Source organism: Lethenteron reissneri, chromosome 46 (genome assembly GCF_015708825.2).
Source record: "Lethenteron reissneri isolate LAM-NWPU_2019-01 chromosome 46, ASM1570882v1, whole genome shotgun sequence".
NCBI classification, from domain to species: Eukaryota; Metazoa; Chordata; class Hyperoartia; order Petromyzontiformes; family Petromyzontidae; genus Lethenteron; species Lethenteron reissneri.
In genome coordinates, this window is record NC_083824.1 from 3,023,499 (window position 1) to 3,275,332 (window position 251,834).

A 251,834-nucleotide genomic window follows, 5' to 3' on the forward strand; every position below is an offset into this window, starting at 1 on the left:
CTGACCCACGCCGTGCCGGCCTTCAAGGAGCAGTGGGCGATGGAGGAGGCCGTGTGCTCCGTGGCAGATGACGGGGAGCTCTGCATGCTGTTATGAGCTACCCGTCGGAGGCCATAGGACTGCGAGGGGGGCGGCGTAAATAACGAGAGAGTGAGCGAGAGAATGAGCGAGAGAGAGAGCGAGTGAGAGAGAGCGAGAGAGCGAGCAAGCGAGAGAGTGAGCGAGAGAGCGAGTGAGCGAGAGAGCGAGCGAGCGAGGGCAACATAAAGCCCCGTTTTAAAAAATTTAAAAAAAAAAAAAAAAAAAAAAAAAAATTACGAAATGATGAACGAAACAAAGTGCCGAATACACCGAGCATCTTCTTGTTTCTACTGATCGTAAAAAAAAAAAAAAAAAAAAAAAAAAAAAAAAGAGAGAGAGGGGGGGGGGGTAGAGAGAGAGAGGGGTAGAGATAGATGGAGAGAGTGAGCGAGAGAGTGAGTGAGAGGTGGGGGTTTACATAAAGCAAAGTTATTTAAAAACATTTTTACGAAATGATGAACGAAGCAAAGTGCCGACTACACCGAGCATCTTCTTGTTTCCTCTGAGAGAGGGTGTGAGAGAGAGGAGAGGCGCGCTTCGTTTTGAGCTCCTGACTTTCTTATAATTTTTCTTTAAAAACCCGCTTCTAACTGCTTCTTTTCTTTACAGATTTTACTCAGTACGAGTAAGTATTCTGCCTCTTGCACACACAGGTAGTCATATTTGTGTGGTTTTCTATTTTTCTTTACTTTCTGAAGCTTAACAGCTCGGGGGAGGCACAGCCTTCTGAAACACGCTGTGGTTTCTAAAGTGCGGTGGTCGAACCCATAGTTTATTCAAGCATCGTTTTCATACTTTAACTGGCTTTTTATACTTTGCTTATAGTTCCGGTATTCTTCTGCTTATGTTGTTAATCTCAGTTTGCGATTCTCAAACTATTTAAGATTTGTTATAACTTGTTTCTAGTGTGAGCATTTGCCGTTAAAGCACAGAGTTAAGCCACACGATAATTTGAACGCTACTGTTGACTTTGCGGATTAGGAAGCCTAATGGTTAATGATTAACTATTGGGCTCCTTTCGCGCAGGTACAGTTTATTTATTTATTTATGACGTAAATTTATAATTCGATCTCCATTTATTATTTATTTGTACATTCTATTTTTTCTCAATAGGTTAATTTATTCAATAAATAATAAATACATCTAATTTATTCAATAAATTAATTTATTCCTTTTCCTAACTTTCTTTATTTTCTTCAACGAGGATTACTTCTTGATCCTCAGTTTACACTCTCGAGGGGAGCTCTATATAGAAGCGCTACACCACAGTCAGGCAGCGTTTGAGGGTAGGAGGCATTAAATGGCCACCTACGCACAGGCCGCAGCTGCCAATCTGCCCGGAGCCACGAGGCCCCCCACTCGGGCCTCTGCTCCAAGGCCAACCCCCCCAAGCGCGCAGCGAACATTTCCGCCGCGCGAGAACGGCATCCGCTGCTACGCCTCGAGCTCCGTCATGATCGAGGAGTACGTCATGGCCCTGGCCGCCATCGTCCCGCCAGACACCATCGCCCACGCCGCGAAGCTCAGCGGGAAAGCCGTCTTCTTCCTGACGACGAAGAAGGTGGCCGATGCGGCCGTCGAGAAGGGGATAACCGTGCGGGGAGTGTACGTCCAACTGGAACCCATCGTTTCGGTGGCGGCGCGAATCGTCGTTTCCAACGTGCCGCCCTACATCCCCGACAAGGACATGCTGGAGCACGTGTCCAAGCTGGGCACGGTCGTGTCGCCAGTACGTGGCGTGTCGCTGGGGTGCAGACACCCCACCCTGAAACACGTCTTTTGTTTCAGGAGGCAGGTGCAAGTCCTACTGACTCCCGGACAACAGGGGGAGGGATCGTTTGTGATTGTCTATGCAGGCGTTGCCCATAGACTGTTTATGCCAAGGATTGCATCAAATGCAATCTTTGCAAAGAAGAGGGCCACTTCCGAAGGGATTGCCCTAAACCGACGACGCCAAGGGTCGGAGAAAAGAGTGGGGAGGAGGGAGGCACAGCAGAGGGGGGAAAGCAGCAAGAGCCCCCACTGCAACAAGGCCCCCAACAGCCCACACCGGACCCGCCAGCCACGCAGCCTCCTACACCTGAGGTAGTGGCCCCAACATCGCCACCTCAAGCGACTAATCGCAAGAGGAAAAATACTGAAGAAACCGGATCGCAAGGGTCTAATTCAGAGGAGGAACCCCTCCCAGACCTCGAACCGGAAGAAGCGGTGAAACCTCCCACACCGGGGGAGGAAGCAGAACAGCTGCCGGACGCCGACGACATGGTTTTCGCCATCCCGGACGCCACGCCGAGTGACGCGCGGGCGGCGAGGAAGAAACTCGTCATAAGGAAGAAGCAGCGTGTGTCTGGGGACGGGTTTCCACAGCAGGAGAGCGCGGACGATGAAGGCGACATCGCCACGGAAATCGACCCGTCTACTGCGGTGATAGAGACTCACTCCCCACCAGCTATGCATGAAACGATGACAGATCCTATTGGCTCAGCCCTCGACCAAGAGGAGGAAGTCGGTGGAGAGTCATCAAGCACACTCACCGAGGATGAAATGGATGGGAATGACGAGGAAGGTCCCCGTCCCACTGCTGACCCAAAACCAGTGGAAGAAACACCCCGGGGCCATCCACCCGAAGAGCCTGAGCAGGAGACATCCCAAATCGTCCACGACACTGGGGGAGAGGATGCCGCTGGGCCATGCGCCAGCCCAGCCGCTGCAGCTCTTCCAGCAGAGACGGACGCCGGGGTAATCGACTCTGATCGGGACGACTGCCTCAGTGTGGGGAGCGACAGCAGCCAGGAGTCTACAGTCCTTGACTCTCAGACTTGCCTGGTCTCCTCGGAAGATCTCTGGAAATTCCTTGATGACACCAACCTGAGGAAGGACAGAGCGGACATGGCCATGGTTCGATGGAAGGACAGCAAGGCAATAAAGGCCTCTGTGACTCAAGCCGACAGAGTCCTCGCCAATCAGGGACTCAAGTCCCGGGGCAAGGAGAGGGCAAAGCTGAGATATTTCCGCAGACAAATTAGGAAGTGGGAGGACATGGAGGCAAGCAAAAACCAATGCCTATGTACATCGCCTCCCTAAACGTGAACGGCTGCAGGGAGGCAGTGCGGAGGTTTTCCGCGATGTCTCTTGCGAGGAAACACGCTGCCTCTGTCTTCTTCATTCAGGAGACGCATCTCACGGTCGAGGACGAGGATGACTGGAGAAAGGAGTGGGGAGGGGACTCCTTCTACAGCCACCTTGACAACACCTCCTGTGGAGTCGCGACCCTGTTCGCTAAAGGGTTTCATCCCGAGCTCATCACCCAGACCGAAGTGGTGAAGGGAAGGCTGCTCGCGGTAACGGTCAGGGTGGGCGATGTCACCACCCACCTACTGAACGTGTACGCGCCGGTCAACAACAAGGAGAAGATCCCGTTCCTGCACCTCCTGAGGAGGCACCTGGCTGGGATCCCGGACGACGAGTGCGTGATTGTGGGTGGCGACCACAACTGCACAATCGGCGCCCTGGATCGTTCGGGAAGGCAGCAGGGGGGAGTTGGGCCGAAGAGGGAGATGCAGGGACTACTGGAGGACGCCGCCTTGGTGGACGTGTGGCGCATACATCACCCTGGCCAACGCCAGTTCACGTACACGAGGACGAGGCGCGATGGCTCAGTGACACAGTCCAGGCTCGACAGATTTTACATCTCTAAGAACTTTGTGACGTGCGCCATAACGTCTGGCATCAGGGCGGCACCCTTCACGGATCACAACCTCATCGTGCTCCGTGTCAGGCTGGAGAGAGCCCGCGAGGGCGCGTCCCACTGGCATTTTAACAACTCGCTGCTGGGGGATGGCACCTTCATAGAGATGTTCGAGGACTTCTGGGAAGAGTGGAGAAAAACCAAAACGCAGTTCGACTCTCTGGCCCAATGGTGGGACATGGGCAAAGTGCACACCAGGCTGTTGTGCCAACAATACACCTGGGGGAGCACCAGACTGAAGAACGCGGACATCACCGACATGGAAGCCCGGGTCCTCGATTTGGAGAGTCGCCTCGCCGAGGACAATGACCCTGCTCTTCTCCGAGAATACGAGGAGATTAGGGAGCGTCTCAAAGGCCTACAGGAGGAGCAGACGAGGGGAGCGTTTGTGCGATCCCGGGTGAAGCTCATCACAGACCTCGACACGGGATCCCCGTTTTTCTACTCCCTCGGGAGGCAGAACGGGAGACGCAAATACATGGAGTGCCTCTTTGATGGTGACGGTGTCCTGGCGCACGAACTCCAGCAGAAGTCGACCATCATCAGAGACTTCTACGGCAGCCTGTTCTCCCCTGAAGAAACATCGGGAGCGGCCCAGGCGGAGGCATGGAGCGGTCTACCCACCCTGGAGGAAGACGGGAAGGAGCTGCTGGAGCTAAAGCTCACCAGGAATGACCTTGACGCAGCTGTAGGAGGACTGGCCCCAAATAAATCCCCAGGGTTAGACGGGCTAACAGGGGAGTTTTACGCCGCTTTTTGGCCATCCCTACGGGAGGACTACAGAGAGGTGCTGGAGGAAGCCTCTGTCACCGGGGTGATGCCTCAGTCTTGGAGGAGAGCGGTGCTCACTCTGCTTCCCAAGAACGGAGACCTGAGGCACCTACAAAACTGGCGTCCGGTGTCCCTCCTGAACACCGACTACAAAATATTGACGAAGGCTCTCTCCCTGCGACTGAAAGGGGTGATTGCACAAGTCGTAAACAGGGACCAGTCCTACACCATCCCCGGACGATCCATCCACGACGGCATCTTCCTGGTCAGAGACCTCATCGCGATGTCCCAGAGGTTGGGCATCCCAATCGCGTTTCTGGCCCTTGACCAGGAAAAGGCTTTTGACAGAGTGGACCACAAATACCTGCTGGGAACCCTCAAGGCCTTTGGTTTTGGAGATGGGTTTGTCCGAACGATCCGCCTACTCTACACCAAGGCGGAGTGCATGATCAAGATCAACGGCACCCTCACTGCCCCTGTCAAATTCGACCGAGGAGTGAGACAGGGATGCCCATTGTCGGGCCAACTTTATGCACTGGCATTAGAGCCTTTCCTGAATCTCATAAGGCGGAGACTCAGCGGCCTGGTGCTCAGGGAACCAAATGTCAGTTTGGTCCTGACGGCATACGCCGATGACATCCTCCTCATCCTTCGTTCCCTGGATGATGTCGCCTTGCTGCACGAGTGTCAGGAGGTCTTTTCGAAGGCCTCCTCATCCAAAATGAACTGGCAAAAGTGCAGCGGCCTGCTGGTTGGAGCGTGGGACATGACCGAGTGTCCGGAGAAGGCAAAAACCATCAATTGGAGCACGACATCGCTGCACCACCTGGGGGTCTTCCTGGGACCAGAGGAGGAACCACCGCAAAGGAACTGGGTCGAGCTGGAGGAGAAGGTGAAGGAGCGGCTGGGCACCTGGAGTCGCCTGTGCAAGTTCCTCACCTTCAGGACAAAGACGTTGGTGGTGAACCAGCTGGTGACGTCCATGCTGTGGCACCGACTCTTCTCCCTGCACCCCCCCATGAGCCTCGTCAACGCGCTTCAGAAGCGAGTCCTCGACTTCTTCTGGTCAGGCAGAGGACACCGGGTCGCGGCTGGGGTCCTGGCCCTGCCACTGGACGAGGGCGGTCACGGACTGGTGTGCGTGCGGAGTCAGCTGGCCACCTTCCGACTGCAGGCCGCACAAAAGTTCCTGCACGCCACCACCCCTGCACCAGCCTGGAGCGTCACGGCCTCCTTCCTACTCAAACAGCTGGGGGGTCTGCAGTGCTCCAAACAACTATTCTACATGGACCTGCAGGGCCTCCCACTGGGACAGCTGCCACCTTTCTACAGGAGCGTCCTGCAGACGTGGAGCTCCCTCGCCGTCAGGAGGCTGAACCAGCCGCAATCGGCCGAGGATCTGGTCTTCGAACCGATCCTCAGGAACCCGCAGACAAAGCTGCCGTCCACCACCGCCACCCCCGGCATGGAGAGGCGCCTCACCAACGCGCGGCTCACCAGGATGGGAGATCTGGTGGAGCCTGGAACACGGGGCCGGTGGCTCGGACCAGCAGACATGGCCGCAAAGACAGGGCTGCAATCGCTCCGGGTGGCTGCCCGGATCCTGGCCGAAGCCAAGGGGGCCTTCTCAGCGGCAGCGGGGAGAACGCCCCCCATCGGCGTTGGGGATCACGAGGCCCCTCTCGGTCCCCCTCCACCGGAGCTCTCCGTCGTGCCACTGCGTCGCCAATGCCGACAAGCGAAGGCGGATCACAACCTGTGCCGGCTGGAGGACCTACCAGAGGTGGCCTTCGCAAATGTCAAGAGGAAGGTGCTCTACTCCTACATGGTCCGGTTTCACCAACAGGACACCCTGAGGAGCCATAAGGACCATGCCTGGAGGAAAGCCCTGCCCTGCATCTCTCCGGAGAGGCCTCGCTGGAGGCAACTCTACTCCAGCCCGACGTACAACCGCATCGGCGACCTCAGCTGGAGCATCGCCCACGGCACCGTCACCACCAACGCCTCCCTGGCGCGCTTCACCGACACGCCCCCGGAGTGCCGGTTCTGCGGAAAAGTGGAGACGGTGGCGCACCAATACGTGGAGTGCAAGAGCCTGGACTCGCTGTTCAAGGTCCTGAGAAACATCCTCCTAAAGTTCAGCCTCCACTTCTCCCCGACGGTCCTCATCTTTGGATACCGAAAGGGCGACGGATCCCAACATCTCCAGGGGCTGGTCAACGTGCTCGTCGGCTACGCCAAGCTCGCCATATACAGGGCGAGGAAGGTGGCCCTGGAGGGGAAACGTCCGGCCAGCAGCCTGGGCATCTTCCGCGCTCTGGTCGGAGCCAGGGTGTGGCTGGAGTTCCGCCACGCGCGGCTGACCCACGCCGTGCCGGCCTTCAAGGAGCAGTGGGCGATGGAGGAGGCCGTGTGCTCCGTGGCAGATGACGGGGAGCTCTGCATGCTGTTATGAGCTACCCGTCGGAGGCCGTCGGACTGCGAGGGGGGCGGCGTACATAACGAGAGAGTGAGCGCGAGAAAAGGAGCGAGAGAATGAGCGAGAGAGAGAGCGAGCGAGCGAGAGAGTGAGCGAGAGAGCGAGCGAGCGAGCGAGCGAGCGAGCGAGTGAGCGAGAGAGCGAGCGAGCGAGGGCAACATAAAGCCCCGTTTAAAAAAAAAAAAAAATTACGAAATGATGAACGAAACAAAGTGCCGAATACACCGAGCATCTTCTTGTTTCCACTGATCGTAAAAAAAAAAGGAAGGAGGGAGGGAGGGAGGGAGGGAGGGAGGGGAGGGAGGGGAGGGAGGGAGGGAGGGAGGGAGGGGAGGGAGGGAGGGAGGGAGGGGAGGGAGGGAGGGAGGGAGGGAGGGGAGGGAGGAAGGGAGGGGAGGGAGGGGAGGGAGCTCCGGCAGTACATAAACTAAAATTGGAACGATGCAGAGAAGATTAGCATGGCCTCTGCGCAAGGATGACACGCAAATTCGTGATGCGTTCCATATTTTTACGAGCTCCCCGTCGGAGGCCGGAGGACTGCGAGAAGGGCTGGGTGCAGATGCAGCACTTGCCGTAGTTACATTTCTTTTTTACAAATATTACAGATAAAGCAGGGGGAACATCGGCATAGAGTAGGGAGGGAGGGGGTAGAGAGAGAGGGGGGTAGAGAGAGATGGAGAGAGTGAGCGAGAGAGCAGATATTCACCAACAGATACATTCACCAGCAGATACATTCACCAGCAGATATTCACCAACAGACACATTCACCAGCAGATACATTCACCAGCAGATACATTCACCAGCAGATACATTCACCAACATATACATTCACCAGCATATACATTCACCAACAGATACATTCACCAGCAGATACATTCACCAACAGATACATTCACCAACAGATACATTCACCAGCATATACATTCACCAACAGATACATTCACCAACAGATACATTCACCAACAGATACATTCACCAACAGATACATTCACCAACAGATACATTCACCAACAGATACATTCACCAGCAGATACATTCACCAGCAGATACATTCACCAACAGATACATTCACCAACAGACACATTCACCAGCAGATACATTCACCAGCAGATACATTCACCAACAGATACATTCACCAACAGATACATTCACCAACAGATACATTCACCAGCAGATACATTCACCAACAGATACATTCACCAGCAGATACATTCACCAACAGATACATTCACCAGCAGATATGTAATAAAGGACTCTTAGGCGAAAAAAAAGAGAGAGTGAGTGAGAGGTGGGGGTTTACATTAAGCAAAGTTATTTAAAAACATTTTTACGAAATGATGAACTAAGCAAAGTGCCGACTACACCGAGCATCTTCTTGTTTCCTCTGATCGTAAAAAAGAGAGAGGGAGGTAGGGGAGGTAGGGAGGGGAGGGGAGGGAGGGGAGGGGAGGGAGGGCTTCGATAGGCGCCGGGGCACGCGGAGTCTCTCTGTCCCGTGCGCTGGGGCCACGCTCCGCAGGTTCCGTGAGAGATTGGACCAAACGAGCCCTCAATGGGCTCCACCTCGCACGTCACGAGAAGCCATTTCTCTCACTGGACACCTTTAACGTCCCACTCTCGCTGTTATTTTTACATAATTGATGTTCCATCAGCCCTTCGCAACGAAACCTTCCGTCTCGAGGGATTATCCTGGAAGAAATGGTTTAACAAATATGATGGATAAAAGAATATATATGTATACGCGAAGCGTTGTTGATACCCAGGACGCTGCAGCTGCTCATATCCAGGCCACGCACACACGCACACCGAGTTGTGTGTATGAGAGTGCACAGTGGGATCATCCGCAATGTGGTGACGCACGCCTTTCCTGCGCAGCCATCGGAGATGGGGGCTTTTACATTTCGAGATGCTTTATAAATGCAAATCGGGGGAATGGTGGCGCAGCGGTTAGCACACTGCGCTCCGAATCCGGGAGACCTGAGTTGGATTCCAGGCTGACATTGAGTGGCGAGTTTGTTGTCCTTCCCCCGCACCTCCGATTGGCGCGGTTGGCTACGTAGGGTGTGAAAGAAGTTGAACGTACACACGGTACGGACGTTTCGAAACCGGCCCTGGTCCCTGGCCGTCACTGACGCACGCTGACCAGTGTGTGGTCAAACACCGTCACGTGGCCCAAGCTTGGATTTAATATTGGGTAAAATCGACAGTAGTTTAGTGTCCTCGTATTTGTACTTGTGTGTGTAATTCAAGCGTAGTTCATCTTCTTGGTTCTTTCGGTCGGAATGACGCTGTCTTTCCGACAGCCCTGTTCTTCACCTGAGGACGGCTGCTTGCGTTGTGGCCGAAATGTCGTGAGAATTGTATTTTATTATGTTTAATTTTCATTATTTTATTATTTCTCTTCTACGTGACTTTACCGAAAGAAACAAGAAGATTAATCCCTGCAGTCACAAAAGCTTTAAATCGAAATAAAATTAAATCGTAGTTATTGTTTCAGTTTAGTGACTTTATTACATTTTTCTCTATTTTGCATTGCTATCGTTTTTGGGATTTGTGTTTGTTGTAACTTGCTGACCCGCCCCTACTGGACACGCGTGACAAAGAGCTTCAGAGCTCATCAGATTCCGCCTGCAGTCGAAATCAAGATTCTGATTGGAGTGGCACGGGTCTGTATATCTCTGCCATTCTCCTGCGTGATCCGTTTGCAGATACCCCACCAACAAAATAGGCAGAAATTATCGAGTAAACAATACTTTCATTCAAAGTCGCGTAAGTGTCTCCCACCCAATCACAATTGATTTACTACATCGTTTAGCACTGTCCTGGATGCACTTTGTCCAACATCGCCGGTCTGATTTGATTACAACATTCAATCGAGAATAACGTCGCAGGGTCATTAGTAATCAGTGGGGTATGGATAAATGGATCCCCCTATCACCTCTACATAATATATTCAAATTGTATTGACAATGCAACGGCATGTGTTATGCCAATATTTCAGTACTCCCCCGTCCCTCCCAATCCCGCTTCTGATTACAGACCTCAATAATCTCGGGAGAATCTCAAGACGGCTGCTGTCACGGTGCCGCGGGGTGAACGGTCACGGCTCAGCCAGGCAACGCGTGCGCGCACAGCACGCGCGCGCGCGCCCATTGTTCAGTCGAAGTCACTTCTTCTCATCGCCGTCATCAAACGAATCAATGTCTGCGCCCAGGGCTTAGTTTCTCGTCGAGTGTGCGTCTGCGCGCACGTGTGTGTCTGGTCACGTGTGTGTGTGGCCTTCATAGGTGCTCGCTAACAGCACTTGCCCCTACAGTCTGTTAAGGCTAGACGGGGGATCTTTGTGTGTGTGGGCACGTGTGTGGAGGAGGCTCGTGAAGGACGCTGCTGCTACTGGGCAGTTGGAGGCAGTCGCGCTCCAGCAACAACGGAGGGCAGAGGAGCGACGCTCACAACAACGAGCGGAGCGCCGGGCAGGCTAAAGTGGAGCGGGTTGGCACAATCGGGGGTACAGCTGGTGGTGGTGCATCTACCAGTCATCTCAGTTAGCCAAACCCATGGCACCTGCAGGGTCTGTCCCATGACCTCCTGCCAGCGAGCCTTCGACACTTCACGTGGCCTCAAAGTGCACCTGGCCTGGCACAGGCGCCGTGGTGACCTCACCGTCACTTAGTGGCGGTATTGGGCACGTGACGAAGTAGTTAGTCACAGACATACGGCGAGAGTTCCACTTAGATGTGGTGTGCCGGGTGAGAAAATATTTTTCGGGACCTCCTGACCCGGACAGAATCCGGTCGAAATTAATCCCTGACTCCATCCATTGCTGGTCACTTCCCTGTCAACGATCTCGGAATGTAGAAGCTTTGATTTGATGCCAACTCCCCAATGACGGTAGCCGTGGCTAAGAAACAAACTTAGTCACTCAGGCTCACTGGGTTCGTAACTCAGTGGCACTCACCATTACATGCGGTCACTTTTCCCACACTGCATTTGCTTGTAATCGAGTTGCAATGTCCATTGTTTCTACCGTCTCCTGTGATTCACCAGTCGCGTGAAACATACCTCGTTGCACTCCGAGACCTATCACAAATTAGTTCCCACTCGAAACAACATTTTTTGTTCGATGTAAAGCTTTCGTCACTGCAGGGAATCATGTTCTTGGTTCTTTCGGTAAAGTCACGTAGAAGGGAAATAATAAAATAATAAAAATACTACTAAATTCGCACGAACGTTTTGATTGCAACACAAGCAATCATCATCACGTGTGAAAACCACAGCAAATGTTCTTGCTGTGGTGTTTCTTGCTGTGCCTTTCACACCTGATGATGATTGCTTGTGTTTGAAATCGAAACGTCGTGAGAAATTTATTGTAATTTTTATTATTATTTTATTATTTCCCTTCTACGTGACTTTACCGAAAGAACCTAGAATAACAACATTGACCACGGTGATGATGACGACGAACGGATGAATGGACGGAGAAGCCTTTGGCATAGAATGACGGAGGCAGCGAGAAGAGGCCCCCCATAACGCCACCTGCCCCCGCGAGGCTAAACGCGAGCTCTGCGTCCCACACCGCGCGCACGTGGGGCATCAGTGAAAGCCCCCGACGGCACGCAATTGCGGCTCATCCTCACCAAACCGTGGCCCGCATTGTGAAACCAGAGCGACCCTCGGTTTCATCTCAGCGAAGGCATCGGAGACATCCAATTCGGCCTCTCCCCCCACCCACCCACGCCGAGACCTCCATTGAGGCTGTCGGCACAGCACGCGGACTCTGCGAGCCGCCGCACAAAGCCACGCGCCGCGCGAGGAAAGGCGCTTTCGGTGCCGTCATTTTTTTTCTCTCTCTCTCTCCGCAGCGCCGTCGCTTCAAGCCGAGAAGCTTTCGGGTCACCGTGGGTCGCGTTCAGAGCCGAGCGCGAAAAGGGGGGGGGAGGTGGGGCTTCAAAAGTTGGCGCGCGATGCGGTCGCCGCCAAACGCCGTTTGTCTCCACCTAATGGCCTCATTAACCGGGGTGCGCTGCTGGCTGGCGCCGAGAAACGTTCGGCCGCTCGATAACTCTGCACGTCGGCCGCAAGAGACCCCCCCCCCCTGGCGTACGGGGGGGGGGTGCTGTCAAGGGCGGGGGGGGGGGCAGCCCCCACGATTTGGCCGTGCGGCTTGAAACATCGATGGGAGAGGTGCCACGGGGGAATGCGATTTCAGAAATCTGGCCACGCACGGTCGAAGCGTGAATTTTCAAACCAGGGAGCGTGCCCTGAACGTCGTCAGTGCGTCGGGGACGTTGACAAATTCACGCGCCGTCGAAACCGATAATCAACTGGGATTTAGTGGCGTTGGGTGTTAAAAACTATTTCGGGGCGCATTACTTTTTTTGGCGTTTGTTCAGTTACGGATTGTCCGTCGTAAGTAGAAATTACGTTTCGAATATTTTACCCGAACGAGATTTCTTAAAAGTCTCACGTCTTTAAAAAGTATAAAAATACACTCCGACACACCGGTGTGCCGTGCTAGTAACGTGACAAACCTTACCAATTGGCTGTGTGGTCGGGTGTTGGCGGATTTAACGACACATTTATATTTACGCAATCTAATCAAAAAAAAACCCCTCGATTATGAAAACACTTTGAACGGTTCACGTGAATCATCGCACCTCCGATTAGCGCGGTTCGGCTATGTACGGTGCGAAAAAAGTTCAATATAATTCGTACATCGGGCCAAATGAATGAATACAAACAACCCACTGTAATTGTAAGACAGGGCGAAGGGTGGCACCGCGGTTGGCACCGCGCTACGAACCTGTTGTGACCCGAAACCACTCTCTCTCTTCCCAAATCACTCTCTCTCTTCCCAAAACCTCTCTCTCTCTCTCTTCCCAAACCTCTCTCTCTCTCTCTTCCCAAACCACTCTCTCTCTTCCCAAACGGCAACGGGACAGCGCAGCACCAACAGCCACTCCGGGCACCAACCCTGAATAAAGAGGGCTTCTAACGCCAAGTGAAGCGGACAGCCCAGATAGAACCCACGGAGGGGGGGGGGGGCAGGGGATGTTGAAGTGATATTAAATGGACATTTTCTCAATTAAAGAGTTCTTCGTATTTCTGGGCCCTTGAGGGGGAACGTGTCAGCATCTGTGCCAAGAACTCGCCGTGGAATTGCCCCGCCGCGGTCCTTTGCTGCCGCCTGGTGGCACAGGCGGAGCGAAGTCTCCCCCCCCCCCACCACCAACTGCGATAGACTGCGGGAGGGCCGGGAGGCTGGCTGGGACCCAGGGGCAGCGTTACCCACACTCCCAAGTCCTCGCGACGCCCTCCCCCCACCCATCACCCCACCCCCCACCTCGCGAAGTTCTCTCCGCGTCGTGAAATTTTACTCCCACATTCTAAATCAACTCGTCTCACGCTGCTTACGCCTGATGATTGTTAAATGCGCCCCACGTGACGCGTGAAGCAGTGCACGCTACCTGCGTGAAGAGATGTTTCAAATTAAGATTGACATCTCGGTGCGCACGCGCGCGCACACACACACAGGCCTCGGCAAGGTAAGGTAATTGTACCCTTTTTACCGGGTAAAAGGGTAAAGGTTAAAAGGTGTCGACATGCCAAGGGGTAAGGGTAGGGTACAAGGAAGGCTCGTTGCTTTTTACCTTTTACCTTACCTGCTAAAGGGTAAAATGAATGGTAGAGTGATTGTATCATCATCGGGTGAGTGCAGCGTGCAACATGTTAATTTGTTAAGTATTTGAATGCCTGGACTAGGGGCTATTGGCTTAAAGCACGACCACTACCGGGAAAAGTATCGGCCACCGATAACGATCCTACATGAGTGTATCGGCTAAATTCCTACTCTGCCTGCCACTCTCTCCATAAAACTATGGGCACCGTTCCTGCACCGGCGTCTTGAGATGTGGTCACAGTGAAGACGCCGCTCTATAAACCCGGCTTGTTGTATCGTGCTGCGAAATCGCTCGGTTGTTCACGCATTGTGCACTGCCCGTTAACCTCGTGCCCTCTAAACGGAGATGGTTTGAACATTAAAATGCATTTTGGGTGTAATGCATTCACAAAAAAAAGAGACGAAAATTCAACTGCGTGTCAGCCTGTTCAGGAGTAATTTTCTTGACCGTACCATACGCAAACGAAGAGTTGCATTTCTCTAAACATCGCTTAAAAAACAAATACTCCTCGGGGAAGTAGTTTATTATTGAAAACAATGTTTTGGCACCAAGTCTAAATTGAATCACTTTGTTTCTTGTGAATGTTTGCAGGCGATAGCGAGCATAAGTGTGTATATAATCAATGAAACAAAAACGTTAAAATGAAGAAAATTCCGAGAGACCGTGCGCCCTGGTTTCAGGGTCTCCGTGCGTGCGACGGGGAAAGAAACCAAGCCCGGCAAAGCTGTGCGGCACAACCGGCAACAACTGACGCGGTAAAAAAATTACACGGCACTTCAATGTGCAGCTCTATCAAAATATTTATTAAAAGCTAAATACAGCCTTTTCCATACTGGCGTTTCTTATGTACGCATTTACTTTGTTTTACTATTTCTGATAAGACTACGCGGTCTTGGCGTATAGAAAATCAATGCCCGCCGGTCTGCGACGATGCAAAGACGCTGGGGTCTTTGCGCTCGCTGGCGAAACCGCCCAGCGTAGGCGATGAATCTCCGCTACCCAGGCTAATAACAGTTGCTATGAATGTGCTCGCGTTGACTGTCAGAGTATTAAGGCTAAACACAGGTGTCCCCTTCTCCCTTCTCTTACAGCTCAACTTCAAAAATAATTCTACCACCGGTGGTTGAACAGCAAAAGCGCACCCTGCGGGAAATAAGATGCACACCCATTTATTGTCTCTTCCCAAAATGAAGAAAGAATGGAAAGCAGAGTCATGGCCTGGTAAATACGACCTCTAGCGATGTACATATGAAACACGGGTTGGCATTCTCGAAAGAAATTCCGCCATGAACGTGGAATGTTAATGACTAGTTGTGTGTTTTGGTAAAGGCTTTTTTATCACAACGGCCGACAATTTCCAACCGTCAGCATCGTCTCCACGATTTTTGTTGTCAAAAAACGTAAAAACCGGAGTCGGTTGACCGGCCTGCCAGGAACCCACGATGGTACGGACAGCACGCTCATGTTCCAACGAGTGCCTTCTCGAGCCCCCCCCCCCCCTACTCCATCTCCGCTGCACCGCCGCAGCAGCAGCAGCAGCAAGCACGACAACACAGTGCCGTCGTGGCTACTGAAGCGAGAACGTCGGTGTCGCGCCTCGGCAGAGGACGGCCACGTGCAGCAGGACAGAGAGATAAGAAGGGGATATAAACAACTGCACAGATGCCGGACGCGTCGCAACCAACGCGGGGAAATAGTTACACGCGCTCGATCGTGCGCCACGACCGATCGCCGTTGCAGACGCGAAGTCGGGTGCCGCGAGCGAGCGGAGGCTGGGAGTCGGAACGCGCGGAATGGGGACACGCGGAGTGGAGATGCACGGCGCGACGCGCGGCGAGGGCGCGGCCATCACGCCATCTTGGACGGCAGACGGTGCTTGTAGAGGCCGGCGAGGGCCTTGGCGGCACTGTAGATCATGAGGCGACGCGACACTCCCGTGAGCGCCAGGTGCCAGTCGCTGCGGGACACGTGCGGCATGCTCCTCTCCAGCACCTCGCCCACCGTCACCGCCAGGCCCGACCAGCGCAGGTCATACGTGGCAGAGTTCTGCGCCTGTGCCTGGTCGGGTTGGGAAAGCGGAGGAGAGCTGATGTGCAGGCAACAGCACGGCAAGTACGTTCCACTAAAAAAACACTCACGAAGAAGGCAATGGCCAAGCAATGAGTCTTGTCACCCGACGAGGCTTTACCGGACACACTAGTGACGTCCTTATTTTTGTTCACGTTTGAGAGAAGCCTGGCCAAGTGATGTGGCTGATTGACTCACCTGCTGCACGGCTTCGAGAGGCACGGGTGTGGCCTGAGTGAAGGCCTCCAGGGTTATCCCGTTCGCCGGGTCCTCCAGGAGCAGACAGCCGATGTCAAACCACCTAAGCGGGGCGTGCGACACAACCACACGATCAACCGCCGCGGCGACACCATCGCACAGACAGCCTCTGCACCGTCCGCAACGATCAAAGGCAAAGAGCATGGCACACAAGGGGGTGGATGGCCAGCACCATGCCGGGCAGTCTTTGTCTTCTTTGTGGCGATGTCTTACACCAGGTACTGGCACTACGTGTCAACCTAAGGCAGGCCCAGCTCAGATAATCGTCACCGGCGTTGACCGTAAGCGGGGAATCGAACTCGGGTCGCCGGGGTCGTCGCGCAGTTCGCTAACCGATGCGCCGCCCGCTCCCCACAATCATCTCACTCGCAATCGCACACAGGGGGCAATCACGGCCACTTTTCACAAGCGCGGCGACGCAATGACGAACGTGACAGATTGCGAGTCACTTACGACGCCACGTAATTATTATAATTACAAAAACACGTCCTCAATTACCATTAGTTTGGAGAATTCACAACGGGTCATTACGCTCGTGACTCACACCAGCCATGCATTCTAATTCATATTCCGCCACGTGTTCCCCTCCCCGACAGTCCACCACCACCCCCCCCCCCCTCTCCGCATCCTCTCCATGCTGCCACACCAAAGACAAAAGCAAGGGCAAGTTAGCGTGTAGCACCGAAGAAGGCCGACACGGCACACAAGGGGGTGGGGGGTGGCCAGCACCATGCCCGACCACCTTTGTTTCCCCAGTGGCAATGTTTACACGCTGCACCAGGTACTAATTTGAGGCCGAGTCGACCTTGGGGAGGCCCAAGACCGATTCAGATATTCGTTGAGGGGCGCCAAGGTGGCAAGATGTTATTTGCCTCGCCTGATGTGCAGGAGGTCGTGGGTTCGATCCCAACCCTGACGCCTGCTGCTGTGTATTTGGAGTTTGCATGTTCTCTCCCGTGGTCGCGTGGATGTTTCTCCGGGTCCTCTGGTTTTTACCTCCACATTTATAAACATGCGTTTAAGAGTATTTGGCTACAATAAATTACCACGTGATAAGCCACTTCGTTGAGCAATCATTTGTAGCCAGGTCGCTTATGAAGAAGAGCTGTATAAGCTCAGTGGGACTTACCTGGTAAAATAAGAAATAAAAATATAACTCTGGTCGCCGGGTTCGCATTTGCAGCACGCCAACCGCTACACTACCGCTACCCACAACCACCACCACCACCAGACTCCCCTCCTCCACGGCCACCCTCTCCACGTACTACTAGCCGCATCCCTCCCCTGCCCTGTGCCCCTGCCTCCCCCGGGGCCTTACTTGTCAGGCAGAAGCTCTGCGATGAAGTTCTCCACAGACACAGCCACCTGCTTCTCGGCAATGACCCCTGACCTGCGGAGGCCGGCTATCCTCTCCTGGGCTCCCTACAGGACGCACGGGAATGTACACGCGCGGGCACACGCGAACGCACACGCCCGCAAGCATGGGTCGTGCACACACGTAAGCAGTGACACGGGCACGAGTATTAATGCACACACGTTCACGCGCACACAAATTGTGACGCATGCGCACATGCACCTTGCCACCCACCCAGGTAAACACCCCTACAAAGATAAAGATTCCCCATATAATCTTTAGCAGACTGTTACTGTTAGGGCAAATGCTGTTCATGAGCACTTACTGTAGTGGTTCATATGGTAGCATGCTCACCGCTAAAATACCGCTCCGCGCAACCGTACAAACACCCATACAAACGCAAGGTCACACACACATACGTACAAACACACACGCTTACCATACACTGGCGTATGTGGAGATTTACGCACACATGCGTGCATGCATGCTCACAAACACAACAAACGCAGGCCCACACAGCCAACGCACAGAGTAGCCGGGTCAAGCGGCTGCTGGTCTGGCCAGCGCTGGCATTGACCGGCCACTCATTTCCAGCCGAGCCAACCTCAGGGGTCCCACGCCCGTTCCAAGTGCCGATTGCCGATGATGAGAAATATCAAGGCAAGAGCACCTGCGTGACTGCGACGGGAGCGCGGCCCGCTAACCCACTCGCCGCGGGGGTCGCGCTTCCATCGGCCCATTAAGAGCCATCAGAGCCATCCGCGCTGACAGTGCTAGATGCGCCAAGCGGTTAAGTGCCTCTGGGCCCTCCGCTGCGGAGATTTACGGATTCCGCGGGGATCCATTACTCCGCTGCTCCTCGTGTAATGATGGCGGTTTCGCGCCGGCGATTTACTCTCCCGCCAACAGTCCGACTCACGGCCGTCACTCTCCCCGGTGGCCCGGCCCTCGAGTCCCCACCCCTTCCAGGGGATGGGGTCGCTCTCCCGCTCTCCCGCTCCCCCGCTCCCCCGCTCACCTTTAGAGCCTGGCTAGCCAATTATTTAAGTGCTATGAATAAGTTCCGTTTCCCAAAACCTCGCCGATTATATATATTTTTTATTTTAAGGCTGCAGTGTTGTTGACGAGTGCGTTGAATATTAATTGATAGTCGTGCTCGTGCACTCTTACCAACGCATCAGCATCGCCGATTAATTATAATTATCAGTTCGATAATTCAATTTAATCAGATAACTCGATAATGTTGCCGCGTAGGTTTTTCGAGGTTCACCAGTACAGGTCTCCGATGTGCTCTCGGGTTCGAGCACATGTTGGGAGCTGCAGTTCCTCAAGAAACCCCCGAGCATATGCAGAGAAATGTCGGACAACGTTCCCATCAACGTGCGATAAAACCCGAAAACACGTCGGCGAGCAACATGATAAAAAAAAGTCTCGCCTCTATTTCCACGTGTGCCGCCGGCCAGGAGGCGATGGGCGAGCTTTGGTGACTTCATTGCCATAATTAGCCACGTTACCGTGGCTGCCAGGGGGGGTTTCCTATCTTTGGGAGGTAGGATGTTAGGGGCCCAATGAATCGACCAACTTATGGAGGCTGCCACCATGCTACGGTTTGGCACACTGAATTTGCAATCTTAAGGCAGCAGCTGAAACAATGGGGTTTTATGAAAATCATGGTATCTGCAGCAGCCTCCGTGTACCACGTCCCATGGCCTTGGGGACCACAGGATGAGAACCACTACTCTCGAGGGGCTCTCTAGAGCTCCCTCGAGTGGAGGTCCTTCTGCCAGCAGTGGTGTGGGCAAAGCAATTGCAGTCATCCACCTCTACCATTACCTTGCAATCGACTTAACCCTTTCCCATTTTGAGACTGCAAGTTGCAGGGTGGGTGTCCTGTTCACCCCTGAATCTCGGAATGCGCAAGCGGTTCAGCATTAATTGTATTTAGAGAGGCAAAGTGTCGTTCTTAAAGACATTGTACTCACCGCAGAGAACCGTAGCGACATGACCGCCGCACTCTATGACAGCTAGCCCCAAACTGTGCCACGCACCCTCCTACGCATGGCCTTGTGGGAGCCTCGGTACCGATAAAGTAATTTTTTTTTCGGTTCCGTACACGTACATCATAGGAATGGAATCGGAAGACAAACTGATGATGTACCCGTACGTCAATCATAATGGGAAAGGGCTAATTGACCGTTCGCCCCAACTGCACTCGCCTTCATGCCGGCGGCGTAGCCCACGGGCTGCGGCGCGATGTGGGAGCTTGCCGCCTCCCCTGTGACGGTGGCGAAGCCGAACACCTCCTGGAAGGCGTCTCGCACGGCCGCCACCTTCACCTCCTTGTCCGAGGTGACCACCAGCTCCACGTCGCCTCCAGACTCTTGACGGGTGGAGGGAGTGGGGGAGGGTCACGCAGGGTCAGCTTTGTCGAGGGTGTGGCGGTTGTGGTGCTGGGGGCGTAGGTTAAGGAGGTGGTTGTGGTGGTAGTTCGACTTGGCCTCAAATGAGAACCTTGTGCGGTGTGTAAACGTCGCCACTCGGGAGGCAAAGGTGGCCAGGCGTGGTACTGGTCACCCAGCCCATCATGTGCTGTGCAGGCCTTAATATGTGCTCACTAACAGCACTTGCCCAAAAAGTATCTCAAGGCTATATGGGGGATCTTTGTCTTTGTGGTGGAAATGGTGGTGACGGTGGTCATCGTGGTGTTAAAGGCGGTGGTATAACGGTGGTCATCATAGAGGCGGTGTGGCAGCGTTTGATAATGGCGGTGGCGGTGGTGGTGGTTGCAGCCCCTTGCCAGACGTACTCATGAAGGGAGCCATGCCCGGGTCGAGTGTTGTTATCATGGACTCCACAGAGTGCTTGGTCTTGTCCAGCACAGTCTTCACCACGGGGTTGCCAACCACCCCCTGTCATGCAGACAAACTCCTTAATTCCGTGACACACAACACGACTTGGACATCCGTGAAACCCTAAAGGACATCTTGGAAGAAGAGCTTCATAGCTCATCGAATTCCTCCATTCTAAACAAAGATTCTGATGCTAAAAATAAAGATGTTTACGGGAATAGTTGCTGCAAGATTATTCATTGTAACATACCTGTTAACCCCTTATCAGTGCCGACCCTATTTATAAGACCAATTCAGACCTTATTGGTCCCTCCCTGCCCTTGTAAATCTCAACGTTCATCCTACAAAGTCCCATCACAAGGGAGAAACACAAACAAACGTATTGAAACAGCTGTATACCATATGGACCTGAAAACTCAATTTACCTGTACAATAATACGGGTAAACCATATGGTTTTGACAGGTAGTATGTTATAAAAAATATGAGTTGCCTGAAATAGAAAAACCCTGATCACGAGCTCTCTCTCGCAGGCGAATGTAACATGACTGCCCGAGGCTGTATGCTCTGTAGACCAATCATTGGTGATCAAATGCACTTATCAACAATCGCTGTTAGCATTGGCTCGACAAAACTCCATCGCTCAGTGATATGGTAGCGCATTCGCCGCTTGTTGCAGACAATTAGAATCCAGTGGCCGACATGAGTATTAGTAGCAGTTTTAATGACTAAACTATTGATATTTTGCTAGGTAAGGCCCACCGAGCTTTACAGCTCTTTTTCAGAAGTGACCCAGCCACAAATGATAGGTTAACGAAGTGGCTTATCACGTGGAAAATTACAACAGCCAAATACTCTGAACACATCTTGATTCTAAATTTGGAGGGAAAAAACTGGAGGACCCGGAGAAAAATCCACGCGACCAAGGGGAGAACGCGAAAACTCCAAATATACAGGCGTCAGGATCGAACCCACGACCTCCTGTACACCAGGCGAGGTAGTTAACATCTGGCTACCAGAGTCACGGTGTCGAGATGAGTGTATTACAGTGGGTGCATTCACAATAATAATGCGACGAACCGTCTGCTTCGCTCACAATGGACGTTAAACATCGCACGAGCAGGCCACTGCGTGCAGGCGACACGGTCCACATTTCCCAATTTCGAAAAAATTCTACTGCAAATTACTCAATTGGGATTGCGCACAGAATTCATGGCCTCCCAACTGGCAGATCAATGCCCCACTCTTGCAAATTACTTATCGTGGTATCTCACATGGTTAAGTAAAACAAACTCAACGTACCCACCAGGTCACCACAGTTGTGAACAGAGAACATGCTGTTGGTGGCCAACAGCCTTAACATTTTCCAAGAATTTCGATTTAAAGCTTTCGTGACTGCAGGGATTCATCTTCTTGGTTCTTTCGGTATAGTCACGTAGAAGGGAAATAATAAAATAATAAAAATAAAACATAATAAAATACAATTCTCACGACGTATCGGCCACAACACAAGCAGCCGTCCTCAGGTGAAGAACAGGTCTGTCTGAAAGACAGCGTCTGAATGACAGACCTGTTCTTCACCTGAGGACGGCTGCTTGCGTTGTGGCCGATACGTCGTGAGAATTGTATTTTATTAGGTTGTATTTTTATTATTTTATTATTTCCCTTCTACGTGACTTTACCAAAAGAACCAAGAAGATTTTCCAAGAAGCCGCAAGGCCGGCGAGGCTGGGTTAGCTTGGGCTGGTGTGCGTTGGGTTGAGACGAAACTGACGGAAACCTTCATACTCACCCCTCCCCCCCAAGGAAAACCGGCAGTTTCTGCTCAATGTTTTGCACCTGTGAGCGAGGTTTGAGCCGACACAAAATTGTGAATGAGTGGAGGTGTGGGGTGAGGTGCTGGGGGAGGAGGGGGACGTGACTCACTCGAGTGTAACATCTGGGTCTCCTCCTCCAAGAAAAACCTCCATTTGTGGGCGGGTACAGCGTTTACAGCCGGAACACACACGGGTTCGGGAGAACCCGGCGCAGTAACCAGACTCTGTGCACCTCAAGTCTTTCCCGCCTCATGGTGGGAATTTATTTAACATTCCAGAGGTGTGTTTTCTTTTCTTTCACAAAGCCGAGTCACGGCTAGTTTTCAACGCCAGTCAGTGCAGCCGACCGCCCTGCTTTGCCAGAGCTCCATGCACGAGACAAAATTGCGCTAACCCATTAATTTTGTGTTCTCCCCCCCGCCCCCCGCCCCCAACTCCCCAAGTGGTGGCACCATCGAATGATCGCGTTATAATTCACGCTGCAGCACACGGCCCGGCACATCGCGTGCGTGCGAACATCTGGCCAAATCCCCGCAATGCAACTCCAAGCCCATAATTTACGCTGTTAAAATTCATTGTGCCATGCTGAAGGCAGGTGCTAGGAGGGCGAGGAGGGGGGTGGGCGGAAAAGCAGAGATCTTAATTGTTTGCGAATCAGCTGACCCGTAAACATACACCTACGGCCACATTGCCAAACAGATTTTTCTAATCAAAATAATATGCTCGTGAAATTTGCCTTTTAAACTGTTGCTTAACGTGTGCCATCAGGGCAATTTGAATTTGTATTGCACACTTAACAACATTTAAGTTGTATTTTTGTCCTAATTGTGTCTTCTTTATGCATAGAAAATAATTTAATTCGCATGCGTCTATCTGGACAGACAGACGGCGGCGAGCGGCACTGCCTGGCGTTCGGAAGGCCCCTCCGCGCCCTCCTCTTTCCCAGCGCCGCCGTACCCGCAGCATGGCCCACAAGAGGAGGTCTACCTTGAAGAAGCCCCAGATGCCGCCCCCCTGCGCCGCATGCTCGTGGTGCCCGTGCTGGCACTGGTGGTGATCGTGGTGGTGATGCTGGTGGTCGTCGGGCTCCTCGGGGAAGGTGATAGAGGAGCCGTGCTGATGCTGCCCAGCCTGGGGCGGCGGCGGTGCCATTGCAATGGGCCCTGCCATCATGGGCGCTGAGCGAGCGGTCATGCGAGAGGGGAACGTCAAGTCGATTGTGACGATGCAGGCAAGTAAATATTGAATCGATTCGTAACAGCAATACATCCCTCCAGGTGTGCTTAACTGTGGCTATGAAAGACTTGGGCGTTTACATGGAATCTCAGGAATAAAGTTGTGATTCCCCAAATTGTGAAAATTCATTGTAGTCTCGATTTGGCTTGGGCATTTTCGAAAATCATATGGTTCCTAAACGAGCCTTAGATTTGCCTCTGGCAGGTGTGACAACCCACGGATCTTAAAACAACATCTTTGGAATAATGCGGCAACTTCAATTCAAATGTGACAATCTGAGGTCACACACATCTACGAGACAAGCTTGGAAAAGTCATGTATAAGCACGTGTTACGTAAAGTTTTCCAGCATTCATCAAGTTTTGGAAGTATTAGCAGTACAGAAGCCAATGGGTCGGTGTCAGGGTCCGTTTAGTGCCGGTTCATGTCTCAAACTTTTGGGCAACCCTTTGATCAATTTGGTCGATTTTCAAGAGTACAAATCCCTAACAGCAACACAATTTTATACCAGGTTCTTTCATACTGTTATCACCTTCACGAGAGTTAGAGTAGCTCGATACTGTGGACGGACAGAGCTAATAATCAACACTCTCAACCATAGTTGGAGAGTGTTAATTCGGGGTTGAGTCTTCCTTTTAAGACGACATTAATCGTCGCTATTCATGCATTCGCGCGTTACCGCATGTTCACCAGCTGCCCCGGGCACCCACCGACGCTGGGCGCAGAGACGGTGGAGAGGTACGGAGACTGCGGCGCCCGGCCGCCGTGGCCCCGTGTCACGTCGTAACCGCTGCCCCCCATGTAGCCACCGCTCGGCGGGAGAGACGGCCCCATCGGCCCCATCGATGTCACCGAGCCCTCCGATGTCACGGCCGCAACAGCGGTGAACTCTGACATGTGGGGAGGCCCTGCGCACCCACATCACAAACACACCAACATCCCCATATAGTTTTACAGACAGTAGTGACAGATGCAAGTGCCGTTAGTGTAAGTGAGGCCAGCATGCACAACGGCATAGCATGGTTGGCATGAGCCCTGGTGCATGGAATGTAGCCCGGAGCCTGAACCCCTCCAGCCCTGTAAGCCCATTGCTACACCACTGGCTGCCCAGAACTGCAATGTCCGGTAGAGTCGCCTCTCCATCGGCCTGGAATGCTCAGCCAGATGACCTTCAATCCATACATACCTCACGAGACTTTCAAAAATTGTTTTTAAAACATCTTTGTGTCAGGTAGCCTTTGGGAATTGGACTGAAAGTCACCAGTGCCCCTACACTTGAGCGTCGCCACAGGCCTCGGTCTGGCGATACTGTCTCTGAAACATGGCGCTGGATAGTAAACGTGCTTATTATTAGTGCATGAAGTGAATTGTGGGATCAGCACAAACACACATGGTGATGGGTACCAAGTCATGGGTTCCTGGTAAATGGAATGGTGGGCAGCAGGTGATGGATATGAGGAACACCGGGCGAAGGTAGAGAGTATAATGGGTACCCGGTGATTGGTACGACAGGTACCTGGTGGCGAGTAAATTGCCAGGCCCGGGCTACTGTAGAGACCCTCGGGAGCTGGTGGAACTCCGGGGGAGATGCTGGATATCCCCAAAACTCCAGACATGGGGGGCGGCGGGAAGGGCGTGCTCGACATCATGGACGATGGTCCAGGCACGGGAACCAGCATCGGTGACATGGTCCCTGCTGCATGCGCCATGCTCGCACATACGCGACACGACACTGGCGTTTAGTCATGCGGCTAACCTCTGCATGTATGTTGAACTTCTTTCGCACCATACATAGCCAACCGTGCGAATTGGAGGTGCGGTTGGATTGTACGGGAGTGAGCTGTACGCTTGTTAGCTGTTGGGGTGCACACCAGTGGCCATATTGGAATGCTACTGTGCTGGTAGGTTACACACAAAGGTGTACAGTTGTATATTAGTGAACGGATGTGTTGTATGTTAATGAGATGTTGGGTTGAATGACAGTGAAGAGGTGAGAGTGAGGGGTTGAGAGTGGTGGCTAAGTTGGGTGGGCAGTTGCCCAGGGGTTTTCAGACCGAGCGAGATGGACGGGAGACTCCCAGCCGACGGTGGCGATGCAGGTGGGGTCGTCTCAATTCCGCTCTCTTCCATCATCCTCTCCTGCACATGCACGTCATCACAACCATCATCATTATCAGCATCACAACTACCATCATCATCATCACAGCCATGATTATCATCATCACAACTACCATCTTCATCACAGCTATGTTTATCTTCACATCCATTATTGCCCTCTTCACATCCACCGTCGTCATTGTCACACTGTCGCAACAACCACCACCATCAAAATAAATTAGAACAGAACAAGAACATTATGAAATGGTGTCAGCCACAAAACAGTCAAGTTTAAATGCATCATCATATATTAATAATGCATTTACGGAGTTTACAAATGTACAAGATTCAAATCTTACTAAATAGGCCTACTCAATTTGATTAAAAAAAAAGTTTTTTACATTCAGTGGAACTAGAATTTGCTCTTGATGTGACCCATGTCTCCACACGTTTATTTAATTTCCTGATTAACTAAAGAATACAGCCACAACAATAACATAACAAATGTTGGTCAATGAGAACTAGAATGGAATTCCTATCTTATTTCATATTTATAAAGCGCCTTAATTCAAGGCGCTTAACATAGTTTAAACAGCGGTAACACAAATAGAGCGATGCAGATGGCATGGGTCATGCAAGGGCCAAGGAATGAGCGACCGTAACGGAGGGCACATGGGGGTCACGGAAGGGCTATAGGGGAGGGATGGGAAGGAGTGGAGGGGTGAGGGGAGGGAAGAGGAAGGGAATGGGCAATGGACAAGAGGTAAGCTTTGAGAGAGGACCTAAAGGAGGTCAAGGAGGGGCAGTGCTCAACAATGTACAGGGGAAGTTGATTCCAGTGGAGGGGTGCAAGGAGGGAGAAGGATCGAACACTGATTTGTCACAGGGAGGAGGAGGGCCAGACGCTTTCATTAATAATTTTGCGTGGAAAAGCTTGAAAACATTATTACAGAACTAAAACTAAAAAGTGGTGCAAACGCAAGTCTTTAGTTAGGACTCCCTCCTAATTATTTGCATGAAGAATCTTTACACGTGGCAGTCAGTCCCTGAGCCAAATTCCTGAGCCCTTGTCGATAACTGGAGGTAGGGATTAGGCTGCCTGCAAATTCGAATTGGGGGGTGGGGGTGGATTCGTCTCATCAGCTCTTCCGGAATTAACCATCTGGGTACCACATTCTGGGAAACCAATAGTTGTTGTTCAAGTATGGATACAAAATTTCCCCTTGCCACCAGGAGCTGGATTTAGGTCTCCTTACCCCTGATACACCAGGACATTACATCCTACGCCTCCCACCTGACAGCACTTAATTATATTGATAGATAAATAAAATCCCATTTTTATAATGAAAAATATGTAAAAGTGTTGGGCCCTGGGCAAAGCTCCCATTTGTGACACCCTAAAACTTGACTCTGCCCACCACAGCAATGCAGAATTTCCACCGTGGGCTCAGTGCTGGCACGAACACGAGTATTTGGCTTCTTAAGAGTTATTTCCATGAAGGACTTTCATACACATGTGGCAGTCAGTCCAGCCTGCACATCCGCCAACTTTAAGCTATGTTTGCAGTGGGTTTTGTAATGCGGTTGTCACAAGCTCTGACGCAGCTGTTATTCTTTAAGAAGCCAAGTTTAAATAAGGAGCTGCGAGCTATGGCTCTTTATGGAAAACAAAGTGGTCTGCAGTATCAGTAAAGCAATACAAAGAATATATATACAACCCTCTTTAAATCCACTGCTGGATGAAGGCCTCCTCACATTGTGCCAGTCATGAGAATTATTTAATAATACTTCACCTCGTTGGTCTATGCAGGTTGGTTAAGTGGGGGGGGGCGGAGGCCTAACACCAGTTCGGATATCAGACGCCACTAATGGTAGCCATAGCCTAGAATCAAACTCAGGTCTACAGTCATAACCCAGTGGGATGACCACCGCGCCAATGCTCCACACCTTCAATCAAGAAGCAATTCAAAAGGCAAATGGCTCTTTTAGTACAGGTATGCACGAAGGCTGCGTGGCTCATGCCATCTGATGAGTTTGAACATTCGTCAATGACACAAATATACTTTAAAACCACAGTCACGTGCTGCATTATAGCCCTCTAGCTATGCCAAATCATTGTATTCACTCAGAGGGGGCATTGTTACTCGTGTCATAATAAGTCACTTTACTTAAAATGTTAAGTTTAGTTTTCTCATTATTGAAGCTTCAAACTCTCATCGGACAGCCTGAGAAACGGAGCCTAGGTGTGCAGATAGAAAGCCTATATATTTTTTGGGTTACGTGGTCTGTTAAAAGCCTCATCCCCAGAGTCTTGTAAGGTCAAACCAAAAGTAGTTCGACTCGAGATCAATTCCCAATTACTGCTGCCTATTGGAGTAGAAGTTAAAAGTTTCAGAAAACATGAGCATGTATTAGAACACATTTTGAAAAATTATCCACACACTAAAACAAAACCTTACACTATTTAGTTAAGTTTGTTAAAGCTTCCGTGTTAAAAGGGGCAACGATTTCCAAAGTGCTCTTATTTGGTTAACTCATAAGCAGTCCCAAACGAAAAAGGAACAATATCACCTAGGTAAATAAAGGAAATCAATCTCACCCTTTAAACAAAGCCCTAAACCCCTCAGTTGGTTAAACAAGGCCCTCCAATTGCGTTCAGACTCACCTGCTGAAGTAAATCATAATTTCACCTGGTAAAGTCACCGATATCACCTGATTAAATCAAAGTAACCCCTCACATGTATAAGATTACGTTTTTTTCATCCGATTTAATTTAAGCCATCAATCTCAGCTGGAAAAACCAAAAGACCGACTTGTTTACTGACAAAATAAAACTGGGTTACGGACAAAATTACCTGCCCAATGTCGTCAATATCACTTCATGAACCAAAGCCATCATAACCCTCGCCTAATTGTTAAAAGACATCTATTTCAGCTGGATAAATAAAGCCATCAATAACCCATGCTTGATTAAAAGGCAACCGAGACCCGCATTAAAAAAAGTGTGTTTCTGGTCAAACAACGCAAATCCAAACCGAAAGCCACCAGATCTCATTTTTCGATTCAAAGCTTTCGTGACGGCAGGGATTCATCTTCTTGGTTCTTTCGGTAAAGTCACGTAGAAGGGAAGTAATAAAATAATAAAAATAAAACATAATTATTTTATTTCCACCAGATCTCCTCCCATAAACTTGCACACAATCACACCTTGCACGAACAACGCCACCAATCTCTCCACGGTTCAATTTAAATCGTAAAATAGTTTAAGCAGCACCTGGTCAAATCAACTAATCACAGTCCAAGGTGAAGTCAGCGGCCCCGCGTAACGACGCCACGAACCCGGCTGGGCACTTCAGAGCACCTCTGAAGGCCAACACGGCACACGAGGGGGGGGGGGTGGCCAACACCACGCCCGGCCGCCTTTGTCTCCCCAGCGACGACGTTTACCACACACCCCACCGGGTACTGTACTCATTCGAGGCCGACCCGACCTAGGGGAGGCGCAGCACCACGCATCGCTTGAGCGACTTTCTAGCGAGTGGCTTGGCCTTGCCTGGCAATGGCCCCCCGTGCCATAGTCCCACTCGCGCCTGTTGCAGCCACCGAGCCCCCCTCGAACTACAACACAACAGCCCCCCCCCCTCCTCCCCCCCCCGCTGGGAAGGGCACAGGGGAGGCTCGCGTGCCCCCCACAGCTTTGTCTCGATACTAAACAATTCGTTATCGATAACTAATCACCCCGCGCCTCTCAATGTACCTTCGCTCGGCCGATGTTGACGCCGTGACGCGTGGAGGTGAGGGGGGGGGCTCTGTGCTTAGCGGGGGGGACGTGACGTCATCGGCGGTGGTGACGTCACGCGTGCCACGTTGTCCAAATGGTGACGTCACCCCGGAGCCACGTCGGAGACAGGCAGAGTGGCGCAAGACCACAGCTTCGGTGTTGACGTGAGGTTGAAAATGCTTTCTGGTAGAGTAGAAACACAAGCCTTTAGAATGAGGATATTTAATAATTACTCCTGGAGGAATCGATGACCTATTTTACACGATTTTATTTAGTTCTAGCTGATGACGACTGCTTGTGTTGCAATCGAGACGTCGTATTCTATTATTTAATTTATTTTATTTCTACGTGACTGTACCGAAATAACCAAAGAGTATTTTACAAGAAAGATAAACAAATCACCCAAACACATGCAAATTAAACTAAAGCATCCCCATCCTACCAGACCAAGCCCACTGAGGGTATTAACTTATATTTCAGAAGCGACCTGGCGACAAATGATAACAACTCTGGCACCTCCCCCTCTCAACCAGTCTACATAGCAAAGGCTCAGTCCTTTGTTATGTAGACTAGCCGTAGCTTCAGCAGCACCAACCTTATCATAATAATAAAAAAAATTAACCCGTAAAAACAAAGTTTTTCACTATAAATCCTTTATATGCGTGGCGGCTAGAGTCCTCTCGTCCTCTGGCTTGAGATGGCTGCCACCTATGGGTCAGATGATTGTCTGCCAGTATTAAGCAATTGGTAATTAAATATTTAATTTGTTTTCCCTAAACAGTGTAAAATTTTGGAAAAAAACTTTCACGAACATTGTCTCGCACAACGAGTCTGTGTGCAAAATGTCAGCTCGATTGGATCACGGGAAGTGGGTTAAAAAACGACCGAAAGATTTGCACGGTCGTAAGCAAGCAAGCACGCAAGCAAGCAAGCGAACTTAATATAAAGGATTTAAAAAAACTCCTATCCAGGGGCCTACTCTGGCTCCTCCCCCATCAACAAGGTCAGGTCTCTTGGAATTTCTCATTTACTTGATACAGCAAGTGTGCTGTGACGGTTCCACCTGAAGACGGAAGCTTGTGTTGCCTCCGAAACGTCGTGATTTTTATTTTACTTTCATTAAACTTTTTTATTTTTTTATTTTTTACCTACGTGACTTTACCGAAAAAACCTAAGAGTATGAATCCTTGCAGTCACGAAAGCTTCAAATCTAGAATTGAGACAAATGATAGCCCAACAAAGTGCGTTATCATTTTGATATGTATAGCATGACGGCTTGCATGAAAGTAATGTCTGATGTTTGATTTTAATTTTGCAAGCAACTTTTTACCCCTGGGGCCGTCCATAAATGACGTCACGCGATTTTGGACGATTTTTGACCCCCCCCCCCTCTCGTCACACGGCGTCACAAAAAGTCAGACCCCCCCTCAAATATGACGTCACAAAACTCTGCCCCCCCCCCCCAAAAAAGTGCTTCAAATCGCTTTAAACTATTGTCATTGTAGTGCGTTTTTAATGTGCCGCTGCACTCTGATGTTGTGGGAGAAAACATTTATCAAAACATCTATTTCATTAAGTGGAACGTGCTGTCTATATTTATTTAAAGTTGCGCATTTTTACGTGACGTCACATTCCCCCCCCCCCCCTCGTCACACATCGTCACAAATGTCTGACCCCCCCTAGGTGCGTGACGTCATTTATGGACGGCCCCCGTGGCACACCACGAGGAGTTAGAGTGAAGGATATACATTATGCGAAAATAAAAAGGGAAACGGTAGGTAGCATGGGGAATTAGAGGAAAATGATGGACAGGGAACGTAAACACGGGAGCAATGGGTCAGGAAAGATGATAGGGAGGAGAAAGAGGCTGCATTAGGGCCTGGATGCTGCCGCACTGAGAAACGTTGGCGAAACGTTAACCACCTCGCCTGGTGTACAGGAGGTTGTGGGTTCGATCTCGATCCTAACGCCTGTATATTTGGAGTTTGCATTTTCTCTCCGTGGTCTCCTGGATTTTTCTTCGGGTCCTCCGGTTTTTCCCTCCACAATTAAAAGCACGCGTCTCGAGTTTTTGCCTGCTATAAATGTCCACGTGATAAGCCACTGGGCTATCACTTGTGGCCAGGTCGCTTCTGAAAAAAAGCTATACAACTCAAAATAAAATAACAACATTTTTGATGTTTCGATTTAAAGCTTTCGTGACTGCGGGGATTCATATTCTTGGTTATTTCGGTAAAGTCACGTTCAAGTTCAAGTTCATTTATTAGGTATAGCCCTGTGAGCCATTCGGCTCTTGAATCGGGTGCAACCGCAACAAACAAAAAACAAAATCATGAACAAGAAAACATCTTAAAGTGAATATGTGACTAAGTGCAAACAGAAAATCCAAGAAAAGACAGCAAAATATTGCAGAAAAAACACCGTACACCAACGCTGTGTGCAAAAATCCCAGTAGGATGCAAGTCAAACAACAACAAAAACCACAAGACAACTTAGATTAAGGCCATCAGTCTTACTCCGTACTACAACAAACAAACATGGCCAAACCAGTAAACTTTTAGAAATCCCCAAAATAAAGCAATGAAACAGTGATCATAGGAACTGACAGAATTTTCACAATAAACGACAAACAACATGTACTACCAAAACCCTGCAACCATAGCTGGCTGCATGAGTCACTCCACAACAGCAGGAGCATCAGTCGGAGTATTATAATTTTTCAATGCACCTTTAAGATCAGCACACTAAATCAAAACACAGGTCATACTTTGCAGCAATCATCCGGAGCGAAACATGTTATTTTAGGCCACTGAATAGCACTGGCAGCTAGGGGTGTACAACTCCTCTAGAGCAGTTTTGAGTGAAGATCTCATAGGTAGTGACTCAAGTTGCAAATTATTGGCAATAGCATTCCAGACCCTGGGGGCATCAATAGCAAAGGCCTTTCCTCTAGTATATGTACGGCAATAAGGAATATGAAGCTGGTAAATGAGTGTAGACCTTAGGTCAAATTTGTTCATTGAAACAGAGAGAAGGGAAATAATAAAAATAAAATCCTCACGACGTTTCGATTGCAACACAAGCAATCATCATCAGGTGTGAAAACCACAGTAAGAAATTTTGAAAAATGTGTTTTTTTTTGTTTTTCAAATTTACGTGACTTTACCGAAAGAACCAAGAATATGAAATTGTTTGATGGTTGTAATAGACATGTTATCAACATGCAATTATCCGCTGTAGTTTCTATTTCCAAAATGCGTTTCGTTGAGCAGCGTGTTCTGAAAATACTGGGCTGATTGGGGAGTGAATGCTCGGGTTTATACTGGTAGGAACGAAGTGGACCAGACCACCAATAGATTAATGTGTCCGTCCGTCCGTCCGACTGTCCGTCCGTCCGTGTATCAACATCGCCCCCTACTGCAAACACTTGGTATGACCCTGTCCGACAAGATGGCCGCCCGCTCCCCCTGCGATCTGTGAATTAAACAAGATGGCCGTCGCTTCCGACGCATCACGGCAAAACTTTAAACTTCGCTTCAAAATTACTTTACTGAAACGCAGCACGTTTTTAAAAAAAATTACTTTACTGAAACGCAGCACGTTTTTTTAACACAGAGACAAGAAACATTTATTAACACAGAGACGAGATACATTTAATCGCCTTATTTGTGCACGAAAAGCACGGCGCGAGGCCTAGTGCGGCAGGCTTCGCAAGGCCTAGTGCGGCAGGCTTATTAACACAGAGATGAAACGCAGCACGCTTATTAAAAAAAAAATTACTTTACTGAAACGCAGCACGTTTTTTTTTAACACAGAGACAAGAAACATTTATTAACACAGAGACGAGATACATTTAATCGCCTTATTTGTGCACGAAAAGCACGGCGCGAGGCCTAGTGCGGCAGGCTTCGCGAGGCCTAGTGCGGCAGGCTTCGCGAGGCCTAGTGCGGCAGGCTTCGCGAGGCCTAGTGCAGAAGGTGGTGGTGGTGGGGGATGGTGGTAAGGGGTGGTGTTGGGGGGTCTTTAAATCTCACAGCGTTTCTTGTCAAAACAAACACTTTTAATTAACATTACACTAGAATACAGTAATTTTTTCTTTAACTCCTCTATACCCGGTCAATATCCCTGTACCGGTACTAAGTATTATTCCTACCAGCCCACCCCGCAGGGTCCTGTTCTGTTTTCCAAACATCTCAGAGCAGCGTGGGGACCTTGCTATTTAAATGTGTTTGAAGGGGCCCACCCCACAAAAAATACACGAACTTTCACTCTCCTGAAGCCCTCTCGTGGCTAGCAGTCCTTGGACATTGCCATTTAGCTCACGAACATATTCCCATACACATGCAAAAATAGAAACAAAAACCTTGATACGCCAACGTTGATCAGAGTCATGAAATAGGCGCAATTATCGCAGGTTGGAAACGTGCACAAAGAATCAGGGAGAAGTGTGAATTATACCATGACATTCGCATGCGGTTCAGAGAAAATAGTCAAACGTAAGAGACATCATCCCAGTAAATATGCAACGTTGGGCGAACGTTGGCATGCGGTTTTAGAACCGTTGACGCCCCAACGTTCGACGTTTACAGTACAGTAGTGGGGCATTTGACTTAAGAAAATCAGCTGGGCGTGGGCAGGACACGTTGCGGGAGGGGATGATGGCCGGTGTAGTTGTCGAGAGGAGAAGCAGCCAAATCAACTGCTGCTTGAACACGGGACCAAAAATACAAGCGGCCCCAGCAACAAACGGCGCTGCACGAAGTAATGTACTCTGCAGTGAAACTTCATATCCATTTAAATGTTAAGATTGCTCTCCAAATCACCGGTGTGCTGAACCATTTTTAATTTTGCCACGTTTATTCACGTGGCACTTTTTATTAATTGGCTGTATCGGATGGAGGTTTGACGACGAATCTTTGACACGACCAAACCCAACAACGCCAATTAATCAATACAGGAGATGAGTGTTTAACATTACCGATGAGAATATTATAATGGTACTTTTAAAATCATAGTCGTGTTAAACTGATACGTTTTTCAATGGGAGAAAATGTCACTTCAACTGCAGGTTGGCGTGAGCCGACGAATGAATGGATTCAGAGCACGTGCGTGGGCGGAGAGGCACGCGGTCGGTAGTCGACGCGCGTGCGGCCATCTTACTTGGGGGCAGATCTCCCAATCCGTGTCTCTGGCAGGGGCGGTTTCTTCATTAGGGCGATTGGGCGACGCACCACCAATGTCATTCAACCACAGAGTCACGCTAGCCGTCACTGTCAGCCTCTGGATAAAGTCCAATCAGCGTCATGTCACGTTCTGTGGAGTACCGCCTCTTTTGGGGCGATTTCACTACGGCTGAGAATCGCCCCGAGTGGCCCCATAGACTTACATTCAAAGATGTTTTTTTTCGAACGGGGGCGCTCCAATGCATTCTCTATGGCTTCTGGGAGGGCTCGCCCTAACGTGCTTACGTCATCATACGTGCTTACGTCATCCTACGTAAGCACGTTTCATCCAACAATATAATTTATCGCTACCTAGTGGAATCTTTAATAAAATAAACTTGAGTAGTTTGTTTTAATAGTGAGTATATAAACAAACAAGATGTATTGTAAGAGTCACTTTATTTTTCATTAATATTAAAGAAGTGAAGTTGCCTTTACATGCTTAAGCTGTTAATTTATTCATTGCATGGGTGGACCTTATCCTTATCAATCATCCAGACATTTGCCCCCCCTGAGAGATTTTGCAGGAGCCGCCACTGGTCTCTGGCCTCTCTAAAGAAGTGCAATGAATAGGGGCCGTTACCCGAAACGTCTTCCATAATAGACATATACTGCACACTTCCATTCTAAGACCATGGTGTTATTGAGAAAGCACTTTAAATGGTTGTGACGTCATCTCACGTTGGAAACTTTTAATGCGTTGGCAGGGATGCAGTGTAGGTTTTGCCATTTTTGACAATAAAACAGGTGTTAAGATGTTTCTGTCTTAACACCTGTTTTATTTATTGCCAGAAAGGATAAAACCCTTTTATTACACTTTGATACTCGCAAGAAAGGTCCAAGTTGTAGGTACGCAGTCTGCCGTCCGCAAACACCCCTTAGCAAGTTAAACACCGAGGCTTTCACGACTTATAATCATCCATAACTTAGGTTTTTATTTTGGGTTGATCGCGTAAATATATGAATGTGTCGTTGAACCCGCCACCACCCGACACAGCCAATTAGTAAGGTTTGTCACGTCAACAGAACATGCCAATTCGTTACTACAGCAGCACCGGTGTTGGAGAGCCAAGCCACAACATTTACAATCTGAGTACGACGTTTCGCCAGTAATGCTTGTCGATTACCATATGAACAACCCAACCGGCAATGGATACCCATTGTAAGTTATATACATTCACTAGATTTTGATTTAAAGCTTTCGTGACTGCAGGGATTCATATTCTTGGTTCTTTCGGTAAAGTCACGTAGAAGGGAAATAATAAAGTAATATATTTTATTAGATTTTTGTATATATTATTTGATTATTTCCCTTCTACGTGACTTTGCCGAAAGAACCAAGAATACATTCACTAGCTTTACTACCCAGCTTCGCCCGGGACTTGGATTCACCACACCCGGCCTTTGTCTCCCCAGTGGCGATGTTCACACACCACACCAGTTACTCGTTTGAGGCTGAGTCGACCTAGAGGAGGCCCAGGACCGGTTCAAATATTCGTCACCGGTGGTGGCCGTGAGCGGGAATCGAACTCGGGTCGCCGGGTTCGTAGCGCGGCGCGCTACCCGCTACACTACAATGCGTTACGCTTCCACGTGCGCGGATCACGTGACAGATGTGACGTCACAGCTCACTTGCTGTGAGCTGTGACGGTGTACAGTCTGGAAAGTACTCACATGGCAAAATTCAAGTTTGTTGTATGTCAGGAAGTACGCAAAACATTTTGAACAGACACACAATCACAACTTTGCCTTTGATATATATGATGATGTAGATAGATTAATCCCACCCCCCTCCTTCGCACGTGGAGGGCTCACGAGTGACGCCATCACATCTCGACCCCTCCGTCTCAGGAACGAATCAGGAGGATTTCTACCACAAATCTTTCTGTCCGCCTGATGATGCCGGACTCAGATTGTAAATGTTGTGCATTTGCTCTCCAGCACACCGTCGTGGTGTAATATGTAACTAATTGGCATGTTTTGTTTCATAATATAGGGTTGTTGTTGTTGTTGTTAGATCGCCTATGTGTTGTTTACGTAACAAAACCTCAACGAAATTCGGCTGTCGGAAGATGGCGGCGAGTTCAATGACCCCCCCTCCTTTACCAAGATGGCCACCAACACCCCGCCGGAAGTGACGTCACGAGCGCGCGCTCACTTCCTTCTGGGCGGGAGACGGCGGCGCCATCTTTCCCTTGTGCTTTGCGGCCCTCACGCAACAACTTCCTCCTCCTCCTCATCCTCGTGGTCCTTCTCCTCCACCACCTCCTCCTCGTCGTCGTCTCTCTCTTAGCTCCGCTTTAAACGTCGCCAGAATGTCGGACGTGGACACCTCGCTGAAGAAGGAGGGGCCGGACAATGCGGACACGACGTCCGGCGCTGCCGCCACCGCCGCCTCCGCCACCGCTGCGGGCCCCAAGGACGAGACGAAAGCGCGGGACGTGAAGGAGAACGGCGGGTGAGCAACGCGCCGTGGCCACGTCGAATGGTCCCCCCCCTCTTCCACCTCCTCTTCCACCTACTCTTCCACCTACTCTGGTGTCAATGAGGCCTCGCGTCGTGTGGCGCCGCGATGGGCCCCGCGCCCGCGTGGGGACCCCCCTCGTGGCGCCGCGCGGTTGCCGCCAAATGCGTCGCTCTTGTTCGGTTATCGCCACGAAACCCACGCCCGTGGTGGTTCTTCATCCTCTTCCTCCTCCTCTTCTTCTTCTTGTTCGCAGAAGAATTACCTCGCAGCCGGAGCTCGCGTGCGCGGATATTGCCAACAATTGCTTATCGTTGGTTATATCTGGTTGCGAGTTAACGGCGTCGTTTCGCCAAGGTTGTGGTATTAAATTTTTATTTAAAGCTTTCGTGACTGCAGGCATTCGTATTCTTGATTCTTTCGGTAAAGTCACGTAGAAGGGAAATGATAAAATAATATAAAGATTGTTTTATATATTTATGTTATTATTTCCCTTCTACGTGACTTTACCGAACGAACCAAGAAAATGTTGTGGTATTAGTTTTGTTTAAGACGACGCGAATTAACAGGTGGGCCAACACGAGAAGGCAACAATCTCGCACCCAATGTCCACTTACGAAGCGCATGTCCCCGCTGAATGAGCCTGTCTGCACGAGGTCTTCTCTCCTGAAGCACTTCCGTGGCGAGCACATCTCGATATAAGCATTGTCTCCCATGGCATTGCCATACGCAGGAATAGAGAGAAAACGCAATTGGTAACTTGCGCGGTGTGGCCACGATCACGTTTTAAGTGAATGTTTAATGTAACGTGATTGGCCACGGCCAGAGTTTTGTTTTAATCGGGATACCGCCAATTAAACCTTCCCAGAACTCATTGGGGCCGAAAGTGAAAGTGTAGTGTCTTATATTCAGTAAAATATACATCCCGATTGGCCTACTCATCTACTTTTAATACTCTTTATTGAGCTTGGACGGGCGACCCTTCACAATGCAGTGCTATCGACTGCTGCTTGGGTCGAAGTTGTGTGCATTAGAGGACGGTGCAGCTGGATTCTTTGTTGTATTGTACTTCTATGTACGCGCACCTATTTGCTGCCCCATTCATTCGCCATACGACGAGCAACGTGTTGCGGAGGCCTTGTCTAATTAAATTGGTAAAATGGTTATGTACTTGTAAGTCGTGGGCTATTGGTTGTGAGGTTTACAGTCGTATTGGGAAAAGGCTTCTCAAAATTAAACCTCATTTATCCTCGGTCATCTCAGCAATTATTGAGTTGTGGAAAGCGGAGCGTCTATTTGAAACTACAATAGGGCCTTCCAGAGCGATTCTTGCTTCTAAATGTGGGCAACGGCATGGTATGTGTGCAGTATGTTGAAACTCCGTACGTAGCCAACCGTGCGTATCTAAGTTGCGGGGGAAGAACGGGAATCTAAACAACAAAATCAGTTCTAAAGAAATTAGTTTTCAATTCAAAAGTGCACAGCGCCAGTGGCTTCCAAATATCGGAAGAAAGAGCGTTTCCAGAGGGCCACAAAAGCGCACTTTGGAAAGCGCACGATGCGGTGGCGGTCTTTGTTCCTTGGTTAGCCAAAAGCCGCTGCGAGGATGACCGGAGTTTGCGTGATGGGTCATGCTCCTTGTCGAGATCTGCACGCCGCATTCACGTCTTGTTGCAGTGATTTAATGGTTCAAATCTAGCGGCCGCACTGGTTATTACAGCCGGTGTATTTACCATGAAATACCGCCTTCATCGCAGCAGATGTTAAATATCACATTGTCTTCTGCCGTTAAGATACATATTTGATAAGTTACCCACAAAGTACTCAATAAGGATTATGCATAACAAGCATTGCCCCCGCATGCAAAACCTTGGTAGGACCCTCCTAAAAAAACTCGTGAGACTGTAATGCTTTCCTCGATAAACAAAAATCATACAGCAAAATTTATGTTACGCGTGTTGAGCTTTTGACCCGTATGTAGCGACCGCCCTAATCCGTGGTGTGGGGGAAGGACGACAAACTACACACAAAAAGCAGCTCTCAGGAAGTTAGTTTTCCATCTAGATTATGTAAAAGTGGCGTAGCTCCAGTGATTACTATTAATAGGCATCCATGGGGAATGGAGGGTGCCGATTAATCAAATATGCCGGTTCACCAAATTTTCCAAGTACATTAAACATTTCACGAAAGAAACCGAACCTGCATTTTAACTACGGTATAAGAGAAATAAACGGCTGCAGCGGTACTCACTAGTCGGTTGTCGAGTATTTGAAGTTCGTAGAGAAGCAGTGTGGCCGTTTAACAAGAGTACAATACACATTAGTACAGTACTGTGTGTACAGACTGCCGCTAGCGCCACCACTTGATAGCGTCCTGAAGCTGCCGTAAGCGAAAGATATGTGATGAGCCGGATGGCTGTCGCAGTTTTCTGGATACGTTAAGGAAGATTTGTTGAGCCGTCTGTGACGGTTAATAATGCAGCATTCCAGGCGGTAAAGTGCCGGATAACAAGCAGAGCTTTTGCTGTAATAAATTAAATGGATTTCATGACTCGCCGAATATAGTTTTATTCATAAGCAAGGCACACCAAGCAGAATGAGTAAAAAATAAAATAAATGAAAACAACTAAATTAAATTACGACGTTTCGGAGGCAACACAAGCTTCCGTCTTCAGGTGGAACTGTTACGATTTAATTTAGTTTTCATTTTTTTTATTTTTTACCTACCTGACTTTACTGAAAAAAACCAAAGGTGTTTGCAATGTCCATCTGAACTCGAGATGGCGAAGAGTCTGTCGCCCAAATGCTTTTACTTTTACATTCTACCTTAACTGCAAATGAATTGATGTAATATTATGAAGAGCATTTTTTTTGATGATGCTGCATTTGCAGTGGTGCACAAACACAATAGCAATAGAAAAACTCAACACATTCCTCAAGGCCATTCTCCTAAAATGTAAAAGATATTTTTGATTATGTTTTGGGCAATGACCCTTCTCATGCTCTATGAAGAAGGGCTATTCCTTGAAACTGTTATATTTTTATGGAAATGTTTTTGAAAATTTGCATTTTTATGTTGATTAAAATTGGCCAAATTTATAGTAGTTGCTAAGTGTGCGTGGCTCGCAATAGGTAGGTTGTGCATTTAAATTTCTGTTTAATATTTACTCCACCATTCATCCTTACAAAGTCAATGAATGAAATAAAATGTTTTGAGAAGTATAGGGTGGTTAAGTGCCTCACCATAGGAATGTAGAATTTACACCACTGGTTCAATACCGTTAACAGGAGATGAATGTTTGCCTTTACTCGTTTGTAATAGAGGAAATCAAATCCAAAAAACAATTTCCTTTGTAATTAGTTTCCTAGATCATGTATCTTGATTTAGGTTTTGTTAATGAGAAGACGATTTATTTTCATTGTCATGCACATGTCACCGGATCTCTGACACATCCATGCATTTAATAGTCAAGTGGTATTCTTTTTTGGGATATTTCCTTCTCTATTGATTACCATTGCGTTTGTGCGCCACTGCCTTTGTTCTCGTCAGCAGCCAGAAGTCGAAGGATGTGCAGAAGGACATGAAAAAGGATCGCGGCGGGCGTCGCGGTGGCCGCTTCGAACCGTACAACCGCATGAACCGCTTTGAGCCATTTGGCCGTGGGCCCCGTGGAGGGCGCACCATGGACCGCAGGAGCACGGGGAACCGCATCTACATCAGCAACATCCCCTACGAGATGAAGTGGCAGTCGATCAAGGATCTGATGCGCGAGAGAGGTGCGGCGGGACAGATGATGCTACTACTGCACAATCCCCCCGATGGCCCCTGACTGGAATGACGCGACAGACGACGCACTGACATCCCTTAGACTTCGGCAGGAAAGAGACTCCAGGAGTGGCCATTTCTGAGCGCTCTTCCCCCCAAAGTGGTGGACGCAGTGCCTTTTGAGGGCGTTGACGTGCTGTGGTTTTTGTGCCACGTTTAATGCTGCAGGGGTTTTAAAAAGACATTAGCCACCAGTTGTGCTGTTCTATTGAGCTGCAGCAGGGTTTGGATTTGGCAGTGGTTGAGGAAGTCTTGTTTGACGTTGGTGTAAGCAGCTCTGTTGCTGAGCTGCGAATAAGACCTCTTGGTGTTTGTTGGCAGTGATATTGTGGTGGTGAGGTGTGTGGGGTGGGTGGGCCTGGTGGCCCCGAGGGGTGGAAGGTTGCCTTTTGCACGCTGTCATTCCGAGAAGTAACGGATGATTGCCTTTTTTTTTGCCTACAGGTGGACTGCAGTTGTTGTGGTCGAGTGTCGCAGGCATTCTGCTTCCCAAAGTGGCACTTGTGACAGTTTATAATCAATGTGATGGCTACTGATAATCCCTTCTTCCCACTCGCTCGTAATGGAACGTTAGCAAGGATTTCCATATTTTGTTATGTCGGGTTATCCCTGTGTGAACTTTTTCACTTAATTGGACCAGCGGCATCACCATTGTACTTCTCTATTTGCAAAGGTTGCTTTGAGATTCTCTTTGAGGTATAAGAATCTCAAAAATGATGGGGATGGTGGGTAAAACGGCCTCTGTGGTCTTGGTGACCGCCTGAAAGTTCTTGTTGATCTTGGGGCTCAGAATTTGTATTGTAGATTCGCTGTTTGTGAAACTAACCTGAACAGAACTGGGTTTAAAAGAAATGGCCAATGCTGTGACTTCACATCAGCAGCGATGAGCGCCCGTGCCTTCAGTTGGTTTTTCCGCTTGAGTGGCAGGCCCTGGGCTACGGAGGTTGTTTCTCGTTTGGCTGAACAGTTGTCTCATCCCCAGGTGATTCATTATCTGCCCACTTTTTACTCGAGCTTGAGCCAAGCCTGCAGATGGCTGTGGCTTGGTGCTGATGTGTCCGTGTGTGCTACTCTCTGGCTCTTTTCCTCCGATGGATCTGGTTTGTAGTGGGTGAGGTTACATACGTGGAGCTGTTTTTGGATGCAGAAGGAAAGTCCAGGGTAAGTGGTGGTGGCTGCTCTGGGTAATCCAGAAACCATCGCAGCTTCTTATATACTTTATTATCCCCTCTACACCTTGTTGCGTCGGTTCACTACTCTTCATTGCACCGAGTGGGAATTGTGTTCCCGTAACTCACGGGCCATTTTGTGTAAGTGCAGAGAAATCTCCGCTCAAAATTGTGAGTTTCCTTCCACAAAGTGTATTGCTCAGCGGGAAATGAGTTAATGTTTCCTCGTTACATTGTGACTCTCTCATCCTGAAGTTGGTCCTCTTGTCTGACCAGTCATCTGAGAAGAACATTCAGTTGGTCAACAACAGCGGGTTCAAGATATTTAGAGAAATAAGTTCTTAATTTTTTAAGTCAACGCTACACTCGGCTTGCACGCTTCTGTTTCACGCGCGCTGTCGACATTTGGAATGGACTAGCGTTGGTGGCACGTCGAAAACAAGGTGCTTTTCGTGGAAGTGGCACAACGGCGTACTGCAGGTAGGGGGTAAAGCCATGAATTGAGGCTTGGAAGAATACACCCCCCCCCTTACTAGAAACTGCTGATGGTCACAGGATTTCTTGAGTTGAGGGGGGTTGGGTGCAATTGGCAGCTGTGATCTGCTTGTGATTGAGTACTGTCTGGTGAACTCCATGTTGGTGAAGCAGATCTCTTGAGAGCAAATTGGAATTCATGCGTTCTTTTGAATTACTCCTGTACAGTGGAACCAGCTTTATGGAGCTCTTGCTATCATCTCTCTCTCTCGTGATGGAGTAAGATCTTTGCTATCTATGGTATCGGGTGGCCTTGGTCTGCTCTTGACTATTGTCAATGCATTTTCGAAGATGCCTGTGGCTTATTACTGTCCTGCATTGCACATAAATAAGCCTCATCTCTACAGCACAGATAGGCAACTTGCGCAGTCATTTCGTAGCGCATAGCTGTGAATGGATGACCAAGAAAGGTGGGTTTTCCTGTTTCGTGAACTGCCTTACCTCAATGTTGAATGTAGGCCTGATGACATCGTAAGCAACGTAAGTAATGAGCTGTATACATTTAATGTGCAATTTAAACACCTGTTTAAATATAAAAATAGCCCTTAATGGGTTGCTCATCCTTGCTCCAAGTGTCTAAGCAGGTTCAACTGTACTATTTATATTTTTTAATCAAAGCACAGATTTGTAATTCATACATTGTCTTCCTGATTTGATTATGAAATTGTTTAATAATTTCTATTCTTATAAAGTTGCTTTCTGATTGCATTTAACTCCTAAGAAAAGCTGTACAATTTCCTAAAAGCAAATACAAAAGTTTAAAATGAATTTGCCCTTGAAAGAGGTCATTGTGCACGTGTAATTTTCGTTGTGTTTTAGTTTTCGTTGTCTGCAGCAGTCCGTGGGTGGGTGATTGCACGTGATTCTCGCCTGTGCCGCAAGTCTTAATTTTCTCGTTTGTGCCCCCCCCCTCCTTCCTGTCCCCCCCACTCGTTTTCCCATTTATTTACCTGCCACAGGGATGCGGGTGAGTTTTCTACGCACCGCACACATTTTAAATATCTCCCCCCGCCATGTAATGATATTCCAGTTCTTGTCTATGCCATAAGAAAAGATTCGATTTCGCATGATTTTCCTCTTATCTACACAGGGGTGCTACACTTTACTACGTACTCTGCTTGAATGATGTTTGTCACAGGCTAATAAAAAATAATGTGAAAATCACATTTTAATATTGTGTTTCTTGGAGCCAATCATTGCTGACCAGGATTAGACCATCAGCTTGTTTTTCCTGAACACGGTTTAATTATATGTGGCTGGCCAGATTTGAACACGGGATATCAGTGGTATTACCACGGGCACCTTGAAAGAGTCTTAGCCCCCTAAGACACCTACACCACAAAGCAAACCTTGAATCTCCTGTCAACCCATATAGCTCGAATTTATAAACAACATTTGTGTATAATATAGCTTGCATATATCACATCTCATGCACTGGTCAGTCTGTACCTGTATATTGAACGTTGGTGTTGCAAGGATTGTGAACCAGGTGCTGCGTGATGAGCGCGGTAAGGATGGTTGATTGTAATGTAACACCGCGTGGTAGGGAATCGGTATGTTTCTTTGTGGACTGGGCCACAGGACTCTAAAACCAAGGTGGTGAGAAGCACACGTAACAAAAAAACTAATTGACTCTTGGCACTGATGTACACAGATGAACACAAATACTCACCACCTTCATTATTAGTACTAGGTCGTGATTTAAAAAAATATACATTTGGCTTACAGTATGAAGGCGGGACCTTTTTCTGAGCAGGCAACAACATGAGGTTATGAAGGGACATTTTTGAATTATGCTAGGACTATTAGACTGCATTGGTTATTTTCACACTAGTTTAATCTTAAGATTGTCTGGGTGTGGAGAGAGTGCAAATGTAATAATGTTACAGATCATTCATCTCGCCATTTTGTCGACATACCATTGTCTGACCAATTTATAAAGAAAAAGTTACGGATGCAGTTTACAGCCTATTTACAAACTATGCATGACATGGTAAACCACTAGTCTGTGCACTGGCAATGGAGGAATGGCAAAACTACTGTCCTGCAGCTCTATTATGGCTAGCAGACCTCAACATTGGTATTTTGCTACTGAACCGGCGTTTGCGCACGTGAGCACAAAGTGCCTCGACCGTCCGCGCACCATGGAGCCACGGGGCTCTGTCCTGTACATTGACGTTGCTGTGGCGTTTTGCAGCATCGTGGAGTTCAAGGACGTCGACCACGTGAAGAAGGCTGTTGAGATCATGAACAAGCACCTGCTTGATGGCCGCACGCTCAATGTCAAAGAGGTTGGTGTTCCGTTTGGGTTGGAGGGCCTGGTCTGTGGAGTTCGTAATGGGCACGGTGATGCACTCCCTATTCCAGGGGTTTGGAGGCAGGGGGGGTTGGTCAGCGTGTCGTAGATTTGTGAAACTCCAAAACCCTCACTGGGTCACACTGTGGCTTAAGAGGTGGCAGTACAGCGAGTGAGTTCTTGAACTCTTGTATGCAGACTTCATGTACAGGCATTAACCCCTGTTTACGTCTAGGATGCGTTCCTGAAAAACAGAACGTAAATCGAAAGTACTTAAATCGAAGGATGTTGGGTGGATTGTAACGTACCTAAACAGGATGCTTGGTAACCCATTGTGCATCCCTACTGTACAACCATCGGTATGAAAAGTAAGTGTATATTATTGATTTATTAAGATATATTACCTTGTTTATTATACTATGTATTATTCATTTATTGTAAAAAAAAATTTTGCACGTGTAAAAATAGTCTCCATAAATACGATATATGGGGGAAAAATATTAATGGAGTGCACATGAAGGAGACTATAGCCAGTCGGGGAAACTTTTGGGGGCGCCTCGGGGCATCTGGCACCTGAATGTTTGCCGTGGAACGTAAAACATTGGGGCTCAATGGCTAAGTTCGTAAATCTGGAGTACGTTATGGCGAGGTGCACGGTACTTAAAATAGGATTGGGCATAAATAAGTTGAGTAGGTTATAGCGCAAGTATGTGAATCAGGAGGGTGTAAATCTGGGTGTCACTACAACAGTTTTTTCCCGCGTGCAAAATCAATTCTTGCCCAACATCCAAATGTAGAGCACTCATTTTTTTAAACCTTGTGTTATTTTACATGGGGTTTTTTATAATTCAATTTAAGACAATCGGGCCCTGGTGTGAAGGATTATACAACAATATATGCATTTTTAAGGCCCCACCTCCCTCTGTTAAACAGTTGTTTGTGTGCCTCCTTGTCAATCGGAATGTGCGCGTCTCTACAGGACCCCAACGGGGAGCTGGCTCGCAGGGCCTTTCAGAAGATGGGTGGCGGCATGGGCCCCGCCGGGAACATGGGCCCCAGGCATGACGACATGATGATGATGGGTCCACCCATGGGCCGAGGCCCCGGCGGCATGGGGGGAGGTCCCGGGGGCATGGGAGGAGGCCCCGGGGGCATGGGGGGAGGCCCCGGGGGCATGGGGGGAGGCCCCGGGGGCATGGGGGGAGGCCCCGGGGGCATGGGGGGAGGCCCCGGGGGCATGGGGGGAGGCCCCGGGGGCATGGGGGGAGGCCCCGGGGGCATGGGAGGGATCGGAGGCCCCGGAGGGATGGGCGGGATGGGCGGGATGGGTGGAATGAGTGGGATGGGCGGACCTGGCATCATGGGAGGCCCCATGCCCATGTCGGGGCCCGGCGGTGGCATGAGGGGCGGCATGGATGGCCCCGGCGGCATGGGCGGCATGGGCAGCATCTCCGGCATGGGCGGACCGCTGGGGGGCCATTCCGGCATGGGCGGCGGTGGGCCCGGCGCCGGGATGGGTACGGAGCTGCCGTCCTCGGGCAGCGGGGGCCCCGTCAACATCCCCATAAGCATGCGCAACAACCCCAACATCCCGCCCGAGCTCCTCAACGCCTTGCAGTCGGGCCGCCTCGGCACCACGGTCTTCGTGACAAACGTAAGTTGCGGGAGATGCCCCCGACCCGGCTACCATGAACCCAACGAACCGCATGTGCGCCGTCTCGTGCCTGTTTATTAGGCATGTATCAATTCATTTAATGTTTCTGAGCTCTCTGGAAACAGTTTCTGGCTATTTCACTCGTGTCTTGCCCAAATCCTGTAGACAAATCACAGGTTTAAACTTGCCCAGCTGTCCTGAGAAACTGTTATTCACAGAAATAGATCCTATGTTGTAATGGGTGGCATGAGCTCCAAATCAGAAAAAGGTACCATTTGAGGCACACCAAATATTCACTTCACCTATTAAATTTGGCCGAATATCGCCGTTATTTTATGTCACGGCTAAGTTTTTTTGCAGTGGAAAAATAACCCGGTGCCCCAGAGCTTTATAGCTCATCGGATATCTCCAGTAAATATTTTGATTCTATGCCGAGCCAGAGAAGCTTCACCGTGTCTCTAGACCCCTTGACGTAGGTCCTTCTTGGAGTTATTGCCAACGCTGCGCCAAATATGTTTGTGCGCACCGCGTCTAGACTTGTGACCAATGCATGTACCGACCCCTCCCTTCTGCAGTTGGACTACAAGGTGGGCTGGAAGAAGATCAAGGAGGTGTTTGGCATGGCGGGGGTGGTGAAGCGCGCCGAGATCAAGGAGGACAAAGAAGGCCGCAGCCGCGGCATGGGTGTCATTATCTACGAGCAGCCCGTGGAGGCGCTGCAGGCCATCTGTATCCTCTCGCAGCGTCAGCATGGGCACGGGGCAGGGAACAGGGCTTCATGCTCCATTGTGGGTAGTAGTGGTGGTGGCTGTCAAGATCGGCCTCTATGGAGGAGGCTTGTGAAGGATGCTACTGGGCAGTTGGAGGCCTTCCAGCAACATCGGAGGGCAGAGGAGCGCTCTCTATGAGCGGAGCGCCGCGCGGCTAAAATGCAGCAAGTTAACAGTCGGGGTGCATCTACCAGTCATTTCAGTCAGCCAACCCGTGGCTCCTGGAACTATCCCGAGACCTCCTGTTAGTGAGCCTTAAGACACTTCACGTGGCCTCAAAGCGCACCTAGCCTGGCACAGGCACCGTGGTGACTTCGCCCTCACTTAGTGTTGAATGGCGGGTATTGGTATTGCGTGGGGTTTATTAATCCTCAAATGTTTACGTGTGTGTGTTGGACTTAATTCCTTGAGGTCAACGGTCAGAACAAATGAGGTGTAACAAAATCAAGTTTTAAAATTAATCGATCCTTTAAATATAATTGTTATTCGTGTGACGTTTAGGTTGCGAGTGCTAATCGGTCGTGTTGAACTGCAAGCGACTATCATGAGTTTTGCAGGTGATATGAAGACTGATGGCGAGATGAGGCTGTGTTGGATATTCTTAGCGCTGCTCCGTGCGATTTCCTTAACCTTCTTTACCAGCCATGTTCAACGGTCAATTGCTTTTTGAGCGGCAGATGCACGTTAAGATGGTAAGTTTTATTACATTTTTATGAACACTTTTCAACTAAGTTTTGAAAACATTAATTCTTTAGCTCTACATCTACAACGATACATACTCTTAGGTTTTTTTGGTAAAGTCACGTAGGTAAAAAATAAATAATAAAAATAACTAATAAAAATATAATAGAAATAAAATAATAAATAACGACGTTTCAAGTGCTGTATTACTTGATACAGCAATTGTGCTGTGACGGTTCCACCTGAAGACAGAAGCTTGTGTTGCCTCCGAAACGTCGTGATTTATTATTTTATTTCTATTTTTTTTTTCTATGTGACTTTACTGAAAAAACCTAAGAGTATGAATCCTTGCAGTCACGAAAGCCTCAAATCTAGAATACAACGATACATCTTGAAAAGATGATTCGACTTGATTGCATTTTTTTTTTATGTTTTGTCCATCTTTGGCATTTTCCCTGTAGAAAACTGGGCAGGCTAATGCGTGATTCAAAACGGCGATTATGGGACAAGCTTTTTCATATAAGAGATGACGTTGACATGTGGACACTCGCCCCTCCCCATAACATCATCATGGCGTGTGTGATATCAACACGTGTGGCTTAGAAGGCAATATTATTGAGTATTAAATATTTTAAGAGGGACAAAATCTCGTTTGAAAGCATTACATAGCATTATACAGTCCTTGTATTATTTTCTGCTTTGTCACGTGTACTTTGACCAGCTGCGACACACTGGCTCACGATATATTTTTTTCCTCCGTTAGGATGACCGCTCGCTGCCCAAGGACGATTTCCTCCCAGCTGACAAGCAAGCACAGCTTCCCCGTATGTACCTGTGTTAATTGGAAAAACCCAGGTGCGCAAACACTTGGGAAATTGCGTGTGTATTATCCGTTGTGTTTTCTTAATTATATCTGTGCGGTGCTCTTTTGTATCATGCATGCCACACATTTCGCAGCATTGGAGCTGGTATGCTGGACTGATGTGTCATTACAGTGGTCATTCGTATCATTAGTCTTTGTTCTTCATGCAGAAAGCCTTGCTCACATTTTCCCTCCAAATACAACAATAAAGATATAAAACTGCACAGACAAGTGCCTGTTTCACATGTCGAACAGACCTTGGTCTATGGGCCTTTTATTTGAACTGATGTTTTCTTGCAGTAGATGAACTCTGGACCGTTTTCAATCTCAAGTCTTATCAGCGCACGTGTGTGCACATGCTGTGTGTGTTGGCAGATGGGCTTGGCGGAATTGGCATGGGCCTGGGTCCTGGAGGTCAACCGATTGACGCGACTCGGATTGGCTCCATGGGAAGTGCTGGGCCTGCAGGTGAGGGACCACACTCGCTCGTACCTGTGCACACGCATACTGATGTTATGTCTCAGTGGCTGAAGCAACATTGTCAACTGTTAATCAGTCATATGTAAATGTGTAGCCCTTTTGTAAATGCACTGCTGGGTGAGGAGCTCCCCCAGCGCCATTCGGGTCATGTAAGTTAATTGACCATTCTGTCAGGCTGGTGTTAGTACGGGTTGGTGAAGGCAAGGGAGCATAGATGTGGGAGTGTAGATGCACAATGCATTTTGCTGCACTATCTGCTGCCTACCCTGTTGCCTACCCTGTTGCCCACCCTGTTGCCCACCCTGTTGCCCTGCAGTAGCTTATAACAAAACGTTGTGCATTCTGGTCACCGATTAAAGCACTATTCAGGCCTCAACTTCGCTTGGCTTCTGAGGTCTGAGAAGACCGAGTGAATTCCGTTTGATTTAGTCATCGACTGCCAATGAAGTGTCCATTTTTGTAAAGCGCTAAATAAATATTCTATATATTTGTGAACATCCAAAATATGCTGGACTTTATAATGGTGGCCAGGAAATGGAATTTATATTTCAGTGAGTAAGTGAATGAGGGAGTGTGGCGTGGGCAGATGGGCCTGACACAACACAATTGCCAGGGGAGGTCATCTATTGATTTTTTTGCTTGGTGAGATGATCAGCTCACCCGAACCGGAGTTGAGGACAACCACCATATGCGTGTTGTTCATCTCGGTTAATTCAATTTTGGTCCATCGTGTGTTCGGTGTCACTTTGCAACTCTTGTAATGCGTCGTTTGCTTGCCTGGTTTTTTATTCGAGGCCTCGACTCTAGCCCCGGGTATGGAGCCATGGACAGGATGGGCGGCCTTGGTGGGGGCTCTGGCTCTGGTGGAGGAGGCTATGGCGGCGGCCTGGGTGGCATGGGTAATGCAGGCGGCTTGGGCCAGCTTGGGGGTGAGGCATCGCACATTTGCCGACTCGCAACCACCGGAATTCCATGCAACAAACCACTTTCGCCATCATCAGTAACAGCGGCGGCACAATCTATTCACTGCTGGAGGAAGTTCTCCCCAAGCAGTAGACGTCTTTCACGTTCTTTCGTTCTAACTGCTGTGCACTATTTCGTCATTCAATCTCTGACAGTATCTATTATCTTGGGCATATATGACCTTCTTTGGCTGCCATTCTTTAATCAGTCGATAACCAGCCATGTATCTATATTTACATCACTGTTCCAAAAAAACTAATAGCACTTAACTTTTTGAAACTATTTGCGTAAACATCACTTCAAATAGATTATTTGGTTTCAGTTACACGCTTAAGATTGTTTGAAAATTAATCATTTATTGTCGGTGGTATCTGGGTGGGGGGGGGTGGCAGCATGAGATACACACAGGATTTACCAAAACTTACGTAGTAGCTCGAAAGTTATTAAAACACAGCAAAACTAGTTTGTGAATACTTTACATTCAGTATAAGAGACCCTTGAATATCATGGGGGTTACCGTCTTGGAAAGTACCGCGAAACCAAAAACCCACGACATTCAATACTTATACTCTTAGGTTTTTTTGGCAAAGTCACGTAGGGGGAAAAAATAATGAAAATAAATAATAAAATAGCGGATATATTAATTTAAATAATTACTGTAATGCGTGCAAAATAAACTCCAAACTAAGTAATTGAAATAAAAATGTAAACAATCTATGAAAAAAACATTCCTCGACAATAAATAGCAGTACCCATACTGAATAATTACTGTACTTGCCAACGAGTGGGAGCGGTAGTGCTATGGTTAACGTGCTGCGCGATGAACCTGGCAACCCAAGCTCGATTCCCGCTCACGTCCAACACCAGTGACGATTATCTGAATCGGTCCTGGACCTCCCTTATGTCGTCTCGGCCTCAAATTAGTACCTGGTGCGATGTATACATGTCGCCACTGGTGAGACATAGGCGGCCGGGCGTGGTGTTTGCCACCCACCCCCTCGTGTGCCATGCCGGCCTTCATAGGTGCTCGCTAACAGCACTTGCCCGCAACAGTCTGGTAATAGGCTATACGGGGTGGGGGGGGGGGGGGGTTTGTCTGCTTGCACTGTAAAGGTTACGGTGGTGCCACTGACTGCCTCGTGTCCCTCGCCTGCCCCGCACCACGCTACCCGCTAATGATATGTTACTTCCGGGTACAGTATACCCACGAAATGCCAAAACTAACCCGAGCGATAGCTAAATTGATAGAAGTTGCCCGCGATAGGTTGAGACCGTGAGCGATAAACCTGTGATATTCAAACATCTTCTGCACTTTCATTTCTAATGTGTACATGACCTCGACAGCAAACAGAATCCTTCTGAGTGTGTAGACTACAACCCGTTGTTGTCTCCCGCAGGAATGGGTGGCATGGATGGCTACCGGGGCGGCATGGGCAGCAACATGCCTAGCAGTCTGCCGACTGGCACGGGCCTCGGCATGGGAGGTGAGCCAAAACAATCGGTCGCGAGTGTTTTTAGAGACCGCTACGCTTTGGGATATTCTCATGTTTCCTAGCCTGGAATCATCAGTTACATTCCTTGGATGGAAAACGGTTCCTCATGGGATTTGTAGAATTGTGGCATCTTGAGATCTGTGGGGCTCTGCTATAGTCACATGGAATCAACATTGAAAACACATGGCCAATGCCTTGTCAATACATTTCAATTGCGATTCTTGCAAATGTTGGTTGGCTGGTATCAACTAGCTGAAATCGGGTGTCTATTGTCCAGGTGGAATCGACCATGATTCTAGCTGGCCTAGTTGGTTTCGTGGAATCGCCATTGAAATGTATGGCTGATGCTTATGTTTTTTAAGTCCGAAGATAATCCCAATATTTTGCATTAATCTTTCAAGGCAAACGCCATGTGAGATTCCCATTCATTTTGAATTGCAGGAATCGTCCATGTGAAATTGTGTAAACCGAAACGATTGTTGTCGGCTATAAATGACAGCGGTGGTATACAGTATTCAACCCCATTCCTTTTTAATGTTTTTGTTCTGCACTTTTTCCCAGATTCATACAAGTCCAACATGGTTTTTGACAGGGACCTCGGAATGAACCGAGGCTATGGCAGTAGTGGTGGCATGGGTGAGGATGGCACTGGTGTTACGGCAACACATGTTACACTTAACCGAGCTGCTGCGTAAGACTTAACATACTCTTTGGTTCTTTCGGTAAAGTCACGTAGGTACAACATAAATCATGACGTTTTGGGCGCAACACAAGTGCCAGTCATCAGGTGGAAACAACCACAGCAATAAACAATTGTGACTTTACCAAAAGAACCAAAGAGTATGGATTTATGCAGTCACGAAAACTTCAAATCTAGATTGAAGACTTAACATTTAATTGTGGTGTTCTGCGGTCTAATTGTGATGAATGCGGCAGCATTTTAAAGCAAATGTTTAATTCACGAGTGTGCTGCTTGTGCTTTGCGTATGTAAGAATCTAATATTTACTATTTATGCGCATAAATAGCTTATTGATAAAATGAGACGGAACATGGAGACAACACAAGCAAGACAGTTGTAATGAGACAAGTGTATTCTTATTTCTTACATCAAATTGACAATTCGTCAAGTCGTGCGGGGGGGGGGTGAGGCGCATTGTTACATGCCTTGAAATTTATCTTGCCGGCGAATGCCGATGTCACATCTTACCCCCTAATTGGACAAAGATGTTGGTGATTGCCCAACTCCTGTAGCTGCCCTTGCCTTATGAACCCTGCTGCTGCTGCCGCCGAAATCCTCGTCCATGCCGTCGTCATGTCCTCACTCGACCGACTCCCTTTCTTCATGGCCTCCCCAAATCTCTCATCTCAAAAATGCCGCGGCCAAATTTGTCGCCCGCATCTGCAAATGAGACCATGACACCCATGCTCTAATCCCCCCCCCCCTCCATTGGCTTCCAATCCTAATGCCAGATCAATTTCAGGATGGTGCCCGCCATCGTCAAGATCCTCCATGGACTCGCACCTCCCTGCCTCTACCTACCTCTCCCCCTCTCTCTTCTTCCCTCCATTCACGTTCTTTACACCTCCACTCCCATTGCACTCTGCTCCCATCCAGACACTGTTCCAGCAACCAAGAGCTGTTGATGCACCACAGTCGGCCGTCACTCTGTCAGAGGTGGTTCATACTCCTTTGTTGCCTCCACAGTGTGTGGTCCTCCCTTACTCCAGCCGTCCGTGCTGGCGAATCCCTCTGCCTCCGTTTCAGATTTCAGGCTCGAGACCTTTTCTTTATTTTATTTTCCTCTGCCTATGACTGGACCGCCTCTATAAAATAACCCGCACTTACCGTTTCTGTACAGTGCCGTTGGATGCCATCACATTTACACCCTCCAGAGCTCCGGATGGGTGGTTGCGTGTTGCGATCGTTGAATATTCCCTCTGTCTTGCGCGTCCCTCCTCCAGGCGGCGGGATGGGCGCCGTGGGCATGGGCGGTGCCGGCATGGGAGTCGGGGCCATGGGTTCGGGCTCCTCGGGGATCGGTCACATGGGAGGCAACATGGTGCCAATGGGAGCGGGGATGGGTGGTACGTGTAGCCCGCTATGTCGCAACCCCCCCCCCCACGCGTTGCCCAGTCTCGGTGACGTGCGGTGTTTATTTCCCCCGGGCAGAACCCTCGTGTGCTGCTTTAGAGTGCACTTGGCTTCCACGAAAGGCATTCCCTTCCAACCTGCCCCAACTGGCATAGTGAAGTATGGTCAAATAACCTCCGCGGTTGATACGATGTGGTCATAACCATCATCTGGCAGTGGATTACCAATGGGCTGTAATTTGTGTACTTTTAGTCATACGCGATGAACCTATTCATTTTTGGTGGTGTAATGATACCTGGATTCATCCATAGGATTGATTCTCAGGCTTAATATATGCATCGATTTGTGGGTTGTAAATATCCATGTTGTATATGGCAATAAACTGTAGAAATACTCAATGAAGCCACATTTTGCTATCAGTATTTAATCAAAGGCATAATTTCAACCATCAAAGCACAATTTGGCTTTGCCTCGACTCATCATGGGTGCCGTCTACAAACACAAGGGCGCTTATCCCTACTGTTATCAATTATATTGTGTATTTGCGGAGCACAACCCGCACAAACTTGTGTGGGCTTGTTGGAGCAAGTCTGCCAAGATTCCCTCTCCTTACGTGACCTTGACAAAACTCCTCCACTTTATGCTGTCAAAGCAGGGGTTTCCAAATGCAATTCCTCACGACTCGCCTTTTTTACGCCTGTCCATTAGGGGTGTCACAATGCATCGATTCACAATAGAAATGTTCCTTCGCTCGTAATACGTGCATTGAATGACGCTTGTAAAAATCCATAATTTTAGTTTCATGTACCTTCAATATATTTACGCGACCCCTGCTGATATCAAACGTCACGATTTTCCACAAATGTTTTTATTTAATCTCGAATGGTGACCTTGAGTTACGCCAAATCATGGAATCACAAGGGGCTGAAATTGTTGCAAGCGTCCTTTGCATATTTGCCACGTGACTCAATTCCAAATACAAACTAAGTTTTTACACACTACACACGTCTGGTAATCGTCCAATTTGTTCCATGCGATCCCCAGAGAGCACCGTCAAATTAATATCTTAATGATCTTAAGTTGAATCGGAGTCATCTTGTCATTTGTAATATGTAGCTGCACATACACGAGCTTTCTAATTTAAATCGCCTTTGCGTCCCATTAGGTGTTTACCAATCATCAGGCGCATGCAGCGTGTATATAATGAGTACTCCTTTGTTTACCATTCTGCCTCACAATTTCTAATAATTTCAGGGGAGTGTTAGAATGAGTGAATCAACCTAATTTGTATTTGAACAGCGAGGGGGAAGGTTGGTGAACATGGAAGTGGGACATGGTGTCGGTGTGATGCCAGAAAGAAAACTCCCCAAGATAATTAACTTGCGTGCCACATATCCCACCTTATTCCCACTCCCCAACCGAACGCAGGTCTAGGCATGGGCGGCATGGGCCTGGGCAGCATCGGCAGCTCCATGGATCGCCTGGGTAGCATGGGCAACGTTGGCGGTGGTGGCGGCGGCGGCCCCGGCATGGGCCACCACGGCCACGGCTTGGGCGCGGTGCTGGACATGGATCGTGGTTCCGGGGCTGGCGGTGGTGCCGGGATCTACGGCCTGCCCCGCGACAGGGACGGCTACGGAGGGGGTGTGGGCAACATGGGCGCCAGCGGGCTTGGGGGCATGCCGCTCGACCGCATGGACCGCCGCGGGTGCCAGATCTTCGTCAGGAATGTACGTTGCGCAGTAGCGGCAGCTATTGAGAACGAGCGAGCAGTGCTGGTTTAACGGTGCCTTCAGTATTTCTAATTGTATTTAGGGGCGTCGAAAACAACAGAAGTGAATGATAGAAACACCTACATATCTGTCTAAGCGATTGAACAGTGTCGAAATGTAAGATTGGCACTTGAACAGTGTCGAAATGTAAGATTGGCACTCAAACTTAGGACCCTGACTCCATTCCCTGAGATATGAATTCATTGTAATTATGCATTTAACGGTCATGTCATAAAAACGGATTCTTAACCCTGATGCTTTGTGCGAGATATTAATGTATATGATGAGTAAAGTGACTGTTTTAATCGTTTGTACTTGAAAAGTAACCGTGTTTATCTCTCCTCCACAGCTGGCCTTTGACTTGAGTTGGCAAAAATTGAAGGAGACCTTCAGCCAGTGTGGTAAGATCCTTGTTCAAGACTCTTGCTTTCTCACATCTCAACCTGCATACAAAGAATATGGATCTATGCACTTTTTAAAATCTAGATTGAACATTTTTTTGTTTAAACCTGCATTTTGTGTTTAGTTTGTCCGTCCCCCGCACCTCCGATTAGCACTGTTGGCTACCTATGGTGCAAAAGAAGTCAACATACATATGTAACAGTGGCAAAGTGACATCTAAACTGGTCGTGGCCCTCCACCAACCCACATTGCCCAGCATAGTGGAGCGTAACTACCGATCTGTCAAGGTGTGGCGAGGCCTTCATCCAGCAGTGCATTTACTGGCCTGTAAAATGTCGATGCCACCGAAAGGACTGAACATGGCCTCTCAGACTGGAAGCCACAAGGCCCTTGTTCTTGACTGACCATGTGTTGTCCTTTGATAACTACGAGTGCGAGGCCATTGGTCATGCATTATCGATCAGAGGGTATTGTTGCGGAATGCAGGTACACAGATGGAAACCAAGTTTCTCAGGCACTATGCACACAATGTGTGTGTACTCGCCATCATTGCAAAATAAATAAAACGCATACGCGACAAAAACGTCTTTGTAAAAGTGTACTGCGCTTTAAATGAAACGTGTAACCAAATGCACTCTGCTATAGACGCTGAGCGAAACGATGTGTCCTGGACTGCTCAATATGAAATTGCAGCTTCATAAATGAGAAAACAAAAACAATCTAGTTAAGTCAGTGTAGTGATGTCACTGAAGCTCTTGTAATACAGCTTCAAATCTCTGTTGGATAGCCCTCGGTAACACAACCCTAGATGCGTACATTTTTCTGATTGTGTTGTCTTGCTCCCCGCTCTGTTTTTTGGTTGTACCACGTGTTCCGAAACGTCGGAGACATAATGCCAGACGCAGCACAACCCGGAAACGTATCGGAGGGATGGGTTAATGAATGGCTCCTGTTGGCGTTAGTCCCCACGAATGCAATTTGCGTATTTGAAATTCTCCCCCCCTCCCCCTGCCGCTTCTCCGCAGGCCAGGTGATGTTTGCGGACATCAAGAAGGAGAACGGGCGGTCGAAGGGCTGCGGCACAGTGCGGTTCGATTCGCCCGAGGTCGCTGAGAAGGCCTGCCACATGTTGAACGGCATTCGCATCAACGGGCGTGAAATCGACGTGCGCATCGACAAAAACGTCTAAGTCTCCCCCTCCTCCCTTTCCTCCCTGTCGCCCCCTTCCCTGACACATCACCATCTCACCCATCACCATCTCACCCGTGCCTGCAACGTGACCGCCCTCCTCCCACCCCACAAAGACCTCGACGCAACCTCGTGTGTTTCCTTCAGCCAGCGGTGGTGACCTTGAATCTCCCGTACACGGCCAACTTAGTCCTCGCAACTACTGTAGATTTTGGCGGTTTTTCGCTGCGTTGCTTAACGAAGTGTTTTCGGATCGTACCGCATGTCGCTCTGCTCGGTGTCGTGACGTTTTGCAGTCCTGGAAGCGAGAGAAGGTCCCAGCACGTGAGGCGAAACTTTGGGCATCGTGTGCCAACTGACCTCAAAACACCTCCGAGAAATTGACGACGTATTTGGACGAGATTTTTCTGAGACGGAGAAAATTCATTTAAGACTTTAATTTGCGTTTAACAGAGATGTTAGTAATATGATACAATTGCTTATTAACCTCGCCAACAATCAGAATAATAAAATGTAATTTACAGTTTATTGGTGATGCATTGGAAACACGATTGTGTTTTTTGTTAAAAATTTATTTTTAAACCGTTAATGTACATTGGGGTTGTAGCTTCGATAACGTAGATTTTTTTTTTTACTCTTGTCGTCGGATATAAGTAGGTGGGTGTGGTTTTTAATTGTTAATAAACAATACATTACTCGCCCATGTAAGGACTATTCATAATAAATCCTGCAGAAGCTACGGATTGCCGCTGATGGTGATGGGCTATTCCACACAGCTTGTATTTACATCTCATTGCACAACTGCATTATAATTCAAGTGTGCAACATGACAATATGCAAACTTAACACCTAACTGCTGTCCGCACCTTAGATTCTTTTGGTTGGCTACGTACGGTGCAAAGGAGGTTCTACATTCATACGTAATTTCATACATACTTAACAGTTAATGCCGCAAAATATTAACATTCCTTTCCACTGCAGTGACGTGCTGTGCAGTATATATTAAATAATTTGCATAAATAACTTTTCACTGCTTGGGAATTGCCATCAATTGTGTAGGGAGTAGACACCTTAAAAGACTGACGATGAACACGAAAAAACCGGTGAAGTGACCCACCACTCCCAGCGTGTTTCCTTTCAAGCCGAGTTGACCCCAGCAGGGATCCACAGAACTGTTTTGCGCGCAGCTGCAGCCAAGGTGGCGGCACTTTTCAAATGAGTCGCTCGGGCGGAGGGGGGGTGGCGAGAAAACGGCCTCGTGTTTGCCGCACGTTGGTCTATGTGGAAACTTAGGATGACGTGGTATTACAAAAATAACCGTTCACCTCCTACTTTGCCCCATTGTGCTCGTTACAGCCCTTTGTCAATTCACTGCTGGCTAAAGGCCTTGCCCACACCATGTGTGTCGCGGGGGAGATTTTTGACCGTACTTCAAATGTAGATGTCCTGTTTGCTGCAACCCGAATGTTACGCATGCGGTGGAAGATATTCCCTCGTGAGCTTTGGTTTTAAAATCACAGCCAATGGCCCCTTTCCTCCCCATTGTTAAATGACCGATCCCTCATTTGATCTAAGTTATTTTGATGGTAAGTCTGATTTGTACTGCAGGAGCTGATTTGGAAAGGATGTGGAATGTTCTGAAAAAGTTATTTTAAGTTCCCAGAGTCCAGTTTGCAATGATGTGTGAAATGTCAGTTTTAGTAATAAAACATTTTTTAATTTCGTTCTCGCAGTGGAGTCTACATGCCGCACACTTTATTAGGATCACGTTTGAATAACCAACCATCGTGTTTGGTGGCATGTTAGCATGCCTTGGGGGGGGCATTTCATATTTTAGAATGATGGCAAGTATTTGATACATCAAAGGTATGGGTTGATGTATGAACATGTAAATATAGTTTCTTAAACAGATTCCAGAAATCTTGACTTAAAGCGTTCGTGATTGCAGGAATTCATATTCTTGGGTCTTTTGGTAAAGTCACGTAGATAGGTTAAAATAAAATTTTAAAAAATACAAAAAACTACGACGTTTCGATCGCAGCACAAGCAATCATCATCGGGAGAAAAAATTATTGGACGATTGCTTGGAGGTCCCATGATGTAGCTGCTCACCCCGAGCTCGCATGACTGATAGTGGCATTGTCTTTGTGCTGTACGCCTTTTCGCGTCCTCTGGTCTAACACCGCTTTGAGACTTGGCTCCAAAGAAACCTATCTCTGGTGTGGACCAATCAGTTTCAAAGACAATGCAAATATTATTAGTGTTTTTTGTTTGCATTCTGACCACAAGTATTGTGGTTAATGCAGAGATGATTTTTTTGTAACAGTTTTCAGTTTGGTGTTTTAACATCTTCACCTGTTTTGTTGCCATAAAGGGAAAACCTATTCTCATACGATTGCTTGTGTTGCGATCAAAAGGTAGTTTTTTGTTATTTTCTTTGAACCTATCTACGTGACTTTATTGAAAGACCCAAGAATATAAAGATTCCAGAAAAGCAAGTACTGTAGAGTTATCCCTTATTAGATGTGTAGTTTTCTCGTGTGAAGTGAAACTCGAGTGGCATGTGTGGTATCTGGTCCGTGAAGTGTTCCAACTTTCCACGAGTGGATTTGGGCAGTCATGAATGAAACTCAACTCATTAACGTGGCAACCCAATTACATACTCTTCGGTTCTTTCGGTAAAGTCACGGAGGTAAAAAATAAAGATAATTTCACCTACGTGACTACCGAGAGAACCAAAAGCTTCAAATCTAGAATGAACCCAATTACACTTTCATAACGTGACATTTTTATTTGAATCAAGGTGCCAGCTGAATACATTTTAATGAAGCACATTTTGGGATCATTTGAATTCTTAAAAGTGCCATTGCATAGGACTGGCTGCTCAAATTGTCTTATGAAGTTCATCTCTGCCACTTCTCGAGTCGCGTCTGCCATCACCTCTCGTCCCAAGGCAACCTTCCATCTCATAACCCCTCTCATTGCGGCAGCTTTGTCTCTTAACACATGCCCTGACCATTCAAGTCGAGCCTTCCCTAATCAAACACTCCTCTTCACTAACCTGCTGACGTTCCTCCTTTAAACCCCACCTCTTCTCCCTCGCCCCAGGGTCGGCAACCAAAATAACGAGAAGAGACTTCGAAATCGGTATTCGCATGCTATTTCAATGCAATACGAAACGGTCCTTAATACATAACATCACGAAGCAGTCCTTAAAGAGCTGCATGCGGCTCCGACCCCTGGCCGAGCCCATCTCCTGCTACTTCCTGCCCCTCAGCTACGACCAAGCCGACCTCAATCCCTATCAGTACCCCAACTCCCATCACTACCCCAATCCCCTTTCACTACCTCTCACTACCCCAACCCCTTCTTAACCACTTTACACCATTGGAACCTCCTTTGCCAGTAGCAAAATATCATAATTGGGTTTTTTTTGTGCGCCTTTTTGCGTCATCTGGTCCAACACCATGTGAGACGAGGCTCTAAGAAAAGCTGTCTCGGGTGTGGACCAATCAATTTAAAGGACATTGCATATCATTATCAGAGTTGTGCTTTTTGTTTGCATTCCGACAGCAGGTATTGTGGTCAATGCAAACATGACTCCTTGTAAAAAAAGGTGTCGGTTTTGTTGCCAGATTAAAGGGTAAAAAAACAATTATCACTCCCTGCCTGTTCTGTCACGATAACTACACCACTTTTAATAACCCACTCTTTCAACCACTATCTTACGTGCAATTGTATAATTGTTGTAAAGCGCCTTGAAACAAGATGCTATATAAATCGATACAGTATATATCAGATAAGATAACAGTAACTCATGAAACTTGGGTGTATTTATGAAAATGATATAAAATGCATTTTCCTATAATAACTTTCAATAGGTATTTTGATACGTTTACAGTATGTGGCAATGTTGCTGTGTTTTCCAGGTGAGTCGAATCATTTTTAAGCAAGGCTGCTAAGAACAATTTTTGCTTTAATAACCCACAGGTTTTTATTTTTGTCTGGGTAATTATTTCTTGGGGTGGGGGGGGGTTCTGCTTGACTTGATGGTCGCGTGAGGACAGCCGCTGTCAGAGCACAGCCGACTGACACTTTCTCAGCTGGTCGCCCTTTCATGTGTGGGGGGGGGGGGGGGGGGAATATTTCTCACCGAGAGCCGAAAGCAACGTCCATCAATCTCGGTCACATGCCACTGCGAGAAGCCCTCGCGGGGAGTGACAAGTGATTAGAAACTTGGCAGGTGGAAATATGTGGCCCCCTTTTTAGTGCGGTTATGATGCGTGCGGTGACGGGATACATATCGTTTGTGAGCCATTTAGAAGTGGAAGGTCCACGGGGTCACGGGCCGTGTGAGATGGAAGTTGTGGGTCGTGTACGTGACCCAAGGGGCCAGAATGATCGCACACCCTTTGAATCGCCACGCCGAATGTATGTTGCAAGTGTAGTTACTTACCGGTATCACCAGATGGCGCCGAAACTCAAGGCACTGAAACCGACTGAAAATGTCATCCAAACATTTTTCAAGTCCAAATCGCCTTGACCCGTGGTCACGTCCAATGTGCTTGTGAACACGCCTCTTTGAATGGAATCGGGTGACTTGTTGAATCTTATCCACGTGTAATCTGATTACGCCTTGGCAAGCCTCTTCCCGTCAATGTGAGATTTCACTTGGAAAGAAGCACGCACGTAAACCATGGACAACCAACTTGGAATCTCGTGCCCCACGCAAGGGTGGCACAGTCGGGTGTTTGACAATCGGGTTTAATTGTCTTTATATTAAACCCGATCATCTGAGATTGGGAGAAATCCGGGTTAATTGGTTCTAATTGCAGAACCGCACTTCGCCAACTTCTCAACGATGGGTTTCATCCATTCCAAGCTTAGGAACTCACTGGCGCCCACGATTGTGGAGGAGAAGCTCGTGTTCATCACGACCAACCTGCCCGCCGCATTCTACGACTACCCCGTGCCCGACGCCCCCCCCCCCCGAGTACGATAGCAGCACCGACGAGGAAGCAGCCTAAGCCTATCAGAGTTTCGTATTCATTAAACCAGGTTTTAATTCCCCGAAATTGGGTTTAATTGTATTAAAGAAAAAAAAACCCGATGCCTGCCGCTGGAAAAATCGGGTTTTTCCACCCATGGCCCCATGTCACTGCATCGAATCGCACATCTGACGGTTAATTAAATGCTAATTTATGTAATTCTCACGTCTGTTCCTTTATACTGTAGCAATAACAGGATAGAATGCGATCAAAACGTGACGCATAGTACAAGCGAGACGGTAAAGACAATATAATATCTATAAATCATGACCCTAAATCGCGACAATTTATCGCATTGCCGGGATGATTAATTGTTTATGTCACCGAACTCGGGCTGTGAATTTCGGTTCCATGTCAAATGTCCCAACTGTAACGCTGTGGAGCTCCACCTGCATCGGCCTAACAAGCCGAGCCATACATCATCGCATTACGTGGGTTTTCACTGTCATTTTAAAACATTAGTTGGTATTTTCCTCCAGATGTTATCCCGGTTTGTGCTATTCATTGCTCCTCCTGTCACGAGAAGGCGGAACGCGTTCGGAACTCTTTAGAGAGCAGTGAAATCCCCCCCCTCCCCCCTGTTAGAAAACAGCCCACGGAAGTGGATACTCACAACTACTTTTGAGGGACGTCCACACAGCGGAGTCCAGCACTTCACGGCCACTGCTCTAACGCTGAGAGTGAATGTTCGTCACATCACAGCGACAAAGACATTTTTATTATTAAAGATTCTCAGAGCTGTGAATTGGTCAAAATAAATTCATAAAACTAAATGTATCGTGATGCGTGGTGTTTCGTGTAAGTCACTGGATGTGATCATTGAACGTTATCGAGTCGAAGTAGTTGCAGTCGACTGAGTTACTACCGTTAACTCGGTAACTACAAATAGCCTAAACCCGAACCACCGAACCAGCCACTAGTACTCGTCCTAACCCTAACCACATAACCAAGCAGTCACTAGTACTATAGTCATACACCCAACACTAACCAACTCGCGAACCGACCACTAGTACAAGCCTTAAACACATTCCTGCGGAGGGAGCTGGTAGGAACGTTGGGTTGCTCGGTCAATGGCCAGGGTCAACGGCGGCGTGGTGTATTCCGCAAACATGGCCAACTGTGAGGGCGGCCACAAGCCGGCGTGAGTAGGTTAAACGTTGAGTTTTATAAGGGCACCACGGGGTGACCAGCCCCTCCCCACCCAGCCCCACCCCTCCCCCCCCACCCAGCCCCACCCTCCCCACCCAGCCCCTCCCCACCCAGCCCCACCCCTCCCACCCCCACCCAGCCCCACCCCTCCCATTTTTTGGTGCACGACGGACGGACGGACGCAATAATCCTCTATGGGCTGGTGGAACCAGGTGGTTCCTACCAGTACCTGAACACTAGCCATGTAGCCAACCAACCACGTGTACACTCACCAACCAGCCACTATTATTGACCTTAACCATAATATTAAACAACGAGTCAACCAACCACTGGTATTAGCCCTAAACCTGACACTCACAAGTGCTACTATTGACATTAACCCTAACTAGTCAACCAACCAGTAGTATTAGCCCAACGCTCAACACTAACCAACTAGCCGATCAGCCACTCATACGAACTAAACCCTATCGCTAGGCACTCGTGACTTGAATCCCTTCCACTGACTCGACCCATCCCAGGCGGTGTTCTCCCGCGAGCAGTTGGCGGATCACCGCCCGACCCGGGCTGCACCGTCACGTGACTGGGCACAACGCAGAGGAAGCACGTGCCCCCCATTCCTGGCAAACTGACCTCCCCCCCGCCTGCCCCCCACCAACAGTGACAAAGGGTCCGACGGTTCAGGAGATCACAACAAAGAAGACAAAAAACACACACAAGTCTCGTTGACTTGCAAGAAGCATCGCTTCTACGGCAGCCGCTTTTCCAGAAGTTGGTAGAGTTTAAAAGTTGAGTCGTTAAAAAATGTGGTTTTAAAGTCCATTACATTGAAGAGTTTGAAGGTCAAGTAGTTTTTTTTTTAAGTTGACAGGTCGATTGGGTGTAACGGTAGAGGAGTCGTTTAAAACGCTGGATTTGCTTAAAAGCTTGAAGTAGGACCGTAAAAAAAAAGTTCGATAAAAGTTGAGAAGTTGAAAAAATAAAATGGAAATTCGTGTTCAAGCTGCGATAAAAAAAAAATCACCCAACCTACATCATTTCCATAAGTTGCGTTTAGTCGCGAAATCATAACAAAACTCTACCAATCTTCTCGAAGCAATACTTCATGGAAGCCACAGACCTGTTGTTTCCGAAACTAATGAGTTCGAATAAGTCGCGGCAACACAAAATGTCGACAAGACAACCTTAATTGTCAACAGAAGTTGCCTCGATAACGAAGCTCACAAGTCGCGTGGAACAGCCAGCCCCCCCGAGAGCGAGCTGTGGGGGGGGGGGGGGGCTGTTGACGCAACCATTTCATATTGCTGGGTGGTTAAAATGTGATAATAGGTTTTCCCCTTTTTTCTGCCAACAAAACAGGTGTTAATCTGTTAAAGCAACGAAACTGAAACCTTTTACAAGGAATCTTGTCTGCGGTAACCACAATACTTGTGGTCAGATTACAAACAAAAAACATACTCTGATAATATATGCATTGTCTTTGAAACTGATTAGTCCACACCAGAGACAGATTTCTTTCGAGCCTCTGGTCTAACACCGTTTGAGACTAGGCTCGAAAGAAGGCTGTTTCTGGTGTGGATCAATCAGTTTCAAAGGCAATGCATCTATTATCAGGGTATGTTTTTATTACACGATTTTATTTAACTCTGTTGTTGTCGTATCCTCAAATCTTGTAACTCCATTTTAACCCACTTCCCAATGTGGTATCGACTGAAAACTTGGTATACTTATGTCATACTGATGACAATACTATATTCTGTCATAGAAAAGAAAAAAATGTAAACGATATTTTTACACGCTTTCTATTAACTCACTCTGTTGTTGTCGTATCCTCAAATATTGTAACTCAATTTTAACCCACTTCCCAATGTGGTATCGACTGCAAACTTGGTATACTTATGTCATACTGATGACAATACTGTATTCTAAAAAAAAAAAAATAAACAAAGAATATTTGTAAACATTATTTTTTATATATTATGTTTCGGCTTGGGTCTAATTGTCCACGCTCAACTAACGTTGGCTGTAAATCACCACGGCCCCCTACGTTATGGCAAGCCTCGGGGCCCCTTCATGGAGTCGTGGAGTTCTGCCATTATTCGTACGGTACATTTCATTAAAGCGTGTTTAAAAAAAACATTTTTAAATATTACTTATTTGTTTGCATTCTGACCACATGTATTGTGGTTAATGCAGACATGATTCCTTGTAAAAGATTTCAGTTTGGTGTTTTAACATCTTAACACCTATATTTTGGGTTATTTCGGTAAAGTCACGTAGAAGGGAAATAATAAAATAATACAAATATAAAACAACAAAAATGATTGTATTATTTTATTATTTCCCTTCTACGTGACTTCACCGAAAGAACCAAGAATATGAATCCCTGCAGTCACGAAAGCTTTAAATCGAAATCTTAACACCTTTTTTGTTACCATAAAAAAGGGGAAAACCTCATATTTTGGTAATGGCAAACGAGGTCCCATGATGGTTAAAAGGTGGAGCCGCGCTGGGAGATTGAGCAGGCGACTTCTGGATTGCATTACATCACAGCAACAGCATCCAGTTCTATAGGAACGGAGATTTCGCCGGGTCTTTCCGCGAATGCGACCCGGAAACTAGTTGGGCACCCTGCACACCACATCCAGTATACACCTCCTCGCTGCAGTTGTCGCGTCCTAGAACTCCCGGTCTACCAGCGACCCGAAACAACAACAAATGTCAGTGACAAATGAATCCCTCTGGGTGAATAGCACCTCGCCAAGGGCACTCCACTAACACGACTGTTGGCACTGGTGGGTGAAGGTAACCCCCCTCCCTCCCCACGCCGTGCGGGTCGTGCGGGTTGTGTGACGAGACTGGCCTCAACGTGCACATGGCCTGGCACAAGCGCCGTGGTGACGTCACCGCCACTTAGTGGCGAATGGGGGCTGTTTGTGACGAAACTCCAGCCGCGCTGACCAGTGATGGGGGGGGGGGGCATTGTGAGTACACCGGTTCTAACGAATATCAAGTCTCCACTGATTGTAGCCGTGCGCCGGGAATCCAACTCGGGGCTGTTACATTTGTAACAGCCCTTTTCGCAATCCACTGCTGGATGATGATAATGATGTTGTTGTTGAAGGCCCTCTCCAAGCCGTCGGTCATGTCTCACGCCTCTGCGACGTTAACCATCCACCCAGAGTAGCTTGCACGCGAGTTCAATTGATGGCTCCATCTCCCCCTTCCTCTGTGGACTTTCTGTCCCATTCCTTGGCCGCCACTCCGTCACTATCTCTCGACCATCGGTCGTGACGGGTCATGCCCAAGCCCCACTGACTTCTATTCCCAGTTTGAGCGATGCCATTAAGGTGCGCAATCTAATAACCCACGTGGTTCCTCGTCTCTCTGTCCCTCGATCTCATTCCAAGCTTGCGCATCTACAACGCTACTTCTTGATGCACTTTGTGAGTGCGCCGGCAGACCCGAACGATAGCGCGCGACATTTCACGAGTTTGCTACATACAGTTCTTACGCAGGATGCAGAATGTTAATTATCACTTAGGATCAAAATGAGTGCAACTTGTTCACGTTAATGCGATAATTGGCCTCGAGCACCGACTCCCACGACCGACGTGAGTGGACAATTTGTATTGGACAGCTGTTAATTGATACCTTAATTGGTTATTGGACAAATGGATTTCCCTTAATGTACGATTAAACAATGTGTATATGTTGAACTTGGGTTGCTGGTTCGCATGCCCCGTGAGAGATGAAAACGGCTTGGAGAAGCCTTGATCCAACAGAAGCTAGATTAATGGCTGGCAATGAGATGTGTTTAATTGTTCAATGTAGTTATCGTCGTCGGCATCAGTCATGCTCATTCCACTGCTGGATGAAAGAAGGCATCTCTGCGCCGTCACCATCTCTCAGGACCCTGGGATTATAATTATAATAAGTATATTTATATAGGGCCGTTCATCGATGAACTGTACAAAACACAGCAACAGCATCAACATAACTGGTAAAAAAAAAACTCGGCATAATAATTAAGAAATGCTAAAATCCATTTACTTAATTAACATTGATGTAAGAATCCTGTTTAGTACGAGCGCACGGTACTGCGATTTAATCGCTCCATCTCCTCGATGGACGGAGGCTCCTGCTGCTGCTGTTGGCGGTAGCCAAGAGCGCCCGTTTGTCCCGCGAAATCAAAAAATTTCCAGGTGTCCCTTGAGAAATAATGGAACGAAAGCCTCGGTTGCATAAACCGAGGTCGTTGAAGACATCGGAGGGCATCGCGCAAAGGTGAAATAAAGGTCACGTATGTAATGCATTGGCCCGGGACATTTTTTTAATACTTTACTGCCTTACAAACCGACTGCAACGGCACGAAATAATATTCTCCGAGTAGACTTTACAGAGGGCCCTCTCTCTACCTGGCAAATTTAATCCCGAAAATGTTAAACACGCGACGTATGCTTTTATCAGGTTTAAAAATAAAACGTTGCCCGCTTCGCCAGGTTATCGTGATTTTATTTAAATTGGCACGGGGCCTTGTTTGTTGGATCGCAGATGGCTTCATAGCGGCGGATTTGTGAGTGGCAACTACTTGTTGATTGTGTAATTGTGGCGTGTGCGTCTTTGTGTGCGCGCGTGTGTGTACCTTTATTGTGTGTACCTGCGTATCACGTGTTCGTGTGCTGCTCATGGAAAATGTTGACCTTGCAGGCGAAAGTTGGGTGACATTCACCTCTGCGGGGTCGCGTGTTGTTATCCCTTTGTGACCGCTCTCACGCTGCAATTCGTAACCTTATACAGACGACCTTTTTGCCAATCCATTGATGAAGGTCAATATGATGTCTATGTAAGTTACGTAGATTCTCTACCCCACGTGAACCTTCTTGAGACCACCTGCACGCGTTCTCTAACCCATTGACAATCGAATATTGATTCCAATTTATGATATAATTGGAAAACATTTGCCAAACTCCACGATTGGATGAAGGTCGCCAGCAAAGCAGACAACTGTTCGGCCGAACTTCACGCTGCTGGCTCGGTGCGGGTTGTTTAGGGGGTGAGTTCGGGGTGGGGTTCAGATATGACTCGCCACTGATGTTAGCCGTGACCGGGCCCACAATGCAGCGCGCAAAACAACTTCACGGCAATTCGTCCCTGCAACTCGTCCCATCGTCAACCAACCCTGCAACTCGTCCCATAGTCACCCAGCCCTGCAACTCGTCCCATAGTCACCCAGCCCTGCAACTCGTCCCATCGTCCACCAACCAGCCCGGCAACTTTCCCTCTGCCCGCGCACGTTGTGGTTGAGGGGAGTCGTTCGTCGTAAACGTGGTCCAATGGTTACAACGTCCCATGTTTATTGGGCTCATCCAGCAGTGGGTTGACCACTGTTGGCTGTGAAAGATAAAGATCCCCCGTATAGCCCTAACAGAGTGTTGGGGCAAGTGCTCTTTGTGAGCACCTATGCAGGCCGGCACGGGACACGAGAGAAGGTGGGTGGCCAGCACCACGTCCGGCCGCCTTTGTCTCTCTATTGGCGATGTTTACACACCGCGCCAGGCACTCATTGAGGCCGAGTCGACCTAGGGGAGGCCCAGGAACAGGTTCAGATAATCGTCACCGGTATTGACCGTGAATCGAACTCGGGCCGCCCGGGTCCGTAGCGCAGCGCGCTAACCCGCTGCAACGACCGCTCACGCACGTGTACACACGCACGTATACACACGCACACGCGCGTGCACACACACACACGTGTACACACACGCACGTGTACACACACGCACACGCGCGTGCGTGTGTGCGCACGCGCGCGCGTGTGTGCGCACGCGCGCGCGTGTGTGCGCACGCGCGCGCGTGTGTGCGCACACGCGCGCGTGTGTGTGTACACGTGTGTGTGTGTACACGCGCACGTGTGTGTGTGTACACGTGTGTGTGTGTACACGTGTGTGTGTGTACACGCGCACGTGTGTGTGTGTACACGTGTGTGTGTGTACACGTGTGTGTGCCAACGTAGACCCCGGGCCACGCGCGAGTTTCCAGTTCGCCCGTTGGAGACGAATTCACCACCGAGGGTCGCAGCCCCCACAGCGCCACGCGCCGCCTGGATCGTGAATAATAACCACGACGACCACGACAACGACGCCGCTGCCGCTGCTGCTGCTTCTGCTGTTGCTTCTGCTGTTGCCGCTGCTGCTGCCGCCGCTGTTGCCGCCGCTGTTTAACGCCACGGGCGCCGTGAAGGCGGCGATGGTGACGGCTCGGACGAGCGCTTAGCATCTGCTCGGGTCTGACGCGGAGAAGGAAGCAGCAGGAGGAGGAGGTTGGTGCCGCTGCTGCTGCTGAGTGGAGGCCGTCGCCCGTGACTCGGGGTGGGGGGGTGATGGGTGTGGGGGGTGAGGGGGTGTGGGGGGTGGTGTGGGGGGGTGAGGGGGTGGTGAGGGGGGTGGGGGTGATGGGTGTGGGGGGTGTGGGGGGTGTGGGGGGGTGTGGGGGGTGTGGGGGGGTGTGGGGTGATGGGTGTGGGGGGTGTGGGGGGGTGTGAGGGGGGTGAGGGGGTGGTGAGGGGGGTGGGGGTGATGGGTGTGGGGGGTGAGGGGGTGAGGGGGTGAGGGGGTGTGGTGGGGTGATGGGTGGGGGGGGTGAGGGGATGGGGGGGGTGAGGGGGTGGGGGGGGTGATGGGTGGGGGGGGTGAGGGGGTGGGGGGGGTGAGGGGGTGGGGGGGTGATGGGTGGGGGGGGGTGAGGGGGTGGGGGGGTGAGGGGGTGGGGGGTGAGGGGGTGGGGTGATGGGTGTGGGGGGTGAGGGGGTGGGGGGGGTGATGGGTGGGGGGGGTGATGGGTGTGGGGGGTGAGGGGGTGGGGGGGGTGATGGGTGGGGGGGGTGATGGGTGGGGGGGGGGGTGGGGGGGGTGATGGGTGGGGGGGTGATGGGTGGGGGGGGGTGAGGGGGTGGGGGGGTGATGGGTGGTGGGGTGATGGGTGGGGGGGGTGAGGGGATGGGGGGGTGAGGGGGTGGGGGGGGTGAGGGGGTGGGGGGGTGGGGGTGAGGGGGTGGGGTGATGGGTGTGGGGGGGGGTGATGGGTGGGGGGTGATGGGTGTGGGGGGGTGAGGGGGTGGGGTGATGGGTGTGGGGGGTGAGGGGATGGGGTGTGGGGGGGGGTGATGGGTGGGGGGGACAGATGCCCCCCCCCGGGTTGGGCTCCTGGTCGCCGCCCACAGCGAGTCGAGAGCCTCTCGCGTCACGCGCAGGAGCCGCAATAAAGAGGGGGAGGCGGGCGGCTGCTGCGCCTCATTCGGGCTGCTGCTGCTGCCGTGGTAGCTGCAGGTGTAGCTGTAGCTGCTGTAGGTGTTGTATCTGCTGCAGCTGCTCACAGCTGGCGGGGTAAGCGGCCTGCGGCTGCAGAGAGAGAGAGAGACGTTTCTCATTCATCAGTGGGGTGTGGGTGGGTGGGTGGCGGTGGTGGGGGAGGTTGTGTGTGAAGGCGTCTATCATTAGTAGTATTGTTGTTGCTGTAATAAGAAGAAGACGGCGGGAAGAGGGTGAGAGGGAGAGGCCGTAGAGAGAGCAAAGCTGTGCGGACGAGGTGGGTGCCTGCAGACACACACACAGACACACACATCATACATACACATCATACATACATACAGACACATCATACATACAGACAGACATCATACAGACATACAGACATACAGACACATCATACAGACATACAGAGACATCATACAGACATACAGACACATCATACAGACATACAGACACATCATACAGACATACAGACACATCATACAGACATACAGAAAAATAATACAGACAGACACATACATACAGACACACGCATAATAGACAATACACACACACATCACACCGCAACACACACACATCATACAGACAGACACACATCACACCGCAACACACACACATACATACAGACACACACCGCAACACACACACGTAGAGAGACACGTGGACGCACACGTGAAACGCGTAGACCCGCGCGCACAAAGACAAAGATCCCCCGTGTAGCCTTCACAGACTGCTGGGGCAAGTGCTGTCAGCGAGCACCTATAGAGGCCGGCACTGTGGCACACGAGGGGGTGGGTGGCCAACACCACGCCCGGCCGCCTTTGTCTCCCCAGTGGCGATGTTTACACACCGCACCGGGTACTCATTTGAGGCTGAGTCGACCTAGGGGAGGCCCGGGACCGGTTCAGATAATCGTCACTGGCGGTGTTGGCCGTGAGCGGGAATCAACCCCGGATCGCCGGGTTCGTAGCGCAGCGTAGCGCTAACCGCTGCACCACCGCTCCCCACTAAACTTACATAGACGCACAGTCACACACTTACATAGACACACACACAGTCACAGACTTGCATAGACACACACACAGTCATATACTTACATAGACACACACACATTTATAGACTTACATAGACACACACACAGTCACAGACTTGCATAGACACACACACAGTCATATACTTACATAGACACACACACATTTATAGACTTACATAGACACACACAGTCACAGACTTACACACACAGTCATAGACTTACATAGACACACAGGCACAGACTTACACACACATTTATAGACTTACATAGACACACACAGTTATAGACTTACATAGACACACACACAGTCACAGACTTACATAGACACACACACAGTCACACACTTACACGGTCACAGACTTACATAGACACACACACAGTCATAGACTTACATAGACACACACAGTCACAGACTTACATAGACACACACACAGTCACAGACTTACATAGACACACACACAGTCACACACTTACACAGTCACAGACTTACATAGACACACACACAGTCATAGACTTACATAGACACACACACAGTCACAGACTTACATAGACACACACACAGTCACAGACTTACATAGACACACACACAGTCACAGACTTACATAGACACACACACAGTCATAGACTTACATAGACACACACACAGTCACACACTTACACACACAGTTATAGACTTACATAGACACACACACAGTCACAGACTTACATAGACACACACACAGTCACACACTTACACACACCGTTATAGACACACATTTATAGACTTACATAAGCAGTCGTATACAGTACGTGCATAGTAATCGACTTGCACCACGCACACACAGACTTGTGTACTGTATACAGCATGCTGCTGTACTGTACTGCTATGGTCCTCGCGTTAGCCAAACCGTACTGACCAGAGTGGTGAAGTATGGTCATAAACCACAGACTTGGAGGGGGGGGGGGGTGGAGGCCCTCATCCAGCAGTGGGTTGACAAAAAGGCCGTACAATGTACGTTAGACGCGCATACATACAGACACACACACGTACATACAGACACACACACGTACATACAGACACACACGTACATACATACACACACGTACATACAGACACACACACACATACAGACACACACACACATACAGACACACACGCATACATACAGATACAGACACACACGCATACATACAGACACATACACACGCATACATACAGACACACACGCACATACACACACACACGCACACACGTACATACATACAGACACACACACGTACATACAGACACACACGTACATACACACACACACGTACATACAGACACGTACACACGCATACATACAGACACACACGCATACATACACACACGTACATACAGACACGTACACACGCATACATACACACACGTACATACAGACACACACACGTACATACAGACACACACGTACATACAGACACACACGTACATACAGACACACACGCATACATAGACACATACACACGTACATTCAGACACACACACACGTACATACAGACACACACACGTACATACAGACACATGCACACGTACATACAGACACACACACGTACATACAGACACACACACGTACATACAGACACACACACGTACATACAGACACATGCACACGTACATACAGACACATACACACGTACATACAGACACACACGTACATACAGACACACACACGTACATACAACAACAACAACAACCGCCATTCGCCACTAAGTGGCGGTGACGTCACCACGATGCTTGTGCCAGGCCAAGTGCACCTTGAGGCCACGTGAAGTGTCGAAAGCCCGCTGGCAGGAGGTCACGGGGCAGACCCAGGTGCCACTGGTCGACTGACCGAGATGACCGAGATGACTGGCTGATGCACCACCTGTGCCCCCTACTGTGCCAACTTGCTGTGCTTTAGCCACCCGGCGCTCCGCTCGTTGTTGTGAGCGTCGCTCCTCCGCCCTCCGTTGTTGTTGGAGGGCGACTGCCTCCAACTGCCCAGTAGCGTCCTTCACGAGCCTCCTCCACTGAGGCCGATCTTGACACCGCTGGTACCAGTCATCGGCAAGTCCACTCAGCTCCACGTCCTCCTGTACCACATCACTCCATCTCTTCTCCAGCCCGTGCCGCGCCCGTCTAGCCCCCTCGATCCGGCCGAACAAAAGCTGTTTAGGCATGCGGTGGCTGGGCATGCGGGCTACATGACCCAGCCAACGCAGCCTTGCCTGCCGGAGGAGCTCACTGATGGGACTTTGCCCAGATCTTTCAAGGATTTGTGAGCTCCTCACACAATCCAGCCTGGTTAAACCCAGGATGGATCGTAGGCAGGCCAGCCTAAATGTTTCCAACCGGCGAAGATGCTCCACCAGGGGGGTCCACGTCTCGCAAGCGTAGAGAAGGGAGGGAATGACCGTGGCCGAGAAGACCTGAAGCTTCGTGCGGAGCGACAGACCAGGTAGCTTCCACACAGCGTTACGCAACCGATGAAAAGATATTGCCGCTCGACTGATTCGGAGTGAGACCTCTGCTGATAGACTGGAGCCGGTCATAAGCACACTGCCCAGGTATGGGAAACTCTCCACTCTCTCCACAACTGCCCCATCACCAATTGGGAGTTGTGGGGGTGGAGTGTCCGATGGTACAAAATACCCAGGCAGGTGCTTGGTTTTGGTGGGGCTGATGGTAAGGCCCCACCTCTTAGTGGCACGCTCCAGTCTCAGCAGCAGCGCCTCCAACTCCTCTTCTGAATGAGCAGCTATTACCAAATCATCGGCATACATAACGTGGTTGACCAATAGGGAGCCATCCCTTGATCGCACCCGGGCGTCGATCAGCCTCCCATTATATCTGTACCAAACGGAAATTCCCCCGGTACAGCTATTGAAGGCTTCACGAACTACGCGGTCAAAATAGATGTTAAATAATGTGGGAGCCAGAGGACATCCCTGTCGCACCCCAAGGTGTACAGGGAAAGGCTCCGACTCCCGGCCACGTAGTTTTACCCGGGCCCGCTCACCATCATGAAGGTCCTTAATGATCGTGAGCAGAGGGTCAGGGACTCCGAAAGCACGAAGAACAACCCAGAGTCCAGTCCTACTGATGGTATCATAGGCCTTGACCAGGTCAATAAAGCAGAGATGTAGGTCTTTTTGGAATTCCCTACACCTCTGCTGTAGCAGACGGACAGAAAATATGGCATCTGTGCAGGACCGCCCTTTCCTGAAACCGCATTGGGGCTCCGCAAGCCCCTCCTCAGCGTGCCTAGCAAGGCGATGTTGAATAATCCTTGCCAGGACCTTACCCGGCACACTGAGGAGTGAGATGCCCCTGTAGTTGTTACAGTCTGTGCGGTCCCCCTTCTTAAAGAGGGGGACCACCAGGGCATCCTTCCAGTCCTGCGGAACCCGTCCAGTGGTCCAGACTGTTGTTATGATGTCATATAGGGCAGTCTGTGCACAAACGCCACCCTCCCTCAGCATTTCGCTTGGGAGATCATCTCTGCCCGGTGCCTTCCCTGGTCTCAGACTCCGGATCGCCCTCAGTACTTCCTCAACAGCTGGAACCTCAGCCAGCCACTCACAGGGGGTGACCTCTTCCAATATTTGAGGCACCGCAGCCTCAGCAGGGTTATCCCCACTTTGTGCCATGATGTTTTCCTGGCTGACACATGCACACGTACATACAGACACACACGCACATACAGACACACACACGTACAGACACACACGCACATACAGACACACACGCACATACAGACACACACACGTACATACACACACACGTACATACACACACGCACATACAGACACACACGCATACATACAGACACACACACGTACATACAGACACACACACGTACATACAGACACACGCATACATACAGACACGCACACACACGTACATACAGACATGTACACACGTACATACAGACACACACACAGTGCTAGACTACCGTGTAACATGCACTTTAGTCAATCCACTGCTGGATGAGGGCCTCCCCGTGCCACGACTGTCTTGGGGGGGGGGTACATCTGTGACCATACTTCACCACTCTGGTCAGTGCGGGCCGGCGGGGGGGGTACAATAGTGGGGGTTGCTGCTGCTGTACCCCACCCCCACCCGTACAATGCAAAGACAAGACAAAGATCCCCCGGGTAGCCTTTAAAAGACTGCTGGGGCAAGTGCCACACTGCCGGCCTCCTCAGACTCCGCAGTGCCGATGTTTGTGCACAACGCACGAGGTACGTATCATTAAAGGCTGAGTCGACCTAGGGGGGGAACTCAGATCTGCATCGCCGATGTTGGCTGTGCGCAGGATTCAAACTCTGGTTCGCCGGGTTTCAAATCGCCGGGTTCGTCGGTGTGTAAACACACACACACGTGTGTGTAGTAGGTAGGTGTGTGAACACACGTGTGTGTGTGTAGTAGTAGATCAGGTGTGTAAACACAGTGTGTGTAGTAGGTAGGTGTGTGAACACACGTGTGCACGTGTGTGTGAACACACGTGTGTGTGGGTGTTGAGTAGATAGGTGTGTGAACACACGTGTGTGTGTAGTAGGTACAGTATGTGCTTGTACACACACGTGTGTGTAGTAGGTAGATGTGTGAACACACGTGTGTGTGTGTAGTAGTAGATCAGGTGTGTAAACACAGTGTGTGTAGTAGGTAGGTGTGTGTGAACACACGTGTGTGTGGGTGTTGAGTAGGTAGGTGTGTGAACACGCGTGTGTGTGTGTAGTAGGTACAGTATGTGCTTGTACACACACGTGTGTGTAGTAGGTAGATGTGTGAACACACGTGTGTGTGTAGTAGGTACAGTATGTGCTTGTACACTCACGTGGGTGTAGTAGGTAGGTGTGTGAACACACGTGTGTGTAGTAGTAGGTACAGTATGTGCTTGTACACACACGTGTGTGTAGTAGGTAGGTGTGTGAACACACGTGTGCACGTGTGTGTAAACACACGTGTGTGTATTGAGTAGGTAGGTGTGTGAACACACGTGCGTGTGTGTGTGTGTAGTAGGTACAGTATGTGCTTGTACACACACGTGTGTGTAGTAGGTAGGTGTGTGAACACACGTTTGTTTAGTAGGTATGTGTGTGAACACACGTGTGTGTGTGTAGTAGGTACAGTATGTGCTTGTACACACACGTGTGTGTTGAGTAGGTAGGTGTGTGAACACACACGTGTGTGTAGTAGGTACAGTATGTGCTTGTACACACACGTGTGTGTGTAGTAAGTAGGTGCGTGTACTCACGTGTGTGTGTGTAGTAGGTAGGTGTGTGTAGTAGGTAGGTGTGTGTAGTATGTAGGTGTATGTGTGTGTAGTATGTAGGTGTATGTGTGTGTAGTAGGTAGGTGTGCGTGTACACACGCGTGTGTGTGTGTAGTAGGAGGTAGGTTTGCGTGTACACACACACGTGTGTGTGTGTGTAGTAGGAGGTAGGTGTGTATGTGTAGTAGGAGGTAGGTGTGTATGTGTAGTAGGAGGTAGGTGTGTGTGTGTAGTAGGAGGTAGGGGTGTGTGTGTAGTAGGAGGTAGGTGTGCGTGTACACACACGTGTGTGTGTGTGTGTGTAGTAGGTGTGTGTGTGTAGTAGGAGGTAGGTGTGTGTGTGTAGTAGGAGGTAGGTGTGTGTGTGTAGTAGGAGGTAGGTGTGTGTGTGTAGTAGGAGGTAGGTGTGTGTGTGTGTGTAGTAGGAGGTAGGTGTGTGTGTGTGTGTAGTAGGAGGTAGGTGTGTGTGTGTAGTAGGAGGTAGGTGTGTGTGTGTAGTAGGAGGTAGGTGTGTGTGTGTAGTAGGAGGTAGGTGTGTGTACACGACGTTGGCAAACAGCTACAGACATACACTCGAGACCACGTGTAGAGAGAGAGTACAGCTCTGGGCTGTACTCCCTTTCTCCCTGTACAAGGCGAATGATTTGGTGATGCTGCTGCTTCTGCGTTGGTAGCGGTACACAAGCACAGACAACAACAATAAAAACCACCACCACTCAACACTTTGGCCTTGAAAGAAATAAAAAAATATCGGCGACGCATGATATGAAGGGGCATTGCCCGAAACGTCTCTGATTAATTATATAGTTACTGTGTATAGATATGTTATTTCAAGGCCCACAATTTTTTGTGGAATTCTTGTTTTGTTTGTTTGTTATTCATGCAAAAAGACCGGTAGATGCATAAACAGAGCTCTGGAAACTAACCAGGAATTGGGCTTGGATAGCGCTTAGCGCTTAAGTGAGTGACTGCCAGACTTCAGTCGTCATATGGCTTGCGGGGCTAAGTGGTTGTCAGAACAGCTACAATCGTTGTTGCGTTGTTGTACTTCTATGCCCCCTGTCAGCTCCCCATCCACACCAATGCGTGTTGACCAGCGTGGTGAAGTATGGTCAATTGAATTACCCTTCTCCCCAAAGTTGATTATTGAAAAAAATAATTGTATTTTATTTTTTATTGTATTTTATAAAAAATGAAATAAATTTCATAATTTTTTTTTTATATAAATAAAATACATATTTTTTTTATACCTTCGTGACTTTACCGAAAGAACCAAAGAGTATGCATCCCTGCACTCACGAAAACTTCAAATTTACGTGGGTTTGTAACTGAATTCCATGGCTTCATTTCCCACTCGATATTTCCTCTGCCACAGGGCTGGCTCGGAGTCGTGATCGTTAGCTGAAGGCACCCATCACTCAATGCATGACTGTCAACACGAATGCTGTGTTGCACCCTATACTACTTTACTCCTGAAATCGTGTCAACAGCTTTACGCAAATTTTTCGATTTAAAACTTTCGTGACTGCAGGTATTCATCTTCTTGGTTCTTACATGCTAATGTATGACTTTAACATCCTGCTAATTATCTCACATTAACACAGCTTATTCAATGCTAAAGTCTTCTGTTGATATGTAAACTCCTTTGTTAAGGCGCTCTCCTCCACCCACCCAGCTTAAAATACGCTGCCACGCTTAGCGGTGTTCATTGGAGCGCTGTCTTTCAGACAGCTCTGTCTTCACCTGAGGACGGCTGCTTGTGTTGTGGCCGAAACGTCGTGAGAATTTTATTATATTTTATTTTCATTATTGTATTATTTCCCTTCTACACGACTTTACCGAAAGAACCAAGAAAAAGCTTTCCGCAAATGAATGTTCAAAACATGGCGAGGTGAATTGCGAGGCGGTGTTCGAACATAAATCACAGCCATTCCGCACTGTTCCTGATCGAAGTTGAGCCAACTGCAAATCTCTCCATCTACAGCGGCTCAAGCCCCTCGTAAATCACGTGAAATCTGTGTGGCCACCCCCACTCTGAATCACCCTGCCCCCACCCCCTGTGAACGCAGACGCTTGCTCCTCCGTGCAGGTCACGTCTGCTAGCTCCTTCGTTATCTCCCCTTCTCTTCCCTTCCTTCTCTGCCTCCCTCTCTTGTTTACGATCAGAGGAAACAAGAGGATGCCCGGTGTAGTCGGAACTTTGCTTCGTTCATCATTTCGTTGTTTCAATGCTTTGCTTTGTCCCCCCCCCCCCCCCCCTTTTTTAAATGAAAGATTTCACAAAAGATGTCACGCTCTGCTCTCCTCCTTCTTACCCCTTCCCTCTCTCTCTACCCCCTCTCTCTACCCCTCTCTTTACCCCCCCCCCCTCTCTCTACCCCCTCTCTCTACCCCTCTCTTTACCCCCCCCCCCTCTCTACCCCCCTCTCTCTACCCCCCCTCTCTCTACCCCCTCTCTCCCTACTCCATGTCTATGTTCCCCCTGTTCATCGCTCTCTCTTTTTTTTACGATCAGAGGAAACAAGAAGATGATCGGTGTAGTCGGAACTTTGCTGCGTTCATCATTACGTTTTTTTTCCAATGCTTTGCTTTATGAGCCTCCCTCTCATCCCCAGGCCATTCCTGCTTGACACTTCTTCCTTCCTCCTTCCTTCTTCCTGCTGTTCAACTTGAGCCGTAGGCTCCACTTTGTTCTTCTTTGGGGACTTCCGTCCTGGCATCCCTTCTTCTTCCCAACTCATCTGCCCTTAAATGGCAATGGACTCTACCACTCGCCCTTTCCCATGGTGTGTCATGGATCAACAACGTTTTATAGAGCCTCTATACACGAGATGCACACGCCACTCGGACAAGCACCAGTCGAGACGGCTGCACGCACGGATCGAGAGTCACATAAACACAAACGTTTGTGGTGTTTTTGTCCCATGGTTTTGGGTTGGATACAGCTCACATCGACATTTTATGAATTTAGCCACAATTCATCCATTCAAAGACCACACGAAATACACTTATTTTCAGGTAGTACATGAATAGCTCAATGAATTTGACAGCAGAGAGTGTCAAGTGCAGTTCAGACGATGAGCTTTTGTCATCATTGTGTTGTCTATGTTGTACATAACGCATCGTTTTTAATAATTGTATTTGCTCTGCCATCACTTCTTCCTCATGAGTAACGCTAATTATCTCAAGTTACCACTTTGTTCCGATTTTTCGAGCTGTTCCGCATGTGATGTGACATTTCAATTAACAAATAATGATGGCAATAATGACGATCATACAGACATGGACACTCGCAGAGTGATACGCAGATACAGGAGAACTCCTCTTAGCGACGGTGATATGGGGACGACCAATATCACGGATCCTATTATCTGTGGGATTTATTGGCATTTTATTTCCTCCCTTAATCCGCCAGGTAATTTTTTTGCGACTAACCCCACGGATAACGGGATGAATTTTCCACGTGGAGACTTTTGTCCGTGAATTTTTATTGCAGATAATAAGATGCCGTTTTCGCAAAGACTTTTGGCAAAAGCCGTGGATAATCACAGATTATAGGAAGGGAGAGGGCCATGGGGTAATAGGAGTTTTTGGGTACCCTGCAGTTTCCTGGGATAATAGGAGATGCCTATAATGGTGTGGCAGATAAAAGGAGTTCTCGTGTACAGACGCAGGACGTGTTGAGAGAGATGCACACGGCTGAAAGGTGATCTGGACGTGCGCCCTCGACACGGCGGGGCGTGTGCGACTTGTCTGCACGCTTCGAAGCACAGGTCCAAGACTGCCACGGATGTTTACGTTTATTTGTTAAACGAATGACGCAGTTTAGCGAGTGGCCCGGCTATTTTACACAGGAGGTGCGTGAGCACAGCAGCAGCAGCAACAAAAGCAAAAGGCAAAAACATCCTTAAGGAATGTTGCCCAACGAACAAACAAGATATTAGCGGCCGGAAACGAAACGGACAAATCGAATGGTGCAAATGTGAGGTGTGCGAGAGGTGCCGGAAAAGGTTGGGTATAAGTGCGAGTAAGCTCCATGTTTTAGTCTAACAGTGAAAAACACATGCAAGTCGAAAAAGGCAGTGCAAAGATGTCAGAGCCAGATCCATGATAGCAAAAAAAGTTAGGTGCATGTGCAAGTAAGCTGTGTGTTTTGACGTGAGGCCATGTTTGACGCCTTTACCTCTCCTTTGGTGAAGTTGATCTCTCGCTGTTTTTATGCCGCTGTAAACCCTTGCTGTCTTCCCCCCCCCCCTCCTGCTCTCACCGTTCTCTGCAGCTCGCACCGCGTAGAAGCTTCACAGAGGAACGGGAGAAGCGGGTAGAATGGAGCCTCCCTCGGGTGAAATGTCAAGCCTGCAGCTGGCAGCCAGCAGTGGCCTGGGTGGCAGCCGCTTCCAAGTGAACGTGGTGGAGGAGGAGGCGGCCGCCGCCGCTGCCGCAGCCGCGGCCGCCGCCGCAGCGGCCGCGGACGGCGGGGGGCAGCCGGAGCGGGGATCGCAGGAGCCGCCGGGCACCCAGGAGGAAGCGCAGGAGGGAGCTCGCGAGGACGGGCCGGAGGAGCGAGGGGAGCAGCAGCAGAAGAAGCAGCCGCCGCACGGCAACCTGAGCGACCCGAGCCACAAGGAGGAGGGCGGCAAGGCCGGGCGCTTCCGCGTGAACTTCGTCAACAGCCGCTCGCGCAGCAACAGCAGCAGCAGCGGCGGCGGCGGCGGGGCCGGCGGGGAGACGTCGCGCAGCGAGGGCAGCTACCACGCGTACGACACGCACACCAACACCTATTACCTGCGCACGTTCGGCCACAACACCATCGACGCCGTGCCGCACATCGACTTCTACCGCAACGCCGGCTCGCACCTGGGCGACAAGCTGGTGCGGCCCACGCTCGCCGAGCTGCACGACGAGGTGAGGGGCGGTCGCGACGATGGGGGCGCCTGGCGCGTGCCACTTGAACTGGGGTACGGGGACCCGGAGCCGCTGGTGGCAGGGGCGACACAAGGCGACCGCGCGGGTTTCCACCTCTTCTGGGTATCCCAGGACCTGTCATTCTTTTTTGAGATACCAGGCTCTCTGGGTGGGAGCTGGGTGGCATCTGGCTTGCACGTGAGTATTTTGAGGGGTCCACCTCGGTCGTGTCTGGTGGGGGGGGGGGGGTATCTTGGTTGTGTCCGGAGGGGGTTTCCCGTGGGTAGTTCTGGCACTATTGGCAACCGGTTGGTACTGACGGCTGCTTAGGCGCTCCTCGTGTGGACTCTGGTGGTGGTGTTGGGATGCATGCCAATAATGGGAAGTTATAATTCCAACGTGGTAATGTTTGAGAGGGTGTTTTTTGTGCTTATTTGCGTAACCGAGTTCGCGTTTTACGACCGTCATGGAATTATTTCACCTTTTAACAAGACCACGCATTCTTCAAGCTCTTCATGCGGTGGATGTTCCCGTGGGCGTAAGAGTCTTGAGATGCCACTGAATTCCTGGGGCAATATCTCGCACGCGTGTGCCCAGAACGCGCGATTAAACGTGCGGCTTGCCCAGAACGCCTCCGGCGAACCGTGACGTTCCTTCCAGAGTCGCCGCCGGGCATGGGATGTTTGTGGGTTTTGTTGCGTTGGTGCAACTCGCGTGATACGACCGTGATTGATCCATTTCGTTCGGAACATTCCGCCGTCAGGCCGCGCGAATATCAACAACGAATTATCCAAACAGTGTCGCGGTGCAGTGCCGAGCCATAGCGTTTGGGGGGGGGGGGGGGCTGGAGGGGACTGAGCACTCTTTGACTGAAAATTCCGTCGCCCCGCCCCTCCCCTCCGCTTCTAAATACTTATCGTCGAGTCAAAGAATACTCGTTCCCACAGACTGACATGCTACCGAATCGTTTTTTTTTAATTGGCAAGCTTCATGTGGTGATTATGATGATACACAAACTGTCTGTAGTCGTTAGGGTGGGCGCCTGGATAAATTGCGCAAATGAGTCCATTTCGGCGATGGGTTTGGCCTTAACGCCCGCCACGTGTGTGCGAGTGACAGCGTTACAGGTGTTTTGTGTAGAGCACAGAGAGCGCCAGGTAATGCATTTCTAATAATAATCATACCTCTGTTTATCCAGGAAAGTCCAGATTACCCTTGGGGAAAGATCCACGTGCACATGAGAACATAAGACTCGTAGGTCCACACAGATGGGTTTGCAAAACCCACTTTGCTGTACTGCCTGGCCCCACCTCGCATTCCAGCGGACCTGGAGAGTTCTGTAAATCTGCACGACCCACCAAACTCCCGCTTGCCTCCGCACTCGGCCCGTGTGCGGGCAAGTCCACGCCGGTGGCACGGGGGAACCAGGCCGTGATTTGTGCGCGGTGCACTGCGGGTGCACGCCAGGGGCCTCTTCCCAATCCACAGTGGAGTCCGGGCAGGGTACGGCTCTGACACGGACTAATGACCAATCTTCCGTGATGTCGCGGTTGAACTGTGGAGTCCCCGAGCAATTTGTTCTTCCGTGCGAATTAGGAGAATAATCGATTGAAATGTCCGGAGAAATCCGTCCCCTGTGCTGTAACCGCGTCGGGGGGGGGGGGGGGCTGTCGTGAGCCGATTGCGATGCCCAAGGGATTTCTCACTCGCCGGTTATTTTTCCGGGTCACTAAATTCTGGGAGGTGGCACGTGACTAGCAGCCACAGCAATAACGTTGGGGGTATACTGGATGTGGTGTGCCGGATGGGGAGATGATTTTCTGGGTTGTCAACCCGGGCACACCTGGCTGAAATAGGAGTCCCTGGCAAGAGCTCTTCAAACACATGAGTATTTACGTTTTATCCTCGAAGCACAAATTGCCAATAAACTCGCACTGCACTCTCCTACCTCTCCCCTCCCACACGCTCCCCTACCTCTCATGTCTCCTTGCTCCATTCTATGCATTCTCCTACCTCGCCCACTCTTAGCTCGCATGCTGGGGGTTTTACTGGTAGGAACCTCCTGGTTACACCAGCCCACAGGGGATTATTGTGTCCGCCCGTCGTGCAGGGAGGGGCTGGGTGGGGAGGGATGGGCTGGGTGGGGAGGGGCTGGGTGGGGCTGGGTGGGGAGGGTGGGTGGGGAGGGTGGGGAGGGTGGGGCTGGGTGGGGAGGGTGGGGCTGGGTGGGGAGGGTCGGCTGGTTGGGGAGGGTGGGGCTGGGTGGGGCTGGGTGGGGAGGGTGGGGCTGGGTGGGGAGGGTGGGGCTGGGTGGGGAGGGTGGGGCTGGGTGGGGGGGGGGGGGCTGGGTGGGGAGGGTGGGGCAGGGTGGGGAGGGTGGGGCTGGGTGGGGAGGGTGGGGCTGGGTGGGGAGTGGCTGGTCACCCATGGTGCCCTTATAAAACTCAATGTTTAACCTACTCACGCCGGCTTGTGCCCACCCACAGTCAGCCATATTTGCGGAATACACCACGTCGCCGTTGACCCTGGCCATTGACCGAGTAACCCAACGTTCCTACCAGCTCCCTCCGCAGGAATGTGTACCTGTCCCACGCGATGTCCTGGTGGAGCCACCAATGCAAGATCAATGTGATTGGCCGGTGATGCGCCCTGTGTCAGCATTGCAACCACTCCTAAAAGTGCTGTAAAACATTAATTAAAAGCTATAAAAGTTATCATTAGCCCGCTTTTGTATTGACTAATCTAAATAGGTGTGCAACGGGCCGTATAACACAGGGATGGTGTTTCGTGAAGACAAACTAACGGTGACATTGGCAACAGGTGGCACGGGATTGCAGGTTGGGAAACGCTCCTGCTGCTGCTGCTCTGAGGATGTGGCCTTGTGCAACCTAAGAAGCCAAGTATCATCTCTTGATGACGAATATTATTTGGTGCGCTGCTGCTGCTGTGTTGGCAGTGGTGCACAAGCACAGTTAACAAAATCATACTCGCTACATTGGTGAATAACAACCACTGCGCGTTGTGGCCTTCGCGTGAAAAAATGTATAATGGGTGACGACGTTGCAGGGCTTTGGGTTTTTTGTCTCCACGTACCACAAGCACCGTTTACAACACTGGCTTTGTTGAACAAAAATTTAATGACCCAGTTTTTTTTTTTTAATCGGCATGCGAATCGTTGTCTTCGATATTGAAGGCTCCCCACGTAGGGGTGCCATCAGTCTTGAGTGTGAACCTGGTACAGTCTGCGAATTGGCATCTGTGTTCGGGTGGCAGGAATTTATTTGTATCCTAGACCTGGTTACCGGCATCGTGCTGAGCGTGATTGCAGTTTAGTGTGCAAAGGTTTGTGTAGCCCTCGGCTGGCTGCGTTTTGTTCTCGAGAACGAAAAGATGAAGACCCCCATAGCTGCATCGCTGCCCTGTGGAGAAGCATCTCCATTGAGCCAACCGCCAACGGGGAGGCTGCCAATTTTTTTCTCCCGTTGCACTTGGACGATCGCTAAACGTGTAAAGTGGCCGTGGTGGGCCCAGAGTCCCTGCCGAGATTTAGGTTTTTAAATCAGAGCAGCCAACGGTGTGATTCGATTAATTATTCTCAAGCTTAGCGAGCTGATGGTTTCTGACAGCTTGCAAATGGCCGCATGAAAAACTAATTAACAGAGTGAAACTTGTCTAAGTTCCATCGCCCAATGAAAAAATAATTTGGTTTGACCGTCACGTGACATTCACGTAGCAGAGTGTGTGGGGAAATTGTGCCCTCTCTTGTGTGGAGGATAGAAGGCAACTTGAAGCTGTTTGTAGGAGAGCGGCTGTGATGTTTGCTACCTCGCCTGGTATACAGGAGGTCTTGAGTTCAATCCCGACCCTGACGCCTGCTGTATATTTGGAGCTTGCATGTTCTCCCTGTGGTGGAGTAATCATTTTTTTTCTCTCCACATTTCGAAACATGTGTTTTAGAGTGTTTGGCTGCTATACATTTCCACGTGATAATAAGCCACTTCGTTGAGCCATTATTTGTGGCCAGGTCGCTTCTGAAAAAATAACTATATAGCTCAGTGGGGCTTTACCTGGTAAAACACAATCTATTTTAGTTTTAATTAATTAATTTGTTGTTGTAATTTGTTTGCCCTTGCTATACTTTACACTTGAATCGTTTTCGTTGTTTTATTTTTAGTTTTGGTAACTTTATGACCCGCCCCTACTGGGCATCTGTGATAAAGAGCTTAATAGCTCATCAGATTCCTCCAGGATGAATACTGATTCTGATTCCCGAACCACGGTCCGCTGCTGCTGTGCGAGATCTCTCAATGGATTCCTCCTTCGTCTTGTGACGCAGGGCATAACTTCGCGCGACCGCAATAACATTAGGAACAAAAAGACCGCAGATATTTACTCTGCGCTATTGTTCATTCTCAAGTGTTGGGAGGTGTTCTGGGGTGATGCAGTGCATCTTAATTTGTGGAATGCATCGGACGGGTGAGTGACAGTTTAATTAAGTTATTTTCTTTTTATCGTGCCACGGCTTACCTGTTTCATAATGAAAATAGTCAAAATAGCTGTGGCCCTTTTTATCAAGCCTCTGCTGCGCGAAGACCTCCCAACACACGCATGTTTTTTTAATGGTGGTAGTTTGACTATACTTCACCATGCGGGGGCACTGCAAACGTTGGCGAAGGGGGCTGGGACGGGGCTGCAGGACCCGGTTCGGATTATAATCACTTGTCACCGATGTTCGCTGAACTCGGGTCGCCGGGTAGTAGCACCGTGTGCGAAACTGCAGGCGCCGCCACTCCGTAATGGCGTGCTGGAAATATTATATAGCGTGTTTTTTTTACAATGAGTCGCTGGTTGTTTTGCAGATGTAACGCTCCTGCCATAGGCACGTGTAATGTCCACTGCTAATGATTATGGGCCCCGTCTTGTGCTCATTTGCGCAGGGAGAGACCCCTTTGTGTTGCCACCCAGTGGGTGCTGGGAGCGTGAGCCCCTTGGCCAACTCGCGCTGCCCAGCGTGGTGAAGTATGGACACACAACCCCCGTGACCAACACGGCTGGTGGAAGTGCTCGTCCAGCGGTAGATCAACAGAGGCCTTGGAGGCGTTGCACACGCCGATCCTCGGTCTCTAAGAAACACCAACCGTGCCGCGCGAGGTGACCAACGCCATGCGGGATTTATTTCTTGACTCGTGCTCCCGATGCTTCATTTGGGGGTTCTTGTGACCGCTGCAGCCATTCGAGGCCGCTACATTCACCGGGCTTTGGAACGGATTCGAAAGAATCGATTGTCGGAATCGAATTGTGTGACCTTGAATTGTGGCCATTGATCGAGTCACGTGTGGGGGCCAGGGGGGGGGAGTTGGTGGGGTAAGAGAATAGTGGCACCGCTAACTGTTGAGGTCTCCGTCTGTTTAACAAGAGACCCCCTCCTCCCTCCTTGTTCTCAATGGACCCTTATCTAGGGTTTAATAATAAGGCTTATCTGTCCATTCATTCAGTCGGTGCCGCGTGTCGTCAACCTGAGTGCTTTTGCACAGCCCTTGGATGTACAGTGCCCGCTAGGCATGAAACAATGCGTCAATTCACCGGCTCTAAATCCCATTCTTAGGGGCTTGCGGATATGCCTGTTGGGGGATCGGTGGTTGACTTGAGCGATCGCGTTCCCGAACGCTGACGGCGAGGTGATGCGCTGACGGTCGCGTCTATCGGGCCAACGGAGTGGACTCGAAGCTGCGCGAAGAAAGCGGAACAATATGGGAGGCAAGACGATCGAGATGGCAAGAAACGAGATGACCGAAGTGATCCTTGGGGGCCCCCAGAGGCAGGACATCACGTGGAATTCTCCCAGTAAAGGTCCAACGTCGGCCCAGCGTCTGGCAACGTCGGCCCAACGTTGCACGCTTACTGAGCCACTGTGTGTGGGTGGTCTACTCGCGGTCGTGCCGTGGAGCTCTCCGGCGTGTCTTTTGGGGTTGTGCCAACGTCTCGCTCCGCGTGCTCGCGGCTCGCTCGGGAACCTCGATCTCGCAACAACTTCGGGGAAGTTAATCACCGGAGAGACGGCTCCGCACGTCGAGCGAAACGTCGGACGTCGTGCCGAAACAACGCGCCGCACAGCGGGCAGCTTGGACAGGGAATGAATGGGGCAGCCTCCCTTGGTTCAGAGACGCCGGCCTTGGCCGCCGTCTGGTTTTCATCCCACCCGGGGTTGTCGGGAATGCGAGCGAATCGTTGCACGCACGTAGCTTGTGCAATGCGGCGTCGCGTTGGCGTGCGAAGTGCGGTGCTGCTCCTGTGCGTCGTGGCCTTTCTCAGAACTCCGAGTCACGCGGGAGCGCGAGTGCGGCGATGCGAGGCCGCGCCGCGTGTTCTGCTCGCCCAGGCGTCATCTGACCGTAACGCTGGGCGACGGTGGGGGAGGATGGAGGGTGGCTGGGTAAGCGTGCCGCGTGGAGGTGCGGCGGGGGGTTTATCGGCCTTGACCCTGTGACTATGAAGCTCTCGGAGCCACCAGTGATCCGGCCTGGAGCGCTTTACATTCGCCGCCTTCAAGATCCTTCGTGAACTCTCACCCCGCCTACCTCTTCCCCTCTCATCTCAATCTACTCCCCCTTCCTCTGCACGCTATCCTGCCTTTCCTCTCCTATCAATATATTCCTGTCAACGCACTTTCCTGCCTCTCTCCTCTCATCTCACTCTACTCCCCTCCACGCACTCTCCTGCCTCTCCCCTCTCATCTCACTCTACTCCCCTCCACGCACTCTCCTACCTCTCCCCTCTCATCTCACTCTACTCCCCTCCACGCACTCTCCTGCCTCTTCCCGCTCACCTCACTCTACTCCCCTCCATGTACTCTCCTACCTCTCCCCTCTCATCTCACTCTACTCCCCTCCACGCACTCTCCTACCTCTCCCCTCTCATCTCACTCTACTCCCCTCCACGCACTCCTTACTCCATAAATCAATGCTCTCTGTCAGAGCTACAGAGTCAACCAGGCCTCAGTGGGAGGTCTCCGATTCTTTTCTGCTGCCCCCCATATTGTGTAATTCCACCCCCCCCCTCAGCCCTCTGTGCTATCGACTCCCTTGCCCCCTGTTCCAAGCTTCAAGCTCAATAAATGTATTTAGTCCCCCATGACCGACTGCCTCTTTCTCTGTCTCCTATAAAATAACGATGCCCACCGTTACTGTTTAATACCTTAAGATGCAGTGAATTCCATCCGCTATATAAATCCGAATTGCATTGTTTGTATCTATTATTAGGAATGAGTAGCCAGGGTACGATTCGTACCACTGCCATTTGATGAATTTCCACGACTCGGGGGTCATGACTGCACTCACCAATCAACCGTTTTGTCTTATTAAATTGTGCCGTATCATCATTTGTAGTGTGTCTCTCTCTCTCTCGTTTGTCCTGCCAACTGTACCATCTACACTGTCTGTGTCTGTCTCATCAGTCTTGTCTGTGCCGTCTCGTTTGTTTCCATCTCTGTGTGTTGTCTGTATAGTGTCTTGTCTGTTCTTACAGTCCCATGGGCTTTAGAGAAACGAACCAAGTCACGTGATCAAAAGTGGCCGGGACCTTGCACTCGCCATCAAACGCCTCTACCATGAGTTTTTAAATAATCCGTATCAATCCACGTGTCATTCCACACCTGCCTGTTGTAAGGTGTCTCAAATATAACCCCGTGGCTCCCCATTTAGCGAGCAATCGGCCCTAACATTTCCACACTGTGCCGCTGGTCGACACCAAGCGAGTTGTGGGTTGGTTGGGGGGGACAGTGCTTGCGTGCGAATCTGGCACACACACAGTTCTTTTGATGATTTGCTTTCTCGGACCACCTTCACAAATTTGTGGGACCCTGGAGAGCCACCCCCCCCTTACCGCCCCTCCCCTTCGACTTTCAAGTAGCTCCGCGCGATACCTGCGTGTGAGGAGGCAGGGAAGGGGATGTACAACGCGGCACCATGCGGAATTGTACCCCGTCCATAACCGCGGCTGCTGTCGCCAGACGCTGTGCAAAACGGATATAAGTGTCTTGGGAACGGGATGGGAAGAGGTTATTTTCAGAAGAGGGAGGGAGGGAGGGGGAGGATGGGTGCGACGAAGGAGGTTGCGACAGGACACGGCGGAGTGAAAGAAGGCACTTGGCAGAGGGATGGAGAAAGCCCTCGTCGTCTGTGGGCATCGATTACCCGTGGCAGCGCGCACCGCCGCGGTGTCGTCTGTTGCTAGAGTCGGGGTCAAGGTTCGAGTCGGGCTTGAGTGGGTTTTTTTTTTAAAGGGCTTGAGCTCGCGTAGGGATTGGCCTGAGCCCTCGGGCAGCGAGGATTTCTTGGCCTCTGACCACGAGAGCTTTTGAGACGGTGAGCCGAGGTTCATTGCCCCGATAGCTGTGGATACCTGGTGAAATGGAGCAGCTTTCCCTTGCTTCTCTCTCCCACTGCTCCCCACCGCCACCTCCTCCCCAACCCACACTGCTCGTCACGCGCTGCCATCTACTCTATTCTACCACCAGTGACCAGGACAATATTGGGTGAGAATTTAAGTCCTGATATAGGCGGTGTCGCTTGAATGTCAAGCTTTGCACGCATGCGCTTATTTGGCTTTGGTATAATGCCCTGGAATTGTGACCACCACCACCACCACCTTGTCCACCACCACCGTGCCCACGAGCACCACCACCACAACTACCACCGCTGGGAACTGGCCACATTGTCCGCAGCAACCCGTGTGTGTTTTCATTTTTTTTATTACGTGCGCAAATTTCGTCTGGCTGCGACGGAACGAGCGCCGTATCGTTTGTTGTTGTTGTGGATTGTTGGCGCGGCGCACTCGACTGTGATTGGCACGGAGGAAGCCGCGCGCGTGTCGGAGAGGAGACAAGGAGGAGGCGGCCCGGCGTGCGGTGGAAGCGCCGAAGCGCGCCGCTCGCTGCCACGGGGGGGGGGGCAGTGGAGGGGGGCTTCTCTCTCCATCGGCCCGGGCGACCACCTCCATTTTTGATAATCGAGTTTATTTTCGCACCCGCCACCAAGCACCCCCCGCTGCGACGAAGGCGCCTATAAATAACGAGAGCAGATACAGAGGGCCCCCGCCTGCCCCCGCCTGCCCCCGCCTGCTCCTTCTCCTCCCCCCGAACGGTGCAGGTCTTTCTCTGCGCGCACACACTTGAGTGCGAAATCCACAGGGCATTGACATGCGTCACCCGGGACACGTGCCAAGGTTTGACCAACGTTGGAATATGGTTGGCACCGTTGGGGCCAACGTTCCGTGTACGCCGGATAATACACGTTCTTGCTCTACCTGGATATTAATTTCGGCCGGGTCCTGTCTGGGATATTGTTCTGTTGCACGGCACACCACGTCCACTCTATCTCTGTCTGTGGCCGTGGTTGACCGTTTAGCGATGCGTCGAGCAGCACGCCCGAGTAAATGATTCGGTGAGAGTTGAAGCTCGCACGCCGGTCTGTACCGTCCCCGTTCATTCAATCCATTCGTCATCATTTGCCGTCGTCAATTTCCCTTTCACCCAATTCGCGCACTATCACAGATTCACCTTCCCCCCCCCCCATCGCTTCCTTCTCATCTATTTTAATTCACCTCATCTCCACCGTTACACTCGCGTGTGCCGTTCTTAATTCTCTGTAAAGCGCCTCGGTTAAGGTGCTATAAAAATTACGTTCAGATAAGATAAGAAGGGCTTCCTGCCCTTACATCACCGCGCTAGTCAGTATGGGTTGGAGAAGGTGGGGGGGGGGCAGTGTATACTGTCCATTGGAGAGCATAGTACGGTACAGATGTTGGGTCCTGCAGCACTCCCCTTGGTTGACCACACTGTATCCCTGGAGCTGCCTGGAGCGCGTGTGTTTACGTGTGGTGGACACCACTATCCAGGCTCAACCAGTGGCGAGATGTTAACTACCTCGCCCAGTATACAGGAGGATCATGGGTTCGATCCCGACCCCTGACGCCTGCTGTATATTTGCAGTTTGCGTGCGTCTTTCTCCTCATGGTCGCGTGGATTTTTTCTCCGGGTCCTCGGTTTTTTTCCCCTTGCATTTAGAAACACGAGCATTTTAGATTATTTGGCGGCTATATCTTTCCACGTGATAAGCCATTGGGGGTATTATTTGTGGCCAGGTCACTTCTGAACAAGAGCTCTACAGCTTCGTGGACCTTACCTCGTAAAATACAAAGTTTGGTTTGGTTTCAACCCTGCTCCGTTTCCGAGGGCACATGCGAGGTGATTTTGGTCATGGGGGTCGTTTGTGCACAGCACCGTTTTCACGTCAACCACAAAGGGTTCAGATATAAGTGAGACCCCGACTGAAATACATTTGGCCAGAAGCCCAAGAAGACAACGAGGCAGAAACAACAAGCAGCTGAGGCGGCAACCCAAGAGGCTGCGAAACTCAAGAAGTTGAGGCAAAAAAGCCCCACAACACTCGGGCAGAAAGGCAAGAATCTGAGCGGGGGGGGGGGGTGAAACCCAAATTAAAGAGGCACAGAAGCATTTTGACTGTCATGGCCATGAGAATCCACTGGACGCCGAGAAACGGCGGGCGATCTGCTCGACTTGGCGCGCTGCACGGTAGGCCACGATGGAGGCGATGTCGTGAGCGTGCCAAGCGAACGCGGCATGGCCCTGTGGCGGTGATACGCTCGGCGCAACAGAAACACTCGACACGTGAATTATTAATGCTGCATTATAACGGAAGCGTATGTGTGTGTGTGTGTATATATGGGGCTGATGTTTCTGGCACTGGGCCTTATTCAGAACTGAATACATGATTTGGTGATGCTGCTTTTGCGTTGGTGGACCAAGTAACAATCAAAACAACTCAACAGTTTTGTCAATAACACTGTGGCCTTAAAAGGACGTGTTTTGAACTTGTTTTGCACCGTACGTAGCCAACCGTGTTAATCGGAAGTGCGACGTTTCGGGCAATGCCCCTTGTTCTTATCACATGAATAATTCAATGTATTGCATAGAGCAGAGGGGGGAGAGGTTGCCTGACTTTTTTACAGTGGTTAGAGATTTGCACCACCACCGTGGACTTCTGGGTAAACTGGAGAATGTTTAACCAAGTTGACAAAGTAACGATTCTTCAACGACACACCGAACACATTTTCTTCTCAGAAGATGAAGCACAAATTCTCCGGTATACTGTGATCAAAGTCGAGAGTAATAATGATAAAGTTGGAATGTAGAAATGTATTATGTCATGGTGGGGGGGGGGGTAGACAAAACCTGTTACAGCCAGAGAGAGGGCTGCCCGGAGCAGGAAGGGGGGCAGTGAAAGGGGTTGCATTGCCCCCCCCCCATCAAGGCCTCACATAAAGAGGGACCCCCACAATGGGGGGCCACTCGTGGCGATGGGCCCCAGGTTGGCCTCCTGGGCAGCACCGCCGCCGTTGGAGGGCCGTTGAGGGCCTGCTTGAAGGCCGCGTCTCATCGCTGAAGATCGTTCGCCCGCGATTCATGAGAGTGAAAAAACCCACCACCGGTTTATGAAGTGTCAGTTCATCGTGTAAGTAGGAGTGCTTTCGCGCACAATGTTGTCCACTGTCGAGGTTTGTGGGTTAGTTTGCGTAAATATTAATGCGTCGTTTAGAACTAGTAACCAATTGGGATGTTATTTTTACGTGACAAACCGTTCTAATCGGCTCTGTCCGGGTGGTGGTGGGTTTAGCAACACATTTATATTGACACAATCTAAACCCAACAGAAACCTCTGTTGTGAATTAAATTGTGTCGTATGTTTTTAATACTTCTTTTCATGGAGCTTGGCATTTGCCGTTAATGTTTGTTTTATGAGAGGGGCCAACTGTACTCTGCAATCATTGTATTTCAGAAAGACTGCTTAATAAGTTACAAGACAGAAGCAGGAGGCTGCTGTAGTATTCGGAAGGCCAATCTGCTTTTTGTAGGTAGTTTACTCCTGTCAGCCTTCGGTTATTGACACTGGAATCCCTTAAGGAGCCTTGGCCTGGCTCTTGAGCCTTGGCCTGGCTCTTGAGCCTTGGCCTGGCTCTTGAGCCTTGGCCTGGCTCTTGAGTGTTGAAGCGAAGTCGGTGACTGAGCTGGCTGCCACCTGCTGACATTCTGTGTTCGAGTCCACACCGCCACGTTTGTGCTGGAACGGCGTTCTCAAGTGGAGTTGGCTTCACAGTTTCAGCCCAGTTGACAATGAATTTGCACGAGGAATACAAACCTCTCTGATTTGTTCGCTTTTGGTTTTTACACTTGGTTTCACAAAATTCAAAGCATTGGTTCTCGACTGTGCACCGACAAAAATTGCTTCATACAGGATGGCCGGGTGGGAGAGTGCAGCCTACCCGAGTGTGTTGTGGGGAAGAGGTTACTTCAGTAAGATCTCAGAAGTAGTTCTTTTTGATGTCTCCTTTCGCGAGCGGTTCTCTCAAGCGGGGCGATGCGCTGCTCTTCTGCTCTTGGAGAGATCCGTCCGAACGGACATTTTTAGTCGCGCGGCATGACGCCGACAGCGCGACTGGATTCAAGTTGGGAGCAAAAGGAGCCGATTTTTTTTATTTTAGCGCTCTGCAGCGACATCGCATCGGCCGCAGCGGGGTAAATGATTGGATTGCAGACACTGCTCCGCTTCACAGCCTGTACCGTTTCACTCGGTGCACGGCGGGGTTAACACGAGCATTTCAATAACGTCTAGAGTTTTTTTTTATACCCTTCCCCCCCCCTCTATGATCTCACATTGGCCAAAGTAAATGGAACGAAAGCGAGCGGGGAGAATTGCGGCCGGCACGGTGGCACAGAGGCGCGATTCTCTTGGACGTTGGGTAACTCCGCCGAGTAACTCGAACTGTCGCTCCCCCCCCTCCATCGGCTTGACGTGCGAGTCGGCCTTCATGTCCGATGTCCCCCCCCACCCCCCCGCCAAGTTAAAAGCCGTTGCGCACAGCGAATATGTTAATTAAGCGTGGCGTCGTGTGGAGATTTGGGGATGTTGTCGCGAGCACGAAGAAACCTCATCCCATCGCGTGTCACAGATCTGCCGTTTTCGGAGAAAGGAAGGTAGCGGACCGAATCGCCAAAACATCTAAATGATTATACTGATGAGCGGGGTGGGATTGACCCGTGAGGAGAGCGGGCAACAGCCACCCATGTCCAGTAAATAAATCTGATCTCACCGCCCCCCCGTCACCCCACACCAAGATCCAATTAACACCCCAGTTTTAATAGCGAGCTGCGTTGCTCCACGTGTGATGCATTAGCCCAGGAATTTTTGCATATTTTTTGTTTACGAGCAATCCAAAGTGTTTTCGTGTCCTGCCAGACCATTGCATTTTCGGTCGAGAACCCTGTGAACGGCGCGATGATTGCAAGAAAACGCTTTGCCCAAGTCAATCCCTGCAAGGCCCCAATTATCGTTTAAAAATTCTGCGTCGGAGTGGTGGTAGTGGCAGGTGCACCGACACGGGCTGGGCGGGGGGGATAGAAATTCAGACTGCATCCAACTGGCTTCGCTTGTGTTGAAGAGACAATTAAGAGGTGGCTGGGTTTATGCGGAAGTTTAATGACGTTCATGTGAAATTTTGATTTAAAGCTTTCGTGACTGCAGGGATTCATATTCTTGGTTCTTTCGGTAAAGTCACGTAGAAGGGAAATAATAATATAAAGCAAATATCTTTTTATTATTAGATTATTTCCCTTCTACGTGACTTTACCGAAAGAACCAAGAATATGACGTTCATGTGCTTTGTTTTGCCCAGGAAAAGCCTTCCTGACGTGTCAAGACTCTTTTTCAGGAGGGTCCTGTTTTTTTTTTGTGATGTTTTGGCCGTTTCCCATTTTTTCCCCTTCTATGAGTATTTGGCACGCGTGAGAAGGAATCCCGGAATATTCCGAGAGAACACTCGTACGTACGGGGAGATGACACTGTGACACAGTCCAGGTTCCAGCCAAATTATAGCTTGATCCGCTGCAACCTCCACACAGCCCCATCCGAGGCCATTTGCCGGTTCGTGTAAAGTGTGGTCGTTATCAATTAATGAGCCGATTTTAGATGAGGATGAACGGATGCCAGGAAGGAAGGAAAGCAATGCAGTGCATAGTGAATTGTAGCATGACATTGTAGTGCCTGATTACTAATTCATTGAATTGAGAAACGCATTGCGTAGCTGCGACGAACGTCTCTTTCTTTCTCGGTTCTGGGCATGGTGCTGTACCTGCCGCCGTCTGATTGCGAGATGTTTAGCTGAGAGATGACGTCGATGCGATTTAATCGGACCCCGATCTTCCGCTTAAATTGTAGAGACCGCCTTGGCAACGGTGCAAGAGGGTCCCCCGTGGTGCGGCTCGTCACTTTGAAACGTGAAATAAAAACGAAGAGAGCCGTTGGTTACACGTCGGTCTCGCTGCCCCCGACTGTTCACTGCGATAGCCCAAAACCTCGGCCGATCGCACATTTTTTTTTTCTCTCTCTCTCTCTATACGCCGGTGCCGGTAACGGAGTGGGGAGTTTGTGTGGCCGTGAAGCGTGGAGAAGATGCGTCCTCGGAATTGGAGGGAATCAGAGAGCCAAGGAAGGGTCCGAGAGGACGAACTACGCGGAGATGAAACATTAGCAGGACTGAGATGGATTGTGACATTACAGGACTGAGAGACGATGACGACGGCAGAGGGAGGCCTCGGTGTACGTTGGTTGAACTTCTTTCGCACCATACGTTAGCCAACCGTGCTAATCGGGGGTGCGGCAGCAGTGGATAGACCATGGCTCATGATGTACGACGCATGACAGTGCGGTCTCTTCCAACGCTTTGATCGACTGAAATTGGAAGCCGGCAGTGGCGTCGTCTCTGGGGGGCCCGTGGGTGTGGTATTTTTAACAGAAGCTCTCGGCAATATTTAGTCTCCTCCGCCACACTTGCGCCAATTAATCGCCGTTCGTTTATTATTTTTTACCAATGAGAAATGTCGGCGCCTTCTTCTCCGCCATGGCTGTGAATGGCGGTTTAGCCACCGGCAGAATTAGAGAGTTGGGGGTGGGTAAATCATTGTGCTCCGTGTGTGCGTCGTGTTGCCGGTAAATACGGCCGCGCTCGTTGTTCCGACTCATTAGCGTGGCCGTGCCCGAGGCGCCGTGTTCGTTTGCCGTTGGTGGGGTCGCTTTAGCGCCGGCTCGTTGGCGCGCACAGCACCCCCGTGAACTCTGCGCAGCCGAGCAGCTCCTGAGGTGCTGGTCGTTACACAAGGGTAGACCTTCGCCTCGTAATGGGAATGACGGCGGCGAATGCTTGCAACCCTGGGTCGGTGTGGCACCGTGAACTCGTTTGCCGCAGCCGTGACCTCTGCATGAGAGCCACGACCACCTTAATGCCGATGATCGTGACCTCGACACTGTCTATGACCACTGTGCTCATCCGTGACCTTGGTCCTCGCCGTGACCTTGGTCCTCGCCGTGACCTTGGCGTTGGAGCTACGATCTCGGAGCCCGTCGTAAACTCCGGTGCTGGATCGTGACCTCCGAGAGAGCGGGAGAGAGAGCCACGGTCTGGGCACTGGACCCATGCTCTCATTGCCGACCCCAAACACGGAACAAAACAAAGACTGGGTATGGGGGTGAGGGGCAGGGGTGGGGGGGCAGCACCATGCGCTGTACTGAAAGGAACGGTCACAGAACGATTGCGAGACACGAGTCGGTAGTAGGGCTTTTCTGTTTTGATTGTATCGACTCAAGGAATGCATGTCAACGTGCGCGTGTATTTTGTGACTAAGATAAAGCCTCTTGGGCGAATTCCTGCACGGTCAGTCGGTGTTGCTGTCGGTTTCTGTACCGCTTCGTGAAGTGGCGTCCGCACCGCTAATCCCGGCCAATCCACTGCTGGATGAAGGCCTCCGCCGCGCTTTGCGGGTGGCCGCGCGGGTTTGTTTGATCATACTTCACCGCGCTGATCTGTGTGGGTTGCTGAAAGGGAAGGCGAGGGTCAGGGGGGTTCGCAGTGCGCTCGCCGCTGCGTAACCGCAAGGAAATTTACACGGATGGCAAAGCGTCGACTGGGGTCTTGTGTTCATGTTTCTCTGCGCAACGTGCAGCTGTGTCCATGAAGCAGCGCCCATGTGAATCCAATAACTGCGGATGAATCTGTGCTGGAGTGATGGCTCCCATTTAATCATAATAACCACGATAACATTTCAGTGTTACATTGCGGGGTGCTACATTGTGGCCAGTGTAAAAAAAAAAATCCATTGTCGTTCTGTACTTCTACGCTCCCACGACTCTGCTCTCTTCCACGCCCCCGCCCCTTGCCTGCAGTGACTAGTGCGGTGAAGTACGATCAAATAACCCTCGGCGACGTTCCACGCGGCGTGCGGAGGTCCTCGTCCAGCAGCGGATTGGGCGAGGAGGGCGCGGGGTGGTGCGTGTGGCGGGGTGGTGCGTGTGGCGGGGTGGTGCGTGTGGTGGGATTGGTGCGTGTGGTGGGGTGGTGCGTGTGCTGGCCACGCGCAGAGCGCATCGGGGCGTCTCGACCCGAACCTTGGGTCGCGTTTCCAAACGACGGCAAGAGCGTCTTGCGACGCGCGCAGTCAAACATGTAGACCAGGTTGTCGTTGTCACGATGGCAATTGGCGCTGTAAATAACCGCGCCGTACTTTTGCGTGCCTGGCGTCACACAAATTAGCCCGCGTGTGCCTCGCCGTGCACTGAACCTAATGGTGCCAATTTAAGTCCCTGTAACGCGACGCCCGGGGGGGGGGGGGGGGGGCGAGGGAGGGGCCTGGGAAAGCGGTTAATTAAGAGGTCGTCAACGTCCCCCACACGTTCACCCCGAACCCCATCAACACAAATACAAACACCCCCTCCCCCTGCCTCACGTGTGTCGCTTACACGGACTTGTGGCGAGCGCACGTGAAGCCCGGCACGGCGCACACCGAGGGGTTGGTGTGGCCACCACCAACGCCTGGTGGTTGGCCGCCTTTGTCCCTCCCCAGTTGCCGGTCTACTTGTTTAGAGGAGGCCGAGTCGGCGTGAGACTGGTTTAGATGCCACCCGCCACCAATGCTAGCCACGATCCGGGGGGGGGGGGCGGGGGGGGTATCTAACCTGGGTATGCGCGGTGCGCTAACCGCTGCACCCACCGCTCCCTACCACCCACCACCCTCTCGGCATGCAAGCCGCCCCCCCCCCCCCCCAAAGCAGCGCCAACACAAAAGCCAATTGTGCGCTCCTCCCTGGGGGTGCGTGTGCCGCTCCGCGTCAGGATCGGGCACGATTATGTCGTCTGCCGCCCCCCCCCCCCCTCCATTTATCTTCTCCCCCCTGAAACTTCACCGCGGGGGGAAAACATTGACACGTGCGGCAAGGTTACGGGAGGGCGGGCGGAGCGGTCGGAGTGTGCAGGCGTGGCGTGATTGGCCTCCCCGCAGTGATTCCGTGATTTGTCCTGATTCGGGGGGGAAAGCCATTTTGAGTCGAAAACCAATTTGTTTCTGTTGTCGCTTGTGCGTCCTTGCTTTGTCGACGTCTCGTTGGTACTGTTGTGTTCCTGCCATCAACCCGAAATGTAACGTTCGCAGATCGTTTCGGTTAAACTTTGTAAACGAGCGAATCGTACGCGCGTGCATCGCGAGGTGTGATAATCAATTTTAAAGAATTGGAGACGTTGACCGAGTTGGGTCCGCTAGAATCGTGCGGCTTGCATCCGATGTTGAATCTTTCCCTGGCCACATGGACACACAGACCTGGTGAATGTTGTGAAATACAGGAGATAAATACATTGACGATTCTTTGGCTCCACGTAAATATGAAATGTTTGAACGTATAAGCTTATTGACCGTCCGGACCTATCGCCTTGCTTCACCACGCTGGTCAGTGCGGGTTGGTGAAGAGGAGCGGTGGGGGGAGGAGGAAGAGACCGGGATCGGTTGAGCTTTAGCTCGCGAGTGACGTTAACCGTGGCCGCGAATCGAACTCTGTTGGCCGGGTTCAGATTGCACGGTCCTTCGCCGTTTGGCAGGGCACACTCGCACGCACGCGCGCTACCCAGAGACCCAAAGGGATGGCGGGACGGAAGATTCGTTCTGACGACACGGTCCACGAATCGTTCGCTTCTGGGGACAGGCGGTGCTCTCGTCTGCACCCCTCTAGCAGCCCGTTTGTTTCGCTGGAACTCGCCGCCGGAGATAGTTCGAAGTGTGCCGTATTGGTTTGGTCGCGTAGATTTTATGGCGAGATATTAACTGCCTCGCCTGGTATGCAGGAGGTCGTGGGTTTAATCCCGACCCTGACGCCTGCTGCTGTATATTTGGAGTTTGCATGTCTTTCTCTCCCCGTTGTCGTGGGGTTTTTTCTCCGGGTCCTCCGGTTTTTCCCTTCACACTTAGAAATGTGCGCTTGGAGTATTTGGCTGCTATACATTTCCACATGATAACCAACTTCTCTGAGCTTGTATTTGCGGCCAGGTCGCTTCTGAAAGAGAGCTATATATTGTTCAGTAGGCCTTAACTGGTAAATATAAAAAAAAAAGTTTATTTGATTTACTATCGAGATTTTTTTTACCAGGTTGTATAAACGAATCTTTATCTGCCGAGTAGTTTAAAGTCGTACCACGTGCTCCGTTTTATTTTTTTCCCACGGCTCATCCCTGGGCCACCACCGTCGGTAGAGCAGCGTCCCGGTGAGCGGAACGCGGCCGGGCACACGGCCACGCCGCTCGCGCCAAACGAGACGCCGGGTGACCAGTGGCAGCTGTGACACGGGTGGGGGCGGTGGAACTGTGCCCCCACGTGACACACGTGTGCTTAAAATATCTACGTTTTTAATGTATATAAATTATAATTAAATTTATATAAATGTCAATAAAATGTATAAGAATAGGTTTTACCCTTTGGCAGTAAAACAGGTGTTAAGATATAGTAATAGGGTTTTACCCTTTCATCTGGTACAAAAACTGACACCTTTATACAAGGGGTCATGTTGGCAATAACCACAACACAAGCAGTTAAAATGCAAACAAAAAGAAACAACTCTGATGATGATAATGTATGCACTGTTCTTGAAGTTGATTGGTCCACACCCGAGACAGCTTTTCTTAGAGCCTAGTCTCCATTGGTGTTGGACCAGATAATGCAAAAAGGCGTACAACTCAAAACAGCGCACTATCAGAGTATTGCTACTGGTTAAGGAGGTCTCATCAGGTGTTAAGATGTTAAAACACCAAACTGAAACCTTTTGCAAGGAATCCTGTCTGCATTAACCACATATACTTGTGGTGAACATGCAAACAAAAACATGCTGTGGTAGTATATGCATTGTCTTTATTTTCTTTAGAGCCTAGTCTCAAACAGTGTTAGACCAAGACTAAAACCTATTCTTATAATTTTATACTGGCAAGGGAGGTCCTATGATATCATGAAAAATTACCAAGCTAAAACCTACAAGTGGCTTATTTGTAGTAAGTTTAATATTTTTTTGGGGGCAATTCAAATCAATTAGGATATCAGTCGATTTGGATTGCTCTGTTGGTCCGCCCCTGTGAGATGCACATTTCATTGGCCAATTCGATCCACTCCGGCCTGGGCGATCAATCCTGCACCTGGCCAAATGATCAACTGCCGCTTGAAGGGCATTTTTCAGAGGGACAGCCCTCCTTAGCGGGGTTTCTCGCCTTCCGGAGGCATAATGTTGGGGTGGTAAATTTTTAAAGGGGCCCGAATTATTGACCACAAAATAAATTTGTTTTTACATTTTTGCCCGCTTTGCTTGTGACTAATTGTCCCATTTCTCGGGATAACCACCACCATTCCACCTCCGTGCACACACACACACACAGACAAAAAGACAAAGATCCCCTGTACGGTACAGCCTTTAACAGACTTTTGGGGCAAGTGCTGTTTGCGAGCGCCGAATGAAGGCCGGTGCACACACGAGGGGGGTTGGGTGGCCCACACTGCATCAGGTACTTATTTCAAGCATCTAGTGGAGTCCTAAGGAGAGGTTCAAATACTTGATCTGATATTGGTCGCCAGGTTAATAGCACAGTGCAGCGCCAGCCTCTTCCACTACCGCTCCCCAAGACACGCACATACTCTGCTTGCGTGCGCGTGTTTGTGCCAATACTTAATTGTGCGTACTGGAGCTATCGTGAACAATTTTTGATTGCCAGCTTGGTCCTAGCCTCCTATTACCAACATCGAAATCGATTGGAACAGTAGCACAGAAATTATTCACAAGCTCATTCAAGTTGATGCCTACACACGCGTACATAAACTACTGTATAGGCATTGTAAATGAAATAAAATAGGAACAATCCACGGCTGGATGAAGGCCTGCTCACTCTGCGTCGATCATGGAAGTTGTTTGACCATACTTCACCACCGCTGGTCAGTGTGGGTTAGTGAAGAGAGGGGCGGGGAAGGTCGAGGAAGGTAGCGGCATCCAGGACCGTTTGGGGTTATCGCTCTCCACCTGATGTTGGCCGTGGCTGGGAATCGAACTCGGGTTTTGCCGGGCTCATAGCGCAGTGTGCAAACCACCACCATTTTCCACCGATGTATCCTCCGCTTCGGAGAACTGTGGCGGTTTTCGTCTTGTAGACGTAACGATCCTGCCATTGGAATGTGGAATTTCCACTGCTTAATTGCGATGAGCAAGTTGGCCCAAGTTTGGACTAACTCCGCCGACACCTTCAGTTTGACAGGTTGTCTTTGTGAGATTCGAGTCGCCGCAATGTATACTTGGCTATTTATGATCATACGAACATTCAATTGTTCATCGTACTCTGCAAGTGTTTGGCTGTGGGGGTTATGCAATGCGTCTTAAACTCCGGAACGCGTTTTAAACAGTTGAGTGACAATTTAATTATGTTGTTGTTTTTCATCGTTTCGTGATTGACAAAAAAACACATCTAGCCTCTTTGTTAATCTCATCTCACCTCCAAACACTCTTATATCACCCCTCTCATCTGACTTTACTCGCCTCCCACGCACTCTCCTACCTCCCCCCTCTCATCTCACTCTACTCCCCTCCACGCACTCTCCTACCTCTCCCCTCTCATCTCACTACTCCCCTCCATGCACTCTCCTACCTCTCCCATCTCATCTCACTCTACTCCCCTCCATAAATTCCCCCGACCTCTCCACTCTCATCTCGCTCCACTCCCCTCAAAGCACTCTCCTACCTCTACCCTCGCATCTCACTCTACTCCCCTCCACACACTCTCCTGCCTCTCCCCTCTAATCTCACTCTACTCCCCTCCACGCACTCTCCTGCCTCTTCCCTCTAATCTCACACTACTCCCCTCCATGTACTCTCCTACCTCTCCCCTCTCATCTCACTCTACTTTCCTCCATGCACTCTCCTGCCTCTCCCCTCTCATTTCACTCTACTCTTCTCCACGCACTCTCCTGCCTCTCCCCTCTAATCTCTCTCTACTCCCCTCCACGCACTCTCCTGCCTCTCCCCTCTCATCTCACTCTATTCCCCTCCATGTACTCTCCTACCTCTCCCCTCTCATCTCACTCTACTTTCCTCCATGCACTCTCCTGCCTCTCCCCTCTCATTTCACTCTACTCTTCTCCACGCACTCTGCCTCAGGATTTCTGTCGAAGCCGCCGGTCAACCTCCGCTCAGTGGAATATCGCTCTTTCTGCTCTCATCGCCTGCAACTCCTGTCCCTTCGTGCAGCCATCTGTGCTGTCGACTTATTTTCCTCAGCTCATGACCGACTTGCCGCTGTCAAATAATTTGGCCGCTGCTATAAATCTCCACGTGATAATCCACCTCGTTGGTGGCCAGGTCGCTTCTGAAAATGCGCTATGTCACTCAGTGGGCCTCATCCCGGTAAAATAAACAGGGTTTAGTTCGACTACGCCGGCTGTCTGTGTGTACTGCCTTCTATGCCGGTGCTATAAGAACTCCAGTTGTACTGCAGCGGCTTACAGACCCGTAGACTTTTGAGGTGCGGCGCGTTAGAGAGGTTAACGCAAGTCACCCGGGTCGCCAATATTACAATAAGCAATCGAGTGCAGAGAAGACAACGAAATATATATCGGAGCTAAAAAGACCGCATTGCAGAGGAAATCTGAAATACTGCCTGAACATGAATTCATATGAAACACAGCTCCTGGGACCCTAGTTGGCTCGGACAAATGTATTTGTCAATTAACTGTATTACAATGCATTGCATTTCCAGGGTGCCTTTTTGATGGGACAGCCTGGATAATGCGGCAATGTACAGTGGCCAGTGCTCAATTTCAGCCCCGGGTCTGTCCAGCTGTGTAACCCCAGCAATACATTTCCACATCTGGCCTCACCACATCCAGTATTGCCCTCCTGGCTGTCCACGCCAGTGGCTACTGATTAGTCACCAGGAGAGCATCGAGCGGCCAACGAGCGCGCGAGAGGCACGCGCAAAACGATCCGCTTGGCCCAAACCGCGGCACGCACGCGCCGGCACGCGCGGCGGACGCGCGGCGGACGCGCGGCGGACGCGTGGTTCGTGGCACGCAACTCGTGCCACCCACGGTGGAGTTTTGTGCGGCGCGGTGGTCGCGGTTCAACGGATGGCCGCTCCGCGAGCGGACGCGGTCGGTGCCACGCGGGCCCCACGGCGTCGCGCGATCCCTCCGCGGTTCTGTCCTCAGTCCCAGATTGAACGAGTCCCCAACCCCCCGTGCCCCCCCCCCGTGCCCCCCCCCGTGCTCTGCCCTCCGCCCGCACGAGCCAGGCAGATGCCAGCTGCGGTGATCGACTCCCCCAAGGGCCTCGTCGTTACATTGCACTCGCCAAAGTTTCCATTTAAAAGGAGGAGGGGGGGGGAGGAAGTGGTGATTTTGGAGTGGGAGGCGTTTGATTTGTCACTTTGGTTGGGGGTGGCATGGGGGAAGTAACGAACCAATCTATTTTTATTTTAGTAGTCGAGGCCCAAAGAGCGACGTGGCTCTTTTTTTAGAAGCGACCTGGCCACAAACGACAGCTCAACGAAGTGGCTTGTCATGTGGAAATGTACAGCAGCCAAATACTCTAAACACATGTTCATTCTACATGTGGAGGGAAAAGCCGGAGGACCCGTAGAAAGATCCACACGACTATGGAGAGAACACGCTAACTCCAAATATACAGCAGCAGGCGTCGGTGTCGTCTTCGAACCCACGACCTCCTGTATACCAGGCGAGGAAGTTAACATCTCGCCGCCGTGGTGGAGTCTGGGTGGGGGTGGGTAGGCAGATAAGAGTTCACGCAGACTCGCTCGGTACACGGAGTCGGTGTTCTGCCCATCGCGCCGTGCGTCGTCTGGCACGGCGTCCAACACGGCGCCGTTCGCGCGCCGGGGAGATTCCCGCTCCCGAATTCTGATCTTGGAAGATGCCACCTCGGCACGCGGAGCAAAACGTGTTGGACACCAAGCGACGCGCTCTCGGCCGTGTCCACCGCGTCGCTCCGCGAGGTGCTTTTTCCAAGACCAGAATTCGGGAACGGGAATCTCCCCGGCGCGCGGAATGAAACGTCGGATGCGGTGGAGAACGCGTCGGAGAGCTTGGCGTGCCCCCGGCTTGGTCGACGCGACTCGTTGGCTGCCCTTCCCCGCCGCTCGTTCCTTCCAGGCCGCCAGTGTTCTTATTCATTGTTGGCGCGCCAGTGGAAATGTTTGCTCGTAGGAAAACAAACATTTAACGATTAAAGAAATGCTCGAGATATTTGCTCTGGAACAGGGGTGGGGGGCGGGGGGGAGGTGACGTTGGACGCAATCCGAGTGCTCCCCGCCCTCTGTCCGCGTCGCCTGCTGTCCCGCGTGGGAAGATCCGCGCGATCGTTCCGGTCGAGCACGGAAATGTGACGGATCCTTCGCGGAGGCGGCGCGCGATGTGAAACGTCGGACGTCGCGCCGAAACAACCCCCACGGCGCGGCTCCAACGCACCGGACGTGGGGGTTGGGAGAGTTGGACGGCAAGGCCGCCGAACGCCTGCGTGGACGTTGCGTTAACCAGCACCGGCCTTAACTCCTGCGGGGTGTTTGGCCGCCCGTAAGTGGCGCGGTTTAGTAACATTGCGTTGCCCAGTTAGGGGGTTCCTGAGCAGAGCGCTTTGGTGTGAACGCACAGGGGAAGAGATGCACCGAAGCGGGCAACGTAAACGGCTCAAGCCCGAGGGCTTTGCCAACTCTGGTTGCACAGGCTTTTTGTGGGCTGTGGTCGGAAGTCGAAGCGTATGGTGGTGGATTAGTGTGCAAATTGTCGAATTTTGTTTATGATGACAAAAACATGCAAATTAACTTTTTTTCGGGGAATTTTCTTTCATTAGCCACAGTCCACATGCGATGGTTTAATCATTTTAATTAAAGGCTGGGGAGAGGAGGCCCGGGGTGGGTGGCTCAGAGGTCAGAGCGCTGTGATGCTGCTGCTGCTGAGATACCCTGGGTTTGAATCTGGCTCTCAGCCGGGCATTGAGTGTATCGAGTTGGTGGACATTGCCCTTTCAAACCAATGATCGCGCAATAATATTGCTAAGAATGGTTTAATTGTTTTTTTTTTACTAAATGCGGATATATATATTTTTCCCTAAATGTAGATATTTTCCAGCTCCCCAGAATTGGCAGCCATACTACAATGATTTATCTTCAGCAGGGGCCCGTGGAAAATCGTACTCGGAGGTGTGTTTGTGCATTTATAAAAATGGTCGCGGGTAATGAAACGCTGAATTAGGTTCGGGCGTATTTCCTTCTGGAGACAACCGTCCTTAACAACTGGAGATGCAGCGCCCTGCAGGAAATCAGAATCCGAATATTTATACTGGAGGAATCCGATGAGCTATAAAGATGTCCAGTCGGGGCGGGTTAGAACGTTACAACAACAAACAGTACAAACACATTAAAGTAGTGTAAAGTACAACAAAGGTAAACAAATCGCCCAAACACATACAAAATAAAACGAAACCATCCCCAGCCTTGGTAGCGGCAAAGCTGCTGGAGTGGACGAGCTTCGCCCAGAGGTTTTTAAAATCGCTTGACCAGTGGAAGAGTCTTCAATGTTGCATGGATGGCGGGTACAGTACCTCTGGATTGGCGAATTGGGGTCGTGGTTCCCATTTTTATAAAAGGGGTCCAGAGGATGTGCTCCAACTACAGAGGAATCGCACTCCTCATCGTCCCAGGTAAAGCCTGTGCCAGAGTGTTTCAGAGGGAGCTCCGCCCGGTGATCAAGCCTCAAATTCAGGAGGAACAATGCGGATTCCGTCATAGTCGTGGAACAATGGGCCGGCACTTTTCCATTTCACAGATATTTTGAGGAGTCATGGGAGTGATTTTCCAGTCTGCTTTGTAGACTTGGAGAAAGGATATGAGCGTGTTCCCCACAATGTCTTGTGGGAGGTGCTGCGGGAGTATGATGTACCGGTGCCGCTTTTGTGCGCTATCCGGTCCCTCTATTCCCGGAGTGAGAGCTGTGTCCGTATTCTTGGTGTTAAATCCAAGTCGTTCGCTGTGGTTGTTGGACTCCGCCAAGGGGGGTAGGGGGGTGTCTTGTCTCGACTCTTGTTTGTGATTTTCTTGGACACGGGATATCAAGGCGCAGCCGAGGTACGGAGAGTATCCGGTACGGGGGCATGGACGTGGCGTCGCTGCTTTTAGCAGACGACGTTGTCCTCTTTGCCTCGTTAGTCTGTGGTCTCCAGCGGGCACTCGAGCGGTTTGATGCCGCGTGTGAGGCGGCTGGGATGAGGATCGGTACCTCCAAATCTGAGGTCATGGTTCACTCCTGGGAGATGGTGGATTGTTCTCTCCAGGTGAGGAGGGAACAGCTGCCCTTAGTGGAGGAGTTTAAACACATCGGGGTCTCTTTCGCGAGTGATAGTAAGTGGGAGCCGGAGATTGACCGGCGGATCGGTGCGGCGTCCGCGGTGTTGCGGGCGCTGTACCACTCCGTGGTAGTGAAGCGGAAGCTGAGTTCTCGAACAAAGCTCGCGGTCTACAGCTCAATCTACGTTCCTACCCTCACCTATGGTCATGAGCTTTGGGTAATGACCGAAAGGATGAGATTGCGGGTACAAGGGGCCGAAATGAGGTTTCTCCGCAGGGTTGCCGGGCTCACCACTCTCTGTGATCGGGTGAGGAGCTCGGTAATCCGGGAGAGCCTCAGATTCGAGCCGCTGCTCCTCCGGATCAAGTGGAGCCAGTTGAGGTGGTTCGAGCACCTGGTAAGGATGCCCCCCCCCCGGAAGACTCCCCCTGGAACTCTACCGGGCAGCAGCAACGTCCCACTGGGAGAAGACCCCTTGGCCTGCCCAGGACACGCTGGCGGGACTTTGTTGTTCGGCTGGCCTGGGAATGCCTGAGAATGCACAGGACGAGCTAGAGTCTGTGTATAGTAGTGTACTGTGTATAGTAGTGTATGGCGTAAGGTAGTGTAGTGTATAGTAGTGTAGTAGTGTATAGTAGTGGAGTGCTAGAGTCTGTCGCCAGGGAAAGGGAGGTCTCGACCGCCCCTACTCAACACGCTGCCGCCGCAACCCTCACCAGGACAAGCGGACTGATAAATTAATGAGCAAATTAACATTGCCATCCTATGAGTCAAAAGCCCACTGAGGTATGTATTTATGCCGTGACGCGACGACAATTGCGCAACTGGAATTAAACTATAGGGGTTGGCGGGGGTAGAAAAAAAAAAACGCTGAGCCGACGGCTTTCTCCAAAGGCTCCGCAAAAAGCTCACCGTCATCGATAAAAGCGAGGGGTGGCTTTCGCGTTGTCTAACCAGCTTGTCGTGTTTACATAACGCCGTGTGGCAGCAGCAGAGCCGGCAGCGGCAGAGCCACTGGGAAGTGTGCGCGGCCGATATTTTTTGGCAGATCTTATCCTCCACTGTAGGTCCCGTGCCGTCCCCCTATTGAAGTGCCGGGGGTCGCGACCTCCGTGCCGGCGGCGAGGAGCCCCTCGCCGGTGTCCCACGTGCGATGGCGAGCGCACAACCCCCACAACCCCCGAAGCGTAACTTTCCTGGCACGAGTGCTGTCGTGACGTCGCCGCCACTGCTTGGTGGCGGCTGTTTTTGTTTGTGTGTGGTAAGAGGAGGGGGGCTAATGGGTCTGTGTCCCAGGGGCAAAGCTACCTAATTCTGGCGCTGTAACAGCACCAACCCATTCCTTTAGCAATGTGCGATTTCTAGGCGTCTGATGCGTGCGTTAGTGTAATTCCGAAGCGGTTTGAGGTACCGGGGCACAGTGCGTCAAATGATTTTTAGGACTGTGTTGCAGATAGTAGAGATGTCCTGTCCCCACCTTCCTGGCCCGTGGAGAATTGCTCTCACGAAATACGGGCAGAGTCGGGGGGGGGGGGGGGGTCGCGATCGAACAAAACCGACTCTCGCACCCTCGCTGGGATTATGGCGATGGTGTGTTCATATTCGTGCGTGCCTCAAACCGTCGACTCATCCGGTCGACGAGGCAAATTCTCTAAAACTCCAGATGATTACCGACACACTGATGCCCCGTCTGGACCTTTAGGGTGATTTTTTTTATTGACCCGAGGTTGTTGTCTAATTTGTTATAACTGCGCCATTGTAGTCCCTGGTGGCAGTGTAGATAATGGCAGTGATAATGACGATGATGATAACATTGATGATGAGTCACGGCGATGACTATGACTGACGGTGACAGTGATGATGACGACAATGATGATGACGGTGACGACGAGTGATGTTATCAACGATGATGACGGTGACCTTTTTTAACGCCGCCCAGACCGGGTCCGCGTGGATGAGTTCGAGAGCGAGTGAAGGCCCTCGGAGCACCCGGCCAACCTGGCGCCACTGGCAGATAACAACAACGGCAGTGGCGGTGGCAGCGGCAGTGGCTGCAGCTGCCGCAGCCACTGCTGCAGCAACGGTTTCTACTCGCCAGGGCGTGTGTCTGCGGCGGCGCTACTGTAAATGTTTATTGAGACGTGTGCACGCTGTCGCTGACCGTGTTTGCGTTGCACGCAACGGATAGGGCTCGTGTTCATCGCCGCACAAAGCCACGTGCCGGTGGGGCAGTGGTGCCTCCCTTCTCAGGTTCCCGTCGCTGCTGTTTCCTTTCGCCAGGGGTGGGCGTCACGACGACTCGCGATTTGTCCGTTAGTTTCGGTTCCCTATTTTTCCACGGGTTTTCCCCTCCCCCCTGCCGCGGCACGAGCATTAAGAATTAATTGGGAACTTTCACACGCTGAGAGTGACCCCCCCCCCCCCCCACCGTCCTTTTTATTTTAGAGAACGGCCCACGGAAGAGGATAACGCAGAGCTACTTCCCGAGTTCCCTTCCTTCAAAGTGACCTCAGGTCCACGCAGTATGAGGGCAGTGCGGTGGGGGGAGGTGGCATTCTAACAAAGAATTTTAATTATCAGAACTGAAAATTTTATTTGGCAAAATGTAAGTGCAGAATAAAATGAGATTTTTGATTCGTTCTATTTTTTTTTCCGTGTGCGGTCATTCGTGACCGTTGGCTCTTGAGAAACCTGGTGTCATCACGGGCAGCAGCTGGAACCTGGATTGAAACCTGGCATCGCAGCGGCGCCGGCTCCGCACTCGGAACTCCGAGCCACCTGGCACCGCCTCACTAGCAGGGCAGCTCGCGATGCTTGTGGCGAGCCGTCTACGTAATAATTAACGTTTATAAGCAAATAACGCACAACCACGAGGTGTACGCTCTGCTCATGCTGAGGGTGCAGTGGTGACCTAGTGATGGGCGTGCCGCGCGGTGAGAACGGCGACCTGAGTTGGATACCGGGCCACGTCTAACGTGCGTGGCGAGCGATGTTTGCACTGGCCCCTAGAACTTAACCCCCCCATCGTATACCAGCCCCACGTTTGACCGGTGCGGTGAAGTATGGTCAAACAACCACCCATTACCAACATCGCATGCATAGGAAGGCCTTCCTCATAGAAAAATTACGCTGCAGGTTACTCTTTCGGGATTGTGCACAGAATTCCTCGCCCACTACCGCCAACACCTGGCCGGACATTCCCGAGAAGCGGTCGCATCAGTGAGGCTCTCCTGGGCGACTGTACGACGTGAAGAGAATACAAAAGCAAGGCGGTTGAAAATAGTCAGCGATTCTCAGAGCAGAAACACACGGGGGCTAAATCGAACCGCCGCGCGAGGTGTGGCGGACGCGAAAGGTTATTCCGCTCCTATTCACGATCGCAAATATTCGCCACCCTAACCTGGCGAGTTAAGCGGTCGCACGTCCTCGGAAAACACGGAGCATCGGCGTTGTGGGATTTGGGCGCGTCGACCCGAGTTTGGGTGACGTCACTGCTGCTGCGTCGTGAGCAGCGTGCGCTCGGGTACCCCCCTTTGGTGTCGTTGTTGTCGTCGTTGCTAAGCGTGTCTCTGTGTAGCTGCTGTCATGAGCTGAACTGATAACCGGAGCCGGGCCCAGCTATCGGATACTCTCTGCGTGCCAGCTGCCCTGTCGTCCCGCCCTGGCGCGTCGTTTCCGCCTTCTCGCCAGGTGTCGCCGTTGAAATGCGAACGAAGCCGCTGTGCACCGCACGAGCCTGATGATTGCTAAACGCACCTCCGATTTAGCATTGGTTGGCTACGAATGGTATGGTGCGATTTTAAAAGTTCGACATACATACAAACACGTACCGTGTGGTGTAGGGTGTAGCAATTTGTTTGCAATGAGTCTGTTATTTAACACACAGGCACTCGTAATCATAACCGCCCGCTGATGCTGGTTGCGACGACCAGCGAAACATCGTACCCAGTTGTTAAACGTGGTGCGGATTGCTCTCCAGCAACAACACACCCAGTGGTGCTTCTGAAGCAGTAATAAATTGACACGATCATCACGTGACAACTTTATGAATTGCCTGTGCTAGTCATAAAGTACGACACACTTTTTGCTTGCATGATCTTACCCACAAACCAATAATTACGAGTCGTAATGGTGTTTTATTTTCGCACACTGCAGTTCACGCTAATTACATCGCACAGCGCTTTGGATTTTTGCAGAGTTTTTGCATGGAGGCGAGGGAAACCTCGGAGGGAAGTTGGCCGTAGCCAGTGGCAACAATTGCCCAAGCTCTGTTGTCCTATAATAAGATATTTGGCCAACTCCAAATTTAAGATGGATAGATTTGTGAGTGTGTGTATGTGTGTGATGTATGAGTGGGTGGATTGGTGGTCTAGTGATTAGCACTGCACTACAAACTCCCATGGCTAACATCAGTGGCAAATTTATCTGAACCGGTTCTGGGCTTCTTAAAATTAGTATATGGAATGCATTTAGTCGTCGTCACGGCGCATGCGGCGCGCAATGGCGTGATATGTAATTCAACGGAGAAGATTGAACTCGGAACAAACTCGGTGACAATGTAATGTTGGGTCATGTTGGCATGGTCTTGGAACTGTTAGGCCAACGTTGGCGTGTCCTTCTGACCTTTGGGCCAACGTTGGCATGGTCTAGTGACCTTTGGGCCAACGGTGGCATGACCTTGTGACCTTTGGACCAACGTTTCGTGTTTACTGGGACCACACTGCGTTGGGTCACGAGGAACGGCATTTGTGCTGCTGTTCGCTGCAGACTGCCATGCCTGTGTGCTTCCTAGCGAGGGCGAGACATTCCATACGTTTATTCCTGGTCAGGAAGGACAGGACCTGCGTTATTACATTTCCAGTTTTTTCTGCGGAATTTTAGCACTGAGGTGCAGCCGCGAGGCAGCGAGCGGGACGAGCCGCGGGGAGGGCCAACCCAGAAACCGTGCCGACGTCGGGCCAACGTTGACACGTGGGCGGAACCATTGGTCCAATGTTGGCCTCACAATTGGCCCTAGGTTGGCCCAATTTCCCATATTTACTGGGAAGCCGTCGGTGAGGAGCGGTAATTACTCTCCACCCCGTGCCCTCATTCTACCGCCGCGGCCACTACGGCGTCGCGTGGAAACAAACAGCGAAAATCCCTTGGAGAGTAACGTACCGATACTTGGTGTGGGTTTCTCTCTCTAGCGGCGTGTAAATACGGCCGCAGCAACTGTTGGGGGCATTCGGTGTGGAGAGAGGCGGTTGGTCGGTCCTCGGCAGTGGAGAGAAGAGGAAGGTCTTCAAGCCTGGACATGAACATGGGCAGGGAGTAGACAGCATGGTTGGCAGGGGGGGTGAAGGGAGTTCTAGACTACGGGGGCATCGGCGCCGTTGCTACGTGTCGTAGAATGCAAACTGCAAGATTCTCTAAATCAGTGGGTCTTAACCTGGGGGTGCGAGATGCCCTTTCTGAGAACCCAAGGGAAGGTGGGAGGGGGGTGCAAGCTGCAGTAAAGGCTAAGAAACCACTGCTCTAAATGGAGCTTCATCCGAAGGCACTATACAAAATGTGGCACGTTATCGTCGCAAGGGGAAGCCGGCAGCAACAGGGCGGTGTGCGTTTTCAACGAAGGCAGCTCCGCAAAATATCTGCGACCTCACGGTGAAGAGGTTGTTTTGTTAAAGTTTTCCAGATGATAGATACGGGATGTCATTTTTTTTAAGGTGTTGGTAGATTTATAAAAAAAAAACCTGAGGTTCGACGCACACAGCCAACATTGCTTTCTCCATCATCACCACCCCGGCGTGGATGATGAAGTCCGTTAGTCCGAGCTACGTCCGATGGCACTGCGGTATTTTACGAACGTTCCCGTTCCAAGACAGAGGGGGACAGATTATTTATATCTGGATCGCAGTCCTAAATTAGTCAACGCGCTAAGTCCAAGCCAAAAAAGCCATGTCGTGATTGCACTGACGATTTACCCTCCGAATTTAAACGGTCTTGGATGCGATTTCAAAATAGCGGAACTGCACTAATGTAACAACACATCCGAAAAAAATCGATAACGTGATCATAAAGTAGCGTGCTGTGACGCGCAAGTGCTTTTTTTGTTTGTGTCCACGTCTTGTGGGGGAACGAAATGGGAAATGGTCGTTGAGACATTTGTCGGCAAATGAACGTTTCGCGAGGAATGAAATCGGCGAAACGTTGCTTTGCTCGCACGACCACAAACTTCCGGCAAACCTGCGTCTCCGGAACCGCATGCTGGCTCTTTTAAGGAACTGCTCCGTGGCGTTATAAAATGCCGCCTCTTGTCATATCGGTTGCCGACCCCCTGGCCCCTAAGGTCACCCGAATTGTCAGATTCTCAGAAGCTGAGTAAGTGTACAGGTGACCCACAGTGCTTGCGCCCAGCAATCTTGGGCGTGGGGGCGTCGAATGAAAGTTGCTGAGCGCCTCCTCGTTTGCGTTGGGAGACTGTCTGCGGGTTCTACGGTTCCCCCCCCCCCCCCCCCACGTGAAGCCAAACTCTCACTGTCCCTCTCACTGTACCAGCACCCTCCTGGGAGAGGCTTGAGACTCGAGAGAGGCTTTTTTCCGATGTAAATTGTGCGGGCATTATTATTGTGTTTTTATATTTGCTAATTTTAGGAATGCGATTTAGTTCGGGGAATAATTTGCATGCATTATTATTGTTTTTACCACGAGAGAGAGGCAGTTTTGAGCTGTTATGCACCATCTCCCCACTCACGCGGAATCACCGTCTCGCCCCAACCCTGGCCAGGAGCAAGGGGACGGCATGGGAGACATGGACGGGCTGGTGAACGGAGAAGGCGCCTCCGCAGGGAGCGCCACCCTGCTGCAGACGGGCGACCAGGGCGGCGTCGTCAAGTTCGGCTGGATCAAGGGGGTGCTGGTGCGTCACCGGCGGCTTCCGCACGGCACGCTGACGATCCACCAAAACACACGCACGCCGCTGGCTCGCCGGGCTCTCGACAATGCCAGGGCAAACCTGAACCCACTCACTCAGATAAATCCAACCTACTGGCCGCCCGATGCGCCAGCTCGCTCGTTCACTCGCTCGCTCGCCTACCTGCTCGCCCCTCGCACTTCACTGCCTATTCGGTAAACTTCCCTCCTCAACTATCCATGTACTCACCCACGGACCCACCTAGTTACTCACCTACTCTCCGAGCCTCACCCACCCATCCATCACTTAATCACCCGCCCACCTTCTTCCCCACTCTCGCGATCAACCACACCCCCAACCCACCCACTCATGCACCCAATCAACCACCCACCCACCCGTCAACTCGCCCATCCACCTACTCAAGCAATACACCCACCATCCGTACACTTGCTCATCCATCCACCCACCCAGTCAACCAATTACCCACTCATATACTGAACCATCCTTCCCCCCCCCCGCCCACATCCGTCTTGAATATTTGGCAGCGATAAATTACCACGTGATAATAAGCCACTACGTTGAGCTATCATTTGTGGCCAGGTCGCTTCCAAAAAAAGAGCTGTGTAGCTCAGTGGGCCTTACCTGGTAAAATAAAAAACAGTTGATGCTTTAGTTTAGTTACATGATCATTCGGCGGCAGTGGCAGTGTCTTCTGGGCTCCTCGCCATGGCTTAGGAGAATTGGAAAACCCCGAGCAGATTGCCGGCACTCTCAAATTGGAAAGCGCTATCCATCATGGCCACGACGTGTTAACCCCCAACCCCACCAAAATCCCGCCCGCACGGCCACTCCACGTTAACTCTTGTGCGGCACAACCGCGCACGAAATCTCTCGCAGAGTGAACTCGTCACGTTAGCCGGGTGGCGAAGGCGACGCTCTGTAATTGCTCGTGCCACTGCTGGTGGAAGGACCCCCTCCCCATCAGGAGAAGTTCTAGAGGAGCCCCTTCTGGAGGATAATAATTTTGGCCGACTTCTGCACGCTGGGCAGACGTCTCAGAAGAGGTGTAAGTGCCCCACACACGACGGACCTCCATATCTGCTAACTGTGGCTCGAACCCATTCATACCATAATACAGGGTTTTTTGGGGCTGTATCGCATAAATATAAATGTGTCCGCGGGGTGGAGAGAGACGGCGGTGGGGGTGTTTTTAAGAAACTTTCTCCGTTGTTTCAACGGCCACTTTGTGTTGAGTTTGTCCTTTCCCCACGCCTCCAATTAGCACGTTTAGCTACATACGGTGCAAAAGAAGTTCAATATACATACGTATGCTCCGGAATTTGCGACCTCAGGATTGGCAAGTCCAGCGTGCTGCCAACCATCGTACCCAACCCTTAACCGCGTCCACACAAACCATGGTAGATGTCTCTTACTGGCTGTGACATGGACAATTAAAAACTTTCCAGTGTGTGACTGGTAGCCCAGAGCATACCATGGAATATTTAAAAACTCAATGCGCCTGATTCACATGTGCAAAGGAGGAAGCCTCATCACAGTGGAACGCCAATCCTGATGCAATTATTCGTCCCAGCCACCTCGTTGTAAAATTGAAGCAGCTGGTCTCCATCTACGCGAGTCGTACAAAGAAGAAGATCATTCCACCAATGGGGCAACATCCAACCACTAGCGTCCATTTATTAATGGATGGGAGGATTTCAGGAGGGGCACGACTCCATGAGCAGCGGTGGGACGCGAGCACATGTTTTGTAAAAACGTCAAATGTTGTTGCACCTGAGGTCCAACTCAACTCGGTTGGCACCGATGACCCACCGTAGAGGAACACGGCATGTGGTGGTCTGTTTGGTTTTCGGAAGAAAAATAATAGCTCCGTGTGAACTTCTCCGGGGGTTTTGGCGAGCCAAGTGCACATTAGTGCTGCACTCGAGAGCGGATTAGGCGACTGCTCGCGAAGCGATTTTGGCAGTGGGCACACACTGGCGATGCGCGCACCACAACGACAACCGCTGTACACCGCTAAGTGGTGGTGATGTCACCACGGCGCTTGTGCCAGGCTGGGTGCACTTTGAGGCCGCGTGAAGTGCCGATGGCCTGCCAGCAGGAGGTCACGGGACAGACCAAGGTGCCGTGGGTTGACCGACTGAGATGACTGGCTGATGCACTAACTGTGCTCCCCACTGTGCCACCTCTGAATTTTAGCCACCTGGTGCTCCGCTCATTGTTGTGAGTGTCACTCTACCCTGTGTTGTTGCTGCAGAGCGAGACTGCCTCCAACTCTCCAGCAGTGTCGTTCACGGGCCACCTTCAAAACAGGCCGGTCTTGATCAGTCATGTTCAAGTCCAATCAATTCCATGTAATAAAACGCAAGAAGCGTCGTAGTAAAATCTTAGTTGATACCACATTCTGCCGTTGCTACAAAAAAATCGGGACACATCACGGGAAGAAGCAGAAGAGCTCGCGAGAACAGAAGAATGGAGCGCTTCCGTGTCAATGCATCGTCCTTGAGTGGTTTGCGCGATTTACTCAACCCGATCAAAAACCGGCGACTTTTGAACGTTGCGGGAAATCCGAAGAGTCTTCCCGCAATGCCGCGGCGGCTGCCTCGACGACAGGAGAGCCGGGGACGGGCGGCGGATCCCGCTCCCGCGTCGTGCGGAAGGCCGCCGTGCGTTTTTGAGCTGCGCTTTGGGCAGACGAACGGCGACTCCTCCAAGCGTCCGCCGTTGACGTCGTCGGTCTCCTCTGGCGTGCGGCGAGCAAGGGGGGTGGAGGGTTGGTGACCTCTTCTTGGTTCTTTTGGTAAAGTCACGTAGAAGGGAAGCAATAAAATAATAAAAATAAAACATAATTATTATGTTTTATTTTTATTATTTTATTACGTAATTAATATGTTTTATTTTTATTATTTTATTACTTCCCTTCTACGTGACTTTACCGAAAGAACCAAGAAGATGAATCCCTGCAGTCACGAAAGCTTTAAATCGGGTTGGTGACCGTTTGAGTGGCGGCTCGGTACCTCCGATTTCAGCATGGTCGGATTCGTACGGCGCAAAAGAAGTTCTACCAACTACATACAGCTGCCGAGTATGCAGGCGGCGCAACCGCACCGGAGCCCGGCGGGGTCGGAGGGGAGCGCAGGGGCAGCGAGGCAGCGGGGTGGTCTGGAGAGGGGGGGCAATCGCATGGAGGGCCCCCACCCCCTCCCCCCACCATTACATTTTCTTGAGCCTGGGGCCCATCGCCAGCCACGCTACCTACGCGGCTGCCTGGCAGGTGAACGGTTCGCCTCGGCAATCCGCAGCAGCTGCATTTATGCTCTGCAGGTGTTGCCAATTAACTGGAGCGAAGGTGGTTCATGCATGTAGGGGTTAAAACTCGAGGGAGATATCCACTGTACCTCGATTTCAAAATAACATCGCCGCCGCCGTACGCATAGAAACCGGCTCGCCGATGGCGGGGGGGCTGGGCCCACGCTCCAGCGGGGGATCAGGGGGGGGGGGCCATTTGCGGCGAATCGTGCGGCCCCCGGCTCGGATTGCCGCTCGCTCGGAGGAATTGTTTTTGCGTAGAGGATTTTATAACGGATTTTCTATGATCCCGTCGCACAATGGCCGGGGCGTTCAACTGACAAGAGGACATTGGGGTGTTCCAAAGCAGGGGCCTCATTGTGATGGGGATGATCGTCTTCATCAGCTGTGCTCAGATCACTCCATTGCCGGATGAAGGCCTCGCCAACCGCCGCCGCCGCTTCTCACGATCCTGCGGCGTAGTGAATCCTCCTAGCGCCCGACCACGAGCCGATTTCCCTCACGCCATCTCTCCGGTCGGCGTCCTCTCGGACGCGTTCCGTGCCTTTTTAGCCGCCGATTTGCTGTATTCCACCTCGACGGCGAGGGTCGGTCCTCCAGACGGGGCCCTCCCGCGTGACGTGCGTCGCGATTTGGTCAAACCCAGAAGGCGTCCCGGCCGTACCCCCAACCCTTGCTCCTTTACCCAACGCGACCTGCTGGTAGATCCAGAGCCGTGGTGTAGGAGCTGTCGGTCGTGTAAGTGAAGCAGAGAACGGAGTTTGTTAATTTGCACTGGGGTCACATGAACTCCACTGATGGTGATTTTTTTACAGCCCCTGTCTTGATTCACTGCTGGATGAAGACCGCCCGACCGCAGTGTCCGTCACGGGTGTTGTTTGTCCGTTCTTCACCACTGCTGGTCACGGTGCGTGTTGGTGAGGGGAGCACTAATTGCCCAGAAACTGCTCATCCTCTTCACGCCCGTTATCAAAGCTTTACTGGAAGAATTTGCTGCTGCTGCTGCTGATAAACCCCCGCGAAAACAAGACGGGCAGAGACGCCGAGCTTCATCGTGCTCTGTCAATGACCTCCTAACATTTTTATCTTTTTTCTTTTGGAGTAGTAGTGGTGCTGTTGCTGGGCTTGTCTCTCCCGCACTGGAATCTGCGCTCTCACGGAAGAGCCCCAGTCGCCGTTAATGGACTTGACAGCTCTGCTGAAGAGGCATTTCATGCATCCGTGCGCAAATGTCACGTTCACCCACTCTAGTGGATTTTGGATCCCCTTTGTTTTTAAACGACCCCATTCATCGAAGTCGCCGGAGGAGCGCGTACTACAACTTTTTTGTGTAAGAAAAATAATAATAACCTGGACGTTTTTTTATCTTTTATTTTCCAAACAACCACGGGCAACCCACGGGCATTGTTCCTGGCCTGGAGGGCCCCAGCCCTAACACGGCCTCGGCCTGGAGGATCCAGCTTCAATTGGCCTCCACATAAAAGTCTGCCTAGCCTGGGCCTCATGCGTCCTGACCTTTAATCCAAGACTCTCTCCTCGTGACCACGTGGAGGATGAAATCGCAGGTTGCCTTGCCTACAATCTCGTATTAACGTCATTTATATCGCGCCTTGGCGAAGGCGCGCTGCAGAGAATTCACAATGGTAAGTACAAATGCCGTGTTGAAGATGAGGTGAATAGAATAGATGAGAGGAGGTGATTGGGCAAACCTGTGATGCGTGCATGAAGTAAAGGCAAAATGTACGAGAGCAAATAATGTTGACTAATGGATTGGATGGAACGGGAATGAGTGTGAGCCATGGAGAGGCATTGTGAAGAGCGAGCAGGAACGGTGGTAGTGGCTATAAGGGGGGGGGGGGGGTAGTGGAGTGAGCTATTGGGAAAAAAAAGTGAGTTTTGAGGGAGGAGCGGAAACGTGTGTGAGCGAAGGTGGCCGCTTAACGCGGAGGGGAAGTTTGTTCCAGTGAAGGCGGGGGGGGGGGGGGGAGCGAGAGGAGAGAAAGGGCATAAGCGTGGTTGAGCAGCAGCAGGAGGAGGAACGGGGAGAGACGACAAAGCCTGAGAACGTGGAGGGCGAGAAGGGACACAGAAGGGATACAAGAGTGGCAAGATATGGTGGGGCAAGACCATGAAGGCATTTTTTAGACCGCGGAGCGGAATTTGAACAGGCAGCGATAATAAACAAATCCTCTTGTATCTGAGGTCAAAGTGATTTCCTCGTCAAATTACTATTGAGGTGGTGCCCAAGTTCCCGTTTGCAGTCCTGAGGCAGTGGTGGAATTTCCCCATCCCGAAATCTTGGGAGTTTGTCCGTGCATCTGAAGAGCAATGGAAAATAGCGGATCGGCTAAAGGTCAGCTGGTAGAGAAAGCTGCAGTACTAATCGTGGGGTGACAGCCTGAATCCTTCGCCTCGATCATCAACCTGTGGTCACAGCGCTGGACCTGGAGGTCGACGCTGTTTGTCCACAGAACGTGCCTCTCCCTGCCATGGAAACGGAGAATTTTCCAGCACTGACCGAGGAGGGTCAGGCGGTGACGGAAGAAGGCTCCGTGCTCGTTAAGGGTGCGGGGGAGAGACTTTGGGCCCTGGCCGACGATTTTCGAGAAGCGGGTGCGGCAGATTAGGTCGCTCTCTGGTGACGTGCGCAGTGCGTTGACGACGACGACGACGACGTCGTTGCGGCCAGCGGACCGAGATGCACCCAAGAGAGGACGTTCACCTCGGAGACGCAACAAGAATGACATGAAAGCAACACGAGAAATCGGGGTTAAATCAATTTTGCTTAGCCTTGTCAAACCAAACCCTTAACCGGCCGAACCGTGCACGTGAAAGTTGCCGTGGGTGTTTGTAAATACACCCCCCCCTCTCTCCTGCTCGTTATCGCTGGAATCTACGGCCAACTCCAGTCAGCAACCCCGGTCTTGAGACATCGCCGCCCGCGTTTGGTTTGGCGGTTCCCTGCCCCCAGGTTCAGTGTCACCAGCGCTACGACAAGATAACAGCGGCACGGTTGGCCGCCACCACCGCTTCCTGGAGATGGTGGTGTGGTGAGGGTGGTGGGGGGGGTAGAGAGAGGGAGGAGTCTGGATCCGATCCATCGCATGACTCATTGGGGTCATCCTAAGCACACTGTTGGTGTAGTATTGAATTGTCTAAATTATATATTTCCGCGCCGCCATTTTTTCATTCAAATTTTTTCATCAGCGTTCCATGTTATATTCGGAGCTCTGCAGCTAGCATTGCATCACTCTGTGCTGGAGAAAGGTTACTGGAAGATTAGCACGGTTGGCTACGTACGGTGCAAAATGTCTCTACGCGAGAGATGCTAATGCATGTTTCTTTTCACGGCATCGTTCCAATCGCACAATCGGGGTGAAATTCGGGAAAAATATATTATTTGTGTTTGTTTTTGTTAAAGAAGCAAGTGTGCCCGCATGCGCCATGGGTGGCTGCCTCCGATGCCCCCGACCGGTACAATTTGGCGCGATGCCGAATTTCCCGAAAGGTCAAGTCCCCCGGTGCAGCCGTGAAAATAATGGTTGTCAAAAGTCGACCTTTTTTATAGAGCGCCGCCCACCAACACGGACACGGGGAGGGGGGCGCCACCACGGGGTCGGACGGGGGGCCTCTGGCCGCGGCCGCACAGGTCACACACCGGGGTGGGGTGTGTGGAGCATAGCGGTCAGCGATGCTGTCGAACCCGGCAACCCGAGTTCGATTCCCGTTCATGGCCAACAACCCATCGCCACTTGGGAGACAAAAGGCGCCGGACGTGGTGCTGCCCCCACCCCTCCATGTGTCGTGCCGACCTTCGTAGGTGCTCACTAACCGCACTTGCCTCAAAAGTCTGTAAAGGCTAAACGGGGGATCTTTGCAGTGGCAGCGTGAGTGTACATATCAACCACGTGTGGGGGCTGTCTAAGTTGTGTACATCGGCACGGGTGCTGGTGGGGAGGGGGGCAGGGCAGTGACCTCTGCTGGCGAAATAGGCGCTTGCCGACGCAACTGACGTTCCAGCAGTCTAGTCTGTCTAACTGAGGGATGTTTTGCGTGCCGTCTGCGTCTGACAGGTACGATGCATGCTCAATATCTGGGGCGTGATGCTCTTCATCCGCCTGTCGTGGATCGTCGGGCAGGCCGGCATAGGTACGTTGTCACCCCCTCCGTCGTTTTGCGTCGTTCGTGTGCGCGTCTCCTCTGCTCTTGGTGTTTGTTTTAAACCTGTCGAGGTAGCCAAACGTCCGAGCGACCTGTGGGAGCGTGCAGGTGTGGCCCGGGGCTCGCCGGAGGTGAGCGTTTTAACCCCCAGCTGTAAGTTGAGGGGTGAAACGACTTGTCCACCAGGAGGTTGATGAAGCGCCGGGGTGACGAGTCGCGTTTCGATTCAAGAATCAATGATTCGTTCTTGCGTTGGGGTGAATGTCGCGGCTTTTAAGTTGAAGGCGGTAATTAATTTACAGCCATTCTGTCAATCCACTGCTCGATGAATGCCTCCATGCTGTGTTGGTCACGGTTGTTTGAACATACTTCACCACGCCGGTCGGTGCGGTCCTGCGGATGGGAGTGGAGCCAGGACCATTTTGAGATATCGGACTCTGATCGTCGCGTTCACGTTGCAGTGTCCCAACCACTGCACCACCTGCTCCCGCACACGTGGTTGGTAATACCTAAATTCATAATGATACTTTACAGTTGCCGAAGGAAAACCTCCACCACATCGTGTCGTGTGCTTGTGTGTTTGTGTGCACGCGTGTGCGCGTGCATTCGAATTGAAAATAACAATTTAACACGCACACAATTTGCGCGTATCGCGAGCTCGACAAATCAATGTGAATCGATACACATCCTAGTTGTCGTCTTCTTCTGCCGCGTGGAAATAGCAACGTTCAACAAGGGGAGATGTCGCGTGTTTACTTCCAGTCCAGGACATCATTGGATATACGGAATGAACTTTAGTCGTCCCGCCGAGAAGCCACTCGTAAGGGGGTGACTGTTCACGGCGGCGCGCTCCGTTGGGTGGCATTCGCCCGCGCAATTGCAGCGCGAGTTGTCCCGTAATCCTCGTCGCCCCACGTGCATCGCGTGCGAGCCCCCGTCGCCCCCCGTGGGAAGACCTGCTGCAGGTTACAATTACCCCGAATGTCTTGGGTCCTAACCATCGCGCTCGAGTTGATGGTTTTCATCCTGGGCGCCGTGGTGGCGAGATGTTAACTACCTTGCTTGCAGGAGGTCGTGGGTTCAATCCCGACCCTTGACGCCTGCTGTACATTTGGAGTTTACATGTCTCTCTCCCCGTTGTCGTGGGGATTTTTCTCCGGGTCCCTTTAGTTTTTCCCTCCGCATTTAGAAACGTGCGCTTGGAGTATTTAGCTGCTATACATTTCCACGTGATAAGCCACTTCGTTGAGCTATTATCTGTGGCCAGGTTGCTTCTGAAAAAGAGCTATATAACTCAGTGGGCTTTTCCTGGTAAAATAAAAAATAGTTTAGTTTATAATGTGGTTAAAACCTCGAAGTACACGAGCCCTCTTCTGCGAAGGCATCTGGCCATCGCCGCTGGCCGTAGAACGTTGGTGCCACTGTGCGGAGAACGTGCACCGCCCCGGGCACTGGCTTGGCGGGGCGGCCGTGTGGACAGAACGTGCCGGGCCGCGTGGAGCCGGTTTTATTTAGCGCCGGACTTTTCGCAGAGCGCCGCTCCGTGGGTCACTCCGCTCCGTGGGTCGCTCCGCTTTTGAGCCTCGACTGGAGCGAGCTGTGGTGAGAAAGAGGGAGAGCGAAAAAGAAAGTTCAAAAAAACTAATAAAAATAGATTTTTCGTTTATCTGCCTTCGGTAGTTGAACAGAGTAAAACATTTTTGTTGACGTTCGGCGCTTTGTAAACAAACAGAGTGTGCGGCAGTGGGGTTTATCTGGCGCGCGGTTTGTGTGCAGGGCCCTGAGCTCGCGACCTCCGAGCCCAGAGCACTGCGTCATATCTGAGAGAACACACATTCAAAAACGCCATTGGTGGACAAATAGGCCGTTAATTCTGCGGCATTAGCCCCGGCTTGGCAGTTGCGTCGAAAAATGAACGCTCAGTACGGGCGGGCGGGGAGGTGGGGGGATACCTGGATCGGCTGCAGGTCACAACGACGCACTCGCTCACCCACTCGTCCGCTCACTAACTCGCCCACTCACTAACTCGCCCACACACTCGTCCGCTCACTAACTCACCCACACACTCACCGCACTGCAGGTCACAACGACGCACGCGCTCACCCACTCGTCCACTCACTAACTCGCCCACACACTCGTCCGCTCACGAACTCGCCCACACACTCGCCGCACTGCAGGTCACAACGACGCACGCGCTCACCCACTCGTCCGCTCACTAACTCGCCCACACACTCGCCCACTCACTAACTCGCCCACACACTCGCCCACTCACTAACTCGCCCACACACTCGCCCACTCACTAACTCGCCCACACACTCGCCCACTCACTAACTCGCCCACTCACTAACTCGCCCACACACTCGCCCACTCACTAACTCGCCCACACACTCGCCCACTCACTAACTCGCCCACACACTCGCCCACTCACTAACTCGCCCACACACTCGCCCACTCACTAACTCGCCCACACACTCGCCACTCTGCAGGTCACCTCACTTCTCCATCTGCCTCTTCCCTTGCTCTGCTCCACTTGGGAATTCCCTCCCCCCATCGTCTCTTTCTCCCCCCCCCCTCTCAAGCTCTTTGATAGTGCAGTTTGTGGCTGGCCACGTGACGCTTTGGGCCTGATGAGTCTGTGCCCATCTACTGTGTAAACAAAAAAAAGCAAGCTTACGCACGCACGCACGCACCGATGCGTGCGTGCGCAGTGAAGTGCGTGAGCCATGCCTATGCCGCCCGACAATCGCCTTCACGCTAGTTTGCCTGTGGCGATTTACACACACCAGGAGTGCGGTACGTCATCGGCACGCACGCTCGCTCGCTCGCATCCGAACACGGGGCGCGCTTGTTAGTGGGTGCAATTAACTCGAGAAGCATCGCGCGCTTGGCAAAAATGCGCACTCGCACAAAAACACTCCTGTTTGTAAGTGCTTCGTGAACTAAAATATATATAAAAACAAATGGCCAGAATCAAATGTACTTGAATATAGCACTTGTGTTTATATATATACCTAAAGGCAAAGATCCCGCTGTGTAGGGTGCACAGACTGTTGGGGTGAGCACAATTGGCGACGGCAGTTTGGGTGGACAACAAGTGGATGGGTGGACAACAGCACGTCTGGCCGCCTTTGTCTCTCACCGGTGCTGATGTTTACACACCGCACCAGGTGCTCATTTGAGGTGGAGTCAACCTAGGGGTTGGCCCACGACCGGTTCAGATATTGCTCGTGAGCGGGTATCGAACTCTGGCCGACGCGTTCACATCGCGGTACGCTGCTCCCCCGTCTGTGTGTGTGTGTACACCCAGTGTGTGTGTACACCCAGTGTGTGTGTACACCCACGGGCACAGAAGCACAAAGGTGTGAGGAGTAAGTGGGCTTTGGCAGGACACGGTGGCAGCCGAGGGATGGAGCCTTCCCAAGCGGCGGTGGTGTGCACTTGTCGACACGGAGCGATTTTTCGATCCGCTCGCATGCAGGACCTAAGGTGGATCGTTGCATGGCGATGGCCACGAGAGATGGCGATGGCTTTTGGGGGAGGCCTGAATCCACGACGTTCGGCGTTAGCGTTGCGCGCGGCGCCTTTTGGAGCCGCCGCGTTGCTCTTGCCGTGTGCCGCGGTCGTCGCCCGTTTGCCACGACGGACGGATGGCGAATGGTGTGCAGTCCCCCACTCTCTGTCTACGCCTTCTCCAAACGCGCACCATTCTGCACTCACTTGTAGTCCCGCGATGTCTGTTGCTCCGCTACTGGCCGGGGGCGGATGGGGGGGGGGCGATTTGGCGGTGTTCGCCGAACTTTTCGTTCTCTTCGTTAAACACAAACATTTTCACATTTTTGTTCGCATTGCTCAACCCCACGCGAATTTTTGGCTCCCGAGTTCCAAGCGGAATGACAGACAAACAAACAAGCGTGTTTCAGAAAACCATTACGCGATGGCGTACACATACACAGTTGATTAAAACCCACAATTAAAGCAATTTGACGAAGACACCGGTACAAAATTGGATTTTCTTACACACACGCACGCACATGGCGTTCGCTGGTAATTGGAGAAAGGAGTAAACATCGCTGGGAGGGAGGGGGGCGGGGGAGGGGTGGGGGGGGGTTTGGGGCATTATGCGAATGGGGGCTGGTGCTGGCGCGGTACAAGGGCCCTCGCTGTTCTCGCCTCTCAATCACCGGCGAGCGGCGAGCGGCGCAAGCCGAGCTCCGAATAACAGCGCCCTTGTGTTTTGCCGTTATTACTCCTCTCTCTCTCTCTCTCTCCTCCGCTCTCCCTCTATTATTTGGGCGGCAGTTAATGGGGGGGGGGGGGGGGGGCGGTACGTTTCTCTCCACGTGTAAGGGATCTGCGCTTGATATTGTGCCCTCCCCGCGCCCCACAAGACAGGGTCGGGGAAGGGCGGCAGGGGCGGGGGGGCGTTGAGGCTTTGCGCATTAATTATGAATGGGGGCTCGAATGAGACGGCGCGTTCGCACTCCGCGCTTCCTTCCCGCGCCCTGCCGGGTTTAACCCGTTCACCCGCGATGGTGGACTCGGCATGCGCGGCCGGCGCGCGGGGTCCGAATCTCCGCTGCCGACGAGCGCGGGTGCCGGGAGTCGGTGAGAGCCGGTGGACGGCGACGAGAACCTCCGGAGGAGGCTCGCGGGGCCTGAAGGCTGCTTCTCAGGAGGATCCTGCTACATTGGGAAAGTTTGATCAGATTCGTTTTGTTTATTGGCGAGCGGGGTTTGGGGTTTGTTTTTTGTGTCCTTGCGTGTCGGAGGAAAACGGCGTGAGCAAAGAGTGCCCGGAGTAATAACCCGGCATGCATGAGAAGCTGCCGGAGATGATGCTCGAACCTACTCGCCGCACCGCCACCTCCTGATCACGTCCCCCGGCTGACGAGGGTTCTGAAAGGTTTGCAAGTCCCCCCCCCCCGTGATCCGGCGAGCGTGCGGCAGAAGTGACCAAATGCGGCCTGTGAGAGGTGCTGGGTGCGACGCGATTGGCTGCATTCCACGCGTCGTACGAAGACGTGAGTGTCCGATGTCGGCGGCGAAATGAGTCCCTCCGCTCGGACAAAGGCGAGGATTATTTTGGCGTAGAAACATTGGCGCTCGATTTGTAAGACGAGCGGCGACTCTGGTGCGAAGCCGCGGGGCCCCAGTTTCATTTTCGATAATTCTTGTCGCGGGGGGAAAGCGTTAACGCTGCATGTGCCCCCCCCCCCGCCCGCCACTCCCCACCCCCCCGCCCGCTGGCAGTGGCCTCCAGCGAAATGCGGCACTCGGCCACCCCAGGGGATAGAGCGCGGGGGCGGTGTGATGATGGTGATGGCGGGGAAAGCGGGGGCTTCTTCGCGGCCTGGGCTGGGATGAGAGCGCGTGTGTGTGTGTGCGTGTGGGGAGCGGTTGGCGCTACGCTGCGCTATGAACCAGGCAACCCGGGTTCGATTCCTGCTCACGGCCAACACCAGTGACGATTATCTGAACCGGTCCTGGGCCTCCCCTAGGTCGACTCGGCCTGATTTGAGTACCCGGTGCAGTGTGTAAACATCACCACTGAGGAGACAAAGGCGGCCGGGCGTGGTCCTAACCTCACCACCCCCTCGCAGGCCATGCCGGCCTTCATAGGCGCTACCCACTGAACAATGCTCACCCCGCCTGCTTGCGGGGTGAGCAGGGCGGGCCGGCGGGTCTGTGTGTTTGTGACTGCGTTGCGTATCCCCCCCCACCTCCCGAGGGGAGAGATCCGCACTTGGCCCCGAGACACGACGGGGATGTGGAGTCGACAGGAGCGGCCGACGTGAAATCCGCTGCCCCCCCCTCCCCACCCCTTTGTTCTCCGCGTCGACGTCACCACCTGACCGCACCGGCACCGCCGCATCGGGGAGGGCGAAGCGATGACACATGCGCGGTGACCTTATTAACCGCGGCGGAAACGATTGCGCTGGAGGTCCCTCCTCCCCACCACCACCCAACCACCCACCGTGCGCGTTCGGGCACCAGGAAATTTGGTGGCGGGCGGCTCTCCCGTCGAGACGCCGTGTGTGCGAACGAGCGCCGTAATTCGTCTCGGGCTTGACGTTGGGACAGTCGGCGGTGAATTATCTCGTCCGCCGCGGTAAAGGTTCCCGTTAATAAGACGTCGCCGCGTGGCAGTGTTTCACTGGCGATGGCATCATCGACTAACCCCAGGAGCTTTCCCGTCCGCTTACCCCTCGTGTGTGTGTGTGTGTGTGCGCGTGTGCCTAGCGGCGCGTGGCGTCACGTCCAGAACGAGTTGCGAATCCGCTCAGATCGGTTGCAGAGCAGCGGCAACCCCTTCGTGTTTGAAAACGGCTTCGTGGGAAGCGGCTGTTGCAGAGCTACCTCCGAGGTCCCTTCCAGTGGCCTATAATCCACACGGAAGGGACATGTGCCGGCAACATTTTACGTGCGAGCAATGTTATTCGATTAAACGTACACATACATGAAAAAATGAGTGTATTTAGTTGAAATGCTTTGTAATTATTGTAGGGTTTGTCAGCTGCTCAATTGATTCTATGAGTGTAACTTCCTATTCCTATATAGCGAGTGGCCATCAGAAAACTAATTTCTAAAAATGGAACTCCGTTTCCAACTATTCTCATTCTTTATTTCTCTCCTTATTGGCTGTGAAAAGGAAGGACCATTGCCTGAAACGGCCTCCGTGGCTCGTTTGAACAATTTTTTTCCTTCTAAGGCCACAGCGTTATCCACCAACGTGTTCGGTTTCCTTTGCACAGAGCGGGGCGAGCGGCAGCTGCTTCCCCACCCGCTCTCCGGCGTGGAGAGTTGACGTCCCAGAGTTGACGTGGCAAGTCAAACCGACCGACGCTGGTGATCGCCAAAGAGGGAATTTTACCCAAATTTGAAAGCGCAGAACGAAAATGCAATCTCCACATTGAGGGTTTGTGGTGCGGTCATCATCATCAACCAGGCTGTGCAATCGAGCCCGTGCAATAGCAGAACACTCTGTTTATGTTGAACTTCTTTCGCACCGTACATGGACCGCCGTGCTAATTGCAGGTGCGTGCGGGTTTATAAGAAGGCTCGAGTCTATGGGTCTCCGTATAAGTCTATGGATCGTGTAAGTGTATCGTGAGTCTATGGGTCTCTGCGTAAGTTGATTATTTACTATGCAAGTCTATGGTTCATGTAAGTGTATTGCGAGTTTATGGGTCTCTATGTAAGTCTATGGTTCTCTATGCAACACCGACACCGGGGTCAACTACTAAGTGTCGCCGTTTAAAATTAATTTCAATCGCGATGCAATTGTGACCATTACTTGAGCTAATGATGCCGCTAACAGCCGTAATCATAATTGACCCCCGTGTTTGATTGCAAACGGACGGCGGCCATTTGTTTAGAAAGTGAACGCGCACGCGCCGCGCGTTGCAGGGAACGGTGGCACAGTGATCAGCGCGCTGCGCTTCGAATCCCGGTGATCCAAGGCGACCCGGCGGGGGAGGCGGGGAGGGGGGGATTCTTCATCTTTGTGCGAATTGCTGCGAGCGTGCGTGCGTGTGCTTGCGTGGGATGACATTGCGTCGCGCCGGGGGTCCGTGATCGTCAGACCCTGAGAGCACTGGGGGGGCCGCGGCGGCGAGAGGCATGGAGGGAGGGAAAGTGCAGAGAAGGAACGGGGTAAAGAAAAACAAAATCCGCCTGTAACGATGACACGGCAGCGATGATACCAATTATTTACTCGGGAAGAGAGTCGTGGAGATTCTCGAGCTCGAGGCTAGGTTTTTTTTTGCGGGGGGGGGGGGGGGGGGTGATCCCTGTTACATTGAGATATTTGGCCAATTCTTTTAATGAGAGTTTAAAATAAGGCCAATGAGCTTATGTAGATCTTTTTCAGAAGTGACCCGGCTATATAAACGATAGCCTAATAAATTGTCTTATCATAGCAGCCAAATACTCTTAATGCATGTTTCTAAATGTGGAAGGAAAAACCGGAGGACCCGGAGAAATAACCACGCGACTACGAGGAGAGAGACACGCAAACTCCAAATATACCGGAATCAGGGTTGAGATCGAACCCACGAACTGCTGTATACCAGGCGAGGTGGTTAACATCTCCTAGCCACCGCGGCTTTCTGTGGGAGGAACGTTGAGAGAGATCCCGGAACCGCACCGCGTGCGAGGGGGCAGCACTCGGCACGCCGCCCACACCACCTGGTGACACTCGGCACGTCGCAGCCCCACGCCCACCCCACCCGTTGGTCGCTCATCCCGGGGGTCCTAACCAGGCTCTTGCCTCCCCCCCTGCTTTGCTTGCGAGGTCTAACGAGGCACTTTGAGAGCGATCCGGTGGTTGCCGTCGTGGCATTGCGCCGCATCCGGCCTGCGATGGTGAAGAGAAGCGCCCGCTGGCGGGTTCGTGCATCTACCCACGTGCGCGTGGAGCGGCAGTTTGCTCGTCGCACTGCGAAGCCAACGACCTGACCTCCAGCCTTAGGGGTCTGTGTACAGAGTCTCCGCTGTCGAGCAGCAGCAGGACCGAGTGGGTGGGGAGAGAGCGAGAGAGAGTGCCGCTGTAATTTGATGTCGGTGGCCCGGAGTAGATTGGTCTCCGAGAGCGCTTGGCTCGTTAGCGTTGCCCCTCCCGTTTGTAGCCAGGTGTGTGTACGTACACACACATACACACACGTACGTACGTGTGTGTGTGTTAAACTTATTTCGCGCCGTATGTAGCCAACCACGCTAATTGGCGTTTGAATTGCGAAAGGCAGCGCTCGGGCAAGCCGAGCCGGTTTGCACAGACGTGTGACGGGGGTTTGGATTCCCGGTAATGTTGCGCGTGGGGCAACGTTACAGCCCGTTGGTCAATGAATAGGTGGGACGAAGGCCTAGCCCCGCTGCGCTGTGTGGCTCGTGGAGGGTTGCTTGACCGTACTTGGCCGTGCTGGTCAGCGGGGTTGTTGGTGCCAGCAGCACGTGTGAAGAAATCCAGGGCCACCCCGGAGGAAAAACCCACGCTTGGCGTGCGACGGTTACGCTCAAATCTGTGCGCAGACGGATTCAAGAATTTATTGCGAGAAAGGCGTTGGCTGACTCTGCGCCGTTATCGCCGCACAAATGCCCCATTTTTTTACGAGGAATCGTACCCGTAAATTAAATGGCAAGTAAATGAGCGTCTCCCGTGCTTTTAGTTTAGCTCGGCGGAGCCTCAAGCGATCGAGGTGACGTCTCGCGAGGCTGTGGCGCGATTTTAAACGGCGCTTCTCGGGTAAAGGTCACGGCGAAATGAGGCATTGCTCGTATGGTGGGCACGGGCATGCTCTCCGCATCACCACCTTACTCGAGGGAAAGGGGTGGGGGTGTTGTGCTCATCGAGGCGGGCGGAATTGGCTACGTTCATTCAATGGAATCGCCACTCTCTCTGCGGTGCCTGCCTGCCTCCCGCCCTCCGCTGAACCCGCGTGCGTTTCTCGGTATACCGCGAGGGGCGTCTTTCGTGAGTACGGTGGTGGGGGGGGGGGGGGGTGCAATACAAACACCGTAAAGAGCGGGGTTCAAAGGGGAGTGATGGCTGTGCGACCTTGGCGCTCGACTGCTCGTTGCGAAACCAAACAATGGGAGGCGTTGTTCGACGACGACGACAGCGACGGAGTTTGCGGTGGCGGCGGAGATAAGGGGACGAGGTGCGCCGCGGTGGGCACGATGCAGCCGGGGACGCGGTGCCGGTTACCGACCTCGTCGGTGGGTGAGGGGGGGGGGGGGGTCTTCGCTGTAGTCGCTAGGGGGCTGCAAAAATGTCCTGCCCTGGGATCAATATCGAGTCGGAAGGCAGCACACAATTGAGTCAAGGTCCCGAAAGCCCAGCGGGGTTAAGGCTTAGACAGTGCTTGGTGGGCACGGTGGGGTCGGTGGGCATGGCGGGTGTCGGTGTGCACGGCGGGGTCGGTGGGCACGGCGAGTGTCGGTGGGCATGGTGGGTGTCGGTGTGCACGGTGGGGCCGGTGGGCACGGCGGGGTCGGTGGGCACGGCGGGGTCGGTGGGCATGGTGGGTGTCGGTGTGCACGGTGGGGCCGGTGGGCACGGCGGGGTCGGTGGGCACGGCGGGGTCGGTGGGCATCCGCTGCTGGGTGGCAGCGTCCCCGGACTGTTGCGGGTTGTGTCGGGGCTGTTTATTTATTTATTTTCCCCACGTCGGTCTGTGGTTGGGAGGTGGAGGCGGGGGAGGGTTTGGATGACGATGGGAGCATGTGGATTTGTAAGTGATATTAATGAATTATCGCACCGCCGGAGGGGAGTCGTGCACATGTCGGTTAATTTGTGTAACCGTCTTTAAATAATATTGGCCCTCTCACATTTGCACAGTGTTGTGTGCCGAGGATTAACAAACCTACAGATCTGTGTCCACACAGATCTGTAGGTTTGCCGCCGACAGCGTGGGACAGAGTTTCAAAAGTACGAGGCGACGCTTTTCAAAGCGCATCCAAGTCATGAGGAAGACCGATTGGAATTTGTTCTCCTCAAGGATCTCCCCCCCACCCCATTCCCCCACTCCCTCCGCCTAGGCAATAGACGGCTAATTGATTTAAAGTCGATTCCTACCGTCACATTGTTAAAGTGCCATTTATTTGAAATACATTTTTCAAATGTGACGTGAATGCCACCGCGAGTCTAATGGGACCAATCGGATAGCAACGAGCAAAGCAATTCGTTCAAATGAGATGGAAAAATATGCGATTTTTCTTGATAACGGATCGTGACCCCCCCCCCCCCCTCCCCCACTGGGCGTGTTCGGTGCCTCGGAGCGGCCGTACCGGGTAATTGCCGAGTGCCGGCTCCCGCAAGCTCGGGCACAGTCGCCCTGACTCTCTGCGGACGTTGGTGCGACACGGAGCGGCGTGGACACGATGGTGGTGTTGGTGGTGTTGGTGGTGGGAGCGGCATTATCTTTTCATCGGTTGCGTAACGCTGTGTGGAAGCTACCTGGTCTGTCGCTCCGCACGAAGCTTCAGGTCTTCTTGGCCTCAGTCATTCCCTCCCTTCTCTACGCTTGCAAAACGTTGACCCCCCTAATGGAACATCTTCCACGGTTAAAAACATTTAGGCTGGCCTGCCTACGATTCATTTGGTTTTAACCAGGCAGGATTGTGTGAGGAGCTCACAAATCCTATCGGTGAGCTCCTCCGGCAGGCAAGGCTGCGTTGGCTGGGTCATGCAACCCGCATGCCCAGCCACCGCATGCCTAAACAGCTTTTATTCTGCCGGATCGAGGGGGCTAAATGGTCGCGGCACGGGCTAGAGAAGAGATGGAGTGATGTGGTATAGGAGGATGTGGAGCTGAGTGGACTTGCCAATGACTGGTACCAGCAGTGTCAAGATCGGCCTCTGTGGAGGAGGCTCGTGAAGGACGCAATTGGGCAGTTGGAGGCAGTCGCCCTCCAACAACAATGGAGGGTGGAGGAGCGACGCTCACAACAACGAGCGGCGCGCCGGGTGGCTAAAGCACAGCAAGTTGGCACAGTAGGGGGCACAGGTGGTGCATCAACCAGCCATCTGAGTCAGTCGACCCGTGGCACCTGGGTCTGCCCCGTGATCTGCTGCCAGCGGGCATTCGACACTTCACGTGGCCTCAAGGTGCACATAGCCTGGCACAAGCGTCGTGGTAACGTCACCGCCACTTAGTGGCGAATGGCAGTTGTTGTTGGTGGTGGTGGTGGGGAGAGCCACTTCCACGGAGTGGTTTGCTATTCGCAACGAGGGGAGCAAATCTACAAACAACAACAATAATAATTATTGGCATGTTGTGTTTACTCGTCGGCTGTGTCGGGTGGTGGCGGTTTTCACGACACATTTATATATTTACGTGATCTAACCCCAAAAAAACTCTTATGAATAATTATTATCCGATGCCCTTGATTTGCCCCCAGGGAAGGCTCGCTGAGTTCGGTATTTTTTTTCAGAAGGGTCTTGCTACATTGGGATGGTTCATATAAAGACTTAATTCACTGAAAGCATCTTGACATTTAGAGGACTGCAGAGCCTGGGCAATCGTCGGTTGGGCTGGCTCATCGCCTGGCTGCTGCCTGCCAGCATGTGCGCTGTTCCTCTTGGCCTCTGAGCCATCCTCTCTCTCTCTCAGCCAGAGCTCTCTGAAAGCGAGAGAGAAAGATAACGAATGCCGTGCAGAGCGTTACACGTTTGAAATAATTTAGTTGAATTTCATTTACCAACGGTGTGTGGCATCGCGTGGGATGAAACCCACTGTGCACACGAGGGGATTGTACATCTTCACACGGCTGGATTCAAGTATCTGTTGCTAAACTGCCATCTCTCGCAGCCCTAGCCTGCAACACCCGATCTTATCCCCAGGCAGTTTCACATCCCCAAGTGCCAGACAGACCCCAACCTGCTTAGCTTCCGCGGTCCAACGAGATCCGGCACATTCGGGGGTTTTCCGCCGTCTTCATGGGCAAAACGATGACGGTAAAACACTTATCAATGTGACTAACGGTGAGTGGGAAAACAAATTTTGCAAACCCAAACTGGATGATTTGTTTTAAAGTAATAAATAAAAAATACAAATTGACTTCATCGCTCCAGTTACCCGCTCGCCTACGGCCAGTCGCCTGCTCGTCACTCTTCTATCGCTACGACCATGGTTACGTTTCCCGTGACCTTTACTCATTGATTCCTTCATACATGTTGCGATTTCGGCTTGCCACACTGACCACCATCATACTGCAGGACGCAACAATACACTCACCCACTCACTCACTCGCCCATTTACTCGCCAATTCACTCATGCACTCACCAATTCATTCACTCACACACTCATTCGCTCACCCATTCAACCATTCACTCATCCACTCACCCATTCAACCACTCGCCACACTGCAGGTCACAGCACTTATCTCTGTGCTTCTTCCCTCGCTCCGCTCCACTCTGAAATTCCCTTCCGTCGTCTCTTTCCCTCCTACAATAACAATCTTGTTCAACTCAAGAAACGTATTCGCCGGTATCCATTACAACGTTGGCAGTGCTCTTTGTTGCCGGCCGCTCGACGGTTTTGGGCCTTTGGGGTTCTGTGCTCGGCAAACTTAAAATGAAAACTAAAATCTGATGTCGACAGGAGGTGCGTTCCAAAGGGCTCTGCGTGGATTTCGAGGAGGCCGCCTTGAACCAGAGGTTCCGTCTGGGGAGGAAGCAACCGCAGCGACCTCGGCAGTTGACGGCTGCGTATTTTGATGCAAGCATGCCCCCCCCCCCACGCAGCAGGCTCGCATCATAAATCGCAGGAGGTGCCCGCGAGATTGGAACAAGGTCGCCGCAATTTGGCGGAGCCCCCGATTCGCCACTAATCGACAACCCGGTGGGGGGGAGGGGGGCGGTGGAGAAAATGTAAGATAAATTGCCGAGCGTCAGGACGTTTTTATGTGGGCGTTTATCGCGAGAGCGATCGCAGAGCGCGCGACGATTCCACGGCCACGATCGCAGAATGACAACCCGCGAGGTTCGCGCCCACCTGATGCCGCCGGATCTCGGACGCTAAGCTAGGTTAGACCTGGCGAGCACTTGGATGGGTGACCTACACCCAGGGCTGCGAGGTGGCCTGCGGATGGCAGCGTTGATTTGTTACCCCCCCCGTGGTGTGCGTGATGGGTTTTCTCCCATTTCTTCCCACATGCCAAATAAATATCCATGTCATCGGTCAAATATCCAAAATTCAGGATCCTTTTAAAAGAGTTTTGAGACTCGGTGAGGCTTTCCTGAGTCACTAATCGGCACTGTTATTACTACTTGGCATGGACATGGCAGTTTTTATAAAATGTCTGAGTGTAATAACCGTGTAGCTGTTTACGAGTGTTGCATTGCCATTTTTAATGGTTGGATTTGCTGTCTAACACACGTATGCATACACACACGAAGACACAGATCCCCCATATAGCCTTACACAAACTGTTGGGGAAAGTGCTGTTAGCAAGGACCTATGATGGCTGGCACAGCACACGAGGGGATGGGTGGCCAAGTGCTCACTTGAGGTTGAGTCGACTTAGGGTAGGCCCAGGACCGGTTCAGATAATTGTTACTCGTGTTGACCGTGAACAGGAATCGAACTCGGGTGGTCGGGTTAGTAGCTCGGTGCGCTAACCGCTAGACTATCTTTCCCGCACGCACACATCCATCCATGCACACCGCAGAGGTTTAAGTGCAAAATACAGTAGGCGTACGATAGCGCTTTCACCGACTTAAGGCGATAAACAGATGCGTTTGCGCAGCGGGCAGCTTTAATTGGTAATGCGATTCATTAGGGAAAGGTTTCGGAGGTCTTGGTGAACGCCAATTAGGGCGCATGTCGGTGCCGAGCAGGGTTGGCGAGGTTTTTCTCGGATTTCTGTTGCTCCCTGGATTCACAGCGCCAGGCGTAGGGAGTGGAGGGATGCCGGCGGGTGGCGCCGGTGGCGCCGGCGGTGGCGGAGGAACACCGGAGGCAGCCGGTGGAGAGTGTCGCCAAGTGGCTCCAATCACGGCATTTATCCGAGATGCGTCGTTGCTATGGTGGTGCGGGCACTCGCGTGGAGGTGGCGCGTGAGGCGTTTAACGGGAAGCGGTGGAGTTGTCGCTGTGGGGCCTTGCGCGCCCCTCGCGCACTTCTGAGACGGCCATGACTATTTTGTATGCGAATCATCGTTTTTTATTCTTTAATTCGCGTTTTTTTTCCTCCCTTCCTTAAACGAGAGGCGATTTTACGCCGACGGGGGAACCTTGCAATAGGCAGCAGCGCACGAGCGGCGCTCTCTGATCCGGGTTGTTGGCCAGTGGATGGGTAGTTGTAATTATGGGTAGTTGTAATTAATATAATTACGGTGCAGTAAGGCCACTCCTCTTGTCCCTGAGAAAGTGGGGGGTGAATCTCACGGATCCCGTCTGTAATGTAAGCGAGGAACCGCTCGCGAGTCGGACACCCCCAGCTTGGTTGTTCGCCCCTTCACGTGCGGCACGAACCAGCCTTTGCGTGGCGCCCTCCCCTCCCGCGCCGCCCTCTCGCACCCTCTCGATAACGGAGCCATACGTAGCCGCGGTGAGAATCTAACACGGCCACCCGCTTTAGATTATGATGGCGCCCAGCGCGTTATGGTGGTTTTTGAGCCTTCAAAGCCAGATTTGACAATTAAGCCACGATTGAAATTAGAGATGGAGCGGCGAGAACAGCTCTGTCGGCGCATCGCGAGACGGCTTTGCAGCAGATAGATCATAGCCAAGGACGATGACGGCGGGGTTTGAAATAGAAAGCGAACGTCAGGCACGTGTCATCGTCGCGTGTGTCATCGCCCGCGAGCACTCAATCATTTATGACTATGGGATTGGCGTACGTACAGTGGCCGATGGCGGGGCGGCAGCATCTCGTCGGGAGCGGAGCTTGTGGTTGCTAGGAGACCGCTCGGCTCAATATGCACACTATGTGCACGGCACGATCGTGCGAGGGGCTGTTTTGCCGCTAAGGTATCAGGTTGCGTGCAAGTTTTTTTGTGCTGGCGGTGAAACTGTAGCCCGCCCCAATCCTCCTGGCCTCAGGACCCGCGCTCTGCGCAAACGCAGAGATATCATTTTCAGCCCCCCACTGCTAAACCGGCGAGCGATATCTGTCGGCCGTGCACCTGAAGGTTTCGGCCCCCGTGGTGAGCTATTATTAGCCGAGCCCTCTTTTCCTGTCCATCCGTTTCCAGCGCCCGCTGTGGCCGGAAGTCGTTGCGTTTTTTTGTCTCAAAATCTCAAGGTCGGAGCCGGGATAGAGCCGAACGGAGCAGGGACTCCATCGTGCCTTCGTTTTTTCATGTTTATCTTGTGCGACATTTTTAGGGGTGCGACAACGCCATCGGTTCACGGATTTGACGTCCATCGATTACGGCTCGCAATGCACGCGTTGACTCGCTCGTCTGAGGGATGGGCGATTTGCGATTTGTGGATGCCGCGCGCAAATGATGCGACGGTGTTGCGTTGGTGCTCGCGTGAAGTCGGGCAAATTTACTCAGAAAATGAGAAACAATGCAAACAAGGCTGTGAACATTAAACAAAGAGCAACAGGCTGATGACATGATTGGCAGGCCTGAATAGCGACGAGAGCCTGTTTTGCCGGCGGTTCGTAGACGTCCAATTGTTTTTAACGAGCAGATGCACTCGTGTGATGATGATTCTGCCCGCCCCACCGCCAGCTGGTGGCCACTCCCGCCCGCCTGCCGTTCCTCGCAAAAAAAAAAACACGGCGCTAAAACGATTCCCCGAACGGGCGAGAAATTTGGCGCCCGCGCAACGACCACTCGGCAAAATAATTAAGAGCTGGAGCCACAACACGGCCGCACTTGGCACGCACGGATGGCAGAGCTCTTGGAGAGTGTTGGCTCCCGCTCGCGACAAACTCCGCGATCGTTGTTCGCGGGGCAGCGACTGTCGCCGCGTGTTCCCGTTAATCGGGACCCACGAACTGCTTCTGCCTGCTTTTTTTGCTGCGTCCAAAATTGGGTTGCGTTTTTTTGTTGTTGCACTCTACCATCGTTCTGGCTGTGACCAAATCAGTGGGAATGCGCCCGATAATCCGCCCGATTTTTTTTTCCCCCCTTTTTCCCTTTTCTCTTCTCCCACGAGCCAAGCGAGGTTGAGCTTGCAACTTGGTCGGATCTACAGATGCCGGCCTGCAAATGAGCACGTGATTTAGCATTGGCAAGGCTCCGGGTGCGAGAGGCGAGGATATGGTGATGCAGGAGAGTTGGAGTTGTTATTTGCAAGCAACGTGTAGAGGTGTGTGTGTGTGGGGAGTGGTGACATGGTGGTTGGCGCACCGTAATACAAACCCGGCAAACAGAGTTCAATTCCTGGCAATGGCTCGCATTGACGGCAAGTGATATATGAACTGGTTCTGAACCCCCTCCCACTTACCCCCACCCCCAATCCCTTCTTAAAATCCGCACTGACCAGAGCGTGAAGTGTGTTCAAGCGACATCCATGACCGACATGGTGAGAGGGGGGGGGGGGGGCATTCATCCAGCAGTGGCTTGACAAACGGCTGTGAATGATTATCTGTTGTCGATGCAGGTCGCTGTCTGCAAGGTGGTCTGGAGGACTGCTCCTCGACCACGCCAACAATTTCAGTGGTTAACACGTGGCGCCCTTTGTGGCACAAATCTGCCCCCCAAAGTGCCATCACATCATGAAACAGTTTAAAACGATAATAAAAATATCACGACGTTTCGATCGCAACACAAACAATCATCTTCGACACAAGCAATCGTCTTAGATTGCTTGCGTTGCGATCCATAGAATATGTATTCCGGCATTCACGAAAGCTTTAAGTCGAGTTTAAAACGAAATAATGAAGTTGTGGCTGAGGTTATTTTCACTGGTAGTTTGCTTAATCTCCCCCCCCCCCCCCCCACGGCGCTGTTTACTTGATCAACCGTTTTCGATATCTCCCCTCCGCACGTGCCACGAGCCCCGTTGGAAAATCGTACAGCGGATAGGTGCACGGTGGCGATGGAGCTGCCGAATCCCAATGAGGTCCTCTTGCTACTCGCTGTTATTTCTGTTGTTATGCAAGCGTGCGCAAATGTCACTCATTGTTTCGAGTGGCGGTCACGTGGAGGAGGAAGATTGCCGGGGTGTAAACAATGGCCCCCGTGTGTGCGACGTTCTCTTCCCCTGCGAGAGAGCCACGTCTCAGATCATTTTCCCGGCCTAGGTAACATGACCTCGGCTATTGGCTGATAACCCTGGCCCAAGGCCCAGGCCGAGATCATACATATATATATAAAATGTACATACAAAACATCTACACTTTTTTTCTGTAGTTTTTTTTCTTACCAGCAACTGTAGAATGTCAACAAAGGTCATCAAAAGAGCATCGCCGCCTTCTTCGTGAACACCGCTGCCTTATTAGAGCGTGTCAACAAAGGTGTTGTCTCATTATACGGCTCTCATTTAACAACCGGTAGAGCGGTGGCACAGCGGTTAGCGTGCTCGGCCATGAACCCGGCGATCCGAATTTGACTCCCGGCCACGGTTAACACCGGTCACGAGCAATATTGGAACTGGTAATTAAAACGCCGCCGTAATTGCCGCACGCCGTTGGTGATCGCTCGGGCTTTTCGTTTGACCAAAGTTGTGCGCGCTGCCAGTGTAGCAGCCGAGGTTGAGTTGATTCGTTAAACGGACGGTCCCGTTTTTTTAGCGATCGGCCCGGCCATTTTACGAGGGCGATTGGTGGTGCTGCGTGACCACAGCGGCAAAAAAAAAAAAGACGGAGACATCGATATTGCAGAGAACGAGTGCAGGGTCCTCAAGGAATATTTGCACGGCCAAAAAATGAGGTATTTAACGGTCGTAAACGAAACGCACGCAAATTATGAACAAAAAAACGCGTGCGAATATTACATGACGAGGCGGCAGAAAAACGTAGGTACACGTGCGAGTTTGCTCAATATTTTTAAGTTTTGACAGTGACATAAGCAATCGCGAATCGAGAAAGACAGTGCAAACTGCCGTCCTAAGTAAGAGTAGCTCTTTGTAATAACAGACGGGACCTTTTTCTTGACACCCTGCATCTGGCGAACCCTGAGGGGGGGGGGGGGGGGGGGGGAGAGTTTGTCGAGGTTTGGTGGTAAGTACGCACGTGTCACGCTGTCAATAATGGTGGCGAGGGGGTTTCGGCGGCAATTGCAGAAAGTGGCCGGAGGGGATGGCAAGGAACCCGAGAGTGGTGCAGGTGCCACGCCTGCCGTGTACTATTCGGAGCGTATGTCATTGTCTGGTTTTAGCGATGGGCAGTGTTAATTACAAGTACGATTTTAAGTGTGTTCGAAGTGCGTTTTATTTTGTCGATTTACTCTGACTTTGATGTGGGGACCAGTGGTCTCCCAATCAACCCTCAAGACGTTTTTCGAGGACCGCCGGGCGGCAAAAAGTTTGTGCAGATGCTAAATGAATAGTTCATACAAGAATTCTCCGCGAGCCACTTTGCCCCAAGGTACTGCGGGGCCCACCGATGAGTGGCCCGCGGTTGCGAACCACCGGTGTAGACACAATGCCTGGTTGCCACTGTTGTTGTGTATTACTGAAATCTGAAATGTAAAAAAAAAAAAAGAAAAGTGATTGAATATTATGAAAGTACATTGCATAGCTTTGTTAAAAAACCTTTAAAATGTTGCCTTAAATTTGATGTGCGCGTGTAATGCAAAAGCGTAACTGTGCGCGTCATCTCGACTTTGTGGTGAAACCGCTGCTGCAACACTCATCGCTTTTCTGCCTGCGTGCGCGTGCTTGCAGGTGCGTGTGTGTATGCGTGTGGTGTACCGTGTGCCGTTCGGCAGTGCTTGATGCTGGCCTTCCTTCCGCAGGCCTTGCCGCCACCATAATTCTGCTGGCTACCCTGGTAACCACAATCACAGGGTTGTCCACCTCCGCCATTACGACCAACGGATTTGTGCGAGGAGGTAACGAGCCGGCGTTGGCCGCTGTGTTTCCTGTCGTCCACCCCCCCCCCCCCCCTTCCAACCCCGTCGGTGTGCGAGATCGTTTTGGGCGATCCTCTCTGATTCCGTCTCGCCCGCTTGTCTTGTCTCTTCGTCTCGTTTTGTCCCTTCCGTTGTTGCCTAGTGGATCCCTCCACTTTCCGCCGTGCCGAATCAGAGACGCCGGTGCCGTCGTGTGCGTGTGTGTGCGTGCATGCGTGCACGTGTGTGAGCGTGCTGGTTTCCTCGAAAGACGCCGCGGTGCCGGTTTGGCCCCCGGAATCGCATCGGTGAAGCCAGGTGGGTAAAACCGTCCCTCTCCCTCCGCTGTCTTGCTCCGCGAGTAGCGACGACGAAGACCACGGCTGCCGTTCAGGACTGGCGGCGATCGTAAACCGCGTGGCTTGGCTCTCCCTCTCGCTCTCTCTCTCGTCGCGTCACCACGTCGGCAGGTGTTCTCGCCGGTGGCGATGGCGAGACGTGGCGTCCGCATCGCCCGGCACGCTCTTACAGGGGAGCACCGCGTGACCCGTTAACCGTGCAGCGTAGGCGTCCGCCCGCCCGCCCGCTCGCTTACGCAGAGGACCAGCGCGGTAAGGGTTCCGGGAGAAGGCCGAGGCCTCGCTGTTCCAGGTCCGGAGAGGCAAGCGGCGAAGTAAGCACCATTTGCAGGAAGGAGCGTCGGCGGCTGTGGTTGGCGCGGGCGATGGCACCACCACCAGCCGCTCTGCGTGAGGTAGGTGAGGTGGGTGAGGTAGGTGAGCTAGGCGAGGCCCCGTAAAGCAATGAGAGGGGCGCTGTTTCAGGTCTCACCATGGTCATCATCGTGATGAGCACGGTGGTGACGACCCTGACGTCCATCTCCATGTCGGCCATCTGCACCAACGGGAACATACGAGGAGGTAAGCGTGACCGCTCGCTCGGGCCACGGCTACACACGCCCGGGGCGGGCCCCGCCACGGTCCCGTGGCCCTACCGCGCGCTCCGCCACACCAGCGCTACTCCGGTAAACGAGGTCGGTTCTTCCCCCGGCACCCATCGTGATGCTTTCTCCCGCCGACAGTCGGCCGTGCTCTGCCGCGCGCCATAACTTTACGACACGAAGCCACTCGGTGTCTCAAACGGATTGTTCGGAACGCGCCGTCGGTTTCGACGGCCCGTTGTTGGCGGCCGGCGGGTGCTGGGCCGCACGAGGGAAAACATTCAAATTGGGAAAGAAAGGAATTAATAATAATAATACTTACTGAGTCATTAAAAATATTGTAAACTACATACACCTCCCTCGCTCGCTCCCTCCCTTTCTCCCTCCCTTTGGACCGCCCTAAATGATCAGACTTGGTCGCTTGGTCTTTCCAAATAGTTTGCACGCCAAATTGGAAATTTCATCAGCGGCATATCCTTAATTTTTGTGAGTGAATTTGATTCCAAGGCTCCTTTGTATTCCTCGTGACTAACGGGGCCGTGCGCCGCGACGCCCGTTCACCAGACTCCCCTGGCCGAGGCCGCACTGCACGGTCGGCTGTCGGCAGCGAAAGTGTTCCGCCCAATGAGATCGCCTGCTTGAGATTCTGCGGGTGTCGTGTGCACATTTTCATTTGTCGTTTTCAGTGTTTTCTTCTCTGTGCTTCTCTGTGTCGTGAGTAGGTTTTACATGTTTTGGGGGGGGGGGAGGGGGCTTGGGTGGGGAGGATGGGTGGGGGGGGTGTCTGGGTTGGCTGGGTGGCAAATTCCTAGCAATCAGATGCAGGTGGTGGGGTGGTTGGAGGAGGTACAAACAACGAACAGAAAAGAAGATTGGTTTGGAGTGGGAACTGTGGTTTCGGTGGAGCCCCTCCTGGGCTCCTTCCGTGTTTTGAGCGAATCGGCCACCGCTGCGGCGGCTCAGCCGGCGAGCGTCTCGGCTGTCTCCGCCGGACAGAGTTGACGGCATGGGGGTTGGGTTTGCTCGGCGTGTCTCGCGCTGCGACCACATCTCCGGCGTCGCTCGTTCCCTGCACCAAAAAAGCGTCCGCGCAGCGGGTTGGGATTCGCGCAGTGATGACTCTGCGGGCGTGACGTCGAGGCGTCGTGCGGAGACTGGGCACGTTTATCTGTAGAGAGGGTGAGAGAGCGAGAACGAGGCGGTCTGTCGTAGGCTCAATCGGCAATAAATAAATAAACAAGCAGGCAGGCAGGGAGTCCACAGCACAGAGGGCTGTGGGAAGGGAATTTCAGACTGGGGGCAGCTGAAGAGAAGAAGCGACCTCCGACCTGAGAGAAGAGAGAAGGTTGACGACTGGGGGACTTCGTCAGAAGGCCTTGGTTACTGGAGAGGAGAGTGCCTGGGGGAGAGTAGAGAGAGATGAGGGGAGCCGAGGTAGGAGAGTGCATGGAGAGATGTTGAACTTCTTTTGCACCTTACGTAGCCAACCGTGCCAATCGGAGGTACAGGGGAAGCACAGCAAACCAAACACAAGCAGCAGTTTTAAAGAAATTAGTTTTCAATGTAGATGTACAAGTAGAGTAGATAGGAATGAAAGTGGACAGGCGAGTACATTGGGTGGAGTAGAGCTAAGATTGCAGAGGGTAGGTGAGTGTGCGTGGAGGGGAGTAGAGCAAACGATGAGGGTGGAGAGGGTGGGGAGTTTAGCGAGATAAGGGGGGGGGACGGGGGGGGGGGAGAGGTGTCACTCTTGACGCACTCCGTTTCCTGTGGGAAATCTGCAGGGGTGCATCGTTCACGGGAGTAGTGACTCGTTCAGAGCCCCCCCATCATCGCTTTATTGCTCGCTGGGAAGAAGCGGTCCCAGTAAAAGTATGAAAATCATTAACTCTCGCCCACCTTTGCCCTCTAAAACAACACTGAAGAGATAATATTTAATCCATTTGGTCAGGGTTCACGCCGGATGCTCGCGACGGGCAGAACACACGGAAGCGTGCGGCTCGCGCGGCTCATGACGTGCCCCAGCGTCGTCCTTCAATTGACGGCCGCGTGCTTGGCCTCGCAGCTCGGTTTGGCTCGAGTTCTCTCATTTCTTGCACAAATCGGCAGGTGGCTAACTCTCCAAATAGCGCCGGTTCTTTTTTATTTATATTTTTTTACACAGCGCTATTCGCATGTGTTCGCAGCTTTATACGGACGAAAAACCCAAACCTGACCAAACCATGAATGAAGAAAACTGAATTAAACGCTAAACAAATAAAAGCACCTACATGGATGGGTAGGCAGGAGAAAATAAATGTGTTAAGGAGGGGCGTGAAATTTAACTGCAAGTTGAATTAAATTTCAGTTCATAGAATCAACGACTCGTTCAACTCCTGACGCGTACATTTATTTAACTAGATAAGAATATCAATAGGGATTTACAGAGACCCTTTTTACAATTGGATGAGAGAAAAATTGAGACCAGACATCTCGCTTTCAAGGGGAGATCTGGGTAGGAATAAGTACAGCGGTAAACAAGTACGCAAAAAATGAAAATTGGTTTTGAAGTAATTCTTGTAAAAATTCCAGACTTTTAAATGTATTATTATATTCACTGCCAGAGTTGAGTTGTTCGTGTCGTTTTGGATTAAGGCAGAACAATAACACTAATACATGAAATGAACGCCTGACTTGGCCAACAATAATTAAAGGGGCCTTAGCCCACGGTCACCGCTGCCAGCTTGGCTCGTGACTTATGGTCAACAATGCGTGCTTTTTGCTCGTCGCTGCATTTTTGCTTTTGGACCCAAAATATCGCAGCAACACTCTAATGAAGCTAATACGAGAGTGGCTCTCCGGGGGATTTGGCGCACAGCCGCGCCAAACCTCAGCCGCGCCAAACCTCAGCCTGGCCATGGACAAATAAGTTCTGTTTTTCTGTTGTTTGCTCGCGAAACGCCAGTTTCTCCAGAAGATGTCCACGGCCCGTGGCGATGGGGGGGGGAGTTACCCGAGTGTGAATAAGTAAATAAATAAATAAATCTCTTGGCCTAGACCAGGGGTCGGCAACCTACGGCTCCGGAGCCACATGCGGCTCTTTACGGGCTGCTTCTTGACGATATGTACGTATGTACAGTATGTACTCAGATGCATTGCGGCTCTTGAAATACTGAATTTTGTATCGAATTGGAAAGAAATGGCTCTTCTTGTTATTTTGGTTGCCGACCCCTGGCCTAGACGTAGACTACGGCTGGTCAAGATGAGCGATGTAAACTTTGCCGATGGCTTTAATAGAAATGTGCGTTCAGAGTATTTGGCTGCTTATACATTTCCACATGAGAAGCCACTTCGATGAGCTGTCGTTTGTGGCTAGGTCACTTTTTAAAGAGCGCTATATAGCTCAGTGGGCCTTACCTGGTAAAATATAAAATAGTTTCGTTTTTAGTTTAGTAATAGTTTAGGCAGTGGCAGTGGTAGGCATGAGCAAACAAAGCCAAAGGGTAGGATCCCATGCAGCTGAAGGGGCCCTGGAATCATGGTTTTAGCTGTATCATTCCACAGTGTTTGGTGGAAATTGATTATACTCCAAGCAAGGGACATGCGCAAAAAGGCAGAAGTCCACATTTACGGCCATTGCCGAAACATCCCCCATCCATAGTCACCAGCGCTGCGGTTTGTTGAGACCTCATCGCTGCGCAACACAGGGAGTCCATTTTAATTTTTTTGGCAGCACGAGCCGTTGCAAGATGACTCGACCGACCTTTGCCCTTGTGGCGGAGCTGTGCAAAAAAAATAATTGTCGGCTGAAAGAAAGTTTTTCAACTGCATGGTTCGGTTGCCGTGGAAACAAACGAGCGATCGGGCGATGGGCCCGTTAAATTTGGCCTGTGCACGTGGTCTGTGCCGTGACCTGCCCTGAGCTGCCCCCGCCGAGGTCGCGCGCAACGCGATTAGCGTGCGGACAGACGTCGAGATAATTGGACAACGGATCGACGGCACGCTCTCTCTCCCTCCTTTGCACGTGCATAATTGATGTGCTTCCCGCGCATTTGTGCGTGCGGGTGCTGACAGCCAGTGCCGGGCACGTGTGTCCACGGGCGTGGGGTCACATGGGTTCACGTGGGTCATGTCGCGGAGGGGGATGAGATGCCACGCACGACCTCCGACCTGCGGGGGCGTGGGCGGAGGTTTTTCTTAGCGCCACAGCCACCCTCTCGAGACGCGTTCTCGGGTTGCGCCGCGTGTTGTTCGCCGTGATGTCCCAAGTTTCTCTCCACGTGCCCGGGAGCTTCTTGAGGAATATTTCGCTTTTTGTTGGGCATCGTACCGAACAACAACAACAACAACAACACGCGGTGCAACGTGAAAGGACGTCTGAGTGCTGTGTAAACACAACCGCGGAAAGCCTGTGTGTTTGCACGGCCTTGGCACGCCCAGGTTAGCGGAGACCTCATGCCGATATTCACGGACCAGGTACTTCCCGCACAGGTACATCAGGAATGACGTAGAGTTGAGAAATAGATATATTCCAGAAGGTGTGTCCTCCTCCTCCCCAGAACTAAAACTTAGGATTTATTGTCTGATGACCATCGGAAAGATGTCTGGCTGGCATGGAAGAGCAGGCCAACATACGCTCCAGAGCAGCTCTCTGGATCGCCTTCTACGAGACGCTCTTCTGCCAGCAGTGGCAATGAGCAAGCGCTTGAAGGGCTGCTCCTCTGCATTATTCAATAATTCGAGGCATGCCGAATGCCTTCACATCAACACTGCCTGACCCCTGAGCTGACGCCCATGTGACTCCCACGTGACCCCTCCTGCGATGACCTCTGACCCCTGCTGTGCTGACCCCGTTGTGCGACACCGACGTTACCCCTGTCGTGCTGACCCCACGTGTAACCCCCACTTGACTCCTGCCATGACCCCCACTCAACCCCTCCTGTCGTGACCCCCACGTAAACCCCCTCCGCTGATCCCCTATCGTTAACCCCATGTAAACCCCTGCTGTGCTGACCTCCACGTGATCCATCCTGTGATGACCTCTGTTTGACCCTTGTTGTGCTGATTCCTTGCGTGACCCCCACGTGACCCCTGCCATGGCGACCCCCCCCTCCCGTGCGTGATGTGACACCTACGTGCAGGTGGTGCGTACTACCTGATCTCGCGGAGCCTGGGGCCCGAGTTTGGTGGCTCCATCGGCCTCATCTTCGCATTTGCCAATGCGGTCGCCGTGGCGATGTACGTGGTGGGCTTTGCCGAGACGCTGCGAGACATCCTCAAGGTGAGTTCCCCCACCTCCTCCTCCCCGTCGCCACCGCCATATTCCCAAATCGCATTCAGTTTTAGAAAAAGAAGGAAGTGAAATGGCGCGCACCCTCGGATTCCGTTACCGCTCGCCAGCTCGCGGTTGTCCCCAGAGACATAAGAGTGGCGCCGCGCGTGATGAGGTGACGTCCCCACGGCACCGGAGGTTCGGCCGGCGAGGGTCTCCTCTTCTCGCCGGGTTTTTGTTTTCACTCGGTAGTTTTGTAAATGGAGCCGCCTTTTGATTTAATTTTTCTCACTTTTTTTATCTCGAGTATTTGGCTGCTATAAATTTCCACGTGATAAGCCACTTTGTCAGGTTATCGTTTGTGGTCAGGTTGCTTGTGAAAAAAGAGCTCGTTAGTTGAGTAGTTTTAACGGCTAAACAATTATACTGGAATGTAATTTGTGTTGGATCATCTCCGGACGGGCGCACGGACAGAGTCTTTGCATTTCGGCTTTCGGCGTTGGCAAGGAAGCGCAATAGAAATCCTTAAAAAACACACCCAGAGGCGCCGAGGCCTCGAATGAGGAGTCTCGGCAGATGGCCTCGCATTGGAGCGCTGGCCGTGGTGCAAATTGAGAATATCTCTTCAATCAAACGATCGTAAATATCCCTGTAATCGAATTGCTGTGGCAAGTGTGTGGAGGGTAGATGAGCATGCGGTCACGCCTTCACTGGGAAATCCATCCTTTGCTCGCAGCTGTCTGCGAGCAAAGGATTGATTTCATCTCCACTCTGGACGCTCCTCTATTCCGCGTTTCCCTCCCTTGGCCGCAACTCCATCGTTAGTCCTGACCATCGGCCGTCGTCCCTTCTGGTCGTGCCGTGTCTTGCCCCAAGCACATCCTTACTTTTGTTAACAGTCAAAACGTTGTCTTTATGCTGCGCTGGTTTAAAAAAAAAATCAATCCATGTGCTCCACGTCGTCGTGTCTCGGTGTCATTCCAAGCGGGCAGCTCTCAATGCTTCTCAGCTCGTCCCAATTTCTTTGTCAACGTCCCATTGTTTTGATCCATACGTCACAGCAGGTAACAATGTAAATTAATTCCGTGCAATTCTCTTATCAACTTATGGATGAAGACCTCCCCACTCTGTGTCGGTGTGTTTTAAATGTTGTTAAGTTTTCACCAGGTAAGGCCCACTGAGCTGTATACCTCGTATTCAAAAGCGACCTGGCCACAAATGACAGCTCAACAAAGTGGCTTATCACGTGGAAATTTATAGTTGCAGCCAAATACTCTAAACGCACGTTGTTGATTCTAAATGTGGAGGGGAAAATCGGAGGACCTAGAGAAAAATCCACGCGACAACAGGGAGACCATGCAAACTCCAAATATACAGCAGGCGTCGGGGTCGGGATCGAACCCACGACCTCCTGTATACCAGGCGAGGTAATTAACATCTCGCCACTACCGCGCCCCTGCGGAGCCGCCGCGTGCTTCACCGCGCCGCTCCGTGTGGGGGTCGGTGAAGGCGCGAGGCGGGGCAGAGACGTATGTATGTACAGTACGTATGTATGTTGAAATTGTGTCAATCGCATTGCATTCAACTTTGTTTGTCCGTGGCACACCACGGGAAGGGTGAGTCCGTTGCCGTTCAAGGGCAGATCGGTGTGGGGGTAGGATCAGCAGGAAAGAGGAAGGGATGCCGGGGCGGACAGAGATGAGGGCACGGCTCAAGATGTACATATGTATGTTGAAATTCTTTCGCGCAGCACCTAGCCAACCGTGCTAATCGGCGGTGCGGGGGAGGAGCGACAAACTAACCAGCAGCGGCGTGGCTTTTATCAGTCGGCGCGCCGAAGATTGATTGCACAAAGCGGCAGCTGCGCGGCGTAATCGGAGCGCCACGCGGCGCAATGCGGAGGTGTAAAATTGCGCCGCATTATGCCCGCGGATTGCGTTGTAGCGCTGCACCCGGAACCCTGTCCCGAGGGCATGTTCAGCTGTCTCGTAAGGGACTCGAGGAAAATAATGGAATTGAGGTTCGGGAAATGATATTTTTACATTGAACGCTCCCCAACGAAGGACAAAAGCGTTTTGCGCATTATTAGCGCTGTCATCCATAGGTATGTAACGTGGCGGTAACGGTAACTATCGCCGTAAGAGCAAACGTTAGCGTATCGCTGTGTTTCTCTTGGGAGTTGCGTGGTTGAAATTCGGCCAACTTGAGCGTAGGGTTGCCCAAAACTTGACAGATAAAGGGTCGCCGTGTCCTTCACCTGAGAGTCGGTCACTCGCAACGGTCGATGCCTACAAAAGGTTATGGTTGTACTGTACTTCTATGCTCCCCCGCCTTCACTTACCAATGCGCACCTGACCGGCAGTGTCATTGACTGACGTTTGAAAACACAAAACCGACGCGGGGGCCTATTTTTAAATCCGAAATCGAGTTTTGGCCCCGACAGCCACCCGCCGTCGGGACTCCACATTGCGCCGCTAATTAAAATACTCCGAAGATGAACGTGGAGCATAATCCAACGTGGCGCGCGTGAATTTACCAAAACTTTCTATCCTCTGTTTGGAACGAAACGGGTAACAAGCCCCTGCTGCCGCCGCCGCACCTGCGGCTTTCTTCCCGAATTGTTTTGCAGGATAACAACGCGCTGATGATCGACGAGACGAACGACATCCGCGTCATCGGCGTCATCACCGTCATTTTGCTCTTAGGAATATCGGTGGCCGGCATGGAATGGGAGGCCAAGGTAACCATTTTTTTTAATCGGTGGAAATGTTTTGACTGTTTGTTGGGTTTTTTTTATCTGTTTGGCCAGGATGGTCCTCGCTGTGTCCAAGACTCGTTTTGTAAGAAGAGGTAGGGGGAGGGGGGTCCTGCTTTGCGGTGTTGTGACCACATTTTCTGGCCAGCTTGGTGAAGTATGGGCATCTCCCCCCCCCCCCTTCCCCTGGGATGGTAGTGCAGCTGGAAACTCGGTGCAGCAGTCTCGGCAGAGGTCTTCATCCAGCGGTGGATTGACCATAGCTGATTACAAACCCAGCGATCAAGGAGTAGCAATTTTACCCGTAATAAAGCCTAAATATTCTCATGAGCAAAAAATTTGCCTTTGACCAAATCGCCCCGAATCCCCCCTCACTCATCAGAGCTCCGAATCTAAGCAGGCATGAGCCTGGATGGTGCTTGGATGGGAAATCTCCGCACATGGCAGGTGTCTATATAGGCTCTAGACGTCAGCGGACGCAGGACAGCAAAACCCACTCTTCTACTGCGCTTCTATGCTCGTCGCCTTCACTAACCCGTACTCACGAGCGCGGTGAGCTAAATCTGGTCAAACAACCCCTGGGGAGGCCCTCATCCAGCAGTGGAGTGACAAACGGCTGCTCAGCTGCAACGAATACAACTTGATGCGCTCGGGACAATGCGGCGTTCGTGCCTCGTCGACTCGGGCCGGGTTTTCACCCCGAGAATAATCGCCGCTTTATGGAATCGAAGTAATGGATGCCGCGCGACGGAAGGTTTCTTCACCGCTGCTGTGGGGGTGGGGGTGCAGGGGGCGGTCTCTGTGAATGGCGCTCATTGAGGCTCTAGAGACCCGTGGGCGCGAGCGCGAGCGTGGCGGCTTCGCGATTTCATCACCTGCGTGAAGCCTCGTGGGTGATGCCTCGACAACAACAACAACCCTGGAGCGGGGCGCGACGCCCGTGGTGCCGGCCAGGAAGCGTGGCCGGTCGCGAGCCGACCGCCTCCACGCGGCGACCGCCATGCCCCAATCGCGGGCGGGGACGCTCGCCGTGGCGACCGCTCCTCCGACGTGTTTTGTCAGGTGGCGCCGCCGCACGTTGTCTCGCCACGATGCCCGACGTTTCGCCCCGCGTGCCGGGAGCCGCTTCACCACGAACCGAGTCGGCGTCACGCCGCTACAGCGGGCGACGGCACGAGCCGCGTGGCGAGTTGAGCGTCGCGCGCGAACGACGATCGCGCGGTAATGCCGGGCGCTAAGCCGCACACGCTTGCGCGTGACCGCTTGTCACCGCAGGCTCAGATCGTCCTCCTGGTCATCCTGCTGCTGGCCATCGCCAACTTCCTCATTGGCACATTCATCCCCCCGACCGAGGACAAGAAGAGCCGAGGATACTTTGGCTACCAAGGTGAGCGCCGAGAGGACGTCGCGTGTTTACCACCAGCGGCGTAGTGACGCACGTAGGTCAACTCGTCGATTTAAAAATCGACTCTGGCCGTGCACGCGTCCAAACGTCGGGCGTGGGATCCGACGTGGTTACGAATCGTGTACGGGTTTGTGAGGGGGGAGCGGTGGAGCGGCGATTGGCGCGCTGCGCTGTGAAACTCCGGCCCGGATGAGTTCGATTTCGGCCACGGCTACGTTTGAGCCGGTTCTGCCGCATTGGCCAGCATGGTGACGTAATGGTCAGACGGCTACCAGTGACCAGCATGGTGTGGGTAGGGAAGGCCTTTATCTGTATTAGGGTTCCACTTAATATCCACGTGGGTAGGTGAAGTTTCAGTTTTTTTCTGGATCGCACCTGTCTTCTTGATTTTTGACGTTGGGTGTAAAAGTCGGCAGCCGAGTGTCACCCGGGTGGGTTCCGTAATCTCTCTCCAGGTTGCTCCATAGATCCTCTCTTCCTGTCTACGGCCATGCCTCTACGATGACTCTGTACGTGCGTTGACTGTTGTGCGTTTTTCAACTTTGTTGACCAACCGGTACATTTTGCAGTGGCTTTGGTTTTTAAAAGGCAATTGAATAAGACCAGGAAGCTTGACTTTGAAGTAACAAAGTTAAATTTTGAATGGCACCCTAGGCTGCAGATAATTACATCTTAAATTATCGATGGCTTATATGATCCCACAGCCACGAGACGTGCGACATTCTCTCCGCATTGTACAATGTCGCTATTCTTGGATTCGTTTGCGACGCTTAATCGTGTCAATCGCACTGCATGAAACTTTGTTTACCCATGGCACACCACGGGAAGGGTGAGTGGTAGAGTCCGTTGCCGTTCAAGGGCAGATAGGTGGGGGGTAGGATCATCAGGAAAGAGGAAGGGATGCCAGGATGGAAGCCCCGAAGACGGACAGAGAGGAGGGCACAGCTCAAGATGTACGAGTGTTTGTTGAACTTCTTTCACACACCGTAAGTAGCCAACCGCGCCAATTGCAGGTGCGGGGGAAGGACAACAAACTAAACACAAAAAGAAGTCGTAAAGAAATGAGTTTTCAATCTAGATTTGAAAGTGCCATAGCTCCAGCGGCGTCCTAATATCGGAAGGAAGGGCGCATCTGAAAGCGGTCGACACAGTTGACCTTTGTTGTTCGATGGTGAGCCACAAGCCGCTGTTGCGAGGATGGCCGAAGTTTGCGTGATGGGCCATGCCCCTTTGACGAGAACAGCCAAGGTATTGTGGCTCATTTGTGGCAAGCACTTTGTGTGTAATGAGCGTGATCTTAAAGAGCGACCAGAGGTGAGCTGTGCGGAGGGAGCGGTGTCGATTTTCACTGCGGGCGGAGAGAGGGGAAGCGTTCAGAATGTGGGAGGCCACACACACAAGTCGTGTCATTTAAGGGAGGCTTGCGCTGATTTATTTTGAGAGACTTGTAAGGAGAATCATTCGCACCTGGTTGGTTATCTGCATCCTTATTTGGGAAGACTTTTCAAAGACGGAATTTTGTTCGTGCAAAGCGCGCATGCCACTCGACGGGATTGCTTATGCGTTCAAGAAGAGCACGGATGCTCGAAATATGTCTGTGATTGCGTCACGTCGGCATTTCGCAATGGCATTTGGCGATAGCACATAAAGGTCTGATCGGCCCCAGTGAACGAGTGAATGAATGGCGTTAGTTTATACAGTGAAGCTATTCATGTGCCGATGAGATCAGGAGATTAAAGTTTAAATGTTTACAGGTTACGGCGAGTGCGGGGAATGATTTCAAAACCCAGGAGCCATAGAATGAGCCCTGTAACAGCAACTCTTGTAAGGCCCCAGAGGGCAGCAGCAGCGGTGCCCGAGGGTTGGGTTGTTTTTACCTTTCCTCACTTCTCTTGGGGAATCGACGGTCGTTGACCACCCTGGGCGACCGCTTTTTCGCGACCAATTTACGACTCTCCGACAGAGCTGGCCACTGTGTGCGCCGAGGGTCGCGGCACCAAGCGACCGCCCGGTGGTGGCAGGCGGTGGTCGTGGGACCGGGCCGACGAGCGCGGGGGGGGGGGGGGGCTCCTTTTGGGCGTTCCGTCGCCAGGAGGGACCGCCACCGGCCCTGCGACATTTCTTTTTGCTTCTCTTGCTGTGCTTTATTTTAGATTTGTTTTGCTTCTTTCACTTTGGTGCCCCCCCCCCCCCCCCCCCCCCAGGGTGACTCTTGCAAATGAGACTTTTGTCCTGGCCTTTTGAGGTCTCACCCCCCGTTATAGGCACACAAATGGTGAAGGTGGAGCCCTGCGATTGCTTGCTCATGCCACCGTTTGGCCAAAGGGCCTCCGCTAAAGGGGGAGATCTGGAGGGTATTTTAGGCCTACGCTTTGATGCTGGACAGACGTCTTGCAAGAAGGGGGCCATACCCACACTTTACCCCACCACCACACACAACCTACCCGATTGACTAATTGTGGTGCAGGTGGACGGACAGAAGTGGTGGGGGAGATTTAAGAAACTCGCCCTCATTGTATGAACTGCTGTCCATAGGCTTGGCGCCACCTTCTCTTCCCATTGGACGGTAACGGCCCCTGTGGCGTTACTACACAGAGACCAGGGCTTTGTGCGGCGCGTTCCAAATTTGCGGGACACGCAAATTGCTCGGGTTGGAGAAACGCACGTCGCAATCGTCATCCCGCCCCCCTGAGAATCTACCGCAGACCGCGCCTGTGAACTTTACAGCCTCGGTGACGAAAGCCTTGCGCTGTGAGTTGGGCACGAATAGCAGGCGTACTCGTGAGTTTTCTGTTGATGACGACGAGCGCACACACCCACATTGACCGTAGGCTCGTGTGTTCGTTTCTCCTTGCAGCGAAAGTATTTTCGGAGAATATGGGCCCCGATTTCCAAAACGGAGAAACCTTCTTCTCGGTGTTCGCCATCTTCTTCCCGGCGGCAACCGGCATCCTGGCTGGGGCCAACATCTCCGGGGACCTCGCCGTGAGCTCCTGCGTGCACACGCATCATCCTCATCGCGATCCTCATCATTGTCGTGTCCATCATCGTCGTCACGATCCTCCTCTTATTCATCATCAGGTTCATCATCACCTTCATTATCTTCATCATCATCCTCATCAGCCTGGATGAAGTCGTCCTCCAGCTGTGGCCGTCCCTCACGGTCTCAAGATACAACGATCCTTCTAATTCCCGCTTTCCTCGCTCCATCTCCGCGGGTGACGTCGACTCTGAGGTGTTTTCTTCTTTGGCTGCCGCTCTGTCATCCGTCTTGACCACGCAGCAATCGACCGTTGTAGCCATTATGCGTCCCGCCCTCGACCGCATTCAAACCAATGTCCGCAAGAGGAACACACGGACCAGAAATGCGCCCAATGCATGCATTGAATTGTGGATGTACGAAACAACCGTGTGTGCGATCAATGAAAGTTCTACGCAAACGCATCTTCGGGTTAACGATGCGAACGAGAGACACGCGGCAAACAGCGCGGAATGAACAAGCTGCTAAACGCCCACCCCCTTGTGCCGCGGTGGCTAGAAGATTTGAATTACCTCGCCTGGTATACAGGAGGTCGTGGGTTCGATCCTGACCCTGACACCTGTTGTATCTTTAGAGTTTTCATGTTCTCCCCGTGGTCATGTGGATTCTTCTCCGGGTCCTCCGGTTTTTCCCTCCCACATTTGAGAAACCTGCGTTTAGAGTATTTGGCTGCTATAAGTATGCGCGCGATAAGCCGCTTCGTTGAGCTGTCATTTGTGGCCCGGTTGCTTTTGATAAAGAGCCACATAGCTCAATGGGCCTTACCTGGTCAAATAAAACACTGTTTAGGTGTTAGTTTCAAGGCATTTCAAACCCAACTGCGTAACTTTCACAAGCGTCATGAATGGGAATGACTTTGTGCCGTCCTTCCCCACATTCGCGATTGAGGAACGACCTCTTTGCCCACCCCCCCCCCCCCCCCCACACATTTCCCCCTGTCATCGGAACGTCGAAATCAAGAGACTGTGAACAATTGGTGAATGTGCCGCTAACTTCCCCCCCGCCCGCCCACCACTGCGCTCTGCACCCACAGGACCCCCAGGCAGCCATCCCACGCGGCACGATGCTCGCCATCCTCATCACCACCATCACGTACCTCGGCATCGCCATGAGCACCGGTAAGAGCCGCCTGTGGAACGCCGGCCGCCTCGCGTCGGGCAAGCGGGGGGGGGCGAGGAAGCGTTCTCTCTCGTCAGCGGTGGGCGCCGCGCTGGTGGCATGTTAACTACCTCGCCTGCTATACAGGAGGTCGAGGGTTCGATCACGACCCTGCCGCCTGTTGTGTATTTGGAGTTTGCGTGTCCCTCTCCACCCCGTGGTCGTGTGGATTTTTCTCCGGGTTCTCCCGTTTTTTCCCTCCACGTTTAGAATCAACATGCGTTTTACAATATTTGGCTGCTATATATTTCCACGTGATGATAAGAGACTTGGTTGAGCTATCATTTGTGGCCAGGTCGCTGCTGAAAGAGTTATAAATCTGAGTGGGCCTTACAAGGTAGAATTAATCTAATAAAATAACTTTATCGGTACCGAGGCTCCCTCAAGGCCATTTGGCAGGGCGTGTGGCACAGTTTGACGCTGGCTAGCGTAGTGCGGTCATGTCACTACAGTTCTTTGCGGGGAGTATAATGTCTTTAAAAACAACGGCGCTATGCCACATTAGCTACGCCTTTACATTCACCAGGTAGGTCTCCTGGCAACAGCGTGATAGTGAGGTTCGTTTTTGCAAGGTTCGTTACAAACCCGGCCTCCCGTTGACTGCCCTCGCGCCACCAAGTCTGATGAAGCGCACCTCGCTGAGTCTGATGAAGCACACCGCTGATCCTTCAGAATGGCCACCTCGCGTTCCCACCGCTGATTTGCAGGTGGTGGGGGAGGGTGGTGAAAGGCCACTTAATGAGACCGGCGGGCAGGGCGGCTGGCACCCACGCGAGTTATTGAAAAGGCCCCGAGCCTGGAGCCGGAGCGGTTGTCAAGGGCCACTGGGAGGTTTTGTTTTTACAGGACGAAGTTCCTGCCAGGCCGTAGCCCCGGCAGCGGACGGTGGTGATGGATGGTGGCGGCACACTCGCAGCCCACGTGGGCGCAGCGACGGGATGATTTAAAGTCTCTGGGCTGCGTTGTTTGTTTAGGCCTGGGTCGGGTGCGTGGCGAGATTGTTAAGGGAGCATTCTAGCCATCGGCGGTTGTGCGTCTGTGTAGTATTTAGGCTGCTGTCAATGTGATCATTGGAATTGTTAGCGCAGTCTTTTCACTGGTGTGTCGTCAAGCTGTTGGATAGTGTTCAGGGTATAGTCTCAGGGCTGTTCAAGCTGTTATGTTCGGCTGCTGTGTCGATGTTAGGCTGTCCTCTCACCTATCCAGCTGATGTCCGTGTCAGGTATCAAAGTGGAGTGCCCGCCCATGCTCGGTTGAGCATGGGCGGGCAATCTCATCCGGTGGCATAAATTCCACATTCCTATGGCAAGGACCAGTTTTAACTTCTAGATTTGAAGCTTTCGTGACTGCAAGGATTCATATTCTTAGGTTTTTTCGGTAAAGTCACGTAGGTAAAAAATTCAAATTAATAAAAGTAAAATAAAAATTTAATAAAAATCATGACGTTTCGGAGGCAACACAAGCTTCCTTCTTCAGGTGGAACCGTCACAGCACGATAGCTGTATCACGTAAGAGAAATTCCAAGAAAACAGTCCTTGTATATATACTGGTTGAGTGTGGGAGGAGCCAAGGTAGGCCCTGGATATTATTATTGTGAGGTTCGGTGCGGCTGAAACACGCTGTTAGCTTTACCGAAAAAACCTAAGAATACAGTTTGAACATCTCTCATCAGCAACCGTGTGGCCCATTCGGGTGACGGCAGTTTAGGAACGCTCCACAAAACTACGATCACCAAGGGGGAGCATCGTAATTCCATACCCTCCTGGTGGCGAGTACATCACTGAGTAGTAGTGAGTGAGTCTGGTCGTCGGTCGAGTCGGGCGGTGGTGGTGAGCTAGTTTGGTTGGCAGCACCGATGTTGGGCTGGGAGAGGTGTTGTTGTGTGGTTGTTGTTCTGCCAGTAGCTGAGTTGTGTTTGTGTCGGTTCCTTATAAAGGTCAGGCATGACCTCGCGGGGGGAGGTTAACGACGCACGAGAGAAGAGTTGCGAGGGCGCGGGGTCCGTTTATCGTCACCCGGCGAGTTCGTTTCTTCACGCGGGCGGTGTTTGACGTCACGCCCGGATTTTACGTTTGGGGTTTTATTATCGTTCATTTCCCGTGCACCGACTAACAGCGGTGGTAAACACATCGCCATGCTTTCAAGCAAGGGGTCGTTTAAAAAACAGCAGGGTGGGGTGGGGAGGGGGTGTTGCCCAGCTCTTGTATTTGTTTTCAGGGTTGTTACGTTCCCGACGTTCGGCTTCTGCGTGCGCCGGGAGTTTTTTCAGCAGCTGAATTTGGGACCGCGTCGTGCCGAGTGACGTGCCGGTGCAACCCAAACGCGGGCGCACGAAGCTCGACAGCACCGCCGCGATAGACCCACACTTGGCAAGCGGCGTCGCTTCTTCCCAAGCACACTCCTCGAGCGAGCGAGCGAGCGAGCGACGTGCTGCAAGTGTAGCAAGCCGATTTTATTTATTTGTTAAAAATTTTGAAGAAGAAAGTTTTTTCAACCAGTGCATCCATCTGTCCCGCTGCGACATTCGGATCAGAAACAGGCGGGGAGCGTTGACGGAAGAAAATGGAACGCGAGTGGAAGAGTGCTAGAAGGAGCATGGAGAGGTTGCACACTCGAGGTGCAGACCGAGAGGCAAACAGAGGAGGGTGCGGAATAGAGAACGTCGCGTTGACAGCGACCTGCTAGGAAAATTCAATTGGGCCTTGGCAGGACGACGCCGCGAGACTAGGCGATGGCTGGCGGTCGAGATGGCAAACGGAACGGCAGGCACGAGAGAGGATGTCTCGCCGTGCAGATGGAGCGACAAAAATGGGCCCGTTGTGCGGGAGCTACTCCCGTCGGTGGATCGTCGCATCACCGTGGGAGGGGTGGCGTGTGATGGGCGTCGGACAGGCATTCGTGCACTGGCAGATAGATGGTGGTTGATGGTGATGACAAGGATTAGGAATCTTGTGGATTTCGGTGTCCGTTAGAGGGGCGTCAGTTCCAGAGCCGTTTCTGCAGTGGCGTTTTGGATGGGTTAAAAACCACACAACGTTTCCCGCTTTTGTCGTCCGTTCTCGTACAGGAGCGCGCCTGCTTTGTGGCCATGTCAAACCTGCCTTCGTGATGGGGAATTTGGCTCTCTCGCTACAATTTTTTAAATTGTTTTTCTAACACCCGGTCAGCCTGACTCGCACACCCCCACGGTAAATCGAGGATTTTCTCCGTCGTCGTGCGCCGTGACTTTCACCCCCCCCACCGCCAAACCTTCCCCCCCTGCCCAACTTTCCCCCCCACCCCTCCCCCCATCAAAAACACAAGGCACCTCGTTAATCGGCACACTTTAATCTTTACTGTTTGTGTGCTAACGGCGATCGCAAGTGTTTATTGGAGGCAATCGAAACTGTTCCTTGCCGACGCCGGCAAACGTGTTCACCGGTTAACTTGTCAGATCACCAGCGCTCGGCTATGCCCCCCCCCACGTTTTAGGTGTCTTTTACCACGGCACTTCCAAAACGTAGCCTGCTGCATGCGTGCGTGTTAGGCATGCGTATGTGTGTGCTTGCTTGCGTGCGGATGTGCGTTCAACTAAGGCAGTCGAACATTGAGTCAAACACTCTTAGTCAGGTCGGCCAATCTGTGAACTCGATAAAGCCCTTAAATACACACGAAACAAATTATGATGTTCAGGTATTCCTCCATCTTGTGTTCCTAAATGACCTCAGTCTTCCAAAGTCTGTCACTTGTTCGTTCTGTCTTGTCAGTGTGGCCCTCTGGCGTTTGCTGGGCAGTCATCGGAGTCCTTGTGGTGCTTGACGTTGTCCGTTCGCTCGTTATAAGTCGATTCAAATAATAATAAAAACGAATCTCACGAACAAAGCTAACACGGGGCGGACGTGCGCTTTCTGCGGTCGTGGGTTCAAATGCCATTGCCTGCCCCCTAGCACGGCTTGTAAAAAGCGATGCGTATCTTGGCCGGCCCGCAGATGGCTCATAAACGTTAACTTTTAACCGGAGTTCACGCGCGTTGGACGTGTCCACTTTACGACGCGCTGATACGCGCGCGAACCAATGTGCACGTCAAGAGTGGCTCGCTAGGAACTTGAGCATGCGGCGATGCACATCGGTCGATCGATTGAAATTGATTTTTACACTCGTGATCTGACTTGTCGAATTTGTGCGCGTGTTAAGAATTGTTTATTAAAAATGTACGTAAATGATCGCATACAAAAAATACGTCACCATGCTAAAAAAATAATAATACACACAAGGTCATAAAAATTAGACCACAAGAATTGTCGTTTGTGCTATTTTCCGACGTTGTTTCTGGTGCGCTATCGACGTTTGCGTCGTGAAACAATGAACCCATTGGGAAATTTCGTGGAGCAGCGTTTCCTTCGCGCGTGTCTGAGAACCGCATTTATCAGAGATTTCCTTCTGAAAAAAATCCTTCAATCGGTATATTTATCTTAACACAGCAGGGGGCATACTTTCCTACACCCTTCTATAAGGTTTTGCCTGCTTGTCACAGGGCAATGAAACCAGGAATTTTAATCCTCGGTGCTAGAATGGAGCCAAATTAAAGTAATATATATATAAATAATTGCTGTGTGTGTATGCACTTATTGGCAGCGACTGGGCAGAGAGACTGCACTTGAGCCCAGTTTTGCGATTACGAGCTTGTAAACACATTAGCGGGGAAGAGGCCTGAAAGGTTTTTTTTTCCCCCCTTATAAAGTTGGGCACACAAAGTGTTTTTGTCTGCGAGCTCCCGTTACCTGGAAAAAAGGTCATTAGTGTTGTTCATATATTTTACCCGACGCAGTTTAGCGGTGTTTTTGTGGCCCAGTTAGGGATTGATAATTTCGCGTTTCACGTGGCAATTAATTTGTTTTCATGTAATTTCCAAATCTTCCTCGGAGGCTGAACATCACAGCTTCCCAAACAAAATCCTGTTTGGCAGTTTTCGGATTTCTGGCCATCGGACGTGTCCTCAGCTTTTTCACCTTTGCTTACATTTTTTCTTCACGCTGTCATACGCGGTAGGGCTCCTCCTGCCCGCTGCTGTTATTACGTGGAGGGTAAACATCGCAGATGCTGTTATTCCCCGTCTCTGTCGGACCCTAGCTTGATTCTATGAAGAGGGCACGGAATTCACGCGTGGAGAAGAGACTTTGCGGTTATTCCATATATGGGTGCGAGATGTTAACTACCTCGCCTGGTATGCAGGAGTTCGTGGGTTCGATCCCGACCCTGTCGCCTGCATATTTGGAATTTGCATGTCTCTCTCCCCGTTGTCGCGGGGTCCTCCGATTTTAGGTGATGCTATAAATTTGCACGTGATAAGCCACTTTGTTGAGCTATAATTTGTGACCGGGTCGCCTCTGAAAAGGAGCTATACAGCTCGGGTGGGCCTTACCTGGTAAAATAAAAAATCTTTTAGTTTCAAATCCCGCGCTTCTATTCTCTACGTCGGCCTTCGTCAATGGAGGGCTCCCCCCCCACCCCTCTTCGTGGCCACGCACTTTGGCCCCTCCCACCTGTGGGCTCCGACCATAGGGTTGCCAACTGTTCTGTTTTTCCCAGGATCGGCCTCGTATTTTGAGCAGGCGGCATCTGCGGGGGGAAATATTCCATTTAAAAGCGCCGTGTCTTTTTTTGTCTGTTGCATAATGATTGTAACAACATTACACCACTCTAGATGCATTTATATATATATGTGTATGTCGGCCGCCCCCCTGTAATCATTTCTTCCTTACATGATACCTCCCCGGGTTTTTGTTTACTGCAAGAGGTGGCAACCCTTCTCCGGTGCAGTTGTGCACCCGCCTGCATGCTCTCGAGAGCTTACGCCACGGCTCTCCCCCCCCCCCCCCCCCCCCGTTCTGGCTGTGCGCAGGCTTGCAAAAGAGCACGTAAATTAATCAGAAGGGGAATTAAGTTTTTCCTGGCTATAAACGATGATCCTGCCTGACGACAGGCCGTGTCCGAACGTGTCGCGGATTTCGCTTGAGTCGTGGCGGCAAAACGACCCTCGCGATTTGCAGTGGCGCCTTGCGCTCACCCGCTCACTCCACGATCAGTTGGCTCTGGCCTGGGCAGGGGGCGTGCGCAGCGTTCATTACGAAGAGGCCTGGCAATTTCAACGAGCTTCGTTAATTGTTGGCCCGAGGTAGCAAGGAGTCTAATGTTACACCGAGAAATGTAATAACCCGGCGCAGCTGTGCAAACTTTTTCCGAATTGCGAGGCCGCTCTGCGAAGTGTCACTGACGGACCAACGGCCGCACTGGGCCACTCCGGTGAATGGATGGGGGCCGTCGCCGCACGTTCAAGTTAATCGAACTTCGAGGCAGGATCCGCCGAAGGGTCGTCCTGGCTCTTCGGCGGATGGGATGTTTCGGCACTATTTCACCCCCCTGCCTCCCCCACTTTATTTTGTTCCAGCATCAATTTAAGAAGGCCTCTTACACTCAAGAGTGCCATTTACAAATTCAGCTGCTGTGTAGCCTTAACCAACTGTTGGGGCAAGTGCTGTTAGCGAGCACTTAATGAAGGCCGGCACGGCACACGAGGGGTTGGGTGGCCAGCAACACACCCGACCAAAATTTGTCTCCCTAGTGGTGATGTTTACGCATCATATTTGAAACTGAGTTTACCTAGAGGAGGCCCAGCACCAGTGCAGATAATAGCCGCTGGTGTTGGCCACGAGCGGGGATCGAACTGTTTGCCGAGTTCGTAGCGCAGGGCGCGAGCCACTCCACTACCGCTCCCCTGTTGTGTTTAACAGCAACGCACTCGCTGGCTGGGTACTGTCAGGGGGCCTCAGTTCACGGAGCCATTACTGCTGAGATTATCTTTTGTTTGAAGTGATCGGTTTCCATTTTCTGATTTATTGCCAAAAGGAAGCGAACGCCTCCCAGCGGAACATTAGCGATGGAATCGGGTTATCAGCGATGGTGCCGGGGCTGCAGGAAAACCAAGCGAAAGCGTAGAGCCCCAGTGAGCTCAAGGGGCCCTGGATTCATAATAAAATAAGAGGCAAATCAAACGTCGCGTTGAATTCAAATTCTAATTTACGCAGAAATATGAACATGAATAGCCGATTTAATCTCTCTCATCCCGACGCTGCCTGGAGCTCTTCTCTCGTCTGACTCCATCTCTGTTTCTTGTCTTCATCTCTCTCAATTCTCTACGTCTGTCTCATGGGTGTCTCTCTCCTCTATGTCGTGATTGCTTGGCCCATTTCCCTTCTCTCTGAGCTTCTAAATCTGAAGGACGAAGGGCACCCAAAAAGCGATTTCCGCTATTGGGGGGAGGGGGGGGGGCGGCGTTGGTCCAGCGCCACCAAGCGTGGGTCACGGCACCCAAACGACGACGCTAACCTCCGCTATCCGATCCCCGATCCGATGTCTCCCCCCCCCCCCCCGGCCCCGTGTCCCCGTCTGGTGCGGCGCGTCCTGCAGGCGCGGTGGCGGTGCGCCACGCCACGGGCCGCATCAACGACTCGCTGGCGCTGAGCGGCTCTGCCGCCAACTGCTCGGGCGCGGCGTGCGACTTGGGCTACGACTTCTCCTACTGCAAGGAGCACGAGTGCAATTACGGCCTCATCGACAACGTGCAGGTGCAGCGCACGCGCACACACACGCACGCACGCGCGTACGTACGCACGCAAGCACGTCCCTGCGTGTACATAGGGCGAACGCAGCGGTGTCCCGCGATTACCACGCATCGCCCGCACCCACCGCGCTACTCTCCTCGGTAATCCCATGGTGCTGCTGCACCCATAACGCACTTCCCTATGTACGCGTAGGTAAAGTGCGTATCCCTGTAACGGAACCGTCGTCGGCCGTGAGCGGGAATGGAACTCGGGTCGCCGGATTCACGGCGCAGCGCCGCCGACCGCCGCAATACCACTCCCCATCCACGCACGCACGTACACATTTTGCGTACGCGTACACACACGCACTCTCGCAGCCGTGTTCTTGAAGCGCCGGGTCATTTGTGGTGAAGGAGGAGGGGGAAGGGGATGCTGGGGCGAGTTAATCTCTCGCAGTCGTTGCCGTTAATCGTTGTGTTGGTACGCCTCGCAGCGGGGATCGTTGAACATTTTGTCAAGAATCTCTCTGTGCTCGGCGGTAATCCCCTTTGTGTGAGCACAGCCACTGGCTGGAGTTTAGTGAGTTTCCATTTCTTAAAAAAAAAAATCTGTAAGCTGAATAATCAAATTTCACACCCGCGTGCGTTGCTTCGTGCTGCCGCATGCCAAATCCCAACCCAAAGGGCAGGGATTTGGAAAGCGCAGCTCTTAAGCTGGAATAACTTTATTCTTTTACTTTCATCCTCAATATAACGAGGCTAAGGTCAAGAGGTCATGCCATTGATTTCTCTGCGTCCCGCCATCTCTTCCCTTCTGCCAGATCCTAAAGTTGACACCTGTCCTTCAGTGACCACCGTTTTCATCGCCACCGTGGTCTGGATTTAGATTTTTTTTTTTGCCTTGCCTCCTCGATTCCCAACCCCTGAGTGGCACTCCCCAATGCCAGGCTCGGCGACTGCTCCTCTTCCATACATCCTGCACATGTGGCCCGCCCATCGCACCCTCCAATCCCTGATTTACATCTTTGAACAATTTATTGCCACCTATCTATCTACTTTTCGAAGCCGACAAGTTGTTCACCCTTCATCCCCGTTTCATGGAATTTATAACGTCCGTCATTAAAGGGCCGTTGTCGTCTTTTCAGTTGACTGTGTTAAACGCCGGCTCTCTGACTCGTGCGTCAGCGCAAACAATACTCCTATTCTGTTATTATGACCACCGCTGTACGATTACAGGAACATGTGGATTAGAAAACTTCGTATTGAGGCTTGGGCAGGGCACGTCATGGCTCGAGGGGATGAGATGGCCAAAAGGATGAGGCCGGTGACGGGCTTGGCAGCCAAAGTGGGGGAAAACTCGCCCAATAGGACGACCGCCGCAGAGATGGAGCCATGAGATCCGTCCACGTGCATGAGTGACGACTGGCGGTAGCAGCGGTGGTGCCCGGCGAGGGATGGGGATGCCATGGGGCGGAGGCGGGAGGGAAGCGTTCATCCAGCGGTTTGTAGACAACGGCCGATGCCGTTCGATCGTCGGTTGCTTCGTCGGGCAATGCCGCTACGTAGGATCGTAGCTTTTGCTGACGCTAGCCGTGCCGCCGGCGTGCTCGTGAGTGGTCCGACGCGATGCTGCGCTCAGGAGGTCTGTCGGTTCCCGCCGGTCCCGCGCGCCGCCGGGTGTGCAGGGGCTTGCACGCGCATGTCGCGGCTCGCAAACCCCGTGCTCGTGTGGGGGAGGAGTCCCCACCCCCCACACGTTTCGTTTTTGGCTCTGCTTTAAGGCTGGCGAGCCGGCGAGTTGGTGACACTGGTGAGGATGGCACAGTGGGTGACGCTTGTGCCTCGCAGAAAGAAGGGCCTGGGTTCGTGCCCTAACTCGGTTGCCTTTTTCTGTGGAATTTGGTGTGTGTTTAGGCCCCCCCCACCCGCCGCTGTTCTGCGTGGGCTTCCTCCCACGGCTACAAAATAATAGAATGTAACCGGTGTTGAGCAACCACCCCAACGCTGAAAATGTACCTGCACGTCACTCGATTGGGATGAACACTCGGCAGCAACATCGCCCGCTCTGGATAAACCTTGGCAGGAGCCTCCCTAAAAACAGTCTTGAGGCTTTTCTAGGTTTCCAAACATAGTAGTTATAATAATATTTGTTTTAAAGTGAGCCAACGAGCGAGTGTTTTAAGAGCAGCATTACAGAGCTAAAATTAAGTTGATGCGCTTCCCACACACGCACGTGGCGCACACGCCTGGCACGTGTCACAGATTTCATGCTGCCAAATACAGATCTGTCCTTTTCAGTGCAACAAGGGCTGGTGTGCTGCTGCTGGTTTTTTTTGCCAGCCTGCTTTCTGAGCCCTTGCAAGGGAAGTTGTTTGCAGTTGACTGTGGCGCAGGTGGGGGGAAGCACAGGTGGGAGCATTTGCCAGCCATCTCAGTGAGTCAACCCTGAACTCCCTGGCTCTGTCCCGTGATCTCCCCTCTCGCTCTTGCGAGCCTTCGTCACGTCACGTTGCCAACCAAAGTGCACCTAGCCTGGCACGAACCACTTGGTGGCTGACATCACTGCCGCTTGGTGGTGAAAATGGCTGTTGCTGCTCTCGTTCTTCTCTAAAGTCTTAAGGCGACGCACAATGGAAGTGACCGGGCGAAAGTTTGCTGCTTCGCCACCCCCCCCCCTTTGCGAACGATTCTAATCATCCACTGCTCTCTGGTGAACAGGTCGATCGATAAGCGACGCCTGGCAGCGTTTATTTGGGAAGGGTTTGGGAATGGAACCCGTCACCGACGCGGTCAGTCAACTCCCCGCCGTTGCCGCGTGGCGCGGCGTACGAAGCAGGGCTGCCGCTGAGTCTAGAATCTCGGAGGAAATCCCATGGGAACGGAGTAAATCTCCTTTGCGCAGGTGCCAAGTGTAATTTTTAGTTTTTTGGCTCGATGGTTCAAGTTTTTTTTGCGTAGTAATACTTAATTGCGCTTCACGGACATGAAAAGCATTCCGTGCGGACAAGTCTTAAGGCGTCGTGATGTCAAAATCGCAAGGCACTGGCGGCCGGCTTGCGGGGGCGACCTTTCGCGCGTGACCTTTTTTGGCGGAGGCCCAAAAAAAAAGAAAATCATCTCACGTCCACGAGAAATAATTAGGCCCGCGCTGCGTCCCCGTCGTGCAAAGCAATTGACACCGTAGAGTGAAGAATGGGGACCGACGATGACGGGGAGCCAATTAAAGCTCCCCCCGCGCTCGAGCCCTTGGCGCGCGCCGGTGTCTGTTGCGGCGAGGTGCCGCGCGGCAGAGGTCGCAATCTGGTACCCGGCCGGGTACGGGTATGGGTACCCGTTTGCGACCCTGGTTCGGCGGGGTACGGGTACGGGTAGCCGCACGTGACTCACCCCAACCAATGAGTGAGAAGGCCGTGAGTCACTGGTGAGTAACCGTTTGTCACTCATTTCCCAACGTCTTGTTTCTTCTCACAATTCAAGTTCCTAGAATCAACCCACCCGTCTCTCTCTCGTTTCACCGTTTTCGTTTTGTAAAGAATTGGGCTTTGTTAGGTCGGCCGCGAAATGTGACTCCGCCACCCGTGGAGACCGTCCAGTTAACACCCGCGCGCCCAGCGATGCCACAGCGAGTTGGCTCGTGAAATGACGATGTTGTTTTGAAGTCGTGTGTAACGGGAACACACGTCGAGTCCACCTGTTAGATCTGCAGAGGTTGAGCTCTGGTGAGTCCATTTACTCCGAGTCCGCATGGGAAGCGACGCTCTGCGACGCCCGAGTCTTTGCCCTCGTGTAAGGCTGTGCATATGAAATGCGCATGAGCACACCTCACATGACTATGCATAACTTGCCTCATCAACGTGAGTACGCGTGGGGACCCTCCACGTCACACACGTTCAACTGGAGCGGATATTGTGGCTAGCCTAGGATCGCAATGGTGAATGGCGACGCGCAAGCGACAGCAGGGTTGTTTTTGTAAAAATTAATTTTCAGCGTTTAAAAAGCGGCTCCATCCATTGTGCCTCATGAACGAGGTTTACAATGGGGAAATGTTGTTATCATTGCTACTACGTACTGTGGATAGACTAGAACGTACTGTTGGAAAAGTCAACACTCACAAAGGGGCACCAGGTGGCTAGGAGATATTAACTACCGATCCTGATGCCCGCTGTATATTTGGAATTTGCATGTTCTCCCCGTGGTCGCGTGGATTTTTTTCCGGGTCCTCCGGTTTTTCCCTCCACATTTAGAATCAACATCACGCGTGCAGAGTATTTGACTGCTCTAAATTTCCACGCGGTAAGCCGCTTCGTTGAACTATCATTTGTGGCCAGGTCGCTACTGCAAAAGAGCTACGTAGCTCAGTGGGCCTTATCTCGTAAAATAAAAAATATTGTTTAGTTTCTGAATGGAACGTGCTTGGAATTGCACTGGGATACAGGAAGAGGAATGTTTGGATCGAAGAAAATGCGCAAGTTAGAGGCGGCGTGCAAATGGGCTCCGGCAGGACGCAGACGCTATCTGGGATAGTGGCCAGTGGCCAGGATCGGTGGTGGCACGGTGGCTAAGAGCGGAGGAGGAGGAGGAGACGATAATGTCGGCTCCGGTGCAGAGGATCTGGATGTATCGTTCCATCGCAAGACCGTGGGGAGTGGCGATGGCAGTGGAGTGATCGTTGCTGCTGATGCTGCTGCTGGTGGTTGTGTTAATGAGAGGGCTAGTGGGCCCAGGGTAATCGTTTCTCAATTGTTTACATTTCTTGAGCTCAGCACTTGCACGGCCATTGTTATGCGTAAAAAAAAACGATGTGTGTCGATTCCTATATGCTCAAGGTCATGAGGATTTACATGACCCCCCCCGCCTCCCCCCCCCCCCCGATCTCCAGCCACTCGGGGCCACTACATTCATAACAATATCTTATAGCTGATGACAACTATGATGATCTAAGCATTCGACATGTTGCGACACAAGCTCGCTGGCCGGTGAGGGTGGCTGACGGGCGCCGGCGTCTGTGTGCGTGTGGTCCCTGGCAGCTGATGACGATGGTTTCGGGCTTCGGGCCACTCATCACGGCCGGAATCTTCGCGGCCACGCTGTCATCCGCCCTCGCATCGCTCGTCAGCGCCCCCAAGGTCTTCCAGGTGAGACGGGCGCTCACGTGCAGCTTACGTGCAGCGCCTCTCTCGAGTCCGCGCCACGGGCGCTCTCCCCGACTCGTTCCCGCACACCGGGAACCGTGGCCGCTCGGCAAAGGGGAAGTGGGCCTACGCGAGCATGCACCCTGTGGTGTGAGAAGGTTTGGGTGGCCGACGGATGATACTGGTGACAGAATGGCAGCCAAAAGTATGAGAACGCACCGGAGAGATTGATCGCTTGGGAGATGGAGCGATAAGATTCCATCCACGTGCATAAGTGATGGCTTCGGTGTGAGCTTAGCAAAGCCTCATGGTGGCCCTCTGCACGCTGCTGCTTGTGTGGAGGGTGTGGAGGGATGTGGAGGGTGTCGAGGGTGACTGGCCTCCGTGGTAACCAGGCTCGACGTACGCGTTCTGGAAGCAGTTATTTTAATTGATCTTTCTCCACTGCCCCCTCCCGCAGGCGCTGTGCAAGGACAACATCTACCCCAAGATGCAGATGTTCGCCGTGGGCTACGGCAAGAACAACGAGCCGATCCGCGGCTACATTCCTCACCTTCATCATCGCCATCGCCTTCATTCTCATCGGTGAGGCGTAGTGGCGGCCTCTGCGGCGGCCGCGGTGGGGGGCAGGGTCGCCTCGCCAGCCCCGTCTCCCACGCAGGCCACCGCGCGGACTTGAGCCGACAGCGGCTTGCGTTGTTCCGTCTTGTCCGTCATTCTGCGGGGCCTGTGCCAAGGACCGAGCCTCCGCTTGCTCATTTGCTGATCCTGATCCACGTGTTCTGGCCTTTGTCTCCCCGCGTGCAGCTGAGCTCAACGTGATCGCCCCGATCATCTCCAACTTCTTCCTGGCCTCGTACGCGCTCATCAACTTCTCCTGCTTCCACGCCTCTCTCGCCAAGTCCCCAGGTGCGACGTTCGATCGTTCACCACTCGTAAAGGGGCATCCCTGCAGTGGCGGAGGAGGTGGCTCGGGTGTGCGTGTGTGTTAATGCTACAAAGACAACGATGTGTCTAACGGGAGAGGTAATGCAATTGGTTAGCGCGCTGCACACCAAACCCGGTGACCCGAGTTCGATTCACGCTCGTGACCAATAATGGTGGCGAATATTTGAACCGGTCGTAAGCCTCCCCTAAGTCAACTCAGCCTTACAGATGAGTACCTGGTGCAGTGCGTAAAACATCAGCACTGGGGAAATAAAGATGGCAGAGCGTGGTGTTGGCCACCCACCCCCTCGTGTCCCGTGCCCGGCCTTCATAGGTTCTCTCAAATAACACTTGTCCCAACAGCCTGTGTAGGCTGCTTGGGGGATCTTTTTCCCTTCGGCCAGGGTCGATGTCGCTGTGCTGTTGGCGCCCTTGGCTGGAGGGACTACGGCATGTTCTTGAAATACTGGGCCAATTTATGGTTGGGGCCCAGCTGGATCCTGTTTACTTAACAGAACCCAGATCGTTTTCCCGAATCCTGTTTGCAGCCTGTCGTGTTATTTTCGAGTGCTCGGCAGTTAACGTTACCGCACGTTGTACTCTGAAGGTATGAAGCAACGTATCGAGATGAAATGCAAGACGTAACTTGGCTCGTCATTAACACGACAACCGGTGTAACCGTCGACAAGTAAAGACAAGCCGCAGCAGTGCGATTGTAGCCATCCAACCCACACCGATGGACCATATAGTAAACCACCGTAGTCCCTGCTGCTTCAACAGAGGAGGAGGAATAGCAAAACCACACGAATTTTGTCCTGAAGCCCCCTCATTGTGGCTAGCAACCCTCGACATTGGCCTTCAGCTCCTGAACGTATTGCAACCGTAGGACGCAAAAATAGAGTAGAATTCACAAGCCAAATACGGTGGCTCATATTTTGGGCTTGTGGGGAGTACAAGTTGAAATTTTCCATTCAAATGTTCATGGGTAAATCCGCCCACGTGATTTCGAAGACACGCCGCCGTAACCAACCTTCGGCGACTTTGGTGCCATTTGATGCACCAGCGGGCGGGCGGGCGGGCAAGCGTGTGGGGGGGCGGGCAGATGCCTCGGTCGCTCCGATCGCCCGCATCAGTCGCGCCGAGACGGTTTCCACGCTCGACGCGATCGTCGGCCGAGCCCGGTGCTCTTGCGCCTTTGCAACGCAGCGCGCAAGCGGTGGGGGCGAGCCCTTCACGGCGGAATTGACGCACCCGTTTGCTTAAAACCACGGCTCGTAGGGGGCGGAAAAAATAAAACATCGCGACGGCGGGGAGAAAATGGAAAGGCGTGGTGACGTTAATATTTTATCGTGGCTTTCTGCTTCGATGAAGCCTGTAACTTTTTGATTTGAAGGTGTGTAATTAATTATTTCTTTTTTTGTCGAATTTCTTTTTTGTTGTAGTCTTACGTAAGATTTTTTAACAAGAAATTTCTAAAAAGTTTTTTTAAATTGTCGTCAGCGGTTTTTTATCCTCGATTGAGATGTCAAATTCGAGTGATGTGTGCGGTCGGCAGTTCATCACAAAGTCGTCTTAAAAAATTACGATCTTGCTTCAGCCAAACTCTGCTTGCAAAACTAAATAAGCAATGAGGCCTGTTCATACTACATGAACGTACGTGAACAGATCCTTTATTTTCAACCAGGGGAGCGGAAACCCATTAAGACAAAACGTTCTTTCAATGGGCATATGCCCAGTAAACATCGGAGCGTTGGGCCAATGGGTGAGGTTACAGAGACAAGTAAAGTGGAGAGTTAATTGCATATCAATGGAATTGAAATGTAAATTTTCTCCTGAAGCAGAACACACACACACACATACGACTAACACAACATTAGCCTCCAACCAAATCACCTGAAACATGCCCGATGTCATCATAATCGTAATCTTTATTTCGACTAGAGGAATCTGATGAGCTATGAAGCACTTTTTCACAGATGATTAGTAGGGTCGGGTAAGAACGTTGCAACGAACAATACAAAAACACGATATCAGTGTAAAGTACAAGAAAGTTTCAACGAATCACCCAAACACATACAAATGAAACTAAAGCATCCCCATCCTACCAGGCAAAGCCCACCTTGAGGTATGAACTTTTTTTTCTTTCAGAAGCGACCTGGCCACCACAAAGGATAGCGCCGTGGTGGTGAGATGTTAACTACCTTGCCTGGTATACAACAGGTCGTGGGTTAAATATCGACCCTAACACCTGTATATTTGGAGTTCGCATGGATTTTTCTACTTGCGTTAATTGGCTGCTCGAAATTTCCACGAGATAAGCCACTTTGTTGAGCTCTCATTTGTGGCCAGGTCACTCAGTAGTCCTTACCTGGTAAAATAAAATAAAAACATTTATTGTATAGTTTTTAACATCCAGCATCATCAGCTGTCGTGTGAACGAGCTTCCCCATCCAACCCGGGTCCTTTAGCAGGTGCCGTGACATCATCAGGACGGCCACGAGGTGATCTGGTGCGGTAGTTGGACTAATCTAATCTAACCTGCCAATCAATCGGCCAGTCAGTGGTCGGTCGGGTGCAGAAAATATTCACTGAAGATATTTTACGCAAACCGACCATCGATCCTAAACGTTGCCTGCAAAGTTGCACGATTTGGCTTTTGCTCAGCAAAGTTTCGTTTGAAGCATTTTACGTTGGCGGAGCTTTATCCTCGGCTAATTTTAGCTCGCCGCGTTCGACGGGAGAGGGCACATTTTTAAACTTTTCCATCGCGTCTGATAAAGGGTGCCCATTGTCTTGGATGTACGTTGTTGTAATCGGTCAAGGGGGTGTTGACGAGAGGGGGGGGGGGGGGGGGGGAGTCCCTTGCCAGCTCTTGTCGCGCTCGGCGGACCGATTCGCGTTCGTGTGCCGGGACCATCGGTGCCGCTCTGCGCTTCTCACGACCGCAACGCGACACTCGCGCCGAGCAAGGTCACCGGCGCGTCCCGTAAACACGTCGGCGAGAGAGTTTTTGTCGTTTGATTGTTTAGCGTGTTTTTCGTAAAACGCTGCAGTCTCGACGCTCGTGCTAATTGCGCAACAATAAAACTTGGCAGTGTGCCCAAACGAAGCGTTTCGTACGAATCGGCGTGCATCGCCTCCGAAGGTTCGCGAAACGCGACAATACACGACGACCAATGATTCGGGGCAATGGCTCGTTCTTCATGGCACGTTCTGTTTGCTATGATGAAGGTCCATTGCCCGTAATGGTCCTGCGTGGCACCCGTGCCAATGCCCTTGTGCCTGCCCGCCCGCGTGCGCTTGCAGGCTGGCGCCCGGCCTTCAAGTACTACAACATGTGGGTGTCGCTGTTCGGCGCGGCGCTGTGCTGCGGCGTGATGTTCGTCATCAACTGGTGGGCCGCCCTTGTCACCTACGTCATCATTTTCAGCCTCTACATCTACGTCACCTACCAGAAACCCGGTGGGAAAGGCGAACCCCCGCGCCCCCCTCCTCCACCCCCTCCACAGAAATGCTCGCACAGATGGATTCGAGAATACCCCCCCCCCCTCGGTTGTGTTTGCCACCTCCCCGGACCACCGCGTCCGTTTTGTCGGAAATCGCGAGGCTGCTCCAGTTAGGGTTCCACCCGTGGGTGCTCCAGCAGTGGCCTACCGACGTTTGCGTGATAGCTTTTGTTTTGACCAAGGTTATTCAGAGATGAATATGTAAATGACCATCTTGTTGTTGTAGTTGTCGCGCGCCTGCTTTTTTATTTTGCCTGGTAAGGTCAACGGAGCTATTTAGATCTTTTTCAGAAGTGGCCTGAGCACAAATGAGAGCTCAACAAAAAGCGGCTTATCAGATGGAAATTTAAAGCAGCCAAAATACTCTAAACAATTGTTTCTAAATGTGGAGGGAAAAACTGGAGGGCCCGGATACAATTCCACTTGACCACGGGAAAAACGTGCAAACTACAAATCCACAACAGACTTCAGGGTCTGGATCAAACCCATGGTCCGCTGCGTACCAGGCGAGGGAGTTAACATCTCGCCACCACTGCGCCCGTATCACTTTCCACCGCAGGGCAAATGCCTCCGCCATCCCCCCCCATTTTTTTCCCTTCCATTTCTTTGTTGTTCTTGTCCAGTAATGGCCTCAAAGGTAATTTGTCACAATGACCCTTCACAAGTCCCTAAACGACACATAACTTTTAAAACTAAAACAAGAATTGATATTGCGTATCATATCTTTGCGAGAGTCATCGTGTGGCTCTCGCAGAGACGTTACGGGTGGACGGAGGTAATGCGTTAGCGCTCGCAAGCGTTGATACATAAGAATCGATTCCTGAATTGAATCGCGACAATTGATTGCTTCGTAACATGGGGGGCGTGGGGGGGGGCGTGAGGGCGGGGGGGGGAGGTTGGATCGATGCTCGCCTATCGCCTTTCTCGTTTGCCGTTTATCTCGGCAGCAACTTAACGGCACAGGAGCAGTTTCTCACCACAGACAGGACTAGCGTGTGAAATCCGACCCCTGACCCCGACCCTTGACATTTACAATAGCAGCAGCTGATTGTGCCCTGTTTAAATAAACACGAGCCGTTTCCCGTCAATGTCCACCGTGAGGACACCGCCCGCCCACCCACCCCCGTACCAGGTGAGTGAACACCGCCGCTGCCTGTGCCCCCGACGTCCCGCCGGGTGATGGGGCGGTGCTGAGTATAGCGGCGAGCGTGGGTGCAGGCCGCGTGATGTGTGGGCGCGTGGCGCCACCGCGGTTGATACAAGAGGGGCTGCTGCTGCTCCCTGACGACTCGATTCCGGGTTGTACTGCGCGTCGCCCGGCACCATGCCCGACGTTTCACTCCCAAGGGCTTTTTTGGTTCCGAGAACAAACGCAACGAATAATAATCAAAATCAAGAATGAACCCAGACGATTTGTGTTGATGTACGATGGTCTCGGGCAGAGGGGAACAGGGGGGTGAATGATGGGGCCTTGAACAGGGGGAGAGATCGGCAGTGTGGGCGGCCAGAGGGAAGATGTTCCAGACAGTGGGGGCAGCAGCAGAGAAGAGTGACCTCTCATTTAGTGGAGGCGGATTGAAGGTCATCATGGGAGGCCTTGGTTGCTGGAGCAGAGAGAGTTTGGAGATGAGAGGAAAGAGATGAGGGAGAGCGTGGACGGGTAAAGAGTGAAATGAGAGATGAGAAGGCAGGCCAGGGGCGAGTCGTGGCTTTGTGCTGGGCCTCTGGGGCACGAGGGGTGGTGCTAGCTCCACTATTCACTCACTATTCATCATCATCAAACATGATGATGAATTGCAGTCCACAGCTGAATGAAGGCCTCCCCAAGTCATTCCCGCCTCTCGCGATCCCGCAATGTAATACTCCACCCAGTGATTGCGCATGAGCTCACTTTCATCGATCCATCTCCTTTATGGACGTATTTCTCGGACTCGCTCTGTTCCTCAGCTGCTCCTCCCGTCACCGCCCTTAGCCGTCAGCCGTCATCCCCCCCCCTCGCTATCACAGGCTCATGGCGTTTGTCATGAGAGAATGCCGGTCGACGGGGCTGATGGCTGCAAGATTTACGAGCGGTGCTGGCGCAGAAAGGGGCTCTGTTACAGCGGCGGCACCGTGATCCCCGGGGTCGCGTTGTTACTCTGTCGCGCTGTACGCGGACGTAATTGCACGATGGCTGGTTGCCTACGGACGATGGGTTCGGAAAATAACAATTGCTGCACAAATTAAAGCAAGCGGCATTCGTGCGTGTGGGCAGTGCTCGCTCTGGCACCATCGCCATCCATTCATTAAGTCTCTAATTGGTTTATTCATGCACTGGGATTTAGTATTATTAATTAATCTCTCTGACCTCCGATTTAACCTCGCTTTGCGCTAAATTGACAGCCACGTAGCGAGATCCAACCACCACCCCCCCTCCCTCCCCCCCGCAGGAAGCCATAACAATCGAGATGAGATTTTTTGTGAACGTTTCTTAGCAGTAAAAATCTCTCACTTTCCACCAAAAATTAGCAGAAACTTGTTCACCGACGCGCACAGAACCAGAACCCGTGATCTGTGCGGGGGTAGGGGTGCGGGGGCAGGCATGCGGGGGCATGCGTGTGGGGGCAGGCGTGCGGGGGCTGGCGAGGCTGTGTGCCCCATTAGGAGCCCACCACTGGCCTTAGGAGACGCCGCCGAGCCGAGCAACGTTCCACCGCTGCGCATACACACGGCCATCGCGTAGGGGAGCGTTTCCATGAAAATCGCTGTCAGTGGCGTGCACTTGTCGACAGCTCATGTACTAGCGTATATGCTTGCATGTACGTATGCAGCCCTTGGTCAGTCCGCTGCTCGATGCAAACCTCCCCACGTAGTGTGTGGGTCGCGGGGGTGGTTTAACCGTACTTCACCGTGCTGGTCAGTGAAGGTGGGGTGGTGCCGCAGATTAATGAAAATATTCTGAATCTATGGTCTGGCACAGTTGTAGTGCAGTTGATGGTCTCAGCCCAAGAACCCCAATAGCTGGACACAACAATAACAACCTCAACCTTCAAGTTGCTTCTTCAGGCTTACAGACATAAAAAACATACTCAACACATCCACCCAGTGACATTGTAGGCTTAAAAAAAACAAGTATGTTATATTTCGATTTAAAGCTTTCGTGACTGCAGGGATTCATATTCTTGGTTATTTCGGTAAAGTCACATAGAAGGGAAATAATAAAATAATAAAACAATACAATTCTCACGAATCGAAATATCGAGAGAATTTAATTGATTAATGTTTATTATTTTATTATTTACCTTCTACATGACTTTACCGAAAGAACCAAGAATAAGTATGTTATAGGTGACGTTTGTGTTCATGCGTAATCGTCATCATTGCCGGATTCCCGGTGAACATGCCAACGTTGTTGGCATGTGGTTGGAACCGTTGGACCGACGTTTGCCCCCAACGTTTCACGTTTACGGGAATGTTCTGTCCACTGGTTGGATGAAGGCCCTCCCCATACCACCATCCGCCATGATCCTCCGTATAAAATATACGGATGCTAAAAACGCGTTTGGAATAAGCTTAAAGGAAAAGGGGAGGGGGGGCGGCAAAAGAAGGTTAAACAAATAAAAGCAAAAACAATGCGACCAACAGACACAATGAGAACGCGGCGTCCCTTGCCAGGAAGTGGAGCGTCATTCGTAGCGAGGGTGTCCCTGGGGGCCAGCACCGCGTCATTGCGGGGGAAGGTTGTGAGCAGCCGCCTCTGAGCCGGCACAGCGGCTGGAAGATAACCGGGTTTCAAATTCGCCGCTCTGACCGGTCCTGAGTAAACATGGAACGTTGGGCGAACATTGGGCCAACGGTTCGAACCACGTGCCAACGTTGCATGTTTACTGGAAATTCACCTCCTTTCTCCTACCTCATAGCCGACTCAAATTCGCATTAGCCACACGGCCTTCTGGGAGTATGTAATTTTCAGCAAAACTCCCAACCGGTTTTGACATTCATTGTCTAATCAGCAGACTCAGACTTTGTTGAACCAATGCTGGTGAATTTATTGGCAGATGTTTTATTTTATTGGCAGTGGGTCATGGGAGGATTCTTTTTTTGAAGCCGCTTGGTAATGTGCCGTGAACTTTTGTCTGTTTATTGGTGGAGTGATGATGCATCGATTGATTGATTTATTTAAAGTCAATTCGCAAAGCTGCTGTGCACACGTGTCGAACCATATGTAGGGATCGGAGCGTTTAGAGCCGTGGGTCGATGTCGCACCTAATGGGCTTGTGTTACTGCTGCAGCCACTAGAGGTGCTATCATTCGCCGCATTCTAAAATCATTACCCTCTGTAATTGTGTTTTTTTTATATAGTGCCTCACTCGTGCGCGGTGAAGTTTCAAAGTCCTAACTTTTCTGCTATCGTGAGTTGGAGACGTAAAATTTGCCCGTACGAAAAGTCAGTCGGGTTGGACGGGACGCGTCACTCGAAGGGATCATGGCCGGCGGTTTGAGACTGACAATGGATTGGCAGCTAAAGGAGAGAACGCACGACCGAGAATATGTCCACCGTGGAAACGAAGCGATGGAATCAGAGGAGCCCATCGGTTTGGTGCATCACGTGAATGAGAGGAATGGCGCTTTGGGAGGAGGTCTTTAAGCCGCCGTGGATAGAGCATGGCTGTTTTTTTTGATAAACAGCACCTTGAGGCCAAGTTTGGGTGAGTCACGAGGCTCGTGGAGAGACGCTCACTGGAATTTTGCGTGTGTGTATTTGTGCCGTGTGTTCGTGCCGCAGATGTGAACTGGGGCTCGTCCACCCAGGCGCTGACTTATCTCAACGCGCTGCAGAACTCGATCCGTCTTTACGGCGTGGAGGACCACGTCAAAAACTTCCGGTACGAAATTCACGGGGGGTGGTGAGGGGGGTGGTGGGGGGGGGTGGTGTCCCCTTTATCGCAATAAACATCACCATACGCCCTCAGTGTGCAGGTCCCGCTCACATTTCGCTGCATCGGCACACCGCTCGTCCGAGCGCAGCGACACGCTCGCGCTCGCCCACGGGATGCCGTGGGGACATTTCAAAAACATTTCAGAAATGTGCGAACGCCGCTCGGACGCGCGGCTTCCCCCCCCCCCCAGGTGAATGCCAGAAACGTTGCCGGCAAGTGATGAGGGCGGACGGCGGCAATAAGATTGCTGATCGCAGCCGCACTGTGGCCTCTTCTTCATTGGCCATTGGTATTGGAGATCGCCTAATCTATGGCCCGAGGATTATGTTCATTCAACGCACAGCCATGTATGAGGCCTGTCACTTCTAAGCGGCCTAAAAATTATATTCATTCATCGCTGCGAGCATCGTAGCCTCGCTAATCGGGTACTAGAGGGGGGCGGGGGGAACGCCGACGTGAGAACAACGCTGATAATGATATCGGTGCACTCGCTCACTTTTGTTACTGGCAAGGGCCTCTTGCTGTGACAGGAGTTGCCGAGTCGTGTGCGTCAACGTGTGCAAACGAAGCTCGTGAAGGACGCTGCTGAGCAGAGGAGCGACACTCTCAACAACGGGCGGAGCGCCGGGCGGCTAAAACACAGAGTTGGCACAGTGGGGAGTGCACAGTTGGTGCATCTGTCGGTCATCTCAGTCAACCCATGGCACCTCGGCCTGACTTCCGGCCAGTGGGCCTTTGACACTTTACATGGCCTCAAAGTGCACCTAGCATGGCACAAGCGCCGTCGTGACATCACCACCACTTAGTGGTCAACGGTGGTTGTTGCTGTTGTCCGCCAATGATATAGTCACGTAGATAGGTTCTTCCCCTGCCGCTTTAACCCAACTCGGCCATTGTTGCATTCCTCTCTGGGTCGAGGTGAAGCTTCTGCGAGCTGCGCGTCTTGACAAAGAGCTCGACGGCCGCGCTCTCGTCACCCCCCCCACCCCACCCCACCCCGCATCGTCCGCGGACAACCGGCCGCCGTGACAATGGCAGGGAAAGGCCGGGCCCTCACAATGAACACGGGTCTTCCTCTGTGCCAGCTCGCGGCGCTTTGTCTCGCGTTGCACAAAGCCCACCGTGCCCCCGCGTACGGCCGAGGCGTTCGGCGCCGTATTTTTAGTCGAGGCGACGTTCAACGCTATTGGTCGCGGAGAATGAATTTCCCCGCGGTCCTCCGGGAGCGAGCGGACCCTCTGGTGTTGTGTGCGTCGTGAGGAGCGGCGGCCGGGATGACATCACGCAGCGGTGCTGCGCTGTGGCACGTCCGCTCGTGCCGCCGGCGAGGCTGCGCGGTGCCACGGAGGCGGCGAGGCCGAGCGAGTCGGGCGTGGCAATAGGCGCTCGCTAACAATGAGTCGCCCCCAGAAGGGGCGGTTTGAGCAACAATGGTCGTACCGGCGTGTGTGCGCGCATTGATGTTGTCCGTCCGTGCGTGTGTGCCGATGTCATTGTTCGTGCGTGCATTCCTGTGTGTATGGTGTGGGGGGGAGTGGTTGCATTGGTTGGCCAGGCAAGCCGAGTTTGATTCTCGCTCACGGTCAATACCAGTGGAAAATATTTGAACCGGTGCTGGGTCCTCCTCTAGGTCCACTCAACCTTAAGTGAGTACGCGCTGCAGTATGAAAATATCAGCACTGGGAGATGAAGGTGGCCACACCAACGTGTGGCTCGTGCACCGTGCCGGGCTTGATCGGTGCTCGCCAACAGAGTCGACAAGACTTACACGCGGGCTCATTGTAAATGTTTGTGTGTGTGCTTTTGTGTTTAGGCTGTACGGGGGATCTTTGTCTTTTATCGATTCCCGCTCACGGTCAACACCAGTGACGATTATCTGAACCGGTCCTGGGCCTCTCCTATGTCGACTCAGCCTTAAATGAGTACCTGGTGCGATGTGTAAACATCGCCACTAGGCAGACAAAGGCGGCCGTGCGTGGTGTTGGCTACCCACCCCCTCGTGTGCCGTGCCGGCCTTCACAGGTGCTCGCTAACAGCACTTGTCCCTACAATCTGTTAAGGCTATACGGGGGATCTTTGTCTTTTATCTTTGTGTGTGCGTGCGTAGGCCACAGTGCCTGGTGCTGACGGGCCCCCCGGAGTCTCGCCCGGCGCTCGTGGACTTCGTTCACGCCTTCACCAAGAACGTGGGCCTCATGGTGTGCAGCCACGTATGCGTGGTGAGTTCCCCCTGGCGGTGCGCGAGAGAGCGACTTGCAGACCGCCGAAACGAGCAGAGCGAGAAGCTTCCGTTGACGTGCGGCCGCACGGTTGAAACGCGATACACACGGGTGTCGAGCTACCATGGGTTGTTATCTTCAAATATAAATCTTTATATACACACACACGTGTATGGGTTATCGAGTTTGTCTCCAAGACGCCACCCTTCGTTTGGCCAAAATGTGAACCGCCCTGCTTGTCGACGGATCGCAAACGACAGAGGGGCGAGTGGCGACCGTTGCGCGTCCGTCCCCCGTGCGTGCACAGGGCCCGCGGAGGCAGGCGCTCAAGGAGCTGACGGCCAACGCCTCCAAGCAGCACCAGTACCTGCTGCGCCAGCGCCGCAAGGCGTTCTACTCGGCCGTGTGCGCCGACGACCTGCGAGGTGGCACGCTCCACTTCCTGCAGGTACGGCCGGCTCCCCTGCCGCCACCCTCACCGCCACTACAGCTGCTACTGCCACCGCCACTACAGCTGCTACTGCTACTGCCACTACCACTACAACTGCTACTGCCACCACCACTACAACTGCTACTGCCACCGCCACTACCGCTGCTACTGCTACTGCCACCGCCTCTACCACTACAGCTGCTACTGCCACTACCACTACCACTACAACTGCTACTGCCACCGCCTCTACCACTACAGCTGCTACTGCTACTGCCACTACCACTACAACTGCTACTGCCACCACCGCTACTGCTACCACTGCTACTGCGACCGTCACTACCGCTCCCACCGCTACTGCCACCACCGTGACCGCTATCACTGCTACTGACACTGCCACTGCTGCTTCCATCTCTACTGCCGCTACTTCTCACACAACTGCCACCACCGCCCCTACTGCAGCCACCACCGCCAGCACCATCGGCGCGATCGCTAGTGCTGGCACCTGCCGCCACTGCCATTCCCCCCCACCCCGGGCCGCTCTCCCATGCTGCGTCTGATTTGCTGCGCCCTCCCCAGTTGTATTTCATTTGTGCTGTTGGCATCGTGCCATCGTGAGACGCAGACACTGCCAACTCGCGCAGTGAGCAGTGCACCACCTGGATTCTGGAGAGAAGGTGTCCCAGATCGACTCCTGAGGTCACTTGACAGCCATTTCCTCGGCCGTCTGGAACGCTCTTCCTTTGATATTAGCAAGCCACTGGAGCTATGCACTTTTATTACTTGTTTTTGTGTTCACCTGTACCTCCGATTAGCACGGTTGGCTACATACGGTGCGAAAGAAGTTCAACATATATACATGAGAAGGCCTCCGTATCAACACAAGCGGCACCTCTACTACGCACTGCAAGAACAGTGTTTGTCGCACGGGAATACAACTGGAGTCTGTAAAGACTTGGAGCTGGAATAAGTTTAATTAAGTTTAAGAGTAAAATTTTACACGGTAGTCACCTCGACTAGGCGGTGAGAATCCGATTTAACCACGGTGGGTGGGGGGTGGTAGCTGAAACCCGGATTCCAACTCTGGGAATCTCAACGGTGCTGGCTCCTGTGCAGCTCCGGCCTCCGAACCACCTCGGTGAGTTTGCATCAGTCGTTACCGCGTGCGTGGCTCGAACAGAAACGCGGCCCCCTCGCAGCGGAACAAATTGGACTAGTCTGAACGACGGAGGGGTTCTGCGCCGAGCGCCCGAGCACAGGCCCGACGCTCCTCGCCGATCGCTCTACCGCCATTGCCAGAGCGACGGGCGAGACGAATTAATTCGGATCTTTTCTTGAGGGCGCCCGTTTTGCGAATGGCGTAGTGTCCTCATCGCGCCAGGGGAGAAACGTGTGCGCGGCGTAACTCGCGTGCGATAGCCACGTTCATTTGCACATGAATTGCGGCTGTCTGCTGTGGATCAGCCGTATGGCCGTTTCGCGAGTCCAGCTTTTCACGCAGGGATTCGCTTTGGCTCGGCTGCCCACGGATCTCGCGAGCGCATCGCTCCGTGTACGCGGCCAATCTCGTCGCAGCTCCGAAGCTTAGTAGGGTTCGATGCAAGCGTAGGCGTGGATTGGTTGTCTTGCCCAGGGTGTTGTTGGCTTCGAGGTCGCAAGCGGCCGAGAGACGGGCCTGCGACAATGGGTGTGGTTCGCAGACTAATCTGGGTGCTCCTGCCAGATTGAACCACCGACTGAATCTGTCAGCAGAGCTTTGAGCGTTTTCACCTCTGCCCGTATGCACTGTGGGTTATCTCATGATGCTCCACTTATCATGAGGCCAAGGTGGTCATGAATGAAATTGGCAAAATGTCACACTGCATGGCCCGGCTGAAATAAAGTCTTGGGAATTTCTAGGACAACTCAATGACATACATTTTTATAGATGTCTGTCTCCTCGACGGAGACTAGTGTCAAAAGCCTGCACTCACTTTCCCCTTCTGTTGGTAGATGGAAGGGGGAACAAAGTTTGCCATCGCATGCACAAACATTGAAAGAGAACATTGCGCCATATGGCAATGGCCGTAACAGAGCAATCATACCTGGCCTGGTATTCACAATCCAAATGTTTACTTGAGGCGACACAAATGCGATAACCTAAGTGCCGGGTGCGACTGTTGGTTCAGGAAGCCAATGCCGGGTCGGTGACACGGAGTCGGCACCCCTGAGATCCTAGGCTTCGCTCTGGGTTTCAGTCACCCGTAGTTATTATCATTATTATTAAACTGGGTTTCAGCCAAGGTTTGCTAGTCTAGCAAATTGATGGTCACAGACCGGTGCTCACCGATGACTACGTAAACACAACAACAGGTTAAATTGGTTTTAGTTAAAATTTGGCTAAATTCCAGCTCTGAGGATTAAGAAATGATCACGTTTTATATTGCCATGTGACAAGTGTCTCTGCAAGCATGCGCGAGCGGGAAATCACTGCCCTCGACTGTATGTGGACCAGAGGTGACTTGAAGAAAGTGATCTCGGAAGTAGCTCTGCGATATCTACTTCCATGAACCGTTCTCTGAATCACGCAAACGGTTGCACTGCTCTGTGAGATTTCCGAACGGGATTCTCCGTCTCGCGTCAGGACGTCGATCGCACAGTCGGGGATAGTTTGCGATGAAACGTCACATTGAAAAATGAAAAAAAAGCTGGAAGCAGGAGTGAAGCGTGTGTGTGGTGTGTTTCCAGGCGGCAGGGCTGGGCCGCATGAAGCCCAACACGCTGGTGGTCGGCTTCAAGAAGAACTGGCGGCGAGCCGAATCCAAGGACGTGGACGAGTACATCAACATCATCCAGTGAGCGATGCGGCGGCCGAACCTCCCGCGCTGGAAGCCAGAGATCCGCGGGGCCATCCGGAGGAGAGACGCGCAGTCGTAGAGTGTGTCGGTCCGCGCCCACGTCGCTGGCATTCCGGACTCGGACGCTTCGTTTTCCGTGGGATAACTTGGAATGACTTGGGCTGGCCCGAGCTCGGGTTACGGCCCAGGTTGGCCAGATTTCGAGTCTGCCTACGTTTGAGTCAGCCTGAGTTCGAGGACGAATCGCGCTGGGCTCAAGAAAAGTGGTTTGATTTGGGGCACTAATTGAATTATCGCACGAGCTGACCAGGTTACAATTGTGACACGTTGGGGTGATGATTTTCCCCTCGGTCAAAATTCGGACGTGGGGAATTCGGCCCGAGTTCGCGAAGCAAATTTTAGCCGAGAGAATGTGGTGGGCCAATGCGAGATGACGGGGGGGGGGGGGATGTTTTTGTAGAAACGCTCTGCCGGGGGATGGAGGATGGCAGTTCGAGTTCAAACTCGGGTCCTGTGGCTCATTAAGAGGGCAACATAATTCATCACCCCCGCGACACCCCCACCTTCACCCCGTCACGTGCGCGCACACACACACACGGCAAACATATGCACACAAACCAAACCTGAACCACCCTCCCCCATCACTAATTTCTATGGATATTTGAGACCGAACGTAAAGATTCACAGGACGAGCCGCCCCCTAGCGGCGAGTCTCGCGCATTTCCGTTCACCGCCTCCCCCTGGCCTTGGCTGTGGCCGCGAAGGGCCGAGTTGGTTGCTGCCGAGGCAGCCAGGCGGGAGGTTCCGCTCGCCCGCACGCGCTACTGCCGCAGGAGCTGCGTTGGAAACGTGGTTTAAGCCAAGCTAACGTTTCTGATTCGGGTTGGTGAAATGGAGGTTTATTTTCAAGTGAGGAAGCAGATAATAATGTTTAATTTGGAGCTTTCGTGACTGCAGGGATTACTCTTTGGTTCTTTCGGTAAAGTCACCTGATGATGATTGCTTGTGTTGCAATCGAAACATCGTAGTATGCTATTATTTAATTTATTATTTTATCTTTATACGTGACTTTACCGAAAGAACCAAAGAATAATTATGTTCTAATTCATAATAATTGACTAAATAACAGACCCCATGCCATGTCGGGCCTTGCGGGGCGGGGAGGCGGGGTTGTGTGACCATGCCGGGACTACTCACTCGTGGTATAAACCGAAAACGCATCGAGAGAGGAATAAGACAACGATCGCACAAGAAATCGTACGCAGCGGTGCAGTTCTTAAACTGTCGTCGCATCCCCCCCTCCGCTGCCGCCCCCAGCGACGCGTTTGACTTCCAGTACGGCGTGCTGGTGTTCCGCCTGCACGAGGGCCTCGACGTGTCGCACATTGTGCAGATCCAGGGTGAGCAACGCTTCCTGTCACCACACCGGTTTCGTGTGTTCTTTTTTATATTTCCATCCACCTCCCGCCCCCGGAATTGAATCCCGATCGCGCAAACGACATCATGCGACGATGAGAAGCACCCGTTCGCACATCCTTCACAGAGCAGCAAGATGCTCTGCGGTGAGAAGAACAGCCCGTGGAAGCGGATACCGCAGAACTACCTCCTTAGTTGCAAGTGACCTCGTGACCACACAGTACAAATTTAGCCAAAAATTGTATGTATAACCAAATTTAATATGATGATGACGCTTGGGTGTTGTTTTTATATGCGGTCATTTTGTGACGGGACTGAGAACGTCAGCTCACCACACTTGAAAAATCTAATTAATCGGAGGCGTCTGCCTGGGATCGAACCCAGGACCTCAGTGGTGCCGATTCGACGCTGCGACCTCTGGGCCACCCGGCAGCAATCTCGGAGGAGGACATAGAGGCGGTATAGATTTTGTTCAGTTGCTGTCCCATGAAACACGGCCGCTCTGTTTAAACGTGGTGTGCTGCAGCGCTACAGATATAAAGTAGCGCGTGGCTCTGAATCGCAGAGTAACGCCAGTTGAAGACCGAGACTCTGGAGATGTTGTCATTGCCGCACAAGCGACGTGTGCGCTGCACATGGGCTCTGGGGTCACGCGGTCATCATTTTAAAACCAGATCAAGTGCGTAAAGGGTGCATCGAGATGTTCGTTGATGAATCTGCATGAGTCTACGTTGGTACAAGTGACACCATCGTCATTTTACACCTCCGTTGATTTTAAAGTCGCACCCGACCACGTTCAAAATATTCTTGGTTCTTAGGGTAAAGTCACGTAGAAGGGAAACAATAAAATAATAAAATATAAAACAATAAAATTCTCACGACGTTTCGATTGCAACACAAGCAATCTTGCTGTGGGTTTCACACCTGATGATGATTACTTGTGTTGCAATCGAAACGTCGTGAGAATTTTATTGTTTAATATTTTTATTATTTTATTGTTTCCCTTCTACGTGACTTTACCGAAAGAACCAAGAATATGAATCCCTGGAGTCACGAAAGCTTTAAATCACGTTCAAAATGTTTTATTTTCTATATGAACGTAACTAAATTTTATTGGAGGGTGGGGTGGTAGGGAAATTGGGCACCCCTGACACCAACATTTAATAATCTAATGGTGGACTTAATGTCGAACGGATGAAGACTAACAACGAAAATAAAATTCACAGCTAAATGAGCTCTGGCTGGGAAGCAGCCCAGTCACGTGTCTGATCACCGCCGTTGTTGTTTGCTTCGCGACTCTTAACAGTGATGGCAATGGCAACAACGGTGCATTTTCTTGGCGGTTGTGTGTGCCTGCGTGTGTGCCGACTCAGCCTCAAATGAGTACCTGGTGTGGTGTGTAACCATCGCCACTGGGGAGACAAAGGCGGTCGGGCGTGGCGCTGGCTACCCACCCCCTCGTGTACCGTTCCGGCCTTTATAGGTGCTCGCTAACAGCACTTGCCCCTACAGTCTATTAAGGCTATATGGGGGATCTTTGTCTTTTTTTTGCCTGCGTGCGTGTGACACAGAGGAGCTCCGCCTGCTGGAAAAGGAGCGCGAGGAGGAGAAGGACATGGAGACGGAGAAGGGAGGCCTCACGGACGTAGTGGTGGGGGGGGGTGACAAATCCGAGTCCAGCAGCCCCCAGGAGGCCACCGAACCGGGAACTCCACTGCGCATCGGTGAGTGAGGAACGCCGCGAGCGCACCGGGGAGACGCCGCGGTCAAGCCCGGAGCCTGGTCCGGTGCCTCCGGCGAGTCACAAAAACGTGACTTTACCGAAATAACCAAAGGGTATGGATCCTTGCAGTCACGAAAAACTCAAATCTAGAATGAGTCACAAACTCCCGTGCCCGCACCGGGATTCCCCTGGCCCACACCGGTGAGTAGGCGAGGGACGCAGCGAGCGCACACGCTACCGGGACGCGGGTGCCGTTAACAAAACCATCACGGACCCGCACAGAGTGGTGAGCTCTCCTCATGCAGCAGCAGGTTGACAAAAAGGGCCATATGTGCACGTGCTTGTGTCGAGGGGTCCTCGCCCGTGGAGTAGCTCGTGCGTAGCGCTCTCTGTGGAGCCAGTCGCATGGTGACACTTTCTCGGAGGAAGCACGATGCTGTTCTCCGCCCCGATCGAGAGTTACAAGCCGACTCCCTCCATTTACTTTTTTTTTATTTGACCAGGTAAGGGCCACTTAGCTGCTATATAGCTCTTTTTCAGAAGCGACCTGTCCACAAATAATAGTTCAATGAAGTGGCTTTTCACGTAGAAATCTATAGTTAGCAGCCAAATACTCTAAACCCACGTTGATTCTAAATGTGGAGGGAAAAACCGGAGGCCGCCAGAGCCCTCGTTCGGGCGCAAGCCGTCTTGACGTTTATCGAGTTTAATTTGACGAATTCTTCTATCAAACACGCTCACGGGAAAGCCGCTTAAGGCATTATTAACACTGGAAGGCACGTGACTTCATGAGGCCCAGCTTATCTCCTGCGTCGCGAAGGACTCGCGTTTGTTCCTCTGCAAGATGTCACGCTTTGAGGAATTGCTCCCCGACCTGAAGTGGTAGAGGGCCAGCGTCATGGGGGGGGGGGGGGGGGGTGGCGGGAGCCCTGTGGCGTAGCTGACGGCCAGATGGGGAAAGGGACGAGGGTGAAAAGGTGACCATCATTGGCTCGTACTGAGTTCCCAGCGCTTGGTTTGGCCGATGGGCAGAAGAAACTAACCTCTTAAAGCTCGGTGGTATCCAGCGCCAGTCTCACAAGGCCTCGCAGAGCTGTACATAAAATAAAAGGACCCTGAACAAACCCCAGACAAATAAAACTGAATAAACCCTTAACAGATATAACTGAATAAAACTGAAAGGAATCAAAACAATGTAAAAGGCACATTTCAGTTTCATTTATTAGGTATAGCCTTGTGAGCCATGCGGCTCTTGACTGGGGTGCAACCGCAACAAATAAAAACATGAACAAGAAACATCTTAAAGTGACTACACGCAAACAGAAAAATCCAGGAAAAAACAGCAGTCTTCCAGAAAAAACACCGTATATCAACGCTGTGTGCAAAAATCCCAGTGGGATGCAAGTCAAACAATAACAACCATAAGACAATTTACATTAAAGTTATCAGGCTAACTCTGTACTACAATAAACAAACATGGCTAAACCAAAACTTTTCAAAATCAACAAAAAAAAGCTATAAAAACTATGTAAAAGTGATCATAGGAACTGTGATTCAAATTTAACAATAAACGATATACATAACATTTACGACCAAACTTTGCAGCCATACCTGGCTGCATGAGTCACTCCATAACAGCAGGAGTATCAGCAGCAGTATCAACATTTTTCAATACACCTTTAAAGATCAGCACACTATAATCAAAACACATACGCAGACCGGCTGTGCAAGTGAAAACTGATACGTTTCAAGACGGCACCTAAAAGACTCTACCTACTCAGAGTCGCGAATGTTCTGGGGAAGAGCGTTGTTCCACGGACGAGGAGTCGGCTTCTGCTGTGGGCCCCGTTTCCCACTGATCGCAGGCTGAGTCCGAGACACACACTGGCGCGGTGGGAGAGTTTACGGACGATTTTGATAAGAAGTTGATGCGGGTACCGTTAATCCGAATTAATTGGCCTTTTCAAAGAACTTGAAAGGTCCGCGAAGCTGGCCTGCTGTGATCATTAAATTGGTGATTGGTTTCTCTTCACCGTTAAGGAGGTAAACAATGAATCGATTTTAAAATGAGTGGCTGGTGCACTTGGCTATGAACCCACAGCGACCCGTGTTCAATTCCTGGCCATGGCGAGTAATATCAACACTGATCCTGTCCTTCCCCCCCCCCAACACTTCCCCCCCCCCCCCCTTCACCGACCCATACAGACCAGCGTGGTGAAGTATGGTCCAAAAGTGAAGTATGGTGATGTAAGGAGGCCTTCCTCCAGCAGTGGGTTGAGAGTGGCTGGAATTTGTTATTTTATTCCATCCCCCGTAAGGAAAAGGCTGCCCACCCACAGTTGTCGGTGAAACGCGTGCGGCGTTGGCCGGAGAAAGTTGTTGATGTATTTGGTTGTGTGTGTGCGTGTGTGCGTGTGCGCGTGTGTGCGTGTGTACTCGCACACCGTTTAATGGTCGAACAGTCACTGGCAGCGGCACCCCTGGAGCGGAGGAGGAAGAAGGCAAAGGGCAGCAGACAAAGCCTCTGCTGCATAAAGGCAGGCCCGAGCACCATGTTGGCAAGACCTTGGACTCTCGGCCCCTGTGCTTGTGGCCTTGGATCTGTCACCCCCCTTCTGAACCTTTCAGATTTCCTCAATTCTCTCTCCCGATGCGCTGCATTCTCTCCTTTCAAAGGAAGACGCAAGTCATAAAATAAATAGTTTCTGTTGTGCGGTATTTCAGCTGCGTTTCACGCTGGGTGCCCTGGGAAAGCGCAAGAGTTTGATGCTTTTACGATGGGAAAAAAAGCATTTCAGTTTAGGGTCAGGAACACTCGAGTGACGTTGCTGCGGCATTGCCCTAGTGCTGTATCGGCAAGCACAAGGGCTTGAATAAAATGCTGCTCCTCAACACAAGTTCAGAAGAGCTGATAGGTCAATAGACTAAAATAAATAATTTTAAGTGGCGGTACAGTATATACGGTAATTTTTTTGTTATTACTTTCATTGTAAAAAAAAAATATTTGAAGGGCAGTTTTGTTCAGTTAAAGCTCCAAGTCACCTTGACTCGACTTGCTTGCCCCTAGGATTATGTCAGTCTGCACCTCTCTGTCCCTGGATTATTGTGCTCTCTAACTGCTGTATTCTCTTCTCCTCTCCAGCGCCGGAGCGTGTTGCTGATGTCTCGTTGCTCGCCGGCGTTTCTCGCCCCGTACCGGCGCTTTTCAAACCGCACTCCTCTCGCTGCCTCGTGGAAATCCATCCCCCCCCGCCCCCCCTGCCGTGCTCACCAATTGATTCTCATCGTCGAATCAATCTTGGATGTTTTAGAAAGACTCGTCCAAGCGGTCGTGTATTTTTTTAAAGCAGTTGGTGTTGGAAAGCACTGGCAATTCTTTTTTGTCCCCGAGCGTGAAGGTTTGCGTTTGAAGAGTATTTAGTTTTTCAATGGAACCTCTCCTTTGAATTCTCTTGTTGTCTCTACACTTGGTGTTTAAGGGCCTTGAAGTGGTGCTTTTGTCCTCTCCTGACCCACCTTTTCTTCAACCTGTGCACCACAAACATTCCATCGACGTTGACGGCGGCAATCGCTGTTATTCATTAATCTCGATTCGTAAGCTGGCAAAAGGCGCGGTGCACGTATCGCATGCCGTGCCGGCCTTTGATAGGGTGCTGAGCAAGCAACACTTGTTAATGGCTGCACGGGACGATCTCTGTCTTTGTTTCGCGCCACCGCGCACAGAGCGCCGCAGCAAGCTGCACACCCTCCCGCTGACCAACTTCGACCAGAAGCTGCTGGACGCCAGCGCGCAGTTCAACATTCGCCAGGGCAAGGGGACCATCGACGTGTGGTGGCTGTTTGACGACGGAGGTGAGGTGGTCTGTGCGCCGGTGATGGGGCGACGCGGTGGCGATATGTTATCTAACTCGTCTGGTATATTTGGAGTTTTGAGTGTTCTCCCCATGGTCATGTCGATTTGTCTCTGGGTCCTCCGGTTTTTTTCTGCCACATGTAGAAACGTATTGTTTGGGTCTTTCGATAAAGTCATGTAGACAGGTTCAAAGAAAAATAACAAAAAACTACGAAGTTTCGATCGCAACACAAGCGTTTGTCATCAGGATGATGATGAACGCTTGTGTTGCGATGGAAACGTCGTAGTTTTTTGTTATTTTTCTTTGAACCTGTCTACATGACTTTATCGAAAGACCCAAACAATTTAAATTCCTGCAGTCATGAAAGATTTAAGTCAAGATGTAGAAACGTGCGTTTAGAGTATTTGCTTGTTATACATTTCAACATGTTAAGCCACTTCGTTGAGCTATCATTTGTGGCCAGGTCGCTTCTCAAAAAGAGCTACATAGCTCAGTGGGTCTTACCTGGTAAAATAAAAGTTTAGTTTTTAGGGCAACCATCGCCAGTCATCGCCGTTGGCGACCGTCGCCACACCGTCAATACTTGTGATGGAATTACCCCTCGGTAAAAATCTCGCTACCCAAAATCTTTACAAATTTGATCGCAACTGGGATGGCGACGTCCAATCGGATCACAGGCTGTCCGACGTTTAGCTCCATTTGCCGGAAGCTTCTTGAGGAGCTGAATTTGCGTGCCTGGAGTGGAAACGTCAGACGCGGTGCCGGATAATGGACATTACAACCGCAAAACGCCATCCGAGGGCTGGAGCCCACATGCTCAAACCCCAGATCCGGGCGGTGCCGGCTCGGCACGTTGACACGGCTCTGTGCGGCGGCACGTTGACACTGCTCTGTGCGGCGGCACGTTGACACGGCTCTGTGCGGCGGCACGTTATCACGTGCAGGCCTCACCCTGCTCGTGCCCTACCTGCTCACGACCAAGAAGACGTGGCGCGACTGCAAGATCCGAGTGTTCATCGGCGGCAAAATCAACCGCATCGATCACGACAAGCGCGTGTGAGTCCCCTACTCGGCCACGCGGTTTGTTTGTTTAGTCTATCAACGCTCCTCGTGCGATCGTCACGCGACGCATCCCAGGGGCACTTTACAACACAAAACCCGTTGGTCAATCGAACCGGGTAATAATGAAATAGGTAAATAAAAGTGAAGTCAATGTTAAAAAAAAATTTGCTTTTCAAAGATTCGATCGTGCCAGCAGCATTCCCCCCTCTGACTTGGAAAAAAATTCAGAGGCAAGGAAGCAACATCAACGGGGGAGGCCCTTGACCACCTCCGGATTTTAGATGGCTGCAATAGTTCAGCACTCGCTAATGAAAAAAATTGACAACTATGAGCGGTGGGGGGGGGCTAAACAATTCATCAGTTCGTCAATAATCAGATAACGGGCATGGAAGGCAGTCGAGTTAAATGAGTGTGGAGGGGTAGGAAGGGGGCGAGTTCATGTGAATTTTTGCAGCCTGTGTACCCGATTAATTAAATTTATTGGGAGCCAGTGGTAGTATCGGAGTATTGGGGTGATGAGTTGGCAATTGGGCGATACCCCTGTGGGTGTGTTTTTTGCACTCGTTATCGTTAATGAATTTCTGAACCGATCTTGGGCCTCCCCAAGGTCGACTCGGCATTAAATGAGTACCGGGTGCAATGTGTAAAACATTCAGCACTGTGGAGCGACCGAGCGTGGTGCCGGCCTTCATAGGTGCTACTCGCTAAGCACTTGCCCCAACAGTTTGCTATGACTATAGGGGGGATGTTTGTCTTTGTTGCATGTGAACGTCCGTACGTTACGGTGCTGTTGACTGCCAGGATGGCGACGCTCCTGAGCAAGTTCCGCATCGACTTCTCGGACATCGAGGTGCTGGGAGATATGAACACAAAGCCGGACAAGGATAGGTGAGGCCTTGTGCAGCCAACGCATCCTGGGCCTCCCCTCTTCAGGCTCGGCCGTAAACGGAATTCACGGGGGGTGTGTGTCAACATCAGCGCTGGGGCGACAAAGGTGGTCAGGCTTGCTACTGGCCTCGCAATTCCTATCCCTTCCCGTGTAGTTTAGGCCTTCATAGATGCATGCTTAACACCGCTATGCACCTATGGTCTTTATACGGCGTTTTACAAGGGATCTGTTGTGTTTAACACCTCAGCTTTTTCAATCCCCCTTTCAGCCACCACTTTAATACAATTAGTGCTCATGACGTTGCACGTATCCCACGATAAGGATGGGGGGGGGTGCGGTGGGGGAGTGGATTTTAGAAGGCCGTGAGGGGCAGCGGCGTTGAGGGCATCAAGCGACCGCTTGACACGGGGGGGGGCGTTTGGCGCCGTGGTGTGTGCCGCGGCAGCGTGAAGGCGTTCGAGGAGATGATCGAGCCGTACCGCCTGCACGAGGAGGACCTGGATGCCGAGGAGGCAGAGAAGCTGCGGCAGGAGAACCCCTGCAAGATCTCCGACGACGAGCTGGAGAGGTTTCGCGACAAGGTACCGGCGAGGAGACCTGGTTTTGGAAGAGGCCCTCGCGGTGACGGAAGCGTGAACTGAGGCTGCCGAACACGAGAAATTCCGCGTGGTTACCGGGTTGAAAATATTCCCTGCGAGTGACCGATTAATTAGTGAGGCTAAAGTGCTGGCAGTGATTGGCTACATCTCGTTTGCAGGCTACTTTGAAGCGGTAGGTCTCGTGTGGCCACGAGTTCTTAAGAAATCCATTTTGAGGGAGTACACATAGGCCAGAGGTTTCTCCTACCCCATCATATACAGCTTGGATTTAATAACGTCGACATCGACATAACCATTGCAGATCACCCACTCCCTCCATACCCCTGGTTACGAAAGAAGAAGTCCACTCCGTGTTGTACCTGACAGCTTGCGTGTGTGTCTGTGCGTGCGCGTTTGTGCGTTTGTGTGTGCGTGTGTGCACATGGTTTGTCGTAGACGTACCGTCAGATCCGGATGAATGAGTTGCTGCAGGAGCACTCCCGCAAGGCGAACCTCATTGTCATGTAAGTGATGTTTTTTTTACTTTGATGGTGCTACTGTGTTACACAACAAAATGGCTCGTGAAGTTCCATCGCACTCGTGTTGTCGGTGTCATTCACTTCCGGAGCGCTCGTACATGGTAGTGACAGCACCCACCCGTTGCCATAAAACAACAATTTGTATTTGCACAGCATCTGCATGCAATCGCAGCTCGAGGTGCTTTGCAAAAGTGAAGAGGCAAACACATGAGAGGATAGAAGAGGGTTTGGCGGCGGGGGCGGCGGCGAGGCTGAAGGGTGGCGTATGAGATCCAGGGAAACATACAGTTGGGGAGCGGAAGCTAAATCCAGACGCAGCCCGGGATTACGCAATCTCAGCTCGGCACCAACAACAACAACGACGACGAAGACTACGACGAGACCTAAGGACGCCCGGTGTGGCCCGGGGAGGGGTGGCACCGACGATTCCCAAGGCATCTGTCCATCCACGGGGTGGGAGAGAGCTGGGGCCCATTCACCAACGAGTCCCAGGGCATTGTCTCTCCGTCTCGGGTGTACCTTTGACATCGTGGGTTGTCGCGCGCGTATGCGCGTGCGTGCGTGCATGAGTAGGGGAGCGATAGTGTCACGGTTAGAAAAAGCTACGCTACGAATCTGGCGACCCGAGTTCGATTCCCGCTCACGGCCAACACCAGTGACGATTATCTGAAACGGTCCTGGGCCTCCCCTAGGCCGACACAGCCTCAAATGAGTACCTGGTGCGATGTGTAAACATTGCCACTAGGGATACAAAGGCGGTCGGGCGTGGTGCTGGCCACGCACCCCCTCGTGTGCCGTGCTGGCCTTCATAGGTCCTTGCTAACAGCACTTGCCCCAACGGTCTTGTTAAGGCTTCACTGGGGACCTTTGTCTTTGCGCGTGTGCATGGCAGGAGCTTGCCGGTGGCGCGCAAGGGAGCGGTCTCAAGCACGCTCTACATGGCCTGGCTGGAGGTGCTGTCGAAGAACCTACCGCCCACACTGCTCGTCCGCGGAAATCACCAGAGTGTGCTAACATTCTACTCGTGAGCGCCAGCGGGCGGATGCTGGGTAGTGGGGGGGCGTGGGGGGGCGTGCGAAGATGATTGGGAAGCGCATGTCTGTACCCTTTTGAGAGAGGAGCAACGCAAGTGTGGGGGGGGTCTCCGTTGCGTTTTCACTGGAAAGCGGTTTGGCCTGCTCTTTTGATTGCGTCGGCCTCGCTTGTTGGGCGTTCGACGCGAGTTTTTAGACTGGGTTTTTGCCGGAGCGTAGAAAGAAGCGTGCAATGTGTGTTTCGTTTAAATTTTTTGTTTTGCTACCGGAAAGGAGTTGGGTAGATGGGGCGGCGTTAGGAGGCGCTCGCGGGCAGGTGTGGAGGGTAATGAAATAGTAGCATTATTTTAATTGAAACTTGTCTCGTTAGTTTTTTGAAGAAATGTTTAGGTTTATTAATGTGTAGAGACGGACCAGGTTGCCTGCTGTACGTGCTTTATTTTTTGTTTGTTTGTTATCATAACAGGCCTCGGTTTTTAAGGTGTGTTTTTAAGGATGGTCATTGAACAACGGAAAGGGAGGCCGAAGGTTGGCAATGCACGTAGACGTTTTTGTAGCAAAGTCTTCGACATTCACAGGGTGCAAACCTGCCGTGCACACCGGGTCCGATTGTCAACTTATTTTTCAATCGTTGCCCACTGTTGGTTTGACATGAGCACGTTTATGTAGTTCTGATTTCCGAATGCAGTTGCGTTGACGTTTGAGGGTTCGCTGTCAGTTGTTATTTGTCCGTATGCAGTTCTTTCAGCCGCAAGTTTTTAAGTGCCTTTTGGTGTCATACAGGATGGGAGGGGGGTGTAAATGATCATTTTATTTTCCATGAATGTGAGGGAGTTGCGAGCGGCCCATGTCAATTTCACACGTGACTGACGGGTGCCGTTGTTGGTGGCATGATCAGCCACGATGAATCCGCTGCTGGATGAAGATCTCCCACAAAGCCATCAGCCATCACGCACCACGGCCTTGCAATGTAACGGTCCATCTCACTCCTGCACACGAGATGATTTAATTGCTCCGCCATCGCGGTGGACATTCACTCGACGACGAGAGGACAAAGTGTCGCGGTTAACTTTGTGTGGTAGGTGGCATTGGTGTTGAGTGGATAAAGGTGTGTTTGGTGGGGGCCTTAACATATTGACTGCCATATGACCGACGATAGGTCACATGCTATCTAAGCTCTTTATACACCCCCATAAATAGTTTTTGGGTTGTACCGCGCATCATTTTGCATGATTCGGCCGACGTTTCAGCGCCGCGTGCTTCGCAGATTCCGCTTTAATTCAATTCCGGAGGAGCTCCTGGCACACACAATGAAATGTCGGACATTGCACCGAATCGATGCGTGGTAACAACCTGGAGACGCATCGGAGAGCCATACAGCACGAAAGTGAAAACCACACGTTTGCCTTTCAACACCTGTCCTCCTTATTTCTCTCGGTGACAACAACCATGCCTAGGGCAACAATGCAACAAGAACGGTCACTTCCGGGTCATATGGGTCCCCGGGAATAAGCGGCATATGACCCCAAGGTTTATTTTCAATCGAGGGTGGGGATTGTGCAGCAGTTGGCAAGTTTGATGGGAGGGTTCACTCGGGTGGTCCGTGTGTGCGAGTGACGATGACGGGGCTCGCAGGGTTGATTTTAACTGGCTTGGTTCTGCTGCTTTCGCTTTATTCTCTATACACAGCTCGCTGGGTTTCTGAATGATTGGAAGGGTGGCATAAATCCAAAAAACAAATGTGTTCTTCCAAAGTGATGTGTAATTATGTCCCTTTTAATTGTACGCTTGGGCAGAATTGCAAGCCTTTATAGTTAAATGCAATAAATTGTTTATGGAATTTTCTCGATTATTGTGCCTTATTACGCGGTATGTTTTGTCCTGAGTGGGTGACATGTTGACAAGGCGAATGGTTGTGGTGCATCCTTGGTGTGATGTCCTTACCTTTATGGAGGGCAAGATTTCGGTGTTGTAAGGTCGGTGTTAAGGAAATTGTTACACATGGCAGTCGGTAGGGGGGTGGGGTGATACTGCATACATTCGGTAACATAGCTATAGGGATTCTGGCTGGCTGGCTGAACTTGGCTGGACTGCTGAGCATGGTGAGTTGGCTGGAGAGGCCACACCCAAGGCTGCCTTAACATGAGTCTCAAGACTAAGGCTGCTGCTGCTTCTGCCTGGCTGAAGACCTGGATTCCTGGACAAGGACCTGTGGTAGCAATGGACAAGTAGGACAATTAGGCACAGACTAGGACATTGGTCGGAAGCTCTTGGGGTCAGATGGGGTCTTTTCCTAGGTTCCGAAGCACCAAAACACACGTTTTCCTCCAGGTTTTGGGTATGTGGTTCATCATTGCGCACGAATTGAACATTCTACTGAGCCACAATTACTTATTGTTGGTCCAAAGTTTGTTTTTGTATGTGTTCAGTGCGGACGTCATCGCTGCCTGCTGCCTTGCCAGTCTTCATACCCTTGAGGGCTATTGGTCACCGAAGTTATTGTTCATGAACTGGTCACCAAAGGCATTGCTTTCTTGTTCATTTCGTTGAGGTTTCCTGTTCTGCTTTTTGTGTTATTCATCTGGAAAAGTGCCATCTGGTTTGCGGTGATGTTCGTGGTGTTCTGCTCTTTAAGTTGCCGCTCAAGTCTTTTGATTTTGGACCATGCTTTCTTGCGATATGCTGGGTTATGTTTGTGTTCTCGATCAGCTCCTGCCATTACTTTTGTTGTTCTTCTGCCAGTCCATCAGTTGAGCTCTTCCCCAGCTGACATGGTGTCTTCAGAGATGGGGTTGGTTTCATACATTCTGATGTAGTGTTCATATTTGCTGGCCAGCTCGTGGGTGAGTATTGGTATGTATATTATGTATCCTCGGTGGATGTTAATTCTGATTGAGTGAGAGGGTTGGATAATTTGTGTCCTTTTGGTCCTTGCCATACAGGCCAGCCCCCTTAATGTAGACGTTCAACCAAAAAATATTACATGGGATGAAATTCTGGCAGATGATGATTGACAGGAATCAATAAATGCATCTCGTATCTTACAGAAAGAGAAGGGCTCACCAATGAGAAGTATCAATAGCTAAGCACAAAATATATATTTCAGACATGTCTCTCCACAATAAAAAAAAGCATTTTTCACATCCCATCGCCCCATGGCCCTATGGGATTACATAAAATTTCAGCATCATTGATGCTGTACAAGCGAATTTTGGACCAATGTTGACAGTGTCTTACCAGCAGAGAAATGTTGCCGAGTGGTCAATAAATCAGAACCGCGATGATCCTGGGTTCAAATCTGTGTTTTAATCAATGGTCTCAGCCCGTTTTACACAATCCCTGCACTGTCACGTGACAAACATTTACCTCCGTGTGCTCACAACATTGAGTTGTTATACGCAGCCTGCCTGTAAGCCGCAGCACCGGACGCCCACATGGCAACACCTATGGCCAGGGGGTGTGTATGGGGTCAATGGGGGTCAAGTGGATGTCAGGGGTCTACAAATCCCTCCATGGTGTTGCCCTACCCGATCTTGCTTCTCTCATCTCGCCCTCCTCTGTCCCGTTCCGTCCTCTACGCTCTCAGTCTCTGCAGTCCCTCTCTGTACCCCCTCGCTCTTTCATCACGTTTTCCTTCTTGCTCCCCTTCACTGGAATCAAACTCCCACTGAGCATCAAACGATCATCTTCACTCGACATCGTTCGCTCCTCTCTTAAAACAAACCCCCCAGCTCGTCTGCCTTTCAGCAGCAACAGTCTGGGAAACGCAGCCGCGGCCTCCCGTGGTCTGGCGCCGGGGCGGGTTCTCCACCGCTACTCGGTGTTTGTCGCAGACTGCTTCAGGTTTTTTCAGACATTCAGACCGCCAAACATCAGCTCAATGGATGAGAGATGTTTAGTCTCGATGTGATTAAAGCGAGAATTGGTCGGAGATAGACAACTTAGAAACGCATGGAATGCTACGAGAAGCGAGTGAATATTTGTGACCCAAACACGCAATGGTACGAGCGGTGCATGACCTCCGCGAGAAGGTCAACGCGAACATGACCTCTGCACGAGCAGCAGCGGCGGTGGGTGGAGGAGCTCCGTGTGGCCGAGTACGCGCCAGAGCTCTCATGGGTGGTGCCACGTGTTTGGCTGCCGCCCTTCGAGTGCGCGTGCTTCGTGGTGGGAGCCAGGTTTATTTGGACGTGGGCGAGTTACGCGAACACACACAGACTTTCATAATATAGTTTTTGGGTTAGAATGCGTAAATATATAAATGTTTCTTTAATAATAATTCACAATAAAGGTTTTTGGGTTAGTAGCTAGTTTTGCACAAAACTTCAACATTAGCAGGAGCAGAACACGCGTGCCAACAAGAACACTGAAATGATTTTGATAATGTTGAAGTTTTGTGCAAAACTCGCTACTACTGGCCAAGACTAATTAGAGAAACTATCGAAATTGAAAGAAATCCAAATAACTGTAACTCTACGGATAGCTACCGTCTTAGTGCTGCGTGGAAGCGAATCATCAAATAATACATTATTTAAATGCATGCCTACAAAGGGCAGCGTACTTCAATAGGGATTAGTAGGGCTATTTTAATAACACAATCGCCAGGAAAGACAAGTTCAAAGGGCTCGCATAATGCACATCCATAATGTGCGTTGCCTCCGTAACCCCCCCCCCCCCCCCCACATTGTGCAAGAGCGCAGAAGGGTGGTCAACACATCTACGCCTCTACATAAGGAACGAAACAGGTGGACTTGTTCACAAATCTGGCTGTCGCCTGATGAAGCTAGTTGTAATTACTGGCGAAACGTCGTACTCAGTTTGTAAATGTTGTGGCTTGGCTCTCCAACACACCGGTGTGCTGTACGAGTGACGAATTGGCACGTTCTGTTTACGTAACAAACCTTACTAGTTGGTTGTGGCGGGTTTTAACGACACATTTATATATTTGCGCACTCTAACTCAAAACATCTTATGGATGATATTGGTCGCGAAAACCTACGTAATTGATAATTATCGCATTTATCCCTGACATACAACTATGTTATATCCATACTAGCTCTCATAATGTCATATCGCTTCTAGCCCTCATAATTGATTCAGTACAAAGTGACCAATTGCTACGTGCCGTGCCATATTCAATTCTGAAATTCACGGAATCGATACCACGTGGTGGATAATCGATTGCCGGGTCAAGCAAATCTTGCGCGCGCGTGTCCCAATGTCCCAATGTCGCGGCCCGTGCTCATCCACTGCCGGGTAAAGGTCCGTGTGGGGTTGGCGAAGGGAGGCAGTCGGCACCGGCTCGGATATCGCTCGCCACTGATGTTAGCCGAGAGCTTCATTAACCGTGTTCACGCGCGGTGCGCCAAACACTAATCTCGTCGCAATGTAATTGTATATCTCTCATTTGCACAGACACACTTTTTTACCGAGGAAAACTCCAGCAGGTTTCTGGCAAAATCGCCCCCTCCTGATGCTGCTGCTGCCGTGTGTGTAGTCCAAATTGAGTCGAGTGATGTACTAAACTGTAAACTAAAATCAATGCATAGATTTCTGTTCATATGATTGTGGTTATGGTTGTACTTTATTAATCCCTAATCTCTGCCATTACATACAATGAAACAAGAAATGATAAAAAAAAGTGAAAACAGAGCAATGTAATACAATACACTATTAGACATTGTAAAAAAAAAAAAGTCCATCCCATGTGTTAGTGATTTGTTTTATATTTTAGGCAGGAAATTCGTTTTCAAATGTAGATATTTTTCTGGGTTGGGGGACCCCCAGACACCCTGGAAGATTTGGTCCCCCCAATGTTGACTCCATGGCTACGGCCTTGGTGTCAGATCACCATATCGTTACAACCATGCTAATCTGCTAAAGGAGCGTTCTCAAAAAATACCTTGCATCATCCTCATACATACAACAGGGGGAGAGCATACAAACTCTATGCGGAAAGGTGCCCGAGTCAGGAATGAAACCGAGGCACTTCTCGCTGTGAGTGTTGTTACCGTGGCGTTTTTCTGCCTCCACTATTTAATTGGGAGATCCTTCTGCTCATTGGTTGTATGGTACACGGATTATTTTCCTGTATCACAGTCTACGTGTGTTTTAAACATTTGTTTTGTCATTGTCCATTCTACCAATGGTAGATGGCACTAGGGCCGCATGGGTTAGCGTGGTGGAGATCGCTGTCACAGTGGTTAGGGCACTCCGCAACGATTATTTGAACCGGTCCTGTACCTCAATTTGGTCGACTCAGACTTAAATGAGTACCTGGTACGGTGTGTAATTATCATCATTGGGGTGACAAAGGTGGCCAGGCATAGTGCAGGCCACTAACCCCCTTGAGTGCCGTGTTGACATTAATAGGTGCTTGTTAGCAGCACCTGCCCCAATAGCCATTGCATCTTTGTCTTTGGTGGTGGAAGCAGCGTGGGAGAGCGTGTTGGTGGCAACGAGAGAGGTAACGCGCTCTTGGGTGATGGAGCGTGGTACAGCCACCAGCAGGTGGCACCAGACGTCTTCCTCATCTGCGAAAGACACTTCCAATCCGGCAACCGCGCAAACATGTGACTGGTGCGTCTACCACCACCACACACATCGTCATCAGCAGCAGTCAGGGTCAATTCACTGCTGGATTAAGGCCTCTCCAAGCTGTTGCCACCTCCTCACGATCCTGCGATGTAACGGGTGGCTCAGCGGTAGAGCGAGTGGCTCACAGCAATTATAAACTTGCGGGTTCAAATCCTGGCTGGGTGAGGGTTGACTCATACCATCTTCTCTCCCTACGACGGCGAAAAAATGAGTGCCACTTGGTGGGGATGATCAACAGCAGGTGTCCTATGGAGTTTAGATGATTTTATTGAATCTAGTGAAAAGTCCAGAAAACTGAAAATTTCCGGCTCATTTGCAAGAGTGACCTTGGTCACCTTAATGGCAAAAACAAAAAGAGTACAGCACTAAAGAGCTGGCTCCTGCTGCACGTGCTGCCATGGGAATGTGTAATTTCCACCATTGTGAGCAGGGATTAGCGCCATTGCCGCGATGTGGCTCGTGCCAATCGGCGAGTCCAGGTCCGTAGCTCGCGAGCCGATCTGCCGGTAAATACGGGGCTCTCTGCCAATATACCTGGAGTCAGCGGGACTCACCCAATCTAGGTGGGTAAACACAGCACCCAGCTAGCCCAGCAACCAGCTACACAGCTCAACTGACACCCAGCTACACCGCTCACCCAGCAACTCAGTTATACACTCTACCAGTACTCACCTGCACCACTCACCCAGCACTGAGCTACACCAAGCACCTGTCGTGACTGGGAATGTCACTGTGTGATGCCGGGCCCGCGAGGCCACGGCGGGTATTATGCTGTCTTATGTGTAGCCGGGTTACTGGGCATAGTACCAGCCCTAGCGAGGCTTGGGTGTGCGCTGGTTACAGTGTGCGGTGCGGGCTCCCGATAAGGGAGCAAGAGCGAGTGTCAGCCAGCCAGGGTTACGTTAGGGCATGATACGCTGGTTGACCTGCCAACAGGTGACCGTATGATATTGGAGGGGGGCCACCGGTAGATGGGGGCTGCTGGGTGGTCACGTGGTATAGAGGAGCTCTCGGGAGCCTTCGGGAAAGGGCCAGAGAGATCGAGAAGGTGAGCGGGGCGAGAGGCGGAGCCAGCCCCAGCCCGGGCCGATATAATGGGGGCCCCGTGAGGGGCCTGGGGTTCTTCTTCTGTTGGTGAGAGATGATTCATGTCGGGTTGAAGAAGCCTCTAGCCACGCGGTCCGGGACCCAGCTCGTGGTCCGGACCGGGATAGTGGGACCGTGTCTAGTTCTGCCGTAGCGTGGTTAGATGGGCGTTCAACACCCGAGTGTAGTTTACATTATGTTGTGTTGGTATTAATGTAATGAAGGTGTTGCTCCAAAGATAATGTCTGCGACTCCGTTGGACTCACTACAACTGGTGTTGGAAGTGGCCAACTTGCTAAGCTAGAGCTAGCATTAGACAAGTCATGTCTACACGTCGCAGAGTTCGTGTACGGGCGTCAGACGACGAAGACGACGAGGAGTTGATTCTGTCGACGGCTGTCGAAGAAGGAGCGGAGGCGCTGCTGCGGAGCAGAGCGCAGTCGGAGCACGCAGCGCCTCGCCGTCGTTGGAGGCGCTCGTCAGGGACACACACAGTCATTTCGCTGACCTCCTTCAAGCAGCTCGCCGGGATGCGTTCCCTGTCCTCGACGGCGAAGGCGGCAGCGGCGGAGTTGGCTGGACGAAGCGACTCGGCCACCATTTCATCATTTTACCGCCGGTGCGGAGCGCAGAGCCCACCAACCTTCAAGCGGGAGCATCCTCGTCGGTTGACATCCAGTCGCTCCGCCATCGACTGCCCTTCATTAAAAAAGTGTATTGCTGCCAACGGCGACTGGGTGGCGTTTAGGCAGCGATTTCTCACTAATGCCGACTTGGCGGGATGGATGGAGGTGGACGCGCTGAAAGCGCTGCCCGCCACCCTCGACGACGACGCCTTGGTGGCGTTCCTCGCCATCCCGCCGTCCAAGAGGTCCACCCTCAAAGCAGGTGTTTGACCAGATGGCCGCTGTTTTCGAACCTCCGCTGAACACCCGCCAGAAGTTCGCCGTAAGACGTAAAGGGGATGGTGAGTCAGCTCTCGCCTACCAAAGTGCGCTCTTGGCGCTGGCGAAGGCCGCGTTCCCAAAAATGGACCATGACGGCCTTGACGCCTTGGTCCTCGAGAAGATGTTGGGAGTCGCAAAGGACGTCCATACTGTGCTCCTCACCATCCTCCATACGAGGGGGATGTTGAGTTTTTTCCTGGTGACCTTGTTATTCAGATGGAATGCTGGCAACACAACTGTCTTCTCTGGATTAGGGTGAAATCGCCAGGTTCAGAAGTAACATTTAGTGTTGAAAAATCGATAGGAATTTATGTACTTATGCAATTTGCACTCATATTTTGTGCATTTTTTTGTGACTTTCTTACCTTTGCTATACTTTGCACTCCTAGCGGTTTTTGTACCGTTTGTTGTTGTTCTTTTCTGACCCACCCATACTGGACATCTGTGAAAAAGAGCTTTAGAGCTCATTGGAGTCCTCCATGATAAATAAAGATTATATTTCTGCTCTGCGTTATAAAGTAGCTAGGCAAAGGGCTAGATGGGCTCATCCATGTGTAGTGCCATCCTCCCCTCGTGTGTGCGTGTGGCGTGCGAAGCACACACTCAGTCCGGAGGCACCGTCTCCCTCTTTGCCTTTATTATCCCGTTACACCAACTCCGGCCTCCTCTCTCTCAACCACGCTGCCGTACAGCCCAGCCTAGACACAATCCTGAGCGCAATTATCGGGCGAAGCAGCAGCGACGAAGACGGCAAAGATGACAGCAACGACGAGACGAGTCCACTCCAGAACCGGTAGCCCGGAGCTCTCGCTCTCCACTGCTTTTATTCTACTTGGTGCGGCCTGCCTCCGCCCTAGCCTCGCCTCCATTCTCGAACCCACTACAGGGTTCCACTTTGTAAATGTTCTTCCGTGACCCTTGCTCCAGTTCCTTTGCCCTGCTGGCACACACACCGTGTATAGGCTCGACGGCATATGCGCGAACTGTCCACCGCAGTTGCCGCTGCTGGACGGCAGTGGGCGCTGTGTCACAACACGTGTAACAAATTAACTACATTTTAAACACAGGGATGATCTCCCTAGTTTAAAGTGAAAATGTCGTTTATCAAATTGCTGCTAAAGTTGGCTGTGCGAATTGTTCTTGAACTAACCGGTGAGTGAGTTGAAACAATAATAATAATCGATGATCTTCTTGGTTCTTTCGGTAAAGTCACGTAGAAGGGAAATAATGAAAATAAAACATTCAATAATTCTCACGACGTTTCGGCCACAACGCAAGCAGCCGTCCGCTTTAAATCGAAAAATAATCGATGAGTTGTTAAACACTGGCACACGTCAAATTTATTCGGCTGTTTTAGGTGGTGGAGTGTGTGTATGACCCAAATGGTCAGATCGTTAAATGGCCTGGTGTGGGGATTGCCGGCTGACTGTCCTCGCCATGCACGTGCACTTCAACCATGCTGACGGCATCCACCAGTTCCCCGCGATGGCGATCCACCACCTCGAGGCCTCGGCCCTGTCCCACGGGGGCATAGGCCTCGGCAAGGTAATTGACCCTTTTTACCGGGTAAAGGGGTAAAGGTAAAGGTGTCGACATGCCAAGGGGTAAGGTAAAGGGTAGGGTAAAGGTAGCTCGGAAGAATTACCCGGTAGGGTAAAGGTAGCGTGAAGTATTACCCGGTAAATACGGTGCCTTGTTTACCGCTAGAAGCTCCGTGGCGCATCCATTTAATAAGTAAAATTAAAACAAACTTTTTTTTAAAAACACGCTCTTATTAAATGTACTCGTAATGACAGAACTTCACGACTCCAGGAAGTGGCCCCGAAGCTTGCCACGACGTAAGGGGCCGTGGTGATTTACAGCCAACGTCAGTTGAGCGTGGACAATTAGACCCAAGCCGAAACATAACATATACAAAATAATGTTAAGAAATATATATTTGTTTAATGATAGAATATAGTATTGCCATCAGTATGATATAAGTATACGAAGTTTGCAGTCGATACCACATTAGGAAGTGGGTAAAAATTGAGTTGCAAGATTTGAGGATACGACAACAACGACGACGACAACAACGACAACAACAACAGACAGTGAGTTAATAGAAAGAGTGTAAAATTTGAATCATCGAGAATATTCTATATTAATAAAGCGCTCTACCTAGCATTTAACGTTATAAACCTTGTTGATGTGTAGTTCCCTAGTAATTACCCTGTAATCGGGTCATTAGTATGGGGTAAGGGTAACAGGTAGGGTAAAAGGTAGGCTCGTTGCTTTTCACAGCGCCACTGAACCCCAACACCGCACCAATCACTGAACCGCAGCACCACCGCTGAATTGCACTACTGCGCTGTGCACAGTGACACAATGCCGCATTACTGCACAACACCGCTCCACCAAACTGCTACACTGAATACTGCGCGCTGTATCAAACATAAAATGCTATGCGCCATCTGCTTCACAATATATGGTAAAGATCCTGTGACGGTATTTAAAGAAGAGTAGACCTCCGTGTGCCGGTGTCACGATACAAATTTGAAACATGGAAAACATTAAATGGGGAAGACTTAACAATTGTCACTCCTCAATGTAAAACCTGTCAGGATCCTCCTATAAGAGTCTTGAGACTGATTTGATTCACTGTATTAATGTGTTCTGCCTGCCAAAGGCAATTTGCTTCCAATGTTTGAGATTCTGTAGAAATTTCTCCACTACTTCTAATTAGCTAATCCAGTCACTTTCCTAAAGTTATTTTTGTTATATTTATAAGTGTAATTCATCGTTTTGCTTACACTCTTTCAATTTATCGTCAAATTTGGTCAAAATGTTTTTCGTTACATTTTTAAAATTATCGTGTTCTTAAATAGTTTATTGATGTAACTCAGGTCAGCGTTGAAAAAGAGGCTATGCTGTTTCACGCATCTGCATGCGTTTATTATTTATTTTCGTGGTTTAACAACGTATACAACAACGTAGGTATTCTGGGTTAACGGATATAATTACTCTTTACAGTTGTCGTGAGTTCAACTGAGTCGCAGACGTTGTCTTAGGGAGCAACACGTTTTATTAAACTATTTGCACAACTTACTCCAAGCTATTAACACAACATGCTCTCGGGTGGTGACCACCCAACAAACCACGCTATGGCGGAACTAGACACAGTTCCGCTATCCCGGTCTGGACCACAAGCTGGGTCCCGGACCGCGTGGCTGGAGGCTTCTTCAAGCTTGACGTGGATCTCCTGCCTCTCCAACAGTAAGAACACCGAGCCCCTCACAGGGCCCCCCTTATATCGGGCCGGGCTGGGGCTGGCTCCGCCTCTCGCCCCGCCCACCTTCTCAATCTCTCTCGCCCTTGCCCGAAGGCTCCAAGAGTTCTTCCCGGACCATATGACCACCCATTGGCCCCCGTCCAGCGGTGGCCCCCCTCCAATATCATACGGTCACATGTCCCCAAGTTAGCCAGAGTATCATGCCCCCAACGTAACCCTAACTGGCTGATACTATCTCGCTCTCTAAACGGGAGCCCGCACCGTACGCTGTGCGTGGTGCCACCGCGCTTATCCAGCGCTCACCCAAGCCCCCACTAGGGCTGGTACTACACCCCGTGTCCGGAGTGTACACACAACCGTATACATCCCACCGTGGCCTCGCAGGCCCGGCACCACACAGTGACATTCCCAGTCACTACATCACCACCCCCCCCCCTCCATAGTACCCCCGGCTGTCAACTTCCCCTTAACGAAGCAACGAAAATCATCAACCAGATTAAAGAAAATGGATTTGTGTGACTTCACCTTATACACACAAATATAGTTGAGTACATTGAAAACAACATCAGGGCAATTTATAGAGTTAAGAACAGTGCTCTCGGATCGCATTATAAAATGTAAGGTCCACAAAAGAAGTACAGTAGAACCTTGGATTGCGAGTAACTTGGTCTGCGAGTGTTTTGCAAGACGAGAAAAAACTTTAAATGAATGTTAATTTGATAAACGAGCAAGGTATTGCAATACGTGTAGTACATAAATGCTTTGTCTGCCGAGCGTTAAGTGATCACAACTGATATACGAGTGCTTTGATATACGAGTGCTTTGGATTACAAACACGTTTCCGGAACGAATTATGCTCGCAATCCAAGGTTTTACTGTAAACTTAGTCTTAGACTGAGTCTATTTTTTGCAAGTATTTTGAAAAAGTATCAACGAATATTCCTTGTTAAAAATTCATTGTGGGGCACATTAGGAATGGATCACTCTTTAAATTATTTCTTTGTGCAGCAAGGGAGTAAAGTGTGATTCTGTGAAAGTCCTCATGTGTTGTGCAGTGCATCAATGCAAGTGTGTACGGCAGCATGTGATGACTGAATTGGGCCTGTAGGTGGCTGGCAGGGTTATTGAATAACCGTACTTGTACACCAGTCACATGGTTAATGGCGACTCGGTGGCGGATTGCTGTGTGTGACACACGTGCTGTTGCATCTTACAGGTAAAGGACCCAAGGGTTGTTTTTGATCGTTATAGAATGTTCTAGACTTGTTCTCGACTTGTTCTAGACATCAAGCTTGGCATTGAATTGTTAGTTTGTGATATATTCAATTGGAGGGGTTTTAGCACTGTGCATTGTAAAGGATGACACACTGTAATTACATACTGTAATTGTAATTCTCTAACCCTAATACTGTTTAGTATATAACAATGCCCATGCACCCAGAGTATGAGTACTTGCAATGCTATTGAGAATAGAACACATACATAGTCGTAAGTGGTACAATGGTGACATACAGTACGTATATTGTCCACATACGGTACAGGTAATGGATGTAAGATACCGATATAAGTCGATGGTATAGATAGACATACAGCTTAGGATGAAAGTAATATGCGAATAGTAAAGTGGAAAGGTTACTGTCAAAGACAAAGATGGTTTATCAGTAGTAGAATTGGTTTTAAGAAAAACTGTTATTGATTGACCGCACTTGTACACCAGTCACATGGTTAATGGCGACTCGGTTGAAGAATTGCTGTGTGTGACACACGTGCATTTGCATCTTACAGATTAACCACAATAAATGTGTTTGCCCTTGATTTGGAGCACTTGCCCACGTCCTTAATTTCGAGTGTGCAACAATTGTTAAAATAAAGACAAAATAAAAAAAATAACTCCTTAAAAAATACTTTTTTTAAACCAACGATTTGATTTTAAAGTGCACTTAAAAGTAAAACATATTGAATTTTCAGCCGCCACCAGCTGATCAGAATATTTTTGGACATTTGTAACAAAAAAATAAAACCGTGGGGTGCTCGTTTAATATCACTATTATCTTCATCGATGACCAACAATAGCTAAAGAAAATGATAAACAAATGGTACTCAATAGCATAACAAAATACTATAACATTTCTCATAATATAGCAGGGCTATCTCTATTTGCTATCACCAATCTCATGATGGTACTTAGTTGGTTGAGATGGCTTGATGTGTTAGTAGCACGTTTGGAATCATCAACACTATTACATGCTATAATTCTAGTATTTAGGTTGTGAAGAGTTGGAACAAAGTATAATATTAAATGCCTTGTAGCGTTCCTTTATAAACTAAAGTCTCACAATATGAAGGGAGCGGTATCTGATATCACTCGAAAAAGGTAAGGTGTAAGGTCCTAGGCAATGTAGAATATGCGTGATATGGAATAGCACGTATATTAAAAGCCTAGTATGCAATTATAATACAAAATTCACCATTCATCTGCAAATCTACGACGAGCAAATTTTACCTATCAAAAGTGCAAACTGAACAACATAAGTAATAATTATTTGAAGCAATTGAAACGCACATGTCGACTTGATTATGATAGGAAAATTTAAAAAATGCATAAAGATAAGCTAAAATAATTACAATAACAAAGACTTGATAAATACTTTCAAAATCATTTGAAACAAATCTACGCTTTTCATATATTTTCGTATAACCAAATAGATTTTATAATCTATATCTAGTAATTACATGTACATGTCATATATGTACTTATCTTCCCTTAGACTAATATTCTCTTCAACAATAATATAAGTTTCCATCGCAAGGTGAGAAAACAATGATGGGTTTAGGTATACTTTTGATCACTTTGAAGTCAACTGTTCTTTAAAAAAGTAGTTCAACACGGATACGAGTAGAAAGAGCTAGTAATACGGAATTAGTAATATTCTTAAAACACTTGTAAATGTTATACACTTCATGGCAAACTTAAATGACATCATAAAAATGTTCCCTTCTACTACTAATTATTTTAAATAATGTAGACATACATATATCACACAAATAAACTTGTATCAAACAAAACTATTCTAAAGCAACTCATTATGCATAAAACATATTCAAGGAGTACCCCACGGTTTTATTTTTTTGTTACAAATGTCCAAAAATATTCTCATCAGTTGGTGACGGCTGAAAATAAAAATAAATTTACTTACTTTTTGTTTTTTTCGGTAAAGTCACGTAGGTAAAACAATCAAATAAATAACTGCAATATTTAACTGTATTATTTTGCTGTGCCTTTTTTACACCTGATGAGTTGTTTTCATTTATTTTATTTTATTGATTGTTTTACCTACGTGACTTTACCGAAAAAACCAAAGAGTATGAATCCTTACAGTCACGAAAGCTTCAAATCTAGAATTATTTATTTACTTTTTAGTGCACTTTAAAATAAAACCGTTGGTTTAAAAAAAAAGTTTAAGGACTTTCTTTTTTTGTTGTTTTCTTTCAACCATCGACGTGACTTTACCGAAAGATACAAAGAATATGAATTCCTGCAGTGACGAAAGCTTTAAGTCAAGATTTAGAATGTGTACCTGTGTGTAGGTTTTTTTTCTTGAAAATCTGTTCCGTAAAATTATTGTTACTCGGCGTGTCGCTGTAATTCACGATCAAAGAGACGCGAGACGCAAGCACTCAGCAGAGAAGAAGTAAACACCGATAGAACGGCTCGAGTCATCGTTCATCAGACGTTCCTTATCCACCACGTGACACGCCCAGAGTCCGCGTGAAGCCCTTCACATAGAGGAGCAGCCAGACAGAGAAGTAGCAGCAGAGACGCGGAAGCGTCTTCGCCCTCTCGCCAAATCCTGATAACTGTTGTGTATATTCCACACACACTCAACAAGAACGACTGCGTTGAAGACACTCTGAGGGATTTCCAGAGCGAATTACTCGGTTAGGATGCATGAAGGCCACGTTTTGCGAGGAGGCTGCGAGCGCCATCACAAGTGGCGAGGCGCAAAGCCATCACCAATCGTGAAATTTAAAATCAGCTGCAGTAGCTTGAGGAACGCGGTCACCGAGTCCCCGCGCTCCCAGTCTCTCCACACCTCGCATAGCAACGTTAGGGCTTCATACTCTTAGGTTTTTTCGGTAAAGTCACGTAGGTAAAACAATTTAATTAATAAAAGTAAAATAAGACAAATTAAAAAAATTCACGACGTTTCGGAAGCAACACAAGCCTCCGAATTCAATGGCCATGGCCATCAAATACAGAACGCGTACTGAGGATGTGCCCTCTCAGCTTCCGCAGTCGCGGCGATCATCGCGCCCAGCGGCATCGCTGCTGACGGATGCGGCGACGAGTGAGCGGTTGGTTCTAGCGCGGAGCTTGAACGGCGGCAACGAAAGTCGATATCGAGTCCGCGGGGAGCAGTCACCCCGAGCTCGTCGTGTGAGCACGCAGCGACGAGTTGCTTAAAACTCGCACGGGGGAGACGGCGACGTTGAGGGTGCGAGGAGCGGAGACGCAGACACGTGGAGGTGGAGTAGGTATACTTTATTCAAACGCAACCGAGATATTAACCATACATAGAGCAGAACATAAGTTAACACAGCAATAATGGCTTAAGTCATCGTTTCATCAGACCTTCCTCATCCCACATGCGACGCGCTCGTAGTCTGCGTGGAGCCCCTCACGGGAAGGAGCAGCCAGACAGAGAAGGAGCAGCAGCAGAGATGCGGCAGCGTGACCCATCTCATCATGATGACTGCCGTGTCTCTCTGTTGCTGTGTCTCTGGGGAGGATTTCCAGCGTGATTAACTCGGGCAGGGCGCGTGTCTTTGGGCTGTTCGCGGTGACCTGGAGCCGCGGTGACGGCCACGTTGAGTGAAGAGGCGAGACGCGGACTCCATCATGAACTGGGGGAGCTGTGGGTTTGAACTTAGCCCCTCGATTGCAGTTAAGCGAGGGTGCGGGATAAGCATTACACGGCGATAGGATCGACCTCAACACATTCTTAAATGTCATAACACGTTTTGTTTATAGTTTAGAATATTTCAACCTCAAAACTTCCAAATCTCATTCAAACGTTGATGTTGCCTTGTATTGCACAAATGGACTAAAACCGGCCACAATGATTGTGGAAGACGTCTGACGCAGCAGCATCACCACATTATATATCCACACTCCTAGTTATAGCCTAGCAGTGACCTGTTTCTGTTGGCCAGAGTTGTACTCAATAAGATAGCACCATTCAATCAGCACTACAAGGATTACTATAAAATAAAAATCATCATTATTACTGTGAAAATAGAGTTCGTGTTTAACATCAACTCCATAGTTGAGAAGTTCAGCATTTTTCGTTTAACCAGGTACGAATAAAATGGACCGACGCTTGAAAAGCAGCGTAAATGGGCGAGGCAGCGTTCTTGGTCGTGATATAAAGGTGTTTGGGGAGTGGGGGGTGGGGCGTTATAGCGAGACGGTACATGTGGCGTGACTCGATAGGCCGAGCTATGGTCACGCGAGGCGCGCGTCATAGTCTCTGGGCGATGTCACCACTCCCACTGCACCAATCAGCTGCCAGTGAGATCACGCCATTGCAACGTGGCCGGCCGGAAAGTCCCAATACAAAATTCTCACTCAACACGTTCATCCAAATAGTACTATGGTCTTAACAGGAAGTATTATTAACCTGCGTCATTTTGAACATGTTACCTTCTTTTTAAGGCCACAGTGTTATGGAGGAGTATGTTGAGTATTTGGTGAACTGTGTTTGTGCACCACTGCCTACGCCGCAGCATCATGAAATATTGTCAAATTCACGCTCAGCTGTTCCGTTTCGCACAGTTTTATGGTTTTGCTAAGACGCAGGCCAAATGTGTCCGTGTCAGCTTCGTCACTAATGCCCATAGGGCTACACGGCTCTTTCAAGGGTGACTCGGCCGAACGGCAACAGCGTCTGTATAGAGCGTTTCAACCATTTTCACGTTCTTAAACAAAATCTCGTATGAATATTATATAGTTCAACAAGAATGGACGCAATTCGCGAGACCACAGTGACAAGTCATGACTGCTGCATATAACCCATGTACACTCAACAAAGGCGCCCGAGTAGAAAATAAACTCTTTGGGGGATTTCCAGCGCGAATGACTCGGGCAGGGCGCGCGTCTCGAGGCTGCGCACGATGAACTCGAGCGGCGGTCACGGCCACGTGGAGCGAGGAGTCGAGAAGAGACGCGGACCCCATCACAAGTGGCGAGGCGCAAAGCCATCGCCAAACGCGAAATTGAAAATCAGCTGTAGTAGCTGCAGCAGCTTGAGGAACGCGGTCACAGAGTCCCCGCGCTCCCAGTCTCTCCGCACCTCGCATATCAGCGTGAGGGCTTGACAGACGAATTCAATGGCCATGGCCAAAACATCCAGAACGCGTATTGCGAAAGCGCCCTCAGCTCCCGCAAGCGCGGCGATCATCGCGCCCAGAGGCATCGCTGCTGACGGACGCGGCGACGAGCGAGCGGTTGGTTCTAGCGCGGAGCTTGAACGGCGGCAACGAAAGTCGATATCGAGTCCGCGGGGAGCAGTCACCCCGAGCTCGTCGTGTGAGCAGGCAGCGTCGAGTTGCTTAAATCTCGCACGGGGGAGACGGCGACGTTGAGGGTGCGAGGAGCGGAGACGCAGACACGAGGAGGTGGAGTAGGTATACTTTATTCAAACGCAGCCGAGATATTAACCACACATATAGCAGAATACAAGTTAACACAGCAAGAACGGCGCGAGTCATGGTTTCATCAGACGTTCCTCATCCACCACTCGACGTGCTCAGAGTCCGCACGAAGCCCCTTAACGGGGAGGAGCATCAGCCAGCACCGCTCTCCCAGAGACACACCACAAGTGTCCGCCTGGCAGGGCGACCTTGGGTGGGCGTGATTTCGAGATCGTAACCTGGCCCTGACTGGCGGCTTGCGACAAGTTCTTCACGATGGGAGTTACAATATTACGCCGTGTGTTGCAATCTCGATATTTTCTCCTTAAATACTCCACCGCATTCGCTGCCTGTGTTAGTTCACGCGACGTCTTGAAGTCAGGGCTCTCTTCCCTTTACTTCACACCTGGTTAAGCCAAGTAACGTTAATTCTAATGTAGAATTTTCAAACCGAGCAAACGCGACCGTGTTGAGTACAACTTTGCCAATCGTCAAAAGTTAATGTCAGGGCTAATCCTCTGAGTGTCAAGACGCAGTCTGGTGATGCTGCTGCTGCGTTGGAAGCGGCACACGAGCAGAATCACCGTTTTTGTCAAAATATTTCTTTACGAAATGGAAACTTTAAAATGTTTTCATGTAAAATGTTGGCAGCAACTTTGAAAATTGTGAATACATTTTTTTGACGGACAATATTTTACGTTCATTTTTTAGCGATTTTTTTATTTCATCAAACATTTTATTTTTTATAAAATATTTATCACGTTTTGAATAAGAAACATAATTTGTACACTTGGAAGGCAGTGAGATTGTCGCGACTCTACTCGCGGCGCTGCGGTGTCTGCGCGCCTTTGCGTGCCCCCATTGCTCGTTCACGGAACGACCTCGTGTTGACTGCTGGAGTCCGCGTCTCTCCTCGCCTCCTCGCTCCACGTGGCCGTCACGGCGGCTCGAGTTGACCGCGCGCAGCCTCGTGGAGACGCGCCCTGCCCGATGCATTCGCATTGGAAATCCCCCCCGAGATTCTTCTACGTAGTCGCCTTTGTTGAGTGTGTGGTTCTAGCGCGGAGCTTGAACGGCGGCAACGAAAGTCGATATCGAGTCCGCGGGGAGCAGTCGCCCCGAGCTCGTCGTGTGAGCACGCAGCGTCGAGTTGCTTAAAACTCGCACGGGGGAGACGGCGACGTTGAGGGTGCGAGGAGCGGAGACGCAGACACGAGGAGGTGGAGTAGGTATACTTTATTCAAACGCAACCGAGATATTTATCCATACATAGAGCAGAATGCAAGTTAACACAGCAATAATGGCTTAAGTCATCGTTTCATCAGACGTTCCTCATCCCACACGCGACGCGCTCGGAGTCTGCGTGGAGCCCCTCACGGGAAGGAGCAGCCAGACAGAGAAGTAGCAGCAGAGATGCGGCAGCGTGACCCATCTCATCATGATGACTGCCGTGTCTCTCTGTTGCTGTGTCTCTGGGGAGGATTTCCAGCGCGATTTACTCTGGCAGGGCGCGTGTCTTGGGGCTGTTCGCGGTGTTCTCGAGCCGCGGTGACAGCCACGTTGAGTGAAGAGGCGAGACGCGGACTCCATCATGAACTGGGGGAGCTGTGGGTTTGAACTTAGCCCCTCGATTGCAGTTAAGCGAGGGTGCGGGATAAGCATTACACGGCGATAGGATCGACCTCAACACATTCTTAAATAACATTACACGTTTTGTTTATGATTAAAATTTAGTATAAACCTCAAAGCTTCGAAATATCATTCAAACGTTGATGTTGCCTTGTACTGCAGAAATAATGGACTAAAACCGGCCACAATGATTGTGGAAGACGTCTGACGCAGCAGCATCACCACATTATATATCCACACTCCTAGTTATAGCCTGGAAGTGACCTGTTTCTGTTGGCCAGAGTTGTACTCAATAAGATAGCGCCATTCAATCAGCACTACAAAGATTACAAGAAAATAAAAATCATAATTATTGCTGTGAAAATCGAGTTCGTGTTTAACATCAACTCCATAGTTGAGAAGAATTTCAGCATTTTTCGTTTAACCAGGTGCGAATGCAATAGACCTACGCTTGAAAAGCAGCGTAAATGGGCGAGGCAGCGTTCTTGGTTGCGAAATAAAGGTGTTTGGGGAGTGGCGGGGGGGGAGGCGATATAGCGAAACGGTACCTGTGGCGTGACTCGATAGGCCGAGCTATTGTCACGCTAGGCGCGCGTCATAGTCTCTGGGCCATGTCACCACTCCCACTGCACCAATCAGCTGCCAGTGAGATCACGCCATTGCAACGTGGCCGGCCGGAAAGTCCCAATACAAAATTATCACTCAACACGTTCATCCAAATAGCACTACGGTCTCAACAAGAAGTATTATTAACCTGCGTCATTTTGAACATGTTACCTTCTTTTTAAGGCCACAGTGTTATGGAGGAGTCTGTTGAGTGTTTAGTGAACTGTGTTTGTGCACCAATGCCTACGCAGCAACATCGCGAAATATGGTCAAATTCACGCTCAGCTGTTCCGTTTCGCAAAGTTATACTATTTTGTTAAGACGCACACCAAATGTGTCCGTGTCAGCTTCGTCACTAATGCCCATAGGACTACACGGCTCTTTCAAATGTGACTCGGCCGAAAGGCAACAGCGGCTGTATCGAGCGTTTCAACCATTTTCACGTGCTTAAACAAAATCTAGTATGAATATTATATAGTTCAACAACAATGGACGCAATTCGCGAGACCACAGTGACAAGTCATGACTGCTGCATATAACCCACGCACACTCAACAAAGGCGCCCGAGTAGAAAATAAACTCTTTGGGGGATTTCCAGCGCGAATGACTCGGGCAGGGCGCGCGTCTCGAGGCTGCGCGCGATGAACTCGAGCGGCGGTCACGGCCACGTGGAGCGAGGAGGCGAGAAGAGACGCGGACGCCATCACAAGTGGCGAGGCGCAAAGCCATCGCCAAACGCGACATTGAAAATCAGCTGCAGTAGCTGCAGCAGCTTGAGGAACGCGGTCACCGAGTCCCCGCGCTCCCAGTCTCTCCGCACCTCGCATATCAGCGTGAGCGCTTGGCAGACGAATTCAATGGCCATGGCCAAAACATACAGAACGCGTATTGCGAAGGCGCCCTCAGCTCCCGCAAGCGCGGCGATCATCGCGCCCAGAGGCATCGCTGCTGACGGACGCGGCGACGAGCGAGCGGTTGGTTCTAGCGCGGAGCTTGAACGGCGGCAACGAAAGTCGATATCGAGTCCGCGGGGAGCAGTCACCCCGAGCTCGTCGTGAGCACGCAGCGTCGAGTTGCTTAAAACTCGCACGGGGGAGACGGCGACGTTGAGGGTGCGAGGAGCGGAGACGCAGACACGAGGAGGTGGAGTAGGTATACTTTATTCAAACGCAGCCGAGATATTAAACACACATATAGCAGAATACAAGTTAACACAGCAAGAACGGCGCGAGTCATGGTTTCATCAGACGTTCCTCATCCACCACTCGACGCGCTCAGAGTCCGCACGAAGCGCATAACGGGGAGGAGCAGCAGCCAGCACCACTCTCCCAGAGACACACCACAAGTGTCCGCCTGGCAGGGCGACCTTGGGTGGGCGTTATTTCGCGATCGTAACCTGGCCCTGACTGGCGGCTTGCGACAAGTTCTTCACGATGGGAGTTACAATATTACGCCGTGTGTTGCAATCTCGATATTTTCTCCTTAAATACTCCACCGCATTCGCTGCCTGTGTTAGTTCGCGCGACGTCTTGAAGTCAGGGCTCTCTTCCCTTTACTTAAGCCAAGTAACGTTAATTCTAATGTAGAATTTTCAGACCGAGCAAACGCGACGGTGTTGAGTACACCTTTGCCAATCGTCAAAAGTTAATGTCAGGGCTATTCCTCTGAGTGTCAAGACGCAGTCTGGTGATGCTGCTGCTGCGTTGGAAGCGGCACACGAGCTGAATCGCCGTTTTTGTCAAAATATTTATTTACGAAATGAAAAGTTTAAAATGTTTTCATGTAAAATGTTGGCAGCAACTGTGAAAATTGTGAATACATTTTTTTGACGGACAATATTTTACGTTCAATTTTTACCGAATTTTTTTTATTTCATAAAACATTTTATTTTTTTACAAAATATTTCTCGCGTTTTAAATAAGAAACATAATTTGTACACTTGGAAGGCAGTGAGATTGTCGCGACTCTACTCGTGGCGTTGCGGTGTTTGCGCGCCTTTGCGTGCCCCCATTGCTCGTTCACGGAACGACCTCGTGTTGACTGCTGGAGTCCGCATCTCTCCTCGCCTCCTCGCTCCACGTGGCCGTCACGGCGGCTCGAGTTCACCGCGCGCAGCCTCGTGGAGACGCGCCCTGCCCGAGTCATTCGCGTTGGAAATCCCCCCACCCCGAGATTCTTCTACGTAGTCGCCTTTGTTGAGTGTGTGTGGGTAATACATAGGAGTCATCAGAAAGGCACCGTGAGTTTGCGAATTGCGTCCGCGATTGTATCAACGTAAAATATTACGTAGTTATAATTTTTTTAAAGCATGTTTCATTTGTCGATTGTAACGCCGTGCTGCCGCTGTTGCATTTCGGTCGAGTCACTCTTGAAAGAGCCGTGCAGCCCAATGGGCGTCAGTAAAGAACCTGTAACGGACACATTTGGTGTGCGTCGTGTTCGCGAGATCGTAGAACTGCGAGACGGAACAGCTGACCGTGGATTTGAAGATTTTATTTGGGTTGTGATGCGGCTGCTGCGTTGGCAGTGGTGCATGAGCACCAAAAACTCAACGCAACCGTGAAAAACACCGTGTCCTTAGAAAATAAAATATTTTTAAACTTATGCAGGTTAACAAGACTTACAAATTCATTATCCGACTGTAATGCGACCACAATCGATTGCTCGCCGGATCACCTGGTTAAACGAAATAAAACGACTCCTTCTCAACTATGGAGTTAATGTCAAGCACCGACTATTTTCGCATTAGGTAATATCACTTGTATTATTCATATGTTATGAATCTTTGTAGAGCTGCTCGTTTGGCTCTGTAATCACATTGACCTTGAGTCCGCGGAACGCTACCGCCTCGAGTACAACTCTGTCAACCGAAACAGATTACTTCCAGACAATAACTCGGAGTGTGGCGATGTTGTTGCGTCACCCACGACATTGTGCCCCACACGTATATACGAGCATCGGCAATTTATTTAAAAGACGGCACATTTTGCACGCATCCAATAAAAATAATCAACGGAATGTGTATTTGTGCAAGTTGTTTCTTTCTTCAAAATGTGTTCCGTACAACTATTGTTACTCGGCGTGGCGCTGTAAATCACGATCAAGATGCGAGATGCAAGCACTCAACAGAGAAGAAGCGAACACCGCCAGAACGGCTTAAGGCATCGTTTCATCAGACGTTCCTCATCCACCACGCGACGCGTTCAGAGTCCGCGTGAAGTCCCGTACGAGGAGGAGCATCCAGACAGAGAAGTAGTAGCAGAGACGCGGCAGCGTGACCCATCTCGCCACATCATAATGACTGCCGTGTCTCTGGTGCTGTCTCTCTGCGGAGGATTTCCAGCTCGAATATCTCGGGCAGGGTGCGTGTCGTGGGGCTGTTCGCGGTGAACTCAGATTCAGTTTTCAGTTTCATTTATTAGGTATAACCCTGTGAGCCATGCGGCTCTTGGCTCGGGTGCAACCGCAACAAAACTAAAACATGAACAAGAAACATCTTAAAGTGACGACACGCAACAGAAAAAACTCTTGCCGCGGTGACGGCCACGTTGAGTGAAGAGGCGAGACGAGACGCCAACTCCATCATGAACTGGGGGAGCTGTGGGTTTGAACTTAGCCCCTCGATTGCAGTTAAGCGAGGGTGCGGGATAAGCATTACACGGCGATAGGATCGACCTCAACACATTCCTAAATAACATTGGACGTTTTGTTCATAATTTTAAAATAATAGAAACCTCAAAGCTTCGAAATCTCATTCAAACGTTGATGTTGCCTTGTACTGCACAAAGAATGGACTAAAACCGGCCAAAATGATTGTGGAAGACGTCTGACGCAGCAGCATCACCACATTATATATCCACACTCCTAGTTATTGCCTAGAAGTGACCTGTTTCTGTTGGACAGAGTTGTACTCAATAAGATAGCACCATTCAATCAGCACTACAAAGATTACTAGAAAATAAAATCATAATTATTACTGTGAAAAAAGAGTTCGTGTTTGACATCAACTCCATAGTTGAGAAGATGTTCAGCATTTTTCGTTTAACCAGGTGCTAATAAAATGGACCAACGCTTGAAAAGCAGTGTAAATGGGCGAGGAAGCGATCTTGGTCGTGAAATAAAGGTGTTTGGGGAGTGTTGGGGGCGATATAGCGAGACGGTAACTGTGGCGTGACTCGATAGGCCGAGCTATGGTCACGCTAGGCGCGCGTCATAGTCTCTGGCGATGTCACCACTCCCACTGCACCAATCAGCTGCCAGTGAGATCACGCCATTGCAACGTGGCCGGCCGGAAAGTCCCAATACAAAATTATCACTCAACACGTTCATCCAAATAGCACTATGGTCTTAACAGGAAGTATTATTAACCTGCGTCATTTTGAATATGTTACCTTCTTTTTAAGGCCACAGTGTTATGGAGGAGTCTGTTGAGTGTTTGGTGAACTGTGTTTGTGCACCACTGCCTACGCAGCAATATCACCAAATATTGTCAATTTCACGCTCAGCTGTTGCGTTTCGCCCAGTTTTACGATTTTGCTAAGACGCACACCAAATGTGACCGTGTCAGCTTCGTCACTAATGCTCATAGGGCTACACGGCTCTTTCAAAGGTGACTCGGTCGAAAGGCAACAGCGGCTGTATCGAGCGTTTCAACCATTTTCACGTGCTTAAACAAAATCTAGTATGAATATTATGTAGTTCAACAACAATGGACGCAATTCGCGAGACCACAGTGACAAGTCATGACTGCTGCATATAACCCACGCACACTCAACAAAGGCGCCCAAGTAGAAAATAAACTCTTTGGGGGATTTCCAGCGCGAATGACTCGGGCAGGGCGCGCGTCTCGAGGCTGCGCGCGATGAACTCGAGCGGCGGTCACGGCCACGTGGAGCGAGGAGGCGAGAAGAGACGCAGACCCCATCACAAGTGGCGAGGCGCAAAGCCATCGCCAAACGCGACATTGAAAATCAGCTGCAGTAGCTGCAGCAGCTTGATGGACGCGGTCACCGAGTCCCCGCGTTCCCAGTCTCTCCGCACCTCGCATATCAGCGTGAGCGCTTGTCAGACGAATTCAATGACCATGGCCAAAACATCCAGAACGCGTATTGCGAAAGCGCCCTCAGCTCCCGCAAGCGCGGCGATCATTGCGCCCAGAGGCATCGCTGCTGACGGACGCGGCGACGAGCGAGCGGTTGGTTCTAGCGCGGAGCTTGAACGGCGGCAACGAAAGTCGATATCGAGTCCGCGGGGAGCAGTCGCCCCGAGCTCGTCGTGTGAGCACGCAGCGTCGAGTTGCTTAAAACTCGCACGGGGGAGACGGCGACGTTGAGGGTGCGAGGAGCGGAGACGCAGACACGAGGAGGTGGAGTAGGTATACTTTATTCAAACGCAACCGAGATATTTATCCATACATAGAGCAGAATGCAAGTTAACACAGCAATAATGGCTTAAGTCATCGTTTCATCAGACGTTCCTCATCCCACACGCGACGCGCTCGGAGTCTGCGTGGAGCCCCTCACGGGAAGGAGCAGCCAGACAGAGAAGTAGCAGCAGAGATGCGGCAGCGTGACCCATCTCATCATGATGACTGCCGTGTCTCTCTGTTGCTGTGTCTCTGGGGAGGATTTCCAGCGCGATTTACTCTGGCAGGGCGCGTGTCTTGGGGCTGTTCGCGGTGTTCTCGAGCTGCGGTGACAGCCACGTTGAGTGAAGAGGCGAGACGCGGACTCCATCATGAACTGGGGGAGCTGTGGGTTTGAACTTAGCCCCTCGATTGCAGTTAAGCGAGGGTGCGGGATAAGCATTACACGGCGATAGGATCGACCTCAACACATTCTTAAATAACATTACACGTTTTGTTTATGATTAAAATTTAGTATAAACCTCAAAGCTTCGAAATATCATTCAAACGTTGATGTTGCCTTGTACTGCAGAAATAATGGACTAAAACCGGCCACAATGATTGTGGAAGACGTCTGACGCAGCAGCATCACCACATTATATATCCACACTCCTAGTTATAGCCTGGAAGTGACCTGTTTCTGTTGGCCAGAGTTGTACTCAATAAGATAGCGCTATTCAATCAGCACTACAAAGATTACAAGAAAATAAAAATCATAATTAATGCTGTGAAAATCGAGTTCGTGTTTAACATCAACTCCATAGTTGAGAAGAATTTCAGCATTTTTCATTTAACCAGGTGCGAATGCAATAGACCTACGCTTGAAAAGCAGCGTAAATGGGCGAGGCAGCGTTCTTGGTTGCGAAATAAAGGTGTTTGGGGAGTGGCGGGGGGGGAGGCGATATAGCGAGACGGTACCTGTGGCGTGACTCGATAGGCCGAGCTATTGTCACGCTAGGCGCGCGTCATAGTCTCTGGGCCATGTCACCACTCCCACTGCACCAATCAGCTGCCAGTGAGATCACGCCATTGCAACGTGGCCGGCCGGAAAGTCCCAATACAAAATTATCACTCAACACGTTCATCCAAATAGCACTACGGTCTCAACAAGAAGTATTATTAACCTGCGTCATTTTGAACATGTTACCTTCTTTTTAAGGCCACAGTGTTATGGAGGAGTCTGTTGAGTGTTTAGTGAACTGTGTTTGTGCACCAATGCCTACGCAGCAACATCGCGAAATATGGTCAAATTCACGCTCAGCTGTTCCGTTTCGCAAAGTTATACTATTTTGTTAAGACGCACACCAAATGTGTCCGTGTCAGCTTCGTCACTAATGCCCATAGGACTACACGGCTCTTTCAAATGTGACTCGGCCGAAAGGGAACAGCGGCTGTATCGAGCGTTTCAACCATTTTCACGTGCTTAAACAAAATCTAGTATGAATATTATATAGTTCAACAACAATGGACGCAATTCGCGAGACCACAGTGACAAGTCATGACTGCTGCATATAACCCACGCACACTCAACAAAGGCGCCCGAGTAGAAAATAAACTCTTTGGGGGATTTCCAGCGCGAATGACTCGGGCAGGGCGCGCGTCTCGAGGCTGCGCGCGATGAACTCGAGCGGCGGTCACGGCCACGTGGAGCGAGGAGGCGAGAAGAGACGCGGACCCCATCACAAGTGGCGAGGCGCAAAGCCATTGCCAAACGCGAAATTGAAAATCAGCTGCAGTAGCTGCAGCAGCTTGAGGGACGCGGTCACCGAGTCCCCGCGCTCCCAGTCTCTCCGCACCTCGCATATCAGCGTGAGCGCTTGGCAGACAAATTCAATGGCCATGGCCAAAACATCCAGAACGCGTATTGCGAAAGCGCCCTCAGCTCCCGCAAGCGCGGCGATCATCGCGCCCAGAGGCATCGCTGCTGACGGACGCGGCGACGAGCGAGCGGTTGGTTCTAGCGCGGAGCTTGAACGGCGGCAACGAAAGTCGATATCGAGTCCGCGGGGAGCAGTCACCCCGAGCTCGTCGTGTGAGCACGCAGCGTCGAGTTGCTTAAAACTCGCACGGGGGAGACGGCGACGTTGAGGGTGCGAGGAGCGGAGACGCAGACACGAGGAGGTGGAGTAGGTATACTTTATTCAAACGCAGCCGAGATATTAACCACACATATAGCAGAATACAAGTTAACACGGCAAGAACGGCGCGAGTCATGGTTTCATCAGACGTTCCTCATCCACCACTCGACGCGCTCAGAGTCCGCACGAAGCGCATAACGGGGAGGAGCAGCAGCCAGCACCACTCTCCCAGAGACACACCACAAGTGTCCGCCTGGCAGGGCGACCTTGGGTGGGCGTTATTTCGCGATCGTAACCTGGCCCTGACTGGCGGCTTGCGACAAGTTCTTCACGATGGGAGTTACAATATTACGCCGTGTGTTGCAATCTCGATATTTTCTCCTTAAATACTCCACCGCATTCGCTGCCTGTGTTAGTTCGCGCGACGTCTTGAAGTCAGGGCTCTCTTCCCTTTACTTAAGCCAAGTAACGTTAATTCTAATGTAGAATTTTCAGACCGAGCAAACGCGACGGTGTTGAGTACACCTTTGCCAATCGTCAAAAGTTAATGTCAGGGCTATTCCTCTGAGTGTCAAGACGCAGTCTGGTGATGCTGCTGCTGCGTTGGAAGCGGCACACGAGCTGAATCGCCGTTTTTGTCAAAATATTTATTTACGAAATGAAAAGTTTAAAATGTTTTCATGTAAAATGTTGGCAGCAACTGTGAAAATTGTGAATACATTTTTTTGACGGACAATATTTTACGTTCAATTTTTACCGAATTTTTTTTATTTCATAAAACATTTTATTTTTTTACAAAATATTTCTCGCGTTTTAAATAAGAAACATAATTTGTACACTTGGAAGGCAGTGAGATTGTCGCGACTCTACTCGTGGCGCTGCGGTGTTTGCGCGCCTTTGCGTGCCCCCATTGCTCGTTCACGGAACGACCTCGTGTTGACTGCTGGAGTCCGCGTCTCTCCTCGCCTCCTCGCTCCACGTGGCCGTCACGGCGGCTCGAGTTCACCGCGCGCAGCCTCGTGGAGACGCGCCCTGCCCGAGTCATTCGCGTTGGAAATCCCCCCACCCCGAGATTCTTCTACGTAGTCGCCTTTGTTGAGTGTGTGTGGGTAATACATAGGAGTCATCAGAAAGGCACCGTGAGTTTGCGAATTGCGTCCGCGATTGTATCAACGTAAAATATTACGTAGTTATAATTTTTTTAAAGCATGTTTCATTTGTCGATTGTAACGCCGTGCTGCCGCTGTTGCATTTCGGTCGAGTCACTCTTGAAAGAGCCGTGCAGCCCAATGGGCGTCAGTAAAGAACCTGTAACGGACACATTTGGTGTGCGTCGTGTTCGCGAGATCGTAGAACTGCGAGACGGAACAGCTGACCGTGGATTTGAAGATTTTATTTGGGTTGTGATGCGGCTGCTGCGTTGGCAGTGGTGCATGAGCACCAAAAACTCAACGCAACCGTGAATAACACCGTGTCCTTAGAAAATAAAATATTTTTAAACTTATGCAGGTTAACAAGACTTACAAATTCATTATCCGACTGTAATGCGACCACAATCGATTGCTCGCCGGATCACCTGGTTAAACGAAATAAAACGACTCCTTCTCAACTATGGAGTTAATGTCAAGCACCGACTATTTTCGCATTAGGTAATATCACTTGTATTATTCATATGTTATGAATCTTTGTAGAGCTGCTCGTTTGGCTCTGTAATCACATTGACCTTGAGTCCGCGGAACGCTACCGCCTCGAGTACAACTCTGTCAACCGAAACAGATTACTTCCAGACAATAACTCGGAGTGTGGCGATGTTGTTGCGTCACCCACGACATTGTGCCCCACACGTATATACGAGCATCGGCAATTTATTTAAAAGACGGCACATTTTGCACGCATCCAATAAAAATAATCAACGGAATGTGTATTTGTGCAAGTTGTTTCTTTCTTCAAAATGTGTTCCGTACAACTATTGTTACTCGGCGTGGCGCTGTAAATCACGATCAAGATGCGAGATGCAAGCACTCAACAGAGAAGAAGCGAACACCGCCAGAACGGCTTAAGGCATCGTTTCATCAGACGTTCCTCATCCACCACGCGACGCGTTCAGAGTCCGCGTGAAGTCCCGTACGAGGAGGAGCATCCAGACAGAGAAGTAGTAGCAGAGACGCGGCAGCGTGACCCATCTCGCCACATCATAATGACTGCCGTGTCTCTGGTGCTGTCTCTCTGCGGAGGATTTCCAGCTCGAATATCTCGGGCAGGGTGCGTGTCGTGGGGCTGTTCGCGGTGAACTCAGATTCAGTTTTCAGTTTCATTTATTAGGTATAACCCTGTGAGCCATGCGGCTCTTGGCTCGGGTGCAACCGCAACAAAACTAAAACATGAACAAGAAACATCTTAAAGTGACGACACGCAACAGAAAAAACTCTTGCCGCGGTGACGGCCACGTTGAGTGAAGAGGCGAGACGAGACGCCAACTCCATCATGAACTGGGGGAGCTGTGGGTTTGAACTTAGCCCCTCGATTGCAGTTAAGCGAGGGTGCGGGATAAGCATTACACGGCGATAGGATCGACCTCAACACATTCCTAAATAACATTGGACGTTTTGTTCATAATTTTAAAATAATAGAAACCTCAAAGCTTCGAAATCTCATTCAAACGTTGATGTTGCCTTGTACTGCACAAAGAATGGACTAAAACCGGCCAAAATGATTGTGGAAGACGTCTGACGCAGCAGCATCACCACATTATATATCCACACTCCTAGTTATTGCCTAGAAGTGACCTGTTTCTGTTGGACAGAGTTGTACTCAATAAGATAGCACCATTCAATCAGCACTACAAAGATTACTAGAAAATAAAATCATAATTATTACTGTGAAAAAAGAGTTCGTGTTTGACATCAACTCCATAGTTGAGAAGATGTTCAGCATTTTTCGTTTAACCAGGTGCTAATAAAATGGACCAACGCTTGAAAAGCAGTGTAAATGGGCGAGGAAGCGATCTTGGTCGTGAAATAAAGGTGTTTGGGGAGTGTTGGGGGCGATATAGCGAGACGGTAACTGTGGCGTGACTCGATAGGCCGAGCTATGGTCACGCTAGGCGCGCGTCATAGTCTCTGGCGATGTCACCACTCCCACTGCACCAATCAGCTGCCAGTGAGATCACGCCATTGCAACGTGGCCGGCCGGAAAGTCCCAATACAAAATTATCACTCAACACGTTCATCCAAATAGCACTATGGTCTTAACAGGAAGTATTATTAACCTGCGTCATTTTGAATATGTTACCTTCTTTTTAAGGCCACAGTGTTATGGAGGAGTCTGTTGAGTGTTTGGTGAACTGTGTTTGTGCACCACTGCCTACGCAGCAATATCACCAAATATTGTCAATTTCACGCTCAGCTGTTGCGTTTCGCCCAGTTTTACGATTTTGCTAAGACGCACACCAAATGTGACCGTGTCAGCTTCGTCACTAATGCTCATAGGGCTACACGGCTCTTTCAAAGGTGACTCGGTCGAAAGGCAACAGCGGCTGTATCGAGCGTTTCAACCATTTTCACGTGCTTAAACAAAATCTAGTATGAATATTATGTAGTTCAACAACAATGGACGCAATTCGCGAGACCACAGTGACAAGTCATGACTGCTGCATATAACCCACGCACACTCAACAAAGGCGCCCAAGTAGAAAATAAACTCTTTGGGGGATTTCCAGCGCGAATGACTCGGGCAGGGCGCGCGTCTCGAGGCTGCGCGCGATGAACTCGAGCGGCGGTCACGGCCACGTGGAGCGAGGAGGCGAGAAGAGACGCAGACCCCATCACAAGTGGCGAGGCGCAAAGCCATCGCCAAACGCGACATTGAAAATCAGCTGCAGTAGCTGCAGCAGCTTGATGGACGCGGTCACCGAGTCCCCGCGTTCCCAGTCTCTCCGCACCTCGCATATCAGCGTGAGCGCTTGTCAGACGAATTCAATGACCATGGCCAAAACATCCAGAACGCGTATTGCGAAAGCGCCCTCAGCTCCCGCAAGCGCGGCGATCATTGCGCCCAGAGGCATCGCTGCTGACGGACGCGGCGACGAGCGAGCGGTTGGTTCTAGCGCGGAGCTTGAACGGCGGCAACGAAAGTCGATATCGAGTCCGCGGGGAGCAGTCGCCCCGAGCTCGTCGTGTGAGCACGCAGCGTCGAGTTGCTTAAAACTCGCACGGGGGAGACGGCGACGTTGAGGGTGCGAGGAGCGGAGACGCAGACACGAGGAGGTGGAGTAGGTATACTTTATTCAAACGCAACCGAGATATTTATCCATACATAGAGCAGAATGCAAGTTAACACAGCAATAATGGCTTAAGTCATCGTTTCATCAGACGTTCCTCATCCCACACGCGACGCGCTCGGAGTCTGCGTGGAGCCCCTCACGGGAAGGAGCAGCCAGACAGAGAAGTAGCAGCAGAGATGCGGCAGCGTGACCCATCTCATCATGATGACTGCCGTGTCTCTCTGTTGCTGTGTCTCTGGGGAGGATTTCCAGCGCGATTTACTCTGGCAGGGCGCGTGTCTTGGGGCTGTTCGCGGTGTTCTCGAGCTGCGGTGACAGCCACGTTGAGTGAAGAGGCGAGACGCGGACTCCATCATGAACTGGGGGAGCTGTGGGTTTGAACTTAGCCCCTCGATTGCAGTTAAGCGAGGGTGCGGGATAAGCATTACACGGCGATAGGATCGACCTCAACACATTCTTAAATAACATTACACGTTTTGTTTATGATTAAAATTTAGTATAAACCTCAAAGCTTCGAAATATCATTCAAACGTTGATGTTGCCTTGTACTGCAGAAATAATGGACTAAAACCGGCCACAATGATTGTGGAAGACGTCTGACGCAGCAGCATCACCACATTATATATCCACACTCCTAGTTATAGCCTGGAAGTGACCTGTTTCTGTTGGCCAGAGTTGTACTCAATAAGATAGCGCTATTCAATCAGCACTACAAAGATTACAAGAAAATAAAAATCATAATTAATGCTGTGAAAATCGAGTTCGTGTTTAACATCAACTCCATAGTTGAGAAGAATTTCAGCATTTTTCATTTAACCAGGTGCGAATGCAATAGACCTACGCTTGAAAAGCAGCGTAAATGGGCGAGGCAGCGTTCTTGGTTGCGAAATAAAGGTGTTTGGGGAGTGGCGGGGGGGGAGGCGATATAGCGAGACGGTACCTGTGGCGTGACTCGATAGGCCGAGCTATTGTCACGCTAGGCGCGCGTCATAGTCTCTGGGCCATGTCACCACTCCCACTGCACCAATCAGCTGCCAGTGAGATCACGCCATTGCAACGTGGCCGGCCGGAAAGTCCCAATACAAAATTATCACTCAACACGTTCATCCAAATAGCACTACGGTCTCAACAAGAAGTATTATTAACCTGCGTCATTTTGAACATGTTACCTTCTTTTTAAGGCCACAGTGTTATGGAGGAGTCTGTTGAGTGTTTAGTGAACTGTGTTTGTGCACCAATGCCTACGCAGCAACATCGCGAAATATGGTCAAATTCACGCTCAGCTGTTCCGTTTCGCAAAGTTATACTATTTTGTTAAGACGCACACCAAATGTGTCCGTGTCAGCTTCGTCACTAATGCCCATAGGACTACACGGCTCTTTCAAATGTGACTCGGCCGAAAGGGAACAGCGGCTGTATCGAGCGTTTCAACCATTTTCACGTGCTTAAACAAAATCTAGTATGAATATTATATAGTTCAACAACAATGGACGCAATTCGCGAGACCACAGTGACAAGTCATGACTGCTGCATATAACCCACGCACACTCAACAAAGGCGCCCGAGTAGAAAATAAACTCTTTGGGGGATTTCCAGCGCGAATGACTCGGGCAGGGCGCGCGTCTCGAGGCTGCGCGCGATGAACTCGAGCGGCGGTCACGGCCACGTGGAGCGAGGAGGCGAGAAGAGACGCGGACCCCATCACAAGTGGCGAGGCGCAAAGCCATTGCCAAACGCGAAATTGAAAATCAGCTGCAGTAGCTGCAGCAGCTTGAGGGACGCGGTCACCGAGTCCCCGCGCTCCCAGTCTCTCCGCACCTCGCATATCAGCGTGAGCGCTTGGCAGACAAATTCAATGGCCATGGCCAAAACATCCAGAACGCGTATTGCGAAAGCGCCCTCAGCTCCCGCAAGCGCGGCGATCATCGCGCCCAGAGGCATCGCTGCTGACGGACGCGGCGACGAGCGAGCGGTTGGTTCTAGCGCGGAGCTTGAACGGCGGCAACGAAAGTCGATATCGAGTCCGCGGGGAGCAGTCACCCCGAGCTCGTCGTGTGAGCACGCAGCGTCGAGTTGCTTAAAACTCGCACGGGGGAGACGGCGACGTTGAGGGTGCGAGGAGCGGAGATGCAGACACGAGGAGGTGGAGTAGGTATACTTTATTCAAACGCAGCCGAGATATTAACCACACATATAGCAGAATACAAGTTAACACAGCAAGAACGGCGCGAGTCATGGTTTCATCAGACGTTCCTCATCCACCACTCGACGCGCTCAGAGTCCGCACGAAGCCCCTTAACGGGGAGGAGCAGCAGCCAGCACCGCTCTCCCAGAGACACACCACAAGTGTCCGCCTGGCAGGGCGACCTTCGGTGGGCGTGATTTCGAGATCGTAACCTGGCCCTGACTGGCGGCCTGCGACAAGTTCTTCACGATGGGAGTTACAATATTACGCCGTGTGTTGCAATCTCGATATTTTCTCCTTAAATACTCCAACGCATTCGCTGCCTGTGTTAGTTCGCGCGACGTCTTGAAGTCAGGGCTCTCTTCCCTTTACTTCACACCTGGTTAAGCCAAGTAACGTTAATTCTAATGTAGAATTTTCAAACCGAGCAAACGCGACCGTGTTGAGTACAACTTTGCCAATCGTCAAAAGTTAATGTCAGGGCTATTCCTCTGAGTGTCAAGACGCAGTCTGGTGATGCTGCTGCGTTGGAAGCGGCACACGAGCAGAATCACCGTTTTTGTCAAAATATTTCTTTACGAAATGGAAACTTTAAAATGTTTTCATGTAAAATGTTGGCAGCAACTTTGGAAATTGTCAATACATTTTTTTGACGAACAATATTTTACGTTCATTTTTGACCGATTTTTTTTATTTCATAAAACATTTTATTTTTTACAAAATATTTCTCACGTTTTGAATAAGAAACATAATTTGTACACTTGGAAGGCAGTGAGATTGTCGCGACTCTACTCGCGGCGCTGCGGTGTCTGCGCGCCTTTGCGTGCCCCCATTGCTCGTTCACGGAACGACCTCGTGTTGACTGCTGGAGTCCGCGTCTCTCCTCGCCTCCTCGCTCCACGTGGCCGTCACGGCGGCTCGAGTTGACCGCGCGCAGCCTCGTGGAGACGCGCCCTGCCCGAGTCATTCGCGTTGGAAATCCCCCCACTCCGAGATTCTTCTCCGTAGTCGCCTTTGTTGAGTGTGTGTGGGTAATACCTGAGAGTAATCGGAAAGGCACCATGAGTTTGCGAATTGCGTCCGCGGTTGTATCAACGTAAAATATTACGTATTTATATTTTTTTTAAAGCATGTTTAACTTGTCGATTGTAACGCCGTGCTGCCGCTGTTGCATTGTTGGTGCTCATGCACCACTGCCAACGCAGCAGCAGCATCACAACCCAAATACAATCTTCAAATTCACGCTCAGCTGTTCCGTCTCGCAGTTTTACTATTTTGCTAAGACGCACACCAAATGTGTCCGTGTCAGCTTCGTCACTAATACACATAGGGCTACACGGCTCTTTCAAGGGTGACTCGGTTGAAAGGCAACAGCGGCTGTATAGAGCGTTTCAACCATTTTCACGTGCTTAAACAAAATCTAGTATCATTATTATATAGTTCAACAACGATGTACGCAATTCGCAAGACCACAGCGACTAGTCATGACTGCTGCATATAACCCACGTACACTCAACAAAGGCGCCCGAGTAGAAAATAAACTCTTTGGGGGATTTCCAGCGCGAATAACTCGGGCAGGGCGCGCGTCTCGAGGCTGCGCGCGATGAACTCGAGCGGCGGTCACGGCCACGTGGAGAGAGGAGGCGAGAAGAGACGCGGACACCATCACAAGTGGCGAGGCGCAAAGCCATCGCCAAACGCGAAATTGAAAATCAGCTGCAGTAGCTGCAGCAGCTTGAGGGACGCGGTCACCGAGTCCCCGCGCTCCCAGTCTCTCCGCACCTTGCATATCAGCGTGAGCGCTTGGCAGACGAATTCAATGACCATGGCCAAAACATCCAGAACGCGTACTGCGAAAACGCCCTCAGCTCCCGCAAGCGCGGCGATCATCGCGCCCAGAGGCATCGCTGCTGACGGACGCGGCGACGAGCGAGCGGTTGGTTCTAGCGCGGAGCTTGAACGGCGGCAACGAAAGTCGATATCGAGTCCGCGGGGAGCAGTCACCCCGAGCTCGTCGTGTGAGCACGCAGCGTCGAGTTGCTTAAAACTCGCACGGGGGAGACGGCGACGTTGAGGGTGCGAGGAGCGGTGACGCAGACACGAGGAGGTGGAGTAGGTATACTTTATTCAAACGCACCGAGATATGTATCCATACATTGAGCAGAATACAAGTTAACACAGCAATAATGGCTTAAGTCATCGTTTCATCAGACCTTCCTCATCCAACATGCGACGCGCTCGTAGTCTGCGTGGAGCCCCTCACGGGAAGGAGCAGCCAGAGAAGTAGCAGCAGAGATGCGGCAGCGTGACCCATCTCATCATGATGACTGCCGTGTCTCTCTGTTGCTGTGTCTCTGGGGAGGATTTCCAGCGCGATTAACTCTGGCAGGGCGCGTGTCTTGGGGCTGTTCGCGGTGAACTGGAGCCGCTTTGATGGCCACGTTGAGTGAAGAGGCGAGACGCGGACTCCATCATGAACTGGGGGAGCTGTGGGTTTCAACTTTGCCCCTCGATTGCAGTTAAGCGAGGGTGCGGGATAAGCATTACACGGCGATAGGATCGACCTCAACACATTCTTAAATAACATTACACGTTTTGTTTATAATTTAAAAATTATTAGAAACCTCAAAGCTTCCAAATCTCATTCAAACGTTGATGTTGCCTTGTACTGCACAAAGAATGGACTAAAACCGGCCACAATGATTGTGGAAGACGTCTGACGCAGCAGCATCACCACATTATATATCCACACTCCTAGTTATTGCCTAGAGGTGACCTGTTTCTGTTGACCAGAGTTGTACTCAATAAGATAGCACCATTCAATCAGCACTACAAAGATTACTAGAAAATAAAATCATAATTATTATTGTGAAAAAAGAGTTCGTGTTTGACATCAACTCCATAGTTGAGAAGATGCTCAGCATTTTTCGTTTAACCAGGTGCTAATAAAATGAACCTACACTTAAAAAGCAGCGTAAATGTGCGAGGTAGCGATCTTGGTCGCCAAATAAAGGGGTTTGTGGAGTGGCAAGGGGTGCGTTATAGCGAGACGGTACATGTGGCGTGACTCGATAGGCCGAGCTATGGTCACGTTAGGCGCGCGTCATAGTCTCTGGCGATGTCACCACTTCCACTGCACCAATCAGCTGCCAGTGAGATCACGCCATTGCAACGTGGCCGGCCGGAAAGTCCCAATACAAAATTATCACTCAACACATTCATCCAAATAGTACTACGGTCTTAACAGGAAGCATTATTAACCTGCGTCATTTTGAAAATGTTACCTTCTTTTTAAGGCCACAGTGTTATGGAGGAGTTTGTTGAGTGTTTAGTGAACTGTGTTTGTGCACCACTGCCTACGCAGCAACATCGCGAAATATGGTCAAATTCACGCTCAGCTGTTCCGTTTCGCAAAGTTATACTATTTTGTTAAGACGCACACCAAATGTGTCCGTGTCAGCTTCGTCACTAATGCCCATAGGACTACACGGCTCTTTCAAAGGTGACTCGATCGAAAGGCAACAGCGGCTGTATAGAGCGTTTCAACCATTTTCACGTGCTTAAACAAAATCTAGTATGAATATTATATAGTTCAACAACAATGGACGCAATTCGTGAGACCACAGCGACAACTCATGACTGCTGCATATAACCCACGCACACTCAACAAAGGCGCCCGAGTAGAAAATAAACTCTTTGGGGGATTTCCAGTGCGAATGACTCGGGCAGGGCGCGCGTCTCGAGGCTGCGCGCGATGAACTCGAGCGGCGGTCACGGCCACGTGGAGCGAGGAGGCGAGACGAGACGCGGACCCCATCACAAGTGGCGAGGCGCAAAGCCATCGCCAAACGCGAAATTGAAAATCAGCTGCAGTAGCTGCAGCAGCTTGAGGGACGCGGTCACCGAGTCCCCGCGCTCCCAGTCTCTCCGCACCTTGCATATCAGCGTGAGCGCTTGGCAGACGAATTCAATGACCATGGCCAAAACATCCAGAACGCGTACTGCGAAAACGCCCTCAGCTCCCGCAAGCGCGGCGATCATCGCGCCCAGAGGCATCGCTGCTGACGGACGCGGCGACGAGCGAGCGGTTGGTTCTAGCGCGGAGCTTGAACGGCGGCAACGAAAGTCGATATCGAGTCCGCGGGGAGCAGTCACCCCGAGCTCGTCGTGTGAGCACGCAGCGTCGAGTTGCTTAAAACTCGCACGGGGGAGACGGCGACGTTGAGGGTGCGAGGAGCGGAGACGCAGACACGAGGAGGTGGAGTAGGTATACTTTATTCAAACGCACCGAGATATGTATCCATACATTGAGCAGAATACAAGTTAACACAGCAATAATGGCTTAAGTCATCGTTTCATCAGACCTTCCTCATCCCACATGCGACGCGCTTGTAGTCTGCGTGGAGCCCCTCACGGGAAGGAGCAGCCAGACAGAGAAGTAGCAGCAGAGATGCGGCAGCGTGACCCATCTCATCATGATGACTGCCGTGTCTCTCTGTTGCTGTGTCTCTGGGGAGGATTTCCAGCGCGATTAACTCTGGCAGGGCGCGTGTCTTGGGGCTGTTCGCGGTGAACTCGAGTCGCGGTGACGGCCACGTTGAGTGAAGAGGCGAGACGCGGACTCCATCATGAACTGGGGGAGCTGTGGGTTTGAACTTAGCCCCTCGATTGCAGTTAAGCGAGGGTGCGGGATAAGCATTACACGGCGATAGGATCGACCTCAACACATTCTTAAATAACATTACACGTTTTGTTTATGATTAAACATTATTATAAACCTCAAAGCTTCGAAATCTCATTCAAACGTTGATGTTGCCTTGTACTGCAGAAATAATGGACTAAAACCGGCCACAATGATTGTGGAAGACGTCTGACGCAGCAGCATCACCACATTATATATCCACACTCCTAGTTATAGCCTGGAAGTGACCTGTTTCTGTTGGCCAGAGTTGTACTCAATAAAATAGCGCCATTCAATCAGCACTACAAAGATTACAAGAAAATAAAAATCATAATTATTGCTGTGAAAATCGAGTTCGTGTTTAACATCAACTCCATAGTTGAGAAGAATTTCAGCATTTTTTGTTTAACCAGGTGCGAATGCAATAGACCTACGCTTGAAAAGCAGCGTAAATGGGCGAGGCAGCGTTCTTGGTCGCGATATAAAGGTGTTTGGGGAGTGGGGGGTGGGGCGTTATAGCGAGACGGTAACTGTGGCGTGACTCGATAGGCCGAGCTATGGTCACGCTAGGCGCGCGTCATAGTCTCTGGCGATGTCACCACTCCCACTGCACCAATCAGCTGTCAGTGAGATCACGCCATTGCAACGTGGCCGGCCGGAAAGTCCCAAAACCAAATTATCACTCAACACGTTCATCCAAATAGCACTATGGTCTTAACAGGAAGTATTATTAACCTGCGTCATTTTGAACATGTTACCTTCTTTTTAAGGCCACAGTGTTATGGAGGAGTCTGTTGAGTATTTGGTGAACTGTGTTTGTGCACCACTGCCTACGCAGCAGCATCACGAAATATGGTCAAATTCATGCTCAGATGTTCCGTTTCGCAAAGTTATACTATTTTGTTAAGACGCACACCAAATGTGTCCGTGTAAGCTTCGTCACTAATGCCCATAGGGCTACACGGCTCTTTCAAAGGTGACTCGGCCGAAAGGCAACAGCGGCTGTATAGAGCGTTTCAACCATTTTCACGTGCTTAAACAAAATCTAGTATGAATATTATATAGTTCAACAACAATGGACGCAATTCGTGAGACCACAGTGACTAGTCATGACTGCTGCATATAACCCACGTACACTCAACAAAGGCGCCCGAGTAGAAAATAAACTCTTTGGGGGATTTCCAGCGCGAATGACTCGGGCAGGGCGCGCGTCTCGAGGCTGCGCGCGATGAACTCGAGCGGCGGTCACGGCCACGTGGAGCGAGGAGGCGAGAAGAGACGCGGACGCCATCACAAGTGGCGAGGCGCAAAGCCATCGCCAAACGCGAAATTGAAAATCAGCCGCAGTAGCTGCAGCAGCTTGAGGGACGCGGTCACAGAGTCCCCGCGCTCCCAGTCTCTCCGCACCTCGCATATCAGCGTGAGGGCTTGGCAGACGAATTCAATGACCATGGCCAAAACATCCAGAACGCGTATTGCGAAAGCGCCTTCAGCTCCCGCAAGCGCGGCGATCATCGCGCCCAGAGGCATCGCTGCTGACGGACGCGGCGACGAGCGAGCGGTTGGTTCTAGCGCGGAGCTTGAACGGCGGCAACGAAAGTCGATATCGAGTCCGCGGGGAGCAGTCACCCCGAGCTCGTCGTGTGAGCACGCAGCGTCGAGTTGCTTAAAACTCGCACGGGGGAGACGGCGACGTTGAGGGTGCGAGGAGCGGAGACGCAGACACGAGGAGGTGGAGTAGGTATACTTTATTCAAACGCAGCCGAGATATTAACCACACATATAGCAGAATACAAGTTAACACAGCAAGAACGGCGCGAGTCATGGTTTCATCAGACGTTCCTCATCCACCACTCGACGCGCTCAGAGTCCGCACGAAGCGCATAACGGGGAGGAGCATCAGCCAGCACCGCTCTCCCAGAGACACACCACAAGTGTCCGCCTGGCAGGGCGACCTTGGGTGGGCGTGATTTCGAGATCGTAACCTGGCCCTGACTGGCGGCTTGCAACAAGTTTTTCACGATGGGAGTTACAATATTACGCCGTGTGTTGCAATCTCGATATTTTCTCCTTAAATACTCCAACGCATTCGCTGCCTGTGTTAGTTCGCGCGACGTCTTGAAGTCAGGGCTCTCTTCCCTTTACTTCACACCTGGTTAAGCCAAGTAACGTTAATTCTAATGTAGAATTTTCAGACCGAGCAAACGCGACCGTGTTGAGTACACCTTTGCCAATCGTCAAAAGTTAATGTCAGGGCTATTCCTCTGAGTGTCAAGACGCAGTCTGGTGATGCTGCTGCGTTGGAAGCGGCACACGAGCAGAATCACCGTTTTTGTCAAAATATTTCTTTACGAAATGGAAACTTTAAAATGTTTTCATGTAAAATGTTGGCAGCAACTTTGGAAATTGTGAATACATTTTTTTGACGAACAATATTTTACGTTCATTTTTGACCGATTTTTTTTATTTCATAAAACATTTTATTTTTTACAAAATATTTCTCACGTTTTGAATAAGAAACATAATTTGTACACTTGGAAGGCAGTGAGATTGTCGCGACTCTACTCGCGGCGCTGCGGTGTTTGCGCGCCTTTGCGTGCCCCCATTGCTCGTTCACGGAACGACCTCGTGTTGACTGCTGGAGTCCGCGTCTCTCCTCGCCTCCTCGCTCCACGTGGCCGTCACCGCGGCTCGAGTTGACCGCGCGCAGCCTCGTGGAGACGCGCCCTGCCCGAGTCATTCGCGTTGGAAATCCCCCCCCGAGATTCTTCTACGTAGTCACCTTTGTTGAGTGTGTGGGTAATACATACGAGTAATCGGAAAGGCACCATGAGTTTGCGAATTGCGTCCGCGGTTGTATCAACGTAAAATATTAGGTAGTTATATTTTTTTAAAGCATGTTTAACTTGTCGATTGTAACGCCGTGCTGCCGCTGTTGCATTTGTGGTGCTCATGCACCACTGCCAACGCAGCAGCAGCATCACAACCCAAATACAATCTTCATATTCACGGTCAGCTGTTCCGTCTCGCAGTTTTACTATTTTGCTAAGACGCACACCAAATGTGTCCGTGTCAGCTTCGTCACTAATACACATAGGGCTACACGGCTCTTTCAAGGGTGACTCGGCCGAAAGGCAACAGCGGCTGTATAGAGCGTTTCAACCATTTTCACGTGCTTAAACAAAATCTAGTATGAATATTATATAGTTCAACAACGATGGACGCAATTCGCGAGACCACAGTGACAAGTCATGACTGCTGCATATAACCCACGCACACTCAACAAAGGCGCCCGAGTAGAAAATAAACTCTTTGGGGGATTTCCAGTGCGAATGACTCGGGCAGGGCGCGCGTCTCGAGGCTGCGCGCGATGAACTCGAGCGGCGGTCACGGCCACGTGGAGCGAGGAGGCGAGACGAGACGCGGACCCCATCACAAGTGGCGAGGCGCAAAGCCATCGCCAAACGCGAAATTGAAAATCAGCTGCAGTAGCTGCAGCAGCTTGAGGGACGCGGTCACCGAGTCCCCGCGCTCCCAGTCTCTCCGCACCTTGCATATCAGCGTGAGCGCTTGGCAGACGAATTCAATGACCATGGCCAAAACATCCAGAACGCGTACTGCGAAAACGCCCTCAGCTCCCGCAAGCGCGGCGATCATCGCGCCCAGAGGCATCGCTGCTGACGGACGCGGCGACGAGCGAGCGGTTGGTTCTAGCGCGGAGCTTGAACGGCGGCAACGAAAGTCGATATCGAGTCCGCGGGGAGCAGTCACCCCGAGCTCGTCGTGTGAGCACGCAGCGTCGAGTTGCTTAAAACTCGCACGGGGGAGACGGCGACGTTGAGGGTGCGAGGAGCGGAGACGCAGACACGAGGAGGTGGAGTAGGTATACTTTATTCAAACGCACCGAGATATGTATCCATACATTGAGCAGAATACAAGTTAACACAGCAATAATGGCTTAAGTCATCGTTTCATCAGACCTTCCTCATCCCACATGCGACGCGCTTGTAGTCTGCGTGGAGCCCCTCACGGGAAGGAGCAGCCAGACAGAGAAGTAGCAGCAGAGATGCGGCAGCGTGACCCATCTCATCATGATGACTGCCGTGTCTCTCTGTTGCTGTGTCTCTGGGGAGGATTTCCAGCGCGATTAACTCTGGCAGGGCGCGTGTCTTGGGGCTGTTCGCGGTGAACTCGAGTCGCGGTGACGGCCACGTTGAGTGAAGAGGCGAGACGCGGACTCCATCATGAACTGGGGGAGCTGTGGGTTTGAACTTAGCCCCTCGATTGCAGTTAAGCGAGGGTGCGGGATAAGCATTACACGGCGATAGGATCGACCTCAACACATTCTTAAATAACATTACACGTTTTGTTTATGATTAAACATTATTATAAACCTCAAAGCTTCGAAATCTCATTCAAACGTTGATGTTGCCTTGTACTGCAGAAATAATGGACTAAAACCGGCCACAATGATTGTGGAAGACGTCTGACGCAGCAGCATCACCACATTATATATCCACACTCCTAGTTATAGCCTGGAAGTGACCTGTTTCTGTTGGCCAGAGTTGTACTCAATAAAATAGCGCCATTCAATCAGCACTACAAAGATTACAAGAAAATAAAAATCATAATTATTGCTGTGAAAATCGAGTTCGTGTTTAACATCAACTCCATAGTTGAGAAGAATTTCAGCATTTTTTGTTTAACCAGGTGCGAATGCAATAGACCTACGCTTGAAAAGCAGCGTAAATGGGCGAGGCAGCGTTCTTGGTCGCGATATAAAGGTGTTTGGGGAGTGGGGGGTGGGGCGTTATAGCGAGACGGTAACTGTGGCGTGACTCGATAGGCCGAGCTATGGTCACGCTAGGCGCGCGTCATAGTCTCTGGCGATGTCACCACTCCCACTGCACCAATCAGCTGTCAGTGAGATCACGCCATTGCAACGTGGCCGGCCGGAAAGTCCCAAAACCAAATTATCACTCAACACGTTCATCCAAATAGCACTATGGTCTTAACAGGAAGTATTATTAACCTGCGTCATTTTGAACATGTTACCTTCTTTTTAAGGCCACAGTGTTATGGAGGAGTCTGTTGAGTATTTGGTGAACTGTGTTTGTGCACCACTGCCTACGCAGCAGCATCACGAAATATGGTCAAATTCATGCTCAGATGTTCCGTTTCGCAAAGTTATACTATTTTGTTAAGACGCACACCAAATGTGTCCGTGTAAGCTTCGTCACTAATGCCCATAGGGCTACACGGCTCTTTCAAAGGTGACTCGGCCGAAAGGCAACAGCGGCTGTATAGAGCGTTTCAACCATTTTCACGTGCTTAAACAAAATCTAGTATGAATATTATATAGTTCAACAACAATGGACGCAATTCGTGAGACCACAGTGACTAGTCATGACTGCTGCATATAACCCACGTACACTCAACAAAGGCGCCCGAGTAGAAAATAAACTCTTTGGGGGATTTCCAGCGCGAATGACTCGGGCAGGGCGCGCGTCTCGAGGCTGCGCGCGATGAACTCGAGCGGCGGTCACGGCCACGTGGAGCGAGGAGGCGAGAAGAGACGCGGACGCCATCACAAGTGGCGAGGCGCAAAGCCATCGCCAAACGCGAAATTGAAAATCAGCCGCAGTAGCTGCAGCAGCTTGAGGGACGCGGTCACAGAGTCCCCGCGCTCCCAGTCTCTCCGCACCTCGCATATCAGCGTGAGGGCTTGGCAGACGAATTCAATGACCATGGCCAAAACATCCAGAACGCGTATTGCGAAAGCGCCTTCAGCTCCCGCAAGCGCGGCGATCATCGCGCCCAGAGGCATCGCTGCTGACGGACGCGGCGACGAGCGAGCGGTTGGTTCTAGCGCGGAGCTTGAACGGCGGCAACGAAAGTCGATATCGAGTCCGCGGGGAGCAGTCACCCCGAGCTCGTCGTGTGAGCACGCAGCGTCGAGTTGCTTAAAACTCGCACGGGGGAGACGGCGACGTTGAGGGTGCGAGGAGCGGAGACGCAGACACGAGGAGGTGGAGTAGGTATACTTTATTCAAACGCAGCCGAGATATTAACCACACATATAGCAGAATACAAGTTAACACAGCAAGAACGGCGCGAGTCATGGTTTCATCAGACGTTCCTCATCCACCACTCGACGCGCTCAGAGTCCGCACGAAGCGCATAACGGGGAGGAGCATCAGCCAGCACCGCTCTCCCAGAGACACACCACAAGTGTCCGCCTGGCAGGGCGACCTTGGGTGGGCGTGATTTCGAGATCGTAACCTGGCCCTGACTGGCGGCTTGCAACAAGTTTTTCACGATGGGAGTTACAATATTACGCCGTGTGTTGCAATCTCGATATTTTCTCCTTAAATACTCCAACGCATTCGCTGCCTGTGTTAGTTCGCGCGACGTCTTGAAGTCAGGGCTCTCTTCCCTTTACTTCACACCTGGTTAAGCCAAGTAACGTTAATTCTAATGTAGAATTTTCAGACCGAGCAAACGCGACCGTGTTGAGTACACCTTTGCCAATCGTCAAAAGTTAATGTCAGGGCTATTCCTCTGAGTGTCAAGACGCAGTCTGGTGATGCTGCTGCGTTGGAAGCGGCACACGAGCAGAATCACCGTTTTTGTCAAAATATTTCTTTACGAAATGGAAACTTTAAAATGTTTTCATGTAAAATGTTGGCAGCAACTTTGGAAATTGTGAATACATTTTTTTGACGAACAATATTTTACGTTCATTTTTGACCGATTTTTTTTATTTCATAAAACATTTTATTTTTTACAAAATATTTCTCACGTTTTGAATAAGAAACATAATTTGTACACTTGGAAGGCAGTGAGATTGTCGCGACTCTACTCGCGGCGCTGCGGTGTTTGCGCGCCTTTGCGTGCCCCCATTGCTCGTTCACGGAACGACCTCGTGTTGACTGCTGGAGTCCGCGTCTCTCCTCGCCTCCTCGCTCCACGTGGCCGTCACCGCGGCTCGAGTTGACCGCGCGCAGCCTCGTGGAGACGCGCCCTGCCCGAGTCATTCGCGTTGGAAATCCCCCCCCGAGATTCTTCTACGTAGTCACCTTTGTTGAGTGTGTGGGTAATACATACGAGTAATCGGAAAGGCACCATGAGTTTGCGAATTGCGTCCGCGGTTGTATCAACGTAAAATATTAGGTAGTTATATTTTTTTAAAGCATGTTTAACTTGTCGATTGTAACGCCGTGCTGCCGCTGTTGCATTTGTGGTGCTCATGCACCACTGCCAACGCAGCAGCAGCATCACAACCCAAATACAATCTTCATATTCACGGTCAGCTGTTCCGTCTCGCAGTTTTACTATTTTGCTAAGACGCACACCAAATGTGTCCGTGTCAGCTTCGTCACTAATACACATAGGGCTACACGGCTCTTTCAAGGGTGACTCGGCCGAAAGGCAACAGCGGCTGTATAGAGCGTTTCAACCATTTTCACGTGCTTAAACAAAATCTAGTATGAATATTATATAGTTCAACAACGATGGACGCAATTCGCGAGACCACAGTGACAAGTCATGACTGCTGCATATAACCCACGGACACTCAACAAAGGCGCCCGAGTAGAAAATAAACTCTTTGGGGGATTTCCAGTGCGAATGACTCGGGCAGGGCGCGCGTCTCGAGGCTGCGCGCGATGAACTCGAGCGGCGGTCACGGCCACGTGGAGCGAGGAGGCGAGACGAGACGCGGACCCCATCACAAGTGGCGAGGCGCAAAGCCATCGCCAAACGCGAAATTGAAAATCAGCTGCAGTAGCTGCAGCAGCTTGAGGGACGCGGTCACCGAGTCCCCGCGCTCCCAGTCTCTCCGCACCTTGCATATCAGCGTGAGCGCTTGGCAGACGAATTCAATGACCATGGCCAAAACATCCAGAACGCGTACTGCGAAAACGCCCTCAGCTCCCGCAAGCGCGGCGATCATCGCGCCCAGAGGCATCGCTGCTGACGGACGCGGCGACGAGCGAGCGGTTGGTTCTAGCGCGGAGCTTGAACGGCGGCAACGAAAGTCGATATCGAGTCCGCGGGGAGCAGTCACCCCGAGCTCGTCGTGTGAGCACGCAGCGTCGAGTTGCTTAAAACTCGCACGGGGGAGACGGCGACGTTGAGGGTGCGAGGAGCGGAGACGCAGACACGAGGAGGTGGAGTAGGTATACTTTATTCAAACGCACCGAGATATGTATCCATACATTGAGCAGAATACAAGTTAACACAGCAATAATGGCTTAAGTCATCGTTTCATCAGACCTTCCTCATCCCACATGCGACGCGCTTGTAGTCTGCGTGGAGCCCCTCACGGGAAGGAGCAGCCAGACAGAGAAGTAGCAGCAGAGATGCGGCAGCGTGACCCATCTCATCATGATGACTGCCGTGTCTCTCTGTTGCTGTGTCTCTGGGGAGGATTTCCAGCGCGATTAACTCTGGCAGGGCGCGTGTCTTGGGGCTGTTCGCGGTGAACTCGAGTCGCGGTGACGGCCACGTTGAGTGAAGAGGCGAGACGCGGACTCCATCATGAACTGGGGGAGCTGTGGGTTTGAACTTAGCCCCTCGATTGCAGTTAAGCGAGGGTGCGGGATAAGCATTACACGGCGATAGGATCGACCTCAACACATTCTTAAATAACATTACACGTTTTGTTTATGATTAAACATTATTATAAACCTCAAAGCTTCGAAATATCATTCAAACGTTGATGTTGCCTTGTACTGCAGAAATAATGGACTAAAACCGGCCACAATGATTGTGGAAGACGTCTGACGCAGCAGCATCACCACATTATATATCCACACTCCTAGTTATAGCCTGGAAGTGACCTGTTTCTGTTGGCCAGAGTTGTACTCAATAAAATAGCGCCATTCAATCAGCACTACAAAGATTACAAGAAAATAAAAATCATAATTATTGCTGTGAAAATCGAGTTCGTGTTTAACATCAACTCCATAGTTGAGAAGAATTTCAGCATTTTTTGTTTAACCAGGTGCGAATGCAATAGACCTACGCTTGAAAAGCAGCGTAAATGGGCGAGGCAGCGTTCTTGGTCGCGATATAAAGGTGTTTGGGGAGTGGGGGGTGGGGCGTTATAGCGAGACGGTAACTGTGGCGTGACTCGATAGGCCGAGCTATGGTCACGCTAGGCGCGCGTCATAGTCTCTGGCGATGTCACCACTCCCACTGCACCAATCAGCTGTCAGTGAGATCACGCCATTGCAACGTGGCCGGCCGGAAAGTCCCAAAACCAAATTATCACTCAACACGTTCATCCAAATAGCACTATGGTCTTAACAGGAAGTATTATTAACCTGCGTCATTTTGAACATGTTACCTTCTTTTTAAGGCCACAGTGTTATGGAGGAGTCTGTTGAGTATTTGGTGAACTGTGTTTGTGCACCACTGCCTACGCAGCAGCATCACGAAATATGGTCAAATTCATGCTCAGATGTTCCGTTTCGCAAAGTTATACTATTTTGTTAAGACGCACACCAAATGTGTCCGTGTAAGCTTCGTCACTAATGCCCATAGGGCTACACGGCTCTTTCAAAGGTGACTCGGCCGAAAGGCAACAGCGGCTGTATAGAGCGTTTCAACCATTTTCACGTGCTTAAACAAAATCTAGTATGAATATTATATAGTTCAACAACAATGGACGCAATTCGTGAGACCACAGTGACTAGTCATGACTGCTGCATATAACCCACGTACACTCAACAAAGGCGCCCGAGTAGAAAATAAACTCTTTGGGGGATTTCCAGCGCGAATGACTCGGGCAGGGCGCGCGTCTCGAGGCTGCGCGCGATGAACTCGAGCGGCGGTCACGGCCACGTGGAGCGAGGAGGCGAGAAGAGACGCGGACGCCATCACAAGTGGCGAGGCGCAAAGCCATCGCCAAACGCGAAATTGAAAATCAGCCGCAGTAGCTGCAGCAGCTTGAGGGACGCGGTCACAGAGTCCCCGCGCTCCCAGTCTCTCCGCACCTCGCATATCAGCGTGAGGGCTTGGCAGACGAATTCAATGACCATGGCCAAAACATCCAGAACGCGTATTGCGAAAGCGCCTTCAGCTCCCGCAAGCGCGGCGATCATCGCGCCCAGAGGCATCGCTGCTGACGGACGCGGCGACGAGCGAGCGGTTGGTTCTAGCGCGGAGCTTGAACGGCGGCAACGAAAGTCGATATCGAGTCCGCGGGGAGCAGTCACCCCGAGCTCGTCGTGTGAGCACGCAGCGTCGAGTTGCTTAAAACTCGCACGGGGGAGACGGCGACGTTGAGGGTGCGAGGAGCGGAGATGCAGACACGAGGAGGTGGAGTAGGTATACTTTATTCAAACGCAGCCGAGATATTAACCACACATATAGCAGAATACAAGTTAACACAGCAAGAACGGCGCGAGTCATGGTTTCATCAGACGTTCCTCATCCACCACTCGACGCGCTCAGAGTCCGCACGAAGCCCCTTAACGGGGAGGAGCAGCAGCCAGCACCGCTCTCCCAGAGACACACCACAAGTGTCCGCCTGGCAGGGCGACCTTCGGTGGGCGTGATTTCGAGATCGTAACCTGGCCCTGACTGGCGGCCTGCGACAAGTTCTTCACGATGGGAGTTACAATATTACGCCGTGTGTTGCAATCTCGATATTTTCTCCTTAAATACTCCAACGCATTCGCTGCCTGTGTTAGTTCACGCGACGTCTTGAAGTCAGGGCTCTCTTCCCTTTACTTCACACCTGGTTAAGCCAAGTAACGTTAATTCTAATGTAGAATTTTCAAACCGAGCAAACGCGACCGTGTTGAGTACAACTTTGCCAATCGTCAAAAGTTAATGTCAGGGCTATTCCTCTGAGTGTCAAGACGCAGTCTGGTGATGCTGCTGCTGCGTTGCAAGCGGCACACGAGCAGAATCGCCGTTTTTGTCAAAATATTTATGTACGAAATGGAAACTTTAAAATGTTTTCATGTAAAATGTTGGCAGCAACTTTGAAAATTGTGAATGCATTTTTTTGACGAACAATATTTTACGTAAATTTGAGACCGAATTTGTTTTACTTCATAAAATATTTTATTTTTTACAAAATGTTTCTCTGCGCGCCTTTGCGTGCCCCCATTGCTCGTTCACGGAACGACCTCGTGTTGACTGCTGGAGTCCGCGTCTCTCCTCGCCTCCTCGCTCCACGTGGCCGTCACGGCGGCTCGAGTTGACCGCGCGCAGCCTCCTGGAGACGCGCCCTGCCCGAGTCATTCGCGTTGGAAATCCCCCCCGAGATTCTTCTACGTAGTCGTCTTTGTTGAGTGTGTGTGGGTAATACATAGGAGTCATCGGAAAGGCACCGTAAGTTTTCGAATTGCGTCCGGGGTTGTATCAATGTAAAATATAACGTACGTATAACTTTTTTAAAAGCATGTTAACTTGTCGATTGTAACGCCGTGCTGCCGCTGTTGCATTTCGGCCGAGTCACTCTTGAAAGATCCGTGCAGCCCAATGGGCGTCAGTAAAGAACCTGTCACGGACACATTTGGTGCGCGTCGTGTTCGCGAGATCGTAGAACTGCGAGACGGAACACCTGACCGTGGATTTGAAGATTTTATTTGGGTTGTGATACGGCTGCTGCGTTGGCAATGGTGCATGAGCACCAAAAACTCAACGCAACCGTGAATAACACCGTGTCCTTAGAAAATAAAATATTTTTAAACTTATGCAGGTTAACAAGACTTACAAATTCATTATCCGACTGTAATGCGACCACAATCGATTGCTCGCCGGATCACCTGGTTAAACAAAATAAAACGACTCCTTCTCAACTATGGAGTTAATGTCAAGCACCGACTATTTTCGCATTAGGTAATATCACTTGTATTATTCATATGTTATGAATCTTTGTAGAGCTGCTCGTTTGGCTCTGTAATCACATTGACCTTGAGTCCGCGGAACGCTACCGCCTCGAGTACAACTCTGTCAACCGAAACAGATTACTTCCAGACAATAACTCGGAGTGTGGCGATGTTGTTGCGTCACCCACGACATTGTGCCCCACACGTATATACGAGCATCGGCAATTTATTTAAAAGACGGCACATTTTGCACGCATCCAATAAAAATAATCAACGGAATGTGTATTTGTGCAAGTTGTTTCTTTCTTCAAAATGTGTTCCGTACAACTATTGTTACTCGGCGTGGCGCTGTAAATCACGATCAAGATGCGAGATGCAAGCACTCAACAGAGAAGAAGCGAACACCGCCAGAACGGCTTAAGGCATCGTTTCATCAACGTTCCTCATCCACCACGCGACGCGTTCAGAGTCCGCGTGAAGTCCCGTACGAGGAGGAGCATCCAGACAGAGAAGTAGCAGCAGAGACGCGGCAGCGTGACCCATCTCGCCACATCATAATGACTGCCGTGTCTCTGGTGCTGTCTCTCTGCGGAGGATTTCCAGCTCGAATATCTCGGGCAGGGTGCGTGTCGTGGGGCTGTTCGCGGTGAACTCAGATTCAGTTTTCAGTATCATTTATTAGGTATAACCCTGATTTAAAGCTTTCGTGACTGCAGGGATTCATCTTCTTGGTTCTTTCGGTAAAGTCACGTAGAATGGAAATAATAAAATCATAAAAATAAAACATAATAAAATAATTCTCACGACGTTTCGGCCACAACGCAAGCAGCCGTCCTCAGGTGAAGAACAGGTCTGTCGAGACGACGACGTCTTTGGAAGCCTTTAACATTCAGCTTAATGGGACCCATTAATGTTGACTTCTATGGGAGCTTTTGACACTGAATTCTATCGCAGCCCCCCAAAAAAGACCGCACACCACTCCATCCACAACAGTTTTTTTATTTAATTTATTTCAGCACAAATGCCCCCCTAAGCTGTTAGGCTATATGCCAAGGGCGTCCTGTGATGGTACACATGTTATACAATACAAATCTTTGTTACAATCGTGGTTACATAGGTCGCAATAAAATGAAATATCAGTATGTTCTTTAAATTGCCAAAAAACATAACTACATTTTTTTGTGAACACAAATATAGAAAGCAAAAAGAATGTAATTTATCAAAGCAAACACAATCAGTAACCACTTTAAGTATGATCCATACAGACTTGGGCTTATGCTTCTCTGCCGATTATTTATTACAGATACATTTCTGTAACAAGGCTTTAGCGAAGCAAAGACCTTAACAGAACTTCGATCAAATAAAGATATACAAATTCTGGGGGCTGATAAAGGCCGCGCAACTGTCATGTCACGAGCAGATTATGATTATAAAATGAAAGATTTAATAGAGGAAAGTACCTATATAAAAATTTAACAAGATCGAACTAATACTTAAGAACGTAAGACGACTGAAATAATTGCAAATGCATTAATTTCCATGCTGGAGCAATACCAAATTAAGACTCAAAACCACCTGGACTGTTCGGGTTACCAACGATTAATGAAATCGGTATCCCATTACGACCCATAGTAAGTACAATATGTAGGACATCTTCATTCATAAGAAATTCAGAACATCTTGTGAACGTGATTAAAGATATTCAACTTAACCCTGATGATATATTTAGTAAGCTTTGATGTAATTTATATTTTTACGAAGGTTCCGGTTAACGAGCCAATTAAATGACTATACGTTAGTAAATAAGTCAGGTTTACCAAAATACATTCCAAAACTAGCTGACCATTGTTGAAATAGCACATTTCTTATGGATAGGTGATTTCTTTAAGGAGCAGCAATGTGCTCTCCATTGTCTCCTGCTTTTGCGAATCTGTGCATGTGTAGTGGGTCCAATCACGGTGCAAACTAAGACTTGGAGGCAACACGGTTTATTAACACCTATGTATAGCAAGGTGATGGTTTTGATTGGATCCTCAGATGGTTGTCTCCCCATGGTTGGGATACAGCTTTGCGGATTGTGCGGTCTGAGTATCCATTCATCTTGAGGGCTTGGTGTACGTGCTCCTGTTCACTGGCTAGGTGGCGCTGGTCGGAGATGCAGCGGGCCCTATGGTGTCGTGTTTGATGAGGGAGTTCTTCTGGGCCGGATGGTGGTGGGAATCAGGCTTTAAATAGGAATCCGTGTGGGTGGCTTTCCTGTAGATGGAATGTCTCAACGAGCCATCAGGCCTCTTCTTGATCAAAACATCCAGGAATGGTAGCTTGCCATCATTCTCCATTTCCATGGTGAATTTGATGGATGGGTGTATGGAATTGATGTTGGTTCAGTGCTGGCTGGCCATGTGGCCAGATGACGAAAGTAAAGTGTCATCTACGTATCTCTTCCACAGGGAAGGACGTAGGGTGCAGTGGCGGCTCCTGCAAAATCTCTCAGGGAGAGCAAATGTCTGGATGATTGATAAGGATAAGGTCCACCCATGCAATGGATAAATTAACAGCTTAAGCATGTAAAGGCAACTTCACTTCTTTAATATTAATGAAAAATAAAGTGACTCTTACAATACATCTTGTTTGTTTCTATACTCACTATTAAAACAAACCACTCAAGTTTATTTTATTAAAGATTCCACTAGATTTTGATTTAAAACTTTCGTGACTGCAGGGATTCATCTTCTTGGTTCTTTCGGTAAAGTCACGTAGAAGGGAAGTAATAAAATAATAAAAATAAAACATAATAAAATTATTCTCACGACGTTTCGGCCACAACGCAAGCAGCCGTCCTCAGGTGAAAACCAGGTCCGTCGAGGCGACAGAGTCTGAATGAAACAGCACACGAGCTTGGAGCATATATATAAGCTGGGCGCCTTGACAAAGGAATTTGCATATCAAAAGGAATTTAGCATATTTATGGGAAATGCAGGAATGTGATTAGTACTGCATATGCATGTGCATTATGCAGGATTAACAGCATCAAAGGGAGCTGCAGTTGCTGCTGCTGCAGTTGCTGCTGCTGCAGTTGCTGCTGCAGCAGTTGCTGCTGCTGCAGTTGCTGCTGCTGCAGTTGCTGCTGCTGCAGTTGCTGCTGCTGCAGTTGCTGCTGCTGTTGCTGCAGTTGCTGCTGCTGCAGTTGCTGCTGCTGCAGTTGCTGCCTTATCCATTTTAATATAACACTATGTATTATTCTACCCACCCTAATGTGTATCACACTGCTATATATTTACTATAGAATTACGACACCATACATTACTCTGCACACTGCACCATGCCAGTGAGTGGAACGTTGTGGCCGAAACGTCGTGAGAATAATTTTATTATGTTTTATTTTTATTATTTTATTACTTCCCTTCTACGTGACTTTACCGAAAGAACCAAGAAGAAGATTCCACTAGGTGGCGATAAATTATATTGTTGGATGAAACGTGCTTACGTATGATGACGTAAGCACGTATGATGACGTAAGCACGTTAGGGCTTGCCCTCCCGGAAGCCATAGAGAATGCATTGGAGCGCCCGCCGTTCGAAAAAAAACATCTTTCATTGTAAGTCTATGGGGCCACTCGGGGCGATTCTCAGCCGGAGTGAAATCGCCCAAAAAGAGGCGGTACTCCACAGAACGTGACATGACGCTGATTGGACTATATCCAGAGGCTGACAGTGACGGCTAGCGTGACTCTGGTTCAATGACATTGGTGGTGCGTCGCCCAATCGCCCTAATGAAGAAACCGCCCCTGGTAGGGTGGATGACAGGATGGCATCTGTTTCAAATTTCTCCATGAAAACATTCGCTACCACTGGTGATAAGGGAGAACCCATAGGGGTACCTTCATTTTGTTTGTAGAATGTACCATTCCAGATGAAGTAAGTGTTGGTTTCAAGTTTTATTTATTTGGTATATCCCTGTGAGCCATGCGGCTCTTAAGTCGGGTGCAACTGCAACAAACAAAATATGAACAGAGAACTTCTTAAAGTGACGACGTGCAACAGAAACATCCTGGATAAACCAGCACATTTAAAATAAAAAAAACGCTGTGTGCAAAAATCCCAGTGTGATGCAAGTCAAACAATAACAACCATAAGACAATTTAGATTAACCATATGTTTTCGAAATCACCAAAATAACGCTATAAAAACAATTTAACAACAGTAATCATAGGAACTGTGATTTAAATGTAACAATAAACGATATACTGTATATAACATGTACAGTACGACCAAACTTGCAGCCAGAGCTGGCAGCATGACACTCCCAGTGTATGATGTGTGAGTGAGTCAGTGTATGATGTGTGAGTAAGCGTATGATGAGTGAGTCAGTGTATGATATGTGAGTGAGTCAGTGGTAGTGTGATTGTATCATGTGTGAGTCAGCGTATGATGAGTCAGTGTATGATGTGTGAGTGAGTCAGTGTAAGATGAGTGAGTGTATCACTCCTCCACGCCATCACGGCCTCCTCCACTCCATCTGCTCCCCCGGCTCCGTCGGGTCCGTCGGCTCACTCCGCTCCGTCGGCTCCCTCGGCTCGCGCCTTTCACCCACCACAAAACGGCCGAAGCGGCCCTGGCCAGGTCGGAGCTTGAGCTCCGACCTGGCCAGGGCGAGCTGAGCCCCGCCGCCGAACCAGGCGAGACCGAGGCTCCCCAGGGCACCAGGCCACAACGCTGGGACTCCACCACGACCACTGTCACCCCCTAACCCCTCACACACTCATTCCCTCACACACTCCCCCACACACTCACTCATTCCCTCACACACTCACCCCTAACCCCTCACACACTCCCCCACACACTCACTCATTCCCTCACACACTCACCCACACACTCACTCATTCCCTCACACACTCCCCCACACACTCACCCACACACTCATTCCCTCACACACTCCCCCACACACTCACTCATTCCCTCACACACTCCACCCTAACCCCTCACACACTCATTCCCTCACACACTCCCCCACACACCCACTCATTCCCTCACACACTCACCCCTAACCCCTCACACACTCACCCCTAACCCCTCACACACACTCATTCCCCTCTACACTCCCTCACACATTCGCCACCCCGGGTCACCGCTATCCACATGGAGCGGGCAGGCGAGGCTCCCAGAAAGGGGGCTCGGGATGTATGATAAGGAGTGCCTCACAAAGTTGGTACATCAGGATTCAGTCTGTGTTGGACAAAGTCTTCAATGATTGCCATGGTGTCAGCTTTTCTTAGAGCCTAGTCTATTTCCCACTGGTAAAGGAGGTCTCATAGTGTAAATGCTTACCCCGAGCTCTCAATACTCTGATAGTGCGCTGTTTTTGAGTTGTACGCCTTTTGGCGTCATCTGGTCCAACACCAATGGAGACTAGGCTCTAAGGAAAGCTGTCTCGGGTGTGGACCAATCAACTTCAAGGACAGTGCATATCATTATCAGAGTTGTTTCTTTTTGTTTGCATTTTGACTGCTTGTGTTGTGGTTATTGCAAACATGATGCCTTGTATAAAAGTGTCAGTTTTTGTACCAGTTTAAAGGGTAAAAACCTACTACTATATTTTGCCACTGGTAAAGGAGGTCTCATAGTGCAAGTGAGCTGAGTTAAGTACTGCTGAGGTGGTCTTGCCCGTGAATGGAAGCAGTTTCTCAGACAGAAATCGGGACAGTTTGTAGGTAGGTGAGTTGATGGTGGAAACAATATGACGAAGTGAAGGTTCGATTAGAGAAGTCGAATTAATGATGATATTGTTATTCTTATTCTGGGTTCTTTCGGTAAAGTCACGTAGAAGGGAAATAATAAAATAATATAAAACAATCAAAATTATCACGACGTTTCGACTGCAACACAAGCAATCAGTTTTTCCTAACGTCAGCACCATAGACAGCGATTTGGCA

The 251,834-nt window shown here is 50.9% G+C and overlaps 3 protein-coding genes and 1 non-coding gene across 5 annotated transcripts; 3 read left to right on the forward strand and 1 right to left on the reverse strand.

Moving 5' to 3' along the window:
* The first annotated feature begins 7,486 nt into the window (after positions 1-7,486).
* LOC133354310 (U6 spliceosomal RNA) lies at positions 7,487-7,589 on the forward strand. The gene has a single exon (XR_009756569.1). It is a non-coding gene; the product is annotated as a U6 spliceosomal RNA (small nuclear RNA).
* A 6,952-nt stretch (positions 7,590-14,541) lies between these two features.
* PRRC1 (proline rich coiled-coil 1) lies at positions 14,542-29,263 on the reverse strand. 2 transcript variants are annotated; one of them, XM_061570781.1, is made up of 10 exons: positions 29,192-29,261; positions 25,392-25,476; positions 24,854-25,033; positions 24,048-24,245; positions 23,090-23,280; positions 20,245-20,347; positions 19,655-19,818; positions 17,403-17,506; positions 16,025-16,127; positions 14,542-15,817 (listed from the first exon to the last, which is right to left on the reverse strand). In XM_061570781.1, the coding sequence occupies exons 2-10, from the start codon at positions 25,468-25,470 to the stop codon at positions 15,608-15,610; spliced, it is 1,332 nt and encodes a 443-aa protein (XP_061426765.1). In that variant the 5' UTR covers positions 25,471-25,476; positions 29,192-29,261; the 3' UTR covers positions 14,542-15,607. The 2 variants fall into 2 exon arrangements, with proteins under 2 accessions (XP_061426765.1, XP_061426766.1); XM_061570782.1 differs by lacking the exon at positions 24,854-25,033 and having other exon boundaries at positions 29,192-29,263.
* A 7,348-nt stretch (positions 29,264-36,611) lies between these two features.
* LOC133354160 (myelin expression factor 2-like) lies at positions 36,612-58,806 on the forward strand. The gene is made up of 17 exons (XM_061570783.1): positions 36,612-36,895; positions 40,454-40,677; positions 41,835-41,887; positions 43,389-43,396; positions 44,627-44,720; positions 45,705-46,379; positions 46,955-47,108; positions 47,792-47,841; positions 48,594-48,654; positions 49,068-49,160; positions 49,967-50,101; positions 51,533-51,619; positions 52,190-52,264; positions 53,592-53,714; positions 55,150-55,451; positions 55,843-55,894; positions 56,921-58,806. The coding sequence occupies exons 1-17, from the start codon at positions 36,753-36,755 to the stop codon at positions 57,082-57,084; spliced, it is 2,493 nt and encodes an 830-aa protein (XP_061426767.1). The 5' UTR covers positions 36,612-36,752; the 3' UTR covers positions 57,085-58,806.
* Positions 58,807-70,709: 11,903 nt separating this feature from the next.
* On the forward strand, positions 70,710-196,434 carry LOC133354093 (solute carrier family 12 member 2-like). The gene is given in 29 exon segments (XM_061570665.1): positions 70,710-70,861; positions 81,173-81,798; positions 114,339-114,470; positions 121,865-121,940; positions 142,229-142,324; positions 147,465-147,604; positions 150,225-150,335; positions 151,626-151,737; positions 154,613-154,740; positions 155,829-155,913; positions 163,400-163,557; positions 168,560-168,667; positions 169,125-169,208; positions 169,210-169,249; positions 169,472-169,573; positions 172,898-173,053; positions 177,863-177,962; positions 180,124-180,235; positions 180,543-180,683; positions 183,390-183,496; positions 184,817-184,899; positions 186,487-186,639; positions 189,101-189,175; positions 190,362-190,490; positions 191,437-191,548; positions 192,356-192,442; positions 192,889-193,024; positions 193,478-193,545; positions 194,453-196,434. Coding segments are annotated over 28 exon segments (3,546 nt in total). The 5' UTR covers positions 70,710-70,861; positions 81,173-81,219; the 3' UTR covers positions 194,589-196,434.
* Positions 196,435-251,834: the final 55,400 nt, after the last annotated feature.

What these genes read in the sequence shown, in the direction of transcription:
- PRRC1 (XM_061570781.1), bottom strand. Translation starts at nt 25,470, where the DNA reads ATGATGGAAGAGAGCGGAATTGAGACGACCCCACCTGCATCGCCACCG. An exon ending in CGTCTCTGCGCCCAGCGTCG is followed by an intron (nt 23,281 to 24,047) that starts GTGGGTGCCCGG and finishes CCGCTCGCTCAG; the next exon opens with CGCCCATGATGGCAGGGCCC. An exon ending in GCATCTGGGGCTTCTTCAAG is followed by an intron (nt 20,348 to 23,089) that starts GTAGACCTCCTC and finishes TCTGCATGACAG; the next exon opens with GGGGTGGTTGGCAACCCCGT.
- LOC133354160 (XM_061570783.1), top strand. Translation starts at nt 36,753, where the DNA reads ATGTCGGACGTGGACACCTCGCTGAAGAAGGAGGGGCCGGACAATGCG. An exon ending in CCACGGTCTTCGTGACAAAC is followed by an intron (nt 46,380 to 46,954) that starts GTAAGTTGCGGG and finishes TCCCTTCTGCAG; the next exon opens with TTGGACTACAAGGTGGGCTG. An exon ending in CAAGCAAGCACAGCTTCCCC is followed by an intron (nt 48,655 to 49,067) that starts GTATGTACCTGT and finishes GTGTGTTGGCAG; the next exon opens with ATGGGCTTGGCGGAATTGGC.